Source organism: Haliotis rufescens, unplaced genomic scaffold (assembly GCF_023055435.1).
Source record: "Haliotis rufescens isolate VD_foot unplaced genomic scaffold, xgHalRufe1.0.p SCAF_2, whole genome shotgun sequence".
Lineage (NCBI taxonomy): Eukaryota > Metazoa > Mollusca > Gastropoda > Lepetellida > Haliotidae > Haliotis > Haliotis rufescens.
Window position 1 is genome coordinate 783934 of NW_025963890.1, and position 229003 is coordinate 1012936.

Here is a 229003-nt window from a genome sequence, read left to right on the forward strand (position 1 = left end):
AAACAATCGAGTCTGGACAAGACAATCCAGTGATTGAAATCATCAGCATCGATCCACGCCATTGGGATACCATGACATGCATCGGCCAAGTCTGACCACCCGATCCCGTTAGTCGCCTCTTAAGACAAGCACAGTCGCCTTTATAGACAACGTTACAAGCATGGGTTGCTGAAGACCTTTTCTACGCCGGATCTTTACGGGTCCAAAAAATCAACTGCCATGTTTCTGCAGCATAATATACAACTTTTGCAATAGAATTGCGATGGTTTGACAAGTACCTTCTACAATGTTGATTTTTATGTATGATTCGACCAAGCCTAACGTCCCCGAACTTCAGCAGATTGATTTGGGAAGTTGTTAAAGAGTTAAAGGGGGGTACCTCTGCCTATTGTCTGATACAAATTGAAAATATTTTCTCAAACGATACCCACCAGGAGCGATAATCAATCAGGCAGATCACACATTGTACCCCGCTGATTCAAAGTACCTTCGAGCTAACTCCATCGGGCTCCATCTAATAGCGCAATACTGCATTTTATAATTAATTGCCATCTTGAGACGACCTTAGATATATGGCATATTGTGACGGAGGTCTACAATAGCGAGAGACTGGTCTCCTATTGGTGCAGCCCGAGTCTCTTTTACATGACAACGGAACTACGATGTGTGTGTTCAAATTCAAAGCCGAAAGTTAAATAACGATAACGCCTTTTTAATGAGGATTAATCACGTCAGACAATCTCATTAACATCAGATTTTTGTTCTCGCTACGTTGGAATAATGTAAAGAAAGAGGATCGTGTATGTGAACTGTGCAGCTCTCCTTCAGTTGCAGACGAATTCCATTATCTGTTTAGATGCCAGGCTCTGTCAAAACATAGAGTTGTATACTTACCAACTGCTTACCAAAATAATTGGTCTAATTTATATAAATTCAAGAGGTTATGTCCAGTCAAAACACTAGAGATCTTAAGAACCTATCGAGATTTATTGATGAAATATTTAAAGCAGTAAGAAAACACAAAACAGAAAAGATATAACATATCCATGCATGACATACTGTCATCTTGTCACATATTAATACTTTGTTTACATGCTTGTTCTTTGGCACTCTTTTGTATCACCGCCGGTGGTTTGGAGAAATAAACTGTTAAACTGCTACAGCTTTGTTTAGTGGTAGCGAGAACTGAGGTTCACGTCAGACGACTGTCGCCTTGCCTATATAGCCGATTCTCCATGTCCATCTAATCTAATTGATACATATTTCTATGACCGTCCGAGTACAATTACTTTAGACAACTCTTCACTCACAAGCGGGTATTTTTGTCTGAAGAAATTGATTGATCGTATAACAAAGCTCCTGAGAGATATTCTGGGTGTTCTGTCACCTTGGTGTTGTTTTCTATATGTATAGTACTGGGAATGAGTTGGGTTTAGCGCCGCTTTTAACAGTATTCCAGTTACGAATACATCGCGTATATCACGGCTTGTCCCTTAGCGTGGAAAAAAAGCCCCTAGTGGTAATAATAAAGTGGAGATATGGGGATATAATACATTGGGTAACAGAGGATGAGTCCGACTCAAATATCCGGGTACTCGTTTATACCAACATTTCTTCATAAAGCAAAAAACATATTTTCATGATTGTCGGTGGTTTCCAAACATAGGCTTCAGTCTTCTTTCATTGAAACATTGTTATTAATAACTGTTCCCCTGTTGTCAATTTGGCATCATTTTGTACCAGTTACATTTTGAAATGTTTTTAAGTTGTTTAACAAACACTACATTGTCAACAGCTCGGGCTATGTAACCCGTTATAAGGCGATGTAACTCGTTATTACATGTTCAGATTGGCGTTACGGAGTTAAACTGGCGTTCTAATCTAAGTGCCAGCTTAATGTAAGATCACTTGATTCGTCTGGATACAATTAACTGCCTGATTTAAGCAAATTCAATCCGGTTATATCACAAAAACTGTAACAAAAGAGCTACAAATAGGTACATAGTAACACGCCAGGCGTCAAACAATAACATATAACACGACCTTGAGGTGAGACCCATACCAATAGTCAATGAAGCGAACGAAAATAGGTTGATACCCAAGCTGGGCGTAGGGTTACACTAAATGTTCAAGTATGTAGATGGCGCTGAAAGGGTGGGATATTTGCTATAACGACCAGACCCCACGTCGGTGTGGGTTACAGATGCCCCTCGATACACCCGCCATATCACAGTGGTCTCACAAGGAGACACGGTTAATGAATGCATGTGTGCCAAGATTACGGGTTAATATTTCAAAACATGGGTATCTCAAACGGCTATTTTAGTTGGCAGGTCACCACAGCAATACTTAAAATATACATGGCATCAAAGTGATACATTCTTACACGCAATGTTGTATGTATACATGCACACCATCGTGTCTTAAGAGCTACCACACTATGTAATATGTACACACTTTAAAACAGTAAATCACGCCCACTGCAACAAATGGTAACATCTGCGAGATTTATAGTTTGGTTTCAAAAGATGTGCCCGGTTCTTATTATTGCGATGCAAACTTTATAGGGATTAGGTCTTTCTTTGTAATTTGTGTGGCTATTTCTATTTAAAGTGTATACGTATTCCACAGTTTGGTAGCTCACTGCTGGTTGCGTTTGGTAAGGCTGTACGTAAGTGTTGACGTACATTAACGTTTCAATCTGATTAAAATCAGATCTTAGCTCTCGCTACCGCTAAACAAAGCAGTAGCGAGAACAAAGATCTGATGTTAATGAGACTGTCTGACGTGATTAATCCTCAGTAAAAAGGCGTTATATGTTTAGCGGTAGCGAGAACTAAGATCTGATTTTAATGAGATTGAGTAACGTTTGTGTACAGATATAAAACACGTTTCGTAGGTTTTCCTTGTTTGTTATTTACCGCCGCACTCAGCAATAGTCCAGCTATATGACGGTGGTCTGTTAATAATCGAATCAGGACCAGACAATCCAGTGATTGATATTATGAGCATCGATCCACGCAATTGGGATACGATGACATGCATCTACCAAGTCAGCGAGCCTGACCACCCGATCCCGTTAGTCACCTCTTACGACCAGCATGGGTTGCTGAAGACCTATTGTCACCAGGATCGCCTTGGTTGTAACAACTGATAGACTTATGGATACATTGATATTATTCATGGCCAATGCATGGATGACTCGTAATATCATAAGGTGACAGACACCACGTAACACTTTCATAACAGTTACAGGCGTAATACAATGAACAACACCTCTAGCACCATTCTGGTTTCCTTCAGAAAATCACGGATTATATTCCTATATGTCTGCAAGGCAATAATCAGCTACTGCCTATACTCCTATAATCCCAGGGAAGCTGGTTCGTTTGTTGTTTAACATCCCACTCACGCAATATTCCAGCTATTTAACAGCAGTCAATCGCTGGACCAGAAAATACAGTGATTGATACTATGAGCATCGATCTACGCAATTGGGATGCGATCACATACATCAACCAAGTCACCATCCTGACAGCCCAGATCCCGTTAGTCACCTCTTATGACAAGCATGGGTTTGCTGGGGACCCATATTCTTACCAGCAATTCCAGGAAAGAATTGGTCCCCAATATCCCATTCTTGTGATGGCCGACAATATTTGAGGATTGGATGTCAAGACAATATTGCAATAGTATCATGGAGGCCTGTATATGTTGGAGTCGGAGCAGGAAAACCCCATGCAGTATGCCACACATTAATAGACTCTATTCTGACTCAGAATCCAAACAAGACCGGAGATTCCATTTTCGTTTGTATTGTAATTGTACCCCGTACACGAAAGTAACATATATTTTCAAGTAATGTTGCTCCCTTTCTTATCACCATCTTCTATTGCCGTATGTTTTACAAAACTTTACTCTAAACATTATCTTACCTTAAATACATTGCTACATGGTACAAATGAGAAGATCCTGTTTGTCTGTCCAGCTATATGACAGTGGTCTGTAAATAATCGAGTCTTGACCAGACAATCCAGTGATTGACATCATGAGCATCGATCCATTGGGATACGATGACATGCATCAACCAAGTCAGCAAGCCTGACCACCCGATCCCATCAGTCGCCTCTTACGACAAACATAGTCCCCTTTAACGGCAAGCATGGGTTGCTGAAGACCTATTCTACCCTGGATCTTCACGGGTCGAGAGAAAATCCTGAGTATTTGTGTTTAAGAATTGTATTTGAAGAAATACTGCTGTGTAGAAAATAATGTATGTGTATATTATGCATGAGATGACAAAAAAGATAGGTCAGGGGGCCCTTCCACAAAGCGATCCTAGCGCTACGACTGTTGTAAGTGTACGTTCAAGTATGGGAGTTACGACCGTCTGAGCGCTAAGATCACTTTGTGGAAGGGGCCTGTCTACCCAGGTCAGTCCTAGTTCACCCTAATCATTCACCGACAAACATATAGGGAAACACACGGAACCTTTATTGTAATGAGATCCAAACTTTCAATCACACAAAATATAATCAACAATGTGGAATTTGCAATACAAGCCACAATCTATCTGTTTCAGGCAGATACATCCCACACATACTTGTGTTTTCAAGCTGTCAGGGACTACTGGTATCTATGGCAAACTATCTCTCAATGCAATGACTCAATATTAGACTTGTTACAGATTTGATCTCTGCTGGTACATCAGACCTGTTACAGATTTGATCTCTGACAGTACAATGTCAGAAATATTACAGTATGCACCATGGTTACTTGACTAGAGTGACGTAGGGAGAGAACAGCTCCTCCCCATACTGTGTGTTGCTGATTGATATGTTACCATGGTTACTGGGCTATAGTGAAGTAGGGAGAGGACAGCTCCTCCCCACACTGTGTGTTGCTGATTTAGATGTTACCATGGTTACTTGGCTATAGTGATGTAGGGAAAGAACATCTCATCCTCACACTGTGTGTTGCTGATTGAGATGTTACCATGGTTACTGGCCAACAGTGAAGTAGAGAACAGCTCCTCCCCACACTGAATGTCGCTGTATGACCTGTTACCATGGTTACTGGACTACAGTGCAGTAGGTAGAGAACAGCTCCTCCCCACACTGAATGTCGCTGTATGACCTGTTACCATGGTTACTGGACTACAGTGAAGTAAGTAGAGAACAGCTCCTCCCCACACTGAATGTCCCGGGTTGACACCAGCACCACAACTCTCATGAGCCTGAAACAAAAATACATTTATTTACCATCTGTCATTTCATATCTAAAAATAATGATTGGATATCTAAATACACTGAGTGAGGGAGTTGGGTGTTCCCGTTACATCACAGAATGTCAGATCAATGTGGAGGAAGAGCGCCCAGTGATGCAGGTACCACGACTTGGTAAACCCCCAACCAGCTAGGGGAGGCAACTCTGCACAGCACCTAAGATAGCTTGACCACTTGTGCCTGTGCAATCTCATTAAAAACAGATCTAGGTCTCGCTGCCGTTAAACAAAGATCTGAAGACAGCTCATTACGGGTCATGTCAGAACAACCTTTCATCCGACCAATCAAAGCCAATATCTCACCTGTTGAGTGTGATGCTGTCAATATCTCACCTGTTGAGTGTGGTTCTGCCAATATCTCACCTGTTGAGTATGGAGCTGTCAATATCTCACCTGTTGAGAGTGGTGCTGTCAATATCTCACCTGTTGAGTGTGGTGCTGTCAATACTAGCACTGTAGTGCACATTAGGGATGTACTTCCGAAGGCGAAAGGGGAAGTCACTGGGGATGTCAAACTCCTGGTAGGCAACATTGGCTGGGAACTCTGTAACAACAGGAATGGTTGTGTGACAGTTGTTTCTACTCTACTCACAGCACACTACCTTTCTCCCATTTGGGGATTTCAGAACAGATCCCCATTACCTAATGCTTGTTGTAAAAAATTACAAATAATTATGGTGGTCATGCTCTCTATAATGACAAGCTTACGACAAGCAGTCTCCTTTTATGGCAATCATGGGTTGCTGAAGACCTATTCTAATCCGGATCTTCACGGGTAGACATGAATACTGATATTTACAAGTATTTATGTATCATAAGGAGGAGAATTTATGGATGTCACCTTTATTATTATGAGGAACACAACATTTTGGAGTACATGCTAAAGAAGTTGACATCCATAAATTCTCTTCCTTATGTGTATCACTTCTAAATGCCTTTCAAAGACCTATTTATGTATCCTTTTCAATCAGCATGTTCTCAAAACAGACCATTTTATGGCAAGTACAATGATCATCATTACAATCTCATTTAAATCAGATCTTAGTTCTCGCTATGCTAAACAAAGATCTGAGGACATCCCATTAAGGGTCACGTCACAACGACCTTTCATCCAGCAAATCAGAGCGTAGCTTACCAGATCATGAAAGTGACAGTCGGAATGTGTTTCTAATCATGCAACCACGAAATATTTAACACGGGGTATTCCGAACGACAGTTATGGGTTTTATAATTATATCCATACAATCTAGGCCATCTATAAGTCATTCCAGAATATTCTTCTTATCAGTTTTAATTTTTTTAATCGAGAATATGTCAAAATATCTTTCGAAGCTTAGCCGCCAGTTTGAAACTCGTGTCGTAAAGCTTGAGAAAGCTGCCTTCTGATTGGCTACTGTCGATTTCTTGTCAGTCATTTCATTGGTCGGTCAAAAATCGCGAAAGGTCGTTCTGACGTGACCCCTAATGGGATGTCCTCAGATCTTTGTTTAGCGGTAGCGAAAACTAAGATCTGATTTTAATGAAATTGATCATCATTGTAAAATGTCAACGAAATGAACATGTCCTTGAACCTACTTGTAGACTGGTTGTTGACGTACTGGCCGACAGCCAGGGGATTGTAAGGGGACTCTGTCAACCACGTGGAGTCACATGACAAAATGGGGCCCATTCGATCTCGCCCATGACATGACCTGCAGAATGAACAATCAGGAATTGGTAGTCTGCATTGTCCAAAGCATATTATAGAAAGTGTACTCAGTAACAATAAGATCATTGCACTAAAGTATTTAGTCAGCTCAGTGTTAGCACTTTGATGTATGTTTGCTTTGTGATAATTGTGACATGTTTAATCTGGTCACATTACTGTACAGAATATGAAAAGGGATGAAACTACCTCACTTGTAAATGAATTTCGACAAGTTCTTGTCATTTCCATCGATAAGGACTCCATCTATACATCGAAATATGAATGGATTTCCCAGACTTTGGAAAAAAATTGGTTCATATTGCTCATAAACTGCCCCTGAAAAAAAAAAGGCTTCGTAAAACAAAAACATTTTGGTTGGCAACAGCATAGCGAACATAATGCACAATTTACATTAACATGACTACATTCAATTGTCTTGCAATAATAATATCCTGAAAATGTATATTTACTAATAATGAAGAAATGTAATGGAGAATTTCAAGCATGATGCAAAATTGGATAAGAAAATGCAGTGTATTTAGCACAGATGTATACCAATAGAAACTGCCCTCACCGGGGTACATAGACACGATGGTCCCAGCTGGGACTGTCCCCCGCGTCACAAACACCCCTTGCCCCCCACCCTCCAACAGACTACACCGTCTCTCAGTCACAAAACCAAGTTCTTTCCTCATGATGTCAAGGTTTTCCTTGAATACTGTGTGTCTGTCCTTGAATACTGTGTGTTCATCCTTGACATGTGATTTTTCTTTATCATGAAGGTTCATGAAGAAAGCTTGCAGAAAGTTGTTGACAGCCTTGTTGGAAATAATGGCATCGTCTGTTCCTTTTGGTACTGCTCTCACAGATCTAAGGTAACAACAAAAATATCATTACGGCACAACTTCACTATTTGACTTCACATGCAGACCACACAAACTCAATATATTTGAGGAGTTGTCACTGGTTATTACAATAACATTCAACACTGGATGTCATCTGTCTCTTTCTCCATGAATTCTGTCATCTTTATATTTCAGCATGCATGTTATGTAATCTTAAGATTAGACGGTCACAAGGCTCTTGTCGCCGATTGCTACTAGCATACCAGCTCTCAACTGATCAGTAGAGTTTGTCGATGTTGAGATTGGCTACTGCACCACTGCATAAATTGATCAAGTCAGGGCGCTGGGGTAGCCTAGTGGTTAAAGCATTTGCTCATCACGTTGAAGGCTCTGGTTTGATTCCCGACATTGGTACAATGTGTGAAGCTCATTTCTGGTGTCCCTCCTCATAATATTGGTGGAATATTGCGAAAAGCAGCTTAAAACCATACTCACTCAATTTTATTGATTGAATGTAATTGACCTGTACTGAAAGCTGTGGTAACTGTATCTACTCATCTGTTCATACTTGCATACCAGTTTTTATATGTCACTGATATTAAAGAATGATGGAGGAGCGGGTATCTGCATCTAGCCATACAGTTTGATCAACCCCACCATAATTAAGCAGCTGGTTATAGAGGATAAATTACAATATTGGTTGGTGTAAATCAATTAATCAGGGGATTTAGATGCTTATGCGTATTGTTACCAATTCATTTCCCTCTCTTTTTTTCAACAAGTTCTTTACTACAGATGGTGTAAACAAATTACAAAATGTGTACTGCAAACTTGATTGGTCGATCTTGATTACAAAGACATTTCTACTACCACATTCTACATTAAGTGGTTCTTTTGGGGGATGACAACACATGAATCATTTGTGGTAAGTAACAACCTGTCGTTCAGATTCAAAGCTATCCATGGGACAAAACGATACTTGTATTGTTTCCATTTGTTGACTACACTCTTTATCATGTCGCGCATGTATCATGGGGGCTGACATATTGCAGGGTCGCAGTGAATATCAATTCCTATTGGTTATCTTCATATCAAGGGGAATAACCGCAATCATATCCGGTGAAAAGAAAATTCAGAAACCATAATTTCGTCATGCCAAGTGGAGAAATGGAGAAAAAAGAAGATCTAAACGAACGCATAGAAACGTTCATTAATGAGACGAAACAAGGGTAATGTCAAAAACAGAGGAATTAACACACGTACTTTACCTAACATCAATCTGTTGATATCTCGATCTATGGTGTTCCTCACAAATTCAGACATATGGGGAATTTTACAGCTTGATTAAAAAATGTAAATTGAGCAAACCAAACGTATATAGATACTTCTTTTGGCAAACAAAATCATCAGTATGACTGTAGGCCCCTGACTGTATCATGTACATGTATATTTTGTGTTTATGCAGTGATTCGTTTAACCACTCCCCCTCCCCGTAATAAATGACCGGCCCCTAAGTCGATTTTTAGTAGTCTAGTGGTTGACAATGACAGAAAAACAAATTCTTACTTTTGCAGGATGACACAAGGTTCCTATGATGTTGCATGTAAAACCGTCAATTTGCTTATGCGGATCATCTCATTGACAAAATGGTCCAATGCAAAGTAAGTAGAACTTAGGACATGTAAAAGCTGAAAACATTCACTTATCAGGGGTACACACTACTCATGCCCAACTCGTGGGTGTATCTATTCCTGCTGATGTACCGATGCGCCTCAATATTGTAGAAACTGAAGTCCATTTTCTTTAAAACAATAATAATATATTCTCAAATATACTGATATTAACAGTAAAACTATACAAGTTCAGTAAAACTTTCTATTTAAGTGACAAAAGTCCATTGTTATCATGTCCTTGATGACAAAATATTGTTTACCAGATCTGTAATAGATGTCCTTTTGATGTTCATAAATATCCCGAACTTCTGCATAACAAATATTCACTGTGTTTCCATTTTCAACAGAGAATTAATGGAGGTAATCCGAGGAGAAGGAAAGCGTTTGATGTCAGCAGAGGCGACAGAAACAGTTATTGGTAACATGGTGCGAAGAATACTCAAAATTATTCGCGAGGAGTATGCAAGGTATGTGTTATCACAGTGAAGGGGTTACCATGGTTACTTGTGTCGTTATGGACCATATCTTGGCCTAGTCAAGCTTATGCAATCTGAAAGAATATTCACTCAGTGTTGTAGTCTAGTGGTTAAAGTGATAGCTTGTCACACCAAAGATCTTGGTTTGATTACCCACATGGGTAGTGTGTGTGAAACCCATTTTTGACTTTCTTGTTTGTTGCTGAAATATCACTTGATCATGTTGATATCAAATGCCTGAAAGTGAGAGTGTTTTGTTGAATATCGTTAGTTTTGGATTATACTAAAATTCAAAGGTAAATGAATGATTTTCTTGTAAAGTGTTTGAAATATGACAGCCTTCTTTGCTTTGCTTCGCTACAGTAGATGGTGATAATCAGTTTGTTTTTTATGAAATGTGGTTATTTTGTGTTCAGGACAGCCCAAGGTCGGTCAGAAGAAGGGGACCCACAGGAATCCCTTCATGTGAGCGCTGTTTTATATCGTGATCTGATAGGCTAATCCAATTGGTTTCTTGTTACAAAGATTGTTTGGTTAACATCGCAAAGTCCGGGTGACAAACAGAAATGTTTTTGGATAGATCTAAGGTTTATTTCCCAATCATCAGCTCTTGAAATAAAAGTGAAAAACATAAAATACAAACACAAAGATAGTAAAAACAGTATTTTAACTCTCTATTTTAAGAGACTTAGTTTTTAGGTAGGCATCCTATTGATACAGCTGGATCTGAAAATTGAGCATATATTTTTAATGGTAATTGTTTTTAAACCTTGTAGCGTTAACAGGAGCAACTTGATTGTAAGTGTAATATTTTTTATATTATTTGTACGTTCTATTGATTTACAGAAACTGCTGTTAGCTGAGGGACAAATTGATGACTACAGTGTATATATTCCAACATTAAAAGTAAGAGGATGCCTTTTAATCATAGAATCAATTTAATGTTATATTATCGGAATGTCTTCTTCATGATTATATCAGAGAAGTAAGGTTAACCCTGAAGCTGATATTCTACTTGCCTTCTTATTCCATTACATCCCATGACATTCTGTTCCTACTTGTCATTTTATAAGATACTGTTAACACTTTGCACGCTGCCAAGGCCTACAATGCCATAACTGATTTCTTTTCCTGAACAGTGAACCTATCAGTGTCAATCTGCCTATATCAGATATGGAATAACTGGAGTACATCTTCAAAAATAATTGTTGTTCTGTTCTTGTAGGCCTCGATTATTGAAGCTATTGGAGAACTCCGATCAGAACTGGAAACAAGGTAGGTGGTGTATACGGGTGGTGTATGCGGGTGTTGTATACGTGCGGTGTATACGGCTGGTGGGTGGTGTATACGGCTGGTGTATACGGGTGGTGTATATGGGTGGTGTATACGGGTGGTGTATGCGGGTGGTGTATACGTGCGGTGTATATGGGTGGTGTATGCGGGTGGTGTATGCGGGTGGTGTATGCGGGTGGTGTATACGGGTGGTGTATATGGGTGGTGTATGCGGGTGGTGTATACGTGCGGTGTATACGTGCGGTGTATACGGCTGGTGGGTGGTGTATACGGGTGGTGTATATGGGTGGTGTATACAGCTGGTGGGTGGTGTATATGGGTGGTGTATGCGGGTGGTGTATACGGGCGGTGTATACGGCTGGTGGGTGGTGTATATGTTTGGTGTATGCGGGTGGTGTATATGGGTGGTGTATACGGGCGGTGTATACGGGCGGTGTATACGGCTGGTGGGTGGTGTATACGGGTGGTGTATATGGGCGGTGTATACGGGCGGTGTATACGGGCGGTGTATACGTGCGGTGTATACGAGTGGTGTATGCGGGCGGTGTATACGGGCGGTGTATGCGGGCGGTGTATGCGGGCGGTGTATGCGGGCGGTGTATGCGGGTGGTGTATACGGGTGGTGTATATTGCAACTTATGTTTAGACTGTACGAATGGTAGGGCTGAGACAGGTAACTCAGGTACTCGTGGTTAGTCACGTGATATATTGTTTAATGTCAAAAATTATCTTGAACTCTATGGTTACACTACAAGCCGCTATTGTTCGCATTTCTTTCTGACTATGCACCCATTCCTTCTGATTTTTCATATGGTTGAATAAAGATATAACTTAATTCAACTTCAGTGTATAAATGTCCAGATTGTTCAATACATGTATCTACCGGGGGTAAATACGTTTTGCTAGGGCTATGCTAAAAATGTTCCCAATCGGACATTTTGAGACATCTCCTGAGACCAACAGTGGGTACCTGGGTAGGGTCGGGTAATAGGGGGGTGGGTACCCGGGTAGAAAAATTTGGACTCGTCCCAGCCCTAACGAATGGATACCTCTCCTTCAACCGAGTGTCAGGATATGTTTCAATTAAATATAATCATTACAGATTGAAATGAATGTGTATAAAACTTTTTCTTATCGATACTTTGAGTTAAGGTTTGTGTGATCAATACACACGATAAAATGTCTCAAGGTATGATATGTGGGTTGTCACGATTCATCACAAATTTAACCTGGCCATACTATACATAACCTACAATTGTATCGTTTCATAATCTAATTCTGTATTAATATGTCAAAGTAATATTCACAACATTTAGAGCCCGTGAAGATCTGGAGTAGAATAGGTCTTCAGCAACCCATGTTTGTCGTAAGAGGCGACTATTGGGATCGGGTGGTCAGGCTCACTGACTTGGTTGATGCATGTCATCATATCCCAATTATGTGGATTGATGCTCATGATGTCAATCACTGGATTGTCTGGTCCAGACTCGATTATTTACAGACCGCCATCATATAGCTGGAATATTGCTGAGTGTGGGGTTAAACAACAAACCAACTAACCGACATAATAACCTGGTGTGATAAATACTCTGAAACAAAATATTATCAACTAACTGGCGGATGGCAACCTCTTATTACCCTGGCCACAAGGAACACTGAGAATGTCACACAAAAGTGATGCAAATTAAGTATCACAATTAAGGTTTGTGATCTGTATTGATACATATAGTAAGACCCATGTACTCAAAAATATTTATCTGATTCTGTCTTTCAGTGCTGACAACATCGCCACACAAGCTCTTGAACACATTCACTCTAATGAGGTTATTATGACAGCTGGAAAGTCAAAAACTGTCGAAGCTTTCTTAAAGGTAGCAGTCTTTCTTCAGATTTGTATAGGACTGTATGATACACATTGTTATGATATGAAGTGTTTCTTGATGGAAGAGTACAGCCTCTGTGGTCTAGAGGTAGAGCGTCTGCCTTGAGAGCGGAAGGTCCAGGGTTCGATCCCCAGCCACGTCATATCAAAAGACGTTAAAAAGATGGTACTTGTTGTTACCCTGTCTGGTGCTTGGCATCAAGGGGGATAAAGAAGGACTGATCGGCTCGGACTCAATATACTGTGTCTCAGTGGGGTATTCATGTTAAAACTATGGCATGGTATCTCAGGGGGCTAGAGGGGCAGTCGGGTAGCCTAGCGGTTAAAGCGTTCGCTCGTCACGCCAAAGACCCGGTTCGATTCCTGACATGATTACAATGTGTGAAGCCCATTTCTGGTGTCCCCCGCCGTGATATTGCTGGAATATTGCTAAAAGCGGCGTAAAACCGTACTCACTCACTCACTCACTCAGGGGGCTAGCACTATAAAATCGGCATTAGTCCGGACTAGTACAAGCAGCCACACACACAAAACACACACACACACATGCACGTTGCTATGTGCAACAATTTTGAACGTGACATTCCACCTCACCGTTTGATAGAAAGGTCATGATGCTCAATATTGGACACATAATAACAGGGTTCCAAGGCAATGACCTTTGTCATCCCATTCCGCATCTTCACTTTCATACCATACCATGGATGACCTCGCACTACTATACAAATATTGTTTCCAAAAGCCTTGATTCAGCAACTAAAACACATCATTTAGTAAATATATGCAATAGACTGGGACAGGGGTTTACGTTGTGATCATACGAGTATCGGTATTGGTTTGTTTCCCAGGATGCAGCACGGAAGAGGAAGTTCCAGGTGATTGTCGTTGAGTGTGCACCTTTCTACCATGTAAGTGCTTTCTCATTTTCTTTGTCAATAATATCGTTGGAAACCAGGATTAATTTGATACCTCCACCCCCCCCCCCCCCCCCCCCAGAGAAGAGAAGATATATTTGTCAGTCTTTCTATATCAAGGACAAGCACCCTATCCTGGTTTGAGACTCTACCATTAAACAACTGAGAATTGACTTTGTCCTGTCTATCAAAATATTTAAAACATCTACAATGCAAGTTTAAACAGTCCAAGTAGAACACTTTGCTGCACAATAATTCTGGGCCCACATCTTGCTGTAACTCTAGCCAGTGGCTATCAAGACATTGAGTGTATTATATTCCTGTTCAGGGCCAACAGCTTGCTGTAACTCTAGCCAGTGGCTATCAAGACATTGAGTGTATTATATTCCTGTTCAGGGCCAACAGCTTGCTGTAACACTAGCTAAGTCGGGTATCGAGACGACGGTCATCACAGACTCCGCAGTGTTTGCCATCATGTCGAGGGTCAACAAGGTCATCATCGGCACCCACACTGTCATGGCCAATGGAGGGTGAGTTCACTACATCGTTCTAATAATTATGTCACAAGGCAGGAATTATCAAACATTGTTGAAATGGTTCCAACTTGACTCTTACCATTGATTACTGGAGAATATTTATGTTTTCACTATTAACTTGCACTACTGATTAGTGTTTAGTGGAACAGTTATTAAAGCAAACATGTAAGGTCTGAATCGATATTTTTTACTTAGTGTGCGACTGTGATCGATACTTGTATCGAGAAGTAAAACAATCATGATCCACCGATGCATCGGTCCCGCCACCAATGCGCAGTGGTGTAGTTTTTACAAAATGTATCTTGGGTAATAAACACAACTCATCATACTTCTGAATGTAGCTTGCGTCTCGTTTTGAAACAGTGTTATGATTGTTGATGTGATGAAATGTCAGTGTCGCCTGGCTGCTGGGGTGTCATGGAACACAGAGAGTGTGATGTCAGTCACTGGTTTCTCACACCTCAGGTACCCAACATATTAATTGTCCATTCCATTGAGATAAATACTGTAGACCAATTCTATTTTGTCCTTCTCACCAACATCTAAATGCCAGTCAAAGCAGTTATTTTGTTTCAGGTTAAAAGCCATTAATGGGAGTCATGCAATTGCCCTAGCTGCCAAGCATTACTCTGTTCCTGTAAGTATCTGCTGGTGGGGTTTAGACAGATGTCACACATCCATGGCTTTACCTGGACTAAGAAAGTGGGGGCCCAGGGGCCCAGGGGACATCCAATAACTACTTTTAAGGGTCCTTGCAGGCAATATGAGGGTCCTGTAAAGTAATGAAATGGTGTAGTGTACCTTACGTTTAGATAATTACTTTAGAGCCTGGAATGAATCAATGATCAAGAGACAGTGGTCACGATGGATGGATGAAATAAGACACCCATTACTGCTATTGATGCAGATAATGAATATCATTGTGCCTCCCTCGGGACACAGCATCTATTTTATCTGCGTCCATTCTCTACATTTGTGTGTACTGGACGTATACATATGTGCGTTGCATAAAACCCTGCACATCTATGTGTTAACATGTCAGATAACGACTTCTTTCACCTGTCATATTGATGAAATCTTATTTTACCGGTGTAGTTCAGTTTTGATTTGTTGAAGACGAATGTCTTAATTAATTAAAAGGTAAAGTGATCTGTTTTTGTGTTGTTCTTGTATATTTAACTCTTCCATGCAATTATTGTGATAAATGTTGGTGTTTTTGTCCCCAGCTGATTGTGTGTGCAGCCATGTTCAAACTCTCTCCGCAGTATCTCTGCTCATATGACCAGGTGTGTAGAGTTGTCTCCCTTTCTTCTAAAGATGTTTTTTGTCTAACACGTTATATTTGGGATAACACTTGCTTAGTAAAGTACAGATTTTAGTACTTTTTGGGGTTAAGTCCCATCCAGGATTCGAACCCACACTGCCAGAGTGAGGCACCTAATCGCCAGCACACAAGTCAGTGATCTAACCCACTCAGCCACTGAGGCTTCCACAAAAATGAAAGTAGTCTAGATCACATACTTTGTGTAACCCTCTGACAAGTTTAAGATGGCACAGCTCACATGGCTGAAAGCTATGTACACACAATTCCATTTAGAAAGTGGTCAATTGTAACAATATTATATTTGGGATAACACTTCCTCAGTTACACTTGTCAGAGGGGTACACAAAGGATGTGCTCTAGACTACCAGTTGTTGGACATTTGACCACTTTCTCAATGGCATTGTGTGTTCCTTGTTTTTTCTAGATTGTGAAACGTTGGTGATCAGGGAGTAATAGTGACTAAATTTAACTGTTGTATATTTGTAATCATGTTAAAACTTTAAAAAATGGCAAAGTAAACATTTGTATGTTTTCTTTCAATGTAGGATGCCTTCAACAAGTTTGTGAGTCCTCACAGTGTTATGAAGTTCTCAGAGGGAGAGATCCTTGCAAAAGTCCATGTACAGAACCCAGTGTTCGACTACGTCCCACCAGAACTTGTCACTCTGTTTATCTCAAATATGTAAGTAGATACCCCTGGTTTTGTAATTCTCTTCAGTCTAATGTCAGTTGATAACGCCAACTTCTGCTCCAGTCATTTTCGTGGACTGTGATATCCAGTTTGGGATTGCTATTTGCTTTTCACGGGATAGGGAAAACTGACTAAGGGATGTTTTCCGTATCAAACAAAACTGGTCCCGTGAAGATTCCGGGTTAGAATTGGTTTTCAGGAACCCATGCTTGTTGTAAAAGGGGAACTAATGGGGCTTGACGGTCAGGCATGCTGACTCGGTTGATGCATATCGTCGCATGTAGATCGATGCTTATGATGTCAATCACTGGATTGTCTGGTCCATATTCAATTAGTTACGAATTGCCGTCATATAGCTGTAATATTGCTGAGTGTGGTGTTAACAACAAACAAAAACAAATCAAATCAAACTGAAATGAAAACATAAATAGAAATGACATCTAATCAAGCACCTTTAAGAAACAGGTTTTATTTATTGCTATAAATACATGTAGTCTGTAGCCTGTAGTAGTAATGCAAGTAGTCCATTGGCAGTGATTCTCTTCTTTATGTGACTTGTTATAAGTTAGTTATAACGATAAAATAAATATTAAGTTCCTGTTCAGCTTTCTGAGATATTATCACATGTAGTGACGTCAACAGGTAATCCAGTCCTATGTTTACTTTTATTATCTTTTTTTCAGAGGAGGAAATGCACCATCTTATGTCTACAGATTATTAAGCGAACTTTATCATCCAGATGACCATGAACTTTGACCTTTGACCAGTATCAGTATGACCTCGTGGGATCTGTACAGCTTATTGTGAGAGCAGGAAGTAGAGGAACGCTGTCAGGTCGTGCAGAAGCAGGAAACAGTGCTGTAATAATTTGACTTTTGCACATCTACATGTTTGAAGCTGGCATGAAGGAAGGGTTTATCTTAGGATTAAAATGTGTTTTGTAAACATCATGTTGACACTGGATTACATGCACAGACTAGGATCTGAAATAACAATTAAAACTCTTAGGCTCCAAAGAGTTAAATATGATAGGAAGCCAATTAACATGACAGCATTTTTATCAAGATGAAAATTGACCCCAGGTTTTAAACAATTTCTCGCTAAAACAATATGGCTGTTCTTCTCCACCAGTGTTTCAAAGATCACTTGTGGCCATTTGTTGTATATTTCAAATTGAAAGACATGTTGAATTCTTTAAAGTTTCATATTTTTTATATGAAAATTGTTGTTAGTGAAGATGTATACATCACCGAACCATTCATCAAACAATGGGGTGTTATCTTGCCTTGAAGGAGGCATGCCCAGTGGTCTGTGGCACCATGGTTCACAGGACAGAGTTGCATCTTGTTTGTTTGTTGTTTAACGTCACCAGCAATCTTCCAGCTATATGACGGCTGTCTGTAAATAATCGAGTCTGGACCAGACAATCCAATGATTGACATCATGAACATCGATCTACGCAATTGAAATACGATGACATGAATCAACCAACTCAGCGAGCCTGACCACCTGATCTCATTAGTTGCCTCTTACGACAAGCATAGTCGCTATTTATGGCAAGAATGGGTTGCTGAAGACCCGGATCTTCACAGGTCGAGTTGCCAAAAATTTGCGGATAGCAGGATCCAGTCTTGGACTCAATCTGATTATGAGCTTTGGTTTGTCAGCACTATGGTAAAAAGATGGGCATGACCAAAGTAAATGTCTACGATCTACTTTTGGCTTTCCTGCAACAGAAGCTGACAGGTTACCATGGTAACTGAAACACTGTTCAGAGTGGCATTAAAGGATGTTTAAAGAACTTGTTATCATTTGATAGGATGACTGTTTGTGTGTATACTCAACATTTGCATAAATATATCATGATGATAACAATGTTATACCCCAACATTTCCATAAATATACCATGATAACAATGTTATACCCCAACATATGCATGCATATACCACAAGCTATGTAGCCTTTGGGTAATTTTTATCAACAAGCGAACACATTCATTTTAAGGAGGAAGTTTTGTAGGTAAATGAAAATCAACAAGATATCTGTTATAACTTTATTACAGCTAATGTGTCTGTAAATACAAAAATTCAAAAACAAGTTATAAGGAACTGTTCCCTTGTTATAAAATATTTCTTTTGCGATATACTCACAGGTGACAAACCTCTGGATTACTTTGACTTCAAACCATTGCCCATGCACTAAACAAACATGTAAATTGTGATGATAGTAGGTTACGTAGGGTTAATGTGGAAATGTACATATCAAAATTCTACATACAGCAAACGTCAAACAGTAGATGAAGCAGGTGACAGACCTTCATAGATTATGCTGACACAACATGTTACAGGCATGTTACAGGCCAACCAGTTACAGGTTTCAGGCATGTTACAGGCCAACCAGTTACAGGTTTCAGGCCAACCAGTTACATGTTACAGACATGTTACAGGAAAACCAGTTACATGTTTAGAAGTTGACTTTTGGTTTAAGGTCCATTACATCAAAATACAAAAATTTATGCAGTAGATGGTTCATACTATACTGCTCAAAATAATCATTCTTTCATTTTACTGTAGTGAATCTGTCATGCCATGACAGACTAACTACAGTAATATTAAAGAATTGGTGGTCCTTAACTTCCTTTGAGTAGTATAGATGAATCTGTAAAGTAAAATTTGCAAAGTCGTTGCTGAAAGGTTGATTTGAAATATATCTTTTGTATCACATTGTCCATTTAATTAAATTTTGACGTGACTATATGTCTTTATGAATTCATGCAATGGATTCTATAAATTGTATAAATTGTATATTCTAACCTTTGTATCTCATGAGTGAGTGAAAATGTATGAACACATCAAATATTGCCTTGGGTTGATTGCGGCCATGGTTTGAAGCCCAATATAAATGTTAGCACTACCAACGAAATAGAAAACCCACAAATTGTCAGGTAATGTATGCTACAACCAAACAAAACAAGTGCCATAACCCAGTCCACAAAAAACACACTGGATATTACAAAATATAAATAATCACATGGAATATGACATACCATATTTGCCATAATAAGTGTCCTGGGCACTTAGAACATGCCTTTTCTCCAGTGTTAACATGCCAGCAATGTGTGAAAACTCAATGTCAGCCTGTAGGATATACATCCTGTCTACACAGCTGTACATTCTGTCCAAAAATAGTTTTGGGCGTAGAACAGGGCGTTTACGTTGTAGAAAGACAACTTGCAAACTTGGGTTTAGAAGTTGGCCAGGAGGTGCTGATTTGAGCGGTGCACTTAATACGGCGAATATGGTACACCTCATGACAAACCCCATGGACAAAGTACAGCAACCCACAATGCAGGATGAACCCTGGTCTGTCAGCATCCAGACTGACACCACACGTCAGATTTTCCTGTCACAGGAATTCTACATGCAATATGATGTAAATACTGTTCAAAGCTGCTTCTACAACTGTTTCTCTCACTGGACAGATACAGCACCCACAGACTGGGATTGATTGTGCTTGTTGGTATCCCAGATGAATGCAGGTGTGGCCTCTCATCCTGTTTCTCGTTACAGTAGGCCACACATGAAAGAGATTTCATCAATATGTTCTGAATGATTCCTGACCCTGGTGACAATCTAGGACCAGCTTGGAGTGGAGGGGATAAATATCTATATTGCATATCATCATGTGAGAGAGGCAGGTGAAAATCCTGTAGTCAAATATCATTGGCTATGGACTAAATAAAATGTCATTCTTTTCAAACTAAAATACAAGATTGGTTTTAGTCAATAAATGTATTGAACATCGGTAATGGAAAAGTTAAGAGTTCTATGGAGTCTTGAATGGAGTCACAGGGAAATTAAATACAGTTGCTAAGGCCACACTTTTTAAATTTTGTTTTTCACAGATTTATTCCAGCTTTTCCACTCAAGGTCGGTCAAAACATAAATAGCTATGTTAATCATTTATTGATTTGAAAGTCATTCTGTAGTAGTGTCAAAACTGCAGCTGGCTTCTTGAATCACCGATAGTGATATAGTATGTAACATATTGTGTAGTATAAGAGGAACTATATTACTCGCAGGAGACATAATAAAAATAAATATTGTTATGTTTAATTTATTTCTTGTCCAGCTTTTTTTCAGTAGAGGCGGCGGGCATGTGAAACAAAAAAATAAAAAATGTGTGGCCTTATACCCAGTATGGGGCTGCTTGACTTGTTCCTCGGGATATTTCTCTATTGAAACAAATCCTTTACTATGCTTTTGACAGGATAACCTTCAGTGACAATCTGATCCTAAGCAGCTTTAAGAAACTTACAGTTTACATCACAAAAACAGGTAATTAACCTCATGGAAGTGGTATTATGAAACTTCATTGCACTCTTTATAAATGTTCTAGGGTCTGAAATGAAATTCATGGATTAATTATGCATTAAATAAATAAATGGAAAATAAATACATGTGTATGATATATACAATTATTATTGTACACGGTTGTAGATTTATAAGTCAAAATATCACAAAGAACCTGGAACTAGTTGACTGGTGGACAGGACTGGATTATGGTACAGTGTACAGCTCTATATAAAAACTACAAAACACCATTGCCCTGTCAACACAAGCAGAAATAGTCGTCAGGAATATAGCGTATCAGAATGTTTGGAAAGTCACACTTTACCTGTACATGCATACCATTATTTGAGCTGTTACACTGAATCTGAACAGTATTGATGACAGACTAATACCATGTGGCTGATTGGAGTAAGAATTGATCCTCAAACAGATAAAAATAATGACTCAGATGGATATCTAGTATAAACATCAGGGTATGAATAGGGGTCACTGGACCGTGAATAACGGACTGGTATTATTCTTCAATGGTGACCTTCACTGAAGTTGACAAACATTTCAGAGTATAATTGAAATATACTTTTTGGTATTTAGGGATTGGAAAGCACATTTGAACCCGATATGTGGTAACATTAACCCTGTAGCTCCATACTGAACTGAGAAATGGCGACCATAGTTCTGTAGTAGGTAGCTAGCGATACACGGAATTTGTACAATGTAGCATATTCCTGTCTCATGAACACTACATGTAGAAAGAACGACCTGATCCAATGCTAATATCACGAAGGGAAATCATATGCTCACAGGGGTAAAATATGACTGCACTTTGTAGTGGAGTTGGGTATTATGCCACTTTTGGCAATATTAATTAAACCTGGGACTTCGGTGAGACAGGAGAACCCTTTAACCACTAGGCTAGCCCACCCCCCCTCTGAGCTCTGGGCACTGCTTGGACAAGTCATATTGTATCTATTGTGTAGTGACAGGTTGATACTTGATATCAGGATGCACAGACTGGCAGCACTGGACTTGTTGCATAATCATATATCTTTTGCAAGTCAAGGCATTTATTTATTAGTTAATGACTTAAGCATGTTTATTTTTGAACTCCTACAAAGCTGATTATGTTTCCTTTTGGACTTAACATCCTACAGGTCATGTCAAGGGACTTTACATCATACAGGTCATGTCTAGGGATTTAACATCATACAGGTCATGTGTAGGGATTTAACATCATACAGGTCATGTGTAGGGATTTAACATCAGACAGGTCATGTCTAGGGACTTAACATCATACAGGTCATGTGTAGGGACTTAACATCATACAGGTCATGTGTAGGGATTTAACATCATACAGGTCATGTCTAGGGACTTAACATCATACAGGTCATGTCTAGGGATTTAACATCATACAGGTCATGTCTAGGGACTTAACATCATACAGGTCATGTGTAGGGATTTAACATCATACAGGTCATGTCTAGGGACTTAACATCATACAGGTCATGTATAGGGACATAACATCATACAGGTCATGTGTAGGGACATAACATCATACAGGTCATGTGTAGGGATTTAACATCATACAGGTCATGTCTAGGGACTTAACATCATACAGGTCATGTCTAGGGATTTAACATCACACAGGTCATGTCTAGGGACTTAACATCATACAGGTCATGTGTAGGGACTTAACATCATACAGGTCATGTCTAGGGATTTAACATCATACAGGTCATGTCTAGGGACTTAACATCATACAGGTCATGTGTAGGGATTTAACATCATACAGGTCATGTCTAGGGACTTAACATCATACAGGTCATGTATAGGGACATAACATCATACAGGTCATGTGTAGGGACATAACATCATACAGGTCATGTGTAGGGATTTAACATCATACAGGTCATGTCTAGGGACTTAACATCATACAGGTCATGTCTAGGGATTTAACATCATACAGGTCATGTCTAGGGACTTAACATCATACAGGTCATGTGTAGGGACTTAACATCATACAGGTCATGTGTAGGGACTTAACATCATACAGGTCATGTCTAGGGACTTAACATCATACAGGTCATGTCTAGGGATTTAACATCATACAGGTCATGTCTAGGGATTTAACATCATACAGGTCATGTCTAGGGACTTAACATCATACAGGCCATGTCTAGGGACTTAACATCATACAGGTCATGTGTAGGGATTTAACATCATACAGGTCATATCTAGGGATTTAACATCATACAGGCCATGTCTAGGGACTTAACATCATAAGGGTCATATGTCTAGATATGTTCTGACAGATAACTTTCATGGTGTTGGTTGACAGGGTAAGGGTTAATAATCACCACATGACACATCACACAATCACAGAACACACATCAATATATGTAGAACATATATGCCTCTACAGCATCTAACACACGAACACATTGTTTTAAATAGGATGGAATGCAGGAGGTTGATGAACTTAAAAACATTAAATATATTACCACACATTTCTCTTGAAAATATAACACGGATACTTGTGACACATGGAGACATGAAATCTACAGGAATATTTGCACCGTTGTCCATTCTGGGTTGGAAGGGAGACTACTGCCTCGAGATACTGTAGGAATGAAGGACGGAGATGGCATTGGATGGTGGCGTCAATGGACAGTTTGGAACGTGGGCTACGTAGTGTATACAACATTGGTGGGAGGTACCATGGACATTGTCAGTTTATACTTCTGACATTAAGTACATTATGGTGTGAAGAAATGTAATGATATGTTTTTTAGAATGTTCATGATAGGTTTGAGATGTTCTTATTTTGATTCAATATTTCTTTAGTTTCAATCTGAATTAATACAGATAATATTAGATAAAAACAACAGATTATGATTGTGACATTGTTTTCATATTATAACCACATCAATACATATTGTGACCTGATTCTAGATACAGTAACAGTAAATGAAATATGTTGATAATATTAAATTGATTCACATATTTTGATTGTTTTTTTTAATGAAACAATGTTATCAAGGTTTAAAAAGCAATCTTCATGATTTGGTCATGACTTATACATTGCATTAAAAGCAGCAGTGCCATTGTATAAAGAAAAGTTACATTATCTCCCTGCCTTAAATAAACCAGGATGGGTTTTCCCTCACAGCTAAATTGAGTGTCCTATCAAATCCAAGCTTTGTGAGACATGCACACAAGTTCATCTTCCATGTCATATTGTTCTCAATCTCATTTATAGCAGATCTTAGTTCTCGCTAAAGCTTTGTGGAGCAGTAGGGAGCACAAAGATCTGATTTTAATAAGATTGTATTGTGCTAAGTGAAATCTCTGCACAAAGTTTCTGATAATAAATTACACGAGAAGTTACACTAGGGGATAATAAAGTTATATATTACTGCTTAAAAATTAATTCACATGGATGGTTTGTTTCTTTGCAATATAAAGAATTGGGTGTTGTTTAACTTCTTTTCAGTAGTATATGAAGGATATTCTTACAATGTGGATGACTTACTGTAAATGGGACACAAACGACACTATGAACACATCAATTTCTAGGAATGATCTAAGTGTTGCCTTGTTTTGGTTAGCATTATGATAGTAAAAGCACCAGTTAATAATGAAAATAGGATGTTCTATGAAATGACAACAGTTAACTACCAAGTGATACTTCTACAACCGGACATCATTAAAAAAAGGACAAAATATACACCTTACACTCTCCCTCCGAAGAGAGGACATGTACTTGAGCCTACTTCACATTCACTATTGCAGTATTTCCTCGGACGGTCTTCTTGGAATGTTTCAAGTTTCTTCCAAAGTCAAAACAAAACAAAAATGAGGGTAGGTCCAATACAAATAAATAGTTAGGATATGTATAACAAATGTTGTATAAATGAAAACTATGATCCTGGTTATAATTTAGCAAGAAACAAGCACCACTTCATACATCAGCTGGACGGACAATTAGAGATGACTCGGGTACCTGTATGTTAGGACGGACAGCTAGAAATGACTCGGGTATTAATATGTTCGGACGGAGTCAAAAACTTAAATAGATCATAAATATGTTAGGACGGATGGCATTTAGGATACACAAACTTGAGTAACATAAAGGAATGGCACCCACTGTTGGGGTGAAAATAATTATGCTTTGCGATGTCATTGACAATATCATTACAATGATATGGAGCAATATTGGAAATGGACGGCAGCATCACGGAATGCTGAGCTCAAAAATTGCCAAGCATTGAACACCTCAGGAATAAATAAACTTCCATTATAAAAGCAAATTGTATAGCAAAATCCATAAATATTGTGAAGACATTGGACGGATAACGATGTCATGACACGACGCCGCGGGCGAGTTCTATGAGAGCCAGTGCAGAGATCCATTTGTCTCTTTGTTCAGTCTGCTGTAAAGGGGAGGTCAGCGACATATGCCCGCTCTTTTTAGCCTCAAGGTTTTCTTCATCGTCTTTGTCGTCGTAGAGGCGACGTTTTACAGGTGACTTGAGTTGACTTCGTTCCTTGCGCTGGGCATCATACCTGCAACAGTCGACAAGGCAACTTTAGAGAAGAACCTGACAAGGAGCATTGGGACTTTGATAGTCTGTTTCACAGTCCCTGAACCTTAGTATATCCCTTCTGCCCAGCCCTTCCTGTAATACAAAAGCTCGAAATCATGCAAATCTACATTTCCTTGGGGGTCTGGATCTCCAATCTCCCTGGGACTTATTTTCATTTAAATGGAGTTATTTGGTTCTATCAAAATAATATATTTTTAAGGACAAAGTGTTTGTCTAGAAGGAAGGAATAGCCTACGTCCAATAGTGTCACACATCTTTTCCTGACAAGGACTATAAAAGTCCAGTGAGTTACCTGACTATAAAAGTCCAGTTTCCGGAGACAAGGGAGTTACCTGACTATAAAAGTCCAGTTTCCAGAGACAAGGGAGTTACCTGACTATAAAAGTCCAGTTTCCAGAGACAAGGGAGTTTGCCGAACTTGGCTGAATTATGGAGTTATAATTTAGCTGGACTAACGAGTCTGCATAGTCCAATCGAAATCGCGTAACAAAATCGACATCTGACATCCAGAGCATGTGTAACTTCATCGATGAGATGGTCTTGTCTGGGCATAGCCATTTTGTTTGAAGCAAAGGCAAGTGGTGCGAGGTGGATTTGTGGATAGGAGGGACGTAGTATGAGCAACACTCGTAAGACACTGGTGGCCATACTAGAGCCACGAAATTCAGGCCTAGTTCGGCAAGGGTAGAAACAGACGTTCAGAGTCAGTTTATTTCCTTTTCAATCAGTTCACTCCCTTGCCTCGGGAAGATGAGTGTCACAGTGATATGTCCTTTCACAGGTTTTCAACTAAAAATATTTAGATATACTGATGAAGTGCATGGAGATTGGGCATAGTTTTCGCCAATATCAAATTGTGTAACGTTTCGAAGGGAGATAATGTGGTATTTTATGTCTGCTTCAGTTACAAACTCTAAATAGTGATAGCCAGATAAGAAAGCTTTATGTATGTAGCATGTCGACAGAAAGTGTTTTATGGGTGAAACTCCTACCGTATCAGCCACTGTTGAACTTCGTAGCTGTTACTTTTGAAGGTGGGGGATGACGTAATGTCTGTCTCTACCCGCTGCAGGGAAGCATACGGGTGGTCCGGACAGTGGCGGTTAGCATGCGTGAAGCGACTTTGGCAATCTGAAAAATAGAAGGACCCAATGACTCGTTGTTACCTATTAGGAACCATAGCGGCCTTCGACTGGTAAACACACGCACATGTAGACAGTCACTTAATGGTATACCGGTTATGAAAACTTACGAAATTACATGCTACCAGTGAAGGTGTGATTTGATTCGGGAGCTTTTCTGTTCGTGGAAGCTAGGGCACAATTTCAGAACGAAAAAGGGGCGTGTATTGTAGTGGGCGTGGGTCGCCCATTGCAACATCCACCGTAACATGATCAGGGAAGCTATGACAAGCATTATATCTGGATTTATCGGTTAATTTAATACTGACAGTTATGAATTATTCTTTTTTATTACATTTGGTTCTTGTGTATATAACGCCAACAGAGGGCGCTTGCACAACCATGCAGGCTTGACGGAAAGAACGTGAGATTGTATTACAAGAACAAACATCTGTGTAGGAAAGGGTGGCACGTGGTGATTTTCTACGGAGATTTGTGGAGAATCTACTCAATCATTAATGTTGTTGAGAAAACATTCCTTTGCACAGATAGACATTTTACACAAGGCACGTGCCACCAAGGCTCGCTAAATACGATGTTTATTCATAATACAGGATATTTACCATCCCAAAACACACTCGCGTGATAACCTCGATTTATCTTTTATTTTGTAGCAGCTGTCATGTGTTGTGTCTGCAAGCCTTGATAAATATTGAAGTTATTTTTTCAGAATTTGGCTTAAGTAGGGCGGGTCAAGTTTAACAGTTAGCTGCATGCCAGCATTATATATCCGACATTAGGCACAAACAAAACAATTTGTCACCGTTTTTCACAATGGATAAAAATACACTTTAACCTGCCCCATGCGGTCTCCGCTTGGTAGGTGTTGAACATACGTGTCTTCATAATATGGCACAACGGTAGGAGGAACAGCGCAAACACGCGCTACATGGCATACGTCGTTGTAGCCTGCACCATGACCGTGGAATATATTTATTTTATGAAAATAAAAAAATCTAGAAACGCATACCAAAGCAAGTCTAGCCAGCTAGCCCTATTCCACATACTCTGAAATCAGCATAGGGTGAGTCGAGTCAAGAAGGATATTGTGTAACATAAGATTTCAGAGTCTAACGTCGTTGTTTGACTGACAAAATGCGCTACTCAGCTGATATGAAACAGTTGATTCTTGAGGTGTATGATTTCTTTCAATGTGAAGCAGAAAGAGTAAAACCAGTTTATGCCATTAATTAAGCTTCTAAATATCTTGTCTTCTAACAACGTGAAAAATATTGTCCGTCGACGGGACTCTAGCAGTCAGGCGGGGCAGGGGGGCAACAAATCAAAGCCAAGTAGGGTTGATAAATTAGACAATTTTCAGAAAAATGAAGTCAGACATGCAATTGTTAAACTGCATTCAGAAAACAAGTACATGCCACTAAGACACTTGAAGAAATACCTTGAAAATGAACATGATTTAATCGTTACAAAATGGCAAGCTATGGCAACTTTTGGATACATTTGGATACTGATACAAAAAAATAAGTGATGAAAACGGGGCTCTGTTATGTAAACGATCTGACATCCTTCGTCTCCGAAATCATTATGGTCGAACCATCAAGCAGACACATGAAGAAGGATATGAGCCTGTCTTCCAGGATGAGACGTGCGTAATTGCCTCTCACACAGCCAGCAGTCAGTGGGTACCCAGTGGGGACTATATGGAGTCTGTGTAAGGCTGTATAATAAGTTACAAATGGGAAAAGGTGAAAGACCTAACGTTCTCCCTGCTGGCTGTGTAGGTCAGGGGTTTCCCCAGGCTGTGACCTCGTCTTTCGAGCCAAGGCCAACAGGGCGTACCATAACACACAGAAATGAACGGCAAGGTATTCCTGGAGTGGGTGAAAAATAATTTGGTCCCTGATTTGGCTGCCAAGTCCTATATCATCATGGACAAAATACACCATGTCACAGTATGCAGGATACAGGCAGCAAGGCCACAACGTCTAATAGCTTTAAAGGACAAAATGGTGGCGTTGCTGCGACGGTTGAATATGACCTTTCCTTCCAGGGCTACAAAACCACGAGTCCGTGTAGATGGTTGACAAGGTCAAGGTCCTGCCGTCTTACGTCTTCCCCCTAACCACTGGGATCTGAGTGAGTGAGTGAATTGGGTTTAACGCCGCTTTTAACAATATTCCAGTTATATCAGCTTAATGTGGGAGGAAAGTCCGAAGGGATCGTCCTTATATGAGAGGGAAACGTTTTTCAAATCTATTTTAACTAACCCAAAATGGATTTCTGGACTATGTACATACAGCGAGCCCTTGTATATATGATTGCTAATGAAACGGCCGAGCAGGGGGTACGATACAAGATATGTATTGCTAGGACTAAATGGGTTGTTTGTTGTTTAACGCCGCACTCCGCAATATTCCAGGTATATGACGGCGGTCTGTAAATAATCGAGACAATCAAGTGACTGACATTATGAGCATCGAGCCATCGATACGGATGACATGCATCAACCAAGTCAGCGAGCGACCACTCAGTCCGGTGAGTCGCCTCTTACGACAAGCATAGCTGCCTCTTACAAGCATGGGTTGCTGAAGGCCTATTCTACCACGGAACTGTGAATGGACTGAAGGTGTGTGTTATAGTGGATGAAGGTAGGTGCACAGTTTGACATGTAACTCCTCACTCGATATTGATGCACTTTGTTCATGCTACTAAACATGCACACGTTGTGAAGGCGAGCCCAGCGGAAACTGACACGTTAGCCTGTGTATTCCACAACTTACACACGTTGTACTCATGCAGCTACTGATGACTACGCATAGATAAGAGTGATTTGATGACACACACACATGTCTAGCCATCCAAGTCTTAGAATAAACCAACATTATAACTTCTTAAACAAGAGTGCTCTGAGAGCACAACATCCCCCGCATGAATTTTTTTAACGAGTTTATATTTTCTTTGTATTTTATGAAATAACAACAGTAGATGGCACTGCATTTGAAACAAATTGTGCAGAACATTTTGTTGGGAGTAACCCAGTCTGAATGCTAATGCCATAAGGATGTAGCTCACCCACAAAAGCCTTAAACAAGGAAACTAACTATAGTTATAGTTATAGTTAGATATTGTGATATTCTCTGGAAATTGGAGGAGGAGTAGATTTCATGAAGCGCCGTAAAACAGGGGCAGTAACTCTGTCAAAATTAGTCGAAATGAAACGACTGCGATATGCGTATCATCAACATGTCGACATCTTGTGTGTAGAGTTTCAGGGATATTCTCTGGAATGTAGGAGGAGTTGATTTCACAAGCTTAGTACCCTCTGTGGGACGGACAGACGGACGTACGGACGTACTGCGCCACGACATAATCCCCCTTCGGCCATTCTGGCCCAGGCGGGGGATAATAAAATACTACACGAAAACGTAAAACTTTATGGATAACAACTTCTGGTTTATCGCACTAGCCCCGTTAATAAACTGATGAAGGTGTAAAAACCTTCATCGAAACGACGCTAAACGGGAAGTTGTTATACAGAAATCTGTACGTCTTCCTATATGTACTCACCAACTTCTAGAATGCCAATCAAAGAGTTAACAAATACTCTATTTGTGATTAGTTCAAAGCAGATCATTCTTGAAAACAAGGCGGATTTTAAACATGAGTTCAGTTCAACCTTCCACAATATACACTTTGGCAAAATGTTTAAAAGATATTATTTATAATCCAATAAGCAATTAGGAAAACTGTTAGCAACCCACGCTTGCTGTAAAAGGCGACTATAACGGCATCGGGTGGTCAGGCTCGCTGACTTGGTTGATGCATGTCATTGATCCCAATTCCGTGGATCGATGCTCATGATATTAATCACTGAATTTTCTGGTCCAGACTCGATTATTTACAGACCGTTGTCATATAGCTGGAATATTGCTGAGTGCGGCGTTAGACAACAAACAAAAAACACTTGCGTGGATCGATGCTCATGAGGTCAATTTCTGAATTGTCCAGACTCGATTATTTACAGACTGCCGTCATATAGCTGGATTATTGTGGAGTGCGTTAAACAACAAACAAACAAAAGGAAGACTGCTCATAAACCACCTAAAACGGCAAGTGTCCTCGTTATTGAACCATGCCCGACTGACAATCTGATGATCAACTCCTTGTGAACTGCTACTGTCTATCTTGAAGCCTGGGATACCAGGGGCGTGTCAACATGACACGGGCTATAAACGTCCACCGACACAACAAGTGTTGGCGTGTGTCTGGTGAAGTGACTGTCAACAGACGTTCCTGTATCAACATCCACACCAACAAAACACGGCCACTGCCTCAAATACCGCTTGACTGTTTCCGCGTTTGGTGATATTTTGAACAGAAACCGCTCTTTATGTCCGGTAACATATGGGACGCGTTTCACTGATGAGTTCACTATACTGCCCCTCAGGATAAGCGATTACACGAGGTGAGGTGAAATGGGGTTGAACGTCGCGTCCAAGATCATTGCACTTGTGTGTGTGTGGCTTGTACTAGTCCGGACTAATGCCGATTCTATGGTGCTAGTGAACTAAGATGCATTTTCGCAGTTTAACATGAATACCCCACTCAGGCACAGTATACTGACTCCGAGCCGACCAGTCCTTGTTTTAGCCCCTTAATACCGAGCGTAAGGCAGGGTAACAACAAGTACCATCTTTTAACGTCGATCGAACCCCGGCCCTACCGCTCTCCGGGCGGACACTCTACCACTAGACCACAACATCTACGCGCGCGCGCACACACACACACACACACACACACACACACACACGAGATAGGCAATAATATACATGTATCACTTACATGCTGATATATTTATTCAGGTCGCGTTCCTAACAAATAAATACAGTTCGCCCATGACACCAGCAACTTTCCAGTCTGCTGGCCAATCAGTGTATTAACCGCACGGGGTATCTGACCTGGACCCTGCTTTGCACATTTGAACTTCAGGGTATATTCGTCATCGTTAGAAGCCAATACTATTGCGAAACAACTAATGCGGAATATGGTATTAGTGTTTTATACTATAATCCAACACTATTCGGATAATTCCCCTCTGAAAATAGATTTTTCTTGTGCGTTGTCGCCCAACCGTGACTGCCTCCGGGGCTCGGCTTGGTGTTCAGTGAAGCTTGGTGAAATCATGCATGTACATGGCGCTTCCAGCACAACTCGGGGGAAAGTAGGTCAATGAACGTCAATACCTTGAGCCCGGCCATGGAAATGTAAATTGATATGGACTATACGAACTTCATAAAATAGAATTTATCTCTTATAAATTGGTTTCACAGTATTAAAGAAGTCGTTATCCATAAAATTGTGTCTATCTTGAAATTGGTTTCAGATGTGGAAAATCGGAATTGATAGAATTCATATAACTACACAAGGCATGCCATCTCCTATAAACAAAGTATTAAATTCATTCACCACAGGAATAGGTTTATTCATGACCAATTAACTAAAAGCATGAATATCAAATCTGAATAGAAACAAATCGTCCCAAAACACTGCATATAAATGATGAGACAGGCAGAGCCAATAGGGAAAATACCGGGGAGCTCCGTTACCACCCATCCCTTGTTCGGGGTGTTTGTTCACTTCGAGACTTCAGTAAAATGTGCATCCACCCCCTCCATTTTTCAAACCCAGGACCCAGTTTTAGTGTTAGCGAGAACTCTATTTGCTCTGCGGCCATTCACTACGGACGTGTGACTCGAGAAGATCCGGGTTAGAGTAGGTCTTCAGCAACCCATGCTTGTTGTTGGTTGGTTGGTTGTTTAACGCCGCCTTCAGCCATATTCCAGCTTTATGACGGCGACATGTTTATAATCGAGTCTGGACCAGACAATCCAATGATTAATATCACAAGCATCGATCCACGCAATTGGGAGCGATGACATGCATATTTGTGAATAGTTCAAAGCAGATCAGTCTCGAAAACAAGGCGGAGTTCAGTTGCAAAATGTTAAAAAGACATTATTTATAATCCAGTGACTGTTAGCAACCCATGCTTGCGGTAAAAGGCGACTGTGTTTGTCAAAAGAGACTAACGGGATCGGGTGGTCAGCCTTGCTGACTTGGTTGATGCATGTCATCGTTTCCCAATTTCATTGATCGATGATCATGATGTCAGTGACTGGATTGTCTGGTCCAGACTCGATCATTACAGACCGCCTTCATATAGCTGTAATATTGCAGAGTGCGGCGTCAACAACAAACAAACAAAAAACAACGGACGTGTTGGGTTTACCTTGTACGGAGCAGGCGAAGGGCTTTTCTCCTGTGTGAAGACGCTGGTGTGTCTTCAGCTGCCCACTCTGACAGAAGGCCTTGCCACATCCCGGGAAATCACACGAATACGGACGCTCACCTGTAGGAAAACAACGAACATTAACTCACTGAACACGTGTACAGTAAGTCTATGTCGCTACCGTGTATACACGTGAATGCCATGAGAATGGAGGAAACTTCTTTAGTATGCCTCTCTTCAGGATAAAAAGAATGACTCAAACCTTCCCACAGCAATTCCTCTGTGGATGTTTTATTTGTCGTCCAATTACTTCTCTCAAACGTAAAGACAAATAAAAAATAGCGTTCGTATTTCAGTTGCCCCAAAGTGAAAGCGTGTTTGTTCATGTGAAACTGTCTTAGTGGAACAATTCTATGCACGACAAAGGACCAAAACAGATACATGTTTACCCATGCAGGAACACGCGACGTGCACGGTATATACGGCTTGTGTTCACATATACGTCTTTATCTCATGTTGGCATCAACTGTAGCTGTTTCCTCGACCCAATACACAGATGTATACCGCCTGTGATTGATCCTACTCACAATGTTCTGTAAAGATGAGATAAGTCAACTGGCATATGACTAATGGCCACTTTTCTCAAATAGTATCGTTGGGGTTTTTTCCTTAGCTCGTTGAGAACACACTCCAATATCGAGTGTCTAGAATCTTAGCCGTGGGGTGTGTTTTAATGACATACTGAGGGAATAAATTGTAAACATTTGCATTTACTTGTGAAAATATATGTTTTAAAAAATATATCCGACTTAATACGAGTTGACTAACGGGCAAGGGTGGAGCTTGAACATATGATCTCCTATCTTATTCATAGAGTATATACGACTTCGACCCGTGAAGATCCGGGTTAGAATAGGTCTGCAGCAACCCGTGCATGCTTGTGGTAAGAGGTGACTAACGGGATCGGGCGGTCAGGCTCGCTGACTTGGTTGATGCATATCATTGTATCCCAACTGCTCATGCTCATGATGTCAGCCACTGGATTGTCTGACCACCCGATCCCGTTAGTCGCCTCTTACGACAAGCATATAGTCACCCTTTACGGCAAGCATGGGTTGCTGCAGACCTATTCTACCCCGGATCTTCACGGGTCGAGTTAATTAGCTACCAATCCGGTACATACATAATTAAATTACATTTCTTTTCAATGTCTTTTCAATTTATCTTCACTTTGATATAGACATGCTTCATTAAATGTAATATATATATATATATATATATATATATATATATATATATATATATGGTAAGAGTCGGACACCTCAAAGTCGCTTGGAACATAGTCCCAGAGTTTAGACTGTGAGATGTGTATTGAGTTTTATATCTATTGAACACTAAAGGCTTCTAGCGCGGACAGTTTGGCTTGTGAATACACCATAAAGAAATACAATTGAATAGCCGTGAAAGAACTCCGAATGACAGTTGACGGGCCACCGATTCCTTGGCAACCCAAGAAAACACCGGGCTATGCGAGCGTGAAAAGGGGGTGTGGCCTTCATGAACCACAACAATGTCACGTGCTTGACTTTCAGCTTGTTCAAACCCATCAAGCCTGAAGAATAACGGTCACCTAGAACATAACCTATTGTAGAGGGATACATTCAAAGGGAAGTAACTGTCGTATTATCATTAAAGCGTTTCGGGCTGATCATTGCTGCGATTCGATCGCGTGCGACCTTAAGAACCGTTCATTTAATATATTCAGTGCGAGACAAGGTGAAGTATACATGTCTACACAAGCAAACACACAGCTCTCGCTCGGACCTGTACGCATTCCTAATGGGACAAATATACCTGTTTCTCATCTGAAATTGTCAAATAATCCACAACCACACAAAAAATATACTTGCCGTGATTATTGAAATATCCCGTTTACCGAGTGATTTTACACAATAAAAAACCAGACCAATTATGAATTTTCAAATTTTAACACAAATCCCCGAATGGAATAATACCATCAACAGATGTAAACTAAATAGTAAATATTCCAATTAGCTGCCGTCCCACCTGCAATCAATAGAGACAGGTGCACTAGCGTTCACTGCGTCTTGTGTAAATAATTGATGATGAATTATGCCGTATCGAACGCCGATCGATCAGTACCTAACAATAGCTAAATCTAGGCTGTGGCTGGACCGATGCCAACGTATGGCCATTTAAACCATCTGCGTTGGGACATACGTGAAATATAAACCGGTTATATTATAACTTGTAATAAGTAGTATAAATTCAGAAACAAATATTTATTTGAAAGGGCAATTAGGGGAACTGAAAGGAAGGAATTAAAGGCTGTGTCGGTTCATCGATTGCGTGACTAAAATCAAGTCGTATTTGATGGCCAACGTCGTGAAAACAAACAAGCACAAAACAGCAAATACATGCATATGTTTATATTTATATTCTATTGCAGAGGAATAACACACATCAACCAGTATTCTGTCTTGATAAACAGTCACCAAATGTTGTTAATTAAGTGTGTTGATGCGTTTGCATTATTAATGCAGCTTCTTAAACAAAGTCGTCCCTTATATCTACTAAATTATTATATATTCATTTCTAAAAAATATTCCCAAACCTCAACAAATTAGGGGTAGCTACCAATCAAATGAAGGTTCTTTCGTTGAACTAATTATCAGGAGGAATACACACATTTCACGATCTTCCAAAACTCTATCAAAAAATATATCTTACCTGTATGTGTTCTCAGGTGCGCCTGAAGTGATTTCTCGCGAGGAAACACCCGACTACAAATCTGACAGCGAATTCTGCTCCTTGATGAATTCCCTTCTTGTATTAACGATGATATAGCGTCGGCCCTAGGTCTTCCCCGCTTGATCGCATCTTTACCGTTATAACTGGAGTCCCCATTTTCATCCTCAACCTCCCCCTCACGTGAAATAATGGGTGGCGAAAACTGGCAGGAATGGACTTCGTTACTCCAGGTTAACGGATGCATGGTGATTTGTGTCCGTGGATGTGGCAGTACTGGTGGAATGCATGGCCTACTTACATCGCAGGTCTTTTAACATGCGTTGTAAATAAAGCAAGCTTTCATGTTCATACCTGCCGAGCGGCTATTTATAGTAACACGGTGATCCCTGTTGCTGCTAGAAATCCTCTACGCGATAATGTATGAGGGCCGTGTGACTACGGACTAGCCACTCATGCACTTATTTTAAAGGCATGATTATAATCATGGTGTTTCGTGAAATTGAGTATTACCTAAATACTAATAAATATTTATCTTCAGAAAAATAATATATTCAAATGAAATGTATTCTAAACTGTGTCTATGGCGAGGTTCCCGCCACCACTGCCATTTTAGGCTTTGTGACATCACATATTCCGGGGGGGTCACCGCGCATGTGCAGTCATTGTGCGGGAAGCACGCCATTTTGCAGGTTCTGAAGTTCGCTTAGGAAAAGGCCGTCGGTAAAATCCATTGCCATCCTCTACCAGAAAGAGGAACAATGGAGAACCAATACGGCATAGCAATTAAAAATCGGTTCCTTACCATGGTAGATATCGATGACGATCCTTTAGAGTTTCTGAAGCAGCAAGAGGCAGCCAAGACCAAGAAGGAGAAGTCTTCGAAATCCAAACAGTCTGGTAAAAAGGTTGCAAATGCTCCGTCCGAAGGCAAAGTCAAGGAACAGAATGCACAGAGAAAAGAAGGTTTGGAAAAAAATTGTATCTGTTCATAATGATTGCATTGTTGGTAAAGTTGACAATTCAACTGCATGTTAAACGTTAACGAAACGGACCATGTGGGCGCATGCAGATGCGCATTTACAACTAATGTTTTCAGTGATAGCATAACAACGTTATTATTTACGAACAACCACGTGTAATAGGTAGTATACATATTATTTGTTTTACTAATAAACGTCTGGACACGAATGTGGTTGTGTTATTTAAGTGCAATATTGTATTATCTTTCTGAAACGACCTAATATGGTGCATTGACTAGACTTCACAGTGCGATCGTCAAGTGTCAAGGACGATAGGCCCTAGTAGACCACGTGGGTACAGTTTTGTCTTGACAACAAGACTACTAAATGTATGTACCAATATTAAAAGTTGGGGTACATCGTCAAGATAATGAGATCTTTGAAAAAGTAAACATTGTACGACCATACTGCATGGGATTGTAAGGTAGAAAGTGGGTCAGAATTCATTTCACCTATATAACCCACGTGGTCCGTCATGCTCGAATAATCAGTATGGTGGAATGCCTTCTACCTAAATCATTTGTGGTAATAAAATGTGGATATTTGTAAATGGGAGTTAATGGTCTCTATCATTTGTGTACCAGTGCATTTTATCAACATCAGTTGACAGTTCGCATTATTCTGTGTAACGAGCATCTAGCCTAACCATGTTTCCCACTATGCATCTTGTAGGCCTTCTCGCCAAGTAACATAAATAATTTGAAATTACTACAATAATTTGATAACACAATTATTCTTAACTTCGAATGAATCCAGAATTAAGGTGGTGTAGCAGCGATAGTCTTCATAATGATAACATATAGCAAAACCCTTAAAAAGGACAAATTTCTTCTCGTCATTATGATACCTTAACTATTGAACAGTTTGGCAAGGTCTATTATTTGTCTAAAGGACTAGTGCCAATTTCTAACACTGTGTAGTCCCTGTCAATTAACACGATTTATGAAAAACAAATAATTTCTACAAGCTGTTTGGAAAACTGCATTGGTTTCAATAGAGAACAGTAATGCTGATTGCTGAACTGTTTCTTTTTCTGAATAGTTGCTTTTGTCATTGTTTGTATGTTCATTGATGTATTCATCCAATATTTGGTAATTTTGTTCATGGACCCTTAGGGAGTAAATGGATAATATTTTGATCAGGTTGGTTTTCTAAGATGAGACAATCATGAATCTTTATGCTGTATCATGTCATACCAAGAACAAATAAGCAAAGTAATGGGTCTAATGAGGTGATTGAAAATAAATGTCATTCTATATTATTTTAGATGAGGCAAAACATGACAGTGCTGGTAAAACGAAAATTCTTGTTCTGTTTCTAGAAAAGGAGCGAGTGAATTCTGCAAAACCCAGTGAGCGCGGTGGCCGTGGAGGACGTCGTGAACCACGCGAGATCCGTGAAAATGATGGAGAAAGGAGGCCGCACAGGCGCCAGGGGCCACGAGAATACAGAGACAACCGAGGAGGCGATGAAAATGTGCCACCAGAATTCAGGTTACAATTTTTACAGATCATTTACCTTTTGTAATTTTCATCCAATAGAAACTGTTCAGTAGTCAGCCATGTGCTTCTGATCGGTTGCTGAGTAGCGGAGTGATGTTTCCAGATGATGCACAATACATATTTGAAGTAATAGGGAATTCTAGGTTACTTATGATTTAGCTAGCTACCAGCTGGATCCCCTTGTCTGCTCGTCAGGTGTTCTTTGAGACCTACTGATTGGCACATTCATGGACCAATTTACCAATGTGCCACTACTAGGGTTAGATGCGGCCGATAGTTCAAGAGTTGAATTAGACAATCTTAATTGCATTCATAGGCGCAATGGAACACACTGTAGTGTTAAGTGAATGGTCCAAATTGTTCAGACCGGACTACATTAGATACCTATGACTGTATATTTTTAAGTTTAAGACCAACTGCAAAAAAAACCCTTAAATTATAGAAAAATGTTTTGACAAACATTTGGCCAAATTTCAGGGCTCAATTTTGTTATGTAAAAATACACCAGTGCAATCTTTTATTGAAAAATGCAACCATATATTTTTCGACATGGAATGTCCCCCAAATTCCAATTTGTCTGACTAACCCTTTGCTTGTTCACACATCAATCTTTGAACACATTCAATATCTCAGCTTTATTTACAATACTATATCACTAGTCCCTTTGTTGTAATTCGTGAGTCATCAGAGATGTGGGATTTTTAATTGGACTAGTTTCATTTTGATACATTTATGGGACCAGGGTGGAGCCTGGTTTAGTCTGATGCAACTAGGTTTTCATGTCGACATAGACCTGTTGCAGGTTAAATCAAGTTCCTTAAATCAAGCCCTGGTTTTACAATTGGGTGAAATGACGAAATGGATTATGTAACCACTGTAAGAAATTGTGTAAATAATATGTTTGAAAACCCATATTCTAGCAAAGACAAGTCGGTTATTTTTCGATATCTTCCCATGTTAAAAACTTTACATTCATGAGCATGATGAGTAGCACTAGCAGTAGTTATGTTCTCCTTTCCACCCCCACATTGAATTTTAAGCCAAAAATTATGTAAACCAACTATATAAAAATATAATAAAAATTCAGTGCTTTGTAACAAGTTTGGTCTGTTTTATTAACCTGTGCGTAGTGTTAAACCCACAGTTTGTTTTATTTGAAAAGGCAACTCCTGTGCAGAGACAGGCTAAAATAGGCTTAAAACAACCCATGCTTGCTGTAAAAGACTGCTTGTATTTGGCGACTAATGGGATTCACTGACTTCATTGCTGCATGTTATCACATCCCAATTGCGTAGATTGATACTCAGTGATGTCAATCACTAGATTGTCTTTTCCCAGAGCGATTATTTTCAGACTGCCATCACAGCTGGTATATTGCTCAGTGCAGTGTTAAAACAACAAAGAAAAGGAAACTACACTGTATTGCCTTTCCTATTTAAGGGGAAAATGGGCTTTGTTTTGAGTGTCAACATGCTGCAGTTTTTGAAGAGGCCCTGGGTCATTTATTCATTAAAACTTGCCATCTATTTCTGAGAATGTGTTGCTTGGTAGTTTTTCAAAGCCTTGACTGTTATGGCTTTTGGTTCTCCCACAAGTGGACAAATACACTGATTACCAAGTTATTTGACCCAAAATATTTACCAGTTCAACATGACTAGTTTGCATACTTCAAAATAGTCTTTATGGCAGTGCAACTCAAGTCATCTGGGGATTCACACAATGCTAATTTATGGATAATTGTTCCGGAACTGAATACTGGCTTTACCACTTTGTAAACAAGCAAATTCAATGCTAATTTATTTGACATTTATTACTAGTCTCTTTTTTTCCAAAGTTGATCAAATGGAGGTTACTTTTTTATGGTCAGTGTGTGCCCTGGTGTATCATGTCAGACAGGGTTAGAACTAAACTCAAATGCTGTACTAGGTCAGATTAAGGTAAAATGCCTTTGTAAAGCTGAAACAAGGTAAATTTGTACCAGTAGACTAGTTATAAGTTGACCCTGTTAGACCTGACATTTGGAATGAAAATATGGCAATGATTGGAAACATTCATTAAGACTTGCAAAGTGTTGTCCCATTACAATATCAGATGAATATAACTATTCACAATCTAGCTTAATTGTGTGCATATTAGCAGTTTTGTAATTTAAAAAATTGAGTGAACATGGATTGTACATTCCTGGATCGGTGTCTAATATGGATTGTCGTCTGGAAAGACATCTGGCAGACAAAACAAGTTTTGGGAGAAAAACTCCAGATTTGGCTTAGGGGACAAGTAACATTATTTTGATCAAACCATGACTTGTCATGCCAGCCAGAAACTGAATGGTTTTAGAATAAGTGTTTTGTGCAGTAGACAAATCCATCACTGGTAAATAATACATGTAGTGTGTTCTCACAGATTTGAAGTTATTATTAATCTTGCAATAAAACTACTCAAAATTCAGAAGTTGATTGTGCAGAAAATATGTATTATTAGAATGCATGTCTTTTGTACATTATTTCAACAAGTTGCATGAAAATGACTGAAAATTGTACCTATTTACAATGAATGTTACATGTAAAGCTAACAGCCTTAGAAATTGGCACTAGTCCTCTAGTCCTTGCCAAACTGCCCAATGGTAAAGGTCTAATCATAAGGACTAGTAGAAATTTGCCATTTTTGAAGGGTTTTGCTATATGTTACCATTATAAGGACCAGTGTACAGAAACTGTTAGTTTCTAGCCCTGGCTAATCTGAAATGTCTTTGTTGTAGAGAAAGGCCTGAGGGCAGCAGTGGTGGCTTCAACCGTGAAGGCGGTGAAAGGGGGCGAGGAAGAGGCAGAGGAAGAGGCGGATTCCGTGGAGGTCGCGGAGGAAGAGGAGGAGGCTTCCGTGATAATGATAGAGAGAGGGGGGAGAGGCAAGGGTTTGGGGCTCCACCAGGCAGCAAAAGGGACTTCGACAGGCACAGTGGTAGTGATAAAACGTATGTTAGTTTCACTGGTGTTAATCGCTGACATGCTTACAGTTTAATCTGATGATTGTATTTTACATTATTTTATACAGGCATGCTTATTAATTGGCACTAGTTTCATTTGCAGTATGCTAAATAGTTAACTAGCACGATGTAGGACCAGTAGAAATTGTGAATTATTCATGGTTTTGATCAAGAAATATGTTTAATTCATTTTCCACCTAAGGTAATCTTTTTGCTGTGAAATCAGTTCTGACTAATTCCACTTCGTAGTTCATCAATTATATCCTGTGTGGTCAAGTAACCTTGACACGTTTAACAGTAATAGTTTGAAGCAAATAATCACAATTTTGAAGCTTCTTGGTATTGAAAAGACCTGTTGGTTTCATTTGGTTAGATTTCATCAAGTAGAAGTTACCACTGTAATGGCCATATGTATACTACTGAAAAGAAGATCCGGGGTAGAATAGGTCTTCAGCAACCCATGTTTGCCGTAAAATGCCACTATCTTGTCGTACGAGGCGACTAACAGGATTAGGTGGTCAGACTCGCTGACCTGGTTGATACATGTCATTGTATCCCAATTGTGTGAATCGATGCTCATGATATCAATCACTGGATTATTTACAGACTGCTGTCATATAGCTTGAATATTGCTGAGTGTGGCATAAAAACACAAACCAACCAACTAAAAGGAAGTTAAAGATAACCCAATTCTTTAAGTCTGTCATGGCGTAACTATAGTAATGTTCTTAGTTTTAAGTAGTATGTGTGGAAACCTTCCAATAAATACTCTCTGCTGGTCATGTGCACAACTTTACTACAGAATTGTTTCTAGTGCCAGTTTTTAACACTATCAAAAGGGAATGAAGTTACAGGTCACAGATATGGGCAACAGATGTGATTCGTCAGTGTTTCAACTGAGGAATGCCTGCAGTGTGTTATGAATCACAGCTGTGATTATTCCTTGTCACTTATGGGGATACAGCGATCACCATGTCCGTCTGTCAGCTGTCCGTTTCCGGAGCAGAACTCTAAAACCGTTAATATTTCTTGTTGAAACTTTCTATACAGATCAGTCTAGTTGGGAACCGAAGCCTTTTGATTTGGAATTTTTATACTTAAAGTCTTTATTTTGTTTTCATGATTTTTCAAGTTGATGAGAAAACAATTTGTTTTCCCTTTCCCGGAGCAGAATTCCAAAACCTTTCAATATTTCTAAATGAAGCTTGCTTTATAGATCAGTCTAGTGGTGAACTGGTGCCTTTTGATGATGTTTTCTGACAAGTTGGACTTACACTAGAAATGAGGGGAGTGCTTGTTTCCGGAACAGAACTCCAAAACACTTAAATGCTTTTAGAGGAAACATAATAAACAGAAAGTGATGAACTGGTGCCTTTTGATTTGGGGAGTTAGGGGAACCTAGTCATTAAAGCATTTGCTCGTCAAGCAGAAGATCCAGGTTTGATTCATCACATGGGTACAATGTCTGAAGCCCATTTCTGGTGTCCCCAGCCGTGATATTGCTGGAATATTGCTAAAAGGGGTGCAAAACCATACTCATTCAATCACTTTTGGTGTTTTGGGATTTTGAAAAATACTGAACATTTTTTCTTCACTGATCTGAATAGCAATGATGCCGTTGAACGTTATATTTTCACTTACTCCCTAATGGCAATGAATCAAAAGTTTGGTATAAGTAGGTAAACTCCATTTCCAAATTGCACCAGACTGGGGGATATGTCATCTGATGACTCTTTGTTTCTGAAGCTTTAGTTGCTTAAGTTTGAATGAAGATCTCTAAAAGCCACTGGTTATGTTCCCCAAATTCTCAAAAATATATGAGATTTGAAAAATATATACAAGTTCAGTAACACAATGAAAAGAGATGAAAAGAAAATATTCCTGCCCCTAGCCAGATATTTTATTCCTTCAGCTGAACCCATGCTGGTTTGTTGTCTCGATAGAATATAGCCTGAAGGCATTTTATAGGTATTGTATTTTAGTTCAAGGATCATTGGTTACGTTTATGTTTATTTCTAATGGAAGGTTTCTTCATTAAGTGACAGTGGGTTACAAGAAAAAAAATGTTGCCAGGTTGAAATATTTTTATTTTGCTTCTGAAGCAGCACTAAAACCAACTCCAGTAAGCCTCTTGTAAGCATATTTAAATGTGATCTGATTCCAACACAGGCAGATATGTAGCTGAAAAATGCTGAGATGTCTACATTACCTTTTCTTTTCTTCCAATAACACATGTATTGATGAATTTAGTTACTAATGCACTATTGGAGGTCATTTGATGTCCACATGTTCATGGATGAAACTCGCACATGAGATTGGTCATTATTTTCCAAGAAATGGAAGCCATTTAGGTTCATTGTGTGTAGTGTTAAGAGATAAGCGACAAGTAGCAGTGTGCTTGGATCTCTTTCAGTGGTGTGAAGGCAGTTGAGAAGAAAGAGGGAGGTGGTGCCCGCAACTGGGGATCTTACAAGGATGACTTGGCGTAAGTTTGTCAGACACACAACCCTGCTACAGGAAACAACCTAACTTGTATAGTGTAGTCATACTAATAAAAATTTGAGATATGTCCCTCACCAGCATGAAACATCAGCCTATAAACTTGGTGCTGGCTGATTGGGACTTCTTGTGATCAAGACTCGGTAAAAGAATTATAAGCAAGCAGGGAGATCAAGTTGTCCCAGGTTCTTACAAGTGATCTTATTAGGAGGACCCACTGAAATGCTGATTCCCAACTAAAATGAAGTGCCCTATCTTATTCTTTACATTCCTTTGGCTTTGAAAGTATTTTGTGTGCTGTGAATGTATGTACAGTTAGAGATGTGAGGAAAGATTAAGAATAGTCCTAAATCCCTGTAGCTGCTGACTTTAGCAGGTACAAAATGTTTGTTTATGTGGAAAAGTTTTGAACTAATAGCATGATGTTGAGCAAGTTTTCCTAAACACTCATCCATGTGCTGTGGTCATTAAATGACATTTAAGTTGAGTTTTTGAATTTGTTCACTTGTGCATGAGTTCTCAATTTTTTTATTTTTTTTGCAGCAATCTTTGTCCGTGCACATAATGGAGATGTTTGTGTTGCTGTGTTTAATGGATAGGGCTTATAAGAAAGAGTAAATTACTTTTGTAGGGAACCTCAGGAGACAGAAGAGAGGGCGCCAGCTGAAGAAACCACTGAAAACTTTGAGCTCAAGTGAGTTTGTTTTTAGCAGTTTGCCAAACACCTCCTTATCCAAATGTTTTTAAATAATCAATAACTTGGTTGAAATTAGATTATTCTTGTCTGTTATTTCCTTTATTAATGGATGACATCTTGGCTGAATATTCCACACGGTGGCTTATAAATTCCACACGGTGGCTTATAAATTAACTGAAAATTTATCAAAATACTTATCAAAGACTGAAAAATTTCATTGACCCTTGAGATATATTTCTGCGTAGACCGATGCTCGATTTTGGTGGGAAAAGGACACATTGCTTTGCTGGCATAACTATTTGCTAACCTCAGTTGAGAGCCATGGTCTAAGACACTGCAATTCACTACAGAGTTGTACTTGAGAAATATCAGAAACTTCTTGTGGATTTCACCACAAATGATGAATATTTGACAAGTGTTATTATATGGTGAATGGTAGATGTTTGTGATTCTGGATGAGAATAGGTACCCAGCAACATATGCTGGTGATAGGGGCATCCAAATACAGCCTTGGTGACTCATTGTACCCAGACGATGGGGACCGTTTCAAACAATAGATATCATTTAATTGTCTGCCCCTGACTCAATTATTTACAGGCCGCTATCATATGGCTAGAATATTGCCGAGTGTGCAGTTAACATAAGTACTCAGCTAGAGTCAGTATATATACATTTGGTCTCCTGGGACTTTTAAGGTAATCCTTTTGAAAAAAATAAGGTGTAGGACTTCAAGTAGTATGCACTCAATATGCTTTATGGAGTGGATCAATCTGCTAAAAGTAGCTAAATGGTTTACTTTTACCTTCAGTGAAAGTGCTGAGGGGGAACAGCCTGCAGGTGAGTCAGAGGACCAACCCAAGCAGATGACTTTGGACGAGTGGAAAGCCCTGCAGAAGAACGAGCGCAGCAAGCCCAAGTACAAGATCCGCAAGGCTGGTGAGGGCGAGGAGGCCCAGTGGAGCAAGGGCACAGCCTACACCAAGAAGAGGACTGGCAGCGAAGATGAAGATGAGGAGGATGAAGATGATGAATTTGAGGTTTGGAGAAACATTTATCTCACAACTTTCACTCATTTGTCTACCTGCCCCTGTAAAGATCCGGTTTAGAATTAGCCTTCAGAAATGCACGCTTGTCTTAAGAGGCGACTTACAGATCGGGTGGTCAGACTTGTTGACTTGTTGATGTAGTCATTGTGTCCCAATTGCATGGATCGATGCTCATGATCTCACTGTATTGTCTGGTCCAGACTCGATTATTTACAGACCGCTGTCAATTAGCTGGAATATGGCTGAGTGCAGCTTTACAGAACAAACAAAAGTGTGGTAGCCTCGTAGTTGAACTGTTTGCTGTCCAATATCAAGTTTGATTAATACTATGGTTATATCCGTCATTGCCACCATCAGTTGAGTTAGTGAGTTTTGGACATGGTTCTTTCCCTAAACTGGTTGCAGTTCCTGCAATGTGTTAATTTGAAATGCTTTTATTTCAGGATGAGAAGAGACATGGTAACAAGAACCTTTTGGACATCAAGATTACATTCAACGACCCTGTAAGGAGAGGTCGTGGCGGCAGGAGACCGCGAGATGGCCGTGGTCGAGGCCGTGGAGGAAGTGGTCGGGGCGAGAGAAAACCCCGTGATTCTGCTCCAAGGATGGATGATGAAAATGATTTCCCTCGTCTCGTTAAAACCGAGGCATGAGAATGGTGCAAAGAGACTTGCACCTTATCCTTGCATTGCACAGTGGTGGAGCTGTCCATTGATGTTTTGATTTCAGTAGTTTGCCAAATCAACATGTCCGATGAAATAATAAGAAAAATTGACACCAAAAGTATCTTCAGACAAGCATTCAGAGGCTGCTGCAAGACTAATACAGCAATCATTTCATGCCCACTTTTGCATATGAATATGTACCTCTCTGCATTTTTTCATCAACCATTGGAAGGTGTGTATGGGATCTTTGTTATAAACTTCTTGTGATAGTGCACCCAGATGTGGTGCATGTTGATGTACACACCCTTGAGAGCTGCTGTGGAGTGCTATGTTTCAAGTGCTGTCGTTAAAACTGTGTCCTCAAGACGCCAGTCTTTTTGTTTTGTTACGAAATGAATATATGAATTAAATGGTTCCTGAAGTGCTAGTAACTGCAGATTGACTTTGATTGTTCAGGGATACCCTTGATGGAGGAACATGACAATGCAGGACACCTACTTGAGATTCTCTCAGGGTTGGTGGTCAGCCATCGGTGAAGAAACATTTGTAGACAATTGTGATGATATATATTATATATATTCCCGTTTTCAGTGAAATTTTTTGTGTACATCTTAATAGTTTATGAACTAACTTAAGATGTCTCGTGAGAACACATGGGTATTCCAATACTCTCATAATACTGTTTTATGTCCAGAGTACTGGATGGTAGATAAAAGAAGTAATGTTAAGATTTGATATACCGAGATTTAAGCTTTCAATATTTTTATACTGCCAAAAATCATTTTGAGACTAGTTTAGCAATTTGTAGTTACAATTTACCCTCAAGCATGTTGAAGTTCTTTGTTTTGGTTTTGTTACATGGTAAAAAAAAAAATTATGTTATTTTAATGTTTTGTTCCTTTTAATTACTGAATTTGTGCATGTCTATTGGCTTTGAATTCTGTCTGAATCCCGTGAAAATATTCAGACCTCATGGCGAGGCCACAGATAGCTCATTTAGGGTGAATAGTGTGGTCAGGGAATCTCTTGTATAAGGTTCCATATGCAAACTGTACATATTTGCAAGCTATCGCACAGCCACACATTCCTTACAAGTGTAATATCTGGCCTAGTATTATCATTGTACATTAATAACATTAATCTCATCCAACTCAGAAGTCCATTGCTTGGCTGTCATCTGTAATCTGATTTTGTTACTTAGGGGGAAAAAGTGTTGCCATCTGCCGGCAATCAAGTCTGTATGCAGGGGCATGTATCATCGAAGTTGGTATGTACCTCGACTGCGGTCGGATTGTCGGCCAAGGTATGAGAGTGTCATGTCGTTGCTACTGTTTGGTGTATTCACTGAGAATGCTGGTGAGGGGCAGCAGGTTCTTGGACAGCTATCACTGTAGTTATTTATTTGAAAATAACAACCCATCTTTCTGGATCATGTTTATTGTTTTCTCTACATGATCAGCTTTATGATCACACACGTCAGTAGTATTTAGTTTCTTGAAAACCTGCGTCACAGCACTTGTATAGCATGAGTATCAAGTGTTTTTGATTGTTCTTTTTAAAACAAGGAGGCGATAGTACACCTGACTTAGTTTCAATAAGTGATCAAAGATGACATGAATTCAACTGAAAATAAATAAAAATAGTTAACAAGTACTAACTTAGAAGTAACATGTAACTGTAAAAGGGACTTGACACCATGTACTCGTGCAGAATTTGCATTTAGTCAGTCTTACTCTACATGCCAGATAATATTTCCAAATACTGGGCATGAGCGACATAATTTGAATTGTTTTGACTTGGATCTACCCCCAGTTGATTAGTAAGCAAACTTGAAAACCATTCAATTGAGTGGTTATACATTTTCCTCTTAATTGTTCAACTAGCTTGTTTGCATTTGAAAATCGATATACAGAATTTCTTCATGCATCAATGTTGAGAATGTGAATACAATTGCATGCTTGGTCTGAACTGAATGTGACAGTGTGTACATACCAAGAATGTAGAGTTTAGTTACATCAGGGTTTTGTGATCACCTTCACATTATGGAACATGGTGGAAACTAGGGTCACAGGTGGCTAAGTTACCTACGTTTTAGAGTTCCTTGGGAATGCCAGAATTTTAGGATCCCATATTTGTGGGTTGTCAGCACTGCTTGTTATTCCTAAATAGGTCTTTAGCAACCCATGCTTGCCGTAAAAGGTGACTATGCTTGTCGTAAGAGGCGACTAACGGGATCGGGTGGTCAGGCTCGCTGACTTGGTTGATGCATGTCATCGGTCCCAATTGCGTGGATCAATGCTCATGTCAATCACTGTATTGTCTGGTCCAGACTCGATTATTTACAGACCGCCGTCATATAGCTGGAATATTGCTGAGTGCTGCGTTAAACAACAAACCAAACCAAAAGCTTGTTATTCCTAGTAACACATTTTTGTGAATATTAAATGGACCCAGCCCTGTTTGTCCTAGATGTCATTTTCTAGAGCAGATCTTGAAAACCGTACACTATTACTTCAAACTTGGCATATAGATGGATCTAGCAGTGAACTGGTGCTATTCGATAATATGGCATGTTTTGGGGGAAAAACAAGTTTCCATAGCAACAACTTTGTAGGCAGAAGGGGGGTAGTGCTGGTTTTGGAGCAGATTTTGAAAACCGTACTATATTTCATCAAACTTGGCACATAGGTTTTGTGTTCAAATGGTCACTTTTGATGCCATGACATTTGACATGCAGTCAAGTCAATATAACTAGTTGATGTATTTGACCGCCTCTATAGTCTAGTGGAAGAGCAGAATGTCTAGGGTTTGATCCCCGGATGCATCATACCAAAAGACGTTAAAAGATGGTACTTGTTACCCTGTCAGGCACTAGACATAAGGGGCTAAAACAAGGACTGGTCACTTCAGAGTCGGTATGCTGTGATATAGTTGGGTACTCGTGTTAGCGACATGCTATTCTCAGAGGGCTAGCAATATATAAATCGGCATCAGTCCGTACTTGTACAAGCAAACACTCACATGTGCATGAACATTGCTATATAAGTGCAATAATCTTTGATGCGACATTAAACCCCATTTCACCTTACCTCACCTAGTTGATGTATTCACAAGTATTATGTCTTCCCCCAGAATGGAGGGAGACATTGTTTTTGGCAAGGTTCCCGTCGGCGTCGGCGTTCCCGGACCATAACTCAGAAACCGTTTAATATTTTTTCACAAAACTTTGTATACACATTAACCCAGCACTGAAGTGGTGCCTTTTGCTATTTAGAGATTTTTGACATTTTTATTTTTTCTCGTTTCCATGGATATAAGTTGAACATAGGCTCTGAATGGGGGTAAGCTTTGTTTCCTGACCATAACTCAGAAACCGTTTAATATTTTTTCGCGAAACTCTGTATACACATTAACCCAGCACTGAAGTGGTGCCTTTTGCTATTTAGAGATTTTTGACATTTTTATTTTTTCTCGTTTTCCATTGAGATAAGTTGAACATAGGCTCTGAATGGGGGTAAGCTTTGTTTCCTGACCATAACTCAGAAACCGTTTAATATTTTTTCGCGAAACTTTGTATACACATTAACCCAGCACTGAAGTGGTGCCCATTAGTTGTTTGAAATTTCTAGGAGTTCTATTTTTGTCTCTGTTATTTAGTAATGGAGGGTGGGAATGAAGAGATGGGGTTTAACGTGAAGTAAACGAATGAATGGGAGTGGGGGGAGACATATGTTTTTACGAGTAAAAACACTTTCTAGTTAACCATTGTTGGCAATATGACGTCCTTTTATTTGCATCTCTTCCACATACCATGAACACAGTGGTGCTACCTAAATACTGATTTTAATACTGATCATGTTCAAAGCAGTCCAACCAAACTTGCAATATAATATGAATACAAACTTTTAGACAGTTTGCTATAGGTTGTACATTTGAATACCAGTACTTAACTTGCAACGTCACATTTAATGCTGCTCATTACATAATGAAGGTCTTAGAGGATGAAAATGGATGGGTGCATGGGACTTTGTTTTAGGAGTTTCTGCGTGAGGCAGTTGTTATCCCCGGCCCAAGAAAGTTGGCGGGGGATATAGAAACGGGCTCCGTCCGTCTGTCACGTTTCGTTTCTGGAGCATAACTCTGAAACCGTTCAATATTTTTTCATCAAACTTTGCAGGTTTGTCAGGTACATGCTGAACTGGTGCCTTTTGCTATTTAGAAATTTTAGAAATGTTTATTTTTTACGTTTCCATGGCAACAAGATGGACTTAGGTTCTGTGAGGGTAGCGTTCGTTTCCGGAGCATAACTCATAAACCGTTCAATATTTTTTCATCAAACTTTGCAGGTTTGTCAGGTACATGCTGACCTGGTGCCTTTTGCTATTTAGAAAGTTTATAAATTTTTATTTTTTACGTTTCCATGGCAGCAAGATGGACTTAGGTTCCAAACTCTTCTTTTTTTTTTACAATTTCCATGACAAGTTCCACCTCGGTTAAAAAAGGTTAGGGTTTGTTCACCTCGGTTAAAAAAGGTTAGGGTTTGTTATTCCCCGCCCAACAAAGTTGGCGGGGGATATAGAAACGGGCACCGTCCGTCCGTGTATCACGTTTCGTTTCCGGAGCATAACTCATAAACCGTTCAATATCTTTTCATCAAACTTTGCAGGTCTGTCAGGTACATGCTGAACTGGTGCCTTTTGCTATTTAGAAATTTTAGAATTTTTTATTTTATGTTCCATGGCAACAAGATGGTTCAAAACAATTCTTTTTTTACAATTTGCATGACAAGTTCCACCTCGGTTAAAAAAGGTGAGGGTTTGTTTAGATTTAATTATGTCATAAATTCTGCAACAGGGGCGGGGGATATAGCCACATTAGTGGCAAACTCTTGTTTAGATTTAATTATGTCATAAATTTTGCAACAGGGGTGGGGGATATAGCCACGTTAGTGGCAAACTCTTGTTTATTATTCAATTAAGCCTGTTTCAAAACTTGAAGTGATGTCTTCAAGTCGAAGTTCACAGCTGATTAAGGTGGATAAAGGCATCATCTGACCTGAACTGCCAATAACTAGTTCATGTTGCATATAGCACCATGGGGTGTTTTGTACTATGTGTGAAGCCCATTTCTGGTGTTTCTCCCCCTACCGTGATACTGCTTAAAGCAGCGTAAAACTAAACTCACTCACTCATTAATGACTGAAATAAATTTCATCCAAGCGGAAAAGGATCAAATTAAGTTGCCCAGTTCAATCCATGTATTAATCTTGGGTATTTAAAAAGATGTGTACAATGCAAACCCCTTTCTCGTTGTGTGCTTCACAACCATGGTTGTTGGTATCTCTAAAACTTGTACACCCGTGGGATACGACTATCAACTACAACCAACCCACAGCAGATGTACCTTTGCAAAGAGGGGTAAACACTTGTACCACTGAAAATGTGCACTTCAGGGCTTTGGGCTCATTTGTGTGCTTGTAAAGGGAGACCTGGATGGTTGGGTGTATTCTGCCTTCATAGTTCATCCAGCATTCGACCGTGCATGCAGTGTTTTCATACTTCCATGTCAGAATGAGATCTGATTGGTCCACATGATATTAATAAAGTACTGTCTGACACACCTTGGGAGGGTAATAAATTTCTTATACCCCTTCGTGAACAAATCAGGCTGCACGTGGTAGCCTAGTGGTTTAAGCGTGCGGTCGTCACGCCGAGACCCGGGTCGATTCCCCCTCATGGGTACAATGTGTGAAGCTCATTTCTGGTGTACCCTGTCGTGATGTTGCTAAAAGCAGGGTAAAAACACATTCACTCACTCTGAGACCGCATAAATCCCTTGTACTCTGCTTTCTGCATGCTTTTTTTGCGTCCCCGTGCTGTCAGGTACTTAAGGAAACTGGTCCCATGAACCCTTTCGCCACTAAAGTCATTTGGAAGTGACGTACCATCTCCAGCTGATATCACAAACTTGGCACAGAACCTTTGAGCTTGAAATCAACAATCATCTAAAAGGAAAGAGTATAGATCTACCTTCTAACAGGATGTTATTAGGCTCTCTGGTGTTGTCAGTTGTATTTGAGATGGTAGGAAATAGATTACTGTTCATATAGCTACTTGGTACTAGATTTGGAAACTTTCTAATGTTGCCATTCATGCTGGACTTCATATAAGCTCTGGTTCCAAATGGGTCTAAACTATGCTACTCCCAAGAAGTTAAGGACGGTCCAATTACTTGATGTTAATATGTCAAACTTCTTTTGAGTGAAATATTTACAATAATGGAGATGTAATACACTGGATAACCGAGGTTACCAATTCATAACAGACACGACGTGACATGACAATAATTTATTACAATATACATGTATTTCAACAATGGACGGATGTGTTGTAGAGAAGACTTCTACAGTGGAATGATTGGGGCAACCTGTTTATATTGCTCACATTACTGAACATTTTTACCAACAGTGGAGAAGAAAAATTTATAAATGAACTTTGATACATGTATGGCATGGTGAGGTTTGTCCCGTAAACTAAGCAATTTCATAACTGCTGCATTAGTTGTCATTTAATTTGTGTTTTTTTATTGACATCAAACTGTAGATTTCCTCCTCAATAGGTTTGTGTATGAAATAATATAAACAGGTTAGCATTGCTGTTGAATTTCACTCTAGATGGCGTGTTTGCCTGCCAGTCTGTCCTGGAGCAGAACATTGAAGTCATCCAGTCCTCTGTATACGCGGCGACTGATCGGGACGAAGTCACACTCCATTGTCCGTGCAGAGATAACTTTGTTTATTAAGGATATATTTTGAAAATTACATATAATGCGGGGGGGGGATATAGCGATCAGCCAGTCTGTCTGTCTGTCTGTCTGTCTGTCTGTCTGTCTGTCTGTCCGTCCGTCCGTCCGTAATCATTTCCTTTTCCGGGGCACAATTCCAAAACCATTCAGTGTATTTGATCGAAACTTGGCAAAGCTATCAGGCACATACTGAAGTGGTGCCTTTTGATATTTTGGGATTTTTCTAATTTTTATTTTTTTAAATTTTTATGGAATGAAGTTGGACATAGACTCAATTGGGGATGGGGTTCGTTTCCGGGGCAGAATTCGAAAACAATTCAGTGTATTTGATCGAAACTTGGTAAATCTATCAGTCTCATACTGAAGTTGTGCCTTTTGCTATTTAGGAATTTTATAAATTTTTATTTTTTACGTTCCCATGGCAACAAGATGGATTTAAGTTTTTAATATAGGGTGGGTTCACTTATGGAGTAAAACAAATAAACTGTTACATATTTCCTTGCCAAACATTGCATGTCTATATATATATACTGAACTGGTGCCATTTGATATTAAGGAAGTTAATAAGTCTTAGAAATGTTTATTTTAGAATTTCCATTGCAGCTATTTTGAAATGGGCTCAAAGAAATGTTGGGTCAGTTACCTGGTTTGGGACTATAACGTGTTAAAATGGGCGGGGGATATAGATGACTTCGTGACTGTATGCTTGTTTAGTCATTGTTTCTTGTAATTTGTCATTTGTTTGCATAAAATAAACCCCACAGAATACAGAATAGCACATTTACTAGTGGTTACTTTACAGACAGCTGCCGTGGGGATATGTCATCTTTCTGATAACTCTTGTTTTAAATTGAGCAAATCCTGACCATGAACAACATAATTGGGTGCATGTCATGAGAATCGAAGTGCATTTTGTTGGGATTTAGTCAAAAATACTTTACCAGTGAGCATGCATGGAAAACCTGATTTCAAAGGGATACATTCCTTCATGGAGAAGTTGTTCTGTTCGTGTTGCTGCCATTTTCTCTCCAGATTGGACAGCTGAAACAAGATCAAGTCTTTGTGAAATTTTCCACTTGAAACTTCTTACATTTTATAACTGTATTTCTTATACATTAGGAACACTCTTTCAAAAAATAACGTTTGAAGACGAATGGTTCTTGGAACTGACTAGGGAATATAGGAGAATATGTATTATATTGTACTCTAATTAACTCGACTGAATGCTGTGTTGCCTGTAAACCTCTTACAGACCCGGAAATGAATTTATCTGACATATTCCAAGCAAGTCTATTGTATATAATTTGGCAAGACTAGATTTTTCAGGAAAGGATGTTGTGGCCAATAATACCATAGACAATTTACCAAAGAAAACTTAATGAACAATTGGCATTTCAATTCCTTGGGATGCTTATCATGGAACAGCTTATAATTCTCTTGGATATATACTGTAGTATAGCCAATATTTCCTTGGGATATATACTGTAGTATGGTCCATAATACCCTGGATTGTATACTATATATTATATTATATTATATAAGATAGCTATGCAATAAATCACAAAAAAACAATGAAGAATGAAGTATGGTTTGTTTCACGATAAAAATCATTGTTCTATCATGATGTCATTTCTGGAGATTTTTTTTTTTTTTTTTTTTTTTTTTAATAATTTGTTTCTCTCTCCTCTCCATTTCTGGAGATTCTAATATACACTTGTAACTTGATCATGTAAATTAGACAACATTATTTTGGGGAGGGAAGTGTCTAGTGAGTTGTTCTCCATAAATAGAGCTGATCAATGCAATGGGCGAACAATCGCACCCAAAAGTGGGAGAGATATGAAGATCAGTATAGGGAAAAAAGGTACAGATACTCGATGTGAAAATTATGAGAATATCTGGGAAATGCCAAACTTAGTTCCCCTGTTCATAAAATGGATTTGTCCAACATTGCTGAGGCTGGACATTTTATAAACACCCTTAAGGAGGCTGTACATAATGAAATAATAAGACTCATGGTTGTTTAAAAAAACACTACAGGGAAAATAAACCACTCGGGGCTGTGCCCCTCATAATTCCCAGGGATGCAAACTGTAATATTGCCATTGCCGTACCTGTGTATAAGTTTCATTGTCATTGAGCTGAGCTTTGAGGCCCTCGTACTTAGACTGGAGTTGCTGAATCAGTTTCTTGAATGCATCACGTCGACGCAAAAGATTGATTCGATCCTCCATCAGTTTCTGTAACACATCAATATGCAAGGCCCATACAATCCTATATTTAACTTGTTCAAATGAGGATATCTACATCTTCTGAAAGGTCAAAAAAACTTTGTTGTAAGATGTCCTCATATATTATTGATATAAATGTATGTACACTATGACATGAGAAACAACCACTGCCTCAGAGAAAGAAAGTCTACCTAAGTAGCATAATATTCCAAACATCCTTCACCAGTCCTGAATTTTGTATGCTCTATTCAACCAGATCTGTACGTCTGAAAACTTGGCTGTATAGATACACATCTCACATTTTTCTTGGCCTCTGACTCTTCCTTGAGCATGTTGAGGTCCCCGTACGTTTCGATCTCCTTCTCCATGACCTTCACCTTCTCCTTGAGGACCACCAGCTCTTCCTTCAGCTTCTCCTCGAACTGATGCATCTTGGCCAGGTCCTGCTGTAGCTTCTCCCGCTCTGCAGACAACACAGATCATTTACAATAGATTTTAGTAATTACATGAACTGTTAGTAACTGAGTCTACAAAAATGATTTTACTGATTCTGGATTTGCTGAAGTCACAGAATTATGATATGTTTGATTGTTTGTTTGTTGTTTAATGCCTCACTAAGCAATATTGTCTGTAAATAATAGAGTCTGGACCAGACAATCAAGTGATTGATATCATGAGCATCGATCCACGCAAATGGGATACGATTACATGTATCAACCAGGACAGCGAGCGTGACCACCGGATCCTGTTAGTCGCCTCTTACGACAAGCATGGGTTGCTGAAGACCAATTCTAACCCAGATCTTCACGGGCCCACAGACTGGTGACAGTGGGACACAACTGTTGTATAATTCCTAAAATCAGTAACAATACAACAAGAAGCAGGCTGTAGAAGTGTTAGATCGATTTCAAAGTGGCAATGATTCTATGAAATTCCTATGTGGCACAAGACGAGCTGCTCTACCTGAAGCGAGTCCTGTCGCCGTGGTTTCCGACTTCTTCATCTCCCCCTCCTTGAAGGCCAGGTCCTCCTTCATGCTGGCCAGCTCCTTGGGGGTCGGGAGGTGGGAGAATCGACCCATGTTCTGAACACAACACTCATTAGTTACAATCAACAAGACATGTTGTTTTGTTTGTTTAACAACACTCAACATTCCAACTATATGACGGCAGTCTGTAAAAAATATTGATCTACACAATTGGAATACAATGACATGCATCAACAAAGTCAGCTAGCCTGATCACCCAATCCCGTTAGTGGCCTCTGATGAAGCAAGGGTTGCTGAAGGCCAATTCTGACCCAGGTCTTTACAGGGGTTGAAGACAAAACTTAATCAATGAAACAAGATAGATCACGGTCCATGTTGTTTCCTCACATACATTATCTTGTGACTGACGTAGCTTTAAAATCACTGTCAGAACATCCTGGTGCAAAGCTGATCAACATGTGCAACATGGTTAACATGGTTAAATACAACATGGTTAAATACTATTCCCCTGAAGGCCTTACCCTGCTCATGCGCTCCATCGCCTCTACAATGCTGCCTTCAAGTTCCGTGATCCTTTGCTGAAACAAAAATTAACAGGAGATACTTTATTTTATATGTGTGTGTGTGATATTTAGGGGGATTTGCAAAATTTATTACAACTATATTTTGGAGGCCCAAAGAGGGGGCGTCAAAGAATGACAGTTCTACTTTTTTCAAGTAATTTTATAAATTTGAACATTATTTAGGGACTGGTCACTTATTATAAGGGTGTGTGTGTGTGAAAAAAAAGGTTACATGTATTTGGGTAGGGTATGGTTCATGTTAAATGGGACAAAATGAGTGTGTGTGTGTGTCTGAGCAAAATGTATTACAGTCCTATAAAGACAAATTCCCCCAATAAACGACCCCACCCTTGTTCATTATCTTCACACAGAAGATCAACAGTTTAGCTAGCTCATATGAAAATATCTTGTCTTGAAGTACCATGAATACCATGCTTCTATAAAGAGGTTTATTGTGAGCCCAGTATGCGCTATGTTATAGTACTGAATGGTGGCTTTGGTGTATTATTCCGACGCTGATTCTTACCAGTTCATGGGACTTGGATGCTTCATATGTGTTCAGGAATTCTACAAAACATATCACGTGATAAATATGTGAAAAATGTTCTAATACAAAAAAAGACATTTGCAATAGTACTGCAGACCAACTCTGCTCAAGTAATAAAACATCTCGTCACTTTCCTACATCATACACATACAATAGCACACATGTTATCATGGAAACAAAATCCTAATTAAGGTTATTTTAGAGTTGCCATATATAATACCTGACCATAGCTGTTGATGCCTGAAGACATTACAAACCACAAGCAATAGCATGGATTACTGTCTAGTTCTTGTGTACAGGTAACATGGGCCAGAATCCCAGAATCCTTGGTTGGAATCCGGGGTTCACCTTGATTATGAATGGTGGTTTTTCACCAAAGTTGTAAACGTATTAGACATGCCTCCGTTGGGATTTCCTCACACCTCAAGCTTACATGCCATGATATATCTAAGATTTTGTTCCAAGCAGGATTAACTCACTCACTCTACACAGATAATTTGAACCTACCATCCATGTTCTCCTCTCTCTTCTTCAACTCCTTGTACTTCTGATTTCTTTCTCCTATAAACACAACCATTATCACTTGAAATTAGCCTACCAGTCAAACAGTATCACCTTCATATGAATTAGTCTACTGTGGTTCCCAGTTATTTGGAGGTCTGCTGGTATGTTTGGGGCCCCATTGCACAAAGCGTTCTTGGCACTAGTATTATCATAAGCCTATGTTAAAGAATGGGAGTTACGATCGCCAAAGCGCTAAGATGGCTTTGTGCAACAGGGCCCTGGTGTTGAGCATGAGGCTGTGTGGCTTAGTGTGCTGTGATGACTATACATTTATAGTACAGTCTATTACCTATATAAATAGACAAACCAAGAGTCAAACATTCCGGTAAATTGTATATTTATATACTTATCCTATCTCACACTATGCATTTCTTTTTTCTTCTTCAATCCTATGTGGAAACGAAGTTTCCAGCTTCGAAAAAACAATTCACCAGAACACATCCCAGCATAACCATGGTCACGCACCCAACAACTGGGTCACATACGTAATCCTTGCGGCGACTTCATTGTGATTCTCCTGGATGTCGAGGTCCAGCTGTCTACATAAGCACTACATACCCTGATTCTCCTCGATGTCAAGGTCCAGCTGTCTACATAAGTGCTACGTACCCTGATTCTCCTGGATGTCGAGGTCCAGCTGTCTACATAAGCGCTACGTACCCTGATTCTCCTGGATGTCAAGGTCCAGCTGTCTACATAAGCGCTACGTACCCTGATTCTCCTGGATGTCGAGGTCCAGCTGTCTACATAAGTGCTACGTACCCTGATTCTCCTGGATGTCGAGGTCCAGCTGTCTACATAAGCGCTACGTACCCTGATTCTCCTGGATGTCAAGGTCCAGCTGTCTACATAAGCGCTACGTACCCTGATTCTCCTGGATGTCGAGGTCCAGCTGTCTACATAAGCGCTACGTACCCTGATTCTCCTGGATGTCGAGGTCCAGCTGTCTACATAAGCGCTACGTACCCTGATTCTCCTGGATGTCGAGGTCCAGCTGTCTACATAAGTGCTACGTACCCTGATTCTCCTGGATGTCGAGGTCCAGCTGTCTACATAAGTGCTACGTACCCTGATTCTCCTCAATGTCGAGGTCCAGCTGCCTCACCTCCTCCTGGATCTGCTCAATGCGCTCCTGTAACTCCTTGGTCCTGGAAAAGTAATAGAGACTTAATTGACTTGGTACAGGTAATGTGGAATGTAAAAGTTCTTTTGTTGATCAGGGGTTAACATCACTTGTCATTGCTTACAACATCCCAGTGTGAGGCCAGGTCACAAATACTGTCTCTCCATGTGTTCAGGAGGTACTTACTGTCTCTCCATGTGTTCAGGAGGTACTAACTGTCTCTCCATGTGTTCAGGGGGTACTTACAGTCTCTCTCCATGTGTTCAGGGGGTACTTACTGTCTCTCTCCATGTGTTCAGGGGGTACTTACTGTCTCTCCATGTGTTCAGGAGGTACTTACTGTCTCTCCATGTGTTCAGGGGTACTTACTGTCTCTCCATGTGTTCAGGGGTACTTACTGTCTCTCCATGTGTTTAGGGGGTACTTACTGTCTCTCCATGTGTTCAGGGGGTACTTACAGTCTCTCTCCATGTGTTCAGGGGGTACTTACAGTCTCTCTCCATGTGTTCAGGGGGTACTTACTGTCTCTCCATGTGTTCAGGGGGTACTTACTGTCTCTCCATGTGTTCAGGGGGTACTGTCTCTCCATGTGTTCAGGGGGTACTTACTGTCTCTCCATGTGTTCAGGAGGTACTAACTGTCTCTCCATGTGTTCAGGAGGTATTTACTGTCTCTCCATGTGTTCAGGGGGTACTTACTGTCTCTCCATGTGTTCCATGGGTACTTACTGTCTCTCCATGTGTTCAGGGGGTACTTACTGTCTCTCCATGTGTTCAGGAGGTACGTACTGTCTCTCCATGTGTTCAGGGGGTACTTACTGTCTCTCCATGTGTTCAGGGGTACTTACTGTCTCTCCATGTGTTCAGGAGGTACTTACTGTCTCTCCATGTGTTCAGGAGGTACTGTCTCTCCATGTGTTCAGGGGGTACTTACTGTCTCTCCATGTGTTCAGGAGGTACTTACTGTCTCTCCATGTGTTCAGGGGGTACTTACTGTCTCTCCATGTGTTCAGGGGGTACTAACTGTCTCTCCATGTGTTCAGGGGGTACTTACTGTCTCTCCATGTGTTCAGGAGGTACTAACTGTCTCTCCATGTGTTCAGGAGGTACTAACTGTCTCTCCATGTGTTCAGGGGGTACTTACTGTCTCTCCATGTGTTCAGGGGGTACTAACTGTCTCTCCATGTGTTTAGGGGGTACTTACTGTCTCTCCATGTGTTCAGGGGGTACTTACTGTCTCTCCATGTGTTCAGGGGGTACTTACTGTCTCTCCATGTGTTCAGGGGGTACTTACTGTCTCTCCATGCTGGCTATCTCCTGGTTGTCTTCCTTTACTTGCTTCAGCAACTTCTCCCTCTCCTCCGCTGGCGTCCCCCGTGACTTGGCCTCCTCCACCAGCTGGTCTCGCCTCGCGTCCAGCTCATGAAGCTGCTCGTACAGTCGCACTGGAACATGCACACACAGTCCTCAAACAAACACTGAACAGTTCTCACTGGAACACACATAGTCCTCCAACAAACACTGAACAGTTCTCACTGGAACATGTATACAGTCCTCACACAAACACTGAACAGTTCTCACTGGAACATGCACAGGTAGACAGTCCCCACACAAACACTGAACAGTTCTCACTGGAACATGCACATGTAGACAGTCCTCACACGAACACTGAACAGTTCTCACTGGAACATGCACATGTATACAGTCCTCACACAAACACTGAACAGTTCTCACTGGAACATGCACAGGTAGACAGTCCTCACACAAACACTGAACAGTTCTCACTGGAACATGCACATGTAGACAGTCCTCACACAAACACTGAACAGTTCTCACTGGAACATGCACATGTAGACAGTCCTAACACAAAAACTGAACAGTTCTCACTGGAACATGCACATGTAGACAGTCCTCACACAAACACTGAACAGTTCTCACTGGAACATGCACAGGTAGACAGTCCTCACACAAACACTGAACAGTTCTCACTGGAACATGCACATGTATACAGTCCTCACACAAACACTGAACAGTTCTCACTGGAACATGCACATGTAGACAGTCCTCACACAAACACTGAACAGTTCTCACTGGAACATGCACAGGTAGACAGTCCTCACACAAACACTGAACAGTTCTCACTGGAACATGCACATGTATACAGTCCTCACACAAACACTGAACAGTTCTCACTGGAACATGCACATGTAGACAGTCCTCACACAAACACTGAACAGTTCTCACAAAATTGTAGAAAATGTGAGTGACTGTTATAAGAGCAGTATCTCAGTAATGTCAGGATATGAGATGGGATAAGAAATAAGTATAAGTCAGGATATGAGATGGGATAAGAAACAAGTTGAAGTCAGGATATGAGATGGGATAAGAAACAAGTATAAGTCAGGATATGAGATGGGATAAGAAACAAGTATAAGTCAGGATATGAGATGGGATAAGAAACAAGTTGAAGTCAGGATATGAGATGGGATAAGAAACAAGTATAAGTCAGGATATGAGATGGGATAAGAAACAAGTATAAGTCAGGATATGAGATGAGATAAGAAATAAGTATAATTCAGAATATGAGATGAGATAAGAAATAAGTATAAGTCAGGATATGAGATGGGATAAGAAACAAGTATAAGTCAGGATATGAGATGGGATAAGAAACAAGTATAAGTCAGGATATGAGATGGGATAAGAAACAAGTATAAGTCAGGATATGAGATGGGATAAGAAACAAGTATAACTATAAGTCAGGATTAGGTCAACAAATATTTTAGCTTGGGGAGAGTACTTGACATAACGGTCAGGCAGTTGCGAGGTCACCTCCATTCGTAGTTGAATGCTGCCGTTTACAGTGGGAAGTGATAACATAGAGAGCTCTGCTTTACAGGATATGGCTGTGAGGAATCTCGGAGCTGAGGGACGCAACTCTGCACGTGTGTAATGATGCCCTAGACAACATACAAATCGGGATGTATTATTATTATTTTCATCTTTATCTTACCTGCTTCTTGCTTGACTTGTGACATAGACAGCTCCTGAAGACAAACAATCAATCAGTTCCAGTACTGAACCAGACATGTCACAACACATTGCAAAGGAGGAAACATGTCTTAAAATACATAAAGGCCAGCAATTGTTGGAATCAAGTTTGTCTTTATAATTCCACTGGATACATACATCCTGCAAGCCCTCGATCTTGGAGTTGAGCTGATCCAGTTCCTGCTGGCCATTCTCCAGCTGCTTCAGCAGGTGCTCGTTCATATCCTTCATCTTGAAATATTTCTGCCTCATCTCCGGCTCCTGTCACACACACAACAACCAACTATAGACGTCTGCTACATACTGTGCAGTGTGTCATACATGGCGAGAGTGTGTTATACATGGCGAGAGTGTGTTATACATGGCGAGAGTGTGTTATACATGGCGAGAGAGTGTTATACATGGCGAGAGTGTGTTATACATGGCGAGAGTGTGTCATACATGGCGAGAGTGTGTCATACATGGCGAGAGTGTGTTATACATGGCGAGAGTGTGTTATACATGGCGAGAGTGTGTTATACATGGCGAGAGTGTGTTATACATGGCGAGAGTGTGTCATACATGGCGAGAGTGTGTTATACATGGCGAGAGTGTGTTATACATGGCGAGAGTGTGTTATACATGGCGAGAGTGTGTCATACATGGCGAGAGTGTGTTATACATGGCGAGAGTGTGTTATACATGGCGAGAGTGTGTTATACATGGCGAGAGTGTGTCATACATGGCGAGAGTGTGTTATACATGGCGAGAGTGTGTCATACATGGCGAGAGTGTGTTATACATGGTGAGAGTGTGTCATACATGGCGAGAGTGTGTTATACATGGCGAGAGTGTGTCATACATGGCGAGAGTGTGTTATACATGGCGAGAGTGTGTTATACATGGCGAGAGTGTGTTATACATGGCGAGAGTGTGTTATACATGGCGAGAGTGTGTTATACATGGCGAGTGTGTGTCATACATGGCGAGAGTGTGTTATACATGGCGAGAGTGTGTTATACATGGCGAGAGTGTGTTATACATGGTGAGAGTGTGTTATACATGGCGAGAGTGTGTTATACATGGCGAGAGTGTGTTATACATGGCTGAAGGGGAAATTTGCTCAATGGTCCCAATTGTCTTCTTGTTTGTTAGTACTTTATGAAACACTTGGGAATAGTACAGCTATATGATGGTGGTCTGTAAATAATCAAGTCTTCAAACCAGACAATTCATATCTGATATAATGAACAACAACGTGGTATGCAGCATTAGAAATTGGCACTAGTCCTGTAGTCCCTGCCAAACTGCCCAATGGTTAAGGTATCCTAAGGAATAGTAGAAATCTGCCCTTTCTAAAGGTTTTGCCTTATGTTATCATTATAAAGACCAGTGGGCTAAAAGTGTTAGTTTCTATCGCTGGTACAATGATGACGCAATCATCAAGTTACCACCCGATCCATCCACTACCCATTAAAATCCCTTTACGACCAGCATAGATGCATCTTCCCGAGGCAAGTGAGTTAACTGACTATAAAAGCCCAGTTTCCACCCTTGCCGAACTAGGCTGGTATTATGGAGTTACATTTTGGCTTGCCTAACGAGTCTATACATAGTCAACTCAAAATCGAGCAACGAAATCGAAATCCTGTTCGTAAACTGTCATGCAGATTTGGTCGATTGAAAGATTTGCAAAACATGTGCACCAGCAACTCATTGTCAACAGATATTATCTAAATCGTTTCATGTTTTTAATCAAGGTGCTCACGTGATTTGATGCACTTCGTGATGTACGACTCGTTTTATCACAATATAGATCTTGATTATCGATCAGATCGTCTTGACGTTTTGTTTGAAGAAATGCAAGTGATACGAGAGGTGGAATCTGATTGGTCATTAGGAGAGGCATGGAAGGGACATAGCTCGTAATAGCCACTCGTGGCGCTACGATCAAGCCCAGTAATTCCAGCCTAGTTCGGCAAGGGTGGAAACTGGACTTTTAAAGTCAGTTAACTCTAATGCCTCGGGAAGATAGCAGAGATGGGGACCTATTCCGGAACCACTACAGTGCATTCTCAGCCTAAAGTTAAGATGCTGAATCACTGTAAACAGGGCAATAATTACTGTTAGTTTTACACATCATGAAAATGTCTAGTCCCCCTCCAACATTTTGGAAGTGTGTAAAAGGCCTCCCCTTAAGTGTTGATGGTCACAAAGAACCTGTCAGACAAAGGATAATGTTCAGAATAATAGGTTTTAATATCTTAAGCTCATCATTGGAAATCAACTATAGCAGTATTCTGCTGATCACTTTCAGAATATTTGATAAATACATGTGACAGTTTCTTGAATAAGCCACAGCATTTTGCATTATCAAAAAGAATCAGAGAGCAAAGAAAGTAATTTTTCTCAGTTTGTGTGAACATGTTTTAACTGTATGTAGCTATACCCACCATGTCATTGACCAGACTGTCTGCCATGCGCTTCTCCTGATCCAGCTCTGTGTTCAGCTGGCTGATCATGTCCTCCTTCCTGTGACAACCAGTAACATCAGATCAGCCATTGTGACAACCAGTAACATCAGATCAGTCATTGTGACAACCAGTAACATCAGATCAGCCATTGTGACAACCAGTCACATCAGCCATTGTGACAACCAGTAACATCAGATCAGCCATTGTGACAATCAGTAACATCAGATCTGCCATTGTGACAACCAGTAACATCAGATCAGCCATTGTGACAACCAGTAACATCAGATCAGCCATTGTGACAACCAGTAACATCAGATCAGCCATTGTGACAACCAGTAACATCAGATCAGCCATTGTGACAACCAGTAACATCAGATCAGCCATTGTGACAACCAGTAACATCAGATCAGCCATTGTGACAACCAGTAACAGATCAGCCATTGTTACAACCAGTAACATCAGATCAGCCATTGTGACAACCAGTAACACCAGATCAGCCATTGTGACAACCAGATCAGCCATTGTGACAACCAGTAACATCAGATCTGCCATTGTGACAACCAGCAACATCAGATCAGCCATTGTGACAACCAGTAACATTAGATCTGCCATTGTGACAACCAGTAACATCAGATCTGCCATTGTGACAACCAGTAACATCAGATCAGCCATTGTGACAACCAGTAACATCAGATCAGCCATTGTGACAACCAGTAACACTAGATCAGTCATTGTGACAACCAGTAAGACCAGATCAGCCATTGTGACAACCAGTAACATCAGCCATTGTTACAACCAGTAACATCAGATCTGCCATTGTGACAACCAGTAACATCAGATCAGCTATTGCTACAACCAGATCAGTCCAGCCAGTTTCTATTGTACTCACTGTTTCTTGACGTCAAACATGTCTTCTATTTTCTTTGCTTCTCTGTCATTCTGTGATTTCAGCTGTAACACAATCACCAAGAACATTTCATTGCCTGTGCACCATATGATAGCATAGATACATGGATTAACACAGAGAATCTGCTAATGTCACCACAGTACAGCTTACAGTTGTAATTGTTACAAGTATCATGTAGGATGGGGACACAGTTGACATGGATTAAAACTTTTTTATTCTTTCAATGCGACCTTTAGGAACAGATGATAGTACCTTCATCAAGGCACTGGATGCTGGTATCTGTACTGAAAAGTCCCATTGAAAGAAGACGCATGAAATACTCATATCCCCCGCCAATATGACATGTCAGGTTTTGTGCAAGGCCAAATATATTGTCTAAAAACTATCAAAAGGCAGCAATTTACCACTAGACCTATCTATGTGACAAGTTTGGTGAAGAAATATTGTATGGTTTTCAAGATCTGCTCTGGAAAGTAGCACTACTGCCATTTTTAGTCAAAGTCGTTGCTATGGAAATTCGAAAAATAATTTTTTTTAAAATCTCCAACTATCAAAGGCCACCAGATCACCACTAGACCTATCTATGTGCCAAGTTTGGTTAAGATATCTCTCATGTTTTTTTAGTTCTGCTCCAGAAACGAAACGTGATGGACGGAAGGAAGGATGGATGGACAGCACCAATTCCCATATCAACCTGCACTTTGTGGTGGGGGATAATAAAGAAGTTTAAATCCACAAGTCAACTCTGTCCTCACTGTTTCTGCAGCTTCCACAATGCCACACAAAGACATCCTGCATACACTTTATGTCATGTGTCATCCACCCTCCTCCTTCGCCATCTTGGCTCCACCTCTGGCTACTACTCACATTGTTACAGTCAAACTCCACATCCTGGATGTCCTCGTCTGTTGTCAGTTTATCCACCAGCTGCAACAATAAACATGGCTGGAATAAACACGTCAATACTACTCTGGGAATACTTATAGTATTAAAATCCAGCTCAGGTATACCTACTGCATTATAATCCTACTTGGGTATACTTACAGTATTATAATCCTACTCAGGTATACCTACTGCATTATAATCCTACTTGGGTATACTTACAGTATTATAATCCTACTTGGGTATACTTACAGTATTATAATCCTACATGGATATACGTACAGTATTTTAAACCTACTTGGGTACACTTACAGTATTATAATCCTACTTGTGTATACCTACAGTATTATGATCCTACTTGGGTATACTTACAGTATTATAATCATACATGGATATACGTACAGTATTATAATCATACATCGATATACGTACAGTATTATAATCCTACTTGGGTATACCTACAGTATTATAATCATACATGGATATACTTACAGTATTATAATCATACATGGATATACTTACAGTATTATAATCATACATGGATATACTAACAGTATTATAATCATACATGGATATACTTACAGTATTATAATCATACATGGATATACTTACAGTATTATAATCATACATGGATATACTTACAGTATTATAATCATACATGGATATACTAACAGTATTATAATCATACATGGATATACTTACAGTATTATAATCATACATGGACATACTTACAGTATAATAAACATACATGGATATACTTACAGTATTATAATCATACATGGACATACTTACAGTATTATAATCATACATGGACATACTTACAGTATTATAATCATACATGGACATACTTACAGTATTATAATCATACATGGGTATACTTACAGTATTATAATCACCAAGTTCTCCCTGCAGGTCTCGGATCTCTCCAGCCAAAGCCTCAGCTCTGAAACCAAATATAACATCATAAAATACTTCTGTGTATCAGACGTTCTACAATCTGTATGCCATTAATAAATACTTGAAACAAGCTTCCAAAGCTCTTGGTACGTTTCCCAACAAGCAGAAAAAGGTCATGTTGGACAAGAGTTACTGAAGACACTGATACATTGTCATTCATTTCCAGTTAGGACTTTGGTTGTTTGTTGTTTGACGTCACAATATTCCAGCTATATGACGTTGGTCTGTAAATAATCGCGTCTGGACCAGACATCCAGTGATTGACATCATGAGCATCAATCCATGCAATTGGAATCGATGACATGCATCAACCAAGTCAGCGAGCCTGACCACCCGATCCCGTTGGTTTGCCTTTTACCACAAGCAGAGTCGCCTTTTACTGCACTTACTTAGTGACATGCACGCATGTGTGTGCCTGCTTGAACAAATCAGGTTTTATGGTGCTAGCCCACGGAGATATAAAGTTGTAGTTTAACATGAATACCCCAATCAGACACAGTATACTAACTCGAGCCGACCAGTCCTTGTTTTAGCCCCTTAATGTCGAGTGCCAGGCAGGGAAATAACAAGTATCATCTTTTAATGTCTTGATATGACACGTCCGGGGATCAAACGACCCTCTACCCTCGGGGTCGACGCTCTATCCACGGAGGGGGTCTGCTTTTGCCGTAAGAGTTCCAACAAGGAGGTATCTAACATACAACATGTGGCATATAGCTGAAGCTGTGAAAGTTGTGTACCTTTTCTCATATGAGAGGTAGCTGGAGTTCTCATCATTAGCATTCTCAATATCCTTGTTCAGTCGGATCACTTCTGCATTCAGCTCATTGATCTTACTCCTGTAACACAACATCATTCACAGAACATTAAAAGATGTAAAATAAGATGTAAAGATTAAATTATCAGTACCAGTTTTTCTGCATGCTCCCTCGGTAAAATCACATAAGCTTCATCCTCAAGCAAAGAGAACACAATGATCTGGGCTTGAGGGTACACACGCTGTAATTAACGGTATCATTCCACACAACACTCTGTACCCTAATCACCACATAATTCACATAACATTAACATTAACAGCCAAAAATGGAATTATCAGTATTAGTTTTTCTGTAAGCTCCCTCAGTAAAACCATATACCGTATTTGACGTAATAAGCGCCCTGCTCTAATAAGCGCTCACAGCGATATTTGCTAATATATTTGCTAGTGAACAATCCCAATTACCACCCCTTCCAATTGATCAATGTACACAAGACATATTTATTCGTGTACAATAGGCACTCGTGTGGTGTTATATGCACCCTTAATTATGGGCAATTTAATTCTGGAGAAATATATCTGTCGTACATAAACATTTCAGGCTGTCAGCATAAACCATGAAATCTATCTTTCAACTCTGTTTTTTTCACCAAAATAATATTCTAATAAGAGCCCCCTATTCCTAATATTGAGAGCTCCCTGAGTGTTTTTTTTCAACAAAATAATATTCTAATAAGAGCCTCCTATTCCTAATATTGGGAGCGCCCTGAGCGCTTATTACGTCAAATACGGTAACTCAATCTTGAAGCTTGAGGGTACATACATTGTAATTATGGGTATCACTCCACACAACATTCTAATCCCACTTTTAAGATATCAACGGTACATATCAGGTGGTATGTTCAGAAAGATACATATGTTATCTGTCTGATCTGTAAATATGGAAGCCTGGATCAGACAATCCAGTGATAGACATCATGAGCATTGATCAGGCAATTGGGATATGATGACATGCATCAACAAAGTCAGCGAATCTGACCCACCATCTTGTTAGTCGCATCATACAACAAGCATGGGTTGCTGAAGACCAATTCTAACCTGGATCTTCACCGGGCTATCAAGAGGCTTTGTATCATTTTCATATCATCATCAAAAACAACCTCAGGCAAAAAAATGATTGACTGATTGGTTAGTCATAGGTTGTTAGGCTCAGAATATTCAGTTCTCAAAAGAAGGAAAAACAATATTTCATTAAGGTCTAAGCTGCACCATACGTATCTAGTTAAGCAAAAAAAGGCTCTTTTAAAAAAATAAAAATGAAGTGTTTACCTGATCAAGCCAAGGTAGTATGTCTTGTCCATAACTTGTCTCCCACCTGTAACATCATCATCATCATCATCATCATCATCATCATCATGGAAGAGAAAACAATCATGTCATTAACAAGCATATGTTAGGTTACATTTTATCCATTTCTTTGCATAGTTGATGTGAAGGATTATTCTCACTTAATGTGAAGGCACACATGGCATGACAAATAAACAACACACATAATGTAACACCCAAAATTGAGATGTGTTTTAGTCAAATAATTTGATTTCAATTTTAAACTACTGTACTACAAATGATTCCTGTTTATTTCCGTAATTTGCTATTTCAGTGATTTCTTGCTAACCTTGCTTGGCTGTCTTCATTCCTCCCAAGCCCTGCTGCGTCGTGGGACGATCTACCACCGTCACCTGGGACATCAGGGCTGTGGACAGAGACGGCATGTATTCAATTCAGTTTATATCTGTATTGTGTTATAATGGAACAAAAAAATCATAAACCAACTGTCAAGGACAATCAAACAGATTTTGAAAAGATATATTTAAAATTCAATACATTTCCTTGTTTAACCTAATTTCAGTCTGTCCACTAGGCATTACACCATAACGGAGAAAATTACAGAGTTTTCCTTATTCATGATGTTTTCCTGAAAATTTTCAGTTTTTAAATACCATTACACCCAATAAAATATAAAACTGATGGCTTAACATCGTGCTTCTAAACATTGACAAACGTGCTTATTTGCTGCAGCAAAACGTTGTGTCAACAAAATTATCCTCTGCCTGTGGAATGTGACAAAATCTGCCACAGATTTCTAATGAGATTAGACAATAGCCATTTGAAAGAGATCGCTACCTTGAAGTAACAGGTACACATCTACAAAGATTTATTTGTAATATTTGACTTGATTTATTTCAAGGTCAATGACTACCTACCCACGCCTCCTCCTATCTGCCCTCCCCTGGTCCCTGGTCTAGCTGTGCCTGGATTCTGAAATAAGAACCGTGTAGAACATTATTAATGTAGCTTACACATTTTAAACCTTTCAGTCTTTGTAAGCATTGTAACGAAAGTATTGAGTAAACTACACCACTTGATGGTGAACCTACCATAGCAGTTGTCAATCTGGTGGCCGTCCCAGGCTGTCTCCCTGCAGCTAACAACAGAGAAAACTCTGAATAGTTAACAAAGACGGTGATTCATAATTTTTAATGACATATAAATGGGAACCAGAATAATTTCAAGATACTTAAAATATTTATTTTGTAAAACCATATATGGTATATATGATATTGATATTGACAAAAAATTAAATACATCAATTCTAAGAATTGTTAACAAGATATAAGTCATTACCTGTCCCTGGGGGGCGAGCTGCCCCTGTGATTGGACGACCACTGCTACTTGGGGGTCGTTGGCTCCTGGGAATGACAAGTAAGCAATATACATAGCATTGCATAGCAAAACTCGTCAAGTGAGAGCTGCTATAGTTCAAAGGCACACTTGGAACCAAGTCTGTGTCCAACATGTGCTCTTACAGGATACACAATATCCTAGGAAGATAATTTTCTAAGAAGATAACTTCATGAACATTTAGTTAGACTGTAAACAACTTAATGCTTATATGAGTGAGTGAGTTGACATGTTTAAGTCATATCAACAATATTTCACAGAAATATTAGCTGCATACATCAATATGATTCAAAGATCCTTTTTTTTTTTTTATCTTGAACAAGTTTCATTTGTCAGATAGTAACAGTTTGCACTGGTTTCAAATGCCACTTCACAATGGTTATTTTGTAATATTTGAGGGAAAGACACCTTCAGAGTATCTTGAGTGAAGATACAACCACAAAGTTATTTCAGTCAGGGATTTGCCAAGTTATCATTGCGACGGCAAGAGGAAACAGGTTCTTTTTAACCTAGCAATATACTTGCCAAACCAATCAAACATGTTAACGCTGTCCACAAAGTTGAAGGGTGCCAAAATGGATTCATTACAAAGATTCTCTAGCTCTACATGTGTTTTACCAAGATCAATTAATTTAACACCTCTTTACACATTAAAGTGAAGCGGGGAAAACCGCGAATATAGACTTAAGAAAATATTATTCCATATTTGATTACCAAAGCAACACACTAATGTACTCACATTTTCTTGGTTACGATGTCAACACTTGACTGGAATGCAACCGGAAGCTAGCGTTGTCGTGTAACGGGCGCGATGGAACACGCACTTGTTAAGTAGAGTTGTTTCCCCTTAATTTGTTCAGCAGCGAATCTTGCCCATGGACTGTACCATTTAACACATAAACAAACATTTTGTTTTCTTATATAATGACACAGATATCATGTAAAATAAATAAAATAAAATAATGTGCTATTTCTACGTCTTAATCTCTGATTAAGAGGATTAATTAGTGGAAAGAACTCACTTGCCTGGGTTCTGATGCCCTAGTCTGTTTTTCATCTTAGTTTTGTTATATTTATTCATCACATATTTCGCTAGTAGTGTTAACGCTAAGCTTTCAGTCATCAATCCATTTTTGAGATTTTCACCATATTATACACTGGACAGTCGAGGATACTGTAACAAAGCTTCTTTTAATGTTTATTACTATGTTAAACATTCTGTTGATAAAAGGATACTTTTTTTTTTCTTTCTTTTTTTTTAAAAAAGAAGTACCTGTTACATAAAATGTGCTTCCGCCCAGGGTAGCAGAAAGCCCATGACATAAGCACAACTAAAGGATACATTTTCGACAGGGAAAGAGTTTTCATTGACGATCTCTGCACGAAGAGGCCACACATTTTATTTTTGCTCCGGTGCAGGGATACATGTCTGTGTTCTTTTACTGCTCAGTGTCGAGAATTTGACTGAGTTTATTCTTTACCTGTGTATGTCTGGAAGTAAGTGAAGGCATGGGTGGCCCTGATGTCGAAGTCACTGTGCAGTGTTATGTCCCTTCGGTGTGGCAGAAACCTAGGATCTTTGGTTCAAATCCCAGATTCTCTCTGATTATGCTGCTGTTTCACCAAAGTAGTAAACATCATAAACTTTTCTCACTTCCCTCCCAAATCCAAGCCGACATGAGAATGCGAAATACTGTTCAATGCAGCATTAAACAAAACTCCCTCACTCAAATAGCTGCAGTTGTCCATGGCATCTCCTTTCAAGCAGGGTAGGCCATGATAATCAGTCTTGTTTTTAGTTTAGGTTATGCACCTTGTCATTGGTGGAGTGAGTAAGTGATTATTGGTATTATGACCCGGCGATGCTCTTGTCAGTTTGCTTGTGTGACATCGGAAATTCCCTGCCCCTAAATCCACATGGGTACAAGTTGCTGGTAAAAGTATTGTGGACTTACTATGTAGCTATTGTTTTTGTGCTACACTCGTACAATGACAAAAGACAAGAGTGAGTTGGGTTTAACAATGCTTTAAACATTATTTCAGTTATATCACAGCTCAATGTTGGAGGAAAGAAAGTCCGGAGATTGTACACATGAACGATTTTGGTGAGACCCATGAGTATGGTGCTGAAGATCCACATCCTGAGGCCAAGCATCCTGACCTCATCAGAGATTTCGAGTTTGCAATAGGTCCTCCACAGCCTATGCTTATCATCAAGGCAACTAAAGGGATTTGGTGGTCAGATTCGTTGACTTGGTTGATTGTGTGTCAATGATGACAATGATGCTCAATCACAGGTTTGTCAGGTCCACACTCAGACCTTTGACATAGTGACGCTGGTCCCCATGGGGATTCATGGTGGGGATAGATCAGCAGCGATCAATGTGGTTGTAAGAGGTGACCAAAAAAGATAGTGTGGTCAGGCTTGGTGGCAAGGTTGATTGTGTGGTCAGGCTTGGTGGCAAGGTTGATTGTGTGGTCAGGCTTGGTGGCAAGGTTGATTGTGTGGTCAGGCTTGGTGGCAAGGTTGATTGTGTGGTCAGGCTTGGTGGCAAGGTTGATTGTGTGGTCAGGCTTGGTGGCAAGGTTGATTGTGTGGTCAGGCTTGGTGGCAAGGTTGATTGTGTGGTCAGGCTTGGTGGCAAGGTTGATTGTGTGGTCAGGCTTGGTGGCAAGGTTGATTGTGTGGTCAGGCTTGGTGGCAAGGTCACATAGCTGGAATATTGCTGACTGCAACAAACCAACTTTATATTCAGTATGACTGTGGGAGTAGCACATTGGTAACTTGCAGTGTTCGAAATAAGGGCCGGCCCATAGGCCTGTGGCAGGTAGGTCTCGTGTCAGGCCGGTCGTTTCACTTTCGTACGGGTCCTTATGGCCTGCAGTACATTTACATGTCAGTTTCTTTGTCACAATAAGCTGCAGTGTTCTAAAGGAGGACCTGAAGAGTGTAGTCAGGGCCTGCAGTACATTTACATATCAGTTTCTTTGTCACAATAAGCTGCAGTGTTTTAAAGGAGGACCTGAAGAGAGTTGTCAGGGCCTGCAGCTCCTAAAGTCTGAGGGTTCTGATGGCAGCCTGGCAATTTTTAAAATTTCAAACACCGGTCATCTGTGTCACCACATGTACAAAATGGTAGCTCTGCAAACAGACAAAAAAAAACAGGAGACGCTCTCCTTAGAATGATTGATTTATTAAATAAAATCAACATGAATGGATGATTGAGTGAATTATAAAAACAGCTGATACGACTGTGTTCCAGAAGTTATGACCATCCTTACAATGTGTGCAATCCTAATTCTTCATTGGCTGGAATCACAAGTGTACAAGACAGCAGCTAACAGTTCAGACAGCCAACATGGCACCTCACACACAAGTAACACAATAACACTGATGTATCGTGCTACACACAGGTAATCACTAATACAGTAACGTGGCCTACTGGTTCCCCTTTCAAACCTAAAACCTTGAAATAATCACAACTGAACCTGCTTCTACATTGATTTTGTAAGCTATTTCATGTAAATGTAATTCCAAATGTCAGTATAAACATAATATGTACTAATGAGGACAGAGTTCAAACTGTGCGGGAAGCCAAACAATAACTGGATGCAAGGAATCTATGTCTCCATTCCATTACACAATATAGCCTGGACCCTTGCACTACCACAGGTTCATTGTGCGCCCAGTTTGAATGACACAATACTAAAAATAGCCATCCAATCAAATTACACCCATGAGAAAGAGAAATTATGTGCTAAGACAGCGATAGGACAGATGGAGATGAAATATCACTTCCGAAAGCTTTGGTAGAAGCTAGGTGCAGGCTATTTACCATAATACAATAGAGATACACTACCCTGGATAGTCGAGAATGATGGCGATAGTGCCTTCAAGAGTCCAATGCCCATAAGTCCGGGAGCTCAAGGCAGTTTACAGTCTGATACTAATGTAGGATGCTTTTAATTCACTCTCAACTATCAACCACACAGTATATATTATGATGTCATTTGCTCATTCATCACCTTTTACTAATTGCAACCATAGTCATTTAAGTAATCGACAATATTTCGTTGAACTGGTATTATTTGCTTGGCAAAAGCATGAATACCAGACAACAGGCAAATGCAAAGCAGATCTTCAAAATAAAATTGAAAGGATGAATTGGGTCCAACCAATAGCCAGTCCTAGTCCTAGCAGATTTGATTCAAATAATTTGAAACTCATTTTGTTTATCTGCGAACTCAAATTTCATCATGTGTAGGAAACAGTTCCCTAGTACAACCCTGACAATGTGTCTCATTCTTGGCACAACAGCAACATCAAGAACAACACTAAGCAAAAGACCCCAACATTGCGGTCAAAACATTCAGTTTAGGGTGTAGGGATGTGCACAACGTTGTCATCCACTACCAGCTAGACCTGTGTGGGAGAACACATCTGTAACCACATGACAATTTCTCATTGTGATTGGTGCTGGGACGATACACCGATGCATTGATGGACCGCGATTTTTTACTTCTCATTACAAATATTGATCACAGGAGCACACTAAGAAAAAAATATTGATTCGTACCTTTAATGTTGGCTTTAAGAACTGTTACACTAAACGCCAATTAGTAATGAAAGTTTATAGTGAAAACGTAAATATTTTCGTCCGTCGTGCCATTCTTCACACTGCCGACTGTAAATCAGGTATTTGGCCATCCTGTCTATGAAAAAGATGGCTTAGGGACCACAGATAAAAGCACATGCAAGTATCATGAAACATATGGGATCATAAATAAGGTTTCGTGATACATATTGGATCGCACAGTTGGTGTATCGTCCCAGGCCTAATAGTAATACTGAGAGAATCAGCTGCCGTCATCATGCTTGTTTGCCACATTACACACACCTAATAAAACATGCCATCAGTGTGCCTGACGCTCCCTGTGACGACATGCTCTGACTTCACACCGACAGTGAGTCGGCAGCTGACGGGGACTTCTTCCATGCTGAGTACAGGACATACAATGCAACAATGTGTTTCTTCACAACACTTCTCGAACATTTGACTTAAAAACAGTGCTTTCCTTAAACGAAACAAGGCTTAAACTGGCTAGAATATGTCTGAAGTTGGCGCATAATTCTTCCAGAATAGAAAACAGAATCACACCCATCACATGCTCTGTGTTTCCATGGTAATGTCTCTATGTGCAGCTAGAGGTCATCATCATGATAAACTACGTCATACAGTTTTGGGGTGGGGGTTCAAGGCCCAGGCAAGTTCTATTTTCATATTCATTTCACCGCTCTTAAACTTCTGTCATGACCGCCACATCAAAACAAACCTGCCGATGACAACAGTTGTCAGTACACTGTGAGTGACACATATACATTCCTCATTAAAACCATGTTAATTGACAGACACAAAACAAATGCTTGACTTTGTGGTATGGATTGGCGATGAGGTATTGTGTGTATACTGATACAGTAGAACATGGATATAACCAACTACAAGGGACCGGAGAAATCACTTCCTTACATACATTGTTCGTTATATATGTATTCGCTCGGAAACGTCTGCCATCTTGGATAAACAAAACACAGTACATGTAACTGCTGCATTGCCCGCCATGATAGCATGTGCAAAGTGACACTTTGACATAATCGCGTGAAATTTATGTTTGTCTTACAGATAAGATTAGTCCAGTTACAGGTAAAATTAGCATAAAGCAAGTTCAACAAGTTTGAATCGTCACCGCTGATTGTGTTGATTTGCGCTGACTGCGTACAGCCAATTGTCAGTGACACTTGACACTGAGTGAGATTTCTCCATTTACTGTACACGTCACTAATTGGTAGTAGATGGGCTTGTCGGGGATCAGGTATGAGTTTGTATATACGTAAGTTTCGCTATAGAGAGTTCGTTATATATGCACATTTTATATGATAATATAGAGGAGATAAATTGGGGATTTTGTAACAGTTCGTTGTATCCATTTCTTTGCTCTATCCGTGTTTGTTATATCCGTGTCCTACTGTACAATGTGGCACAGACCATACACAGCCAATGTATGTTAAACTTCAATGTTCTAGTACAGTGAGATGTTGGATTTCTTCATCAGGCCAGACCACTTGAGGGCCTCGCATGTTCTTTGCTTGGTTTACAAAATAAAAACTCAAAATTTGTAGACCCCCTAAAAAACAATTCTGGCCTAAGTGTCCTGTATCAAGGACATGCCTGCCTTTATTTGAGCAAAAGTGAAAAAGAAAAATATAAAATGTATGGACAGAAAAATGCTTATCTCGAAAATCTTAACTTCAGGAGCATTTTTAACATTTTAACCATCTAGATGCGTTAAATTTCTGGGCAGTTAATATTAATATTTAAAAGGTTATTAATATTACGAACACACAAATGCCATTTAGAAAGTGGTCAAATGTAACAAATGTTATATTAATATTGCATCAACTTTTCCCTTGAAATATTTATTCTGCCTACTGAATTGTGGCATATTAGGAAAAAATAAAAATAAACTGGTCTAACATAATTTTTTCAAGTCTATAAAAAAAGCAATTGAGACTCAATGGATAATGTAAAATGTAAAAATTATTGTAAACAATAAACAAGTACATTTTTAACAACAATCCCACACAAAACTAGCAACCTCTGCAGTTTGGTTATGTATACAAGTTCTCTTACGATCATTAAAGTACATCTACCAACGGACTTCAAATGATAACAGTTGAAAAAGTGTGCTGTTATCCAGAATGCTAGTGATGTATTCTAATAACAGTCAGTTTTTGATACCGCCTCTTTTCAGAACAAAAAATATCTATGAAAGACTGATAACTGATTTCATTTTGTTTCGCACCAACTCCTTCAAACTTGGAATCCAGTGACTACTTGTTCTTCACAGAGGTATCCTCTTCATAACTCCACAAAGATTTTGATATTCCTGCAAAGGTGCAACTAAAACAAATACAGCATGCTGATACTGAAGCAAAAAGCCTGAGAGTCAATATTCAACTTATTCAAGAGTAAATTTAATCTGGACCAATTGACACCTAAGTGAATGAACACTACGGCCACACATTGCAAAGTATTAGGAACTGGATTGATGTCATTATTTAATATTCTCAAAAAATCAACATACCTCTTGAAAAATAAACTAGTGCATGACGTCAGCAATAACAAACACATGCTAAGTGACCACTGCACCTCTTTGTATCACCAAAGCTCTCACAAACAATGAACAAATAAGTAGTCGTCTGGATATAATGAGTTGGGTTTAACGCTGCTTTGAAGAGTATTTCAGTCATGTCCTGGCATGTCAACTTGATGTGGGAAGAAAGCCCCATGGTCTGGAGTTTAACAACTCTGAAGAAACTGACAAACACTGGTTGAATCTTGGTTTCCAAGCTACAATCAGCAGATCCTGGCAGTGTAAGGCACACAACTCTGGAGAGTGAATTGTGGCACCTGAGACCACCAGGCCACCCACTTCCTCAGTCCTAAATCGACACACCATGATACTAAACGTTACATATAACACAACCAATACGAAACTGAAACTGATAAATGCTGATTATGTGGAATTTGACTTTTGTTTTGCAGCTGTCAACCTTTCTGGTTTTAAAGTCCAGGACTTCCTGTCATAAAGGCCCAAACTAAAAGCAAAACCTTGCGTCAATTTATTCTGTTTCCTTGTACAGATGTGAGTACCCAATCTCACTAACATCAGATTCTAGGGCCTCCCACCACTACTTTTGTAGCAGTGAGCACTAAGATCTGATTATAATGATATTGGTGACTACCATGCTTGTGAGCTGTGTTTACTGTGAACCAGTGTAGTGTGATGTGGACTGTTGGACATGTATTGCTGTTTGGACTCCTGTATCTCTGCATCCCTAAAGTGAGTGAGTGAGTGAGTTAGTGAGTATGGTTTAATGCCGCTTTTAGCAATATTCCAGCAATATCACAGCGGAGGATACTAGAAATGGGCTTCACACATAGTACCCATGTCGGGAATTGAACCCAGTTCTTAGGCTTTAACCACCGCCCCGCATCCCTTAAGAATAACAACCATGAACATAATCCAATGTTATCCTCGCAGTATTCACCAATTGATCCATCAGTACTACCTATCACCATCCCCATGGCATCAGGCATCATTCTTCCTATAATTTCTGTTAATTAGAATAGTAAATCTTTGAAAGGTATTTAGAAAGGTATTTTTAATTTTTGTGACGATATTCTGATAAGGAAGTGAATTTATGGATGTAAACTTCTATATTATGAGGGAGTAAGTATTTACTATGAAACGTTGTGTTCCTCATAATCAAGAAGTTGACATCCATAAATTCTCTTCCTTATCAGAATATCGGCACAAAATTTTTTAAAAATTAAAAAATTAACTGAACTTATTGCCATGGCATTCATCAAGCCTGCTTCTTCAGCCCTGCAGCTCAACATAAACTATGCATGTTCCATTTACCTAAACATGTTTGCATTCAGTAATAAAAAAACATTTTTTCCACTTTCTGTATCTACCATGTACAGTTACTCTAACAGTATCTAACATCAGCTTTAAGTGTAACAGTACACAGGGTTCACACAGGCTCACCATTGATCCTCAGTCCGTGATCTTCGTCCGCCGAATCCAGACGGAATACTTGTCATGGAAAACACCACGATCCCCACGACTATTCTAAGTCTACTGACAACTTCACTAACAAACACAGCTGACCATGGATTGAAGAATTCTCAGTTTCACGACATTATAAAAGAGGTGCCTTTATAATGTTTTTCACAATAATTACATTCCAACATGAAGTATGATGAAGAAGTCTTTCGAACACATTAAATACATTTGCTGTAATGCATTGACTAGATTCGTAAATAGGCATGGGACTGGTTGATTAAGAAACACTGATGGTTCCTTATTATGCATCACTTTGGTAAAACAATTAAAAAATATACAGGCAAGATGTTTGCTTAATTAGAGATAAACATTTTATCTTTTGAAAAAGGAGGTGGTGCTAGATCAATTTTGAATATTTTGCCATGAATTTTGTCAGCAGTTTAATAAATCTAAAATATGATTTTTTCCTAAAACAATACGAAACATCAACACACCTTTCTCCTCCAAAGATAAAATTGCTGGACTTGGTCCTAATGCAACATTGAAGGATCTTTAACAGGATCTCTTATAGTTGTACCTTACATATAAAAACCCATAAGAAAGGTGAAACAAAGTTGGCAAACTTTACAACTGACCCAAAACATCCATCTTTGTGATATATATAGGTGAACTACAGAAGTACAATGTATTCAGTTATACAACATGTGCAGTGCAAGGGCATGTAATATAGCCACAGTGCTAGTCTCAGCCAAAGCTGGCCCCACCAAATGGTCACTCATTTCTGTACCATGTTAGTGGCCATTGTAACCAGTCAATCCACATTCTCTTACAACACTGGACGCCGAACACTGGTCCGAAGTGTCTTTTTTGTGCAGTGATCATAGTGAAAATATATTTCATGTTGTTTATTGTTCTCTTACCATGTGTAGTAAAAGCCAAATAACTTGTTCCCACATGTGACATAACTTGACATGTGAGTGAGTGAGGTTTTACGCCGATTTTAGCAATATTCCAGCAATATCACAGCGGGGAACACTAAAAATGGGCTTCGTACATTGTACCCATGTCGGGAAGCGAACCCGGGTCTTCGATTTGACGAGCGAATGCTTTAACCACTAGGCTACCCGACCGTCCCTATTTGACATGTAAAGTACAATGTACAGTTTTCAGGATATGAAGAAACAATTGAAAATAGAATGAAAATATCTGATAGAAAAACATTCGTTTAACAGTGATGACAAGCTTAAGATTTTCTGCAATAGTACGTTCATAGATTACTGTGTCAACATGAGCATCTAAGGCATGATATGAAGACGATGTCGACCAGTCAAGTAAGGATAAGGCCACAATAAATTAATTATTAGACTTTCATCCCATTTTTAAATATGAGGTTGAAGTATTTTTTATATTTAATTTTTAAATTGTTGAAGGTATCAGTTCAAGGCATCTGGCGATGGATGTGAGTCCCATGAAGCATGAATGTGAAGCAGAACTATGCACATGCTGTATTTCATCAGCCACACTAAGGCAACACATTGCTTCATCTGCAGGCAGGGACAATAACGTGATGTGATGTGAGGTGAGGTGAGGCGAGGTGTTTGGCAGTGGGGTGGATGGTGATGAAATATAATAATGGGGGTAATTAATTTATCATGGCCTAATTGGTTACTGCAGAAATTGTTGTTTCATGAAAACAATTGTGATTCACTGATACTGTAGTAGATTTGCATGTTCAGACAAGACATCTAGGAATACAACAGATGTTTCTTCCTTGTTATCTGTTGACACATAGTTCTGTCACTGTGTAAGAAGGACGCAGTAGACCTGTGGCCCATTCCACATAGCGATCTTAGCGCTAAGATGATCATAAATACATGTACCATACTTTAACATAGGATCATGATTGACGTAGCACTAAGACCGTTCTGTGGAAGGGGCCCCTATTCTTTATTTCTGAGCCTACCCGTCCCTGTCACCTCATCTAAGAGCACGAAGTCCACGTATGTTTCAACTAAAGCTGATTAACCCTTTTCCCATGGGATTCGTAACACTGTAACCATGGTAACAGGGTCTCAGAAACACAAATATCACATTTCTTCAATTCTACAAAACATGGAAAATAAGCAAACAAATAAAGCTTCTTTTCCACAATTTTGCCTCACACACATACAGAAATTCACGGTGGAGTGTTAAAATTACAGTCAGACATATCTTCTGTCGTAAAGCAAAAATGAAGAACACCTGAAAAGGCAATCAATGAGAAACAGCTTGAGCACTTTCATTAAAGATGGAACACAGTTGAAAGATGGGTTGCCATGGAGACAGACATCAGTATGCTTCCTTATCACAATGTGCACAAACTGAATATGGAAATCTTTCAAAACAGAGTTATCAGTCCTGTCATATCTGAAATGGTGACCATAATTTCTAAATTAGTCTCCAAAGTCACATTGAAATTATTGTTGATGTTGATGCCCCAAATTTTGCCTTCTGGAAGAAAAATAATACATGTCTCTCCCAACACACTAAGATAAAATGGTTGGGTGAAAGCGTAAATCAGAGATTTGATTTAGGATAGTCACGACAATGATTGACGCTGTCGATTGACACACAACACTCATTAATGACTAGTGAATCATTGAATTTCCCCAAAGGAACACGAAAAAGAAGCACATCAATTATGTATTATTTTTCTTGAATTTTAAAATCTATTATTGGAGAATTTATTGTAAATTGTATACTTATGTACTTGTCCTATCTGACAAGATGCATCTCTGCTTTCTTCTTTGATCATATGTGGAAACATACTTTAACAGTTTCCAGCTTCTAAAAAACAATTCACCCAAACACATACCAGCATCACCATGGTTACTACCCAAACAAATAGGTCATGTACTGTACTCCGTGCATAGCGACCTACACGACTTATCACTTGCTTAACCCCACCATATCATTCTCTTTCGTCAGAGCTAACAAGCTACAGTAGCTGTGATGCGGGGATGGTTGGAAGGGCATATAATGTGTGAGATAGGATAAGTATATAAATATACAATTTCCAAAAAACAATTTCCAAATTACTAAACTTATCCTATCTCCCACTATACAGTTAGATGGTGGGGCGCAGATACCCTAGCCTGAAATAAACTACAACCTTAAAGCGTACACGAGGAAGCTGGTGCTAAACAGTGAATTTAATAGGATATTGAAAACACTGCTTAGTGACTCAAAGACAATGACTTGTCAGCAGGAAAACACAGCGAAGCTGGAATTACAATCCTGATACGCTAATCGGATGTTACAGCATGAAATCATTACATGATTACATGAATGACGTGTATCTGTATAGAACAAGCGATACTGCATCGACTTATAATCAATCTGGAAGGGTCTCCAGTCAATCAATTCTACAAGACAGGACGCAAAACTATCTCCCATGGACAAAAGAGAGTGACTGCAAGGCATCTCTTTTAAAGCTTCGTCAAAGCTATCAAACACGCCTGAGGGATTGAAACATGCTAAGGCGAGAAGAGGAATGATCGACAATATGCAGAAGAGGATCTTTGAGCCAGTAGCCGGCAACACAAGTAGAGGGACATTTCTGAGCAGGAGAGGGACCTTGAGAATCTCGGTAATGTCGACCAAAGGACTGATCCTGTGGAGGAGACCAGTAAAAATCAGGATAGTCGGGATAGAGCACAGCACAGGGATAACCACCCCAAGGGGGATAAAGTCCATGTGTGGAGGGTAGCTCTCCCAGCCATGTGGTTGTGATCCTAAACACTGTACCACGAACAATCCCAAATGTGAAATCTCGTTGACCATGATGATGAACGGGAGTGATCATGTTGGCAACATCTATCTGAAGAACAGGGGGATGAGGACTTACCCAAAGTCAAATAACATTCAGCAGAATCTGTGTAATAATCCTCATACAAATTTTGTCGAGTAGGAGTCATACCTGTATTCAGGAGTCTCCTTATGAGAATGTCGATTGACAGAGAGTCGATCCTCCGAACGTTGCATCCTAGAGAGTCGATCCTCCGAACATCGCTTCCTAGAGAGTCGATCCTCTGAACGTGGCTTCCTAGAGAGTCGATCCTCCGAACGTCGCTTCCTAGAGAGTCGATCCTCCGAACGTCGCTTCCTAGAGAGTCGAACTTCTGAACGTCGCTCCCTAGAGAGTCGATCCTCTGAACGTCGCTTCCTAGAGAGTCGATCCTCTGAACGTGGCTTCCTAGAGAGTCGATCCTCCGAACGTCGCTTCCTAGAGAGTCGATCCTCCGAACGTCGCTCCCTAGAGTGTCGATCCTCCGAACGTCGCTTCCTAGAGTGTCGATCCTCCGAACGCCGCTTCCTAGAGAGTTGATCCTCCGAACGTCGCTTCCTAGAGAGTCGATCCTCCGAACGTCGCTTCCTAGAGTCGATCCTCTGAACGTCGCTTCCTAGAGAGTCGATCCTCTGAACGTCGCTTCCTAGAGAGTTGATCCTCCGAACGTCGCTTCCTAGAGAGTCGATCCTGCGAAAGTCGCTTCCTAGAGAGTCGATCCTCTGAACGTCGCTTCCTAGAGAGTCGATCCTCTGAACGTCGCTTCCTAGAGAGTCGATCCTCTGAACGTCGCTTCCTAGAGAGTCGATCCTCCGAACTTCGCTTCCTAGAGAGTCGATCCTCCGAACGTCGCTTCCTAGAGTGTCGATCCTCTGAACGTCGCTTCCTAGAGAGTTGATCCTCTGAACGTCGCTTCCTAGAGAGTCGATCCTCTGAACGTCGCTTCCTAGAGAGTCGATCCTCTGAACGTCGCTTCCTAGAGAGTCGATCCTCCGAACGACGCTTCCTAGAGAGTCGATCCTCTGAACGTCGCTTCCTAGAGTGTCGATCCTCTGAACGTCGCTTCCTAGAGAGTCGATCCTCTGAACGTGGCTTCCTAGAGAGTCGATCCTCCGAACGTCGCTCCCTAGAGTGTCGATCCTCCGAACGTCGCTTCCTAGAGTGTCGATCCTCCGAACGCCGCTTCCTAGAGAGTCGATCCTCCGAACGTCGCTTCCTAGAGTCGATCCTCTGAACGTCCCTTCCTAGAGAGTCGATCCTCTGAACGTCGCTTCCTAGAGAGTTGATCCTCCTCCAGTCACTGGAGTTTCAGTTGGATTTATTGCCACAAGCACTTTACGAACATCTGAGATCGCTGGTTGTTCCATCGTAGATGTGGATTCAGAGGGTCAAGAACGGACAGTTCAGGTGTCACTTGAAGTAAAGAGGAATCCAAGTTAGTTAAACAACAACGGAGGCGAGGACAGACGCCTTATTAGATTTCTTGAGTTTCTTGACAGCAGACGGCGTGGCCTTGTCAGAATCCTGCGATTTTGATCGCCTGTCCATTTCATGTCTGTGGCATTTCCCTACATATAGACTTAGAAGGATTCCTCTGTCATGTAGTCAAACTCATTGCTTGGAAAGACTGCATCGTCTCCAGTAGTCACAGCAGGTCTTGTAATAATGCACTCCTGCTAAACCGGACGAGGACTAAGATCTTTGCTCATCTTATCCTCAAATTGTCGCACATTAAGGGCTTATTAGAGGAAATCCGGTAAAAACACCAAAACTATATTCTCTCACTATTCACATACACATCTCCACTGAGTAGCAATGACAAAGAGAATGATATCGCAGGCAGAATCACATGACTAGGTTGCGTAGGTCGCTATGCATGGGAGTACAGAGTGTGACCTATTTGTTTGGGGAGTGACCGTGGTGATGCTGGGATGTGTTTGGTTCAATTGTTTTACAGATGCTGGAAACTGATGAAGCATGTTTCCACATAGGATTGAAGAACAAAGAAGAGAGACATAGTGTGAGATAGGATAAGTTTAAAAATAAGAAATTCTTAAAGACACCAAATAAGGTGCTATTTCTATTGGTGATAAAATTTCATAAGTAAATTCAAATCATGAAAAGACAAATGACAACATTGACTACTTCACTTTGTCTTCCACTGGTATCGCTGGTCGACTTTCTTCTATGGGTGTATTTAACTTTAATAAAATAGTCAAAACTTTCTTCACACCCAAACACATCTTGTAAAACCAGAAAATATTCATCACGTCCAGAATAACACAGGTGACAATAAGCACTCCTTGTATATGACCGATGCGGGCAAAATCTTCTGTGCCATATACGCTGTAAACTTTTGACCAATAAGACGGCATCACTGCTATACGTGCCAAGAAAAATGCTGCTGTCATCGCTAAACCATTTCCTATGAAGAGGGGACTGTTCTTTGGGTAGCGCAACACATCAAAGAACCACCTGGAAGAGGAAGGACAAGGTCAGTTCGGATGTCCGACAAGGTTTTCTGGGGCACCCAAGTATAATGTAATCAGACAGTTGGTTCCCATGTTTGTTTGTTTGTTTGTTGTTTAATGCCACGTTCAGCAATATTCCAGCTATATGACGGCGATCTGTAATTAATTGAGTCTGGACCAGACAATCCAGTGATTGACATCGTGAGCATTGATCCACGCAATTGGGATACGATGACATGCATCAACCAAGACAGCGAGCTTGACCACCCAATCCTGTTAGTCGCTTCTTACGACAGGCAGAGTTGCCTTTTACAGCAAGCATGGGTTGCTGAGGACCTATTCAAACCTGGATCTTCATGGGTGAAACATCCTGCATCTTAGTACACTAGACACAAACACCTTGAATAGAACGCAATCAACCATGTCATGTTTCTAATACTACTTAAAAACAATGTTTCAGAATTGGAATGAATTTGTCCTTTAAGTTTAATTTCTTTCACTTCAGTTGATGGGGTGAGTTAGGATCAAAGAAAACATATTTCTGGGAATTTTAATACAGCTCCTAAACGTCCCCAAAATAACAGAACTCAAACCTCTGGTTGACAAATGCTGTGGAAAACTCTGCCATCAGGCGGTAATTGGCGAAGTAGGAAAGCACTCCGTATGTCTGGAACAGGGAAACATGCAGTGACACATAACTACCATAATGAACGGGAGGGAATGTATGGGGGTGTACACTGTTGCCGTGTCGGCCTACAGCATGTAGTGAGTTAATCATGATAGAGTGCAGCATGTAGTGAGTTAATCATGATAGAGTGCAGCATGTAGTGAGTTAATCATGATAGAGTGCAGCATGTAGTGAGTTTGTCATGTCAGAGTACAGCATGTAGTGAGTTTGTCATGTCAGAGTACAGCATGTAGTGAGTTGATCATGATAGAGTGCAGCATGTAGTGAGTTTGTCATGTCGGCCTACAGCATGTAGTGAGTTTGTCATGTCTGCCTACAGCATGTAGTGAGTTAATCATGATAGAGTGCAGCATGCAGTGACATATAACTACCATAATGAACGGGAGGGAATGTATGGGGTAGTACACTGTTGCCATGTCGGCCTACAGCATGTAGTGAGTTAATCATGATAGAGTGCAGCATGTAGTGAGTTTGTCATGTCGGCCTACAGCATGTAGTGAGTTGATCATAATAGAGTGCAGCATGTAGTGAGTTTGTCATGTCGGCCTACAGCATGTAGTGAGTTTGTCATGTCTGCCTACAGCATGTAGTGAATTTGTCATGTCTGCCTACAGCATGTAGTGAGTTAATCATGATAGAGTACAGCATGTAGTTAGTTAATCATGATAGAGTGCAGCATGTAGTGAGTTTGTCATGTCAGAGTACAGCATGTAGTGAGTTAATCATGATAGAGTGCAGCATGTAGTGAGTTTGTCATGTCTGCCTACAGCATGTAGTGAGTTAATCATGATAGAGTACAGCATGCAGTGACATATAACTACCATAATGAACGGGAGGGAATGTATGGGGGTGTACACTGTTGCCATGTCGGCCTACAGCATGTAGTGAGTTAATCATGATAGAGTGCAGCATGTAGTGAGTTTGTCATGTCGGCCTACAGCATGTAGTGAGTTTGTCATGTCTGCCTACAGCATGTAGTGAATTTGTCATGTCTGCCTACAGCATGTAGTGAGTTAATCATGATAGAGTACAGCATGTAGTTAGTAAATCATGATAGAGTGCAGCATGTAGTGAGTTTGTCATGTCAGAGTACAGCATGTAGTGAGTTAATCATGATAGAGTGCAGCATGTAGTGAGTTAATCATGATAGAGTGCAGCATGTAGTGAGTTTGTCATGTCTGCCTACAGCATGTAGTGAGTTAATCATGATAGAGTGCAGCATGTAGTGAGTTAATCATGATAGAGTGCAGCATGTAGTGAGTTAATCATGATAGAGTGCAGCATGTAGTGAGTTTGTCATGTCAGAGTACAGCATGTAGTGAGTTTGTCATGTCAGAGTACAGCATGTAGTGAGTTTGTCATGTCTGCCTACAGCATGTAGTGAGTTAATCATGATAGAGTACAGCATGTAGTGAGTTAATCATGATAGAGTACAGCATGTAGTGAGTTAATCATGATAGAGTGCAGCATGTAGTGAGTTTGTCATGTCTGCCTACAGCATGTAGTGAGTTAATCATGATAGAGTGCAGCATGTAGTGAGTTTGTCATGTCTGCCTACAGCATGTAGTGAGGTAATCATGATAGAGTGCAGCATGTAGTGAGTTTGTCATGTCTGCCTACAGCATGTAGTGAGTTAATCATGATAGAGTGCAGCATGTAGTGAGTTTGTCATGTCAGAGTACAGCATGTAGTGAGTTTGTCATGTCTGCCTACAGCATGTAGTGAGTTAATCATGATAGAGTGCAGCATGTAGTGAGTTTGTCATGTCTGCCTTCAGCATGTAGTGAGTTAATCATGATAGAGTGCAGCATGTAGTGAGTTTGTCATGTCAGAGTACAGCATGTAGTGAGTTTGTCATGTCTGCCTACAGCATGTAGTGAGTTAATCATGATAGAGTACAGCATGTAGTGAGTTTATCATGTCTGCCTACAGCATGTAGTGAGTTTGTCATGTCTGTCTATAGCATGTAGTGAGTTAATCATGATAGAGTACAGCATGTAGTGAGTTTGTCATGTCAGAGTACAGCATGTAGTGACTTTGTCATGATAGAGTACAGCATGTAGTGAGTTTGTCAGGGCCGCCTACAGCATGTAGTGAGTTAATCATGATAGAGTGCAGCATGTAGTGAGTTTGTCATGTCTGCCTTCAGCATGTAGTGAGTTAATCATGATAGAGTGCAGCATGTAGTGAGTTTGTCATGTCTGCCTACAGCATGTAGTGAGTTAATCATGATAGAGTGCAGCATGTAGTGAGTTTGTCATGTCTGCCTAAAGCATGTAGTGAGTTTGTCATGTCTGCCTACAGCATGTAGTGAGTTGATCATGATAGAGTGCAGCATGTAGTGAGTTTGTCATGTCTGCCTACAGCATGTAGTGAGTTAATCATGATAGAGTGCAGCATGTAGTGAGTTTGTCATGTCTGCCTACAGCATGTAGTGAGTTAATCATGATAGAGTGCAGCATGTAGTGAGTTTGTCATGTCTGCCTACAGCATGTAGTGAGTTGATCATGATAGAGTGCAGCATGTAGTGAGTTAATCATGAGAGAGTACAGCATGTAGTGAGGTAATCATGATAGAGTGCAGCATGTAGTGAGTTTGTCATGTCTGCCTACAGCATGTAGTGAGTTAATCATGATAGAGTGCAGCATGTAGTGAGTTTGTCAGGGCCGCCTACAGCATGTAGTGAGTTTGTCATGTCAGAGTACAGCATGTAGTGACTTTGTCATGATAGAGTACAGCATGTAGTGAGTTTGTCAGGGCCGCCTACAGCATGTAGTGAGTTTGTCATGTCTGCCTACAGCATGTAGTGACTTCGTTATGTCTGCCTACAGCATGTAGTGAGTTTTTCATGCTGCCTACAGCATGTAGTGAGTTTGTCATGACAGAGTACAGCATGTAGTGAGTTTGTCAGGGCCGCCTACAGCATGTAGTGAGTTAATCATGATAGAGTGCAGCATGTAGTGAGTTTGTCAGGGCCGCCTACAGCATCTAGTGAGTTAATCATGATAGAGTGCAGCATGTAGTGAGTTTGTCAGGGCCGCCTACAGCATGTAGTGAGTTAATCATGATAGAGTGCAGCATGTAGTGAGTTTGTCAGGGCCGCCTACAGCATGTAGTGAGTTAATCATGATAGAGTGCAGCATGTAGTGAGTTTGTCAGGGCCGCCTACAGCATGTAGTGAGTTAATCATGATAGAGTGCAGCATGTAGTGAGTTTGTCATGTCTGCCTTCAGCATGTAGTGAGTTTGTCATGATAGAGTACAGCATGTAGTGAGTTTGTCATGATAGAGTACAGCATGTAGTGAGTTTGTCATGTCTGCCTACAGCATGTAGTGAGTTTGTCAGGGCCGCCTACAGCATGTAGTGAGTTTGTCAGGGCCGCCTACAGCATGTAGTGAGTTTATCATGTCTGCCTACAGCATGTAGTGAGTTTGTCATGTCTGCCTACAGCATGTAGTGACTTTGTGATGATAGAGTACAGCATGTAGTGACTTTGTCATGACAGAGTACAGCATGTAGTGAGTTTGTCATGACAGAGTACAGCATGTAGTGAGTTTGTCATGACAGAGTACAGCATGTAGTGAGTTTGTCATGACAGAGTACAGCATGTAGTGAGTTTGTCATGTCTGCCTACAGCATGTAGTGAGTTTGTCATGACAGAGTACAGCATGTAGTGACTTCGTTATGTCTGCCTACAGCATGTAGTGAGTTTGTCATGTCTGCCTACAGCATGTAGTGAGTTTGTCATGACAGAGTACAGCATGTAGTGAGTTTGTCATGACAGAGTACTGCATGTAGTGAGTTTGTCATGACAGAGTACAGCATGTAGTGACTTTGTCAGGGCCGCCTAATGTACATGATGTAGTACTTGTTTGTTGGTTTGTGGTTTAACACCGCACTCAGCAATATTCCAGCCATATGATGGCAGTCTGTAAATAATCGAGACAGGACCACCTGATCGCATTAGTTGCCTCTTACGACAAGCATAGCCACCTCTTACAGCAAGCATGGGTTGCTGGAGATTCTTACCCAGATCTTCACGGGGCACAACATGAAGGGTCTTTGTCAGGGCAATGTTCAGCATGTCGTATATTTTTTAGTTTTGGTGTTTCGTTGTTCATTAATAACACACACCACAATATTACAGCACTGAGATGGCAGCCTGTAAATAATAGTAACAAACCAGAGGTTGATAGTATGAGTACTTACTGTGACATAGTAGTAGGCATACATGGACGCCCCATGGTGAAAAAAGTAAAAAGTTTCGCCTATGTGCTTGTAATGAACAGTCATCACAACCAAATCTGCAAAAGAATAAAATATCAAGAAAACATTTTCACTCTTCCTCTCAACGACACAAAGCTTTTAAGATACATGACAAAATAGAGGGCAGAAAGAAATTATTTCCTGATAAATTGGAGTGGGGGGGGCTGGGGAGTAATATGCCAAGTGGGCTGAAAAAACAAATCATTGATGGACTTATTGGCTTAATAATACTGTAAAGCTAAAAAATAACGTGAGCGTGAATTCAATGCGAAAAATGTGAGTGGTTTTTGTTCGTATTAATGAAACTTCGCATTTATGTCTCCAAAATGACTATCAACAACAAGACGGCCTCACTGCACACTTTGGATAGCGGAAATACAAACTTGAATATAAACACAAATATTGTTTATTGAGCAGCAGTTGTAACATGTATATAACCATGTCATTCAAAGAATAGGAGTTACACAATAGCATTTTTGGCTAGGGGTCAGCAGTCGTATCGATTTGGATATTTACAGTACCATGTGTCTTAATATCATGTGTTGCAGATGTTATGCATACTAGCCTTTATCCACCTGCAATTCTTTTTGAAAATAATGTTATTAATCACCAAAAACTGTCTCCCATATAGATATAAATGGGCAGGATGAAGATATGTCTCAAGGGAGATATTTCTTTAATGAAATTGTATTACAAAGTACAAACCATTGTGATGTCATCGGTTATGACATCACAATGAAATTACATCACTAACCTCTCTGCCAGGAAAGCTGGTTAGCTACTTTTCACAATCAAGACAATAGTTATTAGGAAAAAAGTTGGATGAATGATTTTGGATGATAAATAGAATTTCACCCTTGTGTCTTTTGATATCAAATATAACACTCGTCTATAAATGTATAGAATCTCTATATACAGCTCCTATGACAATACTTAGCGAGACCACATGCAGTATCAAATACAAGCAGAGCACATACCAGAAGCCATGTATCCAAACAATATTGCACAGCTAGTTCTAACCATGGGGGCATCGCACCTGCAATAATGGCATGGATAAGTCACTAGGTAAATAAGCTGATTCAGAAACATAAACGAATAACAATTAATTGCATAAGTATCAGTATGAGTGAGTGAGTGAGTATGGTTTTACGCCGCTTTTAGCAATATTCCAGCAATATCACGGCGGGGGACACCAGAAATGGGCTTCACACATTGTGCCCATGTCGGGAATCGAACCCGGGTCTTCGGCGTGACGAGCGAATGCTTTAACCACTAGGCTACCCGACCGCCCCTGTATCAGTATGAAAACATGATAGTTCTAACACAAGACAGATGCAGCACATCTGAGTAACATTAACACCATCGGCACATCACAGTGCACAATTTTAGAAAATTAAGATCTTACTTAACATGTTTTATTAAATTAATACAAGAAATTATTCTACATTCTCAAAACATTCCTTCAAACAGTATTTCTTCAAAATGTCAACACAATTTACTTACTTCAAATACAAAGTATGAATTAAACTGACAACTGTGATTCGTTATCATAAATTTGTACGCGTTAACGATAAGGGAAAAAACATTGGAATATTTGCCTAAAAGTAGTCCCTGTATAAAATAAAACACAACTGTTGGTCAAATTGTAACTATTTTCACCACATTATGTAAAACTACCAACAAATACATCTGCTCAAAACACACAACCCAAATTCAAAACCAGCAAGAAATGTTATTACTCATATGCGCACAAAATATTTTGGAACTTTTTTACCTGCATCCTTTATTATATTATCCATGTTATTATATCTCCTTTCTTTGATGATAAATACCATGGACTATCATGACTATAGCTACCATCGCTTCACGCTGTGACACACCCTAACAGTAACTTTGCACAGAATTTCTCTTGCCCATCAGCATAATTTTATGGGACGGCTATTTAAGCGTCATGTCCGACTCTATGGTAGTGAATAGGTCCGGGTTATTTATGATAGAAGGGGGTATAATACCCTGGATGACTGAGGATGATTTCACTGTTCCCAGGTATGACGGAGTACAGGTATTAATAATAGCATGGGGTATAATACCCTGGATGAGTGAGGATGATTTCACTGTTCCCAGGTATGACAGAGTACAGGTATTAATAATAGCATGGGATATAATACCCTGGATGACTGAGGATGATTTCACTGTTCCCAGGTATGACAGAGTACAGGTATTAATAATAGCATGGGATATAATACCCTGGATGACTGAGGATGATTTAACTGTTCCCAGGTATGACAGAGTACAGGTATTAATAATAGCATGGGATATAATACCCTGGATGACTGAGGATGATTTCACTGTTCCCAGGTATGACAGAGTACAGATATTAATAATAGCATGGAACATAATACCCTGGATGAGTGAGGATGATGTTCCCAGGTAAGACGGAGTACAGGTATTAATGACAGAATGGGGATATAATACCCTGGATGAGTGAGGATGAGGTATGACGGAGTACTCACCAAATAGGATCTTCACTGATTTCATTGTCGTAGACAAGTGAGTACACACACATACAGCTAACAATGGCAGAATGGAGGGTTGAGTTTACTCTGGAATCAAACCATGGAACAAGCAGTGTTAGAAAGTTACACAAACCTTAACTACAGAACAATGTCTAAAACTAAAATGGATACAGGAATGTGAATGACCCCCAGCAATGGCGGTCTCACAGAGCTGAATATTGTGTCAGTTTGTGCCAAAGACTTTTAGACTACTAGCCTGAACATGGCACTTCGCAAAATTCTCAGTAGAATCTAGTGTTATTATATTAACTATTCCTAGCTGAGCTGATGGGCGGTCAGTGCTCGTCACCCTGGACCAGATAATCCAGTGATTGATATTATGAGTAACATAGAGTCTGACCCTCTGATCCACGAAGTCCCCTCTTACAACAAGCCTAGGTAGCGGAGGACTTATTCTGACCTGGATTCCCCATGGGGTAGGAGGCTACAGGGTGACTAAGTTCTTTGTATTGGTCATAACTAACTGTCAGTAGCAATGTTTGGAATCTGTTGAAATTTCATCATCAATAATTGGTTATTAGAATTTTGATACAACCAATAAATTATCATGATCAATGATTGTTAAAACATTCTCTCGCAGGTATAGAAATATTCAAATTTCATGGCAACATGTAGAAAATTGAAACATTTAACATTTGTACAAAATATAAAGATTTCAGGGAATCATCGAGGATTCCAACTAAAGCGCCCTTGGCAGGCAAATTAATAAACTATAGTGATATTCCTCAACAGTGGATTTTTTAACCATTCTTATATTCATAAAATCTGAGGAACTGGGAAAATTGTCATTTAGTTTTGGAAGTTTAACAGTCATATGCTGCAGACTTGGTGCTGAACATCGGCGCCTGAATAGGTCCAGATAAACCCCTGGGTGCCGTTGTACAAACAACCTTAGTGCTATGACTGTCATAAGTCTATGTTAGGGTATTGGAGTTAGAACACCTTAGCACTGAGACCGCTCTGTACAACATCACCCTGGACCTTCTAGCAAAACATCCAGATAGTCTCAGTGTCCGACTTTCACATTCGAGGGATCATTATTGGGGTCCTCATACACTTGTCATATGTTGGCAGTAACTGAAGATCGGGAGTGGGATCTCACACTCCCTAGATTAGTGACACTACATTGTATGCTATGTATTTACGGTTGCCATAACAACATGAGTAAACTAAGCGAACCAAGGTATAAATCTATCAACACTAACATTGCTAAATACAGGAGTGAGTGAGTATGGTTTAACACCGCTTATTAGCAATATTCCAGCAATATAACGGCAGGGGACAACAGAAATGGGCTTCACACATTCTACCCATGTTGGGAATCGAGCCCAGGTCTTTGGTGAGACGAACGAACGCTTTAACCACTAGGCTACCTGACCGCCCCCGAAAGATGTGTTTGATGTATGATAAAAATGTATCAATTTTTGTTGCTTCATCACCAAGGAAGAAACAGAATATTATTTTAAAAAACAATAATGACATGTGACTTGAGTTAAGGAACTTGATTTAACTTGCACAGGTAAACATTGACAAGAAAACCTAGTTGCACCAGACAAAACCAGGTTGCACCCTGGTCCAACCATTTTATCCAAGTTGAAATGTGCACATAATCTCGAAGTACCCACAGTTTGATGACGTCAAGCCCCCCAAAGCATGACAAATTACACATAACACAGGGATCATTGATGTAGTAGGGTGAATAAAGCCTCGAGGTATAGAATGTGTTCAAAGATCAATGTTGTGTGGACAAGTAAGGGTTGGTGCATGTTGACATAAATAATAGGTTGCACTGGTGCATGCTATATGTAGCTAAATCAACCCAATGACAATAACACCCTTGTTTATAGAACTAGTATACTGTATATCGATGTGTATAAGGCGAGTTTTTCTTACCTAGAATTAGGGGGCTTTTAAGGGGGGTCGTCTTATACACGGGGTCGTCTTATACATGGGGTTGAAGTGTTTTGATTTTTTTTCCCAACACAAAAACATTACTGTGAGCACATAACAACGGAAATATCAGGTCAACAAATTTGTACTGAATTAGCTGAAGGGATACCATGTATTTTGTTTCTGTGGAAGACAAACACGTTTTTATTGGAAATGTAGGGAATGTGTATGCGCTGGTGACCTGCTTCATTCCGATTCTCTTTATAGATTGTGTATATAAATTAGCTTCAATGTTGAAGGCTTGTACAGCATTAGAAACGGTGATATACGGTACTAAAAGAAACACTATCTTAATATCCCTATTCTTGAGAAAATCTGACAGAACCAAAAGAACTGAAAATGTTGGAGATCTACAGACTCCATAAAATTGATTCTAGCATTCGACATAATAAGCGCCCAGGGCACTCTCAAAATCCAAAATAGGGGGCTCTTATTAGAATATTATTTTGGTGAAAAAATATAGAGTTGAAAGATAGATTTCGTGGTTTATGCTGACAGCCTGAAATGTTTATATACGAAAGATATATTTTTCCAGAATTTAATTGCCTATAATTGAGGGTGCATATTACACATGAGTGCGTATTATACACGAATAAATAGGTCTTGTGTACAGTGATCAATCAGAAGGGGTGCTAATTGGGATAGTTCACCAGCCAATAGCAAATATCGCCGTGGGCGCTATTAGAGCGGGGCGCTTATTATGTCGAATACAGTAATAATATCTCAGTCAACTAGCGTTCAGTGCTCTGTCCATGTTCTAGTTCGCGAGATAATGCAAAGATAAAGGAAACAACTCAATAAAAACCCACCACCTATCATAACAAGTCCTACCTATCATATCAGCTGATCTTTTGTTGCTGAAACTGTATAGGTGTGGTGTAAGCATGGTAAGGGCTTGCAAGGCCTACCTATCATATCATCTGATCTTTTGTTGCTGAAACTGTATAGGTGTGGTGTAAGGGCTAACAAGGCCTACCTATCATATCACCTGATCTCTTGTTGCTGAAACTGTATAGGTGTGGTGTAAGGGCTAGCAAGGCCTACCTATCATATCAGCTGATCTTTTGTTGCTGAAACTGTATAGGTGTGGTGTAAGCATGGTAAGGGCTTGCAAGGCCTACCTATCATATCATCTGATCTTTTGTTGCTGAAACTGTATAGGTGTGGTGTAAGGGCTAACAAGGCCTACCTATCATATCACCTGATCTCTTGTTGCTGAAACTGTATAGGTGTGGTGTAAGGGCTAGCAAGGCCTACCTAACATATCAGCTGATCTCTTGTTGCTGAAACTGTATAGGTGTGGTGCAAGGGCTAACAAGGCCTACCTATCATATCTGCTGATCTCTTGTTGCTGAAACTGTATAGGTGTGGTGTAAGGGCTAACAAGGCCTACCTATCATATCAGCTGATCTTTTGTTGCTGAAACTGTATAGGTGTGGTGTAAGGGCTAACAAGGCCTACCTATCATATCAGCTGATCTCTTGTTGCTGAAACTGTATAGGTGTGGTGTAAGCAAGGTAAGGGCTAGCAAGGCCTACCTATCATATCAGCTGATCTCTTGTTGCTGAAACTGTATAGATGTGGTGTAAGGGCTAACAAGGCCTACCTATCATATCACCTGATCTCTTGTTGCTGAAACTGTATAGGTGTGGTGTAAGCATGGTAAGGGCTAGCAAGGCCTACCTATCATATCAGCTGATCTCTTGTTGCTGAAACTGTATAGGTGTGGTGTAAGGGCTAACAAGGCCTACCTATCATATCACCTGATCTTTTGTTGCTGAAACTGTATAGGTATGGTGTAAGCATGGTAAGGGCTAGCAAGGCCTACCTATCATATCACCTGATCTTTTGTTGCTGAAACTGTATAGGTGTGGTGTAAGGGCTAGCAAAGGCCTACCTAACATATCAGCTGATCTCTTGTTGCTGAAACTGTATAGGTGTGGTGTAAGGGCTAACAAGGCCTACCTTTCATATCTGCTGATCTCTTGTTGCTGAAACTGTATAGGTGTGGTGTAAGGGCTAACAAGGCCTACCTATCATATCAGCTGATCTTTTGTTGCTGAAACTGTATAGGTGTGGTGTAAGGGCTAACAAGGCCTACCTATCATATCAGCTGATCTCTTGTTGCTGAAACTGTATAGGTGTGGTGTAAGCAAGGTAAGGGCTAGCAAGGCCTACCTATCATATCACCTGATCTCTTGTTGCTGAAACTGTATAGGTGTGGTGTAAGCATGGTAAGGGCTAGCAAGGCCTACCTATCATATCAGCTGATCTCTTGTTGCTGAAACTGTATAGGTGTGGTGTAAGGGCTAACAAGGCCTACCTATCATATCACCTGATCTTTTGTTGCTGAAACTGTATAGGTATGGTGTAAGCATGGTAAGGGCTAGCAAGGCCTACCTATCATATCAGCTGATCTTTTGTTGCTGAAACTGTATAGGTGTGGTGTAAGGGCTAGCAAAGGCCTACCTATCATATCAGCTGATCTCTTGTTGCTGAAACTGTATAGGTGTGGTGTAAGGGCTAGCAAGGCCTACCTATCATATCAGCTGATCTCTTGTTGCTGAAACTGTATAGGTGTGGTGTAAGGGCTAGCAAGGCCTACCTATCATATCAGCTGATCTCTTGTTGCTGAAACTGTATAGGTGTGGTGTAGGCATGGTAAGGGCTAGCAAGGCTTACCTATCATATCAGCTGATCTTTTGTTGCTGAAACTGTATAGGTGTGGTGTAAGCATGGTAAGGGATAGCAAGGCCTACCTATCATATCAGCTGATCTTTTGTTGCTGAAACTGTATTGGTGTGGTGTAAGCATGGTAAGGGCTAGCAAGGCCTACCTATCATATCACCTGATCTCTTGTTGCTGAAACTGTATAGGTGTGGTGTAAGGGCTAACAAGGCCTACTTATCATATCATCTGATCTTTTGTAGCTGAAACTGTATAGGTGTGGTGTAAGGGCTAACAAGGCCTACCTATCACATCAGCTGATCTTTTGTTGCTGAAACTGTATAGGTGTGGTGTAAGGGCTAACAAGGCCTACCTATCATATCAGCTGATCTTTTGTTGCTGAAACTGTATAGGTGTGGTGTAAGGGCTAACAAGGCCTATCTATCATATCAGCTGATCTTTTGTTGCTGAAACTGTATAAGTGTAGTGTAAGGGCTAACAAGGCCTACCTATCATATCTGCTGATCTTTTGTTGCTGAAACTGTATAGGTGTGGTGTAAGGGCTAACAAGGCCTACCTATCATATCAGCTGATCTTTTGTTGCTGAAACTGTATAGGTGTGGTGTAAGGGCTAACAAGGCCTACCTATCATATCAGCTGATCTCTTGTTGCTGAAACTGTATAGGTGTGGTGTAAGCAAGGTAAGGGCTAGCAAGGCCTACCTATCATATCAGCTGATCTCTTGTTGCTGAAACTGTATAGATGTGGTGTAAGGGCTAACAAGGCCTACCTATCATATCACCTGATCTCTTGTTGCTGAAACTGTATAGGTGTGGTGTAAGCATGGTAAGGGCTAGCAAGGCCTACCTATCATATCAGCTGATCTCTTGTTGCTGAAACTGTATAGGTGTGGTGTAAGGGCTAACAAGGCCTACCTATCATATCACCTGATCTTTTGTTGCTGAAACTGTATAGGTATGGTGTAAGCATGGTAAGGGCTAGCAAGGCCTACCTATCATATCAGCTGATCTTTTGTTGCTGAAACTGTATAGGTGTGGTGTAAGGGCTAGCAAAGGCCTACCTAACATATCAGCTGATCTCTTGTTGCTGAAACTGTATAGGTGTGGTGCAAGGGCTAACAAGGCCTACCTATCATATCTGCTGATCTTTTGTTGCTGAAACTGTATAGGTGTGGTGTAAGGGCTAACAAGGCCTACCTATCATATCAGCTGATCTTTTGTTGCTGAAACTGTATAGGTGTGGTGTAAGGGCTAACAAGGCCTACCTATCATATCAGCTGATCTCTTGTTGCTGAAACTGTATAGGTGTGGTGTAAGCAAGGTAAGGGCTAGCAAGGCCTACCTATCATATCAGCTGATCTCTTGTTGCTGAAACTGTATAGATGTGGTGTAAGGGCTAACAAGGCCTACCTATCATATCACCTGATCTCTTGTTGCTGAAACTGTATAGGTGTGGTGTAAGCATGGTAAGGGCTAGCAAGGCCTACCTATCATATCAGCTGATCTTTTGTTGCTGAAACTGTATAGGTGTGGTGTAAGGGCTAACAAGGCCTACCTATCATATCACCTGATCTTTTGTTGCTGAAACTGTATAGGTATGGTGTAAGCATGGTAAGGGCTAGCAAGGCCTACCTATCATATCAGCTGATCTTTTGTTGCTGAAACTGTATAGGTGTGGTGTAAGGGCTAGCAAAGGCCTACCTAACATATCAGCTGATCTCTTGTTGCTGAAACTGTATAGGTGTGGTGCAAGGGCTAACAAGGCCTACCTATCATATCTGCTGATCTTTTGTTGCTGAAACTGTATAGGTGTGGTGTAAGGGCTAACAAGGCCTACCTATCATATCAGCTGATCTTTTGTTGCTGAAACTGTATAGGTGTGGTGTAAGGGCTAACAAGGCCTACCTATCATATCACCTGATATCTTGTTGCTGAAACTGTATAGGTGTGGTGTAAGCAAGGTAAGGGCTAGCAAGGCCTACCTATCATATCAGCTGATCTCTTGTTGCTGAAACTGTATAGATGTGGTGTAAGGGCTAACAAGGCCTACCTATCATATCACCTGATCTCTTGTTGCTGAAACTGTATAGGTGTGGTGTAAGCATGGTAAGGGCTAGCAAGGCCTACCTATCATATCAGCTGATCTCTTGTTGCTGAAACTGTATAGGTGTGGTGTAAGGGCTAACAAGGCCTACCTATCATATCAGCTGATCTTTTGTTGCTGAAACTGTATAGGTATGGTGTAAGCATGGTAAGGGCTAGCAAGGCCTACCTATCATATCAGCTGATCTTTTGTTGCTGAAACTGTATAGGTGTGGTGTAAGGGCTAGCAAAGGCCTACCTTTCATATCAGCTGATCTCTTGTTGCTGAAACTGTATAGATGTGGTGTAAGGGCTAGCAAGGCCTACCTATCATATCAGCTGATCTTTTGTTGCTGAAACTGTGTAGGTGTGGTGTAAGGGCTAGCAAGGCCTACCTATCATATCACCTGATCTCTTGTTGCTGAAACTGTATAGGTGTGGTGAAAGGGCTAACAAGGCCTACCTATCATATCAGCTGATCTCTTGTTGCTGAAACTGTATAGGTGTGGTGTAAGCATGGTAAGGGCTAGCAAGGCCTACCTATCATATCAGCTGATCTTTTGTTGCTGAAACTGTATAGGTGTGGTGTAAGCATGGTAAGGGAAAGCAAGGCCTACCTATCATATCAGCTGATCTTTTGTTGCTGAAACTGTATAGGTGTGGTGTAAGCATGGTAAGGGCTAGCAAGGCCTACCTATCATATCACCTGATCTCTTGTTGCTGAAACTGTATAGGTGTGGTGTAAGGGCTAACAAGGCCTACTTATCATATCATCTGATCTTTTGTAGCTGAAACTGTATAGGTGTGGTGTAAGGGCTAACAAGGCCTACCTATCACATCAGCTGATCTTTTGTTGCTGAAACTGTATAGGTGTAGTGTAAGGGCTAACAAGGCCTACCTATCATATCACCTGATCTCTTGTTGCTGAAACTGTATAGGTGTGGTGTAAGGGCTAACAAGGCCTACCTATCATATAAGCTGATCTTTTGTTGCTGAAACTGTATAAGTGTAGTGTAAGGGCTAACAAGGCCTACCTATCATATCACCTGATCTCTTGTTGCTGAAACTGTATAGGTGTGGTGTAAGGGCTAACAAGGCCTACCTATCATATCAGCTGATCTCTTGTTGCTGAAACTGTATAGGTGTGGTGTAAGGGCTAACAAGGCCTACCTATCATATCAGCTGATCTTTTGTTGCTGAAACTGTATAGGGGTGGTGTAAGGGCTAGCAAGGCCTACCTATCATATCAGCTGATCTCTTGTTGCTGAAACTGTATAGGTGTAGTGTAAGGGCTAACAAGGCCTACCTATCATATCACCTGATATCTTGTTGCTGAAACTGCAAAGCGGTGGTGTAAGGGCTAGCAAGGCCTACCTATCATATCACCTGATCTCTTGTTGCTGAAACTGCAAAGCGGTGGTGTAAGGGCTAACAAGGCCTACCTATCATATCACCTGATCTCTTGTTGCTGAAACTGCAAAGCGGTGGTGTAAGGGCTAGCAAGGCCTACCTATCATATCACCTGATCTCTTGTTGCTGAAACTACAAAGCGGTGGTGTAAGGGCTAACAAGGCCTACCTATCATATCACCTGATCTCTTGTTGCTGAAACTGCAAAGCGGTGGTGTAAGGGCTAACAAGGCCTACCTATCATATCACCTGATCTCTTGTTGCTGAAACTGTATAGGTGTGGTGTAAGGGCTAGCAAGGCCTACCTATCATATCACCTGATCTCTTGTTGCTGAAACTGTATAGGTGTGGTGTAAGGGCTAACAAGGCCTACCTATCATATCACCTGATCTCTTGTTGCTGAAACTGTATAGGTGTGGTGTAAGGGCTAGCAAGGCCTACCTATCATATCACCTGATCTCTTGTTGCTGAAACTGTATAGGTGTGGTGTAAGGGCTAGCAAGGCCTACCTATCATATCACCTGATCTCTTGTTGCTGAAACTGTATAGGTGTGGTGTAAGGGCTAACAAGGCCTACCTATCATATCACCTGATATCTTGTTGCTGAAACTGTATAGGTGTGGTGTAAGGGCTAGCAAGGCCTACCTATCATATCACCTGATCTCTTGTTGCTGAAACTGTATAGGTGTGGTGTAAGGGCTAACAAGGCCTACCTATCATATCACCTGATATCTTGTTGCTGAAACTGTATAGGTGTGGTGTAAGGGCTAACAAGGCCTACCTATCATATCACCTGATATCTTGTTGCTGAAACTGTATAGCTGGATGTAAGGGCTAACAAGGCCTACCTATCATATCACCTGATATCTTGTTGCTGAAACTGTATAGCTGGATGTAAGGGCTAACAAGGCCTACCTATCATATCACCTGATATCTTGTTGCTGAAACTGTATAGCTGGATGTAAGGGCTAACAAGGCCTACCTATCATATCACCTGATATCTTGTTGCTGAAACTGTATAGGTGTGGTGTAAGCATGGTAAGGGCTAGCAAGGCCTACCTATCATATCACCTGATATCTTGTTGCTGAAACTGTATAGCTGGATGTAAGGGCTAACAAGGCCTACCTATCATATCACCTGATATCTTGTTGCTGAAACTGTATAGCTGGATGTAAGGGCTAACAAGGCCTACCTATCATATCACCTGATATCTTGTTGCTGAAACTGTATAGGTGTGGTGTAAGCATGGTAAGGGCTAGCAAGGCCTACCTATCATATCACCTGATATCTTGTTGCTGAAACTGTATAGCTGGATGTAAGGGCTAACAAGGCCTACCTATCATATCACCTGATATCTTGTTGCTGAAACTGTATAGCTGGATGTAAGGGCTAACAAGGCCTACCTATCATATCAGCTGATATCTTGTTGCTGAAACTGTATAGCTGGATGTAAGGGCTAACAAGGCCTACCTATCATATCAGCTGATATCTTGTTGCTGAAACTGTATAGCTGGATGTAAGGGCTAACAAGGCCTACCTATCATATCACCTGATATCTTGTTGCTGAAACTGTATAGCTGGATGTAAGGGCTAACAAGGCCTACCTATCATATCAGCTGATATCTTGTTGCTGAAACTGTATAGCTGGATGTAAGGGCTAACAAGGCCTACCTATCATATCACCTGATATCTTGTTGCTGAAACTGTATAGCTGGATGTAAGGGCTAACAAGGCCTACCTATCATATCACCTGATATCTTGTTGCTGAAACTGTATAGCTGGATGTAAGGGCTAACAAGGCCTATTTCCCCTAACATTACTGTCCCTGATAGCATCATCATCATATTAACGTGGAAACACCAGTGATCATAACTGTATTGGATAAACAAATGGCACTGGAGTATACTAGATCAACGTACCAGAACATATTCTTCATAAAGAAACTGATAGTTGACTCTATCCATGGATGGAAACTGCATTTAATTTGTAAACAAACTTGTAGATTTATTTAGGGGCTGGTATTTTTAATTTTATTGAACATGTTGAACACATGTAAATTCCAATGTGTATTTACATGTTGTACCGACCTAATTTATCAATTTAGGAAAATAATACCTGCGAAGAAATGACGAAAATAGTAAAAATCTTTGTTCAACTTGTCAAAGCAATTTAATCAAATCACATAAAAAACACATGGTGAGAATTTATCTTCCAGTACTACCCAATATTTTTCTGAATCAATAGTTGTCAATGACTATTAACATGATAAAACAACTGTATGAACATATTACCAGTGATTTTCTACATGTATAATGAATAAAGGCTTTTCATAACAATCAGTAATGAGGTAAAGATGTATAGAAACATAAACAATGTTGTAATACAAACTGCTAAACTGAAGTATCATTGACTTACCTTGTATTCCAGTCAATTTGTTTTGCCAGTGGCATATTCCTGTACCCTTCACACATTCGCAGTGACAGCGATGGGGAGACATATTTATAAATACACAGGAAAAATGCACAGCTTGCAAATGCAAATGGGTAATAGGTTGTATCAAATGCGATCACTTCGATTCTGCGACCCATCATTTGTTCGAAGTTAGCATTGCAGATCTGAAACGAATAGAGTGCTCATGACAAACTTCAGAAGTCCAGACAGCGTGATAAACGACACAACAATGACTACTATTTATGACATAAGCTGGTACATTTTTACACATTATTAACATTAATTAATGTTCAGTGTGATTATCTATGCAACTCAAGTACAACTTGGCATTATCATGGTCATTGTTAGTTTCAAAGTAAAAAAAGTTGAATTCTATTACAGAATTGGTGACCTTTGCAAGGAACATATCTAGAAAAAGCTATATATTATGTATTAAGCCAAAGGGGTTGGCAACCACACTGTTGGCAATCAGGTATCAGAATCATTATACAAAGGAATTACATATAACTGAAACAACTTTTCCACAAACATTACCTGTTAAATAAACTAAGACTGAAGAACGTGGGCACTACTGACAACAATACATGTGTTGCAACAGATTTCGGGACTTATGTACGACTGCCAGGTGATATCTTAACGTGTCCTGTAACTCTACTGAATTCGTGTAGTGTAGAGATAAGATAATAGGTGCTACGTTGATGTTCCTACACAGGCCTGGTTTTATCAGCTGACTCGTAGCTCAGACCTTTGCCCTAGTATATGGTCTCTGCCTAAATATCTTGTCATGAATGTTTATGTCATTTCCTCAGACGTGTGTCCCTCTCAAGTGTTTAGATCACGCTGATCACATGCCTAATTTATGAATCAATGCACACAATGACAACATCGTAATCATGTTTCTGCATTTCAACCTCTGTTTAATTCAAAACCCTTATCAAAAGGACCTACACAATCATAGATGCATTATTCCGCATTTTGACAGGTGCTCTTCTGTGAAGCCACGTTAGTTTCCGGAAGTCACAGTAAAAGGAAGTAAACGACGCATGACGCGGTATGTATGAACCAAAATATGTCGAATATTGCCTTTCGTCTCAGTTGGTGCCTCACGTTATCGACGGAAGAGCAATATTCTTACATTCTTTGTAGGTATGACCCCATAGATTCAAACAGCATATTACAATTGATGCATGAACTCTTTGTTTTGGATTAATCCGATTCACGGTTGTCTCCCTTCTGAAAAAACGCGTTGTCTACCCTTAGTTGAACAGCTGAGAACATGTGGATGCACGTAGCTTTGTGATTTATGGAAATCGTTTAAAGATGGACGTGTTTATATTTCTCATTCTTGTTCCTGTGTGTATTCTGACATTTCTTCTGTATAGAATATATTTTGTAAAAGTAAATGGAACACACAATCCATTAAATACAGGCAAAAGAAAAGTTCCAGCTTCCTTGATGGTAGTGGTAGGTTCAGGTAATATACCAGCTTCTGTATTTCATCTGTGATAATAATTTATATTAAAATAGGTCATCAGTACTTCAATGCTTTGTCAAGATCTGGGGATCATTCATAATGCTGACAGACAATTGGGAATGATGCATGAGTGCCAAAAAGGACCCCCTCATTATTATTATTTATATTATTATTATTATTATAGGTTGGGGGAAACGTAGTGTAATCTTTGCATGATGACCAAGTAAATGTTAAGTGGTTTGTGTGGTATGTGATGATCTGTGTGATTCTATATAGAAAGACATCCATCAACATCCTTATGAATAACCAATCAGCACATTCTAGCTTATTAAGTCTATATTCAAAGTTATCACAACATTAATCAACCATAGCTCCAAAGAATGAAGCTATGTGCCAGAGAAACCAACCCATCAATGAGGCCTTATTTGCAAAATGTAAATACATCCTCAAAAATAATGTTCTTAGTTTGGGTGGTTTGTTTTCTAGGTGAATGATTAAATTTGAAGATTTCCCCCACTGGTGTTATCTAGCATGAACACTTAATGTTTGGATTATAGGAGGTCACACGAGGGAAGTCCTGTGTCTGGTGCGACAGCTGGGGAGCCACTACTCGCCCAGGTACTACGTTATTGCAGACACCGACAAGATGAGTGAACATAAAGTCCATGCCTTGGAAGAGAGTCGGAAAGAAGAGCAGGAACAGTCTCAGGTATGTATCATCAGTCATTTACTATTGAAGTAGACACGTGAAGATCCGGGGTAGAATAGGTCTTCAGCAACACATGCTTGTCATAAGAGGTGACTAACGGGATCGGGTGGTCAGGATCGCTGACTTGGTTGATTGATGCATGTCATTGTATACCAATTGCGTGGATCGATGTTCATGATGTCAATCACTGGAATGTATGCTTCAGACTCAATTATTTACGGACCGCCATTATATAACTGAAATATTGCTGAGTGTGGCGTTAAACAACAAACAAACAAAACAAAACTTTTGAAGTTGCATTCTTAGACAACTGGTAGGCTTTATTTTTTTTTGCAAACTAATATATTATAGTTTTTTTTAGGCTTTGGCAGTCGTATTTGCTTGAATAATATTGTGTACCTCTCTTGCACCATGTATTCTGAATTGAAAACTACTAGAGTTCAAGGGGCGGTCGGGTAGCCTAGTGGTTAAAGCGTTTGCTCATCACGCAGAAGACCAGGGTTCAATTCCAGACACGGGTACAATGTGCAAAGCCCATTTCTGGTGGTTCCCCCCCCCCATGTGATTTTGCAGGAATATTACTAAAAGCGGCATAAAACCATACTCACTCACTCACTCACTCACTCACTCATATTAACATATTAACAGCATATTTGCTCATCTGAACTAAAGGTCTTTTGTAGTGTGCATTGTCAGTTATGATCCCTCTTTTAGGAATATTGCTAAAAGCGGCGTAAAACCATATTCACTCACTCGCTCGCCCGCCCGCCCGTCCGCCCTCTTTCATTTTTTCTCCATGACTGTTTTGACTCTGGTACATAGAGTTTCAGATAGTCTTTGGTCACCGGTCATAGACCAATATAATTTCAGTTTGACAGATAGTTTGTTTAGGTAGTTGGACTTTTGGCGGCCGATAAACACATGATAAAAGTGCTAAGCTAGGTGTCACATGTTTCAGAAATTCAGAAATATTAAGTAAACAGTAAGGATTAGTCCTACATAAACTATCCATTTAATAAAACAATGCACAGCCATCAAAAATCATTATTGAAATTCTGAGCAGCATCTGTCTTTGTATCATACTTTCAGTATTATAAGGAAACCCAAGAGCTTTTGTGACTTAGTCAAGTGCTTTTCTAATCGCAAAATTCATTGGCCAGATCATATTTATTCATCCAATCATGATGGGTATTGTATTGATTTGGTGTTATGGTTTGTTCGCCATTTTTATTTAATTGACTTATTGACTTTTGCCGATGACTTATTACATTTCTTGGGTCCAAGTTATTGACCTATATACAGTAAACTATGTTTTTAACGAACACACTTAATTCGAACCGGTGGATACAACACACTTATGTTTGGGTCCCGGCCATTAGCTGTATATATGCTGTATATATGCTTATAACAACCTATGGCTATAACAAACTAATATTAGTGGTCTCTTTGAGTTCATTATACAGTAGTTTACTGTACAGCTTTTTGTGTCAAAATCCCTGGTTATCGGGGTGAAACATGCAGTGTTGGAGGATGTAGTGGGGTAACAATGGGGTAACAATGGGGTAACAATATGCTGTGATGATGGATACAAATGCTGCTTGTTTCTTTTGTTACTATCTAATCACAGTTACTATAAATCAGGGTTGGCAAGAGTGGCAGAGTTGCATCCCTTAGTTGTGCCAGGATCACTCTCAGAACTGTTCAAAGGAAACATTATGGGCTTGTGAAAGTCCGAGTCATCATTATTATTCTTAGAATCTCAGGAGCCCCAACATCATGGCATTTGTGGACATGTACTTGATATGCAAATGAACATGTGAAAGCGAAGCAAATGTATAAAAACAGGATCTTTTGCTTTCAGTATTTTGTGATAAGAATTCCACGGAGTCGTCAGGTGAAACAGTCATGGGTGAGCACAGTGCTGTCGACTCTGTACGCTGCCATCTACACCTTTCCCGTTGTCTTCCGACGGAAACCAGAAATAGTAAGTTCTGTGATAAGATATAACATGTTTATTGTCATAACTTTACCTCAACAGACAGGAACTTGATGCAGTCTAAAAGACTTTCCTTGGAAAACATAAGCCATGTGATATCTCAAATAGTGAATCAGTAACATCAGCAACTGGAAGGTTTGGTTAGGTTTACATGCCAATATGGAAGCAGACGGCACATCTCCACTCTTCATGGCCGCCACCGAACCAGGTTACAGCTGACTGTGGGTGAAACGATACAGCAAGGTCATGATATGTATCAACATGCATAGGTCACGATATGATATGTATCGTGATATGCATATTTACGTTGAATCACATGGTGACATCTTGCCTAAAAATATTTCAGGACAGGTTCCAAAGGAAAAGCTAGCTGTAGACACATATTCGTAGAAGCTCTTTTTAGTAGTGAACTTGAAAAGCTAATTACAGCATATTTTGCAATATCTGACTGACAAAACGCTGGAATGGGAGGTCATTAAATGAGTAGGAAGTAATTTATTTGGAATGGGGGAAATCAAGTGTGTAGTAAGAGTATCATCTTGTATCCATACAGTAAAAAACGTGTTGAGTATTGTATCGTCACATGAAAACTCACGATGCATCGATACACTGATGTATCTTTTCACCCCAAGCTATCTTTCCATATAATACTGACAATAATTACATGAGTAAACGACCTTCTGCCAACGACAATGTCTATGTTTATAATGGAATGTTTATCTCTGAGCTGCTCACGTGTCGCCAATCAGCCAATCAAAGCATCTGTGACAACCTGCGACTGTTCAAAGTAGCATAAACAATCGAAGGCAAGTGATTACCTGGATTAAGGACGGACACCTTGTCCTCAGTTTTCACTATAGCCTTTGGTGTGGATATATTCAGTCTTTAAAATGCGACGACTTGAGTGAGGAAATTGAAAATTGATAAAATTATGACGGCAGACACCTTGCAGAAAGCTTTTGTCTGTGTGTCAATGAAACTGTATCAATGATATACTACTTACTTGTGTTATATATTTTATGTCATTTTCCAGATGAACAAGCATAGTTTGTTTGTTGTTTAACGCCGCACTCAGCAATATTCCAGCTATATGACGGTGGCAGTAAATGGTTGAGTCTCAACCAGACAATCCAGTGATTGTTATTTATCGAGTTACCTGTGCTTACATGGCTTGATCCAAGATGTCTGACAGTCGAAAAGCACATAACTAACTAAAGTTAGTGGTCCCTTTCAGTTTGTTAAAACCATAGTTTAGTGTGTATTGAAATGAAATTCCAGCTGTTTCATAATGTGACCTGTTGAGCCTGACCTGATACACACTAGTGGTGTGTCAATTTTGTCAAATTCCAGTAATCTCTGCTCACGTTATTGAGTAAGCAAGCTGTTTAGATGCCTAGTTCATACTGAGTGACCTTGACCTTGGATAATTAAAAAGGGGTATATGAGAGGTATATCACGTATCCAGGGGCAGCTTAAATATCATTCAGTTGCTTGGTCTATCAAAGGAAACTGATCATACATCTTTGCTGTTGCAGATCTTGTGTAATGGCCCTGGAACATGTATTCCAGTTTGCCTGGCTGGACTTCTACTCAAGGTAGGTACAAATATAGGATAAAGTCATCGTGTCGGTGACATGTAGATTTTAAACTTATCCTATCTCACACAATGCATTTCTTCTTTTTTCTTTTGAACCTATGTGGAAACATGCTGGAACAAGGTTTCCAGCTTCTAAAAACAAATCACCCAAACACATCCCAGCATCACCACGGTCACCACCCACCCAAGCAAATGGGTCATGCACTGTACTCCTGGCTTCTCTGCTTCTTGTTCGGTTTCCTCTTATCTCGCTTTGCCGACCCCTCCTGTGATTCTCCCTCCACCTACACAGTCGCTACCTACCTCACAGGACCATTGAGACGAGGCTAACGATCCAGTGCCGAACTTGGAATTGTTCCCTCAGGCAGTGACCTCTGCCCTCCAGAATATTTCTTCTAGTCGTCCCGCATTCAGCAAAGCACCCACTGTACTGGTTATTCTAATGCATAGAATCAACGTAATCTTATTGGAATTTTGCTACAAGCGATGTATAATTTCTCACTCCTTCATCTACGCATCGCTTGGATTGGATTAACTATGTCGGTTTGGAGATGTTATGACAGTCTACATTGGCATCCCCCTCCCTTACCTGCATCATGGAATCACTGGACTCTCTTCTCAGTTTACCTTTAATCTGTTTGCAAACTTATGAAAGATCAAGATCAGGAAGTTCACCCCTCTCAAGAGAGACATTATACAGGAAATGAAGATCGACTGCATCTTGCGCTGCATTTTTACTTTTTGTTTGTTTGACGCCACACTCAACAATATTCCAGCTATGTGACGGCAGTCTGTAAACAATTGAGTCTGAACCAGACAATCCAGTGATTGACATCATGAGCATCGAGCTTCAACACAATTGGGATTGATGACATGCATCTTCCAAGTCGTCGAGCCTGACCACCCGAACGCATTAGTCGCCTTTTATGACAAGTGTATTTTTACTTGTGTGATCGACAGGGATTTGACATTTTAAGTTATTTACATGCATCAGACATCTTGGCAATCAACTTGCTGATGCACCAGTCACGTCACACATTCTACAGGGAATTGGCTGCATGTACACTGTTCTCTCTTCCAAATTGGGATGCTGTATCTTCATGTGAGGGAGGTGTGGAGTTTTTCACCAAGTGTGAGGCAAGAACATAGACTGGTTTGCCCACATTACAGCCCTCTTGTCGGTTAGCTCTAACAAAAGAGAATGACATGGCAGGGGTAGTCATGTGATCATGTTTTGTAGGTCCCTATGCACCGGATTACATTGCATGACCCATTTGCTTATGTGGTGACCATGGTGATGAGGGGTGAGTTCGAGTGATATGTTTTTAGAAGCTGGAAACCTTGTTCGAGCACGTTTCCACATAGGATCAAAAGAAAAAAGGAGAAAAAGCATAGTGTGAGATAGGATAAGTTTATAAATATCCAATTTAATGTAAACTTTACAATTTGTATAATTGTTTGCAAAGCAACCTTTAGCATTATGATATATGAATGTGTTTGCCTGCCTGGACTTTTGCTCAAGGTATAGAGAGTATCACAGAGAGCCATCATGTTGGTGAAATGTAATCTGTTTTATTCTTTGCAAAGCAGCCATCAACATTGTGATGTCATATGAAAAGTCATTGTTACATATAATTAAAGAAAACATCATACATCGATGTCAATGTGATATGGTATCCTGAAAGAGCAAGCGAGTTTATCCTGTTCTAGGTCGACTCGTTAAATATCCCACAATGTCTCCTCACTCAACAGGTTCAAAAACAAGTCAATTTAAGTCTCCCTGTTACCATGGTTAAGGGGAGATTTGTGTACGTGACAATCTGTGGTAATCTTTTTAGCCGAATCTTATTATTTATGGTTTCATGGATTTGTTTCAGTGGCTCCACTTCCAGCGCACCATGATAGTATATGTGGAGAGTGTGTGTCGCGTCACGTCCCTGTCTCTGTCGGCCAAGATACTCTATCATTTTGCAGACCACATGTTTGTTCAATGGCCGACTCTACAACAGCAGCATCCCAAGTGTCAATACATTGGAAGAATTGTATAGTGCTCCTTCTCATCACAACATGCATTTATGTGATATGTTACAGATATTTTTGTGTTAATAAACTTTTCTTTCGTTACGTACCTTGTCTTTTGTATTATGCAATGACATGGACAGATACAGGCTCGGAAACTGAACACACTGTTTAGTTTAGTGTAGGTATGATTGGTTTACCTTCCCAATGGCGAATTAATCTTTCTGCAGCCAAAAAGTCATAGCAAATTTGGAGTCATGATCAGAGACATGTACTTTGCCTTGGAGTTATGAAAAAGTGGACAAAAAACCCTCAAACTCCCTGCACAACTCCATGGTCATAACTCAAAAGAGGTCAATTTCAAAGAAAATACTTTATGTGAAGAGAGGATCCACCAAAACAATAATATTTTGCGTTTGTTCTTCAAACCAAACATACTGCCTCAAGCAATAATATTATATAATAAGATTTTATCACATTCTGAGGCAGTTTGATAATAGCCTTCAAAGCAGTCATCCAAGGCACCACAATTTGCTTTGTGCGTTCCTTATGGATACACGAAACCTATGATCATGGGTTTCACAAATATGGTAAACATTTAAGACCTGCATCACATTTGGCTTTCCTTCCACATCAAGCTGACATGCCATGTTATAAGTGGAATACTGTTTAATGCAGCGTTAAACCCAACTCACTCACACTCATCGGGAACTGAAATATCAGGTATGTCTCACACCCTTACCACAGACTTTTCACTCAGTCTTACGGAAACATGGCAGTACGTCTGTCCAAAGTTTTTGAATTTACCTCCGTAGTTTGTTGTGTAATGCCTTACTCAGCAACATTCCAGCTACATAATTGTGGTCTGTTCATAATTGACTCTTGACCAGACAGTCCAGTGATTGATGTCATGAGCATTGATCTATGCAAGTGAGATACGAAGACATGCATGAAGCAAGTCAGCGAGTCTGACCACCTGATCCTGTCAGTTGCCTATTAAGACTAGTGGGGGCTGCTGTAGACCAGTTCTGCCCTGGATTTTCAAATCTAAATACATCTACCATATCTCAGTCAATTGAGACAATCCACAGGGATTAGAGAACCACCATAGGTCTGAGTCGTGCAGCAATTTTAGCATCAACGGCTCAGGCTCTCATCCATGTTTTCACAAAAAGTCAGTGGCATTTGTCAGTAGCATCCTCAGAAATACATGCATTCACAACATGATTGTGTACATCCTTATATTTTCTGTAAGAAGAAAATGTATAAAGCAAGTTCCAAATGAAACAATGAGCTGGTAAGCATTTATTTCCCATGACTTTGTACACTATATACAATGTTTATTGCACTGTGGGATAACAAGGAATGCATGGTCACACAACTGTGGGATAACAAGGAATGCATGTTCACACAACTGTAGGATAACAATTAATACATGTTCACACAACTGGGATAACAATGAATACATGTTCACACAACTGGGATAACAATGAATACATGTTCACACAACTGTAGGATAACAATGAAGACACATGAACACATCACAAACTTACACTGTCGAAGTAACACAATGGAATGACTTTTGCATAATTTACACTTGTCACAATTATCTTCCCAAGGCAAAGGTGCTAACTGACTGTAACAGTTTTAACCCTTGCTGAACTAGGCTGGAATTTCAAGGCTCAATCACAGTGCCACCAGTGGCAATTACATGTTATGTCCCTCCTATTGACCAATCAGATTGTACCTCATAATACTTGCATTTGCTTCAAACAAAATCGCAGCACCCAGTCAAGACGATCTGATCAATCTGTCAATGACCAACTGATGGTACACATGCTTTGTATTAGATTCATTAGTTCAGGCAAAATGTGACAACAGAATGCCAGCCTAGTTCTGTCAAGGGTGGAAACTACTTTTATAGTCAGTTAACGCCCTTGCCTCAGGAGGATGTCTGTTGATCTGTATAAAAATGGTATGAAATTGATTTTAACTTGGTTTTGAACAGTATTACAGTTTTATCATCATATATCTGCTGGAGACAAGCCTAAGTGACATTGAGGTTGGAATGGAGCAGACAGCGGAGTGGATGCTGAGCAGAGTTTGGCTGACAGAATATGAAACAATGGGAATGAACATTATCAAACAAGTTTTTTCACATTTCGTCTTTGCGTGGCCCAGAGGAGGCCGGCCACAAGTATAGTTGATCCCACCATTCCAGCAGTAAACACTGTTGTGGGAAATGTACCCTGCAACATGAAGGGGAGGTAACTGAGAGAGTGAGTGGGGTTTGGTTTTGCCACTGTTAGTAATATACCACTAATTTCTAGGACACCAAGGCGTCAAACAGTGTAAGGAATCAAGACCAGGTCCATGACAAGCACCTGCTTTTAAAACTACCCTGCTAAAACACACTGGACATGAGAATAACAAAAATAATGATGTAACAGGTTTTCTTAAGTGTTATTACTTTGTTTCTTTAAAGATGATCAAAATGATAAATTTCCATGACTACCAGTTAATAATGTAACTACCTTTCTGAGACACTTGTATCCATGGTAACCTGGTAAACACAGGCACTCACTCATCCCAGGCGCTGTATTAGCACAGTAGGAATTGGAGGGGCAAGACACTGAAAGAAGAAAACATTAATGGCATGTATACAAAGGCATTACCATTTACGAGGAGTCATACCCCTTCCTCTTCGAACCCCCGACCTTCTGCTCTCCGTGCAGACACTCTACCACCAAGGAGGGGGTCCCATACAGACATAATATAAGTACATGTTTGGTATGAACAAGGAACACTATGCTACTGGTCCCCTGTGTATGTAGACACATTGTGTTTGTTACACAGGTACATCAAATTTGCACAAGAATTATGTTTTTTCTCTCACATAAATAAGACAAGAGTCATCAGAAAGATGACATATCCCCCCCGGCAGCTGTCTGTAAAGTAACCACAAGTAAATGTGCAATTCTGTATGTAATGAGTCAAGAGTTAAATGTTCTTGAAGAAGCATACATTGTTTACCCACAACAGTTCCACCATGGTCGCATCCATATGAAATGGAAAGTAAAACAAGTGTGTTTCTGTGGTTTTTTTATGCAAACAAATGACACATTACAAGAAACAATAACTAAACAAGCGTATAGTCAGCGAAGTCATCTATATCCCCCACCCATTTTAACACGTTATTGTCCCAAACCAGGTAACTGACCCAACATTTCTCTTAGCCCATGTCAAAATAGCTGCCATGGAAATTCTAAAATAAACATTTCTAAAACTCCTTAATGTTAAATGGCAACAGTTCAGTATGTTCTTTATATATAGACATGCAATGTTTGGCAAGGAAACAGTTTATTTGTTATACCCCATAAGTGAACCCACCCTATATTTAAACTTCAATCCAACTTGTTGCCATGGAAATATAAACATTTATAAAAATTCCTAAATAGCAAAAGGCACCAGTTCAGTATGTGCCTGGTAGACATGCAAAGTTTTGTAAGAAAGTATTTAATGTTTTTTTAGTTACGCTCCGGAAACAAACTCCACCCTTATAGAACCTAAGTCCAACTTGTTACCATGGAAATGTAAAAAATAAAAATTTCTAAAATTCCTAAATAGTAAACGGTATGTGACTGATAGATTTGCCAAGTTTCGATCAAATACACTGAATGGTTTTTGAGTTCTGCCCCGGAAAAGGAAATGATTACGGCTGGACAGACAGACTGGCTGATTGCTATATCACCCTGCATTATATGCTGGGGGGATAAAAAGAAAAACATACAACTCTATGAATAACAACTTCTGGTTTATTGCATCTAGCGATATTTGGATGTAGATTCTTACACCGTTATCAAGCTGGAGAGACAACAGCCAAGTAATGACAGACATATATGCATGACATGTGATAAGCAGCAGATTAACACTGACAACAAGTATAAATATTTCCTCACATAGATAGTGTCACCATTAAAAAAAATGCCTCCACCAATTGTGACACCTGTGTGTCCTGAGATCACCCCAGCCATGCACACTTATAGCATACATGACACACCTACCATTATGTACAAGGCAGAAGTCCAGCTCCTGTAGACACAGTGTTTCATTGGCTGTAGTATTGGTAGTCTCCCACGCATCCACGCCCCCTGGACAGTCACTGCCCGCAGGAAGAGCCCTGACCAGAATGCAATATTTCAGTCAATGTGACGCAGGTCAACTATGCTCAAACAAACATTATAAATAGATCAGTGTGCACTCAATTTCATTCTCATCTTCCTGGGGAGTATAAAACCCAAGCCACCTGTGTCATCCTACTGGGTACCCATTAACTGCTGGGCGAACAGAGGCATACTTCAACAATGTCACTTGCCTAACGATACTCCAAATGTGCTTCAAAGCCCTACAAACTCTCGGGAGTAAAGCTCCTGAACGCGGTCACCCATCAAACTACTCGCTGTGACCAACATTGCTGAAGTTCATGAGATTTGTGACCTGTGCACTGTACACAGGACCGTGTGCCACAGCTACTTATCACAGACAAGGATCAGCAGCATCTACCAGCTAAGGGACACAACTCTGCACAGCTGGGTGACCTGGTGCTCTCGGTCAAAGGATTTGGTTTGTTGTTTTACGCCACACTCAGCAATATTCCAGCTATATGACGGTGGTCTGTAAATAATCGTGTCTGGACCAGACAATCCAGTGATTGATAGCATGAGCATCGATACACGCAACTGGTTAGTCACCTCTCACGACACTGACTTTAACATTCTTTGGATTGTTATTCTCTTTCTTGTGTCTTTGATTTGAAGACATTCAAAGTTTAGTACAGTTCTTAACCTTATCTTTGATTGTATTAGATCACCTCAAAGTCTAATCAGTCTGTGATACTTACAAATATTGTAATTCTAAGAGGCCTTCAAAATCTGTTCTTGAAATATTCTTCACAGGATTGTCCTGGAGTAGACTGAAAAAATGACATCAAGAATATTCACCCTAAGAATACCGACAAGTCACTACAAGAGCATCTTACACAGTTTCGTGTTTCTTCAAAGACAATAGCCAAACATTGAAATTCAACTTCAGGACTGAGTGATTGAGATTCACAAGCAAGAAAGGATAGAATATTCATTAACAAAGCCAAAAGAAACTGATATAAAGGAAAGAAGACAATGTTAATGTTCTGAAACAAAGACAAACTGTCTTAATGAAACCTAACTTACACGACTTGTAGAGATGCTCCATCTGTGAACAAGCCAGTCAGCTGCGACAGTCCACATCCCTGAACGTCAAGGCTGCAATCAATGTTCCAGTTTATCAGAATGGGTTAACAACAATGCAGTTCACCAGTGAATATATTTTGGCACTGAGTGGACAGTTTGGCAAGGATAAATGCTAAATCTGTGTAAGATATGGGATGTTTACTGTCTGCATAGTCCTAGGTGTTCACTTCTGTCAAAGAACATGTTGAGCTGATCACTACTCTGAGCTGCGGTTTAGGTAAATCACTTAATGTGGAATGAAAGTAGGTTTATCACTTTAGTAAAAACCATGAGAATAGGTATGACAATGTCTGATCAAGAACCATCATCATCCCAAAACTGGGACTCATGACCAGTTAATGCTGGCAAGTTAGAGTTGCAGGCCACTGATGTCAGCTGTTGAACAATAATTATTGTTGATATTTTAGTGCTATGTTAAAATAAGTTTTGAGTTGTTACCTCCCTTGTTGCTCTTCAGCTGTGAATCAGGTTTGCTTCGCAGCGTCTGTGGCCATGTGGGCAATCAGCTTGTCAATTTGTAAAATAACCACTCCAACACTGCCAGTAGCTTTACGTAGGGTGTGTGTTACTCTGCTATGCTAGGCATGCCAGCCTTCGCTTGTCAATGTTTGTTTCTGTTACCATGCCTTGCTGTTTCAAGGTTTATTGCTTAGGGCAAAGACGTATATACGTCTTTGCTTAGGGTACTACATGTACTAGTATTTAAGGGTAAGGATAATTGCTCCGAGCTAAGGGTTTGGTAGTGTAAGATAGCTACACAACAACACACAGAACAATGAAGAACGAAGCATGGTTTTTTCAACGATAAAACACTGTTCTATAATGACATCATTTCTGGAGATTCTCATTCATGTGTTCACAACTTGATGATGTCATATATTTTAATGCTATTTTTGAGAGGGAAGTGTCTAGTAAGTTGTTTCCCATAGATGTAGCTGGGCTATGCAGATAAACGCAGTGGCCGAATGATCGCATCAAAAAGTGGGAGAGATATGACAATTGGTATTAAGAGAAAAGGTACAGAATATGCGGGAAATGCCAAACTTAATCCACCTGTACATAAAATGGACTTGTCCGACATTGCTGGGATCGGATTCTATTCAGGGAGTCATCATCATTAAAATTTTGGTAAATATTTTTAAAGCTTGTACATTTTGTAAGTGAGTGAGTGAGTATGGTTTTATGCCACTTTTAGCAATATTCCAGCAATATCACGGCGGGGGACACTATAAATGGGCTTCACACATTGTACCCAGGTCGGGAATCGAACCTGGGTCTTCAGCGTGACGAGCGAAGGCTTTAACCACGTACATTTTATAAACATCCTTAAAGAGGCTGTACATAATGTTGATATATCATATAATAAATATACGACTCATGGTCATTGTTTATTTCTTAAATATAATTCACCTGTCATATTTGTTTGTGTCTCACATTAAATTTGCCCAAAGTGGATCAAGGTTTTGTCTCCTACTTCTCTTTCTTATTTTTCTTGTTCAGAATTAGCCTACCTAATTTTTTATGACATATAAACCAAATGTCCTCTTTATCAAGTCTCTGCCTTGGTGAAATACTACTACATACTGCATGTGATAAAATAATGTTTACAATGTTCAACGTTGAAACAAAATATGTGACCGGACCATGTGATCTTTGCCTACCCTAATAATATCCGATGTGACCTTGTGACATTGACGCAGCATCTGCCCTGTACCTGGAGACTATGTTCGTGACAGAAGTCAGTGACATAGCTGTCATTCATTGAACTACTGCAAGTCTTAGAACAGACATCGCTCTGAAATATCAAAACACAAATAAGTACCCCTGTGACAGGTGACTTTTCTATCATAAATCCTTAAATTAAATTGTTAATGGTACTGTAAAATCCTCTTTCACAGATCTAGGATGAATGACTAACATGACTAAATCGGGATAAGTTCTAAATATTTTTATAAACGTATTCATCTAATTATCAACATGAAAAGGTAGCCCTCGCAGCTAAATATAACCCGAATTCTTGTAATTCCTCTTAAAGTTTTGTGGTGTCAGATCAGACGGATGAATGTAGCAAAACACTTGAGATTTTACCACAGCAGCCATGAATACATTGAAGCCATTGTCCAGAGAAACCAACACTTAGACAAGTGTACAGCAATATCGACAAGGTAGGTCTTTCCGAACACAACCTATAAGATAACCTGTTCCTGGGGAAATCAGTTCGTCAGAAGTCTTTTACAATGTAAACAATGTAACCTGGTCTGCGAGATGTAGGAGGATGGCATCAATGGCTTCAATGTTATGACGGAACAATGATGTTGTAATGTGATGGTATTGGATAACTGCGCATTGAAATTGTTTACTTTACGCAACATTGTCAATAATATCAACTGAATATGATTGATGCGGACAAAATACTCTTGGTTTGGGATTGCAGGATGCAGCAGCTGGTTGCGCCGATCTCCCAGTAGTATATATACCAAAACATCACGAAAATAGATATCCCACGAAAACAAGAGACGGAATGGGAATACTTTTACTAAATTTAGATTTTTCTCACAAGAGACATCTGTATAAGTCAAATATTTTCTGCGTTTTTACCTGTTTTTCACTAGCACTACAATACACGAAGTAAATCGCGAATGTGACGATAAGAAACCAAACGCTGAAGGGTGTCATGTTTTCTTTTCCGAATCAAACAACGGCCATTTTTAGGTCATGTGACTTCATCTTCCTGTTTCGTCTCCTAGCGGTGACCTCCGCGGGGTTGTTACGTTGGCAACGTAAACAAACCAAAGTGGTGGATGTTATCGAGCGTTTAATTGGCCCATAGTCAAGCCTTTGACCAATTAGAAGATTGTTGACATCAATAGTCCTGTCGTTTTGTGTTTCGTTAGCAACGAGGCCTACAAGTAGAGTGTGGTGGCTATTTACTGAGTGCTCATTTGTAACATTTCCATCAATTTACACCGGGCGAGTACAGAGGATACCGACTTCGACACCTTTTGTTGGGTTTGTACAACGGGTTAACTACACCATATTGTCCTCCAGGCCAGTTTACTGTTATGCACTGACCATTTCACATCATATCGTTGACATATTTATGAACTTGGCTGATGCTCTCCAGTGTTACAGATTCCCATTGGGGTATTAATGTATTGAGTATATTTGTAATAGGCAGGCATGACGGTCAGAATCCATTTACCGTTACGAAAGAGTACTACGTCATTCATTATTTTCAGGCTAAACTATGATAATGGAAAGAAACATTACCACTTTGAACAATTGAATGTCTAGACTTACCCAATTTGTTCATCCATTATCCGGCCATTGTGATTCATGTGGTTTGGTAGATCAAGGATAACATGCTATATTATTCAGGAATGCCTTGAAGTTCGAAGATAATGATAGATCTAATTATAAACAACCCACAGTATTTTTGTTCATTATACACGTCTGAACAAGGAATTGAGCCATATGTCAATATATTAGGTGTGGTTGATGATTGGCAGAAACAGAAGTTATCCTTCATTATACTTAATTGAAATAAAAACTTATCATTGTAGTATTGTGTGGGAAGGAATAATCTCATATAATTTGTTGATTGATTATCAATATTAATTTCTTTGATTTTACAGACTCCTGAGTTAATTTTGGAGTAGCTGTCAAAATGGCCACCCAACTTCGGCCCACAACTCGCTACCAGCCCCCAGATTGGTTCACAAGCAACTACACCATATCCACCAATGCCGAGCGACAGAGGGATGCTTCACACCAAGTCAGACAAGAAGGCAGATTTTTGAGAAATGAAACAGACAATCAAACCAAATGGGATCAGCATTCAAATAATGTCCGTCTTGCAGATAGAGTAGATAATATCAGGAAGTGGAAAGAAATTCTGGAGAAGACTCTAGCTGACACAGACAGGGAAATAGCCGACCTCACTGAATCCAAGGAACAGACAGAGCAAGCACTGGAGGCGAAGAACTTGCCGTTGGATGTAGCCATCGAGTGTCTGACTCTGAGGGAGGGCAGGCAAGCCATTGATGTGGTCCAGGATGAACCAGAGGCTCAGCTGCACAAGGTGAAGACATATACAAATGACTTTAATACTGTACTTCTGTGGTCATGGGGATATATTCTTGTATATATTACTGTGTTGATAGGGAACCTTGTGATGCATTATATGCATTGGGACACAAGCCTGGTGCATCAGTACTTTGGGGAATTAATATCACTTAACATTCTGTTTCCTAAGTGTGGGCCAGATTTTAAAGATTTTCAAAGAGTTTGAGAAGTTGCATCTTGAAAGGATACAAATTCTAAATCATAATTACCTTTCATACCATGTTGCATTAGGTACATTCATGATACCAACCTCCTGGTAGATTGTCAGTTCAGCATAACTGACTAAATTTCTAAACCTACAAATACATGTGTGGGCAATATATCAACTTTGACCGGTTGACAATGATGCATAATTTCTTTCTGGACAGGAAGTTGAGGTGATTGAGGGAATCAAGAAACAGCTGCAGCAGCGAGTGGATGAGTCTTTTGAGCAGCTGTGTCTGCTGCAGGAAGCCCGCCAACAGCTGCAGGCTGACCTCCAGGACAAGAACATTGCTCTGGGCATTGACATTGACCAATACAACCTCACTGACCGCTCCCCCAACATCAGCTACAAGCCAGACTCACTCAGAGTGCCCAAGGGGTAGGTAGCTCACTTCATCTTGATACAGGATGAAACAAAATGTCTTCCTTCTTATTTTGTTCATACTTCTGTAATACCCTTATTTAGTTTATTAATTTATCCACATAGTTTTGTGGATTCAATGTGATTTGTTGCAAAGATACCAATAACAAAATCTTATCCTATAAAGAAAGACTGCACAGTTGTATTTTATTCAAATAAAACGTAAATCTATTGTGAGGCAAAACATCTTTTTTTTTTAACCAGGTGCATTGACCCTTGAAACTTGAATACTAGAGAAAACAACAACCTGAAAAGAAGTTTTGATTTTGCTGTATTGTTTCTTTGAATAATTGCACCTCCCTAACCTGGTGTTCTCTACAACAGGAGCACCACCCCCCAGCAGTGGGAAGACTTCAGTCGGTACAACAAAGAACGGGCGGAGGCTGAGATGAAGGCATCCACCAGACTACGAGAGGCAATCCATCACACCCTCCAGCAGACCGCCAATGACTTGGAGGCTCAGAGAATTGCATCGGAATACGCTTTCAGGAAGAGGATCCATGAGTTCGAGAGAGCCAAGGATGAACTGGAGTGGCAGAAGAAGAATGTAAGTTTTGTCACAGTCATGGTAAAAGTAGTGGGACAATACACTGAAGCATCGGTGGATCGCAATTTTTACTTCTCGATACAAGTATTGATCACAGTCAAACACTTAGTAAAAAATATCGATGCTGACCTTAAATGTTTGCTCTATTAACATTCCACTAAACACTAATCAGTAGTGCAAGTTAATAGTGAAAACCTACACATTTTCATTTGTTGTGCCATACTTGACACTGCCAACTGTAAGTCATCAGTGTACCAGGTATTTGGCCATCCTCTCTATGAAAAAGATGGCTTAGGCACCACAGATAAGAGCACATGCAAGCATCGTGATACATATCAGATTGTGAGTAAGGTATCATGATACGTATCAGATCGCACAGTTAGTGTATCGTCCCAGCTCTAGTTAAAAGCATAAGTTGTGATGATACATTGTAGTCCAATGATACTATCTTCACTAGTCACTGCCATGGAAGCTCGTCTGTGAGTCAGCCAGGTCTAAAAGTAATCATAATTTTCAGACTGAGGAGGAAATTGCTGATATGGAGAATGACATTCGTGGCCTGGAAGAATCCATCCGTGCCAAGATCAACCCGATGAAACTGGCCCAAACACGTCTTGAGAACCGAACATACCGACCCAACGTGGAACTGTGTCGGGATGCTCCCCAGTACGGGCTGACCGATGAGGTCAAGCAGCTCGAGGCCACCAAGCGGGCACTGGAAGAGAAATGCAACCAGGCAAAGTGAGTACATCACATATCAGTTCTTGTTCAGAAGGGCAGGGAGGTTGATGTTACAAGGGGTTCAAGAAAACTGGGGGCGGTCGGGTAGCATTGTGGTTAAGCATTTGCTCGTCACAGTGAAGACCCCGAGTTGGATTCCTGACATGGGTACAATGTGTGAAGCCCATTTCTGGTGTCCCACGCCGTGATATTGCTGGAATATTGCTAAAAGCGGCATAAAACCAAACTTACTCAAGGAAACTGCTTATGTATGATTCTGATGTATTTTATAGTTAAAGTATGATTGAAATGTTTGTCACAATTTATTTAACAGACACGCTCTGGACGGCCTTGAGAAGAACCTCCATCGCATCAATGATGACCTCGCGCTGAAGAACAACTCGCTGATGCTGGACAACCGTTGCATGAATGTGCGGCAGAAGCTCCAGGCACGCCCCCAGAGCACTATCGAGAGGAATCTCACACTCACCGGCATGGAACGACAGAGGTCCACCGTTCTTGCTTAACCAGGAACATCACAAATAAATCATTTAACTAAGATTCTCATGTCAGCTGTGCAAATGCTAATTTTATATCAACACGTCAAATATAGATCTCAAATCAAGTCCAATATTTTATCACAAGACACGTTAAATTGTTCACTGTTGTATATTTTATGTTAAGTTGATGTACTGAATTATTAACTGTTCTGTTTTATTCCTAAAGAATTTAAGAACTTGCATCTAAGCGAGCAGGTTAGGATACTGGAGGCTGTGGACAATTGTATCGTGTTAATGAAATTTATTGGTGTTATAGGATTACTGCATCAGTATTCAACTGTTTTCTTCCTGTTGTTGTGTTTCCCACAAATATCTACCTTGTTGTAAATACACTCCGTCTGCAATGTGTGTTTCAGTTACAATATTACATAGAATGATAATAACTTGGGCTGCTGCTACTAGAACCTTTATTTCAGCTTATCAGTACTGGCCATATATATATCAGAACCAAACACTTAATTTGTCATGGATGTGTAAATACAAGAACAAAAGAAAATAAATGTGCTTCAGATGTATCTGTGTCTACTTCTGTTTTATGACCTTGAGAGAGTTGACAATACGTAGTCAAGGTGGATCATCAGTGGAGCTGGTCATGTGATGTGGCAAGCTCCTTCACAGCGCGTGACACCTTTACACTCTTGGTAACATCGCTGCCACCAGTGTGGGCGAGGCCATTACATGAATCTTGAAATTTGCCCATTAACCCCAAATTTAGTAATGTTTATACTTTTGTTTATGTCTTTGGGAATGCCATCACAGTTAAGTTTGAAAAGGTTTATGACTGACCATATTTCCAAGATGAATTTACATTCTTATTTGTTTGATCGGATCGGTTCGAGATTGCAGACCAAAGGAAAATCACCCAACTTCACCCTTAAATTCTTACTATACCAATTACATGATAGTTGAAATGAAATAAAAATTCCAATTGACAAAGAATAAAATGAAGCTGGGGTAAGAGTATTCGGCGTCACGGAAGTCATCACTTGTTTGTAAACATAACGGTTAGTCGGTTGCGAGTTCAACTCCAAGCATGGTTGTGGTCACTTATCACAGTGGGGAGTTTTGACTGTGGCAGCGATAGTACAGACAGCTCCACGAATGGGCTATCGCTGTGAGGAGCTTGGTGATGTGGAGATGGTCATGTGGTGATGTGGAGTACATGCAGACCACTACAAACAGCATGTAACTTGGACTGTGTTGCACGATTATTTAAGAACTGGATAATGTACTGTCAATCATGTTCCAGTAATCAAACTCACAAATATCACTGCTTGGTTCTATAATACCAAGAATTTAATATTAATAAAAAGCACAATATATAGAGAATCTCACCTGAGTGGCTTTTGATATGAAATATATCAACACTTGTTGATAAAAAATCTAACATTTATTCTATTTATCATCAAAAATCACTCTTCCAACTTTTTCAGTTTGAATGAGAGTGAGTATGGTTTTACGCCACTTTTAGCAATATTCCAGCAATATCACGGCAAGGGGACAACAGAAATGGGCTTCACACATTGTACCCATGTCGGGAATCAAATCTGGGTCTTCAGCGTGAGGAACGCTTTAACCACTAGGTTACCCAACCGCCCCTTTTATAGTTTGAAACAGTAATAAGCAGTGTCTGTGTGCATAAAGTCCAGCTAACCAGCTTCAGTGGCAGAGAGATTAGTGATGTTATTGGATTATGATGTCATGGTAACCAATGATGTCACAATGGTCTTCTTTAAAGCATTGTGATGCAATTTCATTCTACTGATCTATTGCTCGACTTTGCGAAAGTGATTTCTCCCGTGGAAGCCAGTTTGGGATCATAATTGTTATTAAAATATCCAGCTCAATCAGCGTACACACAAGCATCCTGATTTGACAACAAAACCACACATGATTATACAGTAGCCATGTTTATTTGATGATTCATTTCAGTCATTATTTGCTGATATCCTAGAGACAAGGATCTGGAACATCACCAACATCTATGATTTGACATGTGTAGCATTAAATGCTGGGCCGACAGGCAGAGAAGTGAAATTCACACACGTGTCTGTACACTGATGAAATGCTGAAGAGTCTCATAACTCAAGGTCATGATAAAACCTGGAAAGTTTGATATCATATGTACATATTTACACATTGACAATGGGTTTCCGGGGGTAAAACATTTTTTGACCATTTCTGGCACATAACATTCATTTGAAAGGTGGTTTGTGATTCACAACAGGGAGGAAATTATATTTCAAGAAAGAATTCTCCATAAATGGTCGCCCTAGTTCCATAGCGATGCACATCAATATAGAACCTACAATTGCACAACAATTTATCTTGTCATTTAAACATTTGCACATTACATACAGCTGAAGAGCAAACTTCTCAGTTTAACAAATGTTGTACTCAGTTCTTCATTCTCTTGATCTGGGAGATACAGAAAGTCCGACGGTTCTAGTCACATGCTGAATACACTAGAACTGTGGGGACCTGTAGTTGCCTCTCATTGGTCGACCCCTCCAGTGTCCTGTCCCCCGCATGTTCCTCATGTTGACTCCGCCCCTCCGGGGGCCCCGAGGCCGGGGTTGGAACCCCCCAGGTCGGCGCTGAACAGGGTGTCCACGTACAGGCTGGGTTGTGGGTGGTGTTGGCTGAGGCTGGGGGGTGGAGCTGACCGGCTGGGGAGCGTTGGCTGCACCCTCGCCCTCCCACACTATACGCTGAATCCGGGGCTTCGGACCGACTGATAAAAAAACCCAACTTTTTTATACACTGCAAACTTGGACATATATGCATTTGTGTATCATTTTTCATGCAAATAATATTTAGTACATGTTACAATGGTCAAACAAAAGTTGAATTATTATCTGAGGAGTGAGGTCATTGTTTGTGCCTCAAAATCACATCAGTTGATGGACAAGAGTTGTCTCCCCTGGTGGCCCTCATCAATACTATCTGTTCACGGTAGAAATTGTGAACAGTGCCAGTAATATATAATCTCTATTTTCTCTCTTTCACCACTGGGTGCTAGGATATACCAGTATGCTGGTTATGCATGAATCATCACAGGTAATGTTAAACATAAAGCACCATCAAGTTGGATCTCAGTGATATCTGATAGTTGCAACTGTAGGATCATTTCTGCTTATAAAAGTGAATTGAACATGGTGTCAATTTAACAGCTGCATAAGTTTTCACTTTATTGTTTAATCTTGTCCAAATTATACCCAATTGAAGATATCAAGAAAATGCAGCCCCTTCCCCCCAAAAAAACCCCAAACAATCTAAAACATAAATCAAGAACAGACACAAACGAAATACTCAAAAAATGAGTGGTTGAACATACCCACATTAAATGCCCAAGTTTAACATGAATACCCCTCCCAGACAAAGTATACCAACTCCGAGCCGACCAGTCCTTGTTTCAGCCCCATAATGCTGAACATCAGGCAGGGTAACAACAAATACCATATTTTAAAGTTTTTTGGTGTGACGCTGCGGAGGATGAAACCCCCGACCTTCTGCTCTCTGTGCAGATCCTCCACCACAGGACCACAGAGGCAGTTCATAATAGACTGGACTTCACACATAATAAATGGAGAAAGTCAAGCAAAACGTTTAATTCATCTCAAACACTCATGCAAAAACAAGAATGGAATTACCATATCTGTTAGGCAGTTGTTTTAATTAGTTGGTTTATACTTTATTCCCCCAAAACATTTGGGTGCAGGTCCAAATAAAAATATTTATTATGCTTTATTTTTCATTTGGCCATGTTTTCATTTGGGTGACACTTGACAGGATTGTAATATTTTACATTGTTTACATCGGAACAAAGCCACACACGGCTTGGAGAACTGGACTTTACATGGACATTATGGGCAACTGAACATCACTTGTCTCGGTAGGAAGGCCAGGAAACTAGGGCTGGGGCAAGTCCAAATTCACTACCCCGGTACCCACCCCCCTATTACCCGACCCTACCCGGGTACCCACTGTAGGTCTCAGGAGATGTCTCAAAATGTCCGATCGGGAACAATTTTAGCATAGCCCTAGCAAAACGTATTTAGACACATGTATTAAAAAATCTGGTCATTCATACACTGCAGTCGAAATAAGTTATATCTTTATTCAACCATATGAAAAATCAGAAGGAATGGGTGCAGACTCAGAAAGAAATGTGAACATAAGTGACTTGTAGTGTAACCACACCATTTTTGTCATTAAACAATATACCACGTGACTAACCACGGGTCCGGGTCGTCCTGTGGGTACCTGGGTCCTACTCAGTACCCACCCGACCTGTGTACCCGAGTTACCCGTCCCAGCCCTAATGGAAACAGCTTTTGATTTTGTCCACGATTGTGATTATCAGCTTTAAACTTGACTAACTTTCCCCCTGACGTTCCTGATTTATTTAGGTTTGTAAACAAATTAATAAATAAACACATTATTGTCAAAAACATGAAAAACATGAAACCAAGAACCATGGAATGGAACCAACAGGTCCGCAGCTTACCTACATACAGACCCGACCGAAGCCGTAGCCGTGGCGGCATCATACACCTCCAGCCTGACACACACAGCCATACAGTCAGGTCATACATCAAGTCACAGGGGCATGTATTCACCATTACAAAATACACTAAGTTTGAATTCTCCAAATACATCAACACAAGAGATGTATGACAGAGTAAAACTATCACTGACTTTTCGAGGCTTGAGATTGGAGTTTGCCTATTACTGAGATCACAATTACCAAGCAATGCTGGACATTCAGGCTTTCCTTGTAAAATATGGATAATTACCCTGTAACCAAAGTGAAATTAGTTCCAAGGCACTGTAGCTCACCTGTAGTTATATGTAGTTATATGTATAAAATGTCAACAGACAAGACACTTCCAAAATGTTTTTGACTGTAGTTATATTTTCTGTATATTTACTGAGGACTTAAAACTAACACGAAAATCTAACGATCTGAACAAAATGTGATGTCATCGTAAGGAGAAACACGGCAAATTTAAGCTTCCTCAGTGTGTCAATTCTAGAAGTTTGCAGAGCCAATATGCCACTGAGAAAATTTATGACCATTGTCAAAATGACTTCAAACTTAAAATATATCTGAAAAAACCCAGAACATAATGCCAATAAGAAGTTCCACCTGCCACTGAGGTCACAGGGCAATTGTTAAAAAGAAGAATGATCAAAATTCAAAATATCTCCAAAAGCTGAACATATATGGTGAGCTCCATTAAAAGTACACAGTCAAGTACAGTAAACTTCGGTTATAACAAACACGCTTGTCACGAACTGACGGATATAACAAACTTACTTATTTGGCCCGGACTATTTGCTGTAGTTATGCTGTATATATGCTTATAACAAACTACGGTTATAACAAACTAAAATTTGTGGATCCCTTTGAGTTCGTTATAACCTTAGTTTACTGTACCGAACTTCATTCCCTTGTGAAGGAAATGGCTGACTAATGGCCATAGAGAGGTTTTCAAGATGGCTGCCGTGGTGGAGCAGACGTAATACTATGTCACCATCGCAGTAAAAATGCATTTTTTACATATGGCTCACAAACCTGAAAGGTCGACTGCTCCCTGCGATGTTGAACTCCCATCTTCCTCTGCTGCTTCCTTCTCTCCCTCGGTCTCGGGCCTGGCATCGTCTGAACAGCAGAGTGAGTGAGTGAGTGAGTGAGTGAGTGAGTGAGTTAGGTTCTACACTGCTTTCAGCATGGGCATCCAACATTGACTATGTGGCCAGGAAACCGAGATCTTCGGCATGTGTTAGTAACCACATTACTTCCACAACCCAGGAAAGTGAGTGTGGTTTTACACTGCATTTAGCAATATTCCAGTACAAATAATGTACTTTACACAGTGCACATTGCAAATAAAGATACATCAACACTAATCTACAGTAGTGTCAGAAGATGAGGCACCCACCCATGGTCTACACAATATGGCCAAGCTTCAGTCAACAGCTCCTGTCACCTTGACCTTGTGGTGCATTCAGAACACCCTTTGTATTTGATGCAGACATTTATAGATAAACACGAAAACATGACCTTGGCCACGTTCAACAAAGTGATCTTAGACTAAAAGAAATAATGGTCCTTGTTGTCAGGCACAGCCCGCAACATCATAAAATTCGCCCCACGTTTTGTTTTATATTTCCATTTTTTACATACTAAGTAAGGATAGAATTTATGGATGAACAACTTCTTTATTACAATTAAGAGTGATGTTTCAGTGTACGTTCTAACACCGTTACTTGCTTGATAATGGTTTTAGAACCTACACTGAAACGTCGCTCTTAATTGTAATAAATAAGTTGTTCGTCCATAAATCCTATCCTTAATTAGTACTCCAACTTCTAAATGCCTCTCAAAGAAGGTTACATACTAGTTGGAACAACCCCCCCAAAAAAGACACTGCCCACCCACACTATTTTTTCAAAAACCATAGCCTGAGAACCAATTCTTTTATTTTTTGAAGCCTCAATGCCAAGGTAACGCCCATACTTTAACATAGACTTACGACCGTCGTAGAGCTACGATTGCTTTGTGGAACAAGATCCTGGCCACAATGATTGTAGCACCATGACTGCCCTAACTCTCTCATGTTGTGCACAACACGTGGATTACAAGAAGCAGTAAAAACTTGTCTCACCTGTATCAGGTGCACCGGACGTGGAGTCCTGGGGGGCATCTCCCTCCAACAAGGCTGATTCCTCAATCTCCTCACTATAACACAAGCATCCCCTATATAACACAAGCACAGAATGCATCGAGGCAGCAGGTTGCTGATATTAAGAATAAGAGTGTTCTAGAAATGTGACAGCAAGTACTCAAGTGTGAGTGTTGTGTACAGATATTAACCATAATAGTCCACTCAATCACAGTTCACAAACACAATGATCTTCAATCACATGCCTACATGGCACTGAAGCACACACAGTGTCAACAGCCTGCACTTTGGTCCCTAACCAAGGCAGCCAAGCTAAAGAAAGATTTCTGGACAGATGGATGAATCAATCATTAACCACATATATGACAAAATCTTTGTGAATAAATGCTCTGTTTTGAAGGTGGAATAGAACAGCCATTCTTGTGGCCTGTGAACAATCCGGCCTGGACCCAGAAATCATGTGGTTGTGATACAATGACCCCCAATCAGCCACGTCACACTCTGGCCACCATCAAAGTCAGCTCCAGACAAATAGACAAGCAGGAACTCATGCAGTCTTGTCTGATAATAATTATTATTGCAGGGTTGTTCGATAATGTCCTCCTGGGCTTCCTAATGTGTAACAATGTGTCTCAGTGTCCTCAATGTCATCCTCACCGGTCCTGCTCCGCTTTGGCGGCCTCTTGCATCTGCTGCGCTGTGTCGACGTCTTCTACTCCAGACTGCCCAACATCTGCGGCAGGTGCAGTCTGCGTTGCCTCTACATGGGCCTCAGGGAGGGCAACTGAAGAGATGGGACAAGTCAGCACATACTACTACGCTCCCACATCAACCCTAAAGGGGACTAGCATGTTACTAGTCCTCTCCTGTACTACACAATGAAGCTTCATGTTAACCAGAAAGCTGTTTGCATTCCATGCTGAAACAGAAGCAGCCCCGTCCCCACCATTTCCATCTTCCCGAGGCAAGAGAGTAAACTGACTTTAAAAGTCCTGTGTCCACCCTTGCCGAACTAGGCTGGAAGACACCAGTGGCTAATACGAGTTATGTCCCTTCTATGCCTCTCTATGGACCAATCAGATTCCACCCTTTGTATCACTTACATTTGCTTCAAACAAAATGGCGGTGCCCAGTTAAGACAATCTGATTGACAATCAAGATCTATATCGTGATAAAACGGATTTCACTTTGCGAAGTGCATCACATCACGTGAGCACCTTGATCAAAAACATGAAAATATTTAGAAAATATCTGTTGACACCAAGATGGCTGTGCACATGCTTTGCAAATCCTGCAGTTGACCGAAATCTGCATGACAGTTTACAAACCGGATTTCGATTTCATAGCATGATTTTAATTGGGCCATGCATAGACTCATCAGTCCAGCCAAAATCTAACTCCATAATTCCAGCCTAGTTCGACAAGGGTGGAAACTGGACTTTTATAGTCAGGTAACTCTCTTGCCTCAGGAAGATGCGCCATTTCCTGAATGCCTCCAAACTTTCCAAGCAGAAACATGTAGCATGAACCATTTTGATTTCACCAAACAAAGTGACTGCTGACTTCACTCATATTCATCTTGGATCCCAAATAATGTCATATCCTGTACAACTTCGTCCCGTGTTTTTAGATACTCTAATAGGTCTGATGCAAGACAACATTAAAAATGTCCCATGTCTGTGGATATATTAATAAGATAGTTGCATTCACTTCCTGTTTCATGACCCTGACCCTCAATTTCAGCTAATCACATGACTTATTACTTCTAGTTGAAAAGATGGGTATAACCGTTTTCAAACGTGGCACACAAACGACCTTGACCTCACACTTAGGTCACTCAAGATCCATTCTTATCTGAGCCCCACCCTAAGGAAGGCACCAAATTTCATTGACCTACAGGTTATCGTGAACATGATACAGAGTATATGACCTTGACAGTGAATTTGACCGTACAATATCAGTGACAGTTATTGAAAGAACATTCCAACGAGAAACGATGATATGTTTCTTGTGTACCCAAGGGACAGTACTCTGCACAGAAACTTGCGCTGCCTAAGGCGACTGGGCCACCTGTGCCACCAATGCCCCTTTTCAAATACAAAGTGAGCTCATGATACATGGTTGGATCTGGCCGGACCCAAATAACTGGGCCTTAGCCCTACTTATCAATGTTGGAATCAAGTGAATGTGTATTACAGTCATATCACTGGGATCTTTGATTTGAACCCCAACTAAGAGGGGATCTCTGCATATCAATTTCTGGTTTCTAAGAAAAATGGCCACTTTATAAAAACTGTATCCAATTACTGGGTAGTAATTGCTAACATAAAACACTGCTTCCTCCCCTACTGTGAGTGAACCTACCTGGGGCCGATGTCTGTAACGGCGTTGTTGGGACACTACGGCCTCCGCCATCATCAAATTGCGACAGATCCATCCGGGTGTCGTCCATACCTAATGCTATTAGGTTGCATTAATCAAAACAAACATGTGAATGACTGATGTCATAAATATTGATCTTGAAACTCTGTAAGTGTGACTGTTGGCTTTATGTGACTGTTGACTTTATGTGGAAGACAAAGGCATTTAATAAATTCTATGAATGGAGTACAAGGGACAGTACTCTAGATTTACTCTGTACAGAATCGGCTACAACTGATCGTTTCAATGAAGTATGAATGTCAAACTCAGCACCATATCAGTGTTCTTGAGTTTTTTTAACCCCCAAAAGGCTTGGCAGCCCCAACCAATAAGAAACGTGTGGTCAGTACGGCTACTTACCTCGCTGTGACTCCAGCTGGGCAAGTTCCGGCTGGCTCAAACTGCCTTCCGCACCGAACACAAACCTCTGTGACACCTGTGGGGAACTGAACACAGAACACACATGACACACTTGTCACTTACAGTCAAACACGGAACACACATGACACACTTGTCACAGTCAAACACGGGACACGCATGACACACTTGTCACTTACAGTCAAACACAGAACACGCATGACACACTTGTCACTTACAGTCAAACACTGAACACACATGACACACTTGTCACTTACAGTCAAACACAGAACACATATGACACACTTGTCACTTACAGTCAAACACGGAACACACATGACACACTTGTCACTTACAGTCAAACACAAAACACACATGACACACTTGTCACTTACAGTCAAACACGGAACACACATGACACACTTGTCACTAACAGTCAAACACAGAACACACATGACACACTTGTCACTTACAGTCAAACACGGAACACACATGACACACTTGTCACTTACAGTCAAACACGGAACACACATGACACACTTGTCACTTACAGTCAAACACAGAACACACATGACACACTTGTCACTTACAGTCAAACACGGAACACACATGACACACTTGTCACTAACAGTCAAACACGGAACACACACGACACACTTGTCACTTACAGTCAAACACGGAACACACGACACACTTGTCACTTACAGTCAAACACGGAACACACATGACACACTTGTCACTTACAGTCAAACACGGAACACACATGACACACTTGTCACTTACAGTCAAACACGGAACACACATGGCACACTTGTCACAGTCAAACACAGAACACACATGACACACTTGTCACTTACAGTCAAACACGGAACACACGACACACTTGTCACAGTCAAACACAGAACACACATGACACACTTGTCACTTACAGTCAAACACGGAAGACACATGACACACTTGTCACAGTCAAACACAGAACACACATGACACACTTGTCACTAACAGTCAAACACGGAACACACATGACACACTTGTCACAGTCAAACACGGAACACACATGACACACTTGTCACAGTCAAACACAGAACACACATGACACACTTGTCACTTACAGTCAAACACAGAACACACGACACACTTGTCACTCACAGTCAAACTAAAACACACATGACACACTTGTCACTTACAGTCAAACACAGAACACACATGACACACTTGTCACTTACAGTCAAACACAGAACACACATGACACACTTCTCACTCACAGTCAAACACAGTACACACATGACACACTTGTCACTCAGTCAAACACGGAACACACATGACACACTTGTCACTTACAGTCAAACACAACACACATGACACACTTGTCAAACACAGAACATACATGACACACTTGTCACTCACAGTCAAACACAGAACACACATGACACACTTGTCACTTACAGTCAAACACAGAACACACATGACACACTTGTCACTCACAGTCAAACACAGAACACACATGACACACTTGTCACAGTCAAACACAGAACACGCATGACACACTTGTCACTTACAGTCAAACACGGAACACACTTGTCACAGTCAAACACGGAACACACTTGTCACAGTCAAACACAACACACATGACACACTTGTCACTTACAGTCAAACACAGAACACACATGACACACTTGTCACTTACAGTCAAACACAGAACACACATGACACACTTGTCACTTACAGTCAAACACAACACACATGACACACTTGTCAAACACAGAACACACATGACACACTTGTCACTTACAGTCAAACACAGAACACACATGACATATTTGGAAAATTAACTTGGAATCCAGTGAGTACAAAAGCGTTATTCCTATTCTCTTAATCTTCATTATTCCCACTAATGGTCTGCTCACTTCAAGGCCTCCGCGAAGCCGTCTGCTCGTCGCGGCACGGAGAGGGTGGGCGTGCTGGGCACGGTACAGTCCTCCTCCTCGAATGGTCCTGGCTGACCCTGTCACACGCAACAGTAAATACAGATACAACATTTCGTCATGTTACATCGACGATTTACTAAATTAACTAACACACACAGTCATGTATGTAGTCACAATAAGAGAAAACTATATATAAAAACACAAATACTTTTGTACCAAAATATTTGAAAGTACAGAAAAATGACATTTCCAAAACTTTCTGATTAAATATTGTAATGAGGCATGAAGAGGGGGAGGCGGTCCCTGTTGTTGCAGGAGCAGGAGAAAGATGATGTTAGTCTTGCAAAGAAGCAAGAATTGGTGCCCACTGCAAAGCAATCTAGTTTAATATCAGTCAAAGTCAGAAGGGAAACAGCACATGGCAGTAAGCAGAAGCCTCCACGCAGACTCTGACCAACTGTTAGTTCTACAAACTAGCCTGACATACAATACTCTATATTCTGCATACCATCTAACCTAAGGCACTTCACAAGACTGTAAAACAGGTATATTCAACATGGGTATGGTGACACTTGGCAAGCTGATTAGTTAATTTTATTACTGTTGTATATGAAGTCAAATGAACCTGTATGTAGCATATCCCAGGGTCCTAGGTCTGTTAACTGTGACTGTAACATTACTACCGAGGTACAACACAACCATGAAACACATTGTGACTATACTGGATGCCTAAATAATTTCACAAGCACCTTTTCTAATTCTTGAAACAACTACTTTTCATACTACTGTGCTGAGGGCTGACAGATTATTTTTTGAGTGAGTGAGTGAGTGAGTGAGTGAGTGAGTGAGTGAGTGAGTGAGTGAGTGAGTGAGTGAGTGAGTGAGTGAGTGAGTGAGTATGGTTTAATGCCTCTTTTAGCAATATTCCTGCAATATCATGGCGGGGACACCAGAACATGGGCTTCACACACTGTACCCATGTGGGGAATCGAACCCAGGTCTTCGGCATGACGAGTGAACGCTTTATCCACAAGGCTACCCGACCGCCCCTATTATTCCTTAAATACAAACCATAAGTTGGTAAAGCAAGGGACATAGCATTAATGTGGCGTGTAGTTGTGGAGAAGATGGCTTCTATAGTTTAATGCTACAGGATGGATGGATGATGGACGAAGACGCATGACAAAAGATCACACTGATAACGTCAAAATGAGCAAAGTATGAGTGAGTGAGTGAGTGAGTGAGTGAGTGAGTGAGTGAGTTTGGTTTTTATGCTACTTTCAGCAATATTCCAGCAATATCATGGCGGGGGACACCAGAAATTGGCCTTACACGTTGCACTCATTTGGGGTATTGAACCCCAATCTTTGGCGTGATGAGCGAACGCTTTAACCACTCGGCTACCCCACCACCCAATGAGCATGATGAATAAATACTGAGTGTTTCACGAGTCACCATCCTGGACAGATTACAGGTTAGTGTGAGTGAGTAAGGTAAGTCATCTAATCATGCCTTTTATGAATATCACCATGGTTACCTACAGGCAGCACCAGCAAGCAGTGGGACAAGCATCAGACACCAGGTCAGCTGACACAAGAGTTACCTACCCCTAACATGAATGGCGGAAGATGGGCCCTGATGCTGACAGATGGCAATCGCTCGCCATGCACGATTGGCTGAAGGGCAGGGGTTGGGCGTGGACTTACTACAGGATGCTGTGCTATGATTGGTTGCTGAATCACAGGTCCCGGGCCGGCAGGGGGCTGCTGGGAAGGCATGGATTGCTCGTTGTCATCTATGTCTGAAAGAACAGTTGGACGTGTCATTACCGGTAACCAGTGCTGGGATTCAGCTGAAATCTTGTACTCAATCATTGTTTACAAATCATACTCAGTTTGTTCGTCATCAAACTAATAATAATCAGTAACTAATATTTTCTGCTTTGTTTAAATCAAACATTACAAGTTGAAGTATTTTTATCAAGACAAAGCTGGGACATCACAACCCCATTTGAGAAACCAGTGAATGAGTGTGATACTCAACCACTGGTTCAGCGGAATTCTCAACCACTGGATCACCATAATATTCATGTCAAAAATATCTTTGAGCAAAGATGAATCTTACCAATGATAACAACATCATTGTCATCATCTTCCTCCTCATCTCCCTGTTCAGCCATAGCCTCTTCATCATCATCGTCGTCTTCATCATCATCATATTCACCTTCTCCTTCCTCATACTCCTCCTCTTCGTCCGAGTCCTGTCAACATACACACACCTCTGAACACATACACGAGTGAGTGAGTTAGGATGAACGATGCTTTCAACAGTATTGCCGTTATATCATGGCGTATCAGCTTAATGTGGGAGGAAAGCCTGAATTTATGCAGGCCTCAGACGTTTACCACTTTGTTGAAATCCACTGGTATGGTGTGGTCAAACCAGGAATCATAATCTACAAAAAAATGCTGTTTGAGCAAAAGAAATTGTAAATATTCTCCCTCCTTGGGCAACCTGATGACAGGGATCTGTGAGCGTCAGTGTCCCACTTACCTCCATCTCATCTCCACAAGGCTCCTCCTCCTCACTGTTCAGGATGATCACGTCCCCGCTGTCTTCGTCAACATGCACTCCCTCCACCCCAGCGTCGACCGTCTGTTCGGGTCCTGCAAACAGCTCCTGTGGGGGCTGCTGCTGTCAAACAATGGACACTATGACACACTGGGCCTGACACACATTGTCACCATGTCACTCACTCTAGTACTGTACTCCCCTCATATTGTCCGTTACACATATGGCCAGATCGTGTATGAGACACCATAGTCCTTGTTTTAGGGCATGCTTCTACCAGTACTAAGTTCATGCATCTCAGGTCATGTTAGTCATCAGATCTTCCTCAACAAAAAAGGTAATGTAATTTTTTTAACATAAAACCTCTGTCATTGGCTTATTATGATTTATGTATATATAATGCTCCATGCACTTCAGCATTCACTTGATGAAGGAGCAAGAAGTAGCTCTGAAACGTTGTACAAAGAATAAAAGTTGCTATCCATAAAAAAGTGTCATGTATTCATGTTCTCCCAACTTCTCAAGACTACAAGGAGACAAGTCTGTGTCTTTCTTTCAATGATCATGATGATCCGTCCGTCTTTCAGACACTCCTGACAACTGGTCAGTCTCAATGAGCTCTGTGTCTACCTAATCTAACCCTTCTAACTGAATCTGTCAATTATCCATCACCAACTCCTCCAATGTTAACAGGTGAGAATGCAGGTGAGTCGACGTACCTGAGGCACCTCCTCCAGCTGAGTGAGGCCGGCGGGGTCTGCCTGAGAAGCTCCCACTATCTGGGGGGTCACGCTTTCAACTGCAGCTTCAGGGGGTATCTGGAGATGTGGAATACTGAATGATACAGACTGTACAAGCAGGTGATAAACCATCCCTGTTTTGAACATAACACTCTGGTAGATAGCATATATATTTGATAGTGATCCAGTCACAACCTATCAAGGTCGAACCTACATTTGTTACCCCTGGGGCATCAGATTGTAAGTTATAGTGTTCATGGTAGAGTTACCTCCTCTTGTTCCAAGGTCTCTGTTTGTTGGAGGTGAAGGACTTCCTGTGACTCCAGGTTGACCGTCTGGGCGTTCTCATCAGTGAGAGTGATGGTTGGGAGAGGGGAACCTTGCTGAAACCATACATCATACTCACCATCAGTGTCATGTAGTTCAAACAGTGTTGTGTCAAAATGAATAAGTTGATCTGACAAGCAGAAGATACCCAAGGTAGTAGCAAGCAGTGGGCTACCATATCTCTGATACACACAACTGCTGAAAATTGATACCTGTCAAAAATATGTCTAAGTAATATATAGTAACTACACACCAGTAAGGTCTGGCTGTAGTCTAGGACTGATAGAAATCTTGAACGTCTGGAAGGTTTTCATGTGTAAATAATTTGAAGGACAAGTGACTCAAATGCTACTGCTGTTAAATGTGTCTCAACTGTACAAACCTGTGTTCTTGTTCTCTTGGCCTGCGTTTCTGCCTCCTCCTGACTGCAACAAAACAACACACTTCATCAGTACTCAGACACAAGCTTGATCCAGGAGCAGTGATCACACTCCTACACAAGCTTGATCCAGGAGCAGTGATCACACTCCTACACAAGCTTGATCCAGGAACAGTGATCACACTCCTACACAAGCTTGATCCAGGAACAGTGATCACACTCCTACACAAGCTTGATCCAGGAACAGTGATCACACTCCTACACAAGCTTGATCCAGGAACAGTGATCACACTCTTACACAAGCTTGATCCAGGAACAGTGATCACACTCAGACACAAGCTTGATCCAGGAGCAGTGATCACACTCCTACACAAGCTTGATCCAGGAACAGTGATCACACTCCTACACAAGCTTGATCCAGGAACAGTGATCACACTCCTACACAAGCTTGATCCAGGAACAGTGATCACACTCCTACACAAGCTTGATCCAGGAACAGTGATCACACTCCTACACAAGCTTGATCCAGGAACAGTGATCACACTCTTACACAAGCTTGATCCAGGAACAGTGATCACACTCAGACACAAGCTTGATCCAGGAGCAGTGATCACACTCCTACACAAGCTTGATCCAGGAACAGTGATCACACTCCTACACAAGCTTGATCCAGGAACAGTGATCACACTCCTACACAAGCTTGATCCAGGAACAGTGATCACACTCCTACACAAGCTTGATCCAGGAACAGTGATCACACTCCTACACAAGCTTGATCCAGGAACAGTGATCACACTCCTACACAAGCTTGATCCAGGAACAGTGATCACACTCCTACACAAGCTTGATCCAGGAACAGTGATCACACTCCTACACAAGCTTGATCCAGGAACAGTGATCACACTCAGACACAAGCTTGATCCAGGAACAGTGATCACACTCTTACACAAGCTTGATCCAGGAACAGTGATCACACTCCTACACAAGCTTGATCCAGGAACAGTGATCACACTCCTACACAAGCTTGATCCAGGAACAGTGATCACACTCCTACACAAGCTTGATCCAGGAACAGTGATCACACTCCTACACAAGCTTGATCCAGGAACAGTGATCACACTCCTACACAAGCTTGATCCAGGAACAGTGATCACACTCCTACACAAGCTTGATCCAGGAACAGTGATCACACTCCTACACAAGCTTGATCCAGGAACAGTGATCACACTCAGACACAAGCTTGATCCAGGAACAGTGATCACACTCCTACACAAGCTTGATCCAGGAACAGTGATCACACTCTTACACAAGCTTGATCCAGGAACAGTGATCACACTCAGACACAAGCTTGATCCAGGAACAGTGATCACACTCCTACACAAGCTTGATCCAGGAACAGTGATCACACTCTTACACAAGCTTGATCCAGGAACAGTGATCACACTCCTACACAAGCTTGATCCAGGAACAGTGATCACACTCCTACACAAGCTTGATCCAGGAACAGTGATCACACTCCTACACAAGCTTGATCCAGGAACAGTGATCACACTCCTACACAAGCTTGATCCAGGAACAGTGATCACACTCAGACACAAGCTTGATCCAGGAACAGTGATCACACTCCTACACAAGCTTGATCCAGGAACAGTGATCACACTCTTACACAAGCTTGATCCAGGAACAGTGATCACACTCAGACACAAGCTTGATCCAGGAACAGTGATCACACTCCTACACAAGCTTGATCCAGGAACAGTGATCACACTCTTACACAAGCTTGATCCAGGAACAGTGATCACACTCCTACACAAGCTTGATCCAGGAACAGTGATCACACTCCTACACAAGCTTGATCCAGGAACAGTGATCACACTCCTACACAAGCTTGATCCAGGAACAGTGATCACACTCCTACACAAGCTTGATCCAGGAACAGTGATCACACTCAGACACAAGCTTGATCCAGGAACAGTGATCACACTCCTACACAAGCTTGATCCAGGAACAGTGATCACACTCTTACACAAGCTTGATCCAGGAACAGTGATCACACTCAGACACAAGCTTGATCCAGGAACAGTGATCACACTCCTACACAAGCTTGATCCAGGAACAGTGATCACACTCTTACACAAGCTTGATCCAGGAACAGTGATCACACTCCTACACAAGCTTGATCCAGGAACAGTGATCACACTCCTACACAAGCTTGATCCAGGAACAGTGATCACACTCTTACACAAGCTTGATCCAGGAACAGTGATCACACTCTTACACAAGCTTGATCCAGGAACAGTGATCACACTCTTACACAAGCTTGATCCAGGAACAGTGATCACACTCCTACACAAGCTTGATCCAGGAACAGTGATCACACTCTTACACAAGCTTGATCCAGGAACAGTGATCACACTCCTACACAAGCTTGATCCAGGAACAGTGATCACACTCTTACACAAGCTTGATCCAGGAACAGTGATCACACTCTTACACAAGCTTGATCCAGGAACAGTGATCACACTCTTACACAAGCTTGATCCAGGAACAGTGATCACACTCTTACACAAGCTTGATCCAGGAACAGTGATCACACTCTTACACAAGCTTGATCCAGGAACAGTGATCACACTCAGACACAAGCTTGATCCAGGAACAGTGATCACACTCCTACACAAGCTTGATCCAGGAACAGTGATCACACTCCTACACAAGCTTGATCCAGGAACAGTGATCACACTCCTACACAAGCTTGATCCAGGAACAGTGATCACACTCCTACACAAGCTTGATCCAGGAACAGTGATCACACTCAGACACAAGCTTGATCCAGGAACAGTGATCACACTCCTACACAAGCTTGATCCAGGAACAGTGATCACACTCCTACACAAGCTTGATCCAGGAACAGTGATCACACTCCTACACAAGCTTGATCCAGGAACAGTGATCACACTCCTACACAAGCTTGATCCAGGAACAGTGATCACACTCAGACACAAGCTTGATCCAGGAACAGTGATCACACTCCTACACAAGCTTGATCCAGGAACAGTGATCACACTCCTACACAAGCTTGATCCAGGAACAGTGATCACACTCCTACACAAGCTTGATCCAGGAACAGTGATCACACTCCTACACAAGCTTGATCCAGGAACAGTGATCACACTCAGACACAAGCTTGATCCAGGAACAGTGATCACACTCCTACACAAGCTTGATCCAGGAGCAGTGATCACACTCAGACACAAGCTTGATCCAGGAGCAGTGATCACACTCAGACACAAGCTTGATCCAGGAACAGTGATCACACTCCTACACAAGCTTGATCCAGGAACAGTGATCACACTCCTACACAAGCTTGATCCAGGAACAGTGATCACACTCCTACACAAGCTTGATCCAGGAACAGTGATCACACTCCTACACAAGCTTGATCCAGGAACAGTGATCACACTCAGACACAAGCTTGATCCAGGAACAGTGATCACACTCCTACACAAGCTTGATCCAGGAACAGTGATCACACTCCTACACAAGCTTCACATCCAGTACAGCATCAGAGTCTCAGGGAGCTCACTGAACTTTGCCTTATGGCATGTCACATCAGAAAGAGGCATCACAAATCTAGGGAAGGAAGAACTCATCTGTGCTTATGACAAGATTTTGCTGAGGTACTTTTTCTGTGGTCAACTAGGTAGGAGCAACCATTTTGTCAGCATCAACAACAAAAACCAACAGAAGATATGGGAATGGGATTACCTGGTACCAGTCAACCACACAAAATACTCATACACCAGGCAATCATATTGTCCTTGTTTTTATTTGTCGTTTATTGCAGTAATATTCCAGATAAACCATGGTGTCCTGTAAACATTTAGACAAACCAGTCATGATACTGATATTATGAGCAGCGTCCAATGCTGTCAGGGTACATGGCATGCACTCAACCAGGTCACTGAGTGTGACCCCTGGATACACATCAGACACCTTGCAGGACAAACATAGATTACCGGGGACATTGTAATGTGGGTCATCATGAAGACCATTGTTGAGGGCCATGGTTGTGAATCTGTACAAGACTTTTCTTTTCTTTCTTTGTTGTTTAATGCCGCAGAAATATTCAAGCTATATGACGGCAGTCTGTAAATAATTGAGTCTGGACCAGACAATCCGGTATATCATGAGCATCGATCCACGCAATTGGGATACGATGACATGCATCAACCAAGTCAGCGAGCCTGACCACCCGATCACATTAGTCGCCTCTTAAGACAAGCACAGTCGCCTCTAACGGCAAGCATGGGTTGCTGAAGACCTATTCCTGCCCGGATCTCCACGGGTCACTAGTACAAGATGTGAAGTCTGTTCCCACCTGTCTGTGTCCTCCCTCTGCCTCTTCCCCAGCGACTGACTGGCTCCACCGTCGCCCACCACACCTGATGATGTGGATGGCAGGTGGGGGGACACTGGCGTCACCTGTGACTGCTGCGGCGGCTGCTGCTGCTGCTGCATCTGTGACTGCATCAACTCCATAGCTGCAGCAGGGGCTGACTCCTCCACCAGGTCCGAGGACATGTCTACTACAGAAGATATCATCTCTCACACACATATGAAGAGAAGGGAAACTGTCAGAACTGAAGCAGATGCCCACATACATGGTCTCTTTAATATTACGCACAGCTCAGAAAAATAAATGAGTACCTCATCATTTCAATCAAACTGACACATAATATTGTTGATAATTTGACCACAAGTCAGATTGATATTGTTTATCATTCACTTGCACAATGTCATAGAAGTAGTATTCAAAAGTAGTGCCGACAACTAGAGCTTCATCTTGGATTTACTTCTCTGTCTGTCTCCCACCTGCAGATTACTTAAACCCAACCTTGTTCGTCTGTTGTTTAATGATGTAGATCAAACTTGCAGTATTTTTTTTAATTATTTTTTGTAATTTTTGCTGCACTCAGCAATATTTCACCTCAAGATGGTGGTCTGTAAGTATTCGAGTCTCCAATCCTGTGATTGACATTATGAACATCAAGCTACGCAATGGGGATACAATGACTGGCATCAACCAAGTCACCGAGCTTGACCACCTGATCCTTTTACCCGTCTCTTACAATAAGCAAGGGTTGCTGGAGACCAATTCTAACCCAGATTTCACAGAGGCAATTTTGCAGTTACAGATTACACAATATAGAGAGACCATATTTCAAATTTCATTGCAACAATCACAAAATCTAGTCCTTGATTGCAAATGGACCCCAACGTGGCACACAGTCTGCTTGAAAGTCCTGACCTGGCTGCGCCTGCTCAATCTGTGGTGCGACGATCTGGACCTGCTGGGGTCGACCCGGGACACTGACAGACGGGATGGGCGTGACCGCAGGGCCGGAGGACGATGTAGACGGAAGGTCATCTGCAAGGTCAGAATAGCACACACTTAGACTAAGATCAGTCTCAACATTGAAGACATTGAAGACATTGAAGACAATGACGCATTCATGTCTCTTGTCTCATCAAACATGCTTGAATGAAATTTTCCAAATTACAAATGAACATTTGGATTTAGGTGAAAGTACTGATCATGGGCACTCACCGTCCACATCTTGTGATGTCAGTGTTGTGGGCATGACTGTCGCCGTGGGTGTTGCAGTGGACGTTGAGGCCACAGATGTGGGTGCAATGGCCATGGGTCGGATGCTAGCCGTGGCTTTAGCTGCAGCTGAGCTATGGGGGATGGGCGTGGCCTGGCCCACGCTTGTGGTGCCTGTAGCCATTGGCTTGATGTTGGCCATCTTGGGAGCCTGGTCCGACGTGGATGTGCTGGACAGAGGGTACATAATGTGTTGAGGACAATTGTAAATATCCTGAATGTTCTGTGAGGAGCAGAGTCTACACTTTATATTTACTGATGATATATAAAGTGGATATTTTCGACATGCCGACTTGAACTGATTGTTGTACTGAAGGGGTGGGGTAGCCTAGTGGTTAAAGCATTTGCTCATCACACCGCAGATCTGGGTTCGATTCCCCAAATGGGTACATTGTGTGAAGTCCATTTTTGGTGTCCCCCCACATTGATATCGAATATTGCTAAAAGCGGTGTAAAATCCTTCCTTCCTATTATACTAGTTTCTAGAACTGCTTTTCAATGAAGCATATTTTGGTGGGAAATGCAATGTTGAGCTTCTTAACTGGGCATAAGATGTCTGTCAGATGAATACAACATGGGAGTTGACTGTTGGTGGAATCAGTGCAGTGTTGCGACTCACCTGGGCGGGGTGGTAGCAGCCGGTCTCGTGACGATGGAGGCAGGCTGGCTGATGTGTTTCTGCTGGGACTCAAGCTGTTTCTGTAGAGCAGCAATCTGTAGAACAAAGCACAATAACTGAAAATAATTTCTAAATGTGATTTTGATTCTTTTTTATATTAATAGAATATCCTTTGGCCTCGAGAAACTATAGCAGAACATATCTCACAATGGCCTGTCTGGCCTGGAGAGTATAGGAGTTTATTACCCACGTTATGAAATGTGTCATATGATTGAGACCCCCTTACAGATCATGCATACTAAGTTCCATCAAATTCCATTCATCAATACTAAAGATATCATATATAGTTCACAGAGATGTGGTATGCATGCGGGAGGTGATGTGGCAGTGTCTACATAGTGCATACTTTGTATTCATACGCACTGTGGTCTCACTACAAGGACATGTGGACATGCCACATGCAAACATAAATCACAGTAATAAATAGGATACAACACTCATTCCTATTTCATATCAAGTTTATGTTCCTTGTGAAATAATCGTAAAAGTCTGAGACAGCTAAAACATTAGTCCACTCGGGACATTAACTTGATATGAAATGGGAAGATTTTTTAATAAGCAGTAAATATATCCCACCTTGGCCTGCAGTTCTGTGTTCTCCCTCTGGACTCGGTCCAGCTGTTGCTGCAGCTCGGCCAGCCCCGGGCCCTGGCCCCCCCGGGCGTCCTGCAGCTCCTTCTCCAGCCGGCTGATCCGGCCCTCGAACTGAGACTTCAGCATGCCCTGACGCAGGTCCTGTTCTTCTGTGGAGAGAAGTGAAGAGAGTACTTCAACTCTGAATGTGATTCTCTGACCCTTTACATACCTATGTCCTAGAACCCAGGGACCCATTTCATTGAGATATGTTAACTGCCACACTTTTGTGAAGCCAAAATGTCTGACTGAGGCCCCAATGACAAACTACTGTTTGGAGGGACACTGATCAGCTTTATATGGTGATGAAGCAAGTTCAAGCAACTTGTAATTATATCAATTACATAAGTACAGTCCATTCATAATGTGTCAGCTTCCATTCACCAATCGAAAGTGCACTGAAACCATTACCCCAGTCAATGGATCAGTGTGCACTTGATTTTCAGTCTCAGCACCCTGGGGAGTATACAATTAAAGCTGCCAGTGAGGCACTATAAAGGATAACATTACCATCTCATCCTACTGGTAACCCATTAACTGCTGGGTGAGGCATATTTGGAACAAAGTCACTGCTAATGAGACACCACATGTGTTTCTGTTGCGAGCAGGGCCAAAGCCAAAGTGTCTACCTGCATCTTTCATTTGCTGAAAGTCCCAAATGGTCCAATCAGAATCCAGCTTACACATTTGTGTAAATACAGTCATCTTCCCGTGGCAAGTGAGTTAACTGACTTTAAAAGTCCAGTTTCCACCCTTGCCGAACTTGGCTGTAATTCCTTGGCTCGATCGTAGCTTGACCGTAGCGCCACCAGTGGCTATTACCAGTTATGTCCCTTCTAAACCTCTCCTATGGACCAATCAGATTCCACCTCTCGTATCACTCGCATTTGCCTCAAACAAAATGGCAGCGCCAAGTAAGGACGATCTGCTTGATAATCAAGATCTACATTGTGATAAAACGGGTCTTACATTGCAAAATGCATCAAATCACGTGAGCACCTTGATTAAAAACATGAAAAGATTTTGAAAATATCTGTTGACAACGAGTTGGCAGTGCACATGTTTTGCAAATCCTGCAATCGACCGAAATCTGCATGACAGTTTACAACCGGAATTCGATTTCGTTGCGCGATTTCGATTGGACTATGCATAGACTCGTTAGCCCAGTCAAATTGTAACTCCATAATACCAGCCTAGTTCGGCAAGGGTGGAAACTGGACTTTTATAGTCAGTTAACTCACTTGCCTCGGGAAGATGAAATACAGTGGTGACAGGTCATATGGAGGATTTTCATACAAACCAAGACAGAACAGTAAAATCCAAGAGCAGCAGTCTCTACCTTTATTACTTGTCTCCACTGTGGAAATCCTCTTTTTCAGTTCAGCATTCTCACTGGTCAGTCTCTCCACTTGCTCTCTCTGATTGGTCAGTTTGTTCTTGGCGGTCTGCAGCACGGATCGTGAGTGCGTCTGCTTCTTCTCGTACTCCGAGTTCTCCTCCTTCAGCTTGTTGCAGGCCTCCTGTAGCTGGCTGTGCTCCTGGGGGAGGGAGGGAGGAGGCACATTAGTTAACTATATGATTTTGTCAATATCCCGGCTTGGTCCGGTTGATGGTTCGTTTTTTATGAGCGGAAGCGGACGCCCTTCCGGTTTATGTAAATAAGAAAGGCAATGGCGGGAATTAAGGACATCGAGACCAAACACAAGCGTTAGAGAGCTTTATGCCATACTGTAAAAGGTTTTACAGTGTCACTAAAGTACAGATTGACACATTCACGTCTTTCAGATGGAGTGATATCAGTCAGATAAGCTCAGATTGACTCGCTTGATGACAATACAGGTTTTATTTCAAATCAGGCCCAAAAACATTTTCAATCCCAAGCACCATTTGTGTTACAACATCTGGAAATGTGTATGTACAGCATACAGAGATCGTAAGTGTCATACTGATTTTACGACATGAGAATTCCCGAGCAAGAGCAAGGGTAAAACATAAATCCCTTAAAATAAATAAATGTCAACTAGGGAAAAAAGGGGCGGCCAACATGAACACCACAAGCCGCGGTAGAGTCATGGAAATTAATACCATGCATTGAAAACGCTGAATACCGGAGTCTGCTGAGATGAAAGGATGGGTAACACACCAAAAAAACTCAGAACAGTTTTAACACAAGCATCAAAGGATAGATTCTTCAGAAATGAGGTAAGTGATCGTCTCTCACGTCCTTCGAAGGTAGTGAAGAAGAGAATAATGACATATAGGGGGCGTGTCTTCCGACACCTGATGTCAAGGAGGGTAATTTTTGGCAAAATAGTACTGAAGACGCTACTAGATCATGATTCATGTCCAGTTAGGACTTCGACAGTAAGAGCAATGTGCAATATGTAATGCAGGATAAGTGAAAAATATATCTCTTATGGTTTCCGAGTCCTGCTCTTGAAACGCAATGTGACGGATGGACGGAGCATGTTTCTATATCCCCCACCAACTTCATGGGGACAGGGGATTATAACAAACATATCAATGAACTGTAGTAAAGTCACCGTATGAAAGCAAGGTGAGCCAGCAGTACTGACGTACCTGTGTTTGTTTCTGCAGCTGTTCCTTCACTTCACCAACTTGGGTGTCCCTCTGCTGCATCTGCGTCTTCAGCTCGTCTCGCTCCTTCTCCACACTGGCCAGCTTCTGCCGCGCCTCCACCGACGCCTGTTCTATGGCAGCAATGTTGGGCTGGGCTGCTTCCTGGTTGGCGGACTTGGCGCGGAGCTCGGCCATCTCCTTCTGGACCTGCTCCAGCTCCTTACCAACGTTCTCAGCCTGCTCCTTATACTTGCGTCCTATCTTCTTCAGCTGAAGGCAGAAATATGTTTCTATTTCAGACACATACTGTCATAATTACATTACGACCACTGTGAAATATTCTCTTCTGAATGGTGTCACTTGGGTTAGCTATTCCTTAAAGTGTGAGTGGCACAGAAGAAGTTTGTAACGTAACTATTGATGATTTGCTAGAGTGCACATCCAGATATCGCTACAAATACAAACATTAGTCATCAGAAGATGACAAATCCCCCTGGCCCCCACAAATTCGAAAGAACAAATTATCTGACCGTTACTTTAAGTCCAACATGATGATGATGGGATTCGAAACTTTGTATTCCTATGTCAGGTGCACACCACTATGAACAGAGTCAAAGTCAAACTTGTTGCCATGGAAACGAAAATAAATAAATATTCTATACACCCCCAAGTAGCAAACGGCACCATTTGGCAACCTGGTCTTTGTGTGTGCACAGTTTCAAGAATGAATACCTAATAGTTTTAGCGATATGGTCTGGACAAACACACCAATATGAACAGAGTCAGAGTCAAAGTCAAACTTGTTGCCATTAAAACAAGAAATATTAATATTTTTTATATTCCTCAATAGCAAATGGCACCACTTCAGTACTTGATTAATACATGTACCAAATTTGGATGAAAAATGTAGAACAGTTTTCTAGTTCTACATCTACACCTACACCTACCTCCTTTCCAGCAAAGTCTAACTTGTTTCCATGGAAACCAGGAAAAATCAAATTTTTGAAAATTCCTAAATAACAAAAGGTATCACTTCAGCCCTTGTACCAGGTTTGCATGAAAAGTTCAAATTGTTTCCATGGAAATCAAGAAAAATAAAAATGCTAAAAATACAAATATAGTAATATTCACCACTTCAGGACAAAATGATTACGGACGGATGGACAGACAGACGATGCATCGACTATGTCCCCATGCATCATATGCCAGGGGGATAAAAGAAGTTGACAATCAATATAGTCTTTTGCTACATAACATTCTTGTCTGCGAATAATCACCAGGCACCATTAGCAGTTCCCCACCTGGAGGGTATTATAGACACTAGAGATTAAAGGTGGGGTATAATTTGTGTTCTAAACCCACACCTGGATAACTATTCCTACCCACCTGGTTGATTGTCTTCATTTTCTCTTCAGCATCCTGCAATTTCTCCTCGTTCTGTTTCTTCAAGGTAACAATCTGCCCACTGGAAGAAAGATCACTCCCATCAACACCACAAATGAAGACACAAATTAGATGAGGTGGCAGTTATATACAATGAACTTATCAAAACACTACCCGTGAACACAAGGCCAAATGGATCTCTGAGAACGACTGGCAGGTGTTGACTATACGCCAAGAAAGCAGTGGATCAGTTTCTGTTAGCACTACTTCATTTTACGGCCATCAGCAAAATTCACTAATTCATTCCTTAATTTTGGACTTTTCTAGAATTTTCACACCATAAAGATAGAGAGTTAATTTCTTACTTCAGTTGAGTCAGCTGTGTTTTGACACTGTTTGCCTCCGTCCTGCAAGACAAACATCGGGAGTAAAGCTTGTGAACTACATGTAGTACACGTCCATATTTCAAAACATGCAAACTAAGTTTGTTTGTTGTTGTTGTTGAACGCTGCACTCGGCAATATTCCAGCTCTATGACAGCAAGGTGTAAATACCCTGCACCAGACAATCTACTGATTGACATCATGACGATCCATGCAATTGGGATATGATGACATGCATCAACTAAGTGCGAACCTGACCACTTGATCAACTTTTACGACAAGCATGTTTTCTGAAGACCAATTCTAATATCCAGGGCTCTGTTCCACAAAGCGATCTTAGTGCTAAGTTGATCGTAAGCCTATGATAAAGTATGTGAGTTACGACCAACTTAGTACTAAGATCGCTTTGTGGAACGGGGTCCAGATCTTTAGGATGCAAGTTGAGTCCGAGGCACTTACTGACTAGTTGACAAGTTGGCATTCAATTTAGACACCTCTGCCCTGAAAAGAGAAAACAATGTTGTTTTATATTTTATACATAGTTTTATTTAATAGTGGTTGAGTGAGTTGGGTTTGACACAGCATGTTCCGGGTTGTCCTCAATATCCCAGCTTGTCTGCCTAACTGGCAGCTCCACAAGGTCAATGTCACGGTCACAAAGTGTTCTTAAATAGATACCAGCTAACAGGATGTCCCCTTATGTATTGTTCAACCCTTAGTCATGTGCGGTGATCACCAACCTGTGTTTGTGTCGTTCCTCGTTCACCAGGGCCAGCTGTCGCTTCAGATTGTCCCTCTCCTGCCTACAACACCACGTTACACGAGAGCTTAAGTCATGGATACACACAAACAGCATCAGTCACACACAAACAGCATCAGTCACACACAAACAGCATCAGTTTGTTTGTTGTTTAATCCCGCACTTAGCAATATTCCAGCTATATGACGGCGGTCTGTAAATAAACAATTGAGTCTGGACCAGACAATCCAGTGATTTACATCATGAGCATTGATCCATGCAATTGGGATACGATGACATGCATCAACCAAGTCAGTGAGCCTGACCACCCGATCCCATTAGTCACATAGTTGCCTTTTACGGCAAGAATGGGTTGCTGAAGACCTATTAAAACCCAGGTTTTCACGGATCTCCAATTTTGTGTTCTGTCATCAGAATGCTAAGGAAGGCAACTCTGTAGAGTGTGTTGTGGAATGTTAGATCACTCATCTCAGAATGCTTCCAAAGTTCAACATCTTTTTTTAAATTAATCTAAGTTGTTAATAAGCTGATAACAATCTCACTAGATCTCTGTTCTAGCATTGACAGTGTTGAGAACACTTACACTATCCTGCGATGTTCCTCTGGGTCGGACTTGTTGGCCTGCTCGATGAGGTGATTGGTCCGTCCCTTCCACCGCTCCACCTCGTTCTGTATGGCCGTCTTCTCGGCACTGAGTGTATCCCGCTGGGCCTGCACACTGCGGAGGTTGGCCTGCAAGGGCTGGATGTCGCTCTCCATCTTCCTGATCTGTAACACAACCCCGGCAAGTGTAACAACCCCTTAAACTGTAACACAACCCCGGCAAGTGTAACAACCCCTCAAACTGTAACACAACCCCTCAAACTGTAACACAACCCCTCAAACTGTAACACAACCCTGGCAAGTGTAACAACCCCTCAAACTGTAACACAACCCCGGCAAGTGTAACAACCCCTCAAACTGTAACACAACCCCGGCAAGTGTAACAACCCCTCAAACTGTAACACAACCCTGGCAAGCGTAACAACCCCTCAAACTGTAACACAACCCCGGCAAGCGTAACAACCTCTCAAACTGTAACACAACCCTGGCAAGTGTAACAACCCCTCAAACTGTAACACAACCCCGGCAAGTGTAACAACCCCTCAAACTGTAACACAACCCCGGCAAGTGTAACAACCCCTCAAACTGTAACACAACCCCGGCAAGTGTAACAACCCCTCAAACTGTAACACAACCCCGGCAAGTGTAACAACCTCTCAAACTGTAACACAACCCCGGCAAGTGTAACAACCCCTCAAACTGTAACACAACCCCGGCAAGTGTAACAACCCCTCAAACTGTAACACAACCCCGGCAAGTGTAACAACCCCTCAAACTGTAACACAACCCCGGCAAGTGTAACAACCCCTCAAACTGTAACACAACCCCGGCAAGCGTAACAACCCCTCAAACTGTAACACAACCCCGGCAAGCGTAACAACCCCTCAAACTGTAACACAACCCTGGCAAGTGTAACAACCCCTCAAACTGTAACACAACCCCGGCAAGTGTAACAACCCCTCAAACTGTAACACAACCCCTCAAACTGTAACACAACCCCTCAAACTGTAACACAACCCTGGCAAGTGTAACAACCCCTCAAACTGTAACACAACCCTGGCAAGCGTAACAACCCCTCAAACTGTAACACAACCCTGGCAAGCGTAACAACCCCTCAAACTGTAACACAACCCTGGCAAGTGTAACAACCTCTCAAACTGTAACACAACCCTGGCAAGTGTAACAACCCCTCAAACTGTAACACAACCCCGGCAAGCGTAACAACCCCTCAAACTGTAACACAACCCCGGCAAGTGTAACAACCCCTCAAACTGTAACACAACCCCGGCAAGTGTAACAACCCCTCAAACTGTAACACAACCCCGGCAAGCGTAACAACCCCTCAAACTGTAACACAACCCCGGCAAGCGTAACAACCCCTCAAACTGTAACACAACCCTGGCAAGTGTAACAACCCCTCAAACTGTAACACAACCCCGGCAAGTGTAACAACCCCTCAAACTGTAACACAACCCCTCAAACTGTAACACAACCCTGGCAAGTGTAACAACCCCTCAAACTGTAACACAACCCTGGCAAGCGTAACAACCCCTCAAACTGTAACACAACCCTGGCAAGTGTAACAACCTCTCAAACTGTAACACAACCCTGGCAAGTGTAACAACCCCTCAAACTGTAACACAACCCCGGCAAGCGTAACAACCCCTCAAACTGTAACACAACCCTGGCAAGTGTAACAACCCCTCAAACTGTAACACAACCCTGGCAAGTGTAACAACCCCTCAAACTGTAACACAACCCCTCAAACTGTAACAACCCCTCAAACTGTAACACAACCCCTCAAACTGTAACAACCCCTCAAACTGTAACACAACCCCTCAAACTGTAACAACCCCTCAAACTGTAACACAACCCCTCAAACTGTAACACAACCCCTCAAACTGTAACACAACCCCTCAAACTGTAACAACCCCTCAAACTGTAACACAACCCCGGCAAGTGTAACAACCCCTCAAACTGTAACACAACCCTGGCAAGTGTAACAACCTCTCAAACTGTAACACAACCCTGGCAAGTGTAACAACCTCTCAAACTGTAACACAACCCCTCAAACTGTAACACAACCCTGGCAAGCGTAACAACCCCTCAAACTGTAACACAACCCTGGCAAGCGTAACAACCCCTCAAACTGTAACACAACCCTGGCAAGTGTAACAACCTCTCAAACTGTAACACAACCCTGGCAAGTGTAACAACCCCTCAAACTGTAACACAACCCCGGCAAGCGTAACAACCCCTCAAACTGTAACACAACCCTGGCAAGTGTAACAACCCCTCAAACTGTAACACAACCCTGGCAAGTGTAACAACCCCTCAAACTGTAACACAACCCCTCAAACTGTAACAACCCCTCAAACTGTAACACAACCCCGGCAAGTGTAACAACCCCTCCAACTGTAACACAACCCCGGCAAGTGTAACAACCTCTCGAACTGTAACACAACCCCTCAAACTGTAACAACCCCTCAAACTGTAACACAACCCTGGCAAGCGTAACAACCCCTCAAACTGTAACACAACCCCGGCAAGTGTAACAACCCCTCAAACTGTAACACAACCCCTCAAACTGTAACAACCCCTCAAACTGTAACACAACCCTGGCAAGCGTAACAACCCCTCAAACTGTAACACAACCCTGGCAAGTGTAACAACCTCTCAAACTGTAACACAACCCCTCAAACTGTAACAACCCCTCAAACTGTAACACAACCCCGGCAAGTGTAACAACCCCTCAAACTGTAACACAACCCCTCAAACTGTAACAACCCCTCAAACTGTAACACAACCCCGGCAAGTGTAACAACCCCTCAAACTGTAACACAACCCCTCAAACTGTAACACAACCCTGGCAAGCGTAACAACCCCTCAAACTGTAACACAACCCCTCAAACTGTAACAACCCCTCAAACTGTAACACAACCCCGGCAAGTGTAACAACCCCTCAAACTGTAACACAACCCCTCAAACTGTAACACAACCCTGGCAAGCGTAACAACCCCTCAAACTGTAACACAACCCCTCAAACTGTAACAACCCCTCAAACTGTAACACAACCCTGGCAAGCGTAACAACCCCTCAAACTGTAACACAACCCCGGCAAGTGTAACAACCCCTCAAACTGTAACACAACCCCTCAAACTGTAACACAACCCCTCAAACTGTAACAACCCCTCAAACTGTAACACAACCCCGGCAAGTGTAACAACCCCTCAAACTGTAACACAACCCCTCAAACTGTAACACAACCCCTCAAACTGTAACACAACCCCTCAAACTGTAACAACCCCTCAAACTGTAACACAACCCTGGCAAGCGTAACAACCCCTCAAACTGTAACACAACCCTGGCAAGCGTAACAACCCCTCAAACTGTAACACAACCCTGGCAAGTGTAACAACCTCTCAAACTGTAACACAACCCTGGCAAGCGTAACAACCCCTCAAACTGTAACACAACCCCTCAAACTGTAACAACCCCTCAAACTGTAACACAACCCTGGCAAGCGTAACAACCCCTCAAACTGTAACACAACCCCGGCAAGTGTAACAACCCCTCAAACTGTAACACAACCCCTCAAACTGTAACACAACCCCTCAAACTGTAACAACCCCTCAAACTGTAACACAACCCCGGCAAGTGTAACAACCCCTCAAACTGTAACACAACCCTGGCAAGCGTAACAACCCCTCAAACTGTAACACAACCCCTCAAACTGTAACACAACCCCTCAAACTGTAACACAACCCCTCAAACTGTAACAACCCCTCAAACTGTAACACAACCCCGGCAAGTGTAACAACCCCTCAAACTGTAACACAACCCCTCAAACTGTAACACAACCCCTCAAACTGTAACACAACCCCTCAAACTGTAACACAACCCCTCAAACTGTAACACAACCCCTCAAACTGTAACAACCCCTCAAACTGTAACACAACCCCGGCAAGTGTAACAACCCCTCAAACTGTAACACAACCCCGGCAAGTGTAACAACCCCTCAAACTGTAACACAACCCCTCAAACTGTAACAACCCCTCAAACTGTAACACAACCCCGGCAAGTGTAACAACCCCTCAAACTGTAACACAACCCCTCAAACTGTAACACAACCCCTCAAACTGTAACACAACCCCGGCAAGTGTAACAACCCCTCAAACTGTAACACAACCCCGGCAAGTGTAACAACCTCTCAAACTGTAACACAACCCCGGCAAGTGTAACAACCCCTCAAACTGTAACACAACCCCGGCAAGTGTAACAACCCCTCAAACTGTAACACAACCCCGGCAAGTGTAACAACCCCTCAAACTGTAACACAACCCCGGCAAGTGTAACAACCCCTCAAACTGTAACACAACCCCGGCAAGCGTAACAACCCCTCAAACTGTAACACAACCCCGGCAAGCGTAACAACCCCTCAAACTGTAACACAACCCTGGCAAGTGTAACAACCCCTCAAACTGTAACACAACCCCGGCAAGTGTAACAACCCCTCAAACTGTAACACAACCCCTCAAACTGTAACACAACCCCTCAAACTGTAACACAACCCTGGCAAGTGTAACAACCCCTCAAACTGTAACACAACCCTGGCAAGCGTAACAACCCCTCAAACTGTAACACAACCCTGGCAAGCGTAACAACCCCTCAAACTGTAACACAACCCTGGCAAGTGTAACAACCTCTCAAACTGTAACACAACCCTGGCAAGTGTAACAACCCCTCAAACTGTAACACAACCCCGGCAAGCGTAACAACCCCTCAAACTGTAACACAACCCCGGCAAGTGTAACAACCCCTCAAACTGTAACACAACCCCGGCAAGTGTAACAACCCCTCAAACTGTAACACAACCCCGGCAAGCGTAACAACCCCTCAAACTGTAACACAACCCCGGCAAGCGTAACAACCCCTCAAACTGTAACACAACCCTGGCAAGTGTAACAACCCCTCAAACTGTAACACAACCCCGGCAAGTGTAACAACCCCTCAAACTGTAACACAACCCCTCAAACTGTAACACAACCCTGGCAAGCGTAACAACCCCTCAAACTGTAACACAACCCTGGCAAGCGTAACAACCCCTCAAACTGTAACACAACCCTGGCAAGTGTAACAACCTCTCAAACTGTAACACAACCCTGGCAAGTGTAACAACCCCTCAAACTGTAACACAACCCCGGCAAGCGTAACAACCCCTCAAACTGTAACACAACCCTGGCAAGTGTAACAACCCCTCAAACTGTAACACAACCCTGGCAAGTGTAACAACCCCTCAAACTGTAACACAACCCCTCAAACTGTAACAACCCCTCAAACTGTAACACAACCCCTCAAACTGTAACAACCCCTCAAACTGTAACACAACCCCTCAAACTGTAACAACCCCTCAAACTGTAACACAACCCCTCAAACTGTAACACAACCCCTCAAACTGTAACACAACCCCTCAAACTGTAACAACCCCTCAAACTGTAACACAACCCCGGCAAGTGTAACAACCCCTCAAACTGTAACACAACCCTGGCAAGTGTAACAACCTCTCAAACTGTAACACAACCCTGGCAAGTGTAACAACCTCTCAAACTGTAACACAACCCCTCAAACTGTAACACAACCCTGGCAAGCGTAACAACCCCTCAAACTGTAACACAACCCTGGCAAGCGTAACAACCCCTCAAACTGTAACACAACCCTGGCAAGTGTAACAACCTCTCAAACTGTAACACAACCCTGGCAAGTGTAACAACCCCTCAAACTGTAACACAACCCCGGCAAGCGTAACAACCCCTCAAACTGTAACACAACCCTGGCAAGTGTAACAACCCCTCAAACTGTAACACAACCCTGGCAAGTGTAACAACCCCTCAAACTGTAACACAACCCCTCAAACTGTAACAACCCCTCAAACTGTAACACAACCCCGGCAAGTGTAACAACCCCTCCAACTGTAACACAACCCCGGCAAGTGTAACAACCTCTCAAACTGTAACACAACCCCTCAAACTGTAACAACCCCTCAAACTGTAACACAACCCTGGCAAGCGTAACAACCCCTCAAACTGTAACACAACCCCGGCAAGTGTAACAACCCCTCAAACTGTAACACAACCCCTCAAACTGTAACAACCCCTCAAACTGTAACACAACCCTGGCAAGCGTAACAACCCCTCAAACTGTAACACAACCCCGGCAAGTGTAACAACCTCTCAAACTGTAACACAACCCCTCAAACTGTAACAACCCCTCAAACTGTAACACAACCCCGGCAAGTGTAACAACCCCTCAAACTGTAACACAACCCCTCAAACTGTAACAACCCCTCAAACTGTAACACAACCCCGGCAAGTGTAACAACCCCTCAAACTGTAACACAACCCCTCAAACTGTAACACAACCCTGGCAAGCGTAACAACCCCTCAAACTGTAACACAACCCCTCAAACTGTAACAACCCCTCAAACTGTAACACAACCCCGGCAAGTGTAACAACCCCTCAAACTGTAACACAACCCCTCAAACTGTAACACAACCCTGGCAAGCGTAACAACCCCTCAAACTGTAACACAACCCCTCAAACTGTAACAACCCCTCAAACTGTAACACAACCCTGGCAAGCGTAACAACCCCTCAAACTGTAACACAACCCCGGCAAGTGTAACAACCCCTCAAACTGTAACACAACCCCTCAAACTGTAACACAACCCCTCAAACTGTAACAACCCCTCAAACTGTAACACAACCCCGGCAAGTGTAACAACCCCTCAAACTGTAACACAACCCCTCAAACTGTAACACAACCCCTCAAACTGTAACACAACCCCTCAAACTGTAACAACCCCTCAAACTGTAACACAACCCTGGCAAGCGTAACAACCCCTCAAACTGTAACACAACCCTGGCAAGCGTAACAACCCCTCAAACTGTAACACAACCCTGGCAAGTGTAACAACCTCTCAAACTGTAACACAACCCTGGCAAGCGTAACAACCCCTCAAACTGTAACACAACCCCTCAAACTGTAACAACCCCTCAAACTGTAACACAACCCTGGCAAGCGTAACAACCCCTCAAACTGTAACACAACCCCGGCAAGTGTAACAACCCCTCAAACTGTAACACAACCCCTCAAACTGTAACACAACCCCTCAAACTGTAACAACCCCTCAAACTGTAACACAACCCCGGCAAGTGTAACAACCCCTCAAACTGTAACACAACCCTGGCAAGCGTAACAACCCCTCAAACTGTAACACAACCCCTCAAACTGTAACACAACCCCTCAAACTGTAACACAACCCCTCAAACTGTAACAACCCCTCAAACTGTAACACAACCCCGGCAAGTGTAACAACCCCTCAAACTGTAACACAACCCCTCAAACTGTAACACAACCCCTCAAACTGTAACACAACCCCTCAAACTGTAACACAACCCCTCAAACTGTAACACAACCCCTCAAACTGTAACAACCCCTCAAACTGTAACACAACCCCGGCAAGTGTAACAACCCCTCAAACTGTAACACAACCCCGGCAAGTGTAACAACCCCTCAAACTGTAACACAACCCCTCAAACTGTAACAACCCCTCAAACTGTAACACAACCCCGGCAAGTGTAACAACCCCTCAAACTGTAACACAACCCCTCAAACTGTAACACAACCCCTCAAACTGTAACACAACCCCTCAAACTGTAACACAACCCCTCAAACTGTAACAACCCCTCAAACTGTAACACAACCCTGGCAAGTGTAACAACCCCTCAAACTGTAACACAACCCCGGCAAGTGTAACAACCCCTCAAACTGTAACACAACCCTGGCAAGTGTAACAACCCCTCAAACTGTAACACAACCCCTCAAACTGTAACACAACCCCTCAAACTGTAACACAACCCCTCAAACTGTAACAACCCCTCAAACTGTAACACAACCCCTCAAACTGTAACACAACCCCTCAAACTGTAACACAACCCCTCAAACTGTAACAACCCCTCAAACTGTAACACAACCCCGGCAAGTGTAACAACCCCTCAAACTGTAACACAACCCCGGCAAGTGTAACAACCCCTCAAACTGTAACACAACCCCGGCAAGTGTAACAACCCCTCAAACTGTAACACAACCCCTCAAACTGTAACACAACCACTCAAACTGTAACAACCCCTCAAACTGTAACACAACCCCGGCAAGTGTAACAACCCCTCAAACTGTAACACAACCCCTCAAACTGTAACAACCCCTCAAACTGTAACACAACCCCTCAAACTGTAACACAACCCCTCAAACTGTAACAACCCCTCAAACTGTAACACAACCCCTCAAACTGTAACACAACCCCTCAAACTGTAACACAACCCCTCAAACTGTAACAACCCCTCAAACTGTAACACAACCCTGGCAAGTGTAACAACCCCTCAAACTGTAACACAACCCCGGCAAGTGTAACAACCCCTCAAACTGTAACACAACCCCGGCAAGCGTAACAACCCCTCAAACTGTAACACAACCCCGGCAAGCGTAACAACCTCTCAAACTGTAACACAACCCTGGCAAGTGTAACAACCCCTCAAACTGTAACACAACCCCGGCAAGTGTAACAACCCCTCAAACTGTAACACAACCCTGGCAAGTGTAACAACCCCTCAAACTGTAACACAACCCTGGCAAGCGTAACAACCTCTCAAACTGTAACACAACCCTGGCAAGTGTAACAACCCCTCAAACTGTAACACAACCCCTCAAACTGTAACAACCCCTCAAACTGTAACACAACCCTGGCAAGCGTAACAACCTCTCAAACTGTAACACAACCCTGGCAAGTGTAACAACCTCTCAAACTGTAACACAACCCCTCAAACTGTAACACAACCCTGGCAAGTGTAACAACCCCTCAAACTGTAACACAACCCTGGCAAGTGTAACAACCCCTCAAACTGTAACACAACCCTGGCAAGTGTAACAACCCCTCAAACTGTAACACAACCCTGGCAAGCGTAACAACCTCTCAAACTGTAACACAACCCCGGCAAGTGTAACAACCCCTCAAACTGTAACACAACCCCGGCAAGTGTAACAACCCCTCAAACTGTAACACAACCCTGGCAAGTGTAACAACCCCTCAAACTGTAACACAACCCTGGCAAGCGTAACAACCTCTCAAACTGTAACACAACCCTGGCAAGTGTAACAACCCCTCAAACTGGGCGCCACCATTTTGTGTGAAGCAAACGCAAGTGATACAAGAGGTGGAATCTAATTGGTCCTCAGGAGAGGTTTAGAAGGGACATAGCTAGTAATAGCCACTGGTGGCGCTACGATCGAGCCCAGGAATTCCAGCCTAGTTCGGCAAGGGTGGAAACTGGACTTTTAAAGTCAGTTAACTCTCTTGCCTCGGGAAGATGGCCTGTTTCACGATTGTGAGCCTACCTTGGCCTCAAGGACCCCTGTATCACGATTGTGAGCCTACCTTGGCCTTGAGACCGCCTGTTTCACGATTGTGAGCCTACCTTGGCCTCGAGAACCCCTGTGTCATGATCATGTGCTTACCTTGGCCTCAAGAACCCCTGTGTCAAGATCATGTGCTTAACTTGGCCTCAAGAACCCCTGTGTCATGATCATGTGCTTCCCTTGGCCTCAAGAACCCCTGTGTCATGATCATGTGCTTCCCTTGGCCTCAAGAACCCCTGTGTCATGATCATGTGCTTACCTTGGCCTGAAGAACCCCAGTGTCATGATCATGTGCTTCCCTTGGCCTGAAGAACCCCTGTGTCATGATCATGTGCTTCCCTTGGCCTCAAGAACCCCTGTGTCATGATCGTGTGCTTACCTTGGCCTGAAGAACCCCTGTGTCATGATCGTGTGCTAAACCTGGCCTCAAGAACCCCTGTGTCATGATCATGTGCTTCCCTTGGCCTCAAGAACCCCTGTGTCATGATCGTGTGCTAACCCTGGCCTCAAGAACCCCTGTGTCATGATCATGTGCTTACCTTGGCCTCAAGAACCCCTGTATCACGATTATATGCTTACCTTGGCCTCGAGACTTGTGACCTGCTGCTGCATCTTGTCTCTCTCCTCTCTCAGCAGCTTGTTGCTGTCTGTCAAAACGTTCATGTTCTCCACCTTCCTCATCAAGTCCGCATGCTGGACAGCAGTTTGGACAGACACCTTCAAACACAGGATACCATGTACATTTGTATAGACAACTTCAACATACAGGACACCAAGTATATTCAACTACAGACACCTAGAAGAACAGGAAATCATGAATACTGACACCTTCAACACACACATGTATGCCAAAACTACTCCCACCAAACACACACAGATGTGAGGATTTTCCTCTGACAAGGAAACTTTTATAAAACCATACAGGTTAAGCTGCCTACCTGAGATCGTGTCCTCTCCTCCGTGAGCGTCTTGTTGGCGTAGTCCAGCTGTTTCTCCAGGTGAGAGAATCTCTGATTCACACGTGTTGTCTCAGCCTGGGCCACCTCCAGTTTCGTCTCTGCGATCTCCTTGTCTCTCCGCAGGAATCTGCAAGAACAGCAGCAGTTGAACACAAGGTACTAGAGCGTGACTTTTCAGGACAGACATATCCCGAAGAGACATCAGGTTGCTGGCGCCACCTTACAACTGATGGGGAACTACCACAACAGTTTAACACAAGGTACTAGAGCGTGACTTTTCAGGACAGACATATCCCGAATATTCCAGCTATATGACGGTGATCTGTAAATAATCAAGTCTGAAACAGACTATCCAGTGATTGATGTCATGAGCATCGATCCATGCAACTTGGATACGATGACTTGCATTACCAAGTCATTGAGCCTGACCACCCGATCCTGTTGTTCGCCTCTTACGACAAACAAAGTCGACTTTTACAGCAAGCATGGGTTGCTGAAGACCTATTCTACCCCGGATCTTCACAGGTACAACAGGTTGATGGTGACACCATACAACTGATGGGAAAACAACATCCCTATCTGATTCTCATGTACTTGGGTAAGTCAACTGTCAATGTACTTGTCTGGAACTTTCAATACCCACTTCCATTCCAGCCACAAATAGATCCACTGACCATACCAAATTTTGACATACATGCTTGGGACCTATTCTGCTCATGGGGTCTTGAGATGCATGTAACATTTATCAAACTACATAAAATATGAACTAGAAAGTGTTTTTACTCGTAAAAACATATGTCTCCCCCAACTCCCCTAACCCCCATTCATTCGTTTACTTCACGTTAAACCCCATCTCTTCATTCCCACCCTCCATTACTAAATAACAGAGACAAAAATAGAACTCCTAGAAATTTCAAACAACTAATGGGCACCACTTCAGCGTCTAATCAACACCACTAATCCCTCAATCATTTACCCACCTGACAGTGTAGTCATCTAAGTAGCACAGTTTTCTTGTTACTGAAGTATTTGTAGAAAATCCACTTAAAGTACTAATAGAGTTTGGACACAAATATATTAATATCCCCAACATATCAGAAATGATGTAGCAATGTTATATGGCACAAAGGAAAGTCTCTGTGATGTAATTGCCCGTGTATCTGACTCTGCAGGTCTTCTACACAATGACATATGTGATGTCATGGAAACTGTAATAGCAAGGCACCACACCAGCTCTCTGATGTGAAAGATCCTTGACATAAATATGGTCAATAACAGTTTCTTTCCTGGTAGTGGACACTTCAATCAGCTGCGTGAAGGGTTCTTGCAAAAGAGGTTGCGCTTTGTTTGTATTGAGGTCAATGTTGAAATATTAAGCGTTTCTGAGTTATGGTCCGGAAACAAAGCTTACTCCCATTCAGAGCCTATGTTCAACTTATCTCCATGGAAACGAGAAAAAATAAAAATGTCAAAAATCTCTAAATAGCAAAAGGCACCACTTCAGTGCTGGGTTAATGTGTATAGAAAGTTTCGCGAAAAAATATTAAACGGTTTCTGAGTTATGGTCTGGAAACGGTGGGAACGCCGACGCCGATGCCGACGCCGACGCCGACGCCGACGGGAACCGTGCCAAAAACAATATGTCTCCCTCCATTCTGGGGGAGACATAATAACTGTACATTCTCAATACGTAGAGCAAGTAACTTTCTGACGTAGTTTACCTGATGACTTCAAGCAGCTGATCTGAGGACTTGGCCACGTCCTCACCCACAGCCTTCCCAGCCACGCCCACTGCTTTCCCAGCCACGCCCACTGATGCCTTCTTCTGTATTGCTGTCACCTGGCCGCTCAGCTGCAGCAGCAGGAGGAGACGTATGAGGAGACGTATGAGGAGATGTATTAGGAGATGTATAAAGAGACATATGAGGAGATGTATGAGGAGACATATGACTACAACTTTATATGAACAGATGATTTAACTGTTTTGTCATGGAAAAGAGTCCCGTCAAAATAATGAAATACTGCAGACATGTGCAATGTATAACCTTAACAGCATGATCAACCCCAAACTGGCAACACTTCTGCAGGACCAGTATTGGCATATTGGCATATGTATACTCCCAGTTCTTAGCATGGTTAAAGCCTAGAAAACATATCTTCACAGTGTGGAAATGTCAAGGAAGAAGAGAGCCGGGTTAAACATTTTTGGAACATTTTTCAGTCATGTCAGTGTGTCAGTTTGATGTTGGTGGAAAGCCTGAAGTGATGCAGGTGTTCAGAAGGGTACAAAGCAAAGAGAAAAGGACCCTGGTCAGTCCTACCTTCTGCATCTGTTCGTGCAGCACCGTGTTCTGCTGGGTGAGGTCCTGCACCCTCTTCTCCAGCAGCTTGGTCTCCTCCCTCAGGATCCGCTCCTGCTCCATCCACGACGTCTGCAACAGCACATCGGTACACTCAACAAGGATGGTCAACACACTGGCACAGTGTACAGAGGTTACACAACAGTATCAGCTGAGACAAGGAAACAGCCTCACATTGGGTAGAAACTAGGGAATGAAACCTGTGTCCTGAGCCTGACGAACCAACTCGGGGACCGATTAGCTTCTTCATGGCCTCAGGTACTACAGAACAGAGGGGTTCGAAGTAGCATGGTAGGACAAAGACAGCAGAAACAGCTGTTGTATTAAACAATAACCAAATTTCTAAATACATACTGATGTTAACACATTTATCCCATTGCCCTAAACTTTCCACAACCAGTGATCTAGGCACTGAAGGGGCAGAACTCGGAGGAAAGAAGGAACTCTACCTGGGACTCCTTGAGGGTCTGCTCAGCTTTCTTGGCCGCCTCCTGTGAGACTGACAGCGTCTTGTTGAAATCTTCCACCTGTAGGACACAAGACAATCAGTGACTCGAAACATAAGCATTGAGTGGCACAGAAGGCGTGACACAGTAGCATGACACAAGAACACAATCACTGACACAGTAGCACGACAATCACTGACATGGCATGACACAAGAACACTATCACTGACACAGTAGCATGACACTCATTGACATGGCATCATGACACAAGAACACTATCACTGACACAGTAGCATGACAATCATTGACATGGCATGACACAAGAACACTATCACTGACACAGTAGCATGACAATCACTGACACAGTAGCATGACAATCACTGACACAGTAGCATGACACAAGAACACAATCACTGACACAGTAGCATGACAATCATTGACATGGCATGACACAAGAACACAATCACTGACACAGTAGCACGACAATCACTGACATGGCATGACACAAGAACACTATCACTGACACAGTAGCATGACAATCATTGACATGGCATCATGACACAAGAACACTATCACTGACACAGTAGCATGACAATCACTGACACAGTAGCATGACAATCACTGACACAGTAGCATGACACAAGAACACAATCACTGACACAGTAGCACGACAATCACTGACATGGCATGACACAAGAACACAATCACTGACACAGTAGCATGACAATCACTGACATGGCATGACACAAGAACACAATCACTGACACAGTAGCACGACAATCACTGACATGGCATGACACAAGAACACAATCACTGACACAGTAGCACGACAATCACTGACATGGCATGACACAAGAACACAATCACTGACACAGTAGCATGACAATCATTGACATGGCATCATGACACAAGAACACAATCACTGACACAGTAGCATGATGAGATGTAGTGGAAAGACTACTGTAAGGAGAATGTTCAGTGGGGATGGGCAACAGAGTAGAAAGTGTTGCAAGTTCCTCACCCGTTTCTTGTAGGTCGTCAGGGCCTCCACATCAGCGGCATGGAGGATCAGCTCCCTCTCGTACTTGGTCTGTGACTGGAATACAAGCACAAGATATCAGTCATGATGGAGACCTACGGCTGACTTCCAAAGTTGGTGCACCTAACAGCCCTTATTAATGGGTTCCATTTGTTTGCTATAGCTGTAATGGAGGGCAGGTGATGTCCCCACTGCCGTGGTAATACAGTACCACCAACACTCCGCACGGAATCTTGACACAAATTGGCTAACCATGTTTTATTCTCTGTGTCTTATCCCTGGAATACCACACATGGTGGAGACAGGTGACATCAAGGAAGTATCAGTTCTGCACATATCACCATTATACTTGGTACTTGTACAAGAGGTCAGTCTTACATCCATGGCAATGTCTGCCTGCTGTTTGTAGTCCCGCTTTGCTGCCTCCTCATTAGCGATGGCAGCCTCACGTCTCTGTATGGCTTCCTGCATCTCATTCTGGAGACTTGCCAACTGCTTCCTCAGGTCGGCATTCTGAAATAGTACAACCAGGTCTCTGACAAACCACTCCATTTTGTTTGTTTGTTTAACGCCGCTCTCAGCAATATTCCAGCTATATGAAGGCGGTCTGTAAAATAATCAAGTCAGGAGCAGATCATCCAGTGATTGACAGCATGAGCATCGATCCATGCAATTGGGATCGATGACATGTATCAAACAAGTAACTGAGCCTGACCCCCCGATCCCGTTAGTCACCTTTTACGACAAGCATAGTCGCCTTTTACGGCGAGCATGGGTTGCTGAAGACCTATTCTAACCCGGAATCTTCATGGGTCCACTTTCTGATATGTCCCTCAATCATTTTGTACTAACGGAATGTAACATCAATCTGTGTGTTGGTGGATGTTGTTCAATGTTGCAATCACCCTATATTTAAAGCTAAGTCACAAGTATGAGAGAGTGCTGAGAAACAACTATAGCCAATGATATCAATTTGACACAGAACCTAGTGTGATAATTTCAATAAATCAGTAGTTTTCATGTCAAAGATTCATTATCCTATTTAAGTCAGTATCTACTACAAGTCTATTGAGTGCTCCATCCATATCTATACCACAAGGGTGCATGATGTCCATCGTTCCTCCGGGTTCTTTTATAATGATCCCTCATGCGCAACATGCCGAGGATAGACGATTCGGTTCAGACGAGAGAAGGAGCAAGCCTTAGTTGCATTGTTCCTTGGCCAACGGGTCACAGGTTGGTCTGTTTTAACCTGGTTCCCCATAGATGGGCACTAGCAATGGGACCTATTCTAACCAAGGTACAGACAGGACAGTAACCGACATAAAGTTTTCCGTACCAGCGAATGGCTCTCCTCCGAGATGCGGATGTTCTCGTTGAGCAGCTCTTGTCTCTCCTTCTCCATTGCTTCGATCCTCTTCTCCAGCTGCTCCTTGGCTGCAAATGGAGGACATGAGTCAGTGAGACATACGCCCGTGAGAAACACAACCGTGAGATATACGTCCGTGAGACATACATCCGTGAGACATATGTCCATGAGACATGAGTCTGAGAGACAAACATTCGTGATTCACACAACCGTGAGACATGAGTCTGTGAGACATACGTCTGTGAGACATACGTCCGTGAGACATGAGTCTGTGAGACATACGTCTGTGAGACATGAGTCTGTGAGACATGAGTCTGTGAGACAAACGTCCGTGAGACATGAGTCTGTGAGACATACGTCCGTGAGACATGAGTCTGTGAGACATACGTCCGTGAGACACGAGTCTGTGAGACATACGTCCGTGAGACATACGTCCGTGAGACATGAGTCTGTGAGACATACGTCCGTGAGACATGAGTCTGTGAGACATACGTCCGTGAGACATGAGTCTGTGAGACATACGTCCGTGAGACATGAGTCTGTGAGACATACGTCCGTGAGACACGAGTCTGTGAGACATACGTCCGTGAGACATACGTCCGTGAGACATGAGTCTGTGAGACATACGTCCGTGAGACATGAGTCTGTGAGACATGAGTCTGTGAGACATACGTCCGTGAGACATGAGTCTGTGAGACATGAGTCTGTGAGACATACGTCCGTGAGACTTGAGTATGTGAGACTTACGTCCGTAAGCCATGCCTCCGTGAGACATGAGTCTGTGAGACATACATCCTTGAGACATGAGTCTGTGAGACATACATCCTTGAGACATGAGTCTGTGAGACATACGTCCGTAAGACATGAGTCTGTGAGACATACGTCTGTGAGCCATACGTCCGTGAGACATGAGTCCTTGAGACATGAGTCTGTGAGACAAGAGTCTGTGAGACATACGTCCATGAGACATGAGTCTTTGAGACATACGTCCGTGAGACATACATCTGTAAGACATACGTCCGTGAGACATACATCCGTGGGACATGAGTCTGTGAGACATACGTCCGTGAGACATGAGTCTGTGAGACATACGCCCATGAGACATGAGTCTTTGAGACATACGTCCGTGAGACATACATCTGTAAGACATACGTCCATAAGACATACGTCCGTGGGACATGAGTCTGTGAGACATACGTCCGTGAGACATGAGTCTGTAGGACATACGTAATTGAGACATGAGTCTGTTAGACATGAGTCTGTGAGCCATACGCCTGTGAGACAAAAGTCTGTGAAACACACGTCCGTAAGCCATACGTCCGTGAGACACGAGTCTGTGAGACATATGTCCGTAAGACATGAGTCTGTGAGACATACGTCCATAAGACATGAGTCTGTGAGACATACGTCCATAAGCCATACGTCCTTGAGACAAGAGTCTGTGAGACATGAGTCTGTGAGACATACATCCGTAAGACATGAGTCTGTGAGATATACATCTGTGAGACATACGTCCGTGAGACATACGTCTGTGAGACATACGTCCGTGAGACATACGTCCATGAGACATGAGTCTGAGAGACAAACATTCGTGATTCACACAACCGTGAGACATGAGTCTGTGAGACATACGTCCGTGAGACATGAGTCTGTGAGACATACGTCCGTAAGACATGAGTCTGTGAGACATACGTCCGTAAGACATGAGTCTGTGAGACATACGTCCGTGGGACATGAGTCTGTGAGACATACGTCCGTGAGACGTGAGACATACGTCCGTGAGACATGATTCTGTGAGACATACGTCCGTGAGACATACGTCCGTGAGACATGAGTCTGTGAGACATACATCCTTGAGACATGAGTCTGTGAGACATACGTCCGTAAGACATGAGTCTGTGAGACATACGTCCGTGAGACATACGTCCGTGAGACATACGTCCGTAAGACATACGTCCGTGAGACACGAGTCTGTGAGACATACGTCCGTGAGACATACGTCCGTGAGACATGAGTCTGTGAGCTATATGCCTGTGAGACAAAAGTCTGTGACATACGTCCGTAAGCCATACGTCCGTGAGACACGAGTCTGTGAGACATACGTCCATAAGACATGAGTCTGTGAGACATACGTCCATAAGCCATACGTCCTTGAGACAAGAGTCTGTGAGACATACGTCCGTAAGACATGAGTCTGTGAGACATACGTCCGTGAGCCATACGTCTGTGAGACATACGTCCGTGAGACATGAGTCTGTGAGACATGAGTCTGTGAGACATGAGTCTGTGAGACATACGTCCGTAAGACATGAGTCTGTGAGACATACGTCCGTGAGCCATACGTCCGTGAGACATGAGTCCGTGAGACATACGTCCGTGAGACATACGTCCGTGAGACATGAGTCTGTGAGACATGAGTCTGTGAGACATGAGTCTGTGAGACATACGTCCGTGAGCCATACGTCCGTGAGACATGAGTCTGTGAGACATGAGTCTGTGAGACATACGTCCGTGAGACATGAGTCTGTGAGACATGAGTCTGTGAGACATGAGTCTGTGAGACATGAGTCTGTGAGACATACGTCCGTAAGACATGAGTCTGTGAGACATACGTCCGTGAGCCATACGTCTGTGAGACATGAGTCTGTGAGACATGAGTCTGTGAGACATGAGTCTGTGAGACATACGTCCGTGAGGCATACGTCCGTGAGACATGAGTCTGTGAGACATGAGTCTGTGAGACATACGTCCGTAAGACATGAGTCTGTGAGACATACGTCCGTAAGACATGAGTTTGTGAGACATACGCCTGTTGGACATACATCCGTGAGACATAGGTCCGTGAGATATACGGATCAAGTGATCAGGATCCACGCCCTGGACTCACTACCAGACAATCATCTTCCATCATTGAACCTGGCACTCAGGATAATCTCACTCATATCCAGCTGCCATTGTGACCACTGATTCACATTTCAATCTGTCCAACATATTTTACCACCTTTAACACACAACAAACTTAATAGACACACTTGTGGTGAGAGAAACATGGCAACCTACATTGTTTCAAGTCCTGGCTTCTCTGTTCCAGGGCTTGCTGGAACTCCTTGCTTGTCTGAAATCAGGAATAAAAGTCACCAATACTCTTACACTTAAATGGCATTCTGAGGACACACGCCTGTTGGACATACATCCGTGAGACATAGGTCCGTGAGATATACGGATCAAGTGATCAGGATCCACGCCTTGGACTCACACAATGTGCACAGGACACATGCGTCCAAGCCAGTATACTTTTGATAGGATGGCATTGATTACAGAGCTCAGGGAAATTTCCCCAACTATTCTGTTGGTGACGAGTATACCGACTTGGACACGTTACTGACAGATATCAGCTAAGTGTTAGGAGGGTGGCACAGCGGGAGAGGGTCTCACCTTGCAGTCATGTTATCCCCACAGGACACCTCTACACCAACTACTGACAGAAATAACCTGGGTGTGTGGAGGGTGGCCCAGCGGGCTAGGGTCTCACTTGCAGTCATGTTATCCCCACAGGAGACCTCTACACCAACTACTGACAGAAATAACCTGGGTGTGTGGAGGGTGGCCCAGCAGGCGAGGGTCTTACCTTGTTCTGTTCCTTCAGTGTTTCCTCCACGCTGTCCGAGATGGCCTTGTACTGCTGGGCGTGCTTCTTTGCCGTCTCCAGCTGGTTCTTCAGAGCTGCACATGGTGGTGTAGAATAATATCTTTAATCTCATGTACCTTGACAGGCAGTGTAGAACACAGCTAGAGACACTTAGCCAAATAAAGCCATCCTCTGATCAATTAGAGTACAATTAAATCAAGAAAATTCTTGCATCAGTGAGTGAGTGAGTTGGGGTTAATGCCGCTTTTAACAGTATTCAAGTTTTATCACGGCGTGTCAGCTTAATGTGGGAGGAAAGCCCGAAGTGATGCAGGTGTCAGGCGTTTACCACTTCGATGAAACCCATGAGCATTGGTATGGTGCTGACAAACCTAGAAACATAATCGGGGCGAAACGGGATTCGAACCCACAATCATAGGATTCTGGCATGCCCAAGAGACGCAACTCTGCTCAACGAATCGCGGCGCCTTAGACGACTGGGCCACCCGTGCCCCCAATTCTTGCATCAAACAATATACAGTAAACTATGAAAAACAAACTTAAAGGTACCACTTATTTTAGTTTCTTGTAACCCTAGTTCATTATAAGCATATTTACAGCAAATGCCCGGGATGCAAAATCCATCAGTTTGTTATAAACATGGTATATTTAGTTTGTAATTTAGTGAAGTATGGTCTTACCTCCGGTGGGAAAGAAACATTTACATCTGTAAAAGGTCAATGTTTATTTTGGACCCCGAAATTTTAAAAACAATTCTGAAGATACTCACATTTTACCTGTTGCTGGAGTTGGGTGACCTCTGACCTCAGGTCCTTGACCTGTTCAGAAGAATCTGTCTGCACCACAGCAGCAGACGCAGCAGATGCTGACATCTGCAGACGTTCAGTACCTGCAACATGGACAGTGTCAGCAGGTGAGGTGAAATGAGTTTAAATTGTGTTCAAGATTATTGCACTTTTATAGCAACGTGCATGCCTGTGTATATTAGTCAAGACTAAAGCCATGTTATAGTGCTAGTCCACTGAGAAGCCCTTCTGTAGTTCTAACATGGATACGCAACTGAGACACAGACACTGACTCCGAGCCGATCAGTCCCTGTTTTAGCCCCTTGATCTGGAGCACCAAGCAGTGTAACAACAAGTACCATCTTTGAACATTGTTTGGCTTGATGCGGTCTGGGATCAAACCAGTGACCCGTCAGATCTCTATTCACATGGCTACGGAGACAGACAGTGCTAAGATGCTGCTATGGGGGATACATCAGATATCCACAGGATAAAGGTGATGTCTAATATTGAGGAAAGACCCAACTGATCCAAGTCATTATCAGTACATATCTGGAAACAGAGGTGACATGGCAGCCATTAGTTTGAGTGAGTGAGTGAGTGAGTGAGTTGTTTGTAACGCCTGTTTTAACATTATTCCAGTTATATCTCGGCGTGTCTGCTGAATGTGGGAGGAAAGCCTGAAGTGATGCAGGTCTTAGACGTATACCATTTCGGTGAAACCCAAGAGCACGGGTATGGTGCTGACAAAGCTGGAAACATAATCGTGGTGAACCGGAATTCGAACCCACAATCATAGGTTTCTGGCGTGTCCAGGGGATGCAACTCTGCACAGCGAATCGCGGCGCCTTAGACGACTGGGCCACCCGTGCCCCCGGCCATTAGTTTGAATGCTAACTGTGGTGAACATGGTGAATGAGTGAGTGAGTTGGGTGTCACAGTAATTGAACAGTATTTCAGTTGTGTAACAACTGTCATCTTGATGTGGGAGAGTCACAAAGGTCTGTTGAGCAGTGAGACCGTCAAGCACAGGTGCTGACAAACCTAGCATAACGGTCATGTTTTGGTGAATCCAAAATCCAAACCCATGATTATTGGATGTTTGCATCATGCAGCAGCCTAGACCGCTGAGCTACCCGTGCTCCCACTGATTGCTGAACAAGGAATGACTGGAAGAAGATTACAACTTACTTCTGGGTTCTCCGAGTCGGGTCAGTTTGCCCTCAGCCGCAGCCAGTTTCGCTTCTGTTGCAGAGAGCTGAAAAACATTTTATTAAATGTAAACTTCTGATTGAATGTAAATTATTTAGCTTAATAAATCGTGAGATAAAACTCCCCCTGATGCCTCACCTCCTGCTTGAGGTCCAGCACGTTCTTGTTGGTGTCGGACAACTTGGTCTTGTTGTCCTGGGCCATTGCTTTCTCACGCTCCAGTTCTATCTGCACATTCTTCACCAGGCTCTGCAACACACAGTTCTCATTAACCGAGTGGGAACTGAGAATATTACCCCAAAAGTAAAAGAAATGGTTCTCAGGCAATGGTCTTTGAAAATATAGTGTGGGCAGGTGGTGTTTTTTTTGGTTGTTCAAACTTGTATATAACCAATAAACAGTTGTGTAATCAATAAACAAATGTGTACAATCAACCTGGCAAAGGGCCTCCCTACATAAATGTAATCCTTGATAAGTAAAATACTGGAATACAGTATTTGACTACCGTTGGACTTGAATATTTAAGGATTTAAAAAAAATAAATTTAAATGGAAATAAAAATGAAACGTGGGCGAACTTTATGATGATGCAGGCGGTGCCGGAGAAACAAGACTATTTTTTGTTTTAGCCTAATTGTACACTGTAAGACATCTATTCTACTGCAATGAATTATGGCTTCTGATTGGTTTGAACCTTTTATGAAGTTATTTCGAAAAACCTAAGTGATGTCATTACGCTGAAAGGTCTGACCTTGACATCACAAATAATGCACCAAGGTCAAGAACAAACAGTTCTGGGTGTGGATCTCTCAGGTTCCAGCTCAGGGAATAATCACATCTCAATCCAACACTTATGATAGGTTTTCAGTTGCGTTTCTAAAACGTGTTGGTATTACTGTCCATTCACAAATAAGTTTGTCCCATACAAAGCCAGCAAGTGGCAGTGGCCCTGTCTTGCCTCACCTCCCAGTTGCGGGTCAGCGACCGGTGTTCCTCGGCCTGAACGTCCATCCTCCGCTTCAATGAGTTCACTTCCCGCTCGTACGCACTGATCTGGTTGTTCAGCCGAGTTTTGGTTTCATACTCTGCACGCTCAAGATTGTTCTGAAAACCAACAGGATACTATGCATTGCCTGAACAAAGATTTACACAGCTTTACTGAAGCCTTTCTCCTAAACGTGCTCCTGTGGTCAATGTGAGCAAATATTTCTGTATGGCATAGGTTTTTGGCCTGGCTCTAGGGTGTATGACGTACCTGTATGGCCTGGCTCTAGGGTGTATGACGTACCTGTATGGCCTGGCTCTAGGGTGTATGACACCTGTATGGCATGGCTCTACTGTGTATGACGTACCTGTTGGCCTGGCTCTAGTGTGTATGACGTACCTGTATGGCCTGGCTCTAGGGTGCATGACACCTGTATGGCCTGGATCTAGGGTGTATGACGTACCTGTATGGCCTGGCTCTAGGGTGTATGACACCTGTATGGCCTGGCTCTAAGGTGTATGACGTACCTGTATGGCCTGGCTCTAGGGTGTATGACGTACCTGTATGGCCTGGCTCTAGGGTGCATGACGTACCTGTATGGCCTGGCTCTAGGGTGTATGACACCTGTATGGCCTGGCTCTAGGGTGTATGACACCTGTATGGCCTGGCTCTAGGGTGTATGACGTACCTGTATGGCCTGGCTCTAGGGTGTATGACGTACCTGTGTGGCCTGGCTCTAGGGTGTATGACGTACCTGTATGGCCTGGCTCTAGGGTGTATGACACCTGTATGGCCTGGCTCTAGGGTGTATGACGTACCTGTATGGCCTGGCTCTAGGGTGCATGACGTACCTGTATGGCCTGGCTCTAGGGTGTATGACGTACCTGTATGGCCTGGATCTAGGGTGTATGACGTACCTGTATGGCCTGGATCTAGGGTGTATGACGTACCTGTATGGCCTGGCTCTAGGGTGTATGACGTACCTGTGTGGACTGGCTCTAGGGTGTATGACGTACCTGTATGGCCTGGCTCTAGGGTGTATGACGTACCTGTATGGCCTGGCTCTAGGGTGTATGACACCTGTATGGCCTGGCTCTATTGTGTATGACTTACCTGTATGGCCTGCAGACTGCTAAGGAGCATGTTCTGAGACATGTGCTCCCGCCGGACACTCTCTAGCTCCTGCATCAATCCCTGCTCCGAGTTCTTCACCAGATTTAACTCAGCACGTTGGTTGTCATTCTGGACTTCTAGTCTTGTTCCGTTCTCTTGGGCAGACATCAAGTCCTGTCGTCAACAAAGGAACATAAACACATTTAATCTTGGATAGATTGGTGTCTACTAGACCATACAATCTGATTGTCAGAACTGAAAATGACAATTTCCAAAACAAGAAGATGAAAATCCCCCCTCGCCACACAAACACAATTTTAAAAGAACGAATCATCTGACGGTTACAGTAAGTCCAACTTGATGAGAGAACTTCTGTCTAATCTGTCTGTCTGTATACAAGAGTAGTCATTGAGCTTTCACAACAATACCATGGATTTGGATTTGGAACTTTGTAATTCTAGGTCAGGTATACAAAAATATGAACAAAGTCGAAGTCATACGTGTTGCCATGGAATCGGAAATATAGAAATTCTAAAAATCCCTAAAGAGCAAAAGACAGCAGTTAACAATTGTTTTTTGTGTGTGCAAAGGTTCATGAAAAAACACCTTTCAGTTTTAGAGACATGATCCGGACAAAAATAATTACGGTCGGACAGACACATTGATAACTATATCACCCCGTATTACATACCTGGGGGATAAAAAGAAAAGAGTGAGTGAGTGAGCGAGTGAGTGCCACTTTTAGCAATATTCCATCTTCATCCCATCCGAGGACACTAAGACTTGACAAACCAGTACTTGCTCACTTGACCATGAGTCAACGCCCATGACAAGCATCAAGTTTCCGGGGACCTTAGACTAGGGAAGATTTGTACAACATTTCACTTGTCTCCCTTTAAATAAATTGTATTTACAAGAAAACGCTGTTTCTCATCTAAATATTAGTAAAATCTAAATATTTTTTACATTTGTATACTTATCCTGCATTACTCCGTATTGCATTTACTGCTGTCTTTGACAGAGAGACGAACTGTGTGAGATCCAGCTGCTGAAGAAAGTTGTCCCAACCAGCCCAGGAGGCAGCGCCCTCTCACAGTCGGCACGTGACCCGGAAGTCATGACGTCACACCAAAAGACATAACTGCTTTAAACATAACATCTGAAACTTTGTGGGGAGGTAGCGTAGCGAAAGGGAGGGCACTTAGACTTCGTAATGCAGGATAAGTATACAAATGTAAAAAATATTTAGATTTTACTAAATTTTTTAACTTATCCTGCATTACTCCGTATTGCATCTTTATCAGACGGCATGGCCGGTGGGCATACTTGCAGATGTGAACCATATGAAACCCTCGTCAAGGTCCGATGAATCCGCACCGCATACAAGTGATGACCGTAACATCTACGACCATTCCTGTCTTCAGGAAACAAGAGTCGATGCAAAAACGAAATGCCCGAATAGGTAACCGAAATACAATGAGGCGTGTAGCCAAAATATATATACCGAAGAGCGAAAGCGAAACGCAGGAGAGCCCTCTAATCTGAGGCGAAAAACACCAGAGAGTTCGACGGGCCCCGCTCGGGGAATCGAAGAATCAGCGGCGTCGGCGGCAAAATCTACGACCAATCCCAAGAGCGAATGCGAAACGCAGGAGAGCCTTCTAGGCTGGAGGCAAGGAACACCGGTGAGGTCGACGGGCACCGCTCAGGTATCAGAGAAGCAGCGGCGTTGGCGTCGGCGTCCAAATCAACTACCATTCCTGTCGTCAGGAAACGAGAGTTGATGCAAAAAGTAAAACCCGGATAGGTGACAGCAATAGAATGAGTCGGGTAACCCAAAACTAAAACTGACCTAAGAGCGAATGCGGAACGCAAGAGAGCCGTCTCGTCTGGGGTGATAAACACCAGAGAGGTCGACGGGCCCCGCTCAGGGTATCGGAGAATCAGTGGCGTCGGAGATAGATGACCTGTTGGGCTACAACCAGGGACCAAAACTGTGAACGCCGGCGACAACTTTCAAGGCTACATCACGGAAGTAGTGGTTGGTGAAGGCGGTGTCCCATCGCCACGAACAGGCTTCCCTGAACGACTGGATGGAACAGTATACCGTGAAGAACCAGTGTAAATACGATCGCCCTGATCTCATTTTAATTCAGGTGATAGCCTTTGGGGGGAGGGTCCAATCCGGCGGCTCATAAGCTTTAAGGATGACCGCCCGGAGCCACAGGGAAAAGTATTCCGGCTGACCAACGACTGCGACGAAGGGGAGACCGGCAGAAAAAGACTAGACTTGCGGCAGTCTTTAGATCGTAGAATAACCTTCAGTGCCCTTACTGGGCATAATGACGCTCATCCTCATCCTCGGCACCCACACTGGACGAGGGGGGAGGGGACAAGGAATGATCTATCAGGCTGTCCTGGGAGTTGAGTCTTTACGCTGACGTCCCAGTACGGTCCATGATGAACGGCGCCCTGGGTACCGCATTCGAACCGGGCACGGGAGACGTCGAGGGCGTGCTGTACATGGACTCGAGCGGCGGTAGTCAAAACCAGTAGAAACACCCATCTTCTACTTAGGTCGTAGAAGGAAGACGAGGGGAGTGGTTCGAAGGGCGTTGAAGACCACATTCAGATCCAACGCAGGCGGTCCGAACTTGGCCTTCAGGTCTTCACGACTGAACGAGCTCAGCCAGGCCCGTAGGTCGGGAATTTTCGTCTTTCTCCGATCGTCCGGGATGGCCAGAACGGAGTAGATGGCGACCAGGTATGTGGGGGTGGTAAGCCCTTCAACCGACGGGTGCTACGCAAGTACAGAAGGAACTGATCCAGGATCTGCGGTGACGCTGTCATCGGATCCTGATGTTTGTCAGAACAAAATGCCTGGAACAAACATCATTTATCAGCATACAGTCCCCCTGTAGATGGACGGTGGGCTGAAGCAATAGCCTTGGTCGCTCTAGCCGAATAGCCCTTGGCTTTCCGCATGTGTGTCAGGAGTGCAGACGATAACATGCGGGTATGAGGGTGTGGCAACAGACCGTGTGGATGGAGCAGAAGGTTGGACCACACCGGAAGTTCCAGGGGTTGTCTCTGGCTATGTTTCGGAGGTCGATAACCCAACTTCTGGCTGACCAATAAGGCGAGACCAAAGTCAATGGCAGGGGTCGAGTGGCCTGGATCTCTGAAGAACCGTGGGAGGGAGAACCGGAGTCGGAAAAGCGTACGCACGTAATCCTTCTCAGGAACGATGGAAGGCTTCGACTGCCACAGCGGTCGTATCCGGCACAGGTGGAATGGAAGACGACAGCTGGCCACATTCAGATATGAGGCAAACAGATCTAGGGTTGGGGTGTCGACCGTTTGACATAGTCTGGCCCGAGGCGCCGGAGAGCGTGAGGCGTCGGAGAGCTTGAGACGCCTGGAACGCCGAAGATGGTGATTCTCGGGGGCGCCGGTCGAGTTTATAGCGCCGGGAGAGGGGCGAGTACTCTGGGTCCGCAAACACCACACTACGGTGACGTCGTCAGTGGACACGATCAACAGGGCGTGACCGAGAATGCACTGTCAGCAAGTGACGTCCTGGATAAGCCTATATCTCGAGGCTGTTGCTGTGCCAATGGTGTTGATCTCTGGATCACAGGTGGTCACAATGTGGGCTGGTGTGGGCCACTAGCCACTGACAAGGTGGCAGGGGAGGTAGTCAGCAACAGGGGTCTGCGATTGCGTACCGTCAGTACGATTCGGAAAAAGGTGTGATCGCCTGCGAGCCAACCTCAAGTAGACAAAGTAAACCAGCTTCACAATCGACCGCCGGGGCATCGACGTAACCGGGTAGTAGGAAGTCGAGGCAATATGGCCATTGCACGAAGTAATGAGATCGTTTTCATCCCTGAAGCGGCGTATAAGTACTCCTGTTCTTATATCGAGGTGACGATGGAGGACGACAACACGATACGAGGCAGGTATGCAACAGGGGTCAGTGTGACGGCCGAGGGACTTTAAGTATCAAATCGACACTGTGTCCGGTAGTCAAGGCGGAAGATAGGAAGGTGTCGTAGTCGAAAAGATCAAACCGGACGAAGGAGGGCGATCTTTTCCATCCCTTGAACGCCTATAGGCGCTATCGTTCTTATAGCGAAGGGTTGATGAAACAAGGTTCCTCGTGACAGCCGTGTTGGTAGAGGTCTATTGTTTCCAACATCCGTGCATGGATGGACTGCGACAGGCGCCTGGTTGAGTGGTATCACCAAACGTACAGGTAGACATGGAAACCAATCTGTAGAAATACATGGCACCCCTTGCCATGGTAAGTTGACCTAAATCCGGTCGGAGTTGTTGACAGTCCGAGTACTTGACACGTGACATGTAAATCACTCTGCGCAGTAGCCGAGAAAACCGCCTTGGAGTCGGAACTGAGGTGCAAACTCCACACACAGACAATCCTCAATGAACTGTGTGAGAGACGATCAAGTGGTGTACCCGAGTTTTGCGATAAAACATGGAACCCCATGGGCGTCGTGGAAAACCAGGGGAGCGCCGAGGAAGAGTCTCTTTCAGGAACGCTGGCGCTAGGGTAGGGTAGAACAGCGTTGATGTCTGCGATGTCGACGAAGTAAACTCTTTGTAAGTGGATGTCGTCGTTGAATCTGATACAGAATCTGGAGGCGCCGAGTCATCGGAGGCGCCGAGACATCGGAGGCGCCGGGAGCGCCGAGACATCAGAGGCGCCGAGTCATCGGAGCCTACCCGGGAGCGCCGGGAGCGCCGAGACATCGGAGGCGCCGGGAGCGCCAGAGGCGCCGAGTCATCGGGAGCGCCGGGACATCAGAGGCGCCAGGGGCTCCGGAGACATCAGCGTTGACGGTGTTGGAGACCGTGAACGGTCTTATGTCGTGCCAGGGGAGGCAGACTCTACGTTGGGAGCGCTGGAGCCGCCAGTGGAGTAGGAGACCGTGAACGGTCGTATGTCGTGCCATGGGCGGCAGACTCTACGTTGGGAGCCGCCGTGAAGCTCCGCTGAGCGCTGCTGCCGTCAACGTAGGTGGGGGTCGACGAGCACGTTGAGCGAGGTGTGTCCTGGATACTCACATGAGCTGAAGGATCACAGCGACGAATGACTGCAACATCGGCACTGCCTTGTGAAAGTACAGGGCGTCGTACAATCACGGCAGAAAGGGGCGGTCCCGACCAGATTTGTTCCCGCGGCAACAAGTGCAGCGAGGCAGAAAATCTGGAATTTAAGCAAAACATAACTATGTGGCAAAGCCAAAAAGTGCGGGAAGGATAATGTGATTCAGAAACTTTGTATTTCAATGAAGTTTATGAGATCAAACAATGACGCTAAAAGGTAGCGAAAAAGCATAGCTTCAAGCAAACACATAACCATGTGGCCAATCACAAAGTATGGGAAGCATAAAGTAACTCAAAAACAGTATATTTTATTAAAGTTTATGAGATAAACAAGTACACTAAAAGGGAGCGAAAAGGCAAAGCCTTAAGCAAACACGTAACCATGTGGCAAAACCACAGAGTACGGCAGACATAATGTAACTTAAAAACTTCGTATTATATTGAAGTTTATGAGACGAAACAATTACGCTGAGAGGTAGCGAAAAGGCAAGGCTTTAAGCACACCAAAACAACATACATAAATGTAATGTATTACCCAAGGCAAAGAGAGAATTCAAAACGCAGAGCACGACATTACGTGGCCACGTGGTGAATGGCCAAAATGGCGGGAAAGAAAACAAAATGGCGGGAACAACATTGCGCCCGTAAATTACTGTGACGTGAGCCACAGACGAGCGATAAACGTTACAATTTACGAATGGGAAGACCCTAAGGTCACGGCCCATAACAGGTAACAATGTAGCAGCATATAATGAATGTAGAAACACGCAAAATATAAAAAACAAATAATAAGCTTTAATTTCCACAAGGGATACAAAGTACGTCCGTCCGTGGAGGTGACAAAGCAGTTATGTCTTTTGGTGTGACGTCATGACTTCCGGGTCACGTGCCGACTGTGAGAGGGCGCTGCCTCCTGGGCTGGTTGGGACAACTTTCTTCAGCAGCTGGATCTCACACAGTTCGTCTCTCTGTCAAAGACAGCAGTAAATGCAATACGGAGTAATGCAGGATAAGTTAAAAAATTGGAGTATTTGTCTTAGTTAAATGCAGTTCAAGTGGAACAATTGTTTCTGTAAAGAAATGTCTGTGATCTAGTTGAAAGAACAAATATTCTTCTCGAATTGAATAATCAAACAATGACCTACTTACTCAAATAATAAAAATAACAAGAGTTTGCCACTAACGTGGCTATATCCCCCGCCCCGTTGCAGAATTTATGACATAATTAAATCTAAACAAACCCTAACCTTTTTTAACCGAGGATACAAAGAAAAGCATGCAATGACAGAATACCCCCCAATTAGAGTGCCATGTTGCGGGGTGTATTTGAGCACTACTGCTTGACGACACATACCTCTCTCAGCATGTTGATTGTCTGTTCGTGTTTCACAACAGATGTTGAGTACTGTTGATTCTTGTCCCGCAACGCTCCGATCTCCTTCCTGTAGCCGTCGATGTTGCCTTGAAGGACCTTGTATCTCTCAGCAGAGAAGTCAAGCTGGGAGATAGACAATCAATCACAGCATGTTATAGACTTGAAGACAGACATGTCTCAAAATTAAACGTTATTCTTCTCTGGAGTCACTCAGAGCATTTACTTCCTAAATTCATTCCTTGTGACAGACCTGTATTAATAGTGATAGTAATAAATAAAAAGATTTGAAAAAACCCAACAACATAGAGGCATTATCCTCGAATACCCCTGCATCCGCACTGACCTGCTTTCGATATCAATGCAGGTGACATGTGAACATGTGCAACATGCTTGCTGCAGCTCAGCCAAATGAATTAGCTTCTGTCACGCGTATTGAGTGGCCCGGACAGCTCCCACCAAACCCAGTTCATTTTTTCATAGTGACATCTTGTAAGTATGGTCACATTTAGCACTGGCTATCAATATACATCTAAATATCAATCATCAATAAATATTGGAGAAGATTCCATAAGCAAATGTGCAGGAAACTGAGAAAGTCCTGAAAGAAATCAACATATTTCACACCACTGGTGAGTGGTGTCACATTTATGAAGGAATTACTTCCCATCGACAATAATTCTGACTAAGGATCTTTTTAGTCAGCCCCAGTCATAAATAACTACGTTACAATGTGTCAGTTATTCCTACAGTGGTTGCACTGCCAGTACCTGTTGTTTTCGTTAAAGTATGGCTACTATTTGAAGGAAGGTCAGTGAATGTTGTTTCCTATCACAGCAAGTTGGGGACTGCCTTATCATCCATGTTACCACAGGGTCAGAGTACACAGTCACACACTGCAACCACCTGAGCCCCACTTGGTTGAAGCGAAGGTATTGTACAGGCAAGTTCTGCCAGAAGACTGGCAATCAGAAGTACTAAAGTACTCACGGAAATGAAAAAAAACTTTTTTCGATCTCAGATTTTAAATAAATGCAGTTAATATACAAAATATATAAATATTCAAACAACTCAATTAGTACTAATTGGGCCTTGGCACAAATACAGCGTATCAAAGGTTTTTATGTCTTTTTACACGTAAAAGTGTGTAAAAATATGAACAAAACAGACTATTGTGAAACTGAGCATAACCAGGTGTTAGTAGATCAAGGTGAATGTCCATGACCTATGACACCTTGACGACAGGTGAAAACAGGTGCTTGAAACCCACGTGCATGTGATTTTGTCAGTGGTTAGTGATTTGTGAGTGACATTGTGGGATAGTGAATCATCGTCAAAATATCAGAACGTAAGAGTAACATATTCCCTTCTCAAACAACAACTTACATGTCATTATTATTATGTACATAAACATAGCTGTTATTTTTATTGTTGCTTTGATAACTTTTTTTCCCAAGGCTAATTTGCATAATGCCTATAGCCTGTTTCTGCCATGTCAATTTGGACTTAGTTTTATTTTTGAATGTTGAAAGTGCTTACAAATTACCTCCTGTAAAGTACATTTTGTATTGAGCAATGAGATAAAACTAGCAAATCCAGACTAGTACTTTTCCAGTTGTTTTGTTATTTCGTATTTGCATCTACGTAATGCTTTGTGTCGATTATTAAATCCAGCAAAACAGTTTTTTTTCATTTCCATGAGTACTTTAATGATCACTTGACATCTCACCTGTGAAGCCAGCTTGGCATTCTGCACCTTCATCTCGGAGAGTTCCTGTCTGGCCTTGTCCAGCTGCTCGCTGATCATCCTGCAACAACCCATCACAGTTCAACCAGGAACTAAAACCCTTGTACATAGAGACGTCAAAGTGACGGTTATAATGGAAGTGCTGTATTTACAAAAGCTACTCACAAAATCCCACTTGGATTTACCATGGCACAGCACAGTGTTAATGTAATTAGGCTTGTTCATACTTCTCTCAGCAACACCACAACGCTATTCACAGCCCTTAAAACTGATGTCAAGAAACGAGGTGACAACTCCTTGTGCTCCCCTATCTGTATACATCCTATAGAAATTGTCAGGTTATTTCTTCCTACAAAGTAGAAACAATTTATGGATATCAACTTCACTATTTACAGTAAATAAAGAAGCTGTTATTTATAAATTGTGTCTACTCCGTCATCCTTCAACTTCTAATTAACGCCTATCAAAAATTCATATTTCTTCCACTTTGTTTAAAATTGCAGTACAGAAGGTTACACAAAAACAGCTGAGCACAACCCAAGACCAGGCAGACAGCTTTACTGTTAACATAATGAATCCTTTTTCCACAGAAGTTTGTCAACGAAATGGATTAAGCATCCAGGGGGAGAGGGTAGTTAGATACTGAAGCTGTGTTGTTGTCATGCAACTTCAGGAGATGAGTGAGAGTAGTTTTATGCCGCTTTAAGCGATATCTCAGCAATATGATGACGTGAGGCCCCAGTAAGGGGCTTCACACTGTACCTATCTGGAGAATTGAAGCTGGGCTTTCAGTGTGACAAGTGACCACTTAACTTGACTACGTCACAGCCACATTCAATTTTTCCAATGGTACACATGAACACAAAACATGTAGAAATACCTTTCATTTTGTGATCTTTCCTTCTTATAAGTGGTGAACTCGGACTGCATTTCCTTCATGGCTGTCCTAGACTCCGACACAGACTTCTCCATCTGCTGCAGAGAGCCTGGTCCCACATGGGGGGTGTGTCCTGACGCAGGGCCTCTCATCCCTGGGGGTGGGTGTCGACCAGGGGTGTGCATGTCCCTGCCCCCAGCAGGGAGGGGTGTGGACGCCATCATGGGAGGGATAGGCATCTTGGAAAGGCAAGACAGTTGTCTCAAACAATATATTGTTATCAAAAAAAGTTTCATGTTAGGCAGGTAAAAAATGGAAGCAGCATGTTCTCTCCTACCAAACTTCCAGCTATAGTGATTTTCATATCTATGTTGCAGCTTGCATCAGATGTCAGCAATCTCATTAAAATCAGACCTCAGTTCTCGCTACGGCTAAACAAAGATCTGAGGACATCCCATTAGGGGTCACGTCAGAACGACCTTTCATCCGACCAATCAGAGCATCGCTTCCTAGATTATGAAAGTGACACTCGGAATGTGATTTCTGATCATGCAGCCCCCAAACTTTAACTCCGAACAATAGTTACGGGTTTAACGACTGTATCCATACAATCTAGACCATCTATTAGCCATTCCAGAATGTTCTTTTGTTCAGGTTTCAAATTTGTAATCGAGAATTTGTCAAAATATGTTTCGAAGCGTAGTCGCCAATTTGAAATTAGTGCCGTAAAGCACGAGAAAGCTGCCTTCTGATTGGTCATTCCATTGGTCGGTCAAAGTTTGTGCAAGGTCGGTCTGACGTGACCTGTAATGGGATGTCCTCAGATCTTTGTTTAGCGGTAGCGAGAACTAAGATCTGACTTTAATGAGATGTCAGATGTCAGTGGGTGTGTAACTCACCTGCATGGATCCCCCCTGTTGAAGCAGGACCCTGTACATGTCTCTCTGGCGCACAACCGACTCCACCTGTAACAGTGACCAGAACTCAGGTGATGTACTGTCAGCACCACACCACCAACATCACAGACAATACAGCCAAGGGCTTGGCAATGAGTGGTTGATCGTACATCACTGTTAGAAATTGACACCGGCCCGTAGGCCCGAGGCCGACAGATTTGTTCTTGGACTGATAGTCTTAAATGTCAGCATGCCCTCATGGCCTGCAGCTAATTTCAGTAATTATCTATTAAGCATTATTTAAGTAATGTGATAGACATAACTTTCATTTTTATAAACAGAAGGATTAGACCTTTCAAATGGTGTGTGACATGTTATTGCAAATATGTTTAACAAGCTGATAATGTCCTGACAAAGGTAGGCTTCGTCTATCACCAAAGAGTCTCTGGGAACTCGGTGTGATGGCAGTAAAAGTTTCTGGTTGACTGGTTGTGTTTTGTAATTTACATTGCAAGAGTATGTCTCCCTGCTTCAGCTGTTTGGGCCTACAGTTTTTCCACTGGCCTACAGTTTTTCCACTGGGCCTACAGTTTTTCCACCGGGGCTACAGTTTTTCCACTGAGCCTACAGTTTTTCCACCGGGGCTAGTTTTTCCACTGGGCCTACAGTTTTTCCACTGAGCCTACAGTTTTTCCACCGGGCCTACAGTTTTTCCACTGAGCCTACAGTTTTTCCACTGGGCCTACAGTTTTTCCACCGGGGCTACAGTTTTTCCACTGGGCCTACAGTTTTTCCACTGGGCCTACAGTTTTTCCACTGAGCCTACAGTTTTGCTGGCCCTTAAGGCTCTCAGTTTTCTCTGCTGCGTTTCAGACACTGTCATACATGCAACAATCTACAGTTAGGGAACCATGACACACAATCACACATTGTGACATTTGTCTCCAAGTCATAGAGCACTGAAGATAAGATCAGCTCCCAGACACAATTTGAGTGTGATCATATGTAAGCTTTCATCATAAAATAATTCTTCTAAATAATGCTCTTTGTTCTCAACTAGTGAGAGTGATAGTCATTACAGGTAATGATGATATAAATAGGAAACCTTTCCCATCTTAGTAATTGATAGTTCTCCTGTGGATCAATGATCGATACCATAGCCAGTTGCTCATCATGGACGAGAACCAGCTGATGAGAGAGAGTTTTCCGCAGCTATAATCATGGCATGAACATGGAAAATGTAGGGAGTGAATATTGCTCAACACAGCATCAGAAATATTACAGCTATTCGCTATGAGTGAGTGAGTTTTATATTTTATGCTGCTTATAGCAATATTCCAGCAATATCACGGCGGGGTAAACAGAAATGGGCTTCACACATTGTACCCATGTCAGGAATCAAACCCGTGTCTTCGGCGTGACGATCACTAGGCTACCCGACCGCCCCTATTTGCTATGAATGGGGAATCTAACAGGCATTGTGATGAAAGGACCTGCACACCCTGTAGCCGGTGGACTGCGGTGCTGCTGTAGTTGGTGCACTGCCTCCCCACTATTGCTACTCAGGTGTTAGAGGAGGACCTGCACACCCTGTAGCCGGTGCACTGCGGTGCTACTGTAGTTGGTGCACTGCCTCCCCACTATTGCTACTCAGGTGTTAGAGAAAGACCCTGCAAACCCTGTAGCTGGTGCACTCACCATCTCGGCCTGACGTGTCTTGCCAGCTCTCAGCTCCTCCAACTCGGCCTGAGTCATCTCGAGCTGCTCACGAAGCTCCTGGGTCCTGAAAACAAGATCAGGGGAACAAATAAGATCAATATCTCCAGTCATATGCTGTTTCAAAGGGAGAAAAACTCATCTAAGGATTGTGAGCAGACAAGCACCTGTACCTACTCCACATCATCCACCCATCCCCTGACAGGCACCTGCACCTACTCCACATCATCCCCTGACAAGCACCTGCACCTTCTCCACATCATCCACCCATCCCCTGACAAGCACCTGCACCTTCTCCACATCATCCATCACCCCCAGACAAGCACCTGCACCTACTCCACATCATCCACCCATCCCCTGACAGGCACCTGCACCTACTCCACATCATCCACCCATCCCCTGACAGGCACCTGCACCTACTCCACATCATCCACCCATCCCCTGACAGGCACCTGCACCTACTCCACATCATCCACCCATCCCCTGACAGGCACCTGCACCTACTCCACATCATCCATCACCCCCAGACAAGCACCTGCACCTTCTCCACATCATCCACCCATCCCGACAGGCACCTGCACCTACTCCACCCATCCCCTGACAAGCACCTGCACATTCTCCACATCATCCACCCATCCCCTGACAAGCACCTGCACCTACTCCACATCATCCACCCATCCCCTGACAAGCACCTGCACCTTCTCCACATCATCCACCCATCCCCTGACAAGCACCTGCACCTACTCCACATCATCCACCCATCCCCTGACAGGCACCTGCACCTTCTCCACATCATCCATCACCCCCAGACAAGCACCTGTACCTACTCCACATCATCCACCCATCCCCAGACAAGCACCTGCACCTACTCCACATCATCCACCCATCCCCTGACAAGCACCTGTACCTACTCCACATCATCCACCCATCCCCTGACAGGCACCTGCACCTATTCCACATCATCCATCACCCCCAGACAAGCACCTGTACCTACTACACATCATCCACCCATCCCCTGACAGGCACCTGCACCTACTCCACATCATCCACCCATCCCCTGACAGGCACCTGTACCTACTCCACATCATCCACCCATCCCCTGACAGGCACCTGCACCTACTCCACATCATCCACCCATCCCCTTACAGGCACCTGCACCTACTCCACATCATCCACCCATCCCCTTACAGGCACCTGCACCTACTCCACATCATCCACCCATCCCCTGACAAGCACCTGCACCTTCTCCACATCATCCACCCATCCCCTGACAAGCACCTGCACCTACTCCACATCATCCACCCATCCCCTGACAGGCACCTGCACCTACTCCACATCATCCATCACCCCCAGACAAGCACCTGCACCTTCTCCACATCATCCACCCATCCCCTGACAGGCACCTGCACCTACTCCACATCATCCACCCATCCCGACAGGCACCTGCACCTACTCCACCCATCCCCTGACAAGCACCTGCACATTCTCCACATCATCCACCCATCCCCTGACAGGCACCTGCACCTACTCCACATCATCCACCCATCCCCTGACAAGCACCTGCACCTTCTCCACATCATCCACCCATCCCCTGACAGGCACCTGCACCTACTCCACATCATCCATCACCCCCAGACAAGCACCTGTACCTACTCCACATCATCCACCCATCCCCAGACAAGCACCTGCACCTACTCCACATCATCCACCCATCCCCTGACAAGCACCTGTACCTACTCCACATCATCCACCCATCCCCTGACAGGCACCTGCACCTATTCCACATCATCCATCACCCCCAGACAAGCACCTGTACCTACTACACATCATCCACCCATCCCCTGACAGGCACCTGTACCTACTCCACATCATCCACCCATCCCCTGACAGGCACATGTACCTACTCCACATCATCCACCCACCCCCTGACAGGCACCTGCACCTACTCCACATCATCCACCCATCCCCAGACAAGCACCTGCACCTTCTCCACATCATCCATCACCCCCAGACAAGCACCTGCACCTACTCCACCCATCCCCAGACAAGCACCTGCACCTACTCCACATCATCCACCCATCCCCTGACAGGCACCTGCACCTTCTCCACATCATCCACCCATCCCCAGACAAGCACCTGCACCTACTCCACATCATCCACCCATCCCCTGACAGGCACCTGCACCTACTCCACATCATCCACCCATCCCCTGACAGGCACCTGCACCTACTCCACATCATCCACCCATCCCCTGACAAGCACCTGCACCTTCTCCACATCATCCATCACCCCCAGACAATCACCTGCACCTACTCCACATCATCCACCCATCCCCTGACAGGCACCTGCACCTACTCCACATCATCCACCCATCCCCTGACAGGCACCTGCACCTACTCCACATCATCCACCCATCCCCAGACAAGCACCTGCACCTACTCCACCCATCCCCTGACAAGCACCTGCACATTCTCCACATCATCCACCCATCCCCTGACAGGCACCTGCACCTACTCCACATCATCCACCCATCCCCTGACAAGCACCTGCACCTTCTCCACATCATCCACCCATCCCCTGACAGGCACCTGCACCTACTCCACATCATCCACCCATCCCCTGACAGGCACCTGCACCTACTCCGCATCATCCACCCATCCCCTGACAAGCACCTGCACCTTCTCCACATCATCCATCACCCCCAGACAATCACCTGCACCTACTCCACATCATCCACCCATCCCCTGACAGGCACCTGCACCTACTCCACATCATCCACCCATCCCCTGACAGGCACCTGCACCTACTCCACATCATCCACCCATCCCCAGACAAGCACCTGCACCTACTCCACCCATCCCCTGACAAGCACCTGCACATTCTCCACATCATCCACCCATCCCCTGAAAAGCACCTGCACCTACTCCACATCATCCACCCATCCCCTGACAAGCACCTGCACCTTCTCCACATCATCCACCCATCCCCTGACAGGCACCTGCACCTACTCCCCATCTTCCACCCCTACACAAGCACCTGTACCTACTCCACATCTTCCACCCATTGACAAGCACCTGTCCCTTGGGCGTCCACTTACTTGGTATCTGTAGCCAGCTTCTCCTCCTCCTCCCGCTTGTCACTGAGTTCTCGCACCACCCCCAGGAGTCTCTGGTTCTGATTCTGCATTTCTTCAATGCTCCTGAGACAAACAATTGGGAAGTTACAATGACTTATTATTGAACGCAAATGAAAGAGTGAGTATTAATTTTTGGGACACAATCAATTTGCTCACACCTTGTACCAACTTAAGGAAAAAAACCTGGAGCTTCAGGAGCTGATGTGTTACCCCACGAACTCCTGCCCTTCCTGCTGACCAAACTAAAGACTTGTTAACACTGTCCGGTTTAACCTTACTGTCCAAATCTGTAAAAGAGAAAAGGTACTCACCTAAATGTGACAAGTTTGCCTGAGATGAGAGAGGATGAACTTGACACCTCCGCTGATGACACATCTTCGTCCCGAACCACTCTACCTCCCTTCAGCTCCTCAACCTCCTTCACCAAGTACCGCACCTACAACACATCCACTCCATGGTTGGTCAATGCCACTCACCAATATTCCAGCAATATCATGGAGGCCTCTAAAATATCGGACCCGAAATATCAGCGACTGATATCACGGCGGGGACACCAGAAATGAGCTTCACACATTGTACCCATGTGGGGAATCAAACCCGGGTCTTCGGCGTGACAATGAACACGTTAACTACTTGGCTACCCCACCGCCGCTGGTCACTGCTGAGGTTTACCAAGCAGCCCATGCCCTGTCCTCACCTGGTGCCCAAGATCCACAGTCTGTTGTTGATATTTCTGAGCCTCTCTCTGAAAGTGGCCCAACTTCCGCCGGTATTCGTCACCCTCACGCTGCAACTTTTCAGATTCCTGCAAAACAGCGAATAGCAAACATACTCAACAGAGATGTCATGAAAAAATTGGAAATAATAATGTAGTTACTATTTCTTGAGCACTACAATCAATGTAGACAAAGATCAGTCACCAGCCACTGCCACCTACCAGCATGGCTGTGTCGAGCTGTGACGTCAGCTGACTAATGGTCTGCAGTGACATCTCGTAGTCCTCACGCTGTTTCTTCATACGTGGTGCACGCTCTTCGATTTCCTGTAAAATGGAAGTATACTTTTGAGTGAGTGGGTATTGTTTTACGCAGCTTTTATCAATATTCCAGCAATATCAAGGCGGGGGACACCAGAAATGGGCTTCACACATTGCACCCATGTGGGTATTCGAACCCGGGCCTTCAGCATAACAGGCCGAGGCTTTAGCCACTAGGCTACCCCACCGCACCCAGTATACTTAAATATTTAATCATGGTAACTAAAAATTAATTTGTTAAATGATTAGATGTTAATCAGATTATGTATCTTGGATTCCAGACATTCAAAGTGTGTACTGAGCCCACCTGTAGGATCTGGTCAAGGTACTGGTTGAGACGTTTGTTTTCTTCTCGCTCCAGTTCCAGATTCTCAGAAGAGACCACGTACTCATTGTAAATCTGCCAGGGAAAGAAAGAAACAGTAAGAGAAACAAAATAAACCTTTGCCCACAATTACTGATAACAATAAAAACCTATATATTTCCTCATCTGGCCTATAACATCAATAGAGGGATACACATCTACCAGAGCTTCTGATATCTACATCACATGATGAACGTCATAATGGCGACTTAGGCATGGGTACAGATTTCTTTCTCACCACTGACAATATTATTGCTTCGTGTGCACACACACAACTGTTATTTCAGCTTCATAAAGTAGTCAACATCATTGTCAGCAGATGTCACTCTTGGACTATTGTGAGCAAAGTTTGCTAGTTCAAACTAATTACGAGATGGCGTACTGAGATGTCCCAACGCCCACCACCATGTTGGAGCAGCAACAAGATATGTACAAATTCAAAGACAACGATATCCTGTCAGCTCAGTGGTGGAATTTGAAAGCTTCATTAGTGTACACTACCAGTTGACATAAATATCAAACTCTACAAGATAAAAATAAGAGCATGCAGATGATTACAACATGGAATGGAAATGTCAGTCTGGCAGTCCCCATTTCGCAACAAACCTGGTACTGTTATATATCATAGTATGGAAAACTGAAACTAACATGTCAGTACAAGCACAACTGTATTGTATGGATAACTGAAGTTGCACCATCCCAACGGCATAATTATACCACACCTGAGGTCAAGCCAAGACTAACTGTATATCTATCAATACTGTATGGATAACTGAAGTTACTTGCACTAGCCTGACTGCATATCTAAGACAATACTTGAGGCCAGTCCAGGCCTGACTGTATTGTATGGATAACTGAAGTAGTTTGGACTAGCCGGACGGTATATCTATACCATACTTGAGGCCAGTCCAGGCCTGACTGTGTTGTATGCATAACTGAAGTAGTCTGGACTAGCCGGACAGTATATCTCTACCATACTCGAGGCCAGTCCAGGCCTAACTGTCCTCTATACATACTGAAGTGGCACAGTAAAATTTTTCTGTATACATAACTCAGGAGGACAGCTTGAAGGTGTGTAACTATCCTGACAGCTGCACCCACCTGTGTGAGGGTCATGCCCGACTTGAGTATTTTGGATGTTGCAGCTGCGGATGGTGACAAGGCTTCTATCGCTTCATCGCTGAGTTTGGCAGCACCTGCATGGGGTAGACGATATTTTACTTACAAACTCAGGTATGTCCTACACATATAGATATATATATATATGTGCATATCAGTACACCTGTAACCCACAGGCATAAGGATATGTATACAAAGAAATGGTAGAGTGTGTAGTGAAAGTAGAGTGTAGAAATGGTAAGAGTGTGTAGAAATGGTAGAGTGTGTAGAAATGGTAGAAATGGTAGAGCGTGTAGAAATGGTAGAGTGTGTAGAAATGGCAGAGTGTGTAGAAATGGCAGAGTGTGTAGAAATGGTAGAGTATGTAGAAATGGTAGAGTGTGTAGAAATTGTACAATGTGTAGAAATGGCATAATTGTGAATTCTAAACAGAATATCTACTTCTATTTATTCCTAATGACATCCAAGTAGCACTTTCCCAGAAACCAGAACAAGATGGTGGTCCGCATTGATTAACAAAGAAAGTTTGAAGCGACAGCTATACGGATGCAGAGTTACCTACCTTTGGCTTTCACGGCAACAAGCAGCTCATTGGCGTTCTTCAGCTCTTGCTCCAGTTTCCCCGTCTTCACGTCTGCAACCAGAATAACTTGCTATCTTAACTCCATGTCAGAAGGTTGAGATCTGATTGGTTCATGTATTCTTGATAAAATACTACGTATCTGCTCGGGAGGGAAATAAATTTCTAAGGGGGAGAATAAATCCCTTATACCCCGCCATGAAGAAAACAGGCAGCACATGGATTTCTCAGAGGGAGAATAAATCTCATGCACCCCTGATGATGCAAAAAGCTGCACGTTGTTTACAATGAAAGTCTTGCGAAACAGCACATGATAACCTCAGCTCAATCGCACAGCTGTTTTCTATCAGTCTTTAATTAGATGATCTTCCTTTTCAAAGACAGATTGAACATGTCGGCAAGATAAATTCGCTGTAGAAATATCCCTTGGGGTATTTGTGGTTTTATACGTCCCCTGTTAGGTTTTATGCAACAATCCTTCTGCCTATTAATAACATTCTTGATGAAATGATCAAATATATCAATATAGAAATACTCGTACATTGCAATTAAAGGACTTTTTCCAGGAGGGGATATTGGACATTTAAGGGTTTTACAACATTGTCTGCCATATTGAACCTATGTACAGATAACACAGCAATCTCAATAGCTACAGTGGGCACCCAATATTACTGAAGAGTTGAAGTTTTTGTGATCCAAATTCGAAAGAAGCAGACTGAATTATCACTTGGCTGTAAACAATGGCTGAACACACTTCACACATTTAGTCATCATGAGCACCCTTTGCCCGGACACGCTGGAACATGTTTCAGAACCCGATGTCACCTTTAGCTTTCAACTGATCCCTGAAGCCATCTTCAATCTGATTCTGCTCTCCCTCCAGCTTGGAATGGGCTGAAAGAAGCATACAAGTCATTTACACACCGATTCCAAACATTCTTCAACAGTCATGGCTGCCTCTGCAGAGCATGTTTACATGAATCAAGACACACTGCAACAGTCACTTCAACAACAACAATATAATAATGGCTAATAATGCCGAAATCTGCTACAAGTTTCATGACTGGTCAATTTTGAGCATGTGACATAAGGCAGCCAATCAAATTACAGCTGTGATACCAAGCTCGTGTTTGATAAATTTCAGAAGTTGGCGAAGGATTTTTGTTAAATCGTGTAATTCTGAACGTTTTAAGCAGGAAATCACGATATATATTATAAATATGGAACTTCGTGAATGTATCGTGCTAGGTTACGAGCTGTGACAAAGATTTTTCATGCATATATTTTTACATTAAACATTGCGTCCGATCCGAGAATTCAAGGCAACGAAAGCCGAGATGTCATTTGACTTACATTACAGGCGATCGCACGAAAAGATGGAAATAATAACTTAGATGTAAGTTTGATTACTTTTAGATATATTTTTGTTGATTTTATTTATTACTTTGTATAACAAATTTAAAGATTTGTTTAAAATGTCTTTATTTTGCTCTTTGACATGTTCGATGTGGACCCGTTGTTGAAATGTGTGTCCGAGAATTTTATTTTCAATAACATCGCGGGAAATAGTGAATAATTTTTTACTTTATCGATAAAAAATGATAAATTGAAATGGAATTTGTATTTCAGACATTGTGAAATGTGATAGATTTAATAAATGAATGATATTACAGGTAGGTCCATAAAAATATATACTGTTTTGACGTGACTACGGCTTGGCCAGTTAATCGGCCTACGGTGTCTGGGGACTTGATGTTCTTGGCCGGAAAACCGGCCTACTGTGTTGAAAGAGTTCATTTATTGCTGACGAGATTTATATTTATCATTAAAATATGCCTTATATGGCAAAGGTAGGTTATTAATTCCTATTTTCCAAGCGTGCCATCGAGGCACGAAGATCATGATTTAGCCGTGCCATTTTCATTTTAGGCGTGCGATGGCATGCAAAATACGGTTAATTTCGAGCCCTGACCTACCATCGGAGGCTTCCTTCAGGAGCTTCTGCAGCTCCTCCACCGCCCGCGTCAACTCGGTCACCTTTGTGTCACCCTCCTCTGACGACGTCTAAAGATACAAAACAATGAGAAAGAGAGTGAGTGGTGGGGTTCACCTGTATCTGTGACACATCAAGGCCGTGAGACAGAATGCACCTTGCACCAACAGTTAACATCCAGAATTGAGCCATTTGTCACACCAGGGATAAACATGTAAAACAACATAATCCTTATAATAGATGGATAAAGAGACTGTTACCTTGTACAACTGCACCAGTTTCCCCTGAGCAGCAATCTCCTGGCGGAACTGTTCGTCTGATTGTGTCTGAGCGTCACGGGTCTGTAATATGGGAGGAGTTGGTCAGTGAGTGATAGGCCGATGGTGGGATGGGGGTAGTAGTAGGTGTGAGGGTAGTTTGGGGAGTAGGGGTAGATTGGGGTGTATGTGGGGGGTGCATGTGGAGATGTATGAGGGGGTGCATGTGGGGGTTGCATGTGGGGGCGCATGTTGAGGGTGCATGTTGAGGTGTATGTGGGGGTGCATGTGGAGGGTGCATGTGGAGGGTGCATGTGCATGTGGGGGGTGCATGTGGAGGTGCATGTGGAGGCGCATGTGGGGGCGCATGTGGAGCTGCATGTGGAGGGGTGCATGTGGGGGGTGCATGTGGGGGTGCATGTGGAGGTGCATGTGGAGGTGCATGTGGAGGTGAATGTGGAGGTGCATGTGGGGGGTGCATGTGGAGGCGCATGTGGGGGTGCATGTGGAGGTGCATGTGGGGGGTGCATGTGGAGGCGCATGTGGAGGTGCATGTGGAGGTGCATGTGGGGGGTGCATGTGGAGGTGCATGTGGAGGTGCATGTGGGGGTGCATGTGGGGGCGCATGTGGAGGGTGCATGTGGAGGCGCATGTGGGGGGTGCATGTGGGGGTGCATGTGGAGGGTGCATGTGGAGGTGCATGTGGAGGTGCATGTGGAGGCGCATGTGGAGGTGCATGTGGAGGTGCATGTGGAGGTGCATGTGGAGGCGCATGTGGAGGGTGCATGTGGGGGTGCATGTGGGGGCGCATGTGGGGGGTGCATGTGGAGGCGCATGTGGAGGTGCATGTGGAGGGTGCATGTGGAGGTGCATGTGGAGGTGCATGTGGAGGCGCATGTGGAGGTGCATGTGGGGGGGTGCATGTGGGGGTGCATGAGGGGGTGCATGTGGGGGCGCATGTGGGGGGTGCATGTGGGGGTGCATGTGGAGGTGCATGTGGGGGTGCATGTGGAGGTGCATGTGGGGGGTGCATGTGGGGGTGCATGTGGAGGTGCATGTGGAGGTGCATGTGGGGGTGCATGTGGAGGCGCATGTGGGGTGCATGTGGGGGGCGCATGTTGAGGTGCATGTGGGGGTGCATGTGGGGGTGCATGTGGAGGTGCATGTGGGGGTGCATGTGGAGGTGCATGTGGGGGGTGCATGTGGGGGTGCATGTGGGGGGTGCATGTGGGGGTGCGTGTGGAGGTGCGTGTTGAGGTGCATGTGGAGGCGCATGTGGGGTGCATGTGGGGGGCGCATGTTGAGGTGCATGTGGGGGTGCATGTGGGGGTGCATGTGGAGGTGCATGTGGAGGTGCATGTGGAGGGTGCATGTGGAGGTGCATGTGGAGGTGCATGTGGGGGTGCATGTGGAGGTGCATGTGGAGGTGCATGTGGGGGTGCATGTGGAGGCGCATGTGGAGGGTGCATGTGGAGGCGCATGTGGAGGCGCATGTGGGGGGTGCATGTGGAGGTGCATGTGGGGGGTGCATGTGGGGGTGCATGTGGGGGTGCATGTGGAGTCGCATGTGGAGGTGCATGTGGGGGGGTGCATGTGGGGGGGTGCATGAGGGGGTGCATGTGGGGGGTGCATGTGGGGGTGCATGTGGAGGTGCATGTGGGGGTGCATGTGGAGGTGCATGTGGGGGGTGCATGTGGGGGTGCATGTGGGGGGTGCATGTGGGGGTGCATGTGGAGGTGCATGTGGAGGCGCATGTGGAGGTGCATGTGGGGGTGCATGTGGAGGCGCATGTGGGGGGCGCATGTTGAGGTGCATGTGGGGGTGCATGTGGAGGCGCATGTGGAGGTGCATGTGGGGGTGCATGTGGAGGTGCATGTGGAGGCGCATGTGGAGGCGCATGTGGAGGCGCATGTGGAGCTTGAGTGAGTATCAGTATTATAAAAATATAAACAGCTATCTTGGGAACTCATGGGAAATAATAAACATAAACAACTTACATCCTTGACTTTCTGAATGAGGAAATCAATTCTCAGTGCCTGTTCCTCCTTGGACTTCTTCAGAGAATCAAGGGATAGCTGCATGTGATTCAGCTGAAACAGGAGGAAAGTAACGAATGTACTGTTCTTAAGTATTTACACAACAGAACAATATTGGAGAATGGAATACATCTTTTCTGGAATTGAATTTTCAATAAAAGGTGAAATGAAGTATAATGTCGTATTCAAGATTATTGCGCTCTGACTTTTAAATAAATAAGAGATTTGATCTTTTTTTCAACAAACTGTTAGTTATGTCCTCACCTCCTCCACTTTCTCGTCCAGCTTCGACTGCACGTCCAGGAGCTTGCTGGCCTGTAGGGGAAACACACAACATGAACCACAGATTCCTTGAAACAACTCACCAACTACCCTCCAACAGACACCTGCCAGCAGACAGGGCTTCCATGCAAATACAGGATGAGTTCATAAAAACTCTCAGGTAAAATACTGATACAAAATAAAACTTGGGAGTTTACTTAATCCACTTTGGCTAAGCACCTTCTGCTGCTTGATCCTGACCACACACATTTACCCGGCTCATAGTTTGTTTTCGTTTGTTTTGTTTATTTGTTGTTTAATGTCGCACTCAGCAATATTCCAGCTATATGACGACAGACAATCCAGTGACTGACATCATGAGCATCAATACAATGACATGCATCAAACAAGTCAGCAAGTATGACCACCCGATCCTGATAGTCGCCTCTTGCATCAAGCATAGTTGCCTCTTACACCAAGCATGGGTTGCTGGGGACCTATTCTAACCCAGGTATGCACGGGTCCACACATCTTGTGACCACCCAGGCAGGGGGTACAGGGACCCGATCTGCTGCAGAATTCCCAAGGGCTTCTGGCACACTGAGGCCATGGGGACATGATTATTCACACAACACTGGAGACAAACAACACTGTAGTTACCCTCTCCTTCTTGACATTGATCAGGTCGTTCGTCTTGCTCTTCAGCTCCCCATTCAGCCAGTCCATCTGCTTCTGCATGTGCTCCTTCTCTTGAACAAGTCGCTTCTCACGGTACTGTAAACAAATCAAGAGAGAGTGAGTATGGCTTTACCCCGCTTTTAGCAATAGTCCAGCAACATCACGGCAGGGGACACCAGAAATTGGCTTCACACATTGTTTTTTTTGGTGTTTTTTTTCTTCTGTTTGTTGAATGCCTCACTCAGCAATATTCCAGCGGTATGTAAATAATCGAGTCTGCACCAGACAATCCAGTGATTGACATCATGAGCATCAATCCATGCAATTGGGATGCGATGACATGCATCAACCAAGTCAGCGAGCCTGACTACCCGATCCCATTCGTCACCACCTACAACAAGCATAGTCGCCTTTTACGGCAAGCATGGGTTACTGAAGACCTATTCTACCCCGGATCTTTACACATTGTATCCATATGGGCAATCGAACCCGGGTCTCGCGTGACGAGCGAACGCTTTAACCACTAGGCTACCCCACTGCCACAAATCATCAAGAAAACCAGGTTATCAATAATTTGTTTGTTATTAACATTGAATAAAATAATAACATAGCCATACTCAAAGTCTGTGTTAAAGTGTTTGGAATCAACCTGCTTTCATCATCATCATCATCATCATCATCATCATCATCACAGTAACGTGAACAGTGCCACATGTGCAACAAACCCACCTCTCGGGACACTTCTTGTGACTGAAGCCCCCCCAGCTTGGCCTGGATCTCACACTTCTCCTGGCTTAAAGCAGCGTTCTTGTCAGTGAAAACTTTCAATTCATCTGAAACATGACAACAGCAACCTTGTCAGTGAAAACTTTCAATTCATCTGAAACATGACAACAGCAACATTGACAGTGAAAACTTTCAATTCATCTGAAACATGACAACAGCAACCTTGTCAGTGAAAACTTTCAATTCATCTGAAACATGACAACAGCAACATTGACAGTGAAAACTTTCAATTCATCTGAAACATGACAACAGCAACCTTGTCAGTGAAAACTTTCAATTCATCTGAAACATGACAACAGCAACCTTGTCAGTAAAAACTTTCAATTCATCTGAAACATTCCTGTGACGAAGGTAGCATATCTGGGGCAGAGAGCTGATTCGGATGCAACTATTTTGGAACCATATAGGTCGGGGGCATGTACAACTATTCCATTTGTTAGGCCTGTTCATACCCACACACAAAACATCCTATCTGGCACTACAACATGAACAATGGGATCAGATCCTGCAAAGGTAGACCATATACATATAAAGGAATAAGGCTGCTCTGATGTCTTTAAATTCTATCAAGGAAAGTAAACTATATCAACATGGTAGGAACGCTCAAACCCATACATTCACCTCAAGCATACCAAGGATCATAATCAAGGGAATCTTAGATTCAAACATGCAACCTGCTTATCCTGGCAGCAAAGGGGAGCAACTGCAGAGTGACATGCAGACAACCTGTACTCTCAAAAAAGGTTGATAGTTTTAGTATAGTAACTTTCAAGTTGAGCACATTTTCTTTATATACTTAAAGTTGATTGGTCAGATAAAGAAGTAGGATATTAAACTGCTGCATGTATTGTGAACATTATGTGTTCAACACTTCACTTATTGATAATATTCTCCAACAAGTTCGCTGGGTTAGGCCATTTGTTCTTCTCTGATGACTGTGACCATACCTGGGATTTTTCTACGATTCCAAACTAAGTGTTCTTGGCACTCAAAATGGGCTAAAACATTACTTTCTTCGACATTGGGACTTTCTTAAAATTAAACTTAAGGAGAATTTTGAAATTCATTTCATGAAAAAAATGTAAAACTGCCTCTTCTTGTTTATAAGTCCTGTGCAAAAGTGAGCGAGTACGGTATTACTCAGCTTTTAGCAATATTCCAGCAAAACCACAGGGGACACCAGAAATTGGTTTCACACATTGTACCCATGTGGGGAATCTAACCAGGTCTTCGGCGTGATGAATGAACGCTTTAACCACTAGGCTACCCCACTGTGCAAAAGCCATAACATTAGTTATTGAACACATTTATTCCAATTTGGGAATTTTTTTCTGACAATTGCCTGTTTAGCAGGTGCAGCTAGACTGCTGCCTACTGACCGTTGAGTCTGGTGATCTCCTTGCTTCGTTTCTCCAGCACCAGGTTCAGCTCTCTTTTCTCCGCCTCCAGCTGCTTCCGCACATTCTCAAGGTGCACCTGACAACGTTCATTGAAAACATAATCAATGGCAGCAAACATTACATTGTCCATCATTTTTTGTTTTTAACACTTCTTGGTTTCAAGTGAATAGTAAACATTAATATTTCAAATGTAGAAAACTTGAAAATTTCTGGTAAAGTGTATATTTATATACTTATCATATCTCACACTATGCATTTCTTTTGCTTCTAAAAAATCCAAATTAATATTTCCCAATAAACATGATAAAAGAGAATCGTGCTTGGACAAAGTTTCCAGCTTCTAATAACAATTAACCCAAACACATCCCAGCATCACCATGGTCATGCACAAAACAACTGGGTCATGCACATAATCTGGTGCACAGCGACCTTGCACGACACGACCACTTGTCTGTCTCTGCTACAAACTGTGGATGCCAGTGGTCCTCTCGATCCTCCAAATGTTGACCTTGAAGATGGAGTAGGTCTTTACGTCTTGAGCCACCTCCTGGATGCAAAAGTCTCCGAGGGGACCTGGTATAAGCATTCTTTAAACCTACATGATGAGGGATGAGGATGAGGTCAAGGATCACCTCGAGGATCTTCGATCAGGAGAACAAAGGCATCGTCTTGAGATTTGTGAGACAGCGAAGATGAAAGGACCTCCATCATGGACAGGATGGGGGAAATCAGTCCTTGTTTTAGCCCCTCGATGACAAGCGCCAGTCAGTGTAACAACAAATACCATCTTTTAATGTCTTTTGGTATGACAGGCTGGGGATCGAACCCCCGACCTGCTCTCCGAGCAGACACTCTACCACCACACCAAACACAGTCTGGTGCCTATGATCCAGGGAGGATCACAGGAGAGCGATGATCAGTCGAATGAGCATCCCTAGGGTGGCGAGACATGAGTGAAGAGCGAGATCAATCCTCATCCTCACGAATAGTAGTAGACAACGAACCCTGTGGAGCAACATAAGTGGAACCAGCGGTGGACGACATTCAGGGAGGGGGAATGATCGACCAAGAGCAGGACTTGTGGTGACAGTAGACATAGTAGCATTGGAAGGAGCGGTGGAAAGGACCATGCGAATATCCAAGGAAACTGGTATCAGTGATGTAGAAGAAGTCCCAAGCCTAACAAATTGTCGCGTTTTCGACCACGGAGAGCACAGGCAAAGAGGATTTTGTTTGAACAGCGACAGGAATTGTGGCAGATGGTTTGCTGGTCGTCTTGGAGACAGTGTAGACACAACCGTGGGTGTATCTAAGAATCTCGAGGTTTTGAACAATGGTCCATTTCGTGCTGATGACACTTGTGTAAGTAGACAAAAAAAGAAACGTCTTTGAACGGTGTTTACATTTGGAACAGTGTGTGTCAAGGCTGCACATGCTGCGACGATCACAGCGTGTGGATCTGAGGCAGAAAAAGTATGTCAGCAATCTAGGCAGGCCCATTCCCCTTGACGTGGAGAGATGGGGTACGCTAAGTCGGCAGTGAAACCACAAGAAGAAAACTAAAATGTCTTCCCAATATTGACAAACATGTCTCCACTGTGCGACGATGCAAATGAGGATGATGTGGGAGAGATGGACATGTCATCAGGCTGTGCAAGGTCGCTGTGCTTGGGATTATGTGCGTGACCCAGTTGTTAGCTGCATGACCATGGTGATGCTCGGATGTGTTCGGGTGAATTGTTTTAAGAAACTGGAAACTTTGTTCAAGCACATTTCTCTTTCATCATGTTTATTTGGAAATATTAGTTTGGAGTTTGAAGTAAAAGACATACTGCTATTATGGTATTAACTCTTTCAACACCAGTCAACCAGAAGTGTTTACTGCTGGGACACCGAGTTCCCAGAGGCTCTTGTGTGATAGATGAAGCCAACATTTATCAAAGAAAATACCTGCTTGTAAAATACATTTGCTACTACATGTTACACACCATTTGAAAGGTCTGATCCTATGGTTTATAAATATGAAAGTTATGTTTTTCACATTATTTAAAATAATGCATTTACAACTTAATTAAATTCGTTGTAAATAAAAAATGTACGCTAACACGTTGTTAACATCCAGATTAAGGACCAAGGAAGCGAAAACTTGACGATTTTCGGCAAATATATGATTTCATAATATCCACGTACCTATTTCTATTTTATTTTACGTTATTGGAAAATCATTTTAAAAAGAATTATAAATAGTCTCTGTCATCACCCATTTCCCGATAACAGCGACTGTAAAATGAAGAAATACCCCCGTTTTCGAGGTTTCGTATGAATAACACGTTCGTCGAAGAATGGCATATGACACATCGCTGGAAAGCTTATTCCTTCATCTACACGCTCGTAACATCAACTGGGTTTTTTCCGTAGTTATAACAAGCGATTTCATTGGATTAAAATTGGTTTCTAATGACGCTTTCTTGCTGAAATCTGCTACAAGTTTCGTGATTGGTCAATTTTGAGCACGTGACCTAAGGCAGCCAATCAAATTACAGCTGTGATACCAAGCTCGTGTTCGATAAATTACAGAAGTTTGCGAAAGAATTTTGTTAAATCGTGTTATTCTGAACGTTTTGAGCAGGAAATCACGATATATATTAAAAATATGGAACTTCGTGAATGTATCGTGCTAGGTTACGAGCTGTGACAAAGATTTTTCATGCATATATTTTTGCATTAAACATCGTGTCCGAGCCGAGAATTCAAGGCGACGAAAGCCGAGATGTCATTTGACTTACATTACACGCGATCGCACGAAAAGATGAAAATAATAATTTAGATGTAAGTTTGATTACTTTTAGATATATTTTTGTTGATTTTATATATTACTTTGTATAATATATTTAAAGATTTGTTTAAAACGTCTTTATTTTCCTCTTTGACGTGTTCGATGTGGACCCGTTGTCGAAATGTGTGTCCGAGAATTTTATTTTCAATAACATCGCGGGAAATAGTGAATAATTTTTTAATTAAACGATAAAAAATGTTAAATTGAAATGGAATATGTATTTCAGACATTGTGAAATGTGATAGATTTAATAAATGAATGATATTACAGGTAGGTCCATAAAAATATAGTACTATTTTGACGTGACTACGCCTTGGCCGGATAACCGGCCTGCCGTGTCTGGGGACTCGATGCTTCTTGGCCGGATAACCGGCCTACGGTGTTGAAAGAGTTAACTACCCTGTTTGCCATGATAATGAAATTATTGAAAAAAAAACAACAACATATTTTTGAAATGATTAGGCAGATTACCATTATAACCAGCAAGGATACGTAGCGAATCTCACCTGTGTGGCTTCACTGGACTGGTGGGAAGTTTCAAGAGTCTTGAGTTTGGAACTTGCCTCATCATACTTGGTTTCTGCAACATGTTTCAGGCCATAGATACTATTTGTTTGTTTGTTGAGTGTCTGCACTCAGCAATATTCCAGCTATGTAAAATAATGGAGTCTAGACCAGACAATCCAGTGATTGACAGCATGAGCATCGATCCATGCAATTGAGATCAATGAAATGCATCAACCAAGTCAGCGATCCGGACCTGTTAGTCGCCCCTTTTGACAAGCATAGCCGCCTTTTACGTCATGCATGGGTTGCTGAAGACCTTTTCAACCAAGTAAACAAGCCTGACCACCCGATCCCGTTAGTCCCCTCTTACGACAAGCAAAGTCGCCTTTTATGGCAAGCATGGGTTCCTGAAGACGTATTCCAGCCAAGATCTTCACAGATACTAGATACTAGCTGAGATTAGTGAGTGAGTGAGTATGGTTTTACGCCGCTTTTAGCAATATTCCAGCAATATCATGGCGGGGGACACCAGAAATGGGCTTCACACAATGTGCCCATGCCAGTTGGGCTAGGGGCAGCTAATTTTCATTCTGATGCCCACCCTACTCCTTGCGAGCACCACCAATCATATCCCAGTAATGTGCGCACACAGATTTCCCAAAGATCTACACATTCCCCAAATTGAGTATAATACATAAATCAGGGTCATCACAAATAGGTTTGTTTGTTTGTTGCTTAACGCTGCACTCAGCACTATTCCAGCTATATGACAGCTGTCTGTAAATAATCAAGTCTGGAGCAGACAATCAAGTGATTGACATCATGACCATCGATCCATGCAATTGGGATACGATGACATGAATCAACCAAGTCAGCGAGCCAGACCTGTTAGTCGCCCCTTATAACAAGCATAGCCGCCTTTTACGGCATGTATGGGTTGCTGAAGACCTTTTCTACGCCAGATCTTCATGGGTCCACAAATAGGTACTGTACCAACCTGCATGTTGTAAAACCATCTAAAGTATAGGTTCTTTTTACGTCCAAGTAATCCATTATTAGGTGATCACCATGCAGAATTCAACCTTGTATGTAATGTATATGTTTGCACAGTACTGCATCATAATATATTCAATGGCGTTTGGGGATATGCTTTCACATACTAAATACATCAAGGTTAGAGTGAGTGAGTCAGTATGGTTTTACGCCGATTTTAGAAATATCCAGCAATATCACGGCGGGGGACACCAGACATCTGCTTTACACATTGTACCCATGTCAGGAATTGAACCCGGGTCATCGGCGTGACGAGCAAGGCTTAACCACAAGACTACCGGACCGTCCAAAGCAAGGTTAGACTAATTCCAGACTAATCACCACCATTGTTACCTATATCAGTGAGGCGTGTCTGTAGACCACTCCTTGTCTCAGTCTCAGTCTCAAGTTGACTGTTGCTGTTGATCAATTTCTTCTCAAGTTCAAAATACTGTTGCTCTGTTGATAAAAACGAAAATTAATTATGAAATCATAACTTTTTCATGGTACTAGAATTGTCAAAATTATATTTAGGGTAAAGTAAAAACAGCCATAAATAGATTCAAACACATTGGTAAGTGAGTTGGGTTTAACACTGCTTTTACAGTATTCCAGTTATATCACGTCATTTCAGCTTAATGTGGGAGGAAAGCCCGAAGTGATGCAGGTCTCAGACGTTTACCACTTCGGTGGAACCCACGAGCATGGTATGGTGCTGACAAATCTAGAAACATAATCGGGGTGAACCGGGATTTGAACCCACAATCATAGATTTCTGGCGTGCTGCAACTCTGAACAGCGAATAATGGGGCCTTAGACGACTGGGCCACCCATGCCCCCTAAACACATTGTCACGAATACTGATGACTTATAGTGACTGAGTGAGTGGTAGTTGTCATATAGTATAGTTCTACCCTGTTCCATGATAAACAGCAATATGACAACTTGTTCACAGTTAGAGAACAGTCATTAGCGGAAAAACGATTGATAACATTATTGAGGCATCACAAACTCCCAAGGCAATACATTAGGTACGAATTAATATCAATGTTTTTACGCCGCCTTTAGCAATATTCCAGCAATATCACGGTGGGGACATGAGAACCTGGGTCTTCGGCATGCGAACACTTTATCCACTAGGCTACCTGACCGCCTCATATGGGTAATGAAAATCGACATTTTATTATCAGCTACATTATTCTGTTTGCATGGATCAAGTACTTCACAGTCCAGCTAATTTCAATAATTATTCATGCAATACCTACCTAAATCAATTAGGCTATGGTGTTGACTAATTACTTTGATGACGCAATGTTCTTTTGATTTATTCATTTTATTTATTGCTTGTACAGAATGCATTCATATTCTGAGATTGGAGGTGACTTATCATCTTGCTGATGTGTGTTGCATCATATATACTGAACATTCCTATCCATTATGCCAGTTTTTGGTATCTAGAATGAAGGGGTATGAAAGGAGGTCATATTATGTGCAGGGTTTTTCTACATAGTTAGTATAACAGTTATTTTTAATAGGGCTGGCTAAAAGATTGATAATCAGAATTATCGTTGATGGGAAGAAATATTAACGATTATCGATATGACAATTGTGTCATGGATAATATCTTACATGAATTATTGTGATGAAATAAAGTTTACATTTACTAAACATGCTAAAACAGACTTGTTATTGTCAATCATGTCAACTGCCGAAGATGTGAAGCGGCTGTTTTTGTTGTATCTTAAAATGTCCACAAAGTAACCCATGCATAAATGTGCCACCACTCACCAGTGGGGGGAAATATGTTGTTTTCTTTCAGACTTTGTTTGGCGAAATTTGCTCAAAGTTATTATACCGATATTTATAGATAATTGGTTGATATTTAATTGAATCGATAGCCAGCCCTAATTTTTATTGTATAATTCATGTAAACCATTGCATCATTCCCATTCTTTCCTTAGTGATTATCTAATTATATCAGTATGATATGTTTGTATTAAAATGAACTGCAAAGTAGACAGAAATAGGACCAATAACAAAATATGGGAGTAGGGAACTTTACTGGGCGCACTTTTTTGGATTTCAGTTAGAGTTGCATGGAGGATCCAACTCATGTTGCCAGCCTGAAGCTAAGCTATCGGAAGGCTAATGAGTTCACCAAAGTAGCCAACACCCTACCATGTGAAAGGGTGTTTGATCGGAAAGGGTTACCTAACCCTTATGATTGTAAAAGGGTGCTTGGTAGGAAAGGATAGAGTTCAGGGTAACCTACCTTAACCCCAACACAACTAACCATAATGATTGAAGAGTCATGTGAGATCTGTGAAGCGAGAGCCACAGTCGACATTCTGACCCAATTGACCCTATAGTGCTAAATGCGACTCGTAAATATTTTCCTAACATGAGGTGCCCCCAATCTGTTGCACACGTGAAAATATTACAGCTATCTAGTGTTGTAGAAGTCATTAAATGATACATCACATGATTTCAGGGTGACAGAGCATAGCATTAAGTCTCACCATAGGTATATGTTGCCTTATTGGAACAATGAATTTAAAATCTACCTCGAATCTACCCTAATTTCAAAACTACTGTAATAGGAACCATACCATTTTACCAGTTATTCATGCAACAGAGCAACTAAGAAATGAACACCATGAACAAAAACAAAGATCAGGAAATTTATTGAAACGTTTACAACCATAGGGACTCAGTATGATCTGCTAATCCCTGTTTTGTGAGGATGTGAATTTGATGGTTTCTACATGGGCGAGGGGGTCGCATTGTAGTTGCGATCGTATTATTGACTATACAACAATTATGATGACTATCAGTAAATAAAAGTAAACTGCTACATTAATTCAAAACCAACATGTACTAAAATCTTTGTCACGCAAGACAGAAACAGCGATCTACAGATCGTGACCAGTTTAACATGATAAATCAATGTTAATTGACTGATTGATTGTAGTTACTATTTTCACTAAAATGAACATGAATTTATAATCTTCTATCAACATGTGGTGTATTTGAATGTTGTCTATTGAAGGAGGTGTCAAACATTGAGACAAAAATTTAAGTTTCACAAATTTTAAAGACATGCACGAAAACGGAGGGTGTTGCGGGTGAACCGAATATATATATTGCTTACCCGAGTTTACGCGGAGACGTTCATATTTGGCCTTAAATTCGTCTACTTCAGCTTCTTTGTTTCCAAACGAACTCTCAATTTTTCCCTTAATATCTTCAGATAACGATTCTAATTCAGAAACGTCCAGAACTTTTGAAAGAAAGACAGTACCCGCCATTATGGCGCATGTGTGATTCCGGATGTGGAACTGTGGCGAGTACCAAGAACAGATAACTCTGTGGTACTTGTTCTGGTCAGACACGCACGGTACAACATTTCAATATGTTATTGTCATGACTTTTGTGAAAGTATATTTTTGGGGGTGTCATATCTTGTAAATTATTACATAATATGACTGAATTCCGTGGTGTTATTTCAATCTGTTACGTAGTTTGTATACCATTATCAATGATTATGCTTTGCCAATCATTTAATAATTAAAGTGTTTACCTTTATGTAAATACGGCATTGATTTTGGGTTTTTAATTGTTGATTGGAAACGTATTCTCATTGCAAAATAAAAAGGTATGTGCAAAAACTTTATCATATATTATATTATATCAAAATGACATGGCGCATATTCCAAAAAGATTCAAGGCCAAGTTGGTATCTTTGTATCAATTAAGCAGAAAACATTTTGTTTTCTTAAGTTATTATTTTAATAAGTTACCTATTAAATGATGTATAATTATGTTCAGTTTTGATTACTCAATGTTGAAGGTAGCTGCTGAGACAGAAATAATTGTCTGAGGTCTGCACAACTTATTGCTGAGGTCTGACAATGGTTCTCAAAGTTTGTGTGATTGGGGCTGGTATTATTGGACTGTCGTCGGCCATTCAGATACAGGAGAGACTCGGACAGCAGGACATAACTCTCGTAGCTGACAAGTTTTCACCTGAAACTACAGGGGATGGATCAGGCGGATTCTGGAAACCTCACATGCTTGGAGAAACTCCCATTTCTGATATTAGGTTAGAAATAATAATGATAATAATAATAATAACAACTACAACAACAACAACAACAATAATAATAATCTTGATAAAAAAATTAATGAACTTATACACAAAATTGATTTTTTTCATCCATGTTGTTTTTTTAAAAAGCGAGCAGGTACAAAGAAAGAAGATAAACCTATCGTATCATTAATTTTGAAATCATCGCTGTTGAATTGAGTCCTCTAAATATGAATTGAAACATAATGGCTTAAATTAAGCATGTTCTTGTGATTTGAAACCTGTGATTGACTAATCATATTTAAGTATATTGTATTCTCCAAATTGATAGATGTATTGTTGGCGTTGTTCTCAATGTGTTTGTCTGCCAGACGATGGAGTGTGACGACATGGCAGCATCTGACAGACATAGCAACATCGCCACTGGCAGCCCAGGCTGGAGCATCCACTGTGTCTGGCTACTCACTGTCCAGCAGGCCACAGTACCAGGTCAGTCACTGGGAATATTCACATTGATAGTGGAGGAGTGTATTCACATTGATAGTGGAGGGGTGGGTACACTGTCCAGCAGGTCACACTACCAGGTCAGTCACTGGGAATATTCACATTGATAGTGGAGGAGTGGGTACACTGTCCAGCAGGTCACACTACCAGGTCAGTCACTGGGAATATTCACATTGATAGTGGAGGAGTGGGTATACTGTCCAGCAGGTCACACTACCAGGTCAGTCACTGGGAATATTCACATTGATAGTGGAGGAGTTGGTACACTGTCCAGCAGGTCACACTACCAGGTCAGTCACTGGGAATATTCACATTGATAGTGGAGGAGTGGGTATACTGTCCAGCAGGTCACACTACCAGGTCAGTCACTGGGAATATTCACATTGATAGTGGAGGAGTGGGTACACTGTCCAGCAGGTCACACTACCAGGTCAGTCACTGGGAATATTCACATTGATAGTGGAGGAGTGGGTATACTGTCCAGCAGGTCACACTACCAGGTCAGTCACTGGGAATATTCACATTGATAGTGGAGGAGTGGGTACACTGTCCAGCAGGTCACACTACCAGGTCAGTCACTGGGAATATTCACATTGATAGTGGAGGAGTGGGTATACTGTCCAGCAGGTCACACTACCAGGTCAGTCACTGGGAATATTCACATTGATAGTGGAGGAGTGGGTACACTGTCCAGCAGGTCACACTACCAGGTCAGTCACTGGGAATATTCACATTGATAGTGGAGGAGTGGGTATACTGTCCAGCAGGTCACACTACCAGGTCAGTCACTGGGAATATTCACATTGATAGTGGAGGAGTGGGTATACTGTCCAGCAGGTCACACTACCAGGTCAGTCACTGGGAATATTCACATTGATAGTGGAGGAGTGTATTCACATTGATAGTGGAGGAGTGGGTATACTGTCCAGCAGGTCACACTACCAGGTCAGTCACTGGGAATATTCACATTGATAGTGGAGGAGTGGGTACACTGTCCAGCAGGTCACACTACCAGGTCAGTCACTGGGAATATTCACATTGATAGTGGAGGAGTGGGTATACTGTCCAGCAGGTCACACTACCAGGTCAGTCACTGGGAATATTCACATTGATAGTGGAGGAGTGGGTACACTGTCCAGCAGGTCACACTACCAGGTCAGTCACTGGGAATATTCACATTGATAGTGGAGGAGTGGGTATACTGTCCAGCAGGTCACACTACCAGGTCAGTCACTGGGAATATTCACATTGATAGTGGAGGAGTGGGTACACTGTCCAGCAGGTCACACTACCAGGTCAGTCACTGGGAATATTCACATTGATAGTGGAGGAGTGGGTATACTGTCCAGCAGGTCACACTACCAGGTCAGTCACTGGGAATATTCACATTGATAGTGGAGGAGTGGGTACACTGTCCAGCAGGTCACACTACCAGGTCAGTCACTGGGAATATTCACATTGATAGTGGAGGAGTGGGTATACTGTCCAGCAGGTCACACTACCAGGTCAGTCACTGGGAATATTCACATTGATAGTGGAGGAGTGGGTATACTGTCCAGCAGGTCACACTACCAGGTCAGTCACTGGGAATATTCACATTGATAGTGGAGGAGTGGGTACACTGTCCAGCAGGCCACACTACCAGGTCAGTCACTGGGAATATTCACATTGATAGTGGAGGAGTGTATTCACATTGATAGTGGAGGAGTGTATTCACATTGATAGTGGAGGGGTGGGTACACTGTCCAGCAGGTCACACTACCAGGTCAGTCACTGGGAATATTCACATTGATAGTGGAGGAGTGTATTCACATTGATAGTGGAGGAGTGTATTCACATTGATAGTGGAGGGGTGGGTACACTGTCCAGCAGGTCACAGTACCAGGTCAGTCACTGGGAATATTCACATTGATAGTGGAGGAGTGTATTCACATTGATAGTGGAGGGGTGGGTACACTGTCCAGCAGGTCACAGTACCAGGTCAGTCACTGGGAATATTCACATTGATAGTGGAGGAGTGTATTCACATTGATAGTGGAGGGGTGGGTACACTGTCCAGCAGGTCACAGTACCAGGTCAGTCACTGGGAATATTCACATTGATAGTGGAGGAGTGTATTCACATTGATAGTGGAGGAGTGTATTCACATTGATAGTGGAGGAGTGTATTCACATTGATAGTGGAGGAGTGGGTATACTGTCCAGCAGGCCACAGTACCAGGTCAGTCACTGGGAATATTCACATTGATAGTGGAGGAGTGTATTCACATTGATAGTGGAGGAGTGTATTCACATTGATAGTGGAGGGGTGGGTACACTGTCCAGCAGGCCACAGTACCAGGTCAGTCACTGGGAATATTCACATTGATAGTGGAGGAGTGTATTCACATTGATAGTGGAGGAGTGTATTCACATTGATAGTGGAGGGGTGGGTACACTGTCCAGCAGGCCACAGTACCAGGTCAGTCACTGGGATTATTCACATTGATAGTGGAGGAGTGGGTACACTGTCCAGCAGGTCACACTACCAGGTCAGTCACTGGGATTATTCACATTGATAGTGGAGGAGTGGGTACACTGTCCAGCACGCCACAGTACCAGGTCAGTCACTGGGATTATTCACATTGATAGTGGAGGAGTGGGTACACTGTCCAGCAGGCCACACTACCAGGTCAGTCACTGGGATTATTCACATTGATAGTGGAGGAGTGGGTACACTGTCCAGCAGGCCACAGTACCAGGTCAGTCACTGGGATTATTCACATTGATAGTGGAGGAGTGGGTACACTGTCCAGCAGGTCACACTACCAGGTCAGTCACTGGGATTATTCACATTGATAGTGGAGGAGTGGGTACACTGTCCAGCACGCCACAGTACCAGGTCAGTTACTGGGAATATTCACATTGATAGTGGAGGAGTGGGTACACTGTCCAGCAGGTCACACTACCAGGTCAGTCACTGGGAATATTCACATTGATAGTGGAGGAGTGGGTACACTGTCCAGCAGGCCACAGTACCAGGTATGTCACTGGGAATATTCACATTGATAGTGGAGGAGTGGGTACACTGTCCAGCAGGTCACACTACCAGGTCAGTCACTGGGAATATTCACATTGATAGTGGAGGAGTGGGTACACTGTCCAGCAGGCCTCAGTACCAGGTCAGTCACTGGGAATATTCACATTGATAGTGGAGGAGTGGGTACACTGTCCAGCAGGTCACACTACCAGGTCAGTCACAGGGATTATTCACATTGATAGTGGAGGAGTGGGTACACTGTCCAGCAGGCCACAGTACCAGGTCAGTCACTGGGATTATTCACATTGATAGTGGAGGAGTGGGTACACTGTCCAGCAGGTCACACTACCAGGTCAGTCACTGGGATTATTCACATTGATAGTGGAGGAGTGGGTACACTGTCCAGCAGGTCACACTACCAGGTCAGTCACTGGGATTATTCACATTGATAGTGGAGGAGTGGGTACACTGTCCAGCAGGTCACACTACCAGGTCAGTCACAGGGATTATTCACATTGATAGTGGAGGAGTGTATTCACATTGATAGTGGAGGAGTGTATTCACATTGATAGTGGAGGAGTGGGTACACTGTCCAGCAGGTCACACTACCAGGTCAGTCACAGGGATTATTCACATTGATAGTGGAGGAGTGTATTCACATTGATAGTGGAGGAGTGTATTCACATTGATAGTGGAGGAGTGGGTACACTGTCCAGCAGGTCACACTACCAGGTCAGTCACAGGGATTATTCACATTGATAGTGGAGGAGTGTATTCACATTGATAGTGGAGGAGTGGGTACACTGTCCAGCAGGCCACACTACCAGGTCAGTCACTGGGATTATTCACATTGATAGTGGAGGAGTGTATTCACATTGATAGTGGAGGAGTGGGTACGCTGTCCAGCAGGTCACACTACCAGGTCAGTCACGGGGATTATTCACATTGATAGTGGAGGAGTGTATTCACATTGATAGTGGAGGAGTGTATTTACATTGATAGTGGAGGAGTGGGTACACTGTCCAGCAGGTCACAGTTCCAGGGCAGTCACTGGGAATATTCACATTGATAGTGGAGGAGTGTATTCACATTGATAGTGGAGGAGTGGGTACACTGTCCAGCAGGTCACACTACCAGGTCAGTCACTGGGAATATTCACATTGATAGTGGAGGAGTGTATTCACATTGATAGTGGAGGAGTGGGTACTAATGACCAAATTCATGTTTTGTACCATTCATAATTATGATACAGTAAATTACGTTTATAACCAACAGACTCATAACAAACTGATGGATACAACAAACTGGTCTTTTTAGTCCCGACCATTTGCTGTGTATAAGTTGCATACTTATAACAAACTTTGTGGTCCCTTTGAGTTTGTTATAACCATAGTTTACTGTAGTTTATATTAACGATATAGGCGGCCAACATCACAAGTGGTTAGATGTTGGCTTATTATGTGGATAATAATATTTATAGTGTACAAATATTAATATATTTCTTGGGCATATGCTTTTTTTGTTTAGAACCTAACTATTTAGATAGGTCAATGTTTTAGAAAAAAAGTCAACAGAAATAGAAACAGTAAGCCATCTGAGATTTTGTAGTGAGTCCTACACTAATTGTCTGCATGATTTCATCCATCATACAGCGTTCATGAACGAATGGCAGAACCTTGAATATATGAGATGTAGAGATGAAACCTACTTGTCTTCAATATAAGTTCAAAGTGTCCAGGTGTTATAGGGACACAATAATGCGGACAAATATTTCCATTGTGTTGGCCGTATGTTGTGAAATGTGAGTGTGGATGCAGTTCTGACGTTGATCTGTCTGTTTACGACTGCAGGAGGAATGGTGGAAGGACCTCGTGCTGGGCTACCGCCATCTCTCCCCCCGGGAGCTGCAGATGTTCCCTGATGCAAAGTAGTCTCTTTAACCCCTGCCTTTGTACTAGTGCTGCTTTCCTCACTACTTATCACTATTAATCCCTTAGCCTTCTGGGGATTCTGGCTTAGAGTAGTTGCCTGGCAACCTTTGCAGGTCGTAAGAATCAACTTGATGGATCTGGTCATCATTGCTTTCCATATCAGTTTCTGGATCGACTGTCAGTTTGATTATATGCATGCTGCCATGATTTAGCTGGAATATTGCTGACTGCAGCATTAAACAACAAACAAACAAAACAAACTTATCACTAACTGTAGAATATCAACTGTTTCATTAGTATCAAATTATTGAATTGTTATTGGATAAGCTATGTTGATAACTTAAGATGTCCTGCTTTTTCAGTATGTTGTATCACGGACGTATATACGTCTTTGGTTGTATGTATTATTTGTTTCAGATCCGGTGTATTCTTCACCACTGTTCAGATAAATGCTGTAGCGTATATGGACTACTTGTTGAGAAGGTGAGCTACCCCAGGTGATCCCTCTAGACCTATGGCCTGGTCTTACAACCAGCAACTGTATTGGCCTTACCCCAGGTGTTCCCTCTAGACCCATGGCCCCGTCTTACAACCCGCAACAGTATTGGCCTTACCCCAGGTGTTCCCTCTAGACCCATGGCCCGGTCTTACAACCATCAACTGTATTGGCCTTACCCCAGGTGTTCCCTCTAGACCCATGGCCCGGTCTTACAACCAGCAACTGTAATGGCCTTACCCCAGGTGTTCCCTCTAGACCCATGGCCCGGTCTTACAACCATCAACTGTATTGGCCTTACCCCAGGTGTTCCCTCTAGACCCATGGCCCGGTCTTACAACCCGCAACAGTATTGGCCTTACCCCAGGTGTTCCCTCTAGACCCATGGCCCGGTCTTACAACCAGCAACTGTAATGGCCTTACCCCTGGTGTTCCCTCTAGACCCATGGCCTGTTCTTACAACCAGCAACTGTAATGAGCCTTACCCGAGGTGTTCCCTCTAGACCCATGGCCCGGTCTTACAACCATCAACTGTATTGGCCTTACCCCAGGTGTTCCCTCTAGACCCATGGCCCGGTCTTACAACCAGCAACTGTATTGGCCTTACCCCAGGTGTTCCCTCTAGACCCATGGCCCGGTCTTACAACCAGCAACTGTATTGGCCTTACCCCAGGTGTTCCCTCTAGACCCATGGCCCGGTCTTACAACCCGCAACTGTATTGGCCTTACCTAAAACTGTCAGAAACCCAGTTCCTGTTAGATTGGTATTTTGATTGTCCAGTCTTCAAAACCTGATTTTTCTGCATTCAGTTCAATTGACTAAGACTTTTGAGTTTAGTTTTAAGAATTACAATTTTTGTAGCTCATGTGTTAAATTCAATATTTATATCTGAGAACTGTTGTTTCCATTGTTTCAGATTTCAGAAAAATGGTGGAAAACTTCAGATGAAAACTATTACCAGCATTGATGAGGTTGCTAATAAGTTTGACTGTACATTATTGTTTTAATACTCAGTTGAAGTGAAGCAAATGCATACAACTTCAGAAAGCAGTTAGGTTCAGGACAAAAGACATCCAGAATAGGGCTGGGACGGGTAACTCGGGTACTCTGTTACCCGGGTTGGGTGGATACTGAGGAGGGTGCGAGTACCCACAGGGCACCCAGACCTGTGGTTAGTCATGTCATATATTGTGTAATAACAACAATCATCTAGAACTCCATGGTTACACTACAAGTCGCTGAAGTTCGCATTTCTTTCTGACTATTAACTCATTCCTTCTGACCTTTATAGGTTTGAATAAAGATAAAATTTCAGTCAACTTCAGTGTATACATGACCATATTGTTTTATTTGTGTGTCTAAATACATATTGCCAGGGCTATGGTTAATCTATTCCAAATCGGTACCTGTCTTTTGAGACTGACAGTGGTTATGCGGGTAGGGTCGGGTAATAGAGTGACGGGTACCCGGGTAGGGTCAGGTAATAGAGTGGTGGGTACCCCGGTAGGGTCGGGTAATAGAGTGGTGGGTACCCGGGTAGGGTCGGGTAATAGAGGGGTAGGTACCCGGGTAGGGTCGGGTAATAGAGGGGTGGGTACCCGGGTAGGGTCGGGTAATAGAGTGGTGGGTACCCGGGTAGGGTCGGGTAATAGAGTGACGGGTACCCGGGTAGGGTCAGGTAATAGAGTGGTGGGTACCCCGGTAGGGTCGGGTAATAGAGTGGTGGGTACCCGGGTAGGGTCGGGTAATAGAGGGGTGGGTACCCGGGTAGGGTCGGGTAATAGAGGGGTGGGTACCCGGGTAGGGTCGGGTAATAGAGTGGTGGGTACCCGGGTAGGGTCGGTAATAGAGGGGTGGGTACCCGGGTAGGGTCGGGTAATAGAGGGGTGGGTACCCGGGTAGGGTCGGGTAATAGAGGGGTGGGTACCCGGGTAGGGTCGGGTAATAGAGGGGTGGGTACCCGGGTAGGGTCGGGTAATAGAGGGGTGGGTACCCGGGTAGGGTCGGGTAATAGAGGGGTGGGTACCCGGGTAGGGTCGGGTAATAGAGTTATGGGTACCCGGGTAGGGTCGGGTTATAGAGGGGTGGGTACCCGGGTAGGGTCGGGTAATAGAGGGGTGGGTACCCGGGTAGGGTCAGGTAATAGAGGGGTGGGTACCCGGGTAGGGTCGGGTAATAGAGGGGTGGGTACCCGGGTAGGGTCGGGTAATAGAGTGCTGGGTACCCGGGTAGGGTCGGGTAATAGAGGGGTGGGTACCCGGGTAGGGTCGGGATAATAGAGGGATTGGTATCCGGGTAGGGTCGGGTAATAGAGGGGTGGGAACCCTGGTAGGGTCGGGTAATAGAGGGGTTGTAGTAAATTTGGACTCGTCCCAGCCCTGAACCAGACATTACTTTCAATATTGCTTTTGAATGTTTTGTTGTTTTATTTGGTTTGTTGTATAACGCCGCACTCAGTAATATTCCAGCTATATGACAGCGGTCTGTAAATAATCGAGTCTGGACCTGACAATCCAGTGATTGACATCATGAGCATCGATCCACGCAATTCGGATATGATGACATGCATCAACCAAGTCAGCGAGCCGGACAACTGATCCCGTTAGTCGCCTTTTACAACAAGCATATTCGCCTTTTACTGCAAGCATGGGTTGCTGAAGACCTGTTCTAACCCGGATCTTCATGTGTCTTCTAGAATGTATCACATACAAGGCATTTTAGCGAAGCAAGACCAATATCAAGTCAGTTGTATGTATGCTGCAGGTTGCCTATGACTACGACGTTGTTGTGAACTGCAGCGGCATCAGAGCCAGGCATCTACTCGGGGACCTCGATGTCGTGCCAGTCAGAGGTCATCTCACCAGGGTCAGTGTTACACAAGTACAACATTAACTGCATCTCCCACTGTCAGCTGTGAACAGTATTTCAGTTACGTCATGGCGTGTCAGCTCATTGTGGGGAGAAAGCCCAAAGTGATGCATGGAGGTCAATCAGTTATTGGTGATGGCAGACCAAGGATCATAATTGTGGTGAATCAGAGATTTGATCTCAGGCGGCTGGATCCTGGGCAAGCAAGGTGGGATGGCTTCCACCACTGGGCCACCATGGTCCCAATCTTTTCTAAACTAAACACAGATGCACATTTGTTGCATCCAAGTCACAGCTTCTGAACTCTTGTAGTTCTGGGCCCACTTGCACAAAGCGATCTTAGTGCTAAGATGATCTTAACTCCCATACTTTAACATAGGCTTACAATAGTTGTAGTGCTAAGATCGCTTTGTGCAATTGGGCCCTGGTCTATCGAAGTCACTGCTTCAGAACTCATGTATTTTTGGTGTTTCCAAGGCAACTGAAGACCATCAGGCCAATGCTAGTGACCTCTTAGAGCAGCTTCTGTTGCAGGTTCGGGCTCCATGGGTGAAGCACTTTGTCTTGAGGCTGGATCCTGGAGAAGAAGCATTTGTGTTGCCGGGGTAACTCAAACATATAAAACTCTGAAGAAATGCATGCATAATCAGGAAAAAATATCTACTTGTAGTGTAACCATGGAGTTTTATTGTTATTGTCATTAAACAACATATCCCGTGCCTTACCATGGGGCTGGGTAGTCCTGTGGGTACCCGGGTCCTGCTCAGGGCCCAGCCGATCTGAGTTCCCATCCCAGCTCTACACTGCACACATGGCAACATAGTCAGAAGTCTTCGGTAGGTTGGTTTGTTGTTTAACGCCACACTCAGCAATATTCCAGCTATATGACGGCGATCTGTAAATAATCGAGTCTGGACCAGGCAATCCAGTGATTGACATCATGAGCATCGATCCACGCAATTGGGATACTGTGACATGCATCAACCAAGTCAGCAAGCCTGATCCCGTTAGTCGCCTTTAACGCCAAGCATAGTCTCCTTTTATGGCAAGCATGGGTTGCTGAAGACCTGTTCTACCCCAGATCTTCAAGGGTCAGAAGTCTTCATGAATATAAGAAGGAAACAGTCTGAAATTTCTTACTTATTTTATATTTGTCCCCACCTATCAACCAGGTCTTTGTACCTAAAATCTTGAAAAATAAATTGTCAGATCAAAAAACCAAAAATAAAACAAATGCATGAAAGTGAGGCAATAAGTGTTCTGGCTCTATTATATATCATAATACTGAATACTGTTTATCATATGTCGTGGGTCAACAATTGGTGTCTTGTTGCCAGGGTGTTGACCTCAGTGTTAGGTGGTGCTGATGAGGTCGGCAACTGGAGTACCGAGGTCAGGGAAGAAGACAAGACGGCTGTGTGGCAGCGATGTTGTCAGCTGATGCCGAGTCTACAGGTAGTCACATTGGGTGTATGTCATTCATATAACCCATAAGTTGGAAATTAAAGTAAGATATTCACTCACTAGGTGGAAATGTCAGAACGTTGTAACGCCGGTTCTTGCCCCAGTCGCCCTGGGTATGAAAGATGAAGACACAACACTGATGTCGAGACATAGGAATAGGGAAGCAAGTATCAGAGGGACAGTATTTCCCATAATGTTTGGTTTGGTGAGAGGGCTAATTGGGTTAGTAGTGAATCTGGTAATGTTTGAGATGGGTAGATGGCTTTATATTGCATTGAATGTTTTGGCTTTATAGTGTGGTTGCACCGGTACCAGGTCGAGTACTGTGGTTAATGATTGTGGTTGTACCTGGTTAATGATTGTGGCTGTACCTGGTCAGTGATTGTTGTTGTACCTGGTCAGTGATTGTGGTTGTATCTGGTCAGTGATTGTGGTTGTACCTGGTCAGTGATTGTGGTTGTACCTGGTCAGTGATTGTGGTTGTATCCGGTCAGTGATTGTGGTTGTACCTGGTCAGTGATTGTTGTTGTATCCGGTCAGTGATTGTGGTCGTACCCGGTCAGTGATTGTGGTTGTACCTGGTCAGTGATTGTGGTTGTATCCGGTCAGTGATTGTGGTTGTATCTGGTCAGTGATTGTGGTTGTACCTGGTCAGTGATTGTGGTTGTATCCGGTCAGTGATTGTGGTTGTACCCGGTCAGTGATTGTGGTTGTACCTGGTCAGTGATTGTGGTTGTATCCGGTCAGTGATTGTGGTTGTATCCAGTCAGTGATTGTGGTTGTACCTGGTCAGTGATTGTGGTTGTACCTGGTCAGTGATTGTTGTTGTACCTGGTCAGTGATTGTGGTTGTACCTGGTAAGTGATTGTGGTTGTATCCGGTCAGTGATTGTGGTTGTACCTGGTCAGTGATTGTGGTTGTATCCGGTCAGTGATTGTGGTTGTATCTGGTCAGTGATTGTGGTTGTACCTGGTCAGTGATTGTGGTTGTATCCGGTCAGTGATTGTGGTTGTACCCGGTCAGTGATTGTGGTTGTACCTGGTCAGTGATTGTGGTTGTATCCGGTCAGTGATTGTGGTTGTACCCGGTCAGTGATTGTGGTTGTATCCGGTCAGTGATTGTGGTTGTATCTGGTCAGTGATTGTGGTTGTATCCGGTCAGTGATTGTGGTTGTATCCGGTCAGTGATTGTGGTTGTATCTGGTCAGTGATTGTGGTTGTATCCGGTCAGTGATTGTGGTTGTATCCGGTCAGTGATTGTGGTTCTATCTGGTCAGTGATTGTGGTTGTATCCGGTCAGTGATTGTGGTTGTACCCGGTCAGTGATTGTGGTTGTACCTGGTCAGTAATTGTGGTTGTACCTGGTCAGTGATTGTGGTTGTACCCGGTCAGTGATTGTGGTTGTATCCAGTCAGTGATTGTGGTTGTACCGGGTCAGTGATTGTGGTTGTATCCAGTCAGTGATTGTGGTTGTACCTGGTCTGTGATTGTGGTTGTACCTGGTCAGTGATTGTGGTTGTACCTGGTCAGTGATTGTGGTTGTACCGGGTCAGTGATTGTGGTTGTATCCAGTCAGTGATTGTGGTTGTACCTGGTCAGTGATTGTGGTTGTACCTGGTCAGTGATTGTTGTTGTACCTGGTCATTGATTGTGGTTGTACCTGGTCAGTGATTGTGGTTGTATCTGGTCAGTGATTGTGGTTGTACCTGGTCAGTGATTGTGGTTGTACCTGGTCTGTGATTGTGGTTGTATCCGGTGTGTGATTGTGGTTGTATCTGGTCAGTGATTGTTGTACCTGGTCAGTGATTGTGGTTGTACCTGGTCAGTGATTGTGGTTGTATCTGGTCAGTGATTGTGGTTGTACCTGGTCAGTGATTGTGGTTGTACCTGGTCAGTGATTGTGGTTGTATCTGGTCAGTGATTGTGGTTGTACCTGGTCAGTGATTGTGGATGTATCTGGTCAGTGATTGTGGTTGTACCTGGTCAGTGATTGTGGTTGTACCTGGTCAGTGATTGTGGTTGTATCCGGTCAGTGATTGTGGTTGTACCTGGTCAGTGATTGTGGTTGTACCTGGTCAGTGATTGTGGTTGTATCCGGTCAGTGATTGTGGTTGTACCTGGTCAGTGATTGTGGTTGTACCTGGTCAGTGATTGTGGTTTTATCCGGTCAGTGATTGTTGTTAAATCTTTCAGGATGCACAGGTGGACCATCACTGGGTGGGTTTGCGTCCCAGTCGGTCCCGGGTCCGGCTGGAGACAAGTCACATGACGGTCCAGGGGAGAGCAGTACCAGTAAGTGGAAATTCTGCCATGTTGGTTGGACATGTCTCACGACATCATGCTGGACATGTTGACCGCTGACATCAAGACTGATGGATACTGGAAGTGATCTCATGACCAATATAGACATCATAATTTAAGAACGAATATTGTAAATTTACATTTGCCTGTTTATGAGGTCATATGAAGGCCATGAAAAATTCTGTGGGAGGTTACTGACGAGAGATTTTCATTATCCAAATGAAGCTATGGTAGTGAATAGGTCTAGCATATTTATCCTGAGAATGATAATGGAGATATGATTCAGTGGATAACCAAGGATGTCTAACTGTGACAGGTGATTCACAACTACGGCCATGGTGGTTCCGGAGTGACGCTACACTGGGGGTGTGCTGTGGAGGCTGCTGACCTCGTGCTCAGAGAGATCCAAGCCAGGAGACCCATGGCCAAACTCTGACCTCTACCTCCTGCAGATCTGAGGCAGGAGACGCATGGCCAAACTCTGACCTCTACTCCGGCAGATCTGAGGCAGGAGATGTGTGGCCAAACTCTGAGGAACTGTACAGCTGTCTATATACCTGTCTGTCAAGATGTATAACTGTCTATATATACCTATCAGTGCTTTATCCACAACTCAGGTCAAATTTGTTTACATCTATATTTACCAAAGATCTGTTTATTTGTTCTAAACAGACAGAATGTTTTTTCTGTGTTTTTTTGTTCTTGTCTGTGAATGTGAAAATATTTTTATTGAATGTATTTCATTGGTGTGTTGTGAGATGAGAAGGATGCTGTATTGCACTCTCAAGGACAAGGTTATATCCTGCACACCGCTGAGCAGGATGGTGTATTGCACTGTCAAGGACAAGGTTATATCCTGCACACCGCTGAGCAGGATGGTGTATTGCACTCTCAAGACAAGGTTATATCCTGCACACCGCTGAGCAGGATGCTGTATTGCACTCTCAAGGACAAGGTTATATCCTGCACACTGCTGGGCAGGATGCTGTATTGCACTCTCAAGGACAAGGTTATATCCTGCACACTGCTGGGCAGGATGCTGTATTGCACTCTCAAGGACAAGGTTATATCCTGCACAGCGCTGAGCAGGATGGTGTATTGCACTGTCAAGGACAAGGTTATATCCTGCACACCGCTGAGCAGGATGGTGTATTGCACTGTCAAGGACAAGGTTATATCCTGCACACCGCTGAGCAGGATGGTGTATTGCACTCTCAAGACAAGGTTATATCCTGCACACCGCAGGGCAGGATGCTGTATTGCACTCTCAAGACAAGGTTATATCCTTCACACTGCTGAGCAGGATGGTGTATTGCACTCTCAAGACAAGGTTATATCCTGCACACCGCTGAGCAGGATGGTGTATTTTACTGTCAAGGACAAGGTTATATCCTGCACACTGCTGAGCAGGATGGTGTATTGCACTGTCAAGGACAAGGTTATATCCTGCACACCGCTGAGCAGGATGGTGTATTGCACTGTCAAAGACAAGGTTATATCCTGCACACCGCTGGGCAGGATGCTGTATTGCACTCTCAAGACAAGGTTATATCCTGCACACCGCTGAGCAGGATGGTGTATTGCACTGTCAAGGACAAGGTTATATCCTGCACACCGCTGAGCAGGATGGTGTATTGCACTGTCAAGGACAAGGTTATATCCTGCACACCGCTGAGCAGGATGGTGTATTGCACTCTCAAGACAAGGTTATATCCTGCACACCGCTGAGCAGGATGGTGTATTGCACTGTCAAGGACAAGGTTATATCCTGCACACCGCTGAGCAGGATGGTGTATTGCACTGTCAAGGACAAGGTTATATCCTGCACGCCGCTGAGCTGGATGCTGTATTGCACTGTCAAGGACAAGGTTATATCCTGCACACCGCTGAGCAGGATGCTGTATTGCACTCTCAAGACAAGGTTATATCCTGCACGCCGCTGAGCAGGATGCTGTATTGCACTGTCAAGGACAAGGTTATATCCTGCACGCCAGTGAGCTGGATGCTGTTCTGCAGGTTGTTTTTTTAATGCACCAGGGCTCTGTTCTACAAGGCGATCGTAGGGCTACGACCATTGAAAATCTGTGTTAAAGTATTGGAGTTATGCTTTGTGGAACAGGAACCAGCTGTAGTATATTGTGTCGTAAAGGCTATATCCTGCACATTGATAAGCAGGATGCTGTATTGCAGGTTGTGTTTGTGTTATATACTGACAGTAGCGTATTGTGCCTTAACTGTTGTATCCGTCACATGGATGAGCAGAATCCTGTATTGGAGGAGGTGTTTGTTATATATACTGACTGTAGTATTGTGTCGTAACTGTTGTATCCGGAACATCGATGAGCAGAATCCTGTGTTGGAGGAGGTGTTTGTTATATATACTGACAGTAGCGTATTGTGTCGTAACTGTTGTATCCGGAACATCGATAAGCAGAATCCTGTGTTGGAGGAGGTGTTTGTTATATATACTGACAGTAGCGTATTGTGCCGTAACTGTTGTATCCGGAACATTGATGAGCAGAATCCTGTGTTGGAGGAGGTGTTTGTTATATATACTGACAGTAGCGTATTGTGTCGTAACTGTTGTATCCGGAACATCGATAAGCAGAATCCTGTGTTGGAGGAGGTGTTTGTTATATATACTGACAGTAGCGTATTGTGCCGTAACTGTTGTATCCGGAACATCGATAAGCAGAATCCTGTGTTGGAGGAGGTGTTTGTTATATACTGACTGTAGTATTGTGTCGTAACTGTCGTATCCGGAACATCGATAAGCAGGATGCAGTATTGCAGGTTGTGTTTGTTATATACTGACTGTAGCGTATTGTGTTGTAACTGTTATATCCTGGAATAGTGTGGCTTGCATCTCTCCACCTATGGAATCACCCTACAGAATCACCATGGACAGATGTACACATCTTAAAGGATCTGTTTGAGTTGATGGAGCATGAGGTAGAGAGTCATCCCAGCATCGATCTCAATATGTTTTACTGGAGTACTGGTGCACAGGCAACCATGTGTCCCATGAACCACCTAATACCCCATTCACATGCGTAACATTTACTCACGTAAGTAATTTTACTCATGTATAACTATACATACGTGAGTATATGTAAATTTACTACGCGTTCACATGAAAATCAACTTAGGTGTGTGAATAAAGTATGTAAATTGTGTAAGGCACACATATTCGTCAGTCTGTCCACGACTTTCAACACAAATCAGGTTGTTTTCCAATCAAAGTTGAATGAGAAGAGAGTTAATTCACTGAAAATTTTCGCGTGAAGCAACAGGTGTTTGATTTAATTTGTACACAAAGTTTTGATTCCCTGAAACCAAAAGAAAACGCTGTCCGCTCTACTCTGTATATACTCATAAAAGTTGGCAATTATTGACAATTTGGTTGGTGTTGGCAAAGAAACAGATGTTAATTAGATCATAATCTTACATTGACATAAACATTCACATTGCAACATATACATATGGTGTTAATATACTGCCCAAAACAGTGTTACAAGTCTCACAATACACCTCAAAACGTTACTTTCATGTCTATTGATGGTGTTAACATACACCCAAAAACAGTGTTACAAGTCTTACAATACACCCCAAAACGTTACTATCATGTCTATTGATGATGTTAACATACCCCCCAAAACAGTGTTACAAGTCTTACAATACACCCCAAAACGTTACTATCATGTCTATTGATGGTGTTAACATACCCCCCAAAACAGTGTTACAAGTCTCACAATACACCTCAAAACGTTGTTACTTTCATGTCTATTGATGGTGTTAACATACACCCAAAAACAGTGTTACAAGTCTTACAATACACCCCAAAACGTTACTATCATGTCTATTGATGGTGTTAACATACCCCCCAAAACAGTGTTACAAGTCTCACAATACACCCCAAAACGTTACTATCATGTCTATTGATGGTGTTAACATACCCCCCAAAACAGTGTTACAAGTCTCACAATACACCTCAAAACGTTGTTACTTTCATGTCTATTGATGGTGTTAACATACACCCAAAAACAGTGTTACAAGTCTTACAATACACCCCAAAACGTTACTATCATGTCTATTGATGGTGTTAACATACCCCCCAAAACAGTGTTACTGTGAAGCCACTCAATGAAAGTGCTAAAATACATACAAAGACGTCACCATCACATCTTCGGATGAAAATGTTATTATACACTCCAAAACAGTGTTACCAAGAAGTCATTCCATGAAATTGCTAAATTACACACCAAGATGTTGATACCATCACGTCATGAAATGACAGATAGAAACAATGTTGCCATAAAGTTTTTTTTTAAACAAGATGTCACTATGGAGTCATTTGATGAAAGTGTTAATACACTCCCCAAAACGTTACCATCACGTCTTTTGATGAAAGGATTAGCTTGAATTTTTCAAACCTCAGAAAAGAGCCAAGTTCAAATAATCAAAACATTTTATTTTTCAACTTTGTACACCAGTATCCAACACAACAAACGCAACAGAAAACCTTTTTTCCTTGATCCATGTCGCTTTTGTCACAAAACGGGGGGACCTTTGACATAGTTACATTTCTTTCTTCAAAGGTTTTGGGCAATTTGTCAAAAATGAAAGCAAATGCCATTTGAAGACCACTTATGTAAAATGATTGATTGTCATTGATGCCATATAAGCTCTGCACAAAAGGAAACGTAAAATTGTAAATATCTGACAGGGCTGCCGACATCCATATAAAAATGAATTGGGATTGGGATTGATTTGTTTTGAAAGAATCAGGTACTTCAGAAATTTGGTGAAAAGATGGAAAAATCACAAAACATGAGAGCCTGGCACTGAAACACACCAACAAGACATGCACGTGCAACATCACTTGGGCAATGAAAACGTTGGGTTTTCATTTGCATGCCAATACAATCTTACAGCAAGACCGCAAACAGGAGAATCATCTTCAGCTGTATCCAGGGGGCACGGGTGGCTCAGTCGTCTAAGGCACCGCGATTCGCTCTGCAGAGTTGCATCCCTTGGGCACGCCAGAAACCTATCACGGTTCGCCCCGATTATGTTTCTAGGTTTGCCAGGACCATACCCTTGCTCGTGGGTTTCACCGAAGTGGTAAACTTCTGAGACCTACATCACTTCGGGCTTTTCTCCCACATTAAGCAGACACGCCTCGATATAACTGGAATACTGTGAGAAGCGGCGTTAAACCCAACTCACTCACTCCCTCAGCTGTATCCATGTTTTTCCATGTAGCACCAAGCACCATTACAAGGTGGTGGAACCGTGATCAGACATACGGGACCTTCCCAGATCCGGTCGACCTGTGACTACTAGAGCACAGGACATATTCATACAGCTACGTCACTTACGTGAAAGAACCACCACGTCCATCTCTACAACTACGGCAATACCTATATTGTAGGATACCAGCCCAGACAGTGAGGAACCGTTTACGCACTGAAGGTATTCGCTCAAGACGACAGGTTCGAGGTGTCATTTTGATGGACCTGCATCGTAGGCTGTGACGTTGGGTTCAGTGACGAGTCACGTTTTACGCTTCAGACGTCTTGGGGAACGTTATGCACGAAACTGCATACATGAAGTGGACAGATTTGGTGGTGGTAGTGTGATGATGTGGGCAGCCATCTCCTACACTGGAAGTTGTGAGGAATTTAACGGCACAGCGTTACGTGGATGAGATGTTTCGGTCACGCGTCCTTGCCATTATGCAGCAAGGGAAAGTCACTTTAGGACGTTCAAACAAGAAATAGACAGCCCCATTGTCACAAATCGTGCTCGCCTCCTTGCAGATCTGCTTCTTTATGTATTAGTTCGTATTAGCAAAATCATGGGGGAATTTGTGAAAATTTTGAAAACCTACAACTTTATGGATAACAACTCTTGGTTTATTGCATTAGCGATGTTTCGATGTAAATACTTACACCGTTCCCGAGCAGGAATGGTTTGTTGTGTAACGCCGCACTCAGCAATGTTCAAGCTATATGACGGCGGTCTGTAAATAATCGAGTCTGGACCAGACAATCCAGTGATTTATATCATGACCATCGATCCACGCAATTGTGATCGATGACATGCATCAACCAAGTCAGCGAGCCTGACCACCCGATCCCGTTAGTCGCCTCTTACGACAAGCATAGTCGCCTTTTACGGCAAGCATGGGTTGCTGAAGACCTATTCTACCCCGGATGTTCACGGGTCTCAAGCTGGAATGAGAGGAAAACCAAGTGATGAGAGACATAGCAGCAGGTGATTGATAACGAATAGCACACACATAATTGGATGAAGCTAGATGTATAGTAAGGAATAAGGTATTGAACATTACTTGGGCAGTTTGCATAAAAAAAGTGTTAGTAAATTTCTTGACTGAGAATGTAAGCCCCGAGAGGGAGTTTTTTATCCACCTTTTGAACCGAAAGATAAATCTGAAACAAAAGTTATCAAAACTTGAATATTTCAAAGAGTATGTTTCCATGAACCTTGGGAAACGTGAAATATCTCTTGTAATACAACACTATCCACAAAACTCTGAAAGAGGGGTGACTTGCCAATTAAAGAGCATCATACGACTCTTGCTCAAACGTTGTTTGATCAGGGTTAAAACAAAGGGCCATGTACCAGATGTACCCTTTCCTCAAGTGGACCTGCCCTGCGCTGCCCTATTATGCGTTTGTTTCTCGCCTTTTCGCGAATACCTGGCGTCATCGTTGTTTGATAGTGGTTCATTAACACATGATAATGACATAGTCGTAATCACATAATGGATTTTTGCAGATATACTGAACCGCCAAAGAAACGTCACCATGGATAGATATGTGAGAACCCTTATTTGTCCAAACACTGTAAACATAGTTTGAGACATATTAAAAAGATGAACTTGGCTAAACTGATCATCAAGGTTGAAATTAAAGTGTCAAATGTTCTTAAAGTGAAACAAAACACTAGTCTCTGAGAAAATGGCATCACAAGTCGATACGTGGAATGGCCCAGAATCAGGAATGCCTGACGCAGTTCAGCTGCAGTTGTCGGCCTTGGTCGGACTTCATTCAGCCGTCTTTGAATCTCGCCCAACAGGTGCTCAATGGGATTTAAATCGGGACAGAGGGCAGTCCACTGCATGGTTCTGATGCCATTCTGGTGGAGGAAGTCTCTTGTTGCTCTCGCGGTGTGGGCACGGGCGTTATCATGCTGAATCTCGTGGTTGCGGTGACGTGTCAAATGAGCTATGGCGTGTGGTCTCAAGACTTGATCAATGTACCGAACTGCTGTGACACCATTGCCTCTCCCTGGACCGATGTTCTGGAAGACCACAGGGCCGATCAACTGTGCAAGACCAATTCCACTCCTCACCATGATGCTCGGACCACCCCAAAAGTCTATCTCAACAACACAAGCATCCGAATAACGTTCCCCACGGCGTCGCCAGAATCTCTTTCTCTCTCTCTCTCTCTCTCTCTCTCTCTCTCTCTCTCCCTCTGCAATCTTCTGTTGAGATACAGTAACGGCTCTCGTCTGAAAAGAGGACACTGCTGGTGGCGCCAATGCTGGTACTGTGTTGCCCACTGAAGACGGTCCCGGCGACGACGTAGTGTCAGAATGGGTCCTCGGCGTGGCCTGTG

General features: G+C 42.4%; 11 protein-coding genes across 23 annotated transcripts; 5 read left to right on the forward strand and 6 right to left on the reverse strand.

Moving 5' to 3' along the window:
• Nucleotides 1-722: 722 nt before the first annotated feature.
• LOC124115587 (SET domain-containing protein 9-like) lies at nucleotides 723-8869 on the reverse strand. 2 transcript variants are annotated; one of them, XM_046476634.2, is made up of 6 exons: nucleotides 8754-8869; nucleotides 7546-7841; nucleotides 7184-7307; nucleotides 6860-6975; nucleotides 5708-5828; nucleotides 723-5236 (listed from the first exon to the last, which is right to left on the reverse strand). In XM_046476634.2, exons 1-6 carry the CDS (start codon nucleotides 8840-8842, stop codon nucleotides 5149-5151), a joined length of 834 nt encoding a protein of 277 aa, XP_046332590.1. In that variant the 5' UTR covers nucleotides 8843-8869; the 3' UTR covers nucleotides 723-5148. The 2 variants fall into 2 exon arrangements, with proteins under 2 accessions (XP_046332590.1, XP_046332591.1); XM_046476635.2 differs by lacking the exon at nucleotides 8754-8869 and adding an exon at nucleotides 8312-8729.
• Nucleotides 8870-8892: 23 nt separating this feature from the next.
• LOC124115586 (translation initiation factor eIF-2B subunit beta-like) lies at nucleotides 8893-17550 on the forward strand. Its single transcript, XM_048399472.1, has 13 exons — nucleotides 8893-9045; nucleotides 9391-9477; nucleotides 9837-9956; nucleotides 10382-10430; nucleotides 10812-10871; nucleotides 11191-11240; nucleotides 13033-13129; nucleotides 13989-14048; nucleotides 14451-14584; nucleotides 15167-15227; nucleotides 15817-15876; nucleotides 16460-16596; nucleotides 17289-17550. The coding sequence occupies exons 1-13, from the start codon at nucleotides 8969-8971 to the stop codon at nucleotides 17359-17361; spliced, it is 1065 nt and encodes a 354-aa protein (XP_048255429.1). The 5' UTR covers nucleotides 8893-8968; the 3' UTR covers nucleotides 17362-17550.
• Nucleotides 17551-18644: 1094 nt separating this feature from the next.
• LOC124115588 (zinc finger protein 367-like) lies at nucleotides 18645-36128 on the reverse strand. The gene is made up of 4 exons (XM_046476636.2): nucleotides 35744-36128; nucleotides 32993-33112; nucleotides 26554-26692; nucleotides 18645-25520 (listed from the first exon to the last, which is right to left on the reverse strand). The coding sequence occupies exons 1-4, from the start codon at nucleotides 36006-36008 to the stop codon at nucleotides 25316-25318; spliced, it is 729 nt and encodes a 242-aa protein (XP_046332592.1). The 5' UTR covers nucleotides 36009-36128; the 3' UTR covers nucleotides 18645-25315.
• Nucleotides 36129-36403: 275 nt separating this feature from the next.
• Nucleotides 36404-47604, forward strand: LOC124115585 (plasminogen activator inhibitor 1 RNA-binding protein-like). 2 transcript variants are annotated; one of them, XM_046476631.2, is made up of 7 exons: nucleotides 36404-36727; nucleotides 38105-38276; nucleotides 41044-41256; nucleotides 43682-43753; nucleotides 44399-44461; nucleotides 45273-45501; nucleotides 45954-47604. In XM_046476631.2, the coding sequence occupies exons 1-7, from the start codon at nucleotides 36523-36525 to the stop codon at nucleotides 46161-46163; spliced, it is 1164 nt and encodes a 387-aa protein (XP_046332587.1). In that variant the 5' UTR covers nucleotides 36404-36522; the 3' UTR covers nucleotides 46164-47604. The 2 variants fall into 2 exon arrangements, with proteins under 2 accessions (XP_046332587.1, XP_046332588.1); XM_046476632.2 differs by lacking the exon at nucleotides 43682-43753.
• Nucleotides 47605-52509: 4905 nt separating this feature from the next.
• Nucleotides 52510-71603, reverse strand: LOC124115589 (intraflagellar transport protein 74 homolog). Its single transcript, XM_048399471.1, has 23 exons — nucleotides 71480-71603; nucleotides 70684-70748; nucleotides 70437-70483; nucleotides 70263-70317; nucleotides 69674-69751; nucleotides 69328-69373; nucleotides 67982-68080; nucleotides 67167-67227; nucleotides 66270-66329; nucleotides 65385-65446; nucleotides 64475-64553; nucleotides 62181-62303; nucleotides 62005-62038; nucleotides 60289-60439; nucleotides 58941-59020; nucleotides 57816-57869; nucleotides 57288-57328; nucleotides 56720-56776; nucleotides 56174-56294; nucleotides 55510-55673; nucleotides 55094-55219; nucleotides 53960-54020; nucleotides 52510-52963 (listed from the first exon to the last, which is right to left on the reverse strand). Coding segments are annotated over exons 1-23 (1785 nt in total). The 5' UTR covers nucleotides 71482-71603; the 3' UTR covers nucleotides 52510-52844.
• Nucleotides 71604-73915: 2312 nt separating this feature from the next.
• Nucleotides 73916-104874, reverse strand: LOC124115591 (TLC domain-containing protein 4-B-like). Of its 2 annotated transcripts, none has more exons than XM_046476638.2 (7): nucleotides 104727-104874; nucleotides 103743-103942; nucleotides 93136-93225; nucleotides 91600-91658; nucleotides 90566-90660; nucleotides 86262-86335; nucleotides 73916-85672 (listed from the first exon to the last, which is right to left on the reverse strand). In XM_046476638.2, exons 2-7 carry the CDS (start codon nucleotides 103916-103918, stop codon nucleotides 85339-85341), a joined length of 828 nt encoding a protein of 275 aa, XP_046332594.1. In that variant the 5' UTR covers nucleotides 103919-103942; nucleotides 104727-104874; the 3' UTR covers nucleotides 73916-85338. The 2 variants fall into 2 exon arrangements, with proteins under 2 accessions (XP_046332594.1, XP_046332595.1); XM_046476639.2 differs by lacking the exon at nucleotides 104727-104874 and adding an exon at nucleotides 104313-104515.
• A 145-nt stretch (nucleotides 104875-105019) lies between these two features.
• LOC124115592 (UDP-N-acetylglucosamine transferase subunit ALG14 homolog) lies at nucleotides 105020-111678 on the forward strand. The gene is made up of 5 exons (XM_046476640.2): nucleotides 105020-105252; nucleotides 105810-105961; nucleotides 107823-107945; nucleotides 109493-109552; nucleotides 111432-111678. Exons 1-5 carry the CDS (start codon nucleotides 105099-105101, stop codon nucleotides 111600-111602), a joined length of 660 nt encoding a protein of 219 aa, XP_046332596.2. The 5' UTR covers nucleotides 105020-105098; the 3' UTR covers nucleotides 111603-111678.
• A 1185-nt stretch (nucleotides 111679-112863) lies between these two features.
• Nucleotides 112864-119617, reverse strand: LOC124115594 (all-trans retinoic acid-induced differentiation factor-like). The gene is made up of 7 exons (XM_046476644.2): nucleotides 119460-119617; nucleotides 118523-118656; nucleotides 116802-116873; nucleotides 116474-116545; nucleotides 115638-115753; nucleotides 114108-114205; nucleotides 112864-113822 (listed from the first exon to the last, which is right to left on the reverse strand). The coding sequence occupies exons 1-7, from the start codon at nucleotides 119535-119537 to the stop codon at nucleotides 113715-113717; spliced, it is 678 nt and encodes a 225-aa protein (XP_046332600.1). The 5' UTR covers nucleotides 119538-119617; the 3' UTR covers nucleotides 112864-113714.
• A 98-nt stretch (nucleotides 119618-119715) lies between these two features.
• Nucleotides 119716-123953, forward strand: LOC124115593 (tektin-2-like). Of its 2 annotated transcripts, none has more exons than XM_046476642.2 (6): nucleotides 119716-119870; nucleotides 120497-120942; nucleotides 121355-121569; nucleotides 121936-122158; nucleotides 122676-122899; nucleotides 123213-123953. In XM_046476642.2, the coding sequence occupies exons 2-6, from the start codon at nucleotides 120529-120531 to the stop codon at nucleotides 123403-123405; spliced, it is 1269 nt and encodes a 422-aa protein (XP_046332598.1). In that variant the 5' UTR covers nucleotides 119716-119870; nucleotides 120497-120528; the 3' UTR covers nucleotides 123406-123953. The 2 variants fall into 2 exon arrangements, with proteins under 2 accessions (XP_046332598.1, XP_046332599.1); XM_046476643.2 differs by having other exon boundaries at nucleotides 119732-119909.
• Nucleotides 123954-125332: 1379 nt separating this feature from the next.
• On the reverse strand, nucleotides 125333-208010 carry LOC124115607 (nucleoprotein TPR-like). 7 transcript variants are annotated; one of them, XM_048399467.1, is made up of 64 exons: nucleotides 207837-208010; nucleotides 205040-205144; nucleotides 203653-203726; nucleotides 200290-200386; nucleotides 198854-198957; nucleotides 198107-198220; nucleotides 197450-197500; nucleotides 197147-197239; nucleotides 195153-195233; nucleotides 194876-194963; nucleotides 193725-193793; nucleotides 192882-192953; nucleotides 192302-192396; nucleotides 191144-191236; nucleotides 190738-190842; nucleotides 190498-190605; nucleotides 190112-190236; nucleotides 189762-189863; nucleotides 186647-186731; nucleotides 184952-185017; nucleotides 184056-184291; nucleotides 183158-183236; nucleotides 181411-181554; nucleotides 174927-175100; nucleotides 173792-173932; nucleotides 172968-173078; nucleotides 172809-172875; nucleotides 171602-171721; nucleotides 170812-170906; nucleotides 170244-170298; nucleotides 167154-167251; nucleotides 166193-166327; nucleotides 165797-165871; nucleotides 164779-164856; nucleotides 164291-164401; nucleotides 163691-163821; nucleotides 161949-162096; nucleotides 161590-161727; nucleotides 151520-151704; nucleotides 150917-150979; nucleotides 150636-150677; nucleotides 150159-150200; nucleotides 149797-149875; nucleotides 148411-148680; nucleotides 147170-147368; nucleotides 145774-145937; nucleotides 145138-145232; nucleotides 144462-144688; nucleotides 144162-144281; nucleotides 143232-143439; nucleotides 138857-138899; nucleotides 138417-138530; nucleotides 138127-138225; nucleotides 137390-137530; nucleotides 136961-137096; nucleotides 136444-136637; nucleotides 134816-134913; nucleotides 132912-132997; nucleotides 132495-132590; nucleotides 130788-130914; nucleotides 130113-130186; nucleotides 129020-129106; nucleotides 127949-128002; nucleotides 125333-126172 (listed from the first exon to the last, which is right to left on the reverse strand). In XM_048399467.1, the coding sequence occupies exons 1-64, from the start codon at nucleotides 207991-207993 to the stop codon at nucleotides 125904-125906; spliced, it is 7332 nt and encodes a 2443-aa protein (XP_048255424.1). In that variant the 5' UTR covers nucleotides 207994-208010; the 3' UTR covers nucleotides 125333-125903. The 7 variants fall into 7 exon arrangements, with proteins under 7 accessions (XP_048255424.1, XP_048255423.1, XP_048255422.1 ...); XM_048399466.1 differs by having other exon boundaries at nucleotides 143232-143436; nucleotides 145774-145940; XM_048399465.1 differs by having other exon boundaries at nucleotides 137390-137527; nucleotides 145774-145940.
• Nucleotides 208011-208020: 10 nt separating this feature from the next.
• LOC124115595 (D-aspartate oxidase-like) lies at nucleotides 208021-222536 on the forward strand. Of its 3 annotated transcripts, XR_007222131.1 has the most exons (12): nucleotides 208092-208340; nucleotides 208536-208787; nucleotides 209144-209261; nucleotides 214145-214221; nucleotides 214643-214708; nucleotides 215639-215693; nucleotides 217486-217587; nucleotides 218125-218195; nucleotides 218928-219045; nucleotides 221247-221345; nucleotides 221671-222148; nucleotides 222472-222536. XR_007222131.1 is itself a non-coding variant. In XM_048399474.1 (11 exons), the coding sequence occupies exons 2-11, from the start codon at nucleotides 208597-208599 to the stop codon at nucleotides 221788-221790; spliced, it is 1017 nt and encodes a 338-aa protein (XP_048255431.1). In that variant the 5' UTR covers nucleotides 208021-208082; nucleotides 208536-208596; the 3' UTR covers nucleotides 221791-222257. The 3 variants fall into 3 exon arrangements, 2 of the variants coding, with proteins under 2 accessions (XP_048255431.1, XP_048255430.1); XM_048399474.1 differs by lacking the exons at nucleotides 208092-208340; nucleotides 222472-222536 and adding an exon at nucleotides 208021-208082 and having other exon boundaries at nucleotides 221671-222257; XM_048399473.1 differs by lacking the exon at nucleotides 222472-222536 and having other exon boundaries at nucleotides 221671-222257.
• Nucleotides 222537-229003: the final 6467 nt, after the last annotated feature.

Bases quoted from the DNA above. Each gene is read 5' to 3' on its own strand.
- LOC124115589 (XM_048399471.1), bottom strand. The intron at 64,554-65,384 runs GTGAGTACAATA...TGGTTGTCACAG, and splicing joins ATGTTTGACGTCAAGAAACA to GAAGGAGGACATGATCAGCC. The intron at 62,039-62,180 runs GTATGTATCCAG...GTTTGTCTTCAG, and splicing joins AGATCGAGGGCTTGCAGGAT to GAGCTGTCTATGTCACAAGT.
- LOC124115591 (XM_046476638.2), bottom strand. From the start codon at position 103,918: ATGATGGGTCGCAGAATCGAAGTGATCGCATTTGATACAACCTATTAC. The intron at 90,661-91,599 runs GTATGTGCTCTG...ATTCTTTTGCAG, and splicing joins GTTTGGATACATGGCTTCTG to ATTTGGTTGTGATGACTGTT. The intron at 86,336-90,565 runs GTAAGTACTCAT...TCCCTGTTCCAG, and splicing joins ATGCCTACTACTATGTCACA to ACATACGGAGTGCTTTCCTA.
- LOC124115595 (XM_048399474.1), top strand. From the start codon at position 208,597: ATGGTTCTCAAAGTTTGTGTGATTGGGGCTGGTATTATTGGACTGTCG. The intron at 209,262-214,144 runs GTCAGTCACTGG...TTACGACTGCAG, and splicing joins CCAGCAGGCCACAGTACCAG to GAGGAATGGTGGAAGGACCT. The intron at 214,709-215,638 runs GTGAGCTACCCC...CCATTGTTTCAG, and splicing joins ATGGACTACTTGTTGAGAAG to ATTTCAGAAAAATGGTGGAA.
- LOC124115586 (XM_048399472.1), top strand. From the start codon at position 8,969: ATGCCAAGTGGAGAAATGGAGAAAAAAGAAGATCTAAACGAACGCATA. The intron at 15,877-16,459 runs GTGTGTAGAGTT...CTTTCAATGTAG, and splicing joins ATCTCTGCTCATATGACCAG to GATGCCTTCAACAAGTTTGT. The intron at 16,597-17,288 runs GTAAGTAGATAC...TCTTTTTTTCAG, and splicing joins ACTCTGTTTATCTCAAATAT to AGGAGGAAATGCACCATCTT.
- LOC124115594 (XM_046476644.2), bottom strand. From the start codon at position 119,537: ATGACACCCTTCAGCGTTTGGTTTCTTATCGTCACATTCGCGATTTAC. The intron at 116,874-118,522 runs GTAGGCAAAGAT...CATTGATTGCAG, and splicing joins TCACATCGGATATTATTAGG to CCTTGACGTTCAGGGATGTG. The intron at 115,754-116,473 runs GTAAGTATCACA...CATTCTGGTCAG, and splicing joins CTCTTAGAATTACAATATTT to GGCTCTTCCTGCGGGCAGTG.
- LOC124115607 (XM_048399464.1), bottom strand. From the start codon at position 207,993: ATGGCGGGTACTGTCTTTCTTTCAAAAGTTCTGGACGTTTCTGAATTA. The intron at 200,387-203,652 runs GTGAGATTCGCT...GAACGTTGTCAG, and splicing joins AGTCCAGTGAAGCCACACAG to GTGCACCTTGAGAATGTGCG. The intron at 132,998-134,815 runs GTGAGCAGACCA...TTCTGTGTTCAG, and splicing joins GGCTTCGCGGAGGCCTTGAA to TTCCCCACAGGTGTCACAGA.
- LOC124115585 (XM_046476631.2), top strand. From the start codon at position 36,523: ATGGAGAACCAATACGGCATAGCAATTAAAAATCGGTTCCTTACCATG. The intron at 43,754-44,398 runs GTAAGTTTGTCA...TTACTTTTGTAG, and splicing joins TCTTACAAGGATGACTTGGC to GGAACCTCAGGAGACAGAAG. The intron at 45,502-45,953 runs GTTTGGAGAAAC...CTTTTATTTCAG, and splicing joins ATGAAGATGATGAATTTGAG to GATGAGAAGAGACATGGTAA.
- LOC124115592 (XM_046476640.2), top strand. From the start codon at position 105,099: ATGGACGTGTTTATATTTCTCATTCTTGTTCCTGTGTGTATTCTGACA. The intron at 105,962-107,822 runs GTATGTATCATC...TTTTGCTTTCAG, and splicing joins AAGAGCAGGAACAGTCTCAG to TATTTTGTGATAAGAATTCC. The intron at 109,553-111,431 runs GTAGGTACAAAT...GATTTGTTTCAG, and splicing joins TGGCTGGACTTCTACTCAAG to TGGCTCCACTTCCAGCGCAC.
- LOC124115588 (XM_046476636.2), bottom strand. From the start codon at position 36,008: ATGCATCCGTTAACCTGGAGTAACGAAGTCCATTCCTGCCAGTTTTCG. The intron at 26,693-32,992 runs GTAAACCCAACA...TCTATTTTTCAG, and splicing joins CTTCGCCTGCTCCGTACAAG to ATTGCCAAAGTCGCTTCACG. The intron at 25,521-26,553 runs GTAGGAGTTTCA...CGACTGTTGCAG, and splicing joins GTTCAACAGTGGCTGATACG to GTATGATGCCCAGCGCAAGG.
- LOC124115593 (XM_046476642.2), top strand. From the start codon at position 120,529: ATGGCCACCCAACTTCGGCCCACAACTCGCTACCAGCCCCCAGATTGG. The intron at 122,159-122,675 runs GTAAGTTTTGTC...CATAATTTTCAG, and splicing joins TGGAGTGGCAGAAGAAGAAT to ACTGAGGAGGAAATTGCTGA. The intron at 122,900-123,212 runs GTGAGTACATCA...TTTATTTAACAG, and splicing joins GAGAAATGCAACCAGGCAAA to ACACGCTCTGGACGGCCTTG.
- LOC124115587 (XM_046476634.2), bottom strand. From the start codon at position 8,842: ATGCGCGACATGATAAAGAGTGTAGTCAACAAATGGAAACAATACAAG. The intron at 7,842-8,753 runs GTTGTTACTTAC...TTGTTACCTTAG, and splicing joins GCTTTGAATCTGAACGACAG to ATCTGTGAGAGCAGTACCAA. The intron at 7,308-7,545 runs GTGAGGGCAGTT...TTTTTTTTTCAG, and splicing joins CATCGTGTCTATGTACCCCG to GGGCAGTTTATGAGCAATAT.